This window comes from Eulemur rufifrons, chromosome 8, assembly GCF_041146395.1.
Source record: "Eulemur rufifrons isolate Redbay chromosome 8, OSU_ERuf_1, whole genome shotgun sequence".
NCBI lineage: Eukaryota > Metazoa > Chordata > Mammalia > Primates > Lemuridae > Eulemur > Eulemur rufifrons.
The window spans coordinates 63797657-64086014 of NC_090990.1; the positions used below are offsets into that span (position 1 = coordinate 63797657).

Here is a 288358-nt window from a genome sequence, read left to right on the forward strand (position 1 = left end):
TATTGTCATTGTTTAAATTGTTTGGCAGGTTCAGTACTAATACTTATCTATTCTACTTAATCTAGAGGTGAGATTTCCAGAAGCATCTTAAAAACAAGAAGGACTGGACAGGGATTAGAGAATTTAAGGAAAAAGAAAAAAAAGGGGGGGGGGCACTGCCCTTGCAAAAGAGTAATGTAATAGGTAAGAAAGTTAAGGGACAAAACTGAACAAATGGGTTTGGGGGGAAAGCTAGCCTTTTGTGGAATAAAAGGAAACAGAAAGATTGAAGTACTTTCGTCCAGCCTAATGAAGGGTTTTGAAATTGAGGGTCCTTAGTGAAAACCTGGACTTAGAACAAGTTAAAGAAGTAAAGAATGTAGGGAATCAAAGGAGAGGGCTTGTTTGTCTAGAATTGGTGCCTTAATAGAAAAAAGGCAGGCCAGCAGCAATGGCTGCAGCTGATAAATTGGCATGTGTAAGAATGGAGGCAGGAAAGCACAGTGCTAATGACGGGGATTTTTTTTTTTTAAAGGAGCAAATGAACTAATCCAAAGAAGTTACTTAAAATTACAGTTTGCCTTTTTCGCCTCTCTCTTTCTTACAATTGTTTAAAGAGAATTGGGGGAGGAAAGGAAAGGGATAATTTATAGGATGTACCTCAGGAACTATTATTAGAAGAATAAAAAAGAGTACTACTGGAAAATGTAAGTGCATTAGAAATGCAGTAATTAAAAAAGGTTCTATAAGAAAAGAAGCAAATCAGAGCTAACAGTCTTCTGTTAGCCTACTGTGACTTGTAACTCACATTTCACTTTTTCCCCCAATACAAAGTCCCCTTATTACCATGTATCAGGTCCACATGCAATTTTCTTTCCTTTTTTTTTTTTTTTTTCCTTTTCTTTTCTTTTTTTCCTGAGACAGAGTCTCTCTCTGTTGCCTGGGGTAGAGTGCAGTGGCATCACTGTAGCTCACTGCAACCTCCAACTTCTGGGTTAAGGGATTCTCCTGCCTCAGCCTCCCAAGTAGCTGGGACTACAGGCACGCACCACCAAGTCCTGCTAATTTTCTTATTTTTGGTAGAGATGGGGTCTCCCTGTTGCTTGAGCTAGTCTTGAACTCCTGAGCTCAAGTGATCCTCCTGCCTCAGCCTCCCGGAGTGCTAGGATTACAAGTGTGAGCCACCATGCCCAGCCACATGCAATTTTCTGTTGCAACCCCATATATGTAGTAGTGAGAGGATCTTAATTTGTTTTTGCATATGCCTCTAGTAAGTGTTAACTTTAAGGCGGAACTTCTCTGTGCTTTGAAAAGCACCCAGCATTGTTACTCTGTGTTAACATTTGATATCTATTTTGGTAATACAGCATTTATCAATTAGTGATAAGGAAAAACAATGAAATACATTATAACATTGAATAAAAGGAAAGGACAAGAATAGATGTAGCTGGTGATGAAGTGTATTTATCGTGGGGAAACTAAGATGGGATGTAAATGGTAGGAAGTGGGAAGTTAAAGATATACCCAGGAAATAAAGTAGGAGTAAGATATGTGCAAGGAGTGTGATGAATCAGTTTTTAAGGAATTTAACCAAAATTCCTGATAGATGTTTAATCATTCTATGAACACACAAAAACACTTGTTTTTCTAAATATTAAATTAAGACATGCTCGTAATTTCATGAGAAATGTATATGCATTAAAACACTAAGCATATTTGGCAATGTTCTAAACACTATTTACATTATCCCATTTAAAATACTTCTAAATTGTATGCAGTAGGAACTAATATAATCTCATTTTTATAGGTGAGAAACTGATGAATAGAGACGTGAAGCAAGTTGCTCAAAGTCACAGAGGTAGCTGAGTGGCAGAAGTTTCAAATACAGGTTGTGTCTGATTTTGAACACAGTTCTATTCCTGAGCCAGACACTGGTAACCACTATGCCTTCTGTGTCCTGGAGAACCATAAAGATAAAATGTTACTGTTGTAAGTGAAATTTTTACAAAGAATCCAGCAACAGTTTTTAAGTACTTCACTGGAAAGGCAGCACACGCTGAAGAGCTAAGAAAGATCTTAGTGTCTTCTGCTCCACAAATAAAGACTGTCTCTTCTGGACTTAACTGCAGTGCACCAAATGCTGCCCAAAGTTAGTGTGTCATTTATTACAAGGGAGAGACTGAGATACTGGTGAAAATGGTGCAGAAGAGCAAAATAGAAGACCAGATATACCTATTTAGGTTCTTCTTTCTTCTGCTATGTATATTTTTTAAACTGTCTCTGGTTCTAGCTCAAATAAAATCATATGAAATTATGTTTGAAGAATATTTTTTGTGCATTACTTGAGAGATGAAAATGTTTCTTGGATTTATAAATGTTATCCCAATAGCCTTGCACTTCATTTGTTCCAAGGACAGCAAGAAATAATCTGCGAACAAACCAAAGTACTCCACTGCCTCCATTGTTTAGGATTGAGTTGACAACAGAAAAAGCCAGGGATGGGTGACTGCAAGTCACCCTGTCAGTTCAGAGGGGAATCTTCTTAGAAGATGATAAATATGAAAGCCTCTGTCTTAATAACCAGAGGCATCATTTCCTGATAATTCTTGGTTATTAAGGAATAAAAGCCCCAATCTGGGGCAAGAAGAGAAGACCTCATAATGATAACAAAAACAGTTAAACATTTTTAGCACAATGAAATTTATTAAGTACATCTGCAGATATTTCTCTTCATCTATTTCTGAGGAGCACATAGCTGTGTATCCTTGGAAAAGTTACTTATTCTTTCTTGAGCAACAGCTTCCTTAATTGTAAAATGTAAAAAACAATGACTCTCAGGCAAGTTACTTAGTTTCCTCAGCTGCCTCATTTGTAAGATGGAAGAAATACAAGTGTTAGGTTGAAATATAGTTTTGCTGATAGTCAACTGTTTTTCACCTACAGAAATGGCAATTTCATATGGTTCAATCTAATACCTATTTTATAGAGTTGTGAGGATTAAGTGGATCAATATATTAATATAAAAAACAGAGATCCCAGCTCTTAGTACACTCTTAGTGTTAGTCATGTAAATATGATCTCATTTCATCCTCACAATAACCCTGTGATACATAATGGGGTTCCACCTTTGAATATAAATTTATGTGGAGAAAACGTAAGTAGTATTTATGGATTTATAAGGGGGAAAATGTAGCTTTCTAACAAATACCCCTGCTATGTTCTGTGGTTTCTAGGCTGCTTAGTGTTTGACTATTGTAGCAGCCAGCTTGCAGGGTCTTTGGGCTGCTTCTCCCTTCCAACCTAATTTGCCATCCTGGGGGTGTTTGGCTAGTTTTGCAGTTGAGGTCTCAATAGATCCTCTTATGACTTTGTTTATCTTATAAAATGGCTTGAGGCCAAAAGAATGAGTATTCCTAGGCTCATCAATTCAGAGAGGGGTTTAAAAGCATGTCAATATGTCAGAAGAAATTTTTTAATGGATTCAGATACTGCTTGGTTCAGGAGAAATAAAGTAAAATGTAACTTATAATGCACAGGGATAAACAAGATGAACCTTCAGAGATATCTGTATATTCTGATTATTTTGTGGAAAGTTTTTCATTTTGATTTTTATTTCTAATACCATTTTGAAGTTCCTTGCCAGTGTGCATTGTATCTTTGCAAATATGTGTGCATCATATACTAAATTGGTATACATTAAAGGAATAATTTATTAAAATGTAAGGTATAGGATGCTAAATATTATGGATGCAATATTAGTAAAAGAAACAAATATTTTAAATTCTTTAATCTCTATTTTATAAAAATTCTTTGAGAATGAACTAGAAAAATGATATGTATATGGTGTACAGTATTTTCTCCTGTGAATAAATGTGTTATATAAACTCCAGGTGTTATTATGATTAATAAAACAATATTATTGGTCGGGCACGGTGGCTCATGTCTGCAATCCTAGCATTTTGAGAGGCTGAAGTGGGAGGACTGCTTGAGACCAGGAGTTAGAGTCCAGCTTTGAGCAAGAGTGAGACCCCCATCTCTGTGAAAAATAGAAAAATTAGCCAGGCATGGTGACGTGCACCTATAGTCCCAACTACTTTGGAGGCTGAGTTAGGAGTACAGCTTGAGCCCAGGAGTTTGAGGTTGCTGTGTGCTATGTTGATACCGCTATTCTCTAGCCCAATGATAGAGCATGAACCTGTCTCAAAAAAATAAAAAAATATTGTATGCTTTCTTCCATTAATTTAAATAATATAACAGTTATTTTAGCTACCCTTCTCTCTGAGAGTTATTATACTAATTCAAAATTATAAATTAAATATTACTTGAAAAATAATATAGAGTGCACTAGAATTATTTCCATAAAAATGCTATTTTTGAACATATGTAAAATCTAAATTTTTAAGATGTAGTTGCCTTTTGTGGACACTACCTAAGAAATAAAGATCAAAGGAGAAACATACTGTAACTATTTTTCACACTGTTCTTTTTTCTCAAATGTAATCATTTTAAGAGATTATTATAAGTTTTGAAAGGATTGAAAGGAACAGAACAGTAATTTTAGTGAAAAATTTTAATAATTGAATATTCAATATAGTCTCTTATTTGTCTGAAAAATAATTTTTCCTTTGATGCTATGTGTGCATGTGTGAGAGAGAGACATGGAGAGAGAGAGAGAGAGAGAGAAGGAGGGAGAGAGGAGCGAGAAAGAGATGAAGAGTGTGTGTGTGGAAACCCCTGAGACTAATAAATTTCTTTTCATTGGGGTTTTTTCATTTGTTTTAATTCTAGGAATCCTGTTTCTAAATGGTGACTTTAGACACAGGCTGATATTATCCTCCTTTTTTTAGGGATACATTACATAACAAGAACTAGGGAGAGTTCAAGCCAGGTCTCAGAATTCCTTATCCAATGCTCTTTTTTTATTTGTTTGTTTGATTTTTATATGATGCTACTGATTTCTGTTTACTAATCTATCCTAGAATTTAACTGCTTTCACATTTTTACTTTTTGTTCCTTTTAATTGATAATACCAATTTTTTATATTATAATGGTATCATTGGAATAGATAGACATGTATTAAACTAAGAACTAAAATGTCCAAGTTTTGCTTGAGAATAATAGAAGACTTGTGGACCATATCTACAATTTAAATTATTAAAATAGAGTCAGTATTTGAGAGAGTTAGTGAAACATATTTATCTGGAAAGTGGCTAATGAATGATAGATTTTTTTTGTCTATCTCAATCTCTTCATTTTCCATTCGTTCTTGCTCTAGGACACGTGAGTTCTATCAGCATACTGTTTGAAGTACAGCTACAATGAAAAAAATTTTAAAATAAAAGTAGCTTGTAAAATTATGAAGATAATGTAACTCAAGGAGAAAATCCAATCAATATAAGAAAATTTCTTTTTTTAACTTAAAAATCTATTCAAAGTGCTTCCCCAACTAATCCTTTCTTTTCCTTCTACCTTCCCCAGTTTACATTTTGATTGATAGCTTTCCAGTCTTTACAAAGTGATTTGGACACTAGGAATTCACTACAAATTTGACTCAAACACATTAAAGAAAAACAGCAAACAAGTTCAAGAATAATATATTTCTCTTCCTGAGAAAGAGACTCTCATAGGATAAATACAAACTGATAACAAGAAATAACCAAACTAACCACCTAAGACAGCTCACCTACCATCACACTTACTTCTGCATATATACTGTTTTCTCTTTTTTCTCTACTTTCCTTCTTAGCATTTTTAATAACCTAGCATACCACATATTGCCTGTTTACTGTCTTTTTTCCCTGTTACTAGAGGGTAAACTCTACCAGAATAGGAACTTTGTCTGGTAGACTTTTGTTTTCTTGAATAGTGCCTGGAATATATAAATGTTTTATAAATATTGGTGAAATGAATAAATAAACTAGAAATTGGATGTGTGGGGAATATAATTTTATGGTTAATTGAATAAAACTATATTTGTTGAAAAGATTTCTAAAATGTCTATAGTTAACGTGGCAATGTTTCGATTGTGATTGAGTTTCATGTTCTTTTTTAGGTTCATAACTCTGAATATCATTTCTCATTATATAGGGTAATATATAAGTCATGAGAATTAGAGTAAAATTCATACTGACTTCATGACTGACCCTGTTTTGAATAAATCTTCAATCTGAATGTGGTTTCTGATAATTGGCCAATTTCCCTGAAAGGCAAGTAAGTAAAATATATTGATTAATTGAGAACTATAGTTAATTGAGTTTTTACTAAAATTTATTATACTGGGACAGAGTAGGCACTCAATAAATATTTGTCAAATATGTGAAGTCTAGTTAGAGTTATTTTGGCTTTAGTTTCTCAAATAAAAAAAAATTCAATTAAATATGTGATGTGCAATATCATTAGAATCCACACAGCAGACAAGTAAACTATTTCAAAAATATCTCAAGTTCTTCTGATTCTCTCTTTCTTTTTTATCTTCCTTTCCCCTTTCTATTACTTTTAATTCCTTTTCTTTCCTGTAAAATTCAGTCCTAAGCCCATGAGGCAGGTACAAGTAAGATAGGTATCTACAGGTGGTGTGGGAGGGGAGGGCCTTGGCAGTCTAAAGAGCAGTCTTGGAGCTCAGGTAGGGTGAGTTGGGCATCTGATTGGGGAGGGTGAGGTGTTTAGCAGCAACAGGATAGTAGTTACACACAGGATGACTGATTAAATAAGAAAATATATTAAAAATATTGGGAGACTGATTCTCCATAGTTATAAACATGGAAAGAGAGAAACTATATGGGATCCTGTGGTATGGTTTTGGAAATGGAAGTATCAGTGTTTCTCATATATATATATAGATAGACAGATAGATGTTAATATGTAGGTAGATAGATAAATGGATGGATTTTTACATATATTTCCTTGGTTTTGAATCTTGAGAACAATAATTCCCTCAAAACAACAGGCATAGTTTCCTCCCAGACCTTAGTTTTTAAATACCATTCCTTACTGAAAGAAACTAGAACTCCTTAGAGATAACAATTGATCCCAGGGCTGGGGATAAAAAAAAACAAAATGAGCCTGGAATATATTATTGTGCAAAAGTATAGAAATACTCAAACTATGCCAGGGACATGTCAAAGAAAGAAATCAGATTAAAGAGGATCACACTGGTCGTATCTGAGACAATAGTAATAATAACAGCAGATTATAATCAATTGGATAAAATGAATATCCACGAGTCCAAACTGACATTAATAAATAAATAAAAAGTTAATGTACTTCTCTGCAATATACCTATAAAAAGAAAAACAGAGTAATTTTACAGTGATCACATTGCTCAGGAGATCAATATTAACATCACAAGTAATGTGCCAGCTAATAGAATGCTATGAGATGAAAAATGCATTACTTTTGTAATATTTATGCCAAAGGTAGATAAATCTAATAATGAGAAAGCAGAAGACAAACCTAAAACAATGAGCATCTCACAAAACAACTAACTTGTAATCTTCAAAAGTGTCAAATTCATGAAAAGCATGGAAAAGCTAAGGAAATCTTTCAGATTGAAAGACTGAAGAGGCATAATAACTAACTGCAATGCGAAATTCTGGACTGGATACTTTTGCTATAAAGGGCATTGAGACAAGTGAAAGTTTGAATAGGATCTGAGAATTATATGGTAGTGATGTATCAATGCTAATTTTCTGATTTTAATGGTTGTATTTCAGTTATAAAGGAAAATGTCCTTGTTTGTAGGGAAAATATTAATATGTTAACGTATTCGGGAGTAATGGGCATCATGTTGGCAAATTACTCTCAAATAATTCAGGAAAAATATTATTTGTCATTGCAACATTTTTGTGATTTGAGGTTGCTTCAAAATGAGAAAATTTTTAAAAATTTCAGATTCAATGCTTTCCATGAAATGTTATCATAATTCTGAAATAGTGTTCAGGTTAGTTTACAGAAAAGTCTTTTATGTTTCACAAGTTTTTATAATATAGTTTGCTATGATCTGAATGTTTATGTCCTTCTAAAATTCATATGCTGAGACCCTTACCCCAGACATGATGGTACTCAAAGGTGAGGCCTTTGGGAGGTGATTGGGTCATGAGGTTGTAGCCCTCATGAGAGGGCCTGGTGGCCTTGTAAAGAGAGATCCCTCATTCTTTCCATCATGTGAAGCTAGAGTGAGAAGAGGGCTGTCTCTATGAGGAAGTGGGCCCTCAACAGATACTGAAGGCACTTAATCTTGGACTTCCCAGCCTCCAAAACTGTAAGAAATAAATTTCTGTTGTTTCCTAAGCCACACATTTGAGGGTATTTTGTTATAGTAGCCCAAACAGATTAAGACACTGTTTGAGGTATATAATGCAGAGGGATTTCCCCACTCTTTAAAATTAAAATGTTATAATAATGAAGAAAAGCAGTATACTTTGTGGGAGATCCAATGAAAACAATTATGACCTTTCTGATATTTAGTACTGATGGTTATAGTAATCGTTTTCTGTTTTCTTTTGTCTTATACTAAAGCCTTTTCATATAGTTTGTTTAGTAGGAAGGAGCCAAATATTTACAATAGGTATTAAAATAGAATGAAGATTACCTAAACAGAAAATTATGATTCTTCCCTAGGGGCAGAAAACTTAGTAGAAATAATATGTGGACAAGTAACATTTTTATATTTACTTACATTGCTATAATACAACTATTTTCAAATAACATGGCAAAAAAGAGATCACATTGTTCTCTGGCTGTGTAAACTTGGGAATTCTCGCATGAACAGGTCATGCAGGCCACGCATGAGGAGATTCCTAGGATGGTACTAAAGATATCACTATATTTATTCAATGTTATCAGGGTCTGGGTATGCAAAAAACATAACCAGAATTAAAACAGCAAGTAAATTTATGGAATGGGGATTGAATATACTACCAGAGATATATTTGCTCAAAAGTATATTGGCATACTTGGGAAAACTGAATAATTTTCTTTAAGATAAAATATGAAAGTACATAATTTCAGAAATTATGACATTGGAATATCCAGTTTGTCAATTTGGAATTTAAAAATTAAAAATTTAGATTAGAACATAAGCTCATACAGTAGAATAAACTGAAATATTCTGTTTGTCTTTGATTGCTTTATTAGTTGGTCAACCGAGTAACAATTTCTATCACATAAACAATTAAAATATCTGGAAGGTTGTCATTACTACTCCTATTACTATGAGGGATCACAGAGGTTGACTCTCTTTCCCTAAAGACAAAAATGTTTAAAGGAAACAATCTTTTTAATATGCCATTGCTTGTTTTGGGGGAAGATTCTTTATTCTGTTGTGAAATTAAGAGAATTGGAGTACAACTGGAGACAAGGTAATGAAGCCCAGGTTTATCTGGCTGGCCCTTCACAGAAAAGACTTTAACCCATGACTAAATGTCTGCCAGCTGGCAGGAACTTCCTCCCCATCAGGCATGGTTGTGTGTGGATGGAAACCAGGAAATAACAATACGGCTTCTTGGACTTTACGTTCCCTTTATTAATGTGTGAGAAAATTAACTTTTCACAAATATTATCATCTGAAGAAATTTATGCTGTTCATCTAAGCAAATTCTTATTTAAGAAAACACTGAGAACTCCATGTTACTAAGGACAAGTTAGGCTAATCAGAATGCATTGTAGTGGTTTCAAAATCCAACTTTCCTGCTTTACAGCTATGGAAACTTAGACAAATTATTTAATCTCTTTTTGTGCCTCATTTTTTTCATGTATAAAATGAGAGTAATGAATAACACTCAAATTATTATGAGCATTGAATGAGACAACACATAAAAATTGCTTAAAGTAGTACCTGGGACATAGGAAATACCAATTACTAGCCATTGTTATAATTATCGGAGATAAAGAATGCAGATGAAAATATCAAGCAAAAATAGAAACTACATTGAGAAATCAGTGATTTCTTAGAACACATTTTGATATTTCTCTGAATAAATATATTTACTTAACTGTACCTGACACAATATTAGGGCACACAAACATTCTTTTGTTTTTAATTCATCTGTGTATTTGGGGGCGATAATTGTAGTATTCCTCACAGCATTGTTAGAAGGATTTAATTATAAAAATTCTTAGCAATTTCCCTGGCATTACTAACAAGTACTCAAACCTAGTTGTGCTACTGTTGCTAATTATTATTATCATCATCACTATGATATAATAAGTTTAGAGTTTGAGAAATACATACCAGGGCATGATTACAATTTTATAGTATGATAAGAACAGAAGAACTAACATTTCAAGTCTTTTTAAGAGTGAATATAGTTTTTCCAGACAGAGAGGAGGGAAGAACATTCATGGATTCCCCATGTGTTTTACTTAAACTTGACTTGCTTTCAAGAAGTCAGTGGGCTCACAATTATTTCACTTAGAAACTGCTTTTGAATTGACAATGTCCATACAAACTAATCAATCAACAGGTAATTGAGCACCAAATCTGTTAACTATGCAGATAAACTGTAGACAACCTCCCAGCTGGTTTTCCTAAATCCACATTCTCTCTTGTTTAGCATACTTTCATGAAGTTGGCATAGTAATCGCCCAGAAGTACCGTTTTCATCATGCCATAACTATTAATACTAGAGAACAGAGTATTTCTCAAATACCTGCTATATCAAGCCCAAATAACTCCATCTAGATTTAAGGATCCTCTATAGTCTTGCAATTCAGAGGATGGGGGCACAAGCACAAACATTAGCTGGGACCTTGTTAGAAATAGGTAAGTTTACACCTCAGTACAAACCTTCTAAATTAGGGTCTTCATTTTAACAAGATCCCAAGGTATGCAAATTAAAGTTTGAGAAACACTTCTTTACAATATCCTTTAATCTAATGCAAACAAAATCACTAACCGATAACACAACCCATGGTCCCATCACGAAGAACTAAATTTTTTCACTAACTGCATCCAAAGCCATCCCTTTGTTCATGCTCTTAACTCCATTGGAAATACCTAATTTCTTTCATACCTACTATCTAAATCTCACCTATACTTGAAGACCAGTGAAACTATCTTCCATATGAAGATAAAACATGAAACATATCTTCCATGAAACTATCTCAAACTATACTAATTTTGCTGCATACTTCTTGAAATTGAATCAACACCATTTCATCCTTCTTTTGTTTATTATTCATTGAATAAGCATTTCCTGAATGTTTATCATTTGCCAGACACTGTTGCATTGGCCACAATGCAAACAAGGATACTGACTTTCCTACTCTCAGCCAGCTCTCACTCAGAGCTATAATGGTTCAGTAGAGATGCCTTTAGTTCCACGGGCAAGAAGTGAAAGTTGGGTAGATGTGAGGCTGCAGGACTGTATTGAATAAAACCACATAATTTGTGCTTTTTTTGTTAAAATTATTTAAACAAAGTAATATTGTTTTTCTTCCTGTATACACAATGTAAGTTTTTTTTTAATAAGCAAGCAATATGTCTTTCTTCATTCATTCAACAAATTCTAGAATTTTAAAATAGCTCCTATTATCTTTTTCTGACTTCTTAAGTTTTAGACATGGTAGGCACTAAATAAATACTTACTGATTGAAGACAGTCTTTGATCTCAAGTTGGGGACTAGGTTTACAGACATGGAACAACCATTGCACAAATGCAGCCCTTCCTTTGACTGCTATTCATGACATAAGGAAACGTTCATGAATTTGCAATGACACTTTGCTTTACTAGTGGTGTCTTTTGGATCAAAAGTTCCTCTAGGGTGCCATGGAAGTTTCTGTTTCTCTATAGCTAATGTTTGCAATCACCAGAGACTGTGTTGGAGTCCAGCCAACCAAATGGAATTGGCTAGTAAAAGCTCTTGTGGGTGAGCATTTTGGAAACAAGTTTCATGACCATTTGCTAGCAAAGCCTCAGCAGGAGGAATTTTAACCAACATAAGTTAATGTAAAGGTTTGATTTGAGGGAGTCTGGAGGGGCAGGGGAAATAAAATAATGAAGTATGTAACAGCCCATATTCTTTAATAGTAAAAATAAAAGTTAGCTGTTTTTGTTGTTGCAAAACTACTCATCAGTTCTTTAGGTAGAAACAGATGCTTCTGGTAGACAGCCAATTTTCAAAAGATCTCATGCTCCAAGTAGCAGCACTGGAGTACACTGAGGTTAAATATTATGCAAGACCTTTTGTGAGCCCCTTGGTTCCTTCAATGTGATTCAAGAGTGGGGTCATACAAGGAAACATAAAAATCAAACTAGGCAAAAATACTATTTCCAAGTAGTTCCACACACTACAACTTTACAAGATCTTGTATTACATGAAAAGAGCACATTACTTTGACTTAAGAATCAGCAATTACTTTATATTTATAATCTTCAAATTGGTCACAACTTTCCTTTATCTTATTCAGCGATCTTGCTGAAGACAGGCTTTCCCACATGATGTGCAATTTTCTCTTCAACTTTTAATTTCTTTGGATACAGAAGAAAAGCTCTGGGCCTTTAATTGAGCAATTATTATTTCTTAAGTGAATATAGAGTTGAGGATAGTGCCAAAATCTTCCTTTCATCTAGAGAACAAGTCTAACATAGGCAGCAGCAGGCACACTGTCTGGCAGCACCCCGCCTTTAGGCAGAAGAGCCAAGTCAAGACTCCCAAGGGGTACTCCTTCTTCACCCCTGGTCACTCCCTGGCATCTCCTGAGGTTCTTGAATGAATGCCAGTTAGGACCGATTTACATGTCTCCTTGGAGGTTTTTAGATAACTCTTCAGTAAGAACTGTTTGTTTTTCTCATTTAGACTATTTCTCCAGAGTAGGATTTGCAAAGTTGCTGCTGAATATGCTGTTTGCCGATCATTGCTAGGTTTCCATACTGACATACAGCACTGGTATTTGAAAAATTCATTAAGAAGTGACTCATCTTAACTCCCAGATCTAAATTTGTGGAGTGGTTCCACCACATTTTCTACAATGTTGTCCCAGAATTTAAGCAACAGAAAATAAAAAGTTCAGATGCTAACAGTTCATGGATTATGCCTACACAAGGAACTTACTGCTTCATAGCTTATGCCATTGTTTAAGCAATTCTAATTGTTTTAAGTTTTTTTGCGTTTTTTTTTTTTGAAACATACAGAGCTAGAATCCACTGCTTTGGAACTTCTACCGTTTGTCTTAGGCTTCTAAGACATTTATTGTCTCCTTTACATAAGAAGTCCTTTAAATATTTCAAGATAGGTTCCATGCTTCCTTTATATGTATAGATTTCTCTTTTAAATGAAACCTCTCTTAATCCTTCAGCTACTCCTAAGGTTATAAAACTTCATCATGAATGAGAAGTTAGCTTTTCAATAACCACATTTTGAACATTGTCTGCTAATGACCTCAATTGAAGTTAAAATATATAAGACCTGTATTTTAAATAATCTTTTTTATGTTTGGCTAAGTTTCGATTGCTATAATTAGTCATCTGTAATACATAAGATACAATCTAGAAATTGCTTTTTAAACATCAGACTGATAAACCAGCTCCAGAAAGCATCATTTTGGTTGCCTCCTTTAATGAATGTACTACTGTACTGGACACTACTAAGAGGTGATTGAAAAAACATATTGAAATATTAATGCCAGCTACTGGTATAAAATCTCTCACCAGAGAACTGTCACAACTTTGGGATAAAATCTTTGCTATCTAAATACACATTTTGGTAGCCATTAAAATTGTCAGGAAGATCTTAGATCACTTTGCTTCTTAATTACATTTAAAAAAATTTTTATTACACAGTATCAAATTAAAATATAATCACTATTTGTAAAATTCAAAACATTCATGAGAATATAATTAGCTAACACTTTAAATCAGAATTCAAGACAGTTTGACTATTCTTTATATGCCCACAAAAGTTTTTTCCTAGTCTTTACAAAATGCTAAAGTGATTTGTCCAACAATGTAGATGTTTAATATTCACCCAAGTGACATCAACAATTTAACGCCATCATGCTTTTACTTCTCATTAAAATTGCTGTGTTAGTGAAGCTTGACCAAATTTTCTTCATGCTTGGCCCCCATTTAAGTCTGATATTCTACAGTTTTCCTTCTATATCAGATTTTGCTTTGTTTTTAGTTATTTTCCTTCCTTTTCTTACCTGTATTCAAGGAATAGAAAAGGGATCTTTGATGTGCCAGTCCAAAGTATGTCCAGATAAAAGGTAAATAATCCAATAGGCTGTTGAGGTGGGTTGACATTTGAGCATTGGAGGTTGTTTCCTTTACTCACTGTCCTATTCAGGTTAGGTGACCCAAGGTAGTGACTGACTGGACTGAGTTTCAAATTGGTGAAAAACTTCCAAAAAAGGAACAGTGGCAAAAACAGCAACAACAACAAAAGAATCATGAAGTAGAAAAGTCCAAATGTATATTCTTATCAAGTCTTATACTCGTCCAATAGTTATGAACCTCTCTGAAAACATTTATATGTGTGGGTGGAGGCAAGTTGCCCATTAAATTGTAAGAGGTGTTATCGGATTCATCAGGATTTGGTTGTAAATTTGACTACACAGTTTGGCTCATAGAAAAATAAGGAGGAAATATCTGATTAAAGTGTGGATTGCTGCTGAGGCAACTGAATGTTGCCATAGCAATTGAGATGAAATGTGCAAGAAGTGAGATAATTAAATCTAACCCCTTTAGTAGTTTTGACAGTCAATGTACTGCCAATAGAAAAAGTTATCTACAGTATTAAGATAAAACACATTCCTCATAGAAAGTCTCCTTACTAGTATTTTGTTGTTCCTTTTTTAAATATAGTGCTTTAGATGTCTAATTTGAATGTTCTCTTTCAATAAGCAAATACAGTTTTGACCTTGGTCTGAAGCTACCTAGAATTTCTACTGATTTATTGTGTCATGAAAGCAGACTTCTATAAAAAACATCCAATTTTTTCTCTCTAGTTCTTAAAAAAAAAAAAAAAAAGTATACTAAAGCCAAAGCTGTCACATTTGAGGTTAGAATTTATAATATCTAGAACGTGCTGCCCTCTTCAGGAGCTGGTGCTTAAAAATACTTTTTTTTTTAAAAAAAGCAGATTAGAAACTGTAAATATGAGTTGTATTAATAATATCAAAAGTTGTACTAATAATTCTTTAGGAATAAACACCACATATAGTAAAATATTTCTTAGTTTAAATTTTTTTCCATTAAAACTTATATTAAAAAATCAGTATATATGAAATTTGGGAGGAAATTATTAATATTTATAATTAAATACAAATAATAATTTTCTGAAAGGAAACTACTATCATGATAGAGATAATTCCTGAATCATTACAGAATTTCAGATTTCCATATTTATTATCCAAATGCTTTTTAAAGAGTAAAAATGTCTAAAGAAAGATATTTTCTATGTGAAACTCTAAGTAGAATACCGTTCAAATTCTAATTTTATTCTCCAGCAAAAAAAAATTTTTAATTTGGGAACATTAGCATTTATAGTTTGAAATTTTAGCTAGTTTTCATTTACAGAAACATTATCTTTTGGGGAATAATTATTTCAAACATATATTAATACATTGTAATTTTTATTCAAAATTACTTCACTAGTAAAAAATATTTAAGGGTCTGAAATATCATTATCTGGAAGTAAATCCCTTTCATATCTGTGTTATCTATTAAAATTTCCTTAGCCATTATATGATTTGACAGAATAATAGGAACTCAGTGTATTTTTCTCTAAATTAGGTTTATGATACTTTTCAAAAAAATCAAGGAACAGCAAATGACCAATACTTAATAATATTATCAGAATGTGAGAAAAGTATATTTTTTCATATCCTGATTTGTTCTTTATATTAGAACTATTAACACATAGAAAGATTACTATGTACTAATTATTAAAAATATAAGTAAATATGAATTAGAAATTTTAAAGAACACAATAAGTTCAAGAACAAATACCTTTTCAAAATACAATTTTGTTCTAATTCTCACCATGTGATGTAATTAAGACCTTGTAGTTAATCAACAGAAAACAACAAGAAAATGAATTTTGAAAAAATGAGAGCTTAGACCCCTAATTTTGTTTCTTAACTCCTACATCTGACTTTCAGTTCCAGATTCCAGAGAGGAAATTTATTTACATTTAAATGTATGTAATGATCATTAAGATTGACTTCAGGAAAGTAGAATGTCCCCCAGTTTTCCCTGAAAGAATTTTAGGTATAGCTGTCCAATTTGTATCAATCAAAAATTCAACTGAGCTAAAGGGCAAAATGAAAAAAAATATTGACAAATTTCTCTTAGTTCTAATAATATTTTTGTGGAAAATAAAATATTTTATTCCTGCATTTAAAAATACTTATCAAAACAATTGCTTAATCCTAAGGTAGCTCTGTCTGAAGTCATGTAATACATGTTCAAGAATTCTTAGAACACTGATTTGTGTTTTCTGCAATAGATTTACTTCAGTTTTGTTTTGCTGCTGATGCATTACATTTGGCAGTTAGGATCCCTGTGGATGGAAGTATAATAAATAATAATTTTTTTTCTTTGCAGGGTACTTATGGAACAATGATAAATTTCATCTTTCCCAGAATGGTAAGTAAAGAGCTCTTTCTATATTTGATGGAATTGAACACAAACAAGAAAAGGTGAATTGTTATAATAAAAGCAGAATATCATTTACTAAATGTATTGTGTGATCTGATAATTATAAGGTAGCTTCCACTTTTGCAAATAAATGGATGCTGTATTCAAATTCTGTAAGCATTCCAAAATTCTCACTAAATATGCTACAGGCTCTTCAGAGGGAATATAAATTTTTGCTTTCTCTGTTGGATTGCAGTTGAACATAGTATATTCAACATTTTGTTTTCTGGGGTAATTTATTTTAAAATATACACAGATATAGAAATAAATGTGGTTTACATTCTATAAGCAGAAAGAAAAAACATATTTGTGATACATACTGAGGGTGGGTAAGAGCCCTTTGGAATTTGTACTGTTACATAAAAATGGATTGTAATTTATGTTTGACCAGGGCTTTGCAGCATCTGTGAATTTAAAAATGTTTATTTTCTAAAAGCATATATCACCTTCTCCTAGGCAGGCTAGCTACTGTATGATTTGGGTTAAACACATAGTTTTGCTGTCTTTATGTTTTTATGATTTTAAAAGGTAATATTAGGTTTTAGTCTTGATCATAACATCTTTAAAATCCAAATAAAAAGAAAAATTAATCTTATTGAATGGGAAAGGTCAGTGTAAAATTATATTTCTCAGCAAGTTATTACTGTCTGCTAGGAAGCTTTTTTTCTCTCTCTCTCTCTCTCCAATGGTTCTTGGGTATTCCCTATAAAAAGAATAATTTCTCATTAGAAAAAAAAAATCACTTTGAAATAGACCAGTCATCAGAAAGTCTTAGGTTAAGTGACAGGGCACAAAACTACATACATTATATGTGGTAAGCATGTGTGTTTGTGTATAGAGGGGAGAGTAAATTGATGTTATACTGTGGGCTTAGAAAAAAGACACAAAAGGTACACAAAAGAATGGGCATATAAGTAGTTTAATAGTCTTCATTCTTCGTTTTCTGAATTTCCTATAGTAAATATATATTATTTTTATAATCAGAACAAAAGCACTATTTTTGAATAATAAGCTATTCAAGAGTATATTTATTATTAAATATGCATACATAAAATTGAGAAAATCCTTTGTGTCAACTACATAACCAATATGATTTTATACAATTAAAAAAATACTTTCCACCTAATCTCAGTAGGAACTAAAAATATAAATGAAGACTAATTGGGCAAAAAAATAAGTAAATAAAGGGTTTAAAGTGAGAATAAAGCTATTACTTTTATTAATTTTACTCTGATACAAAAGTGCTTCTAGAATTCAGTCATATGTGTGGAAAAATAAGTATTTTAAAACTAAAATAAAAAGATCTGCAGTTTCATATTGATTTTTAGTATATAAGAATTTGGTATCCTATTCACTTTATTTATAAGAAGAGAAGGTCTAGCCAGGAAAAGGTGAAAATATGAAGGTGAAACTTTTAAAATAAATTCATACTTTAAGTCAATAGATCAAACTACTTAGTAATAACAGAAAATTTCTGTCTAAAGTCTGTGTAATTTACTCATCTACAACTAATTACAAACTTTAATGTAAAGAATAATTTTAAGATCCAAGATTAAAAGAAAATAAATCATACTATACAACTAAGCAAATATAAGGAAATTATAGCAAAAGAATAGCTTTTAACCTAAAAATAATGTTAATAAATCATTTATTAACATTAATTATAATAAATAGTAACTGTTAAAATATTTTTGAGATTAAGAATCCTGCTCAAGAGTAATTTATTATAGGGGAAAACTTAGTGTAAAAGTATAAATTGTAGTTATATCTTACCTTCCTGACACTTTAGCTATCTGGATTTCAGTCAATAATTTTAGAAGAAATTTAGAAAAAAAAAAAAAGTACTCGCACTCATCTAATACTGTTCATATTAATGCTTCCCAAGTCCTCACTTCCATTCTATTTGCTCTCAGTTTATATAAAATTATAACAGAATTTGGTTCTCTGATTATCTAGCCACAGACAAGAAGTGATACTATAAAAGCTGAGAGGGACAAGGAGGAATGCATTCAGAAGTTATTCTCAGTTATTCACCAGCAGTAAGAATTGAGGGACCAAAAACTAGCTGTATGATTTTGAGTAAGAAACATCATATACTTGGGTTTAAAATTCCTGAACTGTTAAATCAGAGAGTTATATTGGAATATTTTTGATAAAATCTAAATTCCTTTCTAGCCCAAGAATTTTACAATAAAATGATATATCCTTGAACTTATTATACACAGCGTAAAATAACATTGCAAGACTCGGAGTCATTAGAATGAAAATATTGTAATGATTAAAGGGTTAAGTTTCATTCACTTAAATGAAAGTCTTGCCCAAATTTGGTTGAACGTCTCATCCAAATTATGTTGTGTAAATAAGAAATTATATATTGTGTATTTTTGTAATAAGCATTTTATACTGCTATTTTTGAAATGTAACTAAAAATTTAATCTGAGTTTTCTCACTTTACTCTGAGTAAGATAACATTGTAAATGGTCTGCGAGAGAAAATGTAGCATCAGTTTTTTCTGACGAGTGAGAAACCAAATTCACGCTGATTTGTATACAGAAATGTATACTTCTAAAATAAGTTTATGTTGCCAAACAGCTAATTTGACATATTGGGGAACCAAATATTTAAATTCATCATTTCCTTTTTTGCAACCACTTTGTAAAATCTTTAGTGCAACAACATTCATGACATTTTAGAAAGAAAATAAAATTTACCTCCTGTCTATAAGCAAGATAAGGAGCAATGTAACAAATTATTGGATGAATAAAACATATGCTCATTCAAACTATTGATTTCTGATTTGTAAGTGTGCTAATTTAAGCAAACAGCCAAAGTTCTGAAAAGCTATGTGAACTTAACTGAAATATAAGTATGTATTTTATTGACATGTATCTATTAAAACAACTTTAAAACAGAATAAATCTTCAGCATTCCATTTTTTCTAAGAGATTAATGATAAATGCCAACTATTTAAATAAAGTATATCTTTTAATGCAATTAATCTGCACTTCAACAAAATAGATCTCCCCTCTCATTTTCTATTATGGCTCTACTTAACAATAGTTGAATGTATATTTCTGTGAATAGTCACAGCATCTACTCTTCAGGAACAATAAAATATACTTTATTTCCGAGAACGTTAATAAAAATTTATTATCTTATTTCATTAAGAACGAAAGTTCTATACTGTAGTCAATTATAGCCAATAGTCATTTTATTATTTATCTTTTAAGATTTCATAACTGTTTCTAATTTATCAAGTGTCAATTTTTAGGACAGATGATAGTGCTATAATAGCATTGTTAGTTGGCCAGCAGATTGATTACTTTTAAGATTTTGAAAAAAAGCAAAAGTAAAAACAGTCCTTTCCTTTTCCTTCAATTACAATTGAATGAAATTATTCTTGTAGATTATAGAACTCTTTTGGGATTTCTGTTTTCACACAAATTTTTGGTTCATTTTACAGAAATAGTATTCATTTTAATTAGCAAAAAAAAAATTGATGTTTTTTTGGTTTTTTTTTGCCAGAGGGAGTTCACTCCAAGCACTGATTACTGCCACTAGATTATCCTTAGTTTTAAAAATTTTATTTTATTTTATTTTTTTAAAGGCCATGCTGTAAAAGCAGTTAGTTGAATATGTTATCCATTAGTAGCTATTGCCTTTGAAAAAAGAAATAAAATTTCTAGTACATATATAAGAAGTATGAATCATGAATTCCTGTGTACCACCAACCAGTTTAAGAAACAAACATTATTATAATGGCCTTTCAAGCCTTCTGTGTGCCCTTCTATAATTCCTTAGCCCTTCTTCAGAGCAAAACATTACCCTGAACTTTCTCTATCCCTTGCTTTTCTTTATTTTACCTAATGTATTTGCATCCCGAAATATGTAATTACTTGTTTTACATGTTTTGCAACAATAAGTAAATGGAAACTTGTCCATGTCTATGACTTTTCCACTCAACATTAATTTTTTTAGTTTCAACCCTTTGAAGCACATAGCTATAAATTCATTAGTTTATACTGTTGTATAGTATTCCATTATATAATATATTTGTCTTCCATACAGTGATGGATATATGGGTTGCTTCCCGTTTTTTGTTTTTGCTTTTTATTATTACACACAGCTTCTATGACCATTCTAGCACATACACTAGTAGATATATGCAAAAATTTCTCTAGGGCAGTGGTTCTTCACCTGGGGTAATTTTGCCCACCAGAGAATATTTAGCAATATCTGCAAACATTTTTGCTTGTCATAACTGGAGAATGCTACTAAATTTCCCCAGTTAATGCTAAATAAACATCCTATAAGACACAGGAAAGCTGGCTCAACAAAGAATTATCTGGTCTAAAATATCAATAGTGTGAGGTTAAGAAACCCTGCTCTAAATATCCACTTAAAATGGAATTGCTGGGTTACAAAATGAAAAATTTCAAATTTATTAGATAATTCTAATAAAATCAATGTTGCATTCCTACCAGGAGTATAAAGATAAATATTCCAATTGTTCTACATCTTTGCTAGCATTTAATATGGTAAGATAATTTAAAGTTTTTATTAATTTGGTAAATGTGAAATTAAAAGTCCTTAGAGTTTTATTTATTTATTTTTTTTGGAGACAGAGTCTCACTCTGTTGCCCGGGCTAGAGTGCTGTGGCGTCAGCCTGGCTCACAGCAACCTCAAACTCCTGGGCTCAAGTGATCCTTCTGCCTCAGCCTCCCGAGTAACTGGGACTACAGGCATGCACCACCATCCCCAGATAATTTTTTTTATATATATATTTTTAGCTGTCCAGATCATTTCTATTTTTAGTAGAGATGGGGGTCTCTCTCTTGCTCAGGCTGGTCCCGAACTCCTGAGCTCAAACAATCTGCCCGCCTCGGCCTCCCAGAGTGCTAGGATTACAGGCGTGAGCCACCGCGCCTGGCCAGTTTTATTTTTAATTCCTTAATTACTAATGAAATTAAGCATCTTTTCTCATTTTATTGACAATTAGGGTTTCCTGTTCTATGGGATAATTATTATTTTTAACCCATTTTTAAAAATTGAGTTGTCTTCTACTAATTGATTTGTAGGCAATATCTGCACTAAACTATTGTTTTTTTTTTGTGAGACAAATATTTTTTCTATCTTGTGGACTTTTTTTAGTTATTTAAGGTATCCTTTTCTGAACAGAGTTCTTAATGCAGTTAAGCTTCATAAACTTTCCCTTTTTGCTTCTATCTTGCATTTCCTACCTAAGAGAGCTTTCCCTTTGTCTTCTAAGTGTTTTAGCTTTCTGTTTTTTATAATACATTTAAGTATTTAATCCATTTGAAGTTGTTTTTCATGTATGGTATGAGGTAGAAATACATTTTAAAAACTAGAAAACTGTAGTCTTAGAACTACATGTTGAATAGTTTATACTTTCTCTACTGATCTTCAAATCTAGACTTTTCATAAATCAAGTTTCCATATGTATATAATCTAATCTGAGGCTTCCTGTTTTAATCTATTGGTTGTCTTTCCTTTCACTAATATTACATAGCTCATATTATTATAATTTTTTATATTTGTATTTAACTATTTATTTAATTATTATGGGTACATAACAACTGTATATATTTGCAGGGTACATGTGATGTTTTGATACAGAGATACAATGTGTATTAATTAAATCAAGATAACTGAGGTATTCATCACCTCAAGCATTTATCATTTCTTTATGTTAAAACATTCCAATTCCATTCTTATTTTAAAGTATACCATAACGTACTGTTGATGATAGTCCCTTTGTTGTGATTATATAATAATTTTAAATAGCTGATAAATTCCTCTATCTTGTTCTTCTTCAGGAGCATCAGGTGCAGTGGCCTTTTTCTCTTATACACACAGTTTTGGAAGAAGCTTGTCACTGCTTCTTTCTACACACAAAAAACTTCATTGAAATTTGTTCAAATCTACAGATCAATCTGAAAAAAATTACATCTTTATTAATGATTTTAGTGTTCCAATCCAAGAATATGGTCAACTTTTCCATTTATTTAGATTTTCTATAATGTTTTCAAAAAGGTTTATTTCCTGCATAAATTTCTTAGATTTATCCCTAAACCCTTTTTCACAAAATATTTTTAAATTAACTTTTTGGTGATTTATTTTTTAAGAAAACAGTTTCTAATGTTTGTTTTAGTATATATAAATACAATTAATTTTTACATTTTTATTTTTATCTAGCAAACCTTCTAAACTTTCTTATTAATCTTCATAATTTATCTGTATTTTCTCTTAGATTTCCTGTATAAACAATCTTATCTTTTGTGAGTAATGTCAGTTTTATTTCTTCCTTTCCAGTCTCTACACTTTCCTATTTTTTTTCTTACATTACCAACTAGACCTCTAGTCCACTTAGTGTATATAAATGGTAATTATGGATAACTTTGTCTCTTCCTGATTTTTAAAAGGAAGTCTTTGAACATTTCACTATTAAGTTGTGGGGCTTTTGATAGCTATCCTTTATCAAGTGAAGAAATTTTCCTTTAATTTTTAGTTTGCTTTGAGCTTTTATGTTTAATGAATGTTGAATTTTATCAAATGCTTTTTCTACATTTATTTAGAGGATAATATGATTTTTCACACAAAAAGTTGCTGAGCACCATCTTTCACCTTAAGGACATTTACTGGCCAGGGGGCAGTGGCTCACGCCTGTAATCCTAGCACTCTGGGAGGCTGAGGCAGGAGGATCACTCAAGGTCGGAGTTTAAGACCAGCCCGAGCAAGAGTGAGACCCTGTCTCTACTAAAAATAGAAAGAAATTAGCCAAACAACTAAAAATATATAGAAAAAATTAGCCAGGCATGGTGGCGGGCGCATGCCTGTAGTCCCAGCTACTCGGGAGGCTGAGGCAGAAGGATGGCTTGAGCCCAGGAGTTTGAGGTTGCTGTGAGCTAGGCTGATGCCACGGCACTCTAGCCTGGGCAACAACAAAAAAAAAAGGACATTTACTAAATGAAGTGAACCTGAATTTCAGTTTTCATGTCTCTGCTAGTATAGAGGAAAAGTCACAAAGCCCAGAGCTTAGTGCCGGGATCCAAAATGGTTATACCCTTATCATTAACCTGACCTACAGATAAATGCATCCCATAGAGGAGTGCAAGGAAAATTGCAAGTCTTAAATGCAACACTAAAAAGGAAAAAAATTTCCCCCTCTGAAATTCATGATCATCAACCAGCCTTACTGTGTTTCCAGCAAGAATTCACACAATCTCAGTGGTCTAAAAGATTCCAAGATAAGAATTTACTTTATACTGGTTCCTAGTTGTGTCTTTTGAATGAAAAGAAAATCCCCTTTGGGAAGTCCAGCTTTATTCCATCCTTCTAAGAATTCTTATAGATGAAATTCCATGAATGTAAGCCCACAGTCAGAAATCACAAACACACTGGAGAAAAGGGGCAGATGAGCAATAGTTAGCTGAGAAAAGGTAAAAGACAGAATCAGACTTACAGACTTCAAATTTTGGAATTCTTTCATTATTTTATGTCTTTTTTTTTTTCCTCAATCCTTATTGCATATTAAACTATATTGAAAATATTTTATGTTTTAGCATTTAATTTCATTATTAATAACATATAAGCACTTCTTTGTGATAAAGTTAGAAATTAATAATATGGGCAAATTTATCTTGTAAACTAAACCTAGTTACACTGACATAGATTCTGATTATAGTATTTATCTATTAATATTAAGATGTAAGAGTTTTGGTGGGGGGGAAAAAGAGTAGAAATAAGAATAGGTAATTTTCTATTTAGCTTAAGCAAACAAGTAATATAAATGCTGTATTTTTTGTATTTCAAACATTAAGCGGGTACAAGAGTTTTTGTTACATGAATGAATTGTATAATGCTGAAGGCAGGGCTTTTTGTGTGTCAGAATAATGTACATTGAATATTGTATTAAATTAAAAATACTAAACATATATTGATAGTTATTCCATAGAATCTTTTTGCAAACTTTAACATTTTTGTAAACAGAAACCATTTAGCTAAATACTCAAAATGATAAATAGATTACAAGTTATTAGAATCTGTTGATTTGTGCAGCATATTTTTGCTCCAAATCTCCAGGACTTTCAAATATCTTTACATTTGTGTTTTGAAAATTTTTAGAAAAGGAGTTGTATTTCTTCCTTGACTCTAAACCCCGATGGCGCTTATAGTGGGCACTTGACCAAAGCTGAGCTAACCATAGTCTGTCTGTCTCTGTAATTTTTTAAATGAGAACTATGGAACAGACTCTTAGGCAAAGAGAGAATGTATCTGCTGATGGATCCCAAGGAAGGCTGATTCTGAGCCTTACTTAATTCCAGTTATTATACTTCCTAGGGATCCATGAACCAGTAAATTGCCTTTGCTGAAGCTTGAGTTGAGTTTCTGTGACTTGCGACAAAAATGGTCCTGAGGACTACACTTAGATAAAGAAAATTAAATTCTGAGATGGTTTCCCTGCATGCTGATGGTCATGGAGAGTCAATAAATGAATAATACCTTTAATACCTTTTCCACCATAAGAGAAGGGAATTGGGAAGAGTTTCTGGGTGAGTCCTTTTAAAGCCCTGGCTTGACCAGATTGTACTGCTTTCCTCTCCTTTGTTCTAGAGAAGGTCAAAGTAAGAAGGATTGCCCAAAATTATTTCTTTTGGCGAGGTTTAGGACCACCAGTATTTTGACAAGTAAACTTCTGGTATCTAGAAGGATTCCATCAAGAAGCCCTTTCTGGATGTAATATTATTTTCCACTTAGTTTCTACTTGAGTTTTCACATGTTCTCAGCAGAAATAGAAGGACTAAAATTTAGAGAAAGAATATAACAATTATTGAGCATTTGACTCTGTTAGGTACCTGGCTGGTCAATTGTATTTTCTAGTTAATGGTATGGGCTGAATCGACTCCCCTAAAATTCATGTGTTGATGTCCTAACACCCAATATTTTAAAATGTGACTGTATTTGGAGACAGGGACTTTAGAGTGTACTAAGATTAAATGAGGTCATTGGGCTGGGCCCTAATCCAATATGACTGGGGACACGATTCCTGCTTTTTGTGGAGCTTTCAGTTTAGGTAATAGAAGTCTTGGTAAAAAAAAAAAAAAAAAAAAAAAAAATGGAATGCTTACAGGAACCTGGAGTGGAGACAGAGAGGTAGAGTATGTGAGAAGTCATGCCCAAATGACACTTCCTGGAGGGAACACTTACTCTGTGCTCAGATGTCAACAGGCAGGAGTACCTTGGGACTTGAGTAAACACATGAGCATGACATCTTTCAGTCCAGTCTTCGCCATTTGTGCATACTTTGTAAAATGGCTGGTACAGAACCTGAATATTAACCATGGGCTACTTTTCCTGTTCTAAATATATATGTTCATATATTCATTAAACAGATATTTTATTAAAGGTATTTATAAATTACAGCCCTTTAAGCCAACTAAAAGGCCTCAGTATGAAGTGATATGATATATTAACCAACTACTCTGTCCTTGGCTTATTTTTTCCTGGCTCATATTTTGAACATTCTGGATCTTTTGGATTATAATCTTGACCACAACCAATGATTAAATATCAGTGTCTCCAAACCTGGGTTAGCATGTCTAGGAACAGGAAGCTCACTAATTCTTCTATCAAGATATTGCCTCTTTGAAAAATTCTGACTCTAAGTGGTTTTATTTTTAAACTGAATTATGCCTCATAGCACCATATAAAGCATTTTAATTCAATCTCTTTGGGCCATTTGAAATAAAGCTAATCCCTCCTCCATATAATAAATTTTTTTAATTCATAAAATGTAGGTAGAATTTTTATAAAATTAGAATAGGATTAGTAAAGAAGATTTGGAAAATTAAAAGAACTAGATAAAAGAAGAAAATAGCCATATTCCCAGTAGCTAAGTACAATTACTCTTAACATTTCAATATATCTATTTCCAGTCTTTTTATTACATATCTTTTTGATTTTCTGTTAATTTACAAAATTTTATCATCACATATGTAAATATATGTACACACATACACAATATAATTTAGTTTCCATCTAGTGGGAGAAATCTACTGTAGAGGATAAGTGAACAGGCAGCGGAAAAGACTGACCTGGGTTCAAATTCAAGCATTATTACTTGCTAGGTTTTATTGCCTTGAACATATTACTTAAGCTCCCCACCCTCAATTTTCTAATCTATAACATTCAGATTAGCTGGAACCCACTTTTTGGGATTGTCGCTAGCATTAATTAATGTAAAATTGTTAGCATAGTATCTAGCAAATAATATAATCAATGTCGAAAAATGATTACAATTATTATTATATTTATACTATTCTAATATAACCATCAAATATAACAACTTACAGGCTAAAAATTCTCAATTCTTTCAGCCTTTTCTCATATGAGATAGTTTTAAGTTCCCTTACCATGCAGGCTGCTAAATCCTAGAAGTTTTGTAATCTTTCCATCCATATCGTCCTTAAAGTATTACTCTCAGAACTGAGCATGGTAATCTAAACAACTCAAAACAGAGTTAGATTATGCCCTCCATTATTCTACACACATCCTACATTTATTCATACAGCTTAAACAACTACTTCTGTTTTTGTAACCATATTATACCACTGATTCACTGCCAAATAAAGCTCCTTTCCCCCGCCATGAGTACTATTGCTCAGTCACATATACCTCAAACCAGATCTGGGCAGTTGGTGTTTTGTTCCCAAAGTGGGATCTCACAATTATTACAACAAAATTATATATTGTTAGAATCTGTTCATCTTTTAGTTGTTAGTAACTTTTAGAGTACATTTGTAGTCTAATGTATTTACTTACCTCCTCTATCCCATGTAACCTATTTTTAACAGGCATGCCTTCTCAGGCTTTATCTCAGTCATTAATAAATATGTTCATATCAGACAAGGCCAAAAACAAAGGTCTGTGGTGTACCCCTTGAAAAAACTTCCTCCAGGCTGACATAGATTCATTAACATTGCCATTGGGTGCAATCATTCAGCTGGTTATGAAAACATATAATAATATTATCCCTAAACCTATATTCCTCCAACTGGTTCACAGGGATATAAAGACAGACCATATTAAATGCCTTGTTAGAATCCAGATATCTATATTTATTATCTTGATAGACTGTTTTATTAACTCTTAGAGAAAATAACATATAAGATTGGGCCAAATGGCTTATTCTTTTTGACTTTGTATTTTTTCCTAATAGCCACTTTTTAAAAATGCTCACAAATAGTCTTTTATAAATATAATCTAGGCTACCCCCCTCACCAAGCAACATCAGTTTCATGGATCTAAGGTTTGCAGACTCTGCCATTTTTTGAACATATGACATTCCTCTCCTATGCCTTCCCCCCACTTCCCATTTCTCAAAGGTAATCAGCTAAACATGTCATAATCTCATTTAGAAGATCTCCTTTAATCACAGAGGTCATGAGACATGTTGGTGGCTCTACCAGTCAGATTCTACCAGTATACCACATAGGTGAAGTGCTCAGACTGTGTACCTAACTTCTTGGGCAAATCCTAGCTCTATACTTCCATAATTTTATGTTCTTGGACAAATTATTCAACCAGATAATAACACATACTTTATAGGGTTGCTGTGATGATTAAACGAACGAGTGCATATAGATGCTTAGTGTATCCTCAATATCCTTATTTATCCTCCATAAATGTTATCTGCATTATAACCCCTTTATCTATTTTGTCTTTCGATTTTTAGCTAATGTCCAATGGTCTTGACTTCATTCATTTGACACATATTTATGAAAAGTACTTGGTACATACAAAGCCCTAGAGATACAACAGTGAACACATCAAAGTCCCTGCACTCGTGGAGCTTTCATTGCAATACAGGAGAAAGAAAACACTTAAGTGTGTAAAACAATGACTGTCAGTGATTGGACAAATGAAAAGGTTTCGAGAACATCTGAGGGAACTATTTTAGAAAGGGTGGTTAGGGGCCTCTCTGAAGAGGTGACATGTGAGCAGAGATATAAATGAACCAAAAGGGAAGCCACACAAAAGAGTAAGGAAGCTTTGCTTTCTCTTTTTCATGAATGAATTTTATGTCTTCAACTTCAAAAAAATGAGCCTATTCCTTTATTGATCTTCCCCCTCATTTCATGCTAAGGAAAAGCATTTTTGGTTCCCTTTAGCATCTTTTACAAGCCCTAGCTCATTCCGTGCTTTAGTCTTGCTGAATTTTTATAGGTCTACGCCGCCTTCATATATTTATGCTTGATTACGTGTCCCCTTTTACCATCTTTTGCCCATGCTGTTTTACATTCAGAGCCTGTCAGTAAGTCCCTCTGCAGCACACTGGTTTCTCTAGTTTCCTCCCCATTTTCTTGCTCATTAGAATCATTTGTGTTTGCATAGGCAGAACACTGCTTAAATCAAACTGTAAGAGTGCATGGTTGCTTTTCCCTAAGGTTCCAATCATTTCCATTTTACCTACTGGTTTCTGTCAGAATTGGGTCCTGAGCAGGAGTTCCCCTTAATGCTTATTCTGCCTTCTGGGAAATGAAATTATCAGCAAGGCTGGTCAAGAAATTGTCAGTGTTTTCCTTTCTGGGGAATGGAAGTTTCTGCAGATACTTGGATATGTTGCTACTCTGCCAATTTTGTGGTCTGCTCTAGAAAAGCATCCTATCTCTCCTTCTGGCCAGAAAGTCTGTAGTGCAGTCACACAATGCTATCACTTCTCTGTGAATTTTTTCTCCGGTCTTCCTCCACCCACAGGTTCTTGGATTTACATGTAGGTTCATAGCTTCTAACCAGCAAGGACTTTTCACCTATTTCCAATCAGCTTGGTTGAATTATAATTAAAATAGATTGGATTAAAAATTAAATTGTTTAAATGATCAAACTTTATGCCCAGGAAACCAGAAAGTTTCCCTCCAGTTTAATAGTAACAAGTAGCATGAACTAATAGAAAGCTTTGGAATGGAAGGTGGATTCTATTCCTGACCAAGCTATGTGCTAGCCAGGAGACTTTTGACAAGCTGCAGATTCATCGCATGTCAGAACCAAACGGCCCTTAAGGATGAAAGATCTGGACCCTCTACTTTTACTGATGAGCAAATTGTGGCCTAAAAAGGTTAACTGACGTGGCCTAAAAAAGTTAATTGACATGATTGGAAGACAGAATGTTTTCTTCTTAGGTCAGTAAATTTCATCCCTATCATGTTATCTCTCATTAATAGCCCAGAGATTTACTTCTATGAAATGGAATAATAATTTCTGCCCTTCCTACCTCATTGAGTTGCTGTGAGATAATGGATGTGTAATAACAGTGATTGCGTAAGGTAGTATTATCATGATAATGTTTTAATGATTTAATCTGTTTGGACTTCCTTCTCATTTATGTGATTTCCATTTTAAATTTTAATCTGTGTTGAAATGTGCTTACTTAGTTGTAGATTTACAACAAATTGCAGGCTGTATCCCCCACCTCCACAGAAGAAAAAGCTTGGGTTTTGGCATTCCTGAGACCAGGGTGGTAATCTTTGTTTTGTTACTCAAGGGATGCATGACAAGACAGCCTCTTACCCTTTCTGACTTTAGTTTTCTCATCTGTTAAAGGGATAAACATTCATATCTCTTACAACTGTGAGAATTGATAGAGAAAGGCTCAATATCAGTGGCTGTTTTTGTTTTTATTTACTTATTTATTTTCTGTTTTCCTCCTCCCTGAGTCTATGAGCTTCTTGATGCCAGACATTAGTTATTTATCTTTGTATTCCTAGAGTCTGGCACTCAATAGCTACACAGTATGTTTGTGGATTGAATTATTTACCAAGGTGAATAACACAAAGTGGGTCTGAGAGTGGCAGCATTTTGTAGGTCAATGTTTTTCCATTTCTACTCCTAAGAGTATACAACATTGAGCTTTGTGGAGATGAAGCAGGACCTGCAGTAGTGATGAGGGCTTAGCTGAAGGTGAACTGTGCCCTCTCTCTTGCTTTAATCAGAGCAGACATACTTGTTTCTCATTAAGACATGGGGCTGCTATGTAAGATTGTTTTTAGAGAAAAAGAATTTTCAGCTTAAAAAAAAAGTCAAACCCAGATATGTAGTGGGACAGAAAGTAGGCTTTAAAAGGAGTCTCAAAGATGCAGATTCTAATACTTCTTTTACCATTAGGCACCGTAGGCAAGCTAACCTCTCTATGCCATAATTTTCTCATTTATTATAGAACTGATAGTATTTGAGGTTGGTTATGGATGGGCAGGAAGATATCGCATGCACACCTGCCATTTTCCAATGTAGTTAGCCAAGCATACAGAACTGGATCCAGGTGACTGCGTGTATCAGGAGCAGGTGCATGCAGACGCAGCATACCTTGGCTTGACATTTCTCTTCCTCTGGTTCCCTATGGGCCACATAATTGCCAGGGACACTGCTGCCAGGGTGGACAAACACAATTTTTTAAACTCAAACGTGCTACTTTAGAAGAATTTATACTCCTGGCCTAGGCACTGCCATGTAAGGAAATGCTTACAAACATAGGGCTCTCCCAGTTGTAGAAACAAACTGGCACAAGCAAGAAAACCTCCCGGAGGCAGGATGGGGAGAAGGAGGCAAAGTCAGAGCATGGGTTCCTGAATAGTGTCTCTGCTTCCAGCTCCCAGCTTCTAGTTCCTGTCTCCCTGATGTTTATTTTGAAGATTAAAGCAGGGGTAACACTAAAATATTTAATAATGTGTAAATGGTTGGGCTTGGGCACCAATAGATCAGAACAGATGCTGGTCATAAACTACCAGCAAGCCTTGCCAGTGCATGCCAGCTGAATGCCAGCCCTAAAATAAAGTAACATTAAAATGTCCTCACAATATCTGACACATAGATGGTGCTTGATTAATGTTCATCCCCTTTTCTGCTCCCCTCTTCCTCTTGAATTAAATCCAGTAAAACCAAAAAATGGCAAATCCAAGAAGACATATCCCCCCAAGTAACCCAAGAAGTCAAGCTTATTATTTTATTAATACAGCATGTTAACAGAGTGATAATTTGTAATGCCCAAATTCATTTTGTGGTCTGCAGTAAAATAAATATACTTTAAAAATTTAATTGAAAACTATTGTCTGAATTAGAACTCAACTGTTAACTAGTAGTAGAGCGTAATTCTACCCAGTGGGTCTACTGACACTCTCTTCTGAGTTTATCATTTTCTCTGCAAGGAAGGTTTAATTGTATCAGTTGCTTTAAAGTGATGTTTCTCTGGAGTTGACAGCAGAAACGGGGAACATTCTACCACAACCACCTGGGTCCTTCTTCCCACTCCCCCAAGACCACCCAGACATTTTGACACTTTCCTTCCTATTAAGAATCTTTGCCAGAATGAGCCATTGGAAGTAGGTGTAGGGTTCCTTAGGTGACTTAGCTTAAAAAAAAAAAAAAAAGGTGAACTAGGCTTTGGGGATTTTTATTGGTTGGGACAACAGAGTCAAAAAAGAAAGCCATCTTGGTAGCAGAGGTAAAACCAGACTGTATCTAGCTGAGTGGAGAAGAAGACAGGGTAGAGGGCAGGAGCAGAAGTAGGGGAGGGATGGAAGAACAAGTAATTGACAGGCTTCACCATTTAGTGAGTTCTCTCTGGTCTCATTATCAGGTTGTGCTTTTGCTGGGCAGCACTGGGAATCTGGTAGCAGCTCTTCTCTTTGTGTGGCTCTTAGAAAGCTAAAAGGCAAATTGGGGGCTTAGATGTAGCATGCGTAGAAGCATACATTGCTTGTGTTAATTTTTCTTGTTTTCTAATTTTCAATCTGTATTTTCTCTTTGAGTCAGCATTCTTACTTATTCTTATTACTTTTATTTCTTCTTGTTCGTAAATTTCCTTAAATCCTTTTTGGAATATGAAGGTAATTAATTAGTTAATTAACTGACATAAAAATTAAGGCTCCTAATAGACAAATAACTGTCTTCAATCGTATGTAGCTCTTTCGGAGTAAGTTTAGTTAGTAAGTTTAACCAGTTATTCTTCTAATGTCCCTTTAGGGTTTGGGCGATAAGGATTTAAGGAAAAACTAAGTACTTTTGATTAAAGAAGAATAAAAATCATAAACTGTGAATATAACTAAGAGTGAGTGGGCCCTTTAAAATAACTCAAAATAAAAGTACCAGCAACAACATACTTACTAACATATGTATGATGATAGAATTTTTATGTACTCAATAATAAAGCTATATATTTCAAAATTCTTTGCTGTAATATATTAATAACCTAATAAGTAAGATAGAATGTTCAAAATTGTTCCAAATTAGCTTGTACAATTTTAGGTATTTATGTAGGAGCATTTTGAAAAATTGTCAGCTATTTTATGCTATCAAATTACCAAAATAATAGCAAATATTTGAAGAGTTATTATGTGTCAGGTACTACCTGTATTAATTGATATCACTCTCAATAACACTATGTGTATAATTATTATTCCTAATTTATGCATGAGGAAAGAAACAGTTAATTTAAAGATGAGCTTCTATAACTTGCTCAATACACAGCTTGAAAATGATGAAGCTGAGATTTGAACCTAGATGGTCTCATCCAAATTCTAAACTTTTATTTTTTTTAAGCCAGGGTCTCCCTCTTGTCACCTGGGCTAGAGTGCAGTGGCATCATCGTAGCTCACTGCAACCTCACTCCTGGGCTCCAGCAGTCCTCCTGCCTCAGCCTCGGGAGTAGCTAGGACTACAGGCATGTGCCACCACATCCTGTTAATTTTTCTGTTTTTTTGTAGAGACAGGTCCCCTGCTCAGGTTGGTCTTGAACTCCTGGCCTCAGCCTCCCAGAGTGCTAGGATTACTGGCATGAGCCACCGTAGGTGGCCCAAATTCTAAGCTTTTAAGTTATGTTGTTTTTCTAAAAATTAAAAATAAAGAAAGCATCTTAAGATTAATATTAACTAGTTAAGTGAATCTACACTTTGTTTATGAGGCCCTTTTCAGATCTTTTTCAAACAGATCTTTTTCAAGGTAAGGGAGAAGAAAAGATGAATCTTCAATGTAATTTTTATTTTTAAAAAGCAATGTCTGTGACCTCTTTGAAAGGATGTGTCAAGTGCTTCAGTGATGGTGTTTAAAAAACTTTTGCAGAGCAAAGTGATTTCAAATGGTATTTACCAAATTCTTGACTGTACAAAATTGTAGAATTTTAAGTGAGAAGTGAATATAAAGGATTGCACCCAGGTATAGCCTCATGGGATGCTTATTAAGCATCAAGAAAAGAAATTCTACTCTTCAACGTATGTGTTCTGTTAACACAGAAAATAATAGTAAAAATGTTTTATTTATTTTTTAGTATGGACACAGACTAAGTTAATTGGTCTTACTTATCCAATTTTATGAACTGACTACATCTTTTATCTTCAAATTTGGCAGGAAAAGTAAAAAGGGAGAAAAACCAAAATTTTTGAAAACTAAATACTGTGATTACTAGAAGGTTTGGCTTTTTTTCACCCAGCAAAGCACTTTCACCTTGCTGGGTGAAACAAAGGAAAAAAAACCCTTCTATTATGAAGAGGATTGAATCATGTACACTGATGTCAGTTTCCAGATTGCATAAGAAAGTATTTATGGTGATTTTATGTTAAAATGAGTCTATCCCAACAATTGTCAGATATATTTGTTCTAATAAAGTTTTAATAGTGAAGCTGCTTGGATAATTATTAATATTTAATAAAGTAGTAGGCAAGTGTTTGTGTGCCCTGAAATAAAATTAATACCAGTTAATTGAAAGTTTTATAAAACTGTTAAATAGAGGACAGCAGTATTTCAATGAAACTACTACAATAAGCACAGAGGGTCTTTTCAGAAATTATATATTATGCAGGATTTTAAAGTGCTAAAAGAGATATCATGCAAATAATATAATTTATAGGAATTTTTAAAACTAGCATGTGTAATATAGATGATTCTCACTTTGTGGAATAATTCATTATGATTATATTTTCTAGTTGGCACACATATAAGATAGTTATATTCCATGGGAAAAATGTTCTGACTAAAAATTTGTATATGAAAATAGAAAATACAAAAATAAAAATTGGAATAACAATACTGATAATACAAATAAGAAATATAGCATAGATTTGAGATATTAAAAATATTCTAAAGTTAGCTTCAGTAGATAATCTCAATTCTAAGCAAATATTCCCCTTTGGAAAATATAATCTTAAGGAAGAATATTTTTTAACATATCTGGGACCATCAATTACATCTAGCAATTTTCGGCACAGGCCTAGCTTGTCTGCCTTAAAACATTTTGTGTTTAGCCGTTTCTGCCATCTTGTGTCTTGATTATTTGCTTAACCACATCTATTAAACTATGTATATTAATTCTTAAAAGGTTGTTTGCTTGTTCGGTTGAAAAAAATCTGATTTCTTTCATGTGTCCTCCCTTGGGATATGAGGTAAAACAATCAAAATTATCATTTGTTTCTGTCAAGTTACCTTTCCAAAATGCAGGGAAACTGAACAAGTCACAGAAAGAAAAGAAAGTGCAAGAGCAAAACTCAATGGAAGGAAGAGTGGTGGGAAGTGGTGGCAAGTGGGGAGAAAAAGAGAAAACTGGTGAATGAAAATAAGTAGAGAACGGACTAAGCCAGTCAGTAAGAATAAAGGGGCAACATAACTTCCATATGAACCACGAAATGATACACAATTGAGGTAGCATATGTACAATTCCTCTGCACAGAGTAAGGCACTATTACTACTATTTAATACATTTTTTCTTATTAATACTACTACAGTCTTATAATGTATGTTGACAGTATAATTCCACATACATTCAACATATAAATTACTGGTCACCAGAGCTCACAAATTAAATTGTTTACAGGGGGCCAGGAAGAAAAAGTTAATGGGTGAAGGATAGTTGTATGAAGCATATAGTTCTCCTGATCTATGTTCCTCTTTCCTACTTTATGGAGATATGGGTGAAGATACATTCCACTTTCCTTTAATGCCACTATTAGAATAGAACATAAAGCATTATCACAAATTGGGTGATTCATAGCACAAGATACTTTGCCTTGGTTTTGAGGAGGTGATGAGAAATGGTGGAGAATATAGTGAGTCAGAGAGTGCATGTTTTGTTTAGAAAGGAAAGCAGCTACTGCTGAAAATTGCTATGAAGTAATATGCCAAATGTTGTCAAATCTTTCCACATTTATTCAGAAGCTGGAAATCCCTTTTTTTATGGAAATCTCTTAATTTTTAAGAGTTGACAGATAATAGTCTAAAAAGCAAAAAACAAAAGACTGTGTGACCCAACATCCACAGGGCAAACAAATCACATTTGGAGGCTATATTTTATACAGGCCATCTGTTTGAGACCTCTATTGCATGCTGTGCTAATATCTAGGCATATTAAGTTTAGTGAGAAACTTAGGAGCTTACAGTCTAGTTAGTGGGGGAGGAGGAGAAGTAAACCAATAAATACTGCGACATATAATAAGTTCTACGGCAATCAGTGTTCATTTTGATGATACTCCAACACTGAAAAATTCAACGTCATCAAAGAAATATTCAATATAATCTTCTTAGATAGCAAAATACTCTACTAATATATTTTGGAAAGATTTTTCAAAAAGCAGGAATGTAAAACCCGAATGTAAATAAAAAGAACCAGCATTAAAGTGTCAGCAGAAAATCAGAACATCTCCTTCCTTAGAAATTTCTATTAATTATTCTTTAAGATAATAGTAATAACAATTTTCTGGTGATTTGGAAGGTTAAAAATGCTTTTGGCTCTTGGAGGTACAGTTCTAGGCTTTGACCATTTATTGCGTCATATGTGAGCTAAGATGAAAGTATGATACTTTTTAGCATAATGTATAATTCGTCATGGATGTTTTGCCTTTGAATAAAACCAAAGTGTCAAGATGCAAAACACAGCCCGTGACCACTGATTCTAATTTCCGAGGTTCCCTGGACTTGTCTTTATTTTATATAAATTGTTGGGACAGGAAGGGTAGAAGAGAGAAGGGTTGTTCTAGGAAAAATGGGATAGATAGCCAACATTTCAATTTTTCTGAATTCAAGAATTCAAATGCCTTAATTTCCTGCCTTCCTGGAGATAGTTTCTACCTTCCTTGTACCGAGCGCGCGCACACACACACACATACACACGCACACACGCGTGCCACACACACACATGCCACACACACCACATACACACATTCAGTAAAACAATTAGTAGTACTAGAATCTCCTTGAACAATTTGTCTATATTTGTGTTTTTCTTCACTTAAAAGAACTCACATACACACACAAACATTGTTACTGAATTATTTTTTGGAAAATACTCAAATTTCCATCGTAATCACTAATTTGTGCAGCTATTAAAATATTTACATATGGATTACAAAAATATTTCAATGCATTGATTAAACAAATTAATCAGTAAATTTATGTGTGTGTTTATATGTACACTCATGATAAGTACATTTGTATAGGAGGTCTAGGTTTTTAGACTTGCAATATCCATATCAGCAAAAGCAGTGCTATATATTTGGACAACATAATAAATAACCTTAATGTTGAACTAGATGTTATAATGGTATTCGTGATTATAGGATTCCAAATCTCATTTATTCCATAAATACTTTCCATCAGCCAACCACAGTTAGGTACTGGAAAGGTCACTGTTCTTCAAAAGGCTTCTGAAAGTGGGTGAAGTGTTTCAAAATTACCTCAGTGTGGGCCGGGCGTGGTGGCTCACGCCTGTAATCCTAGCACTCTGGGAGGCCGAGGTGGGCGGATCGTTTGAGCTCAGGAGTTCGAGACCAGCCTGAGCAAGAGCGAGACCCCATCTCTACTAAAAATAGAAAGAAATTATATGGACAGCTAAAAATATATATAGAAAAAATTAGCCGGGCATGGTGGTGCATGCCTGTAGTCCCAGCTACTCGGGAGGCTGAGACAGGAGGATCCCTTGAGCTCAGGAGTTTGAGGTTGCTGTGAGCTAGGCTGACGCCACAGCACTCACTCTAGCCTGGGCAACAGAGTGAGACTCTGTCTCAAAAAAAAAAAAAAAAAAAAAAAAAAATTACCTCAGTGTGATGAGTGCATACCATTCTGAATAGTATACTACTACTTCCCGTGTCATACAAAGTTGGGAGCCATTTCTGGATATGAGAATGTAGGCAGGGAGGGTGGTGTTTCCTGAGAGAAAGTTCTAGAAAGGAATTTTAGGTGTCTTTTTTTAAAATTAAAATTTAAAATTTAGGCATCTTCTCAAACAATGAACTTTTTAAGGGCTATTGTCTCCACAAGAGGTCATGGTGGTATTTTGGTAGCTGAGGGACTTTTTATTTATAGTTGTATTAGATTGCTGAGGGCTTCTCATACTTCCCCCTCAAGGTTTGAGTGTGATGGATAATAGGTATAAAATGGTACAGTGTTATAGCTAGGTTTGTGGATGGTTGGACAAAAGTGAGAGAAGGACTATCTCGAGACTTCATAATTTACTAAATGCCACAAAAATACATTGAGATCTTATGTGTAAAATTAGGTCCTCTCTAGTAAATTAAAGCAAAAAGGAATCTGTTAAAAGGGTGGGTAACAAAATTGAAATAAAACCTGAATGAGCCCACAAAAATGTAGTATGATGGGGGAGGGGAACAGTAGCACACAGGGAAGAAAACTGCATGGAGTTTCCACCAAAAAAAAAACAGATGAGCAGGGAAAAACAACAGACAAATACTATCTATGATTATTATGTTCTATGTAGGATATATTTCAGTGAAAGCTAATTTCCTTGCACGTTTAAAAATAAAATGATAAGAACCTGTTATAAATGTATCTATAACTTCACTAAAACTGGGAAATTATTCAGTTGTTTTCATTATTTTTCTTAGTAAAAATGCATCTTCAGGGGAAAGGGAACAAGAATAAGATCTGTTTGAGAGAAAATTTTGTGAAGTAATAGTCTGTGAAGAAATAGTATACAGTTAAAATTTCTAAATGCCATGCATATTAAGCATATTTTATAAATCCTTATGTCCTAATTAGTTTTGTGTATTTGCTTATAAATTTGTGTGTATTTTCTTCTTTCTTTTCCATGCGTATTTGCCCTTTGTTTCTACAGATGATTTATTTCTCTGGGGAGGGAGTATGTTTACCACTTTCCAGTAGCACCTAGAGCACTGAATTGAGGAAAGCAGGCTTTCTATGAGTGCTGAATAATTGCCTTTATTATCCTTACGTTTTGAAAAATATGTCAGCCTACAATTTCAGTAAAAATGCAAAATTAAAAATGAATATAGAAAATGTGCAAGTTTCTCTGACATTAAATCACCCTGTTGTGCCAAATGTAGCACAAATGGCCCTCTTACAGGGGTCCTACGCAAACAGTGGGTGATCAAAGAACACATCGGCAGCAACATCAAGTCACACTGGTGATGTCAAGGACAATGTATTCTGAATTCTATTTTGTATTTTTATGTGAGATTGTGCCAGAACACAAATATATAGACACAGATATATACATATACATGTGCATATATATTTTTTACAGAATTTAAATAATTCATTCAAATAAATTATTTAAATGATTTAAAAATTCCTTTGTCAAACAGATTAATGGAACCTTGTTATTCCAAAGATAAATCATTTTATATGAAGTGGCAAAGACTTCAAGGGCTAATAAAGGTTTTATGAGAGATAAACTTTTAATGAATTAATACTTTTGCATGTACTTATTTTCTGTATACATAAATATATACATATATGCTTACAATGATATTTATATCAACATTTTCTGACTGATTTTTAAGGAAATGGTAGTCACAGTATTTAAAATAAAGTATTCTTATAGATTCTTATAGATTTGATTTTTAGGGGCTGATGTATTATAATTCACCAAGAAAAGTAAAAGGTTTAAATAACAGTGCTGTAAATGTTATTGTGTAATGAGATAAATTAATTTTTTTCTATTTGTAATTTATATGAATCCAGTAATCATTAGTCTTGAACAACTTTATTCATGTCATTTTCTAGGTTTGAAATTTATTCAATGCTAAAGTCTTTTTGCTACACAGGTCTTAATCAGAAAGATGTTTTGCTCTAGAAAATTATGGTGAACTAGTATTTGGATAACAAGACCTTAAGACCCTGGGAAAAATTTTCAGGATTTTTATAAGGCTCAGTACACATTCTTCAGTTAAATTTTGGCATAGTTTCAATTTTAGACTCCACTGAAATTCAATTGGTTTATTTTATAATTAAAAACAAGGAAATCATAGTAACAAAAATATATAATGTATAGCACTCTTTTTTTTTTTTTTTTTTTTTTTTTTTGTTGAGACAGAGTCTCACTTTGTTGCCCAGGCTAGAGTGAGTGCCGTGGCGTCAGCTTAGCTCACAGCAACCTCAAACTCCTGGGCTCAAGCGATCCTACTGCCTCAGCCTCCCGAGTAGCTGGGACTACAGGCATGCGCCACTATGCCCGGCTAATTTTTTCTATATGGATTTTTTTAGGTGTCCATATAATGTCTTTCTATTTTTTTTAGTAGAGACGGGGTCTCGCTCAGGCTGGTCTCGAACTCCTGACCTTGAGCAATCCACCCGCCTCGGCCTCCCAGAGTGCTAGGATTACAGGCGTGAGCCACCGCGCCCGGCCCAGCACTCTTGTTTATAATAGAAACATCCATAAAGAAAGAAACATGTTCTAACTTTTCTCATTACCCCAAAGGGAATTGCATCTTTAATCACACAAAGCACAACTGCTTTCTAATTTTGTTTAAAGTGTTTCAGTACTTACAAAAACCAGATCAGGTTATTGTAAATCTAGAGCAAATTAGAATCATTGGCCTCTGCTCAGCTCTATGTAAGGGTTCTATGTAAATCATAAATTTAATGGCATATTAAGACACACATCTGTTTCAGTTTTGTAGAAGTTAATAATCTAACTACAGAGTATTTAAACACTTCTTTCATTAACTGGAAAATTCAGGCAAACATAGACTTCCCTCAGTTATAAGGTGTAATATTTTATTTCTAAATTTTGATAAGCTGTAAATATACCTAAGTAGTTAAAGATAGTTTTCTAAATATTCAATAGAGTATCTATTTTTCACATTACACCATTTCCTCCTGTATAGAAATATTCAATATAGGCAAACAAGCCAGCATTATCATCTCAAATCTACACCTGCATAAAATATTTTGATTTATATATATGTAATATGTATATCAAATTTAAAATCACTTTGCAATAGGGCATTGGAGAGAAAGTAAATATTGAGTAATTATATGAAACTGTCAAAATTCATTCTTTTAAATATTTTTCATATTCCTTATTTGATTACCCATGAATTTATTTTTAAATGATAAATGATAGTCTTCTTGGGATTCATATTATTTAAAAATAATTCACATTCTTGGGTTCTTTGAACATTTACATTTTATAGCTAGCATTTGCACTCAACTTTCCTCTAATTTTAGTTTAACTATAAATATTTTTTCATGTTATATCCATCACCTCTTTCTTTGAAACATGCTACTTCACATATAACGGTAACCCAGTATTATAATGAATTATTGTGTTTCAATTATCATCAGATAATAAACAGGAAATTAGTGTTTTTTTGCAGTGTATTCTACATTGTCTGAACAATTAAAAATATGTAATTTGAATTTGGGCCTTTAATTCAGATAGTTAAGGACATAGTACTAATTAAGCTGGTGTCACAAATTACATCCCCATAATGAAGGGGGGCTTTCTTTTGATGCACTAATAATCCTCTTTAGTTATACTGTAGATATTGATTTTGGTAACTAGGACAATTGGCTGAGAGTGTAGACAGTTCAGTGAAAAACAGTTCCATCACTAAAACAAAAGCATTCAAAGAATATATTATCCAAGTGATGGTTCACCAACATCTTTTTAATATACAATAGCTGGCTAGGTTATCTATGAGTTTTTATGTTTGACCTAAAACAAAAATTTCTTCCAAATTTCTCATTAAATACTATTCAATAAAACATTATTACTAAGTCATTTCAGTACTCCTTTGTGATATAAATGACATTTTAATATGATTCTAAATTTGGATGCTAATTTTAAAGAAAACTGATTCTTTTCTAATGCACTTTTACTTATCACAAAAGCATATGCCTATTACATCATTGTTTGGTCTGGGACCTAAGTGATCGATTTCATAGTGACCTTAAGAATGCATTTTAAAGAGATGCAATAAGTTGAAAACTGAACTATAAAGATTTAAACTATTGTTGAAAATAGAGATAGAAACATTCTATTATCTTATTAAGACTATGTGATGAAAGTTAGGTTTAAAAGATAGCATTTTACTAATCATTTGAATAGTAAAATTGCTGTTCTACTTTCCACATGCCTGGAAAAATTTATTTTTACTAAAACATAAACAAATAAAGGCCTTTTAAAAATAAAGCAGCAAAGTGGAGTAAAAAATCAGTTATATTAATTAGAAAACAAAATAAATAATGTCAGTAACCACTAATTTATATTAATCAGAAGGATAAACCAAACTCAAGGTCACACATCTCACGTTATACAATTTTAAATTATAAAATATTTTCAAACATTAAACAAGTTTTATGTTTAAAAAATACTAAGATCATATATTATAATTATTATTTTATGCTGTATAATTATGAAAATTTTAAGGCACTCTAATACGAAAACATCAGAAGTGTTATATAATTGTATCTTTGACTCACATTCTAAAATGCAAAGAGGGCATTTAGAGTTTGTTTCCCAACTCTTAAAAGCCTTTAGCAAGGTTTACATGCTACAATGAACTATGACATGAATAATCAAAGTCTTATTTCCAGAGCACTAAAAATTCAATTTGGATTATTCTGTGAAAGTGCTAATTGGTTATCTTTAAGGGTTTACATTAAATAGAGTGGCCTCCACTATTAACCATCTCTTTGCTTTTGTTCTGCACCTAAGCAATGCATGATGCTTTACCAAGAACTGACCATTCAAACAAAGACTTGTAATTTTAGGTTACTCTTAGTTTAACCTCAATAATTTTAAAGAAAGTTTAAAGACATTTCATTTTCATCGTTGACAGTGGTGGAAGTTTGCATACATTAAAAGGTGATCGGGGGGCCTATTTTTAAACAACATACTTTCAATAAGAAAATATTTGATTATGAGTATTTATGATGAACAAAATAATTATTATAAGAAGTTACAGACAACTTTGTATAAAATGAATGTTTTTATGGTTACATTTCTTAGTTTGACAGAAGCATCTATAGAAGATCTGTAAGACCCAATTATAGAAAATTATCCAGGTACAAGATTGATGAACATTATAGGAACAATCTATGGGAAAGAAAAACTAACTTTGAGTTCTTTACGACTCAGTGGAACAATGACTATGGCTGATTTTTTTTTTAAAAAATTGCTTACTTTTGAGTATCATAATAGCATTGGTATACAAATTTTATAATCCCTTATATAGTTATGCATATATAAACACTTAAAGTGCACAGAGTCATGCTACCAGTTGTACTGGTAGATTTTTTTTTAAGTATTAATTACCAAATGATAGGTATTAATAATATATGTGATTATATACTTCTAAATACTATCATTAAACACCATATACCATAATCATTATTTATATTATACTTCAGACTGTCATTACTTTTGGAGACTGCATCTTTACATTTTGGATAGGGTCTGGCCTTGGACAAAATTTACTAAGCCTAGAGAGCAGGGAGAATAGTTAAAAACTTATTGCCTTTGCCAAATGCTTTCATATGTTTCTGCTCTCATGGAAAATGAGTTTTGATTTCTTTTCAGCCTACATGCTTGGCAAAGCAAAAATGAAAAACAAAGCTAGCAACTTTCAACCAGTTCTAGTTAAGTTTGGTATTCACATATTGCTTTGATCTGCTCTAGAGCTTTAAAACAGTTTATTTTCTGGAGTAGGGAAAACTAGTTTCAGCACCAAGCATCATCAAAAGGTAACAACGAAGAAAATGGAACTGAGTTTGGTTCAGGACATAATATAGCTTATTTTATTTCTATTTCTAAATTAAAATAGAAACTAGAGTAATTTTACATGTTTTTTGTTTCTTTCTTTTTTTTTTTTAAGAACTTTCATAAGCTCTAATCACAGGCAAAAATATGCTATCTGTCATTGATATAACCTTCCCTCCTTGATAATTCTCAATAGTAGTGTAGCACAAACTTCATGGCAGATTTTGGCCAACTGCCAAGTCTCTGTATCTCCCCGCAACCCATGTGCCCCCTTTTAGAATTGTCTTATCTATATCTAAATTTTCCAGATTGGGGCAGTGAAGAAACTACTACCATTGCTCTATTGGCTTTACACTCATATTTGCAACTATGTTCATTTTTATACTTCTTCAGATTCTTCAATTTGTTACTTAAACTATTGTTATTCATTCCTAAACTTTAAGTGTTACTCACTTCCCTCTAAACAAAGATACTTGGATGGTAGTTTTAAAAATTACCATAATTTCTGTATCAGAAATACATGAACCCATTGAATAAAATAATCTTTAGTTTCTTAAAGTTGCTTAAATTAAAAACATGAGTTTCTACAGTTGGAAAAAACATGTATGGTTAAAATGTTTGAAGCCCATCAATCTCTCTAACCACATAAGCTAATGAGTTCCTTCTGTTTTCTTTGAATGAAATCACCATGAGTGGTTAGATGTTGATTTAACATAAAGCAAATGGAAATGGGTGTTTCCTTTGTCCTTTGTAGTATTTATTTTAAAAAAACAATTAGCAAGTATTATGAATAAGTCAATGATTTTGCCATTACTTAAATAATAATATAGATTGAGTAGTTAAATTGAGTGGATTGTATGGAATGCATAACATACCCCAACTCCCCTTAACTTGCTCACATCTGCAGACATTATTAAGCTTCTCATTTCATTTTTTTCCCTACCATAACACCTGCATTGTTATAAATTATGTTTTGAATTGTCATGGAGTGTCAAGTAAATTATGTTTTCTGGATGTGGATATACTCTATGATCTGTGTCATTTAAGCATTCCTTTGTAATGGCAGGTTTGTGGCTAACAGCTTAATCTTGAATATATCAATGCAATTGAACGTTCTGTTTCAGTTCTTCCTTGTGGATATACAAAGAAGGTTGAAGTATTATGTCTAAAGAGCAAAGAAAGAATTAAATAAAGTTTTAATATTTAAAACATTATCTTGGAGAAAGATTACTTTTAGATTTAATTTAAAAAACATAGGAAGCTTATTATATTTTCAGGAAAAAAGTGTTGACCCCTTGAACTCTGTGTAATACACATCCTATTGAATTAAGATTGAAAACATGTATTGGACATTTTCCACTCCCTATAATTTTAACTCACCTTTGATAAGTTCTTCCCCCTTCCAAGCATCCTCCACTTTTTGTGATGTAGTCTCTTTAAGAACATAGTGGAGAGAGATTTGCTTACGTCCTGAGCATCAAAGAATGTCAGATCTACGAAATGTATTTAGACGGTGGATTTTTCCAGAGATTCTTTCTAAGAGAGTTAAAAAATAAGTAAATCAGCCAACATATGGCCAGCTTAATTCAGGCAAAAATGTCTATTGATTACTTAGTCAGCTCACTAAATAAAACTTCAGCCTAAGTTTTGCTTCCCAAAAGAAGATAGGATTAGAGTGATACACAATTGGGGCTTCTTGTGAATCATGCCCAGATGAGTGAAAAGTTTCAAAGATGAACAAAAGAAAGGGCTAAAATTTTTTGGTAAATTTTCGGCAAATTATTATTAGTTTGACATAATTGTGTTTTACAATACTGAATGAAATAATTTTAAATTTCAAAGGGGACCATGACATAAATAACCTCTGAGGTCTTAGAATTATCTAATTTTGTCTTCTTTTCAACTCCCCTAAATAGCCTGATTTAATTTTCCAAGGTAGATCTGTTCTATGTATAAATTTTGACAGATGTAAAAACTTAGGTACATTATAAGGTTTCATACCAGCTCTGCATAAGTGTATTTTTTTCCGGACTAGTTTATATCCTGCACGGATAATATTTGAATTATGTTATCTAAGAAATGTCAAGTGGAAATGTGTATGTAGTTTAAAGCACAAATGCTCTAAGTTGCTCCTTTTGTCTTTTGAAACGGTGAGAATATTAAAACATCAATATATCAAGTAGAAGAAATTGGATCATCAAGGATATCAAGGATTCTTGTTTTAATCTGAGAATTATAATGAATCGACCAAAAGAGCATGTTATTTGGACATATGTACACTTATGATTTCCTACAAGTCAAGAACAAACTTGACCAATAGTTGGATTTACTTTAGTACAACAAATACCTGGCTTTGTCACAAAATACTGATAGGTATTTAGATTCTTCATGTCTTTTGGACAATCTGCTGTTGACATTTTAATAATATCGTTTGGAATGATTTCTGGAGTATGATGACTGCAACATACCCGCAGGAACAAATAGTACATATTGTTTCTGAAAGCAAACAAGCTCAAGTTTCATCCTATTTTCTAAAGGTTTTAAATCTTGGGGAATAGTTTTTTTTGAAAACCAAGGCAAATATGCTTCTTTAATTGATGGCTGCATTTATCAGCAAAATCAATGGTTTACAAATACATTTGAAAACTTAGTTATTTCAAGTCAGAAATTTTGTAATTAAAAAAAAAAATCCATGTTTGATTCTTCTCGTTTGCAGAGGACACAACTGGCTTTTAAACGTTTTTCCTGCGTGATTTGCCCTGTCGTGGTCTGTTCCCTTCAGTTGAGGTCCATCCTTGGCTCTGCCTAGCTGTTTGCTGACACTGCCAACAGAGAGGGACAAGGAAGTGTGTTCAGAGGACAAGAGCAAAAGCAGTTTCAATGTAAGGAAATGAAGGAAACAGACCTAACAGCACTATGAATGTACTTGCGAGTAAAGAGCCTTGTAGTCTCCTTTCCTTCCTTTGCTTATCCTGGTGAGTTTAATCAAAAACAAACAAAACGCTCTTGTGAAATATAGTCAATAAAGTCAAAGTTTAGCTAGTTCTACGTAACTACAAAGAAAAAGTCATCGCAATTTAAAAAAATGTAACTTTCATTAACAAGCGCGCCGGAAATCTCAGGTATCAAAGACGCATTAACCCTGGAGCGTCCCCCGCGCGCCGCAGCCGGACGGAGGCAGCCGCGGCGAACAGACGTTCTTTCTCCTCTAAGCAGTTACACAAAAGGAGGGCTGCGGAAACTAAAAGTTTCGGGGCCTCTGGCTCGGTGCGTGGAGAAAAGAGAAAACCTGGAGACGGGGTGGGTAAAAGACGCATCCTGTGCGCCTCTCCGAAGTCCAGGCCAGGAGAAAGCTCCTGGGCCTAGAGGGGAGGGGGGCCCCGAGCCCCCCGGCCAGCCCCCTGCGCCCAGCCTCCGAGGCTGGAGCGCCGCGCTCCGCCGCGCTCTCCCAAATACCCTTCACCCCGTTCCAGAAATAAAATAAATGTTTTTAAAGTGCGTGTGTGTGGACAGGATGGAGAGCGCGCGCCGGCGAAGCGCGCGGAGGACCGAGCGCGCAGTGAGTGGAGTTTGGGGGTGGGGTGGAGGTAGGGGTTGCATGGGTGTTGGGGGTGCTGGATGCGGAGCCCCAGGACCTGGGGGTGGGGGTGGGGGTAGGGGCGGGAGCAGACTGGCGGGGGAGGGGAGAGGAGGGGCGCGAGCTAGCGCAGGCCGCCTCCGGGGCGCGTTCCACGGCTGTGCGCGCGCGTCCCTCGCCGTCGCCGCGCCCGGACAGCCCTGTGGCCGCCCCGCCGGCGGAGCCGGGGCTGGCCTGTCCTCCGGCGGCTTCTCGGCAACCGCCACAGCCACCCCAGCGGCTCGAGCCCGTAAGTGTCCCCTTTCGTTCCTCCTCCCCGCCGTTCGAGTGCACCGCCGCCGCAGCTGCTCAAATGGAGTGGAAAATGGCCATTGGGCGGCAATGAGTTATATATTATTATCTGCTCCACGTTTTGTACTTAGCTGCCTGTAATCTTCTTTTGAGTTTCCTGAACCCCTTGCTGGAAAAATCAGGAGGGAGAGATTTGTCCTTCCCTGTACACGCTAATATGTTTATATGATTAGCCCAACTTGGGGGGGAAGGTGGGGATTTGGGGGGAGGAGGAGGAGGAGGAGGCTGGAGAAGGCTGGAGGTGACTCCAGTTCAGACCTCGCCGAGAGTCTGTGTCAGGACTTCGCACTCCCCCGTCTCTTTCCCTCTCTCTCTCCCTCTCTCCCTCTTACTCTCTCACTCTCTCTCCGCTCACACACACGCCGAGGTGCTGGAGCGAAATCGGGAGCTTACCGGAGAATTCCTTGGGATTGTTGGGGGGCATCTCCCCTCCGTTGCTGTGCGTGGCGTGGTTCTTGCCTGCTCCTCCCCGCTTCCCTGAGCCCGAGTCCTTGCCTGCAACCTTTCGTGGGGCAGCGGCCACCGCTCAGCCTCGGCCGGGAGATCCGAAATGTGAGGAGGGGCCGCCGCCGCCTCCCGCCCCTGGCCGCCGGGTCGGCGCGAGCGATGCCAGTCCGGCCGGCGCGGACTGCGGGCTGAGGGGCTTCTCCCGACAAACTGCGCTGGCCTCGCACCGCCGGCGCCTGCACGCCCGCCCCTCCCGCGGCCGCCGCTTGGAGGGGACTCCCAAGTCTGCGCACCTCTGTCGAGCTTTTGCCTCCACCACCCCTTTCGCTCTGATTCCCGAATTTTTTTTCTAAGGGAGCGTGCGGTCTTGGCGTGCGTGCGTGTGTGTAAAAGAGCTCTCTCGCGGAGCGGCGTGTGGGAAACTGCGGGAAAATGTTGACTTAACCCCAGGAGCCGCCCGGCGCTGGCTGCTTGGCTGCAGGCGGCGGCGGCCGAGCAGGAGGACGCGCCGAGCCGCGGCGCCTTGTCCGGCCGGCGAGCCGCGGCGCTGCCTCCCGCGCGGACTCGGCGGCCGACGACCCGCTCGCGGCCGATCTCGGTCCTCCCTGGCTCGGGTCACCGCCGCTCTCGGTGCCTCCCCGCGCGGTCCCCGCGCCAGACGGCCCTCCCCCAGGGCGCGCTCGGAGACGGAGGTAAGAGCCGCAGGAGCGAACAATGTGCCTCTGTGCCCCGCCTCGGAGACCTGTTTGCTTTGCGCCTCCTGCCCGGGGGTATATGCTGGAGGTGGAGGGAGCCTCGGGTTAGTTGGGGCTCGGCTGTTTGTTTATGTTCGGCCGGGCAAGGGGGGAGACCCGCGCTCGCCCCCTCCCATCCCCCCCGCTGCCTCTGCTCCGAAATCGATACGCAGAACTCTCGGTCCGGTCCAGCCTGCGTCTCCTTCTCTCGTGGAGCTACTGTAGCGCTCTCGAGGCATTAGTAGAGTTGCTGGGGACGCTGGGAAGGGGGGTAGGATGGCGCTACCGTAACCATGCATTTTTTGGTTTCTTAAAAGCTTGGGGTCGGAAGGTGCCTCACGTCCTTTCACTGCCAGGCTGGGGGGGAGGAGTATGAGGCGCGCCCTCGGCGGGGCTGCTCTGCCCCGGGTGTGGGGGCCCGAGGCCCTGAGGGGAGCGGTGTCCCCCCAACCCCAGTACCCCGCCCGCCTGCCTACCGGTCCCGGGTTGTAAGTGGAGCGGGGAGGCTGAGCGCTGGGAGCGAGTTCAGGGGAAGTGGCCGGGGGCGGGGGGAGGGCTTGGCTGAGTTCTTGCGGGTTGTTGTTTCTTCTTGTCGGTGGTTAGATGGTGTGGAGAGGCGCGGATGACAGCAAAGCGCAGCCAGATGTGGTCGGGCCGGCGCTGGGGCTGGCAACGATTAGGGGCGGCTGGATGCCGCTGCCGGGACGGCCCTGCGGGGCGGGAGGGTGGCGCGGCCGGGGACCGGGCGGGCCATGGGGGTGTGGGGCGCAGAGAGCCTCCCGGGCCCGCAGTGAGAGGGCAGCAGCGGGCCGCGTTAGGCCTGCGGGAGAAGTTACGGGGTGTGAGTGCCTGGGGTGGCTGTGGGGCAGGGAGACTCTGGGAGACTGGTTTGTAGGAAGGGGGTGCCTGGTGGGGAGCAGCGGCAAGAAAAAGGCGTGGGAAGAGCTCGAGGAAAGGGGAAACCCCCCCTAAACCGAGCCTGGGCTCCTTGATTGGCTGGGGCGACCGGCAGGCAGAGGGGCGAGGGCGAGACAAACGACGAAAAGCACCCCAGCGGTGTGGAGCCACGCTTGCAAGACTCCTTCGCGTGAGACCAGTAAAGTTTGCTGCTTTCGCCAAACTACGGGATTTGGGTTAGGGGAAATCGCTGGAAGCTTTACTTAGTGCCAAAGTGTCGCTGAGCGGAGACTTTTTTTTTTTTTTTTTTTAATCAGTGTTCTGTCCTCTAAAAGCATAGTTGGAGAGACAAGTCCTACGGTATCTGTTTTATACTTTCTTGATCTTCTAGGGACTCCTCCCCCCTCATCCTTTTCCCCCTACCCTGGCCCCCCTTATTCCGTTCTTCCTGATGCAAACTCTGTTGTCTCAGATTCAGACCGAGGAAATGTTTTCCTCCTGTTTCTTGAAAGGTGTCAGGCTGCTTAGCAGCTTCTCCCAGCAGTCTGGGAGCGTCTGAGCTGCAGCCACCAACCATATGGTTCGCGTTACAAAGGCCAGGTTCTAAGGCACTCTCCTCGCCACCCTGCCCCCCAATTATTTGATTTTCTTCTGCATTCTTTACAATACGTGCGCTTCTACTCTCTTTCCCTTTCCAGAAGCGTAGATTTAACGGACGTAGTTGATTCATTCATTTCCCTGTTTATGTCTGGAACGGGCCCCACCGAGTTTGCTCTTTGCTCACCTCGAGTTGCACAATGGAGAAAGTCACATCTGTTTGGTAAATAATTACCTGTTGGGATATCTCTTAATAAATCAGGTTTGATCTTAGACAAACCTTAAAAGATAGCCATTAAAGAGACAATATTCGTCCATAGCAGATTTTTTTAAAAATAGAGTAGCTTTTTGTGGTGTCTATGGCAATATTCCAATTTGTGATGGGACTGTTTTGACCTAGGTAAAGGTAACTTTGTAACTTTAAGTTTAGTGTCTTTATAATTCTTGAGAAACCCTTTGTAAGAAAATTTACTAATGTCCAGGTGTGTTACGGAACTTTTTGTTGTCCCTCCCTCCATCCTTCAATAAATTTATGCATGATAGAATACTACAGAACAAATGTTCTGTTGTTTAGTTTCTTCAGACATTCTGATTCTATCCTTTTGTTGCTTGCCTCTAAAAGAGGTGCCATTTCACATCATTCTGCACAAATTGTTTGAATTAATGCAAGTGTGAATTCTTACCGTTTGAAGGGGACCATTAGCATATCAAAGGTTTCTTAGCTTCAGCTCAATTGAGAAAACTTCAGCCTGTCTTCCATTTGCTTCCAAGCGGAGGCCCAAAGGGCAATGAGAATTGTAAAGGGTAAAAATGGGGAGGTGGATTCAGGCTGTGTTTCTGAACTTTTACTGTTTTGTAATTATGTGAGCTAAAAACATTGTCTATTGCTGTGGAGCCCTTGTAAATGGCAAGACAATTATTTTCTATTGATAAATGGTTTGTTCTTAGAAAAAGGTGACCTTTTATTTTATGATAGTCACTGTTGCCTGTCTTTTGGGGTCCCTTCAGTGGAAAAGAGAGTGAGAAAGCCTTTCCTTCTAATTTAATGCTTTTTCTATGGCCTACACTTTGTTATATTAGTAAAATGAGAAAGGCTTTTAATTAGTTTTTAATTAGTCTATAAAACAATAGAAATTTTGTGATAAAAGGACTCATTTCTACACATAGGAAACTTTATTTTTTTTATATACTTACTAAATTAATGGGGAAAAAGTCAGTGGAGGATGTTAAAAAATTAAAAACTCAAATGAACTTTATTAACACAACTTCTGTTGCAAGTGTAAGCTTGGAAAAGGTTTCTAAGTGATAAAGATCCAAGTTTTTGTGTATTCTATTCAAATAGAGATAATTCTGTTTAAATATTGTTTTGTTTCAAAATTTTATATCTTGCCAAACACAGGAAACTCTAGTATTCAGCTTAAATTGGTTTATTTTTCTTAATATTTATAACTTATTTGCTCTTGCTTTTTTGCATTTGCAGAGAGAAATGTTCTTTGAATTTCTTTTAAGAACTCAATATCCATGAATGAAGGAGCAAGTAAGAACATGTACTTGGGTCATTTGGGTTAGTTTATGGAGAGCAGCTGGGCAAAGGGAGAACTTCTGTGGGGGAAGAATTAGTTTCATTTATTTAACTTAAGAATTTACGAAACCTAGTTTTAAGATGAAAATGAATTTTAGGGAAGGTTTTAGAGATTAATAAACTCATATTTTTTATAGTTTTACCTTTGATAGCTGGTTGCTTTTGAACATGCATTGATATCCTTTCATTGAAGGAGGGATTATTTACTAACATTCAGACTCTTTGCTTCTATTTTAATAGTGAAAATGAATTCTAATATAACAATTCCAGAGGAGAAAAGCTATCATTAATTGCCTAACATTTTAGTCTTTAATAGGGTGATAATTTTTTTCAGATTAAGATGAGGTTTTTTAGTGCCATTGACATTGTATATCATTACCCTGAAATCATTTTATGATAGTTTATTTATCTGATCCCTTCACATGTCTAAGAAGTACTTTAGTGGTAAAAAAGCCCACATTGATGTAATTGCTATTATTGCACTTAAGTTGCTGTTAACTAGTCTGCTTAGAATGCAGAGTGTTATAAAGAAAACACATTATCCCTTAGAGCTATTAGTGATAATCTAAAAATTGTCTTGAAAACATTGCTCTTCATTTTATATTGTCGTGATCCTGAATTCAGCAAATCTCTAAAGGTGTAAAATGCAGTGAAAAGAAGATTTTTCAATATTTAGATGACAAAATTGGACTACTTAGAGAAAAATTAATGTGTTGTAGAAGCACTTCAGCTGCCATTTTCAATCACTGTAGGTTACTATGTGTTGGCAACAGAAAACGAATTTAGAAATGGAGATAGCTCTGGGAGCAGGTAGTTGGGGAAATCAGAATATTGAATCATGTGGGGTAGAACAAACCAATTACTTCAAGTTTTGACTTGAGAATTTCCAATAAATATAATTTTTTCCAGGCTTTTGACTCTCTGCTTTATTAATGGACTAACATCAAAGCAGGCAACAAAACTTCCAAATGTTATAAAAACTAATATAAATATACAGATCTCACATGCAGTACTACAAGTCTTAATTTAAGACAAGCACTTGGAGTTTTTATTGCTGCAATTTTCACAATCAGCAGAAATGTTAACACCAGGCTTCTGGGTGTTTCCTTTTTTGAAATGAGCAAGAAGAGAACTTTAAAACTAAGGTTTACTTAGGGTTAGCTCTTTATTTGATCATTATCAAAGCTTTCTGTGTTTTATTAAAAAATTTAAAATAATATTTTAGTGTTTTAATTAATATAGGAATATGTGAACTGAGATTGAAATGTCCCGGAAGTCAAGAGGTAATAGAAATCTGCAAACTGTAGTAATAAAATGTTACTGCTTTATTTTCTATCAAAATATTTATTTGACTTAACTTTTGTTAATAAATATTCAAATAACAGTTTATTGACAGGTGTATTGTGGAATAAAGAGAGTATTACAAATTATTCTAAAGTATGGGCTAAACACACTTGTACCTACCTAAGAAATCTGTTTTCATTTTAACAAGAATCTATACCACTTGCCCAATTGCTGATACTTAAGAACACATATTAGGTGTACTTAGATAAAGAATGAAATATAGCTTTGAAAATGGAGGAGTTTAGTGTCATAGAAAGTGCTATTTTTATAAAAAAGTTTCTTCAAAGACTGTAGCACTTTTGCCTCTTAATGTTTCACCGTATCTGATTTTGAGTCTTGAAGGGAGAGGTTCACATTTGACATCTGTCTGCTTTTCTGCAGAAAAGATTCATATAAAAAAAAGTGCAATTATTTTCAAGGTAATATGTTTTAGAAATAAAACGCATAATTAGAAAAAAAAGTTCATCAGATTATTTGCAAAAATGCCTAGCTAAAAGCTTCACAAAGTGATGATTTTAATAAAGCATTAAAAATAGCAACTTTAGCTACTAGCCCTGAAAAGTACTTGAAATCCTGTTAATGTTTTGGTCATATTAGTTTCTATAGTTTAAATGTTAGTTCATGTTACCTAAACAGATAGCTGTTTTGTAGCTATTTTCAAGAAAGATACATTTCTATTTCCTATTCCTGGATTAAAATCATAGCTTAGTTAACTTCTTTCTCATATAACGCTGATTATTCTATAACCCCACCCAAATATTCATCTCTTCATATAATTCGTGATTGAAAGTTGAATGTTTGAAAAGTATTTAATTACTCACATTATTGTAATTAGACCTGATGCTATCAGAAAAATCGAGATTATTCTCTAAAATCTTTTTTGCTACTTAAGATGCTCTTGATTGGTCAAGTTGTGATTATTTTTTTAACGCTTTAAGGAAAAGCTTAAGAAAATGGTTTAACACAAATGAATAGTTAATTGTTGGAATTAAGAAATTAGAATCCTAAAATAGTGACATCTTTCTTGACCTAGTGTGATAAGTTTTAAAGAAATAACCAGGGTGTATCATTCCTATATTTTATTCAGGACTTCAATTTGGTATTTTAAATTTAGTATATAGGTTTTGTTAATAATATTATGTATAAAAATCCCTTATAGTTATTTTGATGTAAGTAGTCATTTTTTGAGGTGAGTTATGGTGTTATGAGAAAAGGAAGGTCCTAATCAACCAAAAATACTTAAAAAAACTTTTCTAAGGTCATTTCTCCGATGGACTAAATGGGGACAATAATTTATAGATACTTTTAAATATATTCTTATCCAGGAATTTTTAGAAATCTTATTTTTTAAGAAAAACTTCCCATATTTGACAAATAAATATTATCTAAAGAAAAAATATAGATCGAATGAAGGAACTAAGCGCTTAACATCTGCAAGTAAAGTGCAGCTTACAGGAAAATACTATTGATTGCTTTGGAAGCAGAAAGCAAGTTTAAATACAATTTGTTTAATTACAACAAAAATGCAGTTTTATGAAGTAATATAGTTTGTCTTCATAGAGGATTTTATGCATTGTGTGGTGGTAAGTAAAATCCCATCACAGTTGTATAAATTTGTTCAATTACCAGAACAGCTAAAAGAAAAAAATCAATTTAGGTTGAAAAGCAGCAGAAATTAGATTACCTTGGTTTGTAGGAACTTGCCAGCAGTGTCTGAATTGCTTAATAATATCAAAAGTTACCATGTTTCACAGTCTAAGGATATTGGCGCCTGTTTTAATATGCATACATTTGTTTACTTATTGACTTTTGTTATATGAATATTTTTCTTTCTGCTTTCCATTTTTGGTTTTATGGAAGCTATTGCATGATATATAAGAAACTATTTCTATTTGCATATTCTCATTGGTTTTAAAGGTTTGTTTTTAGTAGTTGCTTTTCCAGATTTCTAGCATTTGGGATCAGGTGATATTTCAGATTAGTGAAATATCAGATGTAATTTTACGAGTCAAAAGAAACCTGGTCCATCATAAGGGATAACTAGGTTGTTATCAGCAACTGAAACATATTTTGGAAATTTTTATTACTGGCTCTAGAATTATATTGAATTCTAAATCTTAAGTTCTTATAGCGGTAACGTAGCATGGAATTCATCATAGCAGATAGCTGGGCACCTGTTTTATTACCACCTTGATTAATTCTGGCACCCAGATTTACCGAAGTGCAAGAACAGGCACAACCACTACTCACAGCCACTCGGCTGTTTTTAGGTCATGAAGTCAACTTCCTGGAATTTGTGGGGAAACCAGTTGAAAAGGGAGGACAAATGTCACTTTAAATAGAGATGTTTAAATCAGATTTCTGCCTGAGGGTAAAATTTAGGTCTGTTTTAGCCCGGATGTAATGTCTCCCTCTACAGAGCACAGCATTAATCACGACCTGACAAGAAAACCTATGCTGAGCAAAACGGGCCCCTGTTGGTTTTGTCATTGATTTTTTCCAATCTGTGAGAAGTACATTATAAACATTAAAATTCAGACATGAGGATTACACTTTAATCTTTGAATTTCAGTGGCAAAATTAGTTGTCTTAAAAGAAGCCCATGTGAAGCTGAAAAATCTTTGGAAGAATTTTTTTTTTAGGATAGATTTAATACTTTAATAAAAAACAGAAATATAAGGTTAAAAAGCAGGCAGGTTAAGCAGAAGTTAACTTTCTGAAAAATATGACCAAATTTTAATTCTGTTTTAAGATGCATTAAATAGCTTTCAAATTTTTTTTATCTGATAGTAGAAAAAAATAAATGGAGATAAAAGCTATTAGTTCTTGGCTATGAAAGATGGGACAAGTTGAAAAGGTGGTTAACTTTAGACTTAGCATCAATTCAAACACGCATTAATTTGTTAGAACAAAAAACAGGTGAAGGCCTGTATCTTTCAGGATGAATAATAAAATCTTCAGCCATCATAGTAGTGAAAAAAGAATGCGCCATGAGGTTCCTAATAAAAAAGGGTTTAGTTTTACTCTTTCAGTTATTAGATAATGCTCTTTAACCCCTTTCTTGGGAAAATACATACACACTGATTTTAAAAATGATATGACTTATTTAATATCTGTTTTGCTCTCAAAGGTGTTTCTTGCCTTTGCCAGGAGAAATGCTTTACTATCCACACTTTGCATCCTTTTTGTAGGTATTTTTACGTCGGTCCACACCTCAAGCTGATCATTGCTCTGTATTTAGATGACAGAGTAATCTAACCCCAATTACTGTCAAAAATGACACTTGGTTGCTGGGAGTGGGCCAGGTGACCTTGCTTTTGACTAATGTTTTCTCTTATAGGGGATAGTAAATAGTGTCTATTTATAGAGAGAGCAAAAGAATTCTCTGTTTTCTTTATAAAGTAAGTTCTAATTTTAATCATTTATTCTTAAAATTTTAAGTACTATGACAGCAATTCTCCATATAAAGGGTAAACCATTACAAGATTTTAGATAAAGTCTTTAGTTGATACAAAACTTCTATTTTATGTAACTACATTTTCTTAATCAGTTCTCAACTTCAATTTACATAAAAAAGAATCGTGTTGAAAAAGATTTTTCCCGGTGTCTTTACTTTGAAGCAAAGTATTTCTATATGGAAATATTATTTCTTTATTAAACTGGTACCTGCTACACAGAAACTTTATTCTTCTTCATTAAAAGCCTACAATTTTTTAGTGTTTGCTACTGTGGATATTGATTAAAAATTATAGAACACATTACTTATATAACGTTTTCTCCACTCCTCATCTTTTTGTTCTTAATCTCAGGATGCTTATGGTGTATTTAAGTTCTTGCAATTACTGGCTTTCCTATGGTTACACACTCACATTTGTCTTCTTAATATCAGGATGCTTATGGTGTATTTTAGTTCTTAGAATTCTTGGCTTTCCTATGGTTAAAGTGCAAGACAGTTTGGGAAACATTAATATTGATAATATTGTAGCATTTATATCCTAGTAATTGTACATATTTTCATGGAATTTGTTGGAGGCTTAATCTATTAACTGACAGAAGATACACTGAAAATTTGTGTACCGAAGATATTACATATCTTGTTTTCCATTTTAAAAAGATGTGCATATTCTAAATCACTTCATTTTGCTTTATATGCATCAACAAAAATTATACTACAATTATGATGTCCTAGACATTTTCACTTTTACCAGGGACATTTAACTATTTTTGCCCTTTTCAGAGTTCTGTCTGTCACGAGGAAGACAGTATTAGGTGCTTCCTCTTGATAGCTTTATAGGTAACTAATAGGAATGTTCCCCCCTTTGTATTTTCTGCTGCAAGCATGGTGATGCCCATAGCCTGCATGGAAGCCACTTTTCATATTGTTACTGGTTTTAAACCAGGTCTGCAGCCTGAAAAATCAAAAAAAACATGTGACAAAGAATTTGATCCCTTTCCCTTAAGCAAAAAATCCAGTAAAAATGTTGCTTATTTGCTGCTTCCTTTCCTCTTTACCTTGTTTCATTGGAAAAAAGAAATGTAACTGGTATCTCTTTGATATTTCTATATGTTTTAGCATGAAAGTTACCATTATCTTTTATGATTTTCATTTGTTCAATAAGAATCTTAGTTTTTTAAAAATCACTTTTTGTAAGGCTGCCAGTTCATTTATAGGTAAGTCAAACTGGATTTGCCTCAAATTTTCAATCAATTTACATGATATAAAGGTGGTGTGGGTTATGATGAAAGGGAGAAATCTTAAAGGACAGGGCATCAAACATTCTCCGGCAACAATTTTTTGGTAATACATTGCCCCGAGACTTTTAAACCGTTCTTAACGTTCACTTTTTGGTTCCCTTGGCAGCGATGCATCGTATCTCTGTATACCTGGGGAAAGGAATATGACAAGAGAGGACCTTGTGTAAACAGAAATCTAAAACAAATTCTGAAAAAAATGTTACAGAATGGTAAAAAGCATTTTGCAACCTAGATCAGTTTTCCTTTTTGTTTTTTTGTATTGAATCAATGACAATAGATTTTTCATGAAAAAAAGTACTCTCCAGGTTTAAATTCTAGAATTAATTAAAATAAGAAGAACATATATTTGTTACTGTATTCATTTAAAATTTATCTTTTATCTTTCACTGTAAATCAATCCTAAAATGCCACCTTTGATTATTTACTTTGTGTTCTGAAGATGAATTAGATAAATGGGATGGCAGCTTTGTTTTGGGTGGCCTATCATTTCAGGCTGGTGCTGTGTAAGCAAGTGAATGTTTTCTTTTCCTTGAAACATACTTTGAGTGGCTCTTGGGTGACTTTGTGAAAAGTTTGTGTATTATGCCTGCTCAAGCTGCCTTCTTAAGCAGAATGTAGGACAAGAATAATCATGTTGAACCACAAATTTTCAAGAGCAGTTATTTTAATCAGATAATTGGTGAGGAGGAGGGAAAAATGCTAGATAGTAGAGTAGTATTTCTATAAAATGGTGACCTGCATTAGATGTTTCAAATATTTTTGCTAACCCTTCTTATTACCTGCAGAGGGAGCTTTTATATGAGATAAAATAATCAAGGCACTATATAAATTGACAATTTCCCCTTTGAAAGTTATATTTTATTTAAAATATTTTTATTTTTGGTTTGAGAAAATGTTCTAAGTAAGGCATTTTGAGATTAGCCAAATTATAGTGAAATTTAATATACTAAATGCCCCATGTTGTTTATTTCCTGTATTTACAAATTACAGTTTTTCCTTTTTACCTATTCTTAATGAGTAAAAATAACTTGAAAGATAATAAAAATATCAGATTCATCTTGAGATGTTAATTTCTTAAAAATGATTGACTAAAGCTCTGGGAATATGACCCCAGAACTGTCTCCTGTTTAAATATCTAATAGTTGTTAAAAGAGATCCCAGCTCTTTACGTAATTTGTAAAATATTATTAAATGATCACTAAACATAATGTAGTAAATTACACTCCCCTACGTTTAATTAATAGATCAAATTAGATCAGTTGCATATGCTCTTCTCTAAAAATAAAAATGATCGCTTTGGATTAATGACTTTTACTTGTAATAATGGACAAATTAGTGCAGTGATACTCAAGGAAACTACCAGTAAGACCTAATTTTAAATGATTTAGAAAGCTCCTGACTGACTGGGAAAAAAAATGAATGCATGCAAAATGGGCAGTACTTGGCTGAAACCTGCATTCTGTTTGTGAACTCTGTGCCAGCTGTATTTCTAAGGAATTACAAGCTGAATACTCAGATATAGTTCAGAGTTTTTTGTTCAGGTGTTTTGGTAATCAGAGCGATGAGCCTTTAGGAGCATTCACATCTTTTGTAGTGAGCCAAATTTTTCACATTACCTGCATACACTTACTGTGCCAGGAAATTTAATGATAGGATATATTAAATTCTATTAAAAATCAATTCCAGTCTTTTTGTTTTTACATTTTGGTATAGTAAATGTTATTTCAGAATTTGTTGGGTGTTTTTAAAAAAAGTTACTCACTTACGCGTCTTTGAAAGGAAATGTAATAATTCATTTCCTTTATTTTACCAAGTAATGATATGACAAAAATATTTATTTTGTATTTTAAAAGGCTTAGTATCTTAATGAAATTGTTTTGGATTTATTATTTTATTAGCTAATCTTTACTAATGTGAAAAGTGAGAGTGCTACTGTTACACAGAATAACCCTCTAAGGAAACTTGTTTAATAAAGAGATTTGTGGTACTGGCATAGGCTTTTGTATAAGTATTGCTCTCCCAGCATGGTCCTGTATTATCTTAGCGATTCTGCGCTGCATTTATGCAGAGCATTTTTATAACAGGATAAGAATATTAGCCACAGCAATTATACTTCAATAGGATTATGGTGGTATATTTTACAAAAGTATACCAGTGCTTCTTTTCTGTGGAATTACTGATAGGTATCCTTTACTGCTAAGTTTATGTCATTGTCTTAAATAATATGATAAAAAGACATTTCTTAACATATTTGGTATTTAATATGATAGTCACTGGAAAATGGGATCTGATATTACAGTTTCTTACCCTTCTCCCTTTAATAACACAACTCCCTTCACAGTGAGGTAAGGGTTACTGGAGAATTCATTCCAGGAAAATAATGTGAGGCACAGTAACTGTCACGGAGTGCATAACTTCTGTGAGGTTATTGGAAAGGCACAGCTAGGGTAAGTTCTACTTGTTTTGTCTTAAATTTGAAGGTAGACTAACTAGGGATTTTTAAAATAGAAAAATGTGAATCCATTGCAAAGAAAATGTCATTAAATTGATTAAATTACTGTTCTCATAAAAATGTTATTGATATTCTGTTATACTGGGGATGTTTATGACAATGAAGTTAATTGGTAACCGCTTTTCTGTTTAAAATAACCCTGACAGTCTTTGTAAGTTATAAGGAATTTTTGTCAAATATTCTTGAATTAATGATAAAAAAGAATATGAATTTATGGTATAACATTCTCTGCTCATTCATATATGTGTTATTTAAGAGTAAATGTGTAAGTATTATTTCTGCATCTATTTAAGCAGACTGGTTTTTGAAAAAAATAAGCTACATTGTGAATAGAATATATTATGAAGAATATTTCTCCGAGAAACAGTAATAGGTGTTATGACTATAGATTTAAAATAATCTTTTTAATATACATTTTATAGAAATGGAAGTTTCCTATAAAGAAGACTTTATAGATTTTTAGAATCTTCTTTGAACCAAAGTCAAATATTTTAACGTTAATAAGCATTTTAAATGGAAGTTAACAAAACATAAGATAAACCCTAAATATTCAAAAATGTATGTATAAGTATTTGAAGTTCTAGAATGCAAAATTATGTATCTATGTTTTCATAACTGTATTGGAAAAAATAAATATCTTAAATTGCTTTGTTATTCCCAGGATTTAAAAACTAATGTCTTTATTTTAATTATAAAAATAGATAAACAATATTAGTTTCTTTTTGCCTTTTGTATGTTTCAAAGGCATTCTTTTTGTTTGTTTGATAGATGTTCTCAAATTGAAATCTAACAAAGGTGTAAAAAAATACTTTTTATTAGGTATACTTTAGGTAGATTTTTTGGCATTCACATGATATTGCTAATTCAAAGCTGTGATAAAAAAAGGAAAATGTTAAAATCTTAGAATATCAAACTTCTATTGTTTTAAAATGAGAATAATTTTAAAAATTTCCCAATTTGCTGCAATAACTTAACCATAATAGTATTACCTTCATATAAAAATAAATACAATATCTAAGGAAATATGTAAAATTCAAAATAAAAATGCTGATGCTTTCCATTCATGGATAACTTTATCTCTGATATTTGTGTAGCTTACATATTTTAATATATGATTGGTAAAACTACTACCTTTTTTGAGATTCATGTTTAAGAAGGAAAAATAAAACTCATTCAGTACAATTGTTTAATGACTGAATGTGTTTATGTTATGGTTTTAAAATTAATTTATATTTAATGCTCTTTAAATCAGATTACTGATTCAAAAGGCATTGTTGTTTTGATCAAATATAAGGCAAAGCAGAAAGATGGTTGTTAGTAATCTTGTCAGGGGCCCTAAATAAAAAGTTAGCTTATGTTCAAGAAAAAGACTTATCCCAGCATTTTACTACTTGTCAGAGCATCATAAATTCTTTGTTATCTCTTAGTATTAGTTACTGGCCCACATTAGCTTCTGCTAATGCAAAATAAATACCTGGGCCTTTGAAATTATTTGAATCACACTTAAAGAACATCTTTATTTTAGCTCTTAGCTATGGGGGATTCAGGTAATAGCTGCAACACAGTAAAGTATTGAAGCATACACTCTAAAAGCACTTTTCTATCATTGTAATCTCTGTAGGAATTTGTAGTTGCAAATATTTTATAGAATTATGGTGATAGAATTTATAGAAATAGAGTGACAAGAATTATAATGAACTTGATGGTCAAATATAACCTTTGTACTTTGCTGGTTTTAATAATGTAGTCACACCTCCATCTCTCCCATGTGTTTTATTTTTTACTAATTTTCTTGTTCTTTGTTACTGATGAGAGGTATGTAAGTCCTCAATGACATTTCTACCTGGAAACCTATAATTGGTTTCATTAAGTGAGAATAGATTTAAAACAATTTTTATTCAGTTAATATTACATGATTAAAAAATCCAAGAACAAAGCTTAAGCATCTTAGAATTCACATTTTCCTAGGGTTGCATTTTTCAAAAACATTTGGGATTGATTTTTAATAGTTTTACAAGTATTCTAAAAAAATTAGAGAATAAAAATTAGAGCTCTTTAGAACAATACTAAATTGAATAGTTTGTAACACAATCATTGCTTAAGTATTTTAAGAATATTGAGAATCTTGTAGATTAGATACGCTAATGGCCTTGTTCTCTTTATTGCTTGTTAATTCTGTGAAAATCAAGAGGAGCATATCAAGAAGGTTGAAGTTAAATCACACTGTTAACTTTTAATTGAAAATAAAGTACAGCTTTGATATGTTAGCTTACTTTATTAAAATAGATTTTGCCTCTTTATAAAGAAAAAATACCACAAACTCTTAAATGCTTATAAAATTGGTATTTATCAAATGTTTAGGCAATTGATGATATTACTTGACATTTTTTGCACTGTTTTTAAGAACACCTTTTCAGTGCTTTGTTTATTGCCTTAATACTTTTAATATTTCCCCCATAGAATATTTTCTTGAGATATTGTTTTAATAATCTGATATTGTTCATGTCTGAATTGATGGTTGAGGGCTTTATTTTTCTTTTTGTTAAAAACATTTTCCATTTGACTTCTCAAGTAAGCTGCTATTTGACCCCCTAAAATGAATCAAGATATAAATTTAGTGATTATTACCAATGGATAGGTTTTTATTTAATGTGTAATTATAGGTGGTCTGTAGATTATTTTCATGTGACTTAATATATATTTTAAGCCTTCCATAATTAAAGCCATGCCTTCATGTTTGGCATTATTCAATTCTTGTAAAAGATTTTTTTCTTGTTCAGTGTGATGATCATTCATTATAACATGTGAGTGATCATTTTATACTTGCCTACTTTTATTTAACCTACAAAATAAAACTTTATTACATGTACTTTTTTCTCATAGGAAATACAGAAGTTTTTAATTGACATATCTTAATGATAGTTTAAGTATATATACTGCCATCTTTAAATTTGTGTTATGAGTAGAAACATTTTAAAGGAATAAAAAAGCTAATTTGTATATAGAAAAGATTTGTATGGGTTACTATGTAGCAGAGTTATTGCCTTTGAGTGGTCTGCCATCCTACTTTTATTTAGATTTGTTTCTACTAAAATTCATAAGGCAAAATATGTATTAGTTCTGGGCCAGGGTTTAGCATTGTCTTGGTTTCAGTTTTTGGCTGAAAATTATTAGGCTCTGTCTGTTATCTAAACTTTTAAATTACTGCATTTGTGTAACACTTAGGTATCTATTGATAGTGTCTCCTTATCTCCTTCTCTATTAAAATCTAAAACTTAAACTTTTGTGGTAATTTTACGGTTTTAATTTGTTATCATTAATTTATATACATTGTGTAAAAGATTAAAAAATATGTATAATCCTATAAAAGGATAGGCTTTTAGGGAGGGATCTATAACATGTATCAATAATTAAAGTGACTGGAAAGTCAAACAAAATGTTAGGAAGAATTCCATGAATCAGTATATAATTTGACCTAATGGTTAAAATTATCATTAACTTTCCTTACAAAAGTTAACTTTTAGGCAATATCATAACTATGACACTGAATTTTTAAAGTTCTTTGAATATTAATTTCTTCCTTATCAAATTGACTTTTTAATGCTGAGTTCTTATTAAAGGTTCACTACTTTTCATCATTTTAACATATAATCAAAAATTGGGGGAATTTAAGTGTTAAATTCCAGGTTAAAATTTTTCGAAATCACCTATTGGTATAGAAACAGCTTTAAAGGTAGGCCTTCTGTCCTTTTTTTTTTTTTTTTTTTTTTTTGCAAGATTTATGAATAGATTGAAAAATACTTAAAAAATCCAGTGGAAATCAGAAGCTCCGTATCTCTTGTATTGAGCTTCCTTTATATGAACTTTGAATTTTATTGATTCTTCACCAGCACAACAGATGAGGAATTGGGTATTAAATCTAGAAAGGTGCAGCTTTTGTTTAATATATGTAAATTGACAAATTTTTAAAATTGAAAAATTGTTTTTAATTCTAAGTATAATAAATTCATTTTGATTTTTCAGAATATTATCCAAATATCTAATGATGTATTTGGTTGTTTAGATGAAAGGCAGATACTTCAATCTTTGGAGTTAACTTATGTTCAAGACTATTAATATGACTAAAACTTCTTAAACCAACTTTATTTATAGGGACAATTATAGGGTCTAATGAAGATCATAAAGGTAAATTTGAATGAGGAAATTTTGATTTTTAGGCAGCCTTTTCACCTTTCTGTGTTGTACAATTTATAGTTTTCCCGCGGCCACGAGATAGTACCAAGCCAGAATGATTCAGTTTTTGACATCATCCTGCTTCTCACTCCCAGTTTTGATAAATAAGATTAAGGTGTGCAGTAGTAGGAAATTCTTGCTATGTAAAAGAATTCTTTTGAGAGTCCTATTAAAATAAACGTCACACTCTAATTGTCTTTTTAAAAATCTGATATTTCATATGTGGGTACAATCTCTTAAAGTACACTTTGCTTTTGTAGTTCAGAGCAACTACTTTCTTACCATGAAGGTAAGGGCTTGGATTTACTTTAATAATTCACAGTATTTATAATGCCTTAGGTTTTACTTTCAAGATGTTATTTTTGGTTTCCTACAATGCCACAGAGGTTATTGTGGCAGCCCATGTAGTTTTAAAAATTCTACGGAACTTACTTCTGAGCTTTAATGCTATTAATTTTAGGTCAACAACCATTTATTAAGGCCCTACCTGGAGAAATGTACTGTTATATAGGGACTGTCCTCATTGTATTCATGAGAGAAACAGATATTTGCATAAATAATTGTAATATAAGGCACATTATAATGACATGCCAAAATAAAGTGTAGAGGAAAGGCTGTGGAAATTTAGGTAGGTGGAGTGAATTTAAAATGAGTAGTATGGAAAAAGAGACTCCATTTAACACACCTGAAGGCAGAGGAGGATTGCAGGAGGTAGTGTCTTTTGATGAGGAAAGTTCAAAGGTAAAGGCATAGGGAAACAAAGAAGGGTGTGTGGAGGATATGAGTGCACAAGAAGTGGAAGGAGATAAAACTAGGGTGTTAGTTTGGGACATGTTTATAAAGAGCTTGCTCTGCTAAGAGACTTTCATGTAGGCCATAAAAAGTTGTTGATATTTTCAGCTGAGAAAGTATTACATTTAATTGCCAGCATTCAAAGTGGTATAAACAATGAACTAGAATGGGGAACTACTAGAAGAAATAGAAACCTAATAGAAAGAAGGTCTGGATGATAATCCTTGGTGAAGGGCAATGGCAAGAGAGAGATATCTGTGAGAAATTTGTAATGGTGGGATGTGTAATTTGGCATTTGATTGAATGTGAGCTAGAGAAGAGGGAGCTAGGAATCAAAACCTGGAACCAAGGTTCTAGCCAAGTCATTATTCATTCATGCCATTATCCTGCTTCAGAGCAAGGGAGAAGAAATGAGCCTGTTTTTCTGAGGATACTTTTGAGGTGCATGCCTTAAGTGTAAAGAATACCAGTTCCCCAAATTGCTTCAAGTTGGTATGTATAGTTTTTAATGTGATATTTTTGAGAAAATATAATTTAGCTTCCTTTATAGATGTTTTAAACATGTTTTGGGGTATGTACCTGCATATGTTTAAATGATATTCATGTTTTTTTCAAATGCTTATATGAAGTTAAAAATTTTATTATGTGGGTTTCAGGCTGTATGGTCTAGGTTTTTGATATTTAGATTTTATATGAGTTTTTTAAATATATAGAGTAGTCAAGACGGTATAGAAGTCAGCTGTTATAATCTGGTTAAAGGGAAATCTTTATTTTGTTAAAGAATACTTTTGTCATGCTTAGACCTTTGGAGATATTCTTCATTGTTCAGGGCCATTTTAGTAATGTTCTGTTACTTCTTAAACAATTAATTTGATATTTGGTTTCCTTAAATACCAGCTTGCCCCTTTCCAGAAAGTTTAGGAGTATCTATGCCCTCAAATTTTTTAAAATTCAATGCAATTTATCTTTACTTTGGCCTTCTCTTTTGTTATCATAAACTTCTAATATATGTTTATCTTACTGGTACATAGGAAATTTCCCTGCTTCATCTTGTTCCTTAAAAGAATAACAAAATCATTTCCTCAGTAGTTTTTTGGCTCTTCATCTATAGGAATAGTTTTTAGGTTTTATGCTGATCCTTTGTATCATGTTAATTATGGGCAGCAAGCCTGAACAACATCTGAAAACACCTATCAGCGTCTATCCATCAGTGATTAACTCAGTTTACTCTCAATACATTTTTGAACGAATGGCTATCATTGATGATAAAATGAAGATCACAATAAATTGCGCTAGAACCTAACCAGTTACAGATTACTGTTATGGATAAGGGAATGTTAAAAGTTACAATAAAAGCACTATAATACTGATTTTTCTGTTTTAATCCAAAAGTATTCTTGCTTCCATATAATAGAGAAAATTTGTGTGCTGTAGTTATAGTGCTTAATAAAGCTTCATACATGGAAAGCTCTCAGTAGGTGCTGATTATTATCTTCTTTATTGATGTAGATTAAATCTGGTGGACATTAGTTCACTTATTTAAACAGCTCATGTCTTTTGGCATTTATTTTCACTCTTCAGATTTTTTCTTTTCTTTTTTTTTAGGAGATTCTTTTTTCTTTTCTCAAATCTGCTCAGGGTTTTCTATTATTTTTTATTATAGAATTTTATATTGTTGGTACCTTGCTTAGATGATAAATCAGTGACTAAGCTGACTGGCTTTTATCAAAATTGATGTTCTGATAATGAAATCAGGAAATGTTGATGTCTGCTTCTCCACCTGAAAATATCAGTACTTTTTGCTTCTGCTTTTGAAGGTTAATAATTTTTCCCCATTTTACTTTTATAATCTGATGCCTGATCAAGTAACTGTACAGAAAACATGCACATAGGATTCTTTTTACAGTCACAGCTCCAAAATCCCAAAATCCCTGCCCCCAAATCATCCCAAACATTAGGATCCTCCCATATATTAACAGCTCTAATAGGAAGTCAGTAGAAGGTTCTTGTCAGAACTGTGTCCTGGTGGGATGGCGCGCTTCTCCTTTTTTCTGAACGGGTCAGCCATGCTGAAGACATGGATATGCATAAGGTAATCAGCATGAAATACAGGGAGGTTAACTAAATATGGTTGTTGATACTGTAGTGTGAATTTTATTTTGTTTATTTGGTTAAAGAAACTAAAATATAACAAATCCTTAAAAAGACATTTTTAATGTTTGTAAGATAAAATATGTAAAGAAAAGTTTTGACGTTTTTAACAAATCCACGGTCAAACTATTATCAAACTGTGTAACTGTCTAGTCACTTATCAACCTGTGAAATAGTATTATTTAATATTTTTATATAAATTTCTAGCAAAGGTGGCCCAAATTTTTAGTATCTTGAGACATTTTCTGCTGTTGCTCCTTGCAGGAGCCATTCTTCCAGAATTCCTGTCTTCAATGTGTAATTACATATCACAGGTGGATTATCTCTGTCTTTTATTAGTGAAATGGTAGTGTTTTTAGGGGACCATTGTAGTGACTAATATTAAAATCTGATTAAAATATCATTGTATTCTTGCATTCACAGCAGAAGACCTATAAATTGCATTATATGAAACTGAATAGTAACTATGGTTTGATTTAAAGTGTTAATAAAATCTAAATATGTACATCAAGCTGTAGGGTTTCAAGGGTTTAATTTAATGAAATGCTACAACAATTTATTGTGTTTAGTTTGATGACTGTTATGTGAAAAGTGCATCTTACCAAATTAGAACAGACATATACCTTATAACATTTACAGAGTCTAATTATTAAAACCTGTTAAATATCATATTTAATATTCAGATATCTTTCTGCAAATGAGTTCCTTAGAGTTATTGTTAACGTTTGATTCGTATATTAAAATCAATTGAGTTGCAAACGCTGGTGTAAGGAACAATGGAAAGTTAGGGTTTCGAAGTAGCCATGTTTTTTCAGCAGCCTTGATAAATCATAAGTACTAAAAAGAAATAGTCTCCAATGCTGTGTGCATTATGTAAGCAGCATAGTTTTTTGGATTTTTTTTTTGCTTTGTTTTGTTTTTTTGCAAAGTAAGGATGAAGTTTAATTCCCAGTGTGAAGTTTACTGGCATTTCACACAGAAGTGAGATATAGCCCACAGTTGGCTGTCCAACTGCAGTGCCAATATTCCTCCTGTAATTTTGGAGTAGAAAACAGATTTGGATTTTAATTATTTCATTCTTTGTTCTGAGTGGGGATAAAAGTGTTTTATATATGTATGTTGCCCTTAATCTAAACAATTTCACTGTTGAGAGGAATTTTAATGATGGAGACTATTTTTTTCAGATTCAAAATATTACCAGGGAAATGTGTAAATATGTAAGCCTACCTTGTCAAAAAGTTTTGCAGGAAAAAATTATCTAGTAATTTCAGTGTACTTTGAAAATGTCTAATTGGTATTTTATACAATCCCCAGCTTTTATTTAAAAGCAAAATTATTGACTATTTAATATATTCATATAATTTCATATTTTATAATGCTTTAAATAAGTTTTAAATTATTTTAAATATTTTAAATTATAATTGTATTTGTCGATACTATTAAAATCTAAGTATCTTAATGAAAAACGTTATCAAAGAATTATTCTACTGGGGTTTGGGCCTGAATTGCCGGATTTGTTTCCCCTGTAATTGTGAAGGATCTTTCTACTTCCTCAGTCTTAAAATGAGGAGACTCAGTGGTTTTTAAAACTCTTCTTTGAGGAGTTATTTGAATTCTATAAATGATGAAAATAATAAGGTATCTTATGCCAAACAGTGATAAGTTAAACTTGCTGAAAAAGTAGTCATTTTTGTTTTCTGTCATAAATTGATACTCTACAATATTCAATTAAGCATTTAGTTAAAAAATAGTCCTTCTTAGAAAAAAAAATATTTGAAAAATCCCTATTTTAGTATTTCTCTGAATTAGTTTCCAGTTTTAAAAAATTATGTTTCTGTTTCACACTTGAGTTTCTGTATTCCATCCACTTTTCTTTATCCTTCACTATTCATATACATCACTTCCCACTGTTCAGTTTATTCATTATTGCCTCCCTCCCTTCCTCTCTCCTTCCTGTTTACCTAACTTCCTTCCTTCCTGTTTGTTTTGTGCTAGCTCTTTGTCAGGCATTATACAAGCCTTATACTCACTGGTAAAGTAGCACTCACTGAAGTGACAGATGTGAAAGCCATAAGATCTTTTTTCAGTTATCTCACAATCTTTTGAAAATGATACTTCAGATACTTTGTGATAGTGCACATTGTACTATGGACAGAAATGGCATTGTATCCCTGGAGAGTGATGGACTTTTAGAGAAGGAGCCAGTTAGCTAGATAGTCAAGTGATGGACCTGGACTGAGTCTTGCAGAAGGAATAGTAGTTGGCCAAGGGCCAAGTGGCAGACAGGATTGCACCCAGAAGGAACTGCATAAATATGCCAAGAAGGGTATAGAGGTGAGGTTAGGCTTCCTGTGTTCCAAGAACATAAAATTGAATTATCATAATATTTAAAAAGAAAACCAGGAAGTAAATGAAGGATAGTCAGTCTTTAGACATGTTAGCTAAACAAGAAATCCATTAAAAAAATTAGTATTTTCCAGAAAGTTGGTTAGTTTATTTTATATTCTGTGTACTAATCTCCAGGATATTACAGTGCTCGTCAAAATCAAGATCAAAGCAATGAGCAAAAGCCATGGTACGTAGGAGCACGTATTGTCTTAATTACATTAAAGTAATTTGTTTTTTGTGCAGTTGTCTGCATCATTGTATTGCTTGCAGTACCAGCCTCAGCACCTTGAACAAATTATGCATCCAGGAAAATTTTGGGGCTTGGTTTGAAGAGACTTGTGTTAAAGCAAGATAAATACTGAAAAGTTTAACAAAAGACATTTTAAAAATAGTTCAAAAGCTTAAATGATGGAAATCTTAAGGTAACCCAATAACAACTCCCATACAAATGACACAGGTCATACAAAAGATAATGGCCATAGGAATCTGTGGAGGGGGAGGTTTTTTTCCAGTTTGAGGCAGTCAGGTTGGCTTTTTGGCCACAGGTAGTTTTTAAACTGTATCAAGTCTATATTGAATTTTCTTAGGTAGAAAGGAGAGAAATGCTTCTATCTGGACAAAAAATCTTGAGTAAAAGTCAGTTTGAGAGCAAGCTGATTATTCAGAACTACTGAGCAAATAAGTCTGATAGAAGCAGAGGGTTGAATTAAGTATTTTTGAAGTTAGATCTGTTTGGACTCTATCTCTAGCTTTGGTTTTTTAAATGCCTTTTTTTTGAGACAGTCTCTCTTTGTTGCCTGGGCTTGAGTGCCATGGCGTCAGCCTAGCTCACAGCAACCTCAAACTCCTGGCTCAAGGGATCCTACTGCCTCAGCCTCCTGAGTAGCTGGGACTACAGGCAGGTGCCACCATGCCCGGCTAATTTTATTTTTTAATATATATATTTTTAGTTGGCCAGATAATTTCTTTCTATCTTTAGTAGAGACGGGGGTCTCGCTCTTGCTCAGGCTGGTCTCGAACTCCTGAGCTCCAGCGATCCACCCGCCTCGGCCTCCCAGAGTGCTAGGATTACAGGCGTGAGCCACTGCGCCCGGCCCCCCCCCCTTTTTTTTTTAACTTTTTCAATTTACCATCCCCCTTCTTTTCTAGCCCCCAATTGCAATTTTCTTGTTAAAATAGAGATAATAGATTTGTTGTGATAAATTAGAGTGAGATAATAGTATATGTACTTACGAGGAAAAAGCAGCAGTTCTGAGATCTGCTTTTGTCAAGTCATAACCCCAGATGTCTTCTTGCACATAAAGTTATTTTTAGGATTGGTTTAGTCTTATGCATTTTTATGGTTTAGAGTTAAATTAGGAATAATAATCTAATGGAGGTTAGTTTTTTGAGGAAGTTTAGAGAAAAAGATCAGGGCAGCGAGAATGAAAAGAATGGGAACCCTTTGGTATGACAGGGGGGCACCTTTGTCATTTGCAGCGAATGTATCTTGCCTTTTCTGTGAACCTATATCTTGCTCTTGCTCTGTAATCCTATGTTGTCCTTCCTCAATAAACTTCATTTCACGCCGAGGGCGGAAAAAAAAGAATGGGAAGGAGAGTGAGATATTTCAGTATATGAATCAATACAACAGTGAATATATACCATTTTAAAATGAAGTACTTTTGTATTGACAGAGCCATTTTACCCAAACTTAAGACAAATAATGTTTCAGACAATTTTTGGTTTTAAAAACTATTTGAGGCTGGGTTAAATTTAATTTGTGTGTGTGTGTGTATATATGTACATGCACACACATATACATTTAGTAAGCTTGGTTCAAAGAAAATCTGTTATTAGATGTGATTTTTTTCTTTTACCATTTCACACTAATGTATTTCTTTTTTATTGTAAGTTAGCAATTGAAGGATATATGTATGATTCATGCTAAATTGGTATATTGGTCTAGAAGGTTTTTTAGGAGACTAATAATGGAGTAGAGGCTTCTTTAATACATATGACTATAAAAACATTATTAATGTTAACAGATGTTGCACTTTAATCCCCTAGAATGATTGTTTGGTAGCAGCAGGAGATTTATTAAGCCTGAATTGTGTGAAATTGTGTGTGCATAAGCTGCTACTTAGATTGTAAAAATGCTATTGAAAACTGTTAAAAAGTTTTAGCTATAATTGGCAGAGAAGTATTAACTGTGCTAAAAGAAGTATGTGTATATGGTTGGCCCATGCGCCTTAACCTTTTTATCATTTATCTTCTTGTATTAATGTCACTGAATTATTAATTCATGAGCCAGGGTGGGAAGGGTGAAGGCACCATTTAAATGTGTGGCAAATTTATCCTTATCGCTAGAGACATGAAAAAAAGTCATTTTGTGTTATCTGTAAAATGGAAAGGACATTTTAAAATTTCATTTACAGTAATCCACTTCACTTCCAGTAAAACACCTAGATTATTACTACCATAATATAATGCTCTTATTAAAAATTTGTAACCTTCTCCACTCTTTTGTCTTACATATATAATATTGATAGAAAAGCTTAGCCTTCATTTATTTTAATGTGATACCTATTAATTGTAGCTTAAAATGTTATTCTTAGGAATATGTTATAGTTTGACTATTAAATTTTAAGAAATGTTAGATTTATAGTAAATGAAAATATTTAATGTAATAGTAGCAATCAAAGCATTTTGATTGAGAGGAGTCTGCATGTAGAGAATTGGAAAGCTCTAAAATACTTCTAAAAGAAATGTGTGTGTTTATTGCGAATTCATAATTATTTGGAATAATATTGGTGATTTTGGCCTTGTAAAATTTTTAGCTTTAGAGAAGAAAGTCAGCAAATTAGAATTTAGCAGTTTCCTATTGAATATAATGTGGAACTGGGATGTATCCAGTATTTCATGCGGGTGAGTAGCAGTGGTGACAGAAATTTCAGGACTTAGAAGCCACTTTTACTAACAGCTATTTGAAACCATCATACTAATGGGAGAATACCTCAGGGGTCTTGTCCAAACCTCATTACTTTTCAGTCTCCCATTATTCACTGTTTTGGTTGGTTTTATATTCTCTCATGCCAAACAAAGTAGTAAGATAAGTTATTATGGTAATGTCCTTTGTTTTCTTTTCTGGAATATCTCCCCAAACGCTATAAGCTGTACATATGGCTCTGTTACACACACACTGAAACACTAATTTGTTTCGGCCAGTAAATAATGTTGCTTTATTTTTCTCATTCTAGCATGGTTAATTTAATTTACCTTTACATTAACATTTAAATTAATTTCATAAAATAATAGACTAAAGTTGGTTTGATACTTTGGGCAGTATTGATGATTATTAGTTCATTACCTGAGTAAACTCCATCCAGTTATCTTGGTCTTGTGCTTGTTCATCTATGGTAGAGATTGGCAAACTATGGCTAGCTGTCTGTTTTGTAAGTTAAGTTGTTGGCACATAGCCATAGTCATCTGTGTATGCATTGTCTATGGTACCTTTCACACTGTGACAGCAGAGTTGTGTAGTTGTGCCAGAGGCTGTTTGGCTCTTAAAACCTAAAATTTTTACTGACTATCCTTTATAGAAAAAGTTACATGACCTTTGATCTAATATCTCTTGTATCAGTCTACATAAGAGGTTGGTTCTAGTCTTTCCAAATATGATGCAATATAATTGATAATCTTAAGCTTGAGATTTGAGGAGTCACTAGTTATTATCATTAGTAGTTATTCTTTTTAAGCAGTAGCAACAGTAAATGATTTTTTCTTCAAAATTTTCTCAATTGAAACATTTTTAAAATTGTTAAAATATTATCAAAAAACATTAGTTTTTTACCAAATGAGGGAGTCTTAGAAAGTACAAGCTTCTAGTAAGTTTTTCCTCTGCTTTTTGTAATCTGTTTCTTTTTATTTAACATCACTGCTTTATTACTACTTTAATGTTCTTTGAAATTTTAATAGAGGTTATAAAATTATAAAGTTGAAAAAACCCTTTTCTAAAAACCACATACTTCCCCCATTCTGAGTAGTTAAGAAGCACTGAAACATAAAACTTGACAAATTTTAATTTTTAATGAACTGAAGTTTTGGTTTTGTTCTTTTGTATTTAACAATCATACAAAATGACTAAGTCTGTTACTGTTTCTTAATCGTTGTGTTCGTGACTACTTCTCTTACCTTCCTGTCTAAATCTCCTAATACTCTGTAGAGAAATCAGCCATACCAAAGACACAGCATCTCAACCTGACACTAGAAGCCAAAGAACCTGTTCTGTTCATTCACTTAGACTATAACTTTATCTTTAATGCTGTTAATTAAGTTAATTATTCAGACATAATTGAGATATTCCTTTAATCTACAGCTCAAGAAAATCCTGTTATTTTGAGTTTTACTTGTCGACACAGAGATAGCATAGAACATACAGTTTAATGGGAACTAACCCCAGCAGGGGCACAAGAACTTGTTCTTTCACGAAGAAGTCCCTGATGTCATTTTGAATTTTGATCATCTGTTGTTTTTTCAGGAAGACAGTGTGAAATCTGTGAGTTGCATGTCTCAGGTTACTATATTATGGCTGCCAATATAATAATCTGTAAATAGCTTTCCAAAAAATGATTTTCTGAAATAGCTACATTTTTAGATGTAATTCTTAAAATGTGAATTAGAATAACTGCTGAGACATATTTTGATAGAAGAGGCTTTAGTTAAACATATTACAGAAACCCCTAAATATCTTCCTTAAGATTACTTAAAAGTGGAATCAGGACCATAATAAGTTTATAATTGGGAAAATAACGGAATTGCAGATTTATCGTCTATTCCTACCCTTCTAAATAGTTGCTGAACTTGAGACCTGATGCTTGTGAATTATCCCAACCCTCATACTGGTAGGTTAAGCCAGGATTCTAGAGTGTGCTATTGATTCTGTGTTGGCCTCTTTTCATTAAGATGACATTGGTTGATCTGGGTATATGTCTTGAGGAAATACAAATCCAGAAACTACTCTTATTCCTCTTCTCATTATTTTGGTATAAAATACATTTATTGCTATTAAGTTTGGGGGAGTTTAGTTGTTATGATTTAATGAATATTTTGGATCTTAATCATTTTCTTGTGTATTTAATTCTCCTTGGAAGATTATTAACTACTTGAAGGCGGCACTATATCTTAATCTGTTTTATTAATACCTTTATAGGACCTAACACAGGACCAATTAATATATAAGCTAAAAAGAAATGAATAAATAACACTCAATTCAGCAACCAGTATGAAAAATATGTAGTACACTAGATACTCATTTACTTGAATTGACATACATGCAATTATAGTACTAATATGATCCACTTTATTTTAAAAATAAGATGTAAGTGTAGATAACACTATATATAGGTATAGTTTTCAAATGAATTGTATCATTTATTGGTTACAAAAGGCAATGTGCTATATGCTTCAGACAGTTTTCTTCAGCTTCTTAACTGTGTATTCTTTATAATTTTTCATATTTGTGTTTAAGATCATTTGACATATTTTATTCCGATTACCTCATCACATCTAAGAAACTTCTGATGGTGATATAGATAATCTAATATGTGACAGATCCTGGGTCATTATTATTTCATTTAGCGGTTGTATATATAGACCAAGAGGGAATTTGAATATTGATTCAGGGAATGGCTAGTAACAAAGATTTATGAACAAAGAATCCAGTGCAGTGAGCCAAATATAAGATTGTATGTTATGACCCACATTGAATTTTTTCTCTCATATTTGCCTGAACAGTGATTAGTCCATAATCTCATAGATGTTCATATTAAAACATTCCTTCCATGACTATTAAGATGCATTGCTAGTTGTTTTGGAGGAAGTATTTATATGTTTATTTTCCAACTTATAAGCAACTTCTCAGGTAGTTTGGTTGGTAAGATTTATCAGTCTAGAATAATTTGTTAATTTATAACATAATTTAGGCATTTTAAATAGCATTTTAAATGAGTAAAATTAAGATAGCTCAACTGGAAATACTAAAAATTAAGTTAATATTTAGCTGTTATTACCTAAGGGATGTTAGTTTTGCTTATGTAAACATTTTAGAAATCAACTCATTATTCTTTTGGTATTTCATCACTTTCATAATCCCAGTGTGATTTTATTCTATTTCCATGTTTTATTCTAAAGGAAAATATAGTACAACATATAAACTTAAGTTTGTCTGATCCACTTAATTAGTGGTAACGGTGATTTTAGAACATGGGCTTATTTCCTAGCCCTGCTATTTATTTATTGTCCTTGAGCAGGTTTTTTCATTTTAATATAAAATGGAGATAATATATATTTCTCAAGGTTGTTGTGAAAATTACATGAAATAGAAATTATCTATCTAGTTTAGCTGTAATTTGGGGGGAACCTACCTATGTGCCAGGTAATTTATGGCTGGGTTATTTTGAGCTAGAATGTAATCTCCCTGAGGGTGAGTAATTTTGTCATCTTATTTCTCAGTACTACAGCACATAATGGGTGCTCAGTAAATGTTTGTGAATGAATAATTTGTTGGTAATGGAGAGAATGGCTTTCTGGTTAGCCTTGATTGGGGTCCAAGGTCTACCACTTACTAGTTGAGTAATTTCAGTTGATTTTACCTCTCTGAGTCTCAGATTTCTGACTTTTATAAGTTAAGTTTGGCATTTTTATAAGGATTAGTAACATGTATCTAATACAGTATTCCACACATAGTAGGCACTCAGGAAATATTTCTAGTCTTAGTGCCCATAATTTGTGTTCAGCTCTGAAAATTGCATGGGAATTCTAGACTGTTACAAAGTTAATAGGAAATACAATGTCTTTTAAAATTGGACAGGACTGCCATTTAAAAATAACTTCCTTTACCCCAAATGGAGAAAAAGCTAATTTCTGTCTTGTAGACATGCTATAATTTTTTCTAATAATAAGTACAAGTTATTTTAAACAAATGGATTTATACGATTTTTTTTTTTTTGGTCAGAAAGTTGGTGAAAGTTTCAACTTTTCATGATATATAAGGTAATAATTTGGACTGGGCATGTAACTTCATTTTTTTCTTTTGAAACTTCATTTGCAAGTTTATGTTCAATCATAAAATGTCTCTACATTGGTTTGAAAATGGCAGCTATTTGTTTTTATTATTTCAACTGGATGGATTTTAATGAAGAGAATGGCAGACTGCCCTGAACTATTCCTCTAGTGTCCACAGCTATGAACCTCTTCTGCATGCTCAGCATGACTCCCAGATATTATAGCAGATAGCAGATGCAATTTACTAGGAGCATTCCTGAATTCTTATTTCTGCTCCTTCGTAAGCCCTCTCTGGAGAATTTATTCCTTCTCAACAAAGAAGTTTCAGTAAAGGGTAAGACCAGTGACGAATATTAAGGGGACATTAGTATGAACAGCTTAAGTACTCTAGACTTGATACCAGTGTCCACAGAAATGTGCTGCAGAAAGAGGGTGGTGACTAATGGTTGACCATGTAGTTTTAAAATCTCGATCAGCATTGCCAGCCCCAATCCTATCCTTGCAAAGGAAAGAAAATAAACTCAAATCCAAAAGAATGCTGAATGTATATAGTTAAGAAAGCCTTTTTGATTATTGATAGCCAGGGTTTACTTAGCTGACTTACTGAAGAAAACCTCCCAGGGGTGTCAGTGTTTTCTCTGATGTTAACAAGAAGGGGAAGTTTAGCCAGTAAAGATCACACATAAAATACTTCTGAAAAGTGAATACCCTGATGGAGGTTCAGCAAAAGTGAAATCAAACTGTAATTTATTTTTCATTTTCTAAATCTCTACATGGGACGAAATGGGGTTAATATCCTTTTTTTGTGTGTTTATTTGTTTTGATAAAATGTAGAAAAGCAGCTTTCTTTTATTAGTAAATTCTGTCCCATAATGATTGTAATTTTATAGCGCAGATAAGATTAGAAAGACTGATTTTGTAAAGCTGTCTTTAGTTTTCATTTAGAGTTCACATATATTCAGTGCATAGAATTTTAGGCTTACCCAAAGCGTTAATGTTTCATTTTACACAGCATTAGTGCATAATAACAAGGATGGGTGACTTTGGCAGGTATCATGCTTAGATGGCTCTTTTCTTTCCCTGTTCTTGTGCTTGTAGTTGTTTGGGGTTTGATATCCAGTGTTCACAGTTCCGTGTCCATGAATAGAACTAAGTGATAAAGCTTTAGATAAGAATCTTTATGGTGGCTTTGCTCTTAATAAAATATCAACCTTAGTTAATAGTTTTAGAAATTTTCAGCTTTATTATCTTTTATTAATTTGAAACACGCTATATTCTACTTCTTTCACTGATGCTTATTAACAAATGGGTTTTATTTTTTCTATATTTGCTAAATAAGCATCATCACATAGTAAAACTAAATGTGATTTCCTGGTAAGGTAACATAACTATGTGACTTAAAACTGGTTATTGGTGTTTTCCTCTTAAATTATTTTGCTGACAGTTTAAGGCATGGGATATTTAATGCAGCTAATAAATATAAGCAAGTTACTGTCTGAAAGACTACAGCTGACTATACATTGTAAGTAGTGTATAAAACATTGAGGGCTGTTGGGATTATAAACAGTGCTGAAGCATATTCCTGGAAGTCACTGTTCAGCTTTGGAAGGTTTGGTAGTAATGGTGCATTAATTGACTTTTTACATGACAGAGTAACAGGATACTTAGATCTAAAAAAAAAATCATGAAAGAGGTTTGGTAGACAATGGCTTGTGGTTTATAGAAACAAGATTAGGATGAAAATGTTTAATCTTGCTAGTTGAAGGATAAAAAAAGCAGAGGTAGAGTAGGTTGTACATTAGAAGTAGTTTGGATTTTTTTAAATCATAATCATTTATAGTTTAAGTAGAAATGTGTTTTTTCTATTTTTACTAAGAATTGAACTGTTACATAGCATTTTCAAGCATTATCTAGTACCTCTAGACTCCCAGTTCCTCCCTTACTCTGAAGTTCTTGGAAAAAGGTTTTCTAAAAATCTAAAGAAAACCAGGTTACTAATGAATGGAATCACTTAAAATAATCTTTTCTGTTTTTGGAAGGAAAATTAATAGTCCTTTTCTGGTTTTGTTCCTTGTTTTTGTTTTGCTTTGTGAAATGCTGTTTGTTATTGAGCTTCCCTCTCCAGGTAGTTACAGCGTTTGAGGGACGAATGCATTAGCTACATCTATGCCAATGAGTGTCCTTTGGCTCCAGTTTGATTTAGGAGCAATGCTTTCTTGGGATTGGTTTCATCATATTTGATTATTTATTCATTCTATTCTTAGCTGATTGGGGCTTGCTAAGTATTTCAATTTTCATTAACATTTGTTTAATGGAGAGTTGTTTTAAATTTGGATCACAGCAGTAAAATCTTCTTAGTTTTCAAAATTGCACTTAAAGTTTGAGCTTTTTGAAATAATTTTAGTTGATGTGAGAGTGATTAGGTACAGGTTGTACAATAAGAAAAATGAATTTGATACTGTTTTTACTTATTGCATGGGCAGTTTGACTTAAGCTTTATTTGCATGATTTTATACATTCCAGAGCCTATTTCTATTAGTCAGAAACAGTCATTTACACTAAGTCTCATAATTGACTGGAGTATACTTTTTAAAACAAGTTTCATATTCTCAAACCTTAAGAATACATTGAATTTTTAGTGTATAAAAATCTGTTCATGAAGTATTCTGTCCTGGCCAAAGACCACAATAGAGGTCTTGGTTGTGTGGTTTCCTCCTCCTCTTCCCCTCACTACGAGAGGTTTTCCTGTCTTGGCAGCTGTTTCCTACAAGGCAGTCATCAGTCCCTGATTTCTTCCTTCCCTTTCTTCCCACAAACAAGGACTCTCTGAAATAGCTGATGACCGAAGACAGACTGATCTTGGACCACTTTAAGAAAGTGGAAATGTGTTCAAGAGTTGTGCATGTGGGCAAGCTGCCTGTAGGCATTAGCTCATTGAAATGAAAGTACCAATTACAACTAAAACTTGGACAGACGAAATTCCTTGCTTCAATGTGGAGCAATCCAAAGGCTGACAATTTTATTTGTAGCAATAAGGCACCTCATCCACACATTTAAATTATTCTAATTACTTGATCAGATCATTAAACTGTAGGATATATGAGCTTGTTCATTGATTAGCCTTTTGGATATGACAGGCCATGCAATTATCTGGCTTTTCTTTATGCTTTATAGGATAAATTTCAGTTTTAAGGCAGGTACTTTGCGACACCAGTTTAAACTGCAGGTTTACTTTTGCTTTTGTGTTGTTTTTTTTTGTTTGTTTGTTTTTGGTTTTTGTTAATTTTGAAGAGTCTGTGGGAGCTCAGTGAAAAAACGAACAGAGCCAGCCATCTAGTTCTGCAGGGATGTGTACCATGCGTCTCCATCAGATAAATTTTTGATGTGTCATTCTTCTTTTTGTATTTTTGGCATTCAGAAGAGGAAGCTTGTTCTTTCTTTTGTTTCTTTGAACAGAGAAGCATCTGAGGTGTTTTCTATACTGCGTAATACCAATGGTGACACCCCTCTCCATCATAATATCTAAATGTTCTCAGTGTTTTCAGAGAAAGCTAAAACTTGGGGCGGATTATGGATCATGGAGGGATATATAAGGAAGCAGTTGTATCTCTGAAACTATGGGTGTAATAAAACAAACTTCTTGTTACAGAAATATCTTGCTGGTTTCATCTGTGATTTTTATGGAGCTTTATATTTAAACACTAGATAATTTCAGATTAACTTTTTCATTCTTTTTGGTGTGTTTGTTGATAAAGCAAGATAGTACCTTTTTAGTGCAAGTGTTACAAACCATTTATTATTTGACTACTTTCCCATTGAAGTTATATTGCAGAGAACTGATAATAGCATATAGTGAGTTCATAGGATCCCATATGATACATGAAGCAGGTAGTAAATGTAAAGTAGATCAGATAATGTGAGAGAACTCAAAAGTTATCAGGAAAATTATTTTCTAAATTTTCTTTATGCTTTGGTGACAGCATCTAAGTTATAATACGTTTGTTTCATCTGAGTTATATACTATATCATCAGAATTGGGGGAGAGGAGTCCCTTCACTGCTCCAGTTTATAAAATTCTTTAGTTGCAGCAGGTTAAGGATGGCTTCAGAAAACTTGGTAAGATTATTACTTAGAAGAAAATAATAGGAAACTGTTATGTAAGATGTCCCTTTAAAGGAAAAATTTGTAAATTCTTTACCCTCAGAGGCTAGACGAAGAGGCTAGATATATTAGAGAACGGCCTTCATTTTATGTGTATTATAAGGCTAATATTTATTCTGTGACTCCTCAGGTAACCCTAGAAAGAAGTTAAACACTTGGACAGGACCCAGCAAGTGACCTGGTCTCGGAATCTGAGGAACCGAGAAATGCTTAGATTAAGTCACAATCCTAAAGTTTTTGTACACTTTTTAGTTTGGAGAACTGGATCTGTAAGGGCTAGTCAAAATTAGACTTGACTCTGGTTTTGTATTTTTTGCCATCCTCTCTAGTTTAAAAAAAAATGGTGGTACAACTTTGGAGATACAGTTAACATGGTCTTTGGGTGTTTATTTGGGTCCAGTGGACTCAAGGATGTAGATTTGATCTAAGAAATTATACCTTGCTGTAAGCAAAACCAATATATGAAGTCTAAAATTTTAAAATGAAATAGTTATGAGATAATCACTTTATTAAACTGTTCCCTCTGTGAGTAACTAGCAGTCAGAGAAATAACAATTTGATTTGTGTTATTTAGGAATGTGATGTTTTCAGAATGCCTTTGTTGTATAAATGAAAATACACTCATGTTAATAATTGTACAACTTTGTATAGAAAAATAAACTCCTTACATCTCTAATCTATCTGGCAAGGTAGCTGGATAAATTAATAGATGATATTGCTGTTACCATCAGTAGAAGCAAAACTAGAAAAAGTATATGTATTTATAAAATTTTGTGTAGAGATATTAATACTAAAGCTAGTACTTTGCTAAGAAGAGTAGTATGTGTCATAAACAGATGTATTGTTCTAGAATGACTTTCTAAGTTTTTCAGGCTTATCTAAAAAAATCATTAGGTATTTATGTGACTCTATGAATGTATATGTCATGATTATCTATAAATGCTTTTTGGACTTTGACTATTTTCAGAATGTAAGGCTCAGATATCCAGTGTATAGGAGCAGCTTCCATATTGGCTATAGAATCAAAATATATTTTATACTCAGGAGGGGGGAGTGGGGAGAGAGAGTTCTTGTTGTTATTATTTTTTTTTTTCCAGTGTGGAAGGACTATGGAGTGAATGATGGATTTGTTTGTTTTTCAGATATGAAGATCAATGATGCAGACTGCTGGTTTCGATGAGGCTGGGCATTTATAACTAGATTCATTAAGGAATACAAAGAAAATATTTAAAGGAATCAATAATGGTGTCTTCTGGTTGCAGAATGCGAAGTCTGTGGTTTATCATTATAATCAGCTTTTTACCGAATACAGAAGGTAAGATGCAGTTTAAATTTTGTTTTTAAATCCAGGAGAACTTGAACTATGCAATCTTCTTTATGTGGAAGTGGCTAGAATATTATTTTATTATTTTAAAAATAGGTGTTTTAAAGATTTCATGAATGTCAAACTCTTTTTTGGTGGTTGAATTATTTTTATTACATAGCAGCTATATAGTATGGAAAGTGCTAGATGTGTGGATTTGTATTTTACATACATTTATAAAATATAGCCATTCTAAACAGCCCTAAGGGAACTAAATGAAAGCTTTGTTTTGGTATATATTTTACATTTGTGGACTACATTTATTCCAGTACAGTTGAAATATTTTGTGGCAGCTCTTTGATTATACTTCATCTTTAATTTTGTCTGCTTCTTAAGTATGGTCATAGTTCTAAAACTACTAAACTGAAAATTTTAATATATATATATTTTTTATTTATTTTTATTTATTTGTGAATATTATGGGGGTACAAAAATTTTGGTTACATATAATGCCTTTGTCTCACCCAAGCCAGGGCTACAAGCTTGCCCTTCCCCCACACAGTGCGTGCTATATCCATTAGTTGTGTTTTTTAGAAAAACTTTATTTTATTTTATTTTATTTATTTATTTTTTTTGAGACAAGGTCTTCCTCTGTTGCCAAGGCTGGGGTACAGTGGCCTCAGGATAGCTCACTATAGCCTTGAATTCCTGGGCTCAAGCCTCCTACCTCAGCCTCCCGAGCAGCTGAGACTACAGGCATATGCTACCATGCTCAGCTAATTTTTCTATTTTTTATAGACTCGGGGTCTCCCACTTGCTCAGGCTGAGAAAAAGTTTTTTTACAGTGCTTCTTTTTTTATGTTGTCTGTTATCTCTAACTATATATCTATATATATTCCGTATAATGTGAAAATTTGCAGAAATATAGTAACTATTTTCCTGTACTTAACGAGGTATAGAATTTGTTAAACCACTGTTGCTTTAACAGCTTTTTAAATCTAAAAATAGTACTGAGTATATTTTTCAAGACAGACCTGGTTTTTAAAGAAATAAACATACTTTTGAGACTTAATGAAATAATTGGAACCATCATTTCTTAACTACTGTGTAGATTTTCTGGTATCCATTATTTCCTTAGTCGTAAATATTATTTCCATATGAAAGTAACAACTGAGGTGCTTTTTAGAGATAGGAGTTAATATGGGACTAAGATGTGTAAATTTTATAGGTAATTGATAATGATGGTTATGGTATTTAGCATGAAAATATATTAATCTTGTAAAATTTGTGAAGAATACAAAATCTCTGAGAAATGCATGTAAAATATGTATTTTTAAAAATTCCAATTAAATATTCATGAAAAATATTTTAGAATTTAAAAATTGGTTTTATATATACATTTAAGTGATCCAATTTAAAGCTTTAATAAAATGATAAGTGAAAAAAAAAGAGGCAGCCTGTTAACTAAAAGATAGAAGCTTATTATTCCATTGCCTTTGTAATAAGCTTCAAATGTTAATATTTTAATTTTGCCAAAAGAATTTTACTCGAATTGCTCTTTCTAAATTTACGTTTCATCAATTTCTCCTTGTCCTTCCAGTCCCCTGCATTCAATATATTTATGTAACTGAAAAATATAATTTAAATAAATAATAAATTTGGAGATATTTACAATAATAATTTCTTTTTTCAGAAAGTAAATAATGTTTACTTGGACTTAAGTCACCCTTGAAAGTTACAGATGGATTAATATTTTCAGATGACATTGCTCTTTGCTTTAGAACTAAAGATACAGCAGATCTAACATTAAAATGTAATATATCTGAACAAATAATACTGAAGTGATAAACAGTAAGCAGAAACTATGTTTAATAATATAAATCTCTGGCTTAGATTTTTATGAAAATCTTGTGTATAGTCTATTATTTTGCATTTGGTTTTTGGGGAAAAACTAACTGGATTCCTGCTGTTATATTGGAATGTTTTTATACATTTAAAAAAGATTCCAGGTGTGGACCAATGGCTCATTAGTCCACATAATGAAAAAATTTCCAATCAAGATAGAGACCACTTTGCTGGCACAGTAGCTTAACTCAGCAGGGGGCCAGCAAACAGAGACTTTTTCACGAGATACTGCAGCTTTATTTCTCGTGTCAGCTATCAGGTCAGGATTCATATCCGCTCTTAAGAGAAATTTCATTTTTGGCGCATCAGGCCAGGGGGTGTTGATTTTGAAGCAGTTCCCTCCTATGGGTAAAGAGAACCTGGGACGAATCCACACTGCTAGCTTTAAGAGTATACACAGTTAATGCACACTGTTAGAACATTGATCCAGCATCACATGGGTTTGTCTTAAAAAAGTTTTACATGACATGATAGTCCTTTATTGCCAGAAAGCTGATAATGCTCTGAACACCTATGGAGAAAACCAATCAAAGTTAGGTATAAAGGCATAGGAAGGAAGATACAAATTAACCATTCAACCATTAAGTTTCTTTGCGGCCCTTAGGCCCTTATGTGATTGTTACCTTTTAAAATCTTATAGAGAGATGAGTTGTTTTTTTAAACCAATTCCTAGGTTCTTACAAATAAACTCAGATAAGTTTTCCTAGGTGGTTGTCTCCCTCTTTTCTCATTTATTGACTAAATTGAGCCCGGTGCTTAGGATTCAAGATTGCACAAGGTGCAATTCTTAATCTTGAGAAGCCTCATGGTCTTGTGCAGGCATTGAAACCTCAAATACCTATTGATACCAAGCAAGTAAAAGTAAGTTGGGGGCAGCAGAACAGTCTCGAGGTCTGCAACAGTCAAGAAAGTGCTTTCCAGGAGAACCCATGATTACCATTCTAGTATTTAGTCTGATTTTCCCAGTCGTCTGACTTTTCGGTAGAAACCAGATGTTAAGACTTTTAAGTAATGGCAACTAATTGAGATTAAAAAAAAAAAAAAAAACAAAAAACTCGCCCATGTATTGTAGAATAGCCATGGGTCATACCTTCCTTTTTAGAGCTTTCTTTTCTGCTGTTTGCAGTTGTGTTTTACGTTGGCATGTGATTTTAATGCTTAACATAATTTTGGATTTGCTTTACATCTGTTCATAGGAGAGGTAAACTTCCAAATTTGTAAGAAGGACTCACTCTGTGTTCAGGCAACATTATAAATATGCCATATTTTGTGTGCATATTAAAGAGCAAATCACTAAGCATTTTTTAACATGATCAAAGCTAATTATATTAGGACTTAATTGTTAAAATTACTTTCTATCTCTATCTCAATGAATCAGTTTTTAAGAATCAAATCTTAGCCATTAAAATATACTTGTTTTTGCAAAATAGGAAGTGTTTTATATGTTCTTTACATCTCTCCTCCCCTGTGTATTTTTTAAAATTATGTTTAGTATTCCCTGATAAAATGATTTTATAAAGACCAAAGTTTCAAAATATTTGGTAATTTTTTCTTACAATTGATTTTGTTTTTAGAAAACTAACCTCAAACTCTCCAAAAGTCAGTTTTATTGAGAAACTGATGTGCTTTGATTCCTTTGGCCAATTTTTGTAAGCATAGTAACCCACTGTGGAATCATGTATCAGTAAGTAGGAAAGCAAATTGAATTTTTGTGTCCTAGAGAATTAAATTATACTATATAATGGAGCCTTGGCAAGCATAAGTCAGACATACGAAGGCTTGCTCAAGTGACAAGTTACAAATAATCGCAGTTCTTCAGCAAAATTGGTAATATGGATTTCAGGTTGAATTCTGTATGCAGTGAGTAAGTATGTAATTAGTTTTCATTAGTCAAAATTTTAGTTAATTAACTCAAATTACATTGTTGGTTATTCTTATTTCAAAGGAAAATGTTATATCACATATAAATGCCAGGTATATCAGATATGCCCTTACATATTTACTTTCCATAAATGAAGAAAACTTAAGAATATAGCTGTAGAAATATCTTGCCAGTTTTTATTTTACTTTTAAATTCTCTCAGCACGTTTTATAATGATTTTTGAGTAAATGTTATCTCACTGAAAAATGATGTGTGTCTGTAGTTTCTTTTTATTATCTGGGTAGAAGGAAAAAAGGCAGATCTAGGGGTTAAATATGAATTAGAAAAAACTCTTTTTGGCATATGAATATTTCCTTCAGAATGGCCTGAATTCGGTGGAAGTAACTTTATTCTCCAAGATTAAAATTCAGAAGGATTAAAATAATGCAGACTGCTATATTTGTTCCTTCTTTTTTCTTTCATTTTATCATTTACATACGCATATAAAATATGTGTACATATACATATCCACACACATGCACATACATACAATATGTCATCCTCACAAGGGCAGGGATTTTTCGTTGTTGTTCATTGATGTATTCAGAGTGCCTAGAACAATGCCTTGTTTATAGTAAGCACTCAATCTATATCCATCACATTAATGGAATAAATCTTTAAGGAGGTTCATAGTCTTAATAGTGAGGGAGGGGGCAATCACCAGTTGTAATAACAGGGTGACAAGTGCCATGATGATGATATTCACAGAGTCCTTGGCATGTGAAGTAGTTGAGTAGGTGGATGTATATCAGAAAAATCTTCCAGCTGGAAGTGATGATGATGCTTGGACTTTGTCTCTATATAAACTGAATAAGCTAGGTAAAGCTGTGGTGAAATGGTAGAGGGAAAAAAACCAATCTATGGAGAGAGAACAGCAAGGATGTGGAAGAGAGTATTGTAGTGGTTCTCAAACTTTAGGTGCTGCCGAATCAACTGGCAGTTCTGGGGTGGAGCATAGTCTTTAGGATTTCTGACCAATTCTGGGGTGATGATAAGCATCACACTTTTAGAGCCTCTGTGGTATGCTATTTGTGTGTGGGGATGGTCGAGATGAGGGTAGGGGTGCATGGGTGTGGATAGACTATATATAACTTTTTAAAAAGTATTTTTGAAAAAAAATGACATGTGATTCAGAATTTAGTAACCCATTGTTTCCTGGGAGTTAGTGTCTGTCCCTTTGCAGATTGCTCTCTTCTGATTAGGCTCTTTGGGCATAATTTTTAGGCTTCGAAAAAGGATTTTTTTTTCTTTTAGTCTTTTTCAACAATGTACTGAGAAAAAAATTATGAAAAATTCTCATCAGATTGGGAAAACAACATATTTTCTGTTAGGGACAAATGCTATATTTAGTAGAGCTCTTAAAACTCTGGCTTCAATTTGTCTCTTTTCATTGTTTTACCGTTGTTCTTTTTGTTGTTGGGAATAGCTACATGGCCATTGCTACGATAACACTGAATTGACTTACTGTAGGGACTTTAGATTTTCCAGTCTAGCAAAATTGACTACTTTTGTTCATTGCAGTATTTTTGATTAGTTGAAGTCTGGGAGGTAAATTTGCAGCAAGGTACATGAGGATTTGGCTGTATGACTCCTATTAAACTTAATGGGGGTCACAACTACCATTAAATTAATAGGAATTGTTTATCTGTGCTTGCTGCATAGCAAATGTAACCTTATTTTTTAAATTCACAAATTGTGTAAATTAACATCCATTCAAAACAATGCATCAGTTTCTTTTTTATAAATGATTTTATTTATATTTTTAGGGTAGACCAGTGTGATTTTACCCCTTAAGAAAGTCCATAATTATTGTTCTTTGGACACTTTAAATATTCTTTATTGTGTTATGTGAGTGTAATATGATTTGATTGTAGCAGCTTTCTTCTCCATAGGTAGTGATGTAATTCATTTTAAAATATACAAATATCAATGTCACTTACAAATTGTATCACGTTGCTTCTTCGTCTTGCAAAAACCAAATGCCTTACAGTATTGCTACGGGGATTCAAGATCAAAGTATATTTGGTCTGAATGTGACTCAAAGTTGGAAAAAATAAAGCTGTGCTAAATAGGATACACTGGCATCTTTTAAAAAGTTAATTTGAATTATAGTTTGGCTATTTTGGATACCAGTATTTAGTGTCAAAACATGCCATGTTTTATAAATGAGGATAAAGTTAAGTGCTTGGCTGAAGTTTTGGTTTTTTCCCTTCCAAATTTTCTTCCACTTTCTTCTCTGTTCCATCCTCCTTTGCTCCTTTCCCAGTAAGGGGGAAAGGTTCAGTCATCCACAATCTCTGTTGATTGACTACTAGGTCTGTTGCTGGTGGACTCACATCAGTCACCCGGCAGACCTCAATGATGTTCTGTTGCTTGCTATTTAATTTTTGCAAACCTCCATTTCCTGACAGAAAAGACCATATCAAATATTTATAAATAAATTTGTTATTGTGAAGTACTTTTCCAAAAGAGGTTATTAGCTTTTCTATACTAGAGTAAATTTTAGAAATACCGATTTTACGTACATATTAGGCATTTATCACAGTTATTGTTATATTTTGAAAGACTCAATAGCATGTTAAAGGTAGCTTAATTAAAAGCATCAGAGGCATTTAAAACACCTTAATTTTGTGGAACTGTAATTCTGTTCATTACTCATTACTCATTAATTTCTGTTTTGATCAAGATCTTCATTTTTTGCATTAATATTCTTTTTCACTCTTTTTATATATTACATATTTAGGTTGGGGTTAGAGAATAAGATAATAGAAGTGATGGAACACATCTGAGTATTAATATAGAACCTAGTGTGTCTCGAAAAACTTATCTACCATATTACTAAGGGAGTGTCTTACTGAAACATATGCTTGGTACCCTATGGTACTCTTTATTTTCTTTTCACCTCCTCTGCATGACAAAGAATGACATATGACAGCCAGGCAGGCTACATGTATTAGACATCAATGTGGATTAGTGAATATCTCATGGCATCTTTCAACCCTGTTCCTGAACTCCTTTTGTCAACTTGACAGAAGTGATTCCAGGAGAATACCTAGTCTCAGCCTTGGGATCTTTTGGCTAAAATGTAAAGCTGAGAAGGGAATTCCGTATCAGCACTTCAGGAAGCAAAAACAACATTTATAATCTCTTCTTATCAGCATGGGACTCTCCTGAGTTTGACTTTTATGTCTGCCGTAATTCTTGCTTTGAGTGCTTATTTTTCTTAAAAGTGTTTTTTTCTTCTGATTTTAAATGTAACACATCTTTATGAGAAAAGACAGAAAATTAAAAAATCAAGGTACAATTTTTAAATTGTTCATAATTCTGACTGTGATGTAACCACAGCGTGTTTCATTTTTGTTTTTTCCCCCTAATACACATACTTAATATTATGGTTCTTTATACATATACTCTTATAATCATATTTTTTACTTTCTGTTATCATAAGCTATATTATTGTGCTATTATATATTTAGATAACACTGGATTGAAACAGATGCATTGTAATTTATAATGTATATATCAAAAAATTACTTATCTTCTTCCTTTACCTATCAGCCATCTGTACTTGATTTCTGTCATGTATAAGTAAGAGAAATACCTATATAATTTTTTTCTTCATATCTGGTTATTTCCTGAGGCCAGAATGCTAGAATTCTGACTATTGTATCAGAATGTAGATATCTTTCAAACTGGCTTCTCTGAAGGGTCATATCAATGTTCAACCTGATTACCAGTGTGTGAAAGTATCAATCTCGGCCGGGCGCGGTGGCTCACGCCTGTAATCCTAGCACTCTGGGAGGCCGAGGCGGGTGGATCGCTTGAGGTCAGGAGTTCGAGACCAGCCTGAGCAAGAGCGAGACCCCGTCTCTACTAAAAATAGAAAGAAATTATATGGACAACTAAAAATATATATATAGAAAAATTAGCCGGGCATAGTGGCGCATGCCTGTAGTCCCAGCTACTCGGGAGGCTGAGGCAGTAGGATCGCTTAAGCCGAGGAGTCTGAGGTTGCTGTGAGCTAAGCTGATGCCACGGCACTCACTCTAGCCTGGGCAACAAAGTGAGACTCTGTCTCAACAAAAAAAAAAAAAAAAAAAAAAAAAAAAGAAAGTATCAATCTCTATGTATTTTACCAGCACATATTTTTTTTTTTTTTTGTTGAGACAGAGTCTCACTTTGTTGCCCAGGCTAGAGTGAGTGCCCTGGCGTCAGCTTAGCTCACAGCAACCTCAGACTCCTCGGCTTAAGCGATCCTACTGCCTCAGCCTCCCGAGTAGCTGGAACTACAGGCATGCGCCACCATGCCCGGCTAATTTTTTCTATATATATTTTTAGTTGTCCATATAATGTCTTTCTATTTTTAGTAGAGACGGGGTCTCGCTCAGGCTGGTATCGAACTCCTGACCTTGAGCAATCCACCCGCCTCGGCCTCCCAGAGTGCTAGGATTACAGGCGTGAGCCACCGCGCCCGGCCGAGCACATATTTTTAAATTAAAAAAAATTTGACACTTTGATATATAAAAGAGAGTATCTGATTAGAAATTAACATATTAACTGCCATGTGAGTTGTATTTAACTCAGGCTAGTTTCTAGCCCTGGGCCTCCTGAAGTATATGTAACTCACATGTCTCTTCACCTTGGGAGCCATTAGAACTATTTTTCAAGTCGCATATAACTCACCCACAGAAAACAATAAAAAACCCCCAAATTTTTCATTAAATTAGAAAGGATCATTTTGTTTTTGAAGTTTTTTTAATTCTATTTTTGTAATAAAACACCGTGGGCCCAAGGAAAAAAATTTTTTCTAATGTGGCAGTCAATTTGTAATTTGAGGGCTACTTGTAAGGATAAAAACATTTCTTGTGGATTTGCTTGCTGGTCAGTTGTAATTTTGATGTGAATGTTTTTGTTTACTACTTTTGCCCGTTTTTCTGTTACTACTTTTTTTAAATTTTTTACTGTTCATTGATTTTAATACCCTTTCATCATTTTTATTATGAAAAATGTATTCCAATTTACCTTTTAGCTTAATTTGTGTTGCTGACATTTTTTATGAAAATTTCAAACAGAAGAGAGAAATTTATAATACAGTGCTAATCATAGATTTAACTATTATCAAGGTTTTATTACATTTGCCCTATTCATCCTTTTTTCTTGTTTCCTTTTTGATATATAGCTATTTTCTTTTGTGAGATCTTACATTGTTTTTATGCTTAAAAATTCATATCTTGTTATCAGTTAAATATTTATTTACTTGCATTTCCCTGTATCTCTTAAATGTTTCTATTTAAATTTTTAATTCATCAGGAATTACCTTTGTTGTAAGATAAGAGCTAAGGACTTCAGTCAGTTAATTTAAAATGAAGTAAACTAATATTAAACCAGTTGGTATGAATCAAATTTTAACTAACAAAGTAGTTTAAATTGGGACATACCCAAATTAAAAATGTATGATGGACAACAGTTAAAAAAATATAAGTAAGAGGCCTGGCAAGGTGGCTCCTGCCTATAATCCTAGCACCCTGGGAGGCTGAGACGGAAGGATTGATTAGAACGCTTGAGCTCAGGAGTTGGAGACCAGCTTGAGTAAGAGCAAGATCTCATTTCTACTAAAAATAGAAAAATTATCTGGGCTTTGTGGTATGTGCTTGTAGTCCCAGCTACTCAGGAGGCTGAGGCAGGAGAATTGCTTGAGCCCAGGAGTTTGAGGTTGCAGTGAGCTATGATGACACCACTGCACTCTACCCAGAGTGACAGAGTGAAACTCTGTCTCAAAAAAGAAAAAAAGAACAGAAATGTACATGATTTATGTCTACACAGATTGAACTATGGATGAAAATGTTACTGTTCTTCTGATTCCAATAATATATCAGTGCTCTTCTCTACTTAAATGATTTCTTTTTTGCATCTAAGCTATTTAATAGCGTTTATTTTTAAGGAATTTTTTTGGGGGAGGGGGAGGGTTTACAGCCAGAGGCAGAGGTTGGGGGGAGGGAGAGAGGAGCAAAAGCATGATTAAAATAGCCCATAATGAATATAAAGTTCTGCATTTTAGGAATTCTGGAGTGTCAAGAAACATAGGAATTTTCTGAAAAAAAAATAGATTCAGATGAAGAAGAGTTTTGTTTTGTACAGGCGTTTAATCTAAAAAAGAGATCTAAGTAAAACTCTCATTTATTTTGTTGCTTATTTATAGGGCCTGTCTTCTGTACCCACCACCTCTTTGTATCTAATTGATGTGTTTGTATGTGTGCATTAATCATTAGTTCTCTCTTCCCTTCCTGATTTTTCTTTCTCTTAGTGTATTATATTAAAATCTAAACCAGGTGGTAGATATGCCTGTATTAAATAAACGTTTTGGAATAAGAGTTAAGGAATTCTTTACCTTTGTTAAACACAATAGAAAACCTGTTGGATTTTAAGAGACAACTTTTATATGGTACAGTGCTGAGGCGAGGTAAAGTGATGATGGCAGGTTTTTAAAAGTGAAGGAGACAGCTGGTGTAGGTTAAGTGTATTCCACTGTTTAAGGAAAGGTTTTGTTTTTTTTTTGGTTTTTTTTTTTGTTTGTTTTTTTTGTAATTTTCTTTTTTGGTTGCGTTTAGTAGACATATCAAATACCTGCATTTGTCTACAGGCAGAAGGAAGGGAAATGGGACCCAGTGCAAGGGCAGGAAGGCTCATCTAGGAAAAGAGAGAATGTGTATTAGGATCCAGAGACAGAAAGATTCAGGAAGGGATGTGTACAGCAGAAGAGGAAACCTAATGGAGGTCATGCTGGATTTAAAAATCTTGTTTTTCTCTAGAAAATTGCTCCTCAAAATGTAATGCACTGAGAGTCTGCATTTCTAATAAGCTCCCAGGTGATGCTGAGGTTACTGTTCTGTGAGAGGACATCTGTATCCAGGAGTTTTGATTATTAAAGAGTTTAGTCTAGAAAATCAAATTTTGCGTGACAGTGACTTCTATAAATCTAGGTTTGTTTTTAACCTGAACAACATAGTTAACACGTAGATATAACATCACTTTTTGTTGTATAACTCATTTTATTAAAAAAGGCACTAAGCTACCTTGAAACCTTAGTGAACATTTTTATATTTTGTTACACTTATTAATCCTATTTTATATGCTTTCTGTTGACCTTTTATCTGATGATTTGCTTTGAAAAATCCCTGAGCAACAATGCAGGCTAACCCTTTCTCCCTAGTATTTCCCTCTTTTCCCCATTGGTCTGTCCTACTTTCATTCTATCACACATGGAAACATTATTTTTGATAGCGTTTTAAAACACAAATATATTTTATTATTTAACTCCATAAAATCATGTAATGCAAAGTATATATTGTTTGTCTTAACTTGTTTAAAAAAGTTTTATTTTATACTAATTTTTCACAGTCAACATAAACAACTAACAGTTGTTGTCATTTTCACTTCAGTATTAATACCATGACTTGTTAGCACCATAAGAGTGTAGGATGGGAATACTTGAATGTAAACTGATTATGGCAGACAGCTAAAGATATTTTACCTGCCTGAGGTCATCTAGTGATTTTTCCATTTGGTAGTATTATATTTAATCCAAGATTTTCTTTTTTCTTCTTATTAGTGAACAGAATCTCCTTTTGCTTTTCCTGTCAGAGACAAAAATAGGTTACTGATGACTTATTTTAATTTTATGATAATACAAATTGCAAATTGAATTTATTTCTTCATGAGTTTATTAGACTCCAGCCTTTTAAAGGCAAACAAAAAAAGTAAGCAAATAGCAAATTTTAAACAAAGAAGAGTTCTATGTAGGCACCTGAGAGGTCAGAATATTTTTATTTTGATTTTTTTGGCAGCATTAAAGAATATTAGACTGGGAATCACAACTTGGGAGATTAGCAGTGTGGAATTTTTCATTTTCAGATAAAGAAACTAAGGCCTGCAGAGATTGTTCCTTTGCCAACCTCTGCTTACTGCCACTCTGTTTTTCTTTCTGTAGAATTTTATATTTAGCTTCAGATCGTTGGTGTATTTTCCTGTCTTGAGGCTGTCACTCAAGAATATTTAAAATACACTTTAAAATATTTTGCCTAACATTGTGTAATTTATGGTGATTACCAAAAGGCATAATTTATTTCAAAGCTTTCTTAATATTACCATTTTAGATTTAAAACTATGTTAAGATTGACTTTGTTCTGTAATGAATATTATATATATTAGGAAAAGCCCAATCTTGCTGACTCTGCAACTTTCAATCTTCAGAAGTTTACAGCCACACACATTTTTTAAAAAGCACAGTTTCTCTTTGAAGGTACCAACTATTGTTGAGAACCATCAGCTACCAGAATACTGAAAACCTGTAATAATTTTAACTTTTACAATATTTAGATATCAGCTCAAACTCATTATCAGTCATTATTAAAATAGTTAAAAGGCATGCCTCCTGAGCCCCCCTCCTTCAGGTATGGGTTTTGGACATTATCTTTTCCCTTTAGTTTGCTTACAACAGGAAGCTTGTTTAATCCTTTGCTTTGTTTTAGAGTTTAAGCAAATAAGAAACCATCCCTGTTAGCTTTCAAAAGCTCTTACTTTTGTTGCATTAATGGTACTCACTGTAGATTCTGTGATCTTGCTTTATTTACCGGAAAGCTTGCCTTTGAGAGCTGTCACTCCATTCTTTCAACAATGTCGTTAATTGACTGACAGCAAAGATTGAGTAGAAAACCTTCTGTGACAAAAGACTGTGTATAGGTGTGACTCCAGTTTAAAGGCTGGTGAATCTTTGCTTCTGGATCTCTTTTCTGTTTGTACTAAAATACTAAATACAGACTGGAAGAACAAAGTATACTTAAAAGCATTCAGAAATGTTAAGCAACAATAAAACCCCATAACCATTTAAATGACAGCAGCTGACTATTTGAATTAACTTTGTGTTTGGCTTAATTTGGGGCCCTAATTATTCCTAACTTACGTGAGTAGATTTCAATTATATTATCCTGCGGGGATTTGTAGCTAAGGCAACTAAAAGAATCATTTTACCTAAAGTACTTTTGTTCAACTGATTAGGCAAGTTAAAACATAATGATGTAAAATTGAAACCCTTCAATTTGTCCAAACAAATGTTTCTAGTACTTTTGTTTTTTTTAAAAAAGGATTAAACTAAGTTTAATTTTAAATAATATTTTGGTCTTTTGTGAAGATTTTCTTCATTGTAATGCTGATAGATATATAAATATGTCTTAAGATTGAATGTTTTAATACAGTAGTAAGTCAAAGATAAAGACAAATTTGTCACAGTGGACACCTTCCTAAGTAATATTTATTTGCTTTATAATCTTTGATATACAATTTGACAACTTTAAATATATAGGTTTAGAAGAGAAATACAAATAAATAACTTGAATGACTCGTACCTCTGTATCTTGGAATGCATTTCACTTGACCACAGAGGAGAGACTCATTTAAAGATTTGAAATGCTATGTACTAAGAAGCACAAAGACATACAATATGGTTGACATTGTGCTACAGTCAGTGGACAGTATTAATATTTAACTCCTTCCTAAATACTCCATCTCCCCACTACAAGAGCCCACATTAATTATGAACACCTTTACCAGAATGAAAGCTACTTTATGACTTAATTACCGATTACTGATCTATGTATTCTAGAGCATAGTATTTTAAAAACATTTGCTAGCATCAGTAGATCAATTTAAGCCTTAACCATAACATTTCATTAGGGTCTTAGAACTGATATTGGTCTACTCTAGTGAACAAAGATAAGAGCCAGCACCTAGCTCTGTTTTCTTTCATGTCTTCTCAGCGCCCCTTCAAGTCCTCTTCATCCTTTTTCTCTCTCTCTTCCCCCTTCTTACTCCTTTCAGTTTTTGAACATCTACTGTATGCTAGCCATTGTCTTTTCATTACTTATATTTTCATTATTTCCTTTAATCTTGTCAATTCTTTGACAAGGTTTTACTAAAAGATGTAGCATAAAATGCAGACCTCAGCTTTGACTTCAAAGTGTGAGTTTCCTCCCATACCCCATACCTCTAGCTAGGCTATAATACTAACTGTTCCTTAAAAACAATGCCAGTGAATTCACCCTTTGCCTATTCAGTTCCTTTTTGTTCTTTAGTATAATTTTTGAAAAGCTAGTAGTCTTTAAGAGGCTTTTTTTTTTTTTACATAAACAGGAATCCTCTGAGTTCATATAAGCAACACAGTCCAATACAGTAAGCCACAAATGGTTATTGAACACTTAAGATATGTCTAATGTGACCGAGAAAGTACATTTTTATTGGACAGAGCAATTTATAGGTACTTGTTTTCCTGAAAATCTTTTTTTGTGATGTGTCACCTCTTATACCTCCTTCATGTGTTTTGATGAATTCCTTGAGGTCAGGGACAATGTTTTATTTATTTCTATATTATTTGTAGTGCTTAGGCTTTCAAAAATATTTTAATTAATTGAGAAGTATATTCAAGGTGACCTAGTAACAAAGTAACATTTTAAAATATATACTTAGTTTATGGGACAGCAGTTTCACTAATGATCACCTAAAACAGTATAGTGAGTTTGTGAATATTGAAAACAAACAAGTGTCCATACATGTATAGTGTTTACCTTGCAGGAATAGTCTTCAGGATTAACAGCTGTGTATGCTTCAAGTATACTTTAAGACTTAATTGTAGCAAACCCTACTTACTGACTGCGGCCTTAATTCTTATTGTCTGATTTTGATAGTTCTTTAAATTATCTGGATAATAATAACCTATACCTAAATTAACTAATGTTGGCTTCTCTTCCTTAAACATAGAGCTTTTTTCCTGAAATCCAGTGGTGAACCCAGCTGATATTGCCATTTGCTTTCTTTGGTTTGAGAAGATGCTTTAGAAGATGATTATGAAGGCATTCCATTTAAAAATGATAACTAATGAGTATCTCTAGTTATTTAGAAAATTCTTACGATCTTGTGCATTTCCTTTTTTAGTAATTAGAAAAATTTTCTCTTATATTTTAGCTTAAATATAAGGAGAAAGTTTTATACTCATAATGGGTAATGGTGTTTTATTATAGTGATATTTTATGTAGACTTATGTCACACCTGAAAATATATTATTTTTTTGGTTGATATGTCGTTAATGATTTTATTGCTAACATTAAAATTTTTATTTATACCATATAATATTAAAATTGATGGCTTTGTTGGGAGACTCTTCATAAAATGTCATTTAAATTTCTATATATGTGTGTATATATTAGTGTGTGTATATATATTCTTGCAGTCAAAATTTATCATTCTCTATTTGGCATTTGCAAATGGATTTCTGATTTACCATTCTGTCTCTGTGTCTAATTTAGAAAAAAAATTAGCAAATTATTTAGTATGAATTGAGTTAAATACAGAGTACAACTATAGGATGTATTTTTAAATATTCATTGATTTTGGAGAGGAAAGTATTTGACCTAGAATGGTGAGTTAAGGCTGGGCACAGTGGCTCATGTCTGTAATCCTAACACTCTGGCAGGCTGAGGCCAGAGGATTGGGTGAACTCAGGAGTTTGAGACTAGCCTGAGCAAGAGTGAGACCCCTTGTCTACAAAACAATTGAAGTGTTAGCCAGGTGTGGGCACATGCCTGTAGTTCCAGCTACTTGGGAGGGTGAGGCAGGAGGACAGCTTGAGCCTAAGGAGTTTGAGGTTGTAGTGGAGCTATGATGACGCCACGAGAGTGAGACTTCCCCACTCCCAAAAAAGAATGGGAAGTTAAAAATGACTATATTCTGTTCTACTACTAAATATTCTAGCCTTAAAACTTTGTAACTAAAAGGTTTACTCAGAAAACTTAAGTTGTTTTCATTGACATATTCAGCATTGATTTGAGGTTTCTGAAGTGCTAGTTACTGATCCTTGCATCTGTTGTTTTCTGACAGTATTGGTATATCTTGGATCACAGCATTGTTTTATCAGACTTCATTCCTGAATGGTTTATATTCATTTTAGAAAGTCATTCCATTCTTAAAATGAAAGTTTGGCATTACTGAAAGTAAGTGAAAAGAATATATTGGCATTTCATAAGACAAATATAAGGGGAGGGTTGCTGCATTATTAGAACAAATCAATAATTTTCCAAGTAACTACCTGAAAGGAGAAGGGGATAGTTTCTTATTTATGAATCTAATTGGGCATATATATGAGAAAAAGTAACGAAAACAGGCTGGGCATGGTGGCTCATACCTGTAATACTAGCACTTTGGAAGGCCAAGATGCGAGGAACCGTTGAGGCTAGGAGTTTGAGACTAGCCTGGGCAGCATAGTGAGACTCCGCCTATAATTTTTTTTTTTTTAAATTAATCAGGCATGGTGGCATGCATCTGTAGTCCTAGCTTCTTGGGAGGCTGATGTGGGAGGATCATTTGAGCCCGGGAGTTGGAAGCTGCAGTAAGCTATGATCACACCATTGTACTCAAGCCTGGGCAACAGGATGAGACCTCCATCTCTTAAAAAAGAAAAAAAAAAAGCAGTAATATTCTATAAGCATAGTTCATATATTTGCCACTTAAGTAGGAAGGAAATAAAATATTCCCCTGAACACAACATTGACCTAATTGCCTTTTTATAGTACTTCTTCAAAATATGATCATATGAAAATATCTGGAGGAAAATAAACCTCTGTGGATTTGAGTGAAAATTTTATTTTTGTCTTCTTATTTAGCATTTGCAAATGTATATCTGATTTACCATGCTGTCTCTATCTGTGTGTCTGTCTGTCTCTTTCTTGCTTGCTTATTTCTGTTCTCATTTTCTCTATCAACTTAGAAAAAAAAATTAGTAAATTCTGTATTCAGAAATACACACTTTCATGATTTTGGCAGCTGAGAAGTACTGTAGTATATATTACAAATAAAGATACACTAACTGAATTTCTTTACAACTTCTTTAAATTGTTGTTTTAGCTGTGCTTAAGAAAATTTCATTGGTGTTTATTCTATATGAAGATCTGATATTTTAAATTTATCCTATAAAAATCAAAAATTTTTTTGGTATAATAGACAAAAGAACTGAACTGTCAGTCCAGTCCAAGAGTGAAGAAAGCAGATGCAGCTAGTCCAGAGGAGAGGGTCTAGTTGGTGCATAAAAAATTCATGTCAGCATTTTGACACTGCATTCTTTTGGGGTATCTGTTATCACTGAATAGGAAACTGTTTCAAATTGACAGGCAGACAGAATGTTGTGCTGAATGTGTAAATTGGAATTATCACATCTAGCAGTTCCCTTTACCAGGTGCAGGCTTGGAGCTTGGTTCTGCACTAACGTCAGGAGAGTGCCAGGAATAGTTTTATTTGCTAATTATCCGTCATCTCTTCCAATGTCTAGTTTTTTTAGTGAACAGCTTGCCCAGGTGTTTTCAGGAATGCCGTGCAGGACAATGTAAGACTGCAGGTGCTTATGTGGCAAGAAGATGCTATACTGAACACTGAAAACACCTCTATCCATCTGCGTGAAGAAGATCATTGCTTTCAAGGGTTTTACTCCCTAATGCACTGAGAACAATACTTGTTAGTGGTTTTTTTTTTTTTTTTTGGCTCAGAGACGCCAGCGAAGGCAAAAAAGTGGGTATTGGTGTTTTTAAGAAAACTAGGACATTTAATTAGCCTTCATGTTTGAATCTCTTTGAAAACTTTATGATTTGCAAACCTATGTGAATAAGCAGTGAAATTTTCAAAGACTGTAAAAAAATGAAAGCAAAGCAAATGGTTAAAGAAATATTAAAGATTTTTTTTTTTTTTTTTGGTTTCTTCATGCATTTTCTTACTGGAAACTTTCTTCTTCCATCTTACGGGAAAGCTTTACCACTACATGATATGATTGTTACAGGTTTTTTTTTATATTTTTAGTCATTGTTTTCCAAGTTCTTTTGTAATATATTACTGTGATGTTTTAAAACAAAATTTAGAATTTTATGCTTAACAAATTGATCTCGCAAGCTGTTGCTAAGTACTGCTCAAATTAATTTGTGCTGGAAGCATTTATAGCAGTGTTACTTTTGTTGAAATTTAGTAAGTTAGATCACAAAATTATCCTTTAATTAGTTCTGTTAATTGTGGTTTTGTTGACTATCATAAATATTTTTCTTAGAGTTTTATGGTCTATCTTTTGCCTATCCTTTGGGCAGTGTATTTTCTTAATACATTTTCCATTATAGATTGCATTTTCGTTTTCATTTTTCTAATCATCTTTGCTTTATGGTAAGATAATGAAGTGCTAAGTGCTCAAAATGAAGATTTTATGAAAGTTTTTTTATGGTTTTCCTTGAACTCTGAATGTGGTCATGGAATTTCTACAGCCAGTTACATTTCAGTGATACTGCTGAACATTTCACAGGATTTGTCCTGTCAGCTTTGATTTAGGATTAGGCATTATGGTCGTTTGTATTGACTTGGTCTCTGTTTCCTTTCACTGACATATCCTGTAGTGAAATTACATTTATACGAGTTTCTCATGGGAACGACAAAAGGTATATACTCAAAGGCAGCGAGTTTTGGTGTAAAGTCTAATGGTTCAAATTCTGACTCTCTGACCACCTATGTGAACTTATGCAAGTTATTTAACTTGAGTCTGTGCTTTCTTATTTAGTATAAAATTGGGACCATGCCTAACTTTTAGAACTGATGATGCTTGGAAATGAAATGTTTAAACATTTATTCATCAGTAATTTTTGAACATCTGCCAGAACATAAGCCATGTGCCCAGACTGTGCTATGTGCTAGGCATGTTTATTGCCTTTAAGGAACTTAACAATAATAATGGTACCTTATGACACCTTACAAGAAAACTAGGGAGAGCTGCGTAGGTGGCACACCAGCTGAAACTGAAACAGCAGAGATACCTGAATGAGCAAGAATTGGCCGGCTGAAGAAGAATGAGAAGGCATTCTAGGAGAGGGAGTAGAGTGTGCAAAAATAACTCAACTAAAAAATGGGGTGAATTGCGAGCAGTTCAATGTGTACGCAAGGTCGGGTGACTAGAGATAGCTCCGAATAAAGCTGAGGCTAGACCATTCACGTGGAAGAGTTAGAATTTTATCATGTAGGAGACAGATAATCATCGAATACTTTCAAAGGTGATCATAAATTTTTGTTCTACAAGTATGTATTTGGGTTAATGGGGTTGACTGTTGAAAACAATAAAGATGTTTGACAGGTTCCTGTGGGGCCAGGCAATTAACATAAACAAGTGAAGTAGGCAGGAAATAAAGAAATGAAACAAAACTGGAAAGTGCATGCTTGTCTAAAGTAGGCAGGTGGCCCTCAGCTTCAGGTGTTTATTTTGTCAATATTTTGATACTTTTTCAATGTGAGTATATTGTCATTTGAGCTGATTTTTTTTTCCCCAAGACAAGTCAGAATTTGGATTTGAATGTTATATCTCCATATTTTGAAATATTGGCAACTAATTTAGAACACAAATTCAGACACTGATGGGGCAAGTGAAATATACCTGTGAGCTGAATTCATCCTGTAGCCTATTTGTGCTTTTTTTAAAAAATGTAAGACTGTTGCAGTAATCCAGGTGAGGAAGAGTGAGAGACTAGGACAAAATTGCAGTGAGATTAGATAAAAAGGAATGAATTGATGAGATTTCAGAAGTAGAATTCCGAAGTAGAATTGATGGGATTTGGTAAATCACTGATTAGAGAAGGGATGATTTATTCAAGTTTGTGGGTAGTAAGGAACAGAGACTAATGGATGTTTTGGAATAAAGTAAACTAGACTCTTTGTCAGGGATCCAGGGGGAGTCATACTGCCTGTGGAGTTTGGAAGATGGTGTGGAAACTGGTCATATCTAACACAGATTCACAATCTGGAGCAGCAGGCATTTCTGGGACTCTGTTTACTCGCTTAGTTATTTGGCCCATGGGTTCCCTTTGTATCTGCCTACTTCTCTCTTTCCCCCTACTCCATCTTTTCTTATTTTTTCCACCTTGCAGTTGTGTTTTAGGATTTCTACTGCGCTCCACCCAGCCTTATATACCACCTTCAGCTCTTGCTGTAACTCTGGAATTGTCTCATGTCTCCCACTTCAAATTCTTGAGAACAGGAGAAACTCATGGGCTTCACTCCTTTTCTTGTATGAAGGCACATCATACGTTGCTCTTAGGATCAAGGACTAACTGCCCTTGAGTCAAAGAACCATGTCTTTTTCAATGAACTGTGTCTGATTGCTGGTAGGATCTCAGTCAAGTTGGCTTTGCCCCTCAGCAGTGCCTATAAGCAGATCATTTGAGTTAGAATGAACTCAGTGCTGGCAGAAATGTCACTTTATATCTAGATCTGGTGAGTGCTGAATGTCAGGAATCAAGGCAGATTGTGAATTCACCAAGATAAGAAATACAAGAAGAGAAATGGAAATGAGGGATAATTTGTGAGGTCAGTTTAATGAAGTTACTACCATTAAAAATATAATAGTAGGCCGGGCGCGGTGGCTCACGCCTGTAATCCTAGCACTCTGGGAGGCCGAGATGGGCGGATCGTTTGAGCTCAGGAGTTCGAGACCAGCCTGAGCAAGAGCGAGACCCCACCTCTACTAAAAATAGAAAGAAATTATATGGACAGCTAAAAATATATATAGAAAAAATTAGCCGGGCATGGTGGCGCATGCCTGTAGTCCCAGCTACTCGGGAGGCTGAGACAGGAGGATCGCTTGAGCTCAGGAGTTTGAGGTTGCTGTGAGCTAGGCTGACGCCACGGCACTCACTCTAGCCTGGGCAACAGAGTGAGACTCTGTCTCAAAAAAAAAAAAAAAAAAAAAAAAAAATATAATAGTGGTAATATACTGAGACTTAGCCAAATTTGTTAGTGGGACATTCTTAATTACAGAATTAAAAAATATTCTTAGGGCCTTAATATTTAATAATTTCTAACAAGCACTTAATGTGAGACTTGCTTTAATCATTAAATAGTAAACATGAGTAAAATTTGAGAAGGTTTTACTATAGGTATATAGAAAGAACTAGATTTTAATCTCTCTTTCTCCCTAATTTGGACTTTTCATTTAAATCTAAAAACAATGGTCACCCTTTGCTGAACCCTTATTAGATATCAGGCACTGTACTAGGGGCTTTTTACTCATTGCCCAGGTAATGCTCACAACAGCTCTATGCAGTTTATGCTGTTTTCTCAATTTTGTAGTTGAGGAAACTTATGCACTTTTAAGGTGACTTAGGGGTAAATCAAGAATGTGATGAGATTCATTCATTTCCAGGAATATCTGACACAAAATTCACGATACTCTTTAATTTGTATAATAATGAAAATCCATTTTTATTTTTAGTTTTGAAATGTTTCTAGATGCCTATATACTGTAGTGTCTGTGATTTAACCATGGATAATGTAAGCAATGCATATATTTGAAAAGGAAATGGCTTTAAAGGTTCATGAATGGATAAGCCACTGTTGAGTCAGGCTAAGTCTCCTTGGGCTGGGTCTTACTGCAGACAGCCAACTGAGAAAGTGAAAAATGGAGCATCCAGCATATGCTTTTGTCTCTGGTGCCAGACATCTTTCTTAACTCTGTGTTTTAATTGTGTTGCCTAGATATTTTGGCATTGCATAGACACCTCAGTAGACAAGCCTTTATCAGCCCACAGATGGTTCTTTTTGGTGGCAACTTTCACATAATACCAGCTTCTTCTTTCAAATTCACCATCCATTGACAGCTTGTATGTGGAAAGGGCGTGTTCCTAGTCAATAAATATATAATTAAAAGATTATACTGTGATTTGAATATATCACTATTTTTTATTTTAAATTTCTGAGTTCTTTGTATATGACAACATTGAAGCGAATTATTGGATAAATGAAGAAATCTTTAAATTCCCATTTTGTGAGAGAGTTTTAGAGAGAGTATCATTGGCTACACATACTATTGATCAAACCTTCTATGGACCTCTTAGAAGAATTTCTCTCATGTTTATACAGCAATTAATCTTCTTTACCCTCATCGCTGTCAACTAAATCTTCATTGTTATATTGGTATTTTTAGAATGGCCCTTGAAAATGTATAGAGATGCATTTTATCTCAAACGAGAAACTAGAATTATGGTTAGTTGGGATTAGAGAAATAAGAAAATGTAAAGATGAGTACATTTGGACCAATGGAGAAGAAACTGGAAATCAGGTCGAATATCAGTTAAATATTATAGAATACCCTAACTCTTGGAGGTATAAGCAGTTAGTTCTAGCTACTTAAATTTATTATTATTCTTCTAAGATAATAGCAATGTTGGTTTACATTCAGGCCACATATAGACAATTTGAAATGCTACATATGACATGTCAAAATGGGGAAAGCCAGACCTAGTAACACTTAGAACATACACTTTATCACTTAGCCCATAGTACCACTCCTGGATTGGATTGATACATAAAGCCATTTGTTATTTCATTCAGCAGATACTATATTTATAAAGTTTTTATTACTATGTGCAGTTTTTGGTGGTTGCTGGTGTGAAGAACTGAAACTAAGAGTGAACATCATTTTAGCTATTCCCATAAATTCCTCTTAGGGCAAGAACAAATGTGGTATAAAAATATTTAGAACCAAGGCTTGAGATAGAGTATTCCTTAATCTTATCTTTGCTGTCTTCCCAAACACAACACATCACATCTCTTAGAGATTCAGCTTAAACAGATGGAACAGGATCAGTATTTGACTTGGTGTTCTTAAGTTATCAGAATTGGGGATAATTACTTATACATCAGGGATGGTGAAGATTTAGCAACCTTTAAAGATGATAGCAAGTGTAAAAGTACTGAAAAAAATAATTATTTACAAAACTTACATTTTAAAAAACACATGAAATAAACTGTGGATACATTTATCATTATTTTCCCAGATATAATATAGTATGCCGTTTGTAATTTAGAGTGTTTGTTTTCTATTGGCTATGGTTTATTTTCAGCCTGCTATGGAGTTTTTATTTTAAAATGCCATGGAGTTTATAGTTATATAATGTGTATTATCATTTATTTTTCTATATTTTAGAAAATGTTAAATATAATTTTGATATGTACCTATGACATTAATTGTCCAATGTTTAAATGATTATGTTTGAACATTCAGATTATTTTGATAGTTAGTAAGAAGGATTAAGAAGATGCTACTAATAAAAGTTGAAAATAGGCCGGGCGCGGTGGCTCACGCCTGTAATCCTAGCACTCTGGGAGGCCAAGGCGGGTGGATCCCTCGAGGTCAGGAGTTCGAGACCAGCCTGAGCAAGAGTGAGACCTCGTCTCTACTAAAAATAGAAAGAAATTATATGGACAACTAAAATATATATATACAAAAAATTAGCCGGGCATGGGTAGCTGTAGTCCCAGCTACTCGGGAGGCTGAGGCAGTAGGATCGCTTAAGTCCAGGAGTTTGAGGTTGCTGTGAGCTAGGCTGACGCCACAGCACTCACTCTAGCCCGGGCAACAAAGCAAGACTCTGTCTCAAAAAAAAAAAAAAGAAAAGAAAATAACTGACACAGTTTAAAATAGTAAAGAAAAATTGTCACTGAGTTTTAAAATATTTTAATAATTTGAGCATCAAATTATTTTACATTTGCCACTTTAATTCTGACATGCCTGCGTATAAATGTTTTTATGAAAAGAAATTGTGTAATTTAAGTCATTGTGTTAATTTCATGCTATTATTTTTATCTCTATTGCATAGTAGTTTTTGAAATAAATGTTTCTTTTTCCCAATTCCACATGATTAGAAATTCTCACATAAGTAAAAATGACCACTAAACAAAACTTTCAATGTTACTTGATTAATACTCATTTTCTTTTTGTCATTTGGACTTTAATATTGTGTGAGAGTTTTTGTTTTAAACATAAAATAAAAGTATTTTTAATGACTTGTGTTCTGAGCAAGTTCAGACATCATAGAAAATTGGGAAAACAATAAAAAAGGATTTGAAATTTTGATTTCTAGAAACTAACATTTTCTTAGGACAGTTCAGTGTTTTTTTTTTCATAAAAAATTTGGTTGATTTTCCATATTTTAAAGACTAAATAACATGCAATTACTTTGAGGTCTTTTTTAAAGTGTATATTAAAACCTCAAATGTGCAATATTTCTAGCAATTTTTTTTTATTTTTAATTGACAAATAACAATTGTACATATTCATAGGATACATAGTGATGTTTTGATATATATGATGCATAGTGTTCAGATCAGGGCAATTGTCTAGCAAATTTTATAATCACATATTGTATGAGTTCAGTCACTTAGATCTCTAAATTGCTGGAAAACTACACGGTGGTAACATGACACAGGAGGTGCTTTGGGAAAACATAATTTCTGAGAATCGAAGATTTGGGTTTTTGGTCTAATTCTGAGTCTAATTAATTTCTCTGGTTCAGTTCTTATAAATTAAGAAATTAGATTAGAAGGAGACCAGTATCTATGCTGACTCTAAACTGTGAAATAAAGTTAGTCTACTACTGAAGAATATTTGCTTCTAACTTAAAAAATACTTGCCTTTAGTTTTCTTTTTATTCATTAGTGTTTTTCATTTTATCTTATAAAAACACTTTAACCATGTAATAGGTGATTGTTCTTAAGTACACTGTTGTCTTCCAATTGCTTAACTTTGGCTTATTTTGATAATTTTCATTACATGTCATTAGTTTTAGGATATGTGAATATTTTGCTGACATTTCAGTAGGATAATAAGTAGTAGCCAAGTGTTTTAGCATAGCTAGTTTTGCAAAGGTTTTAGGTTTTCAGTAACGTCAAATCACTTAAAGAAACTCATCTACCATTTGCTAAGAGATGTCACATGTCATGACAGGTGCCATATGTCTGATTAAAGGTATTGCTGCGCAGTGTTATACCCAGAGAAATTTATATTTTACTAATTCTGTCAGTATCACTTCTAAAATATCTTTTAACATTTAATACTGTTCTTCATCAACAAATGCATGAATATACTTGGTTTAACCCTTGAACATTTTCATCATACGTTATTTTGTTATAAAATAATTTATTTAAACTTAGTGTTTTTTTCCTTAATTACATCAGTCTATTTTGTTATCAGAAAATATGGCAAAAGATAATTTGTAAAAAAAGAAATACTGCATTTACCCTGGAATTTTGTTTCACTTGACAAAAGTTGAGAATAGATTAAGCATATTGTTTTACATTATCCTTATTGGTAAATTCCTCAGAAAAAATCCAGGCAATCCATAATAACCCTGCCCCTTTTGGCAACTTTTGCTTCCCTTTTAATTTGTTGCTAGTAAATTTTGAACTTCTCTTACCACCCAGTAGTACCTATCAACTCTGCCATTACTAGGTAAGTACTTTTTTCATTTAGCAAATAGCTCTGTATTGATATCTAATATTAAGATAAATAGATCTTGATTCACAACTAGTCTTATGTAGCTTTATTGTAGCTTCATGAGAGCAAGGACAGTGTCTTTTGCTAGTATATATTCCCAGACCTCAGGAAAGTGCCAGGCACAACAGATATTTTTAAATGAATAAATATTTGCTGAATTAATGAATAAATTAATGAATAAATGAATTTCTCAGCAGATAACTATATTAATGGAACATGAGTAAGCCTTATTTTGGTGCTAGATTTGCATTTTATAAACTCTAGGGAAAGAAGAGGAATATTTAATTTTTCATGGCACTTTTAGTCTTTGACCAGGAAAGTTCACCTGAACATTTTCGCATCTACCAGTGTCTCCCTTGCAACAACAGTGTCTGCTATAGAGGAGATATTAAATAAAATAATTGTTGGAGGAATGAGTAAATGAATGAACCCCATCCCAGTCACATTATTATAAAAAAGAAAAACCACCAAAATTTGTTTTGAAAAAAAAAAGTTGCCCATAAAACCAAATACATAAAAGTGATGATGGTGTCTGACTACTAAATCACAAAGAAAAATGAACAAACACTGAAAGTCTGAGGATGTGATTTCTGGCATCGTGTTTATACTTTCTCATAGACATTATTCTATATAAATTTTAAAGAGGCAAGAGGTGTCTTCATTTTATGGGGGTCTAACAGTGCAGTGAAGTTGGATGATTTGTTTGTGGTCAATAGCTGGAGCTAACTGGTGTCAGACACAAGTTAGAAATCATATTGTTTGGTTCCCAGGCTATTGATCTTTGGCCTTGGTAAGATTAATTGCCTTCTCTCTTTAGGCCTTGTCATATATGAATTGAGGATGGGCAACAGACAGCTCAGGTTGGTCTTCATTATTGTCTTACAAGCTTTTGAGGGACCCAAACCATAGTAACCGTTGGATGGGACTCAGTTGCTTGGTTGTAGCCTTTCCCTGTTGCCTCCTAAGTATTGCAAAGTATTGCCCAAGGAACCTGAGGTTTTAAATGATAATACCAGAAAGAGTCCTTTTATAGAAACTGAAAAAATTCTCTAAAATATGTTTGACAGTCCTTTTCTTCACTACTCCACTCCCAAAATTGAGGAATGTGACACTTTGCCCTAAACAACAATGGCTCCCTCCAGTGATGATTCTTAAGTTCTGGAGAGTGGTTTGTGGTGAGCTGATTAAAAGATGGCAGATGATGGGAAACCTCAATCTGTTACTGTTATTTACATTTGATTTAATGTAAAATTAGATTTAAGTGTTTTAGGGCCAATTGAAGGGGTTAGAACCCAAGAAACCAGGTATGATATAGGGAGAGCCAGCTACAAAATAAAAGAGCATGTTTTCTCAGACATAAGATTGGTAGTTGAGTCATATATATTTAGTTGTAGGAAAAAAAATAATGAAGTTGTCTGAAAAGATTAGAAATCAATACATTTGACCCAAACTTATTGAATTATGTGTCACAAGTATTAAATCACCCCTAGACTCTTGTAGTTCCTTAGTAGCAAGAATGAAATTAATCTGAAGAGCAGCAGATACTTTATTTTTCAACAAAGTGTTTATAGGAATGACATTAAAAAAATAATTACAGTTTCCTGATATAAGTAGCAATCTATTTTGGAGGAAGAGCTAAAATTGCTAGAACTCAATTTTTCTTTATGACAAGTCACTGAAACTGTGAAAATAATGTTAAATTATCAGCATTCCTTTTAATTTTATGCTTTACTATGTACTTATTTAGCATAGATATGGGCCATCGATGACATGGCAACAGTCATAAGCATTCCTAAATAGTATGTTGTCAGATATATATTTCATGGCTTAGTTCTGTATATCCTTCCATAAAAAAGGCACTCATTGTGAGCCTCAGATTAGGCAATCCTGATGATTTTCATGTATGGGGAATTAAGTGCCAAGTGATGTGTCTAAAGGCAGCATATCTAGTGAGAACCTATTTCAGATTCAGAAGAAATTGAATGTATTTGCTATAGCATTGAGGCAATGCCTAGAACAACCCTTTTTCTTGCAGGGCGGGGAGAAGGTTTGCCCAGATACCTATCATTGATATGTGCAGAGTAATGCACCAGAGAATGAACTGACCAGTGGTGTATCATGGGCAAAACGTTTAAAAAACTATGCAATTATTGCATATTATTAAATATAAAGTTTCTATTTAATTTGACAGCCTCATTTACATCTTTGTTAATATGAAAGTTTCATTCACTATATATTTACAATGAAGTAGGAAAATGAGATTTCCCCATCTCCTTGGATTTGATCTGTCCATTTTACTTTGTATTCAAACTTTTGGCTCTCAGTATGCTGCTTTATAGGTAGCAGATTCTACCCTTTTTCTCTATTCTCTGTTCACTCTAAACAAACAGGCTTCATTCTTTAAAAGAGATAGTAAGTTAGCTAAAGTGCTCCATTGTTTTTGATCTTTCTTTCTATTTCTAAAACTATAACCTTAAATTATTTTGTTTTTCTAAAATGTAATGTAATTTTAACGGTTGACAAAGCTAGTGTGACACAGGGCAACATTTTCTGTATTGAGAATTGATGAGTGAGAACTGTCTGAAATCCCCTAGTCGGACTTTTACTGATACAGAGATAAATGGGAAGTATTAGAACTGGAAGTATTTTGGCAGCTTTCACTACATTGCAGCTATTTTTTCTAACTTTTATTTGGGAGATATGAAATGCTCATATAATTTCTACTTTAAAGATTATAATTTATTTAACCTTTTTTAATATGAAGAGATCACTTTCCCCTAATCAGTGTAGATTAGGAGCTGCTACCTGTTCTAGGAAGGAAAGTAGTCACTAATTCTTTTATTTTATTTTCTCAAAGGTGGGATTTGTAGTTTTTGCTGCTGGTTTTGAGACAATAGTACACTTCTCCTGAGAGATACCCGGGAGTGAAGTGGCCTTTGTTAGTAACCTGTGCTGTATACCCCACAGACAAGGAGAATAGAATGCACAGGGAAACAATTCATCACCCTGAAGGGAATGCAGGGAGAGGACTTGCATCATAACTTTCCATGAAAACTTGATTATTTTAAGCAGCACTGAAAATAATTGTTTGAAGTAATTTTATTTAAGACATCTTGCATAGATTGTGCACTTTAAGGAGAAAATGGTTTGTATTTTTTTTTCTTTTTTAAGTTTAGAAAGGTAGAAGTGACACCAGTTTTGGAAGAAGGAAGGAATTGAGCATTTTTTGTGAGATGAAGATTGTTTTTTAATGTTAGTAGCCATAAAATATGGATCTTATTTTCTCCATTATTATTAGTTAAGAAAACGGGACTAAAAACGTTTTGGTCACTTACTCAAGATCACATAACTTTTAAGTTAGTAGAGCTGAGATTCAAATCTAAACTTACTTCCTCAAGTCCATGGTTTACTGTTAAGCCATGCTGCTGTTGGCAGAATAGGAAAGAAATGTTAACATTTCATGCTCTTTTCCTTCTTTCTTTTTCTGGAACATGCCAGACTTTTTCTTGTGTCTGGAACTCATTCCTTGGCTTGTCACATCCTTGATTTTTCTCATCCTTTAGGTCTTGGCTCTAATTAATGTCAACCCCCGGAGAGACCATCATATGGAAAGCACCTCCCAAATTACATCATCCTGTTTATTTTCTTCATAACAGTCTTAGTATCCATAAATACTTTATATGTATGTCTCTCCTACTATAATATGCTCTACACGGATAGCAACCTACCATTTTCCTTTTTGTTTCAAGTTTTGTTTCACAAAATAGTACTTGGCACATACTAGCATAGTCAGTAGATAAATGAATGAATAGAACTTTTTATATATCCTGGCTTCCTTTTAAGTGTATAAAGATAAGTACTGTTTCCTCAAAAAATATGTTTAAAAGAAGTAATTAAAACCATACTTCAGGCTGGGCGCGGTGGCTCACGCCTGTAATCCTAGCACTCTGGGAGGCCGAGGCAGGAGGATTGCTTGAGCTCAGGAGTTCAAGACCAGTCTGAGCAAGAGTGAGACCCTGTCTCTACTGAAAATAGAAAGAAATTATATGGACAGCTAAAAATATATATAGAAAAATTAGCCAGGCATGCTGGCGCATGCCTGTAGTCCCAGCTACTCGGGAGGCTAAGGCAGGAGGATTGCCTGAGCCCAGGAGTTTGAGGTTGCTGTGAGCTAGGCTGACGCCACGGCACTCTAACCTAGGCAACAGAGTGAGACTCTGTCTCAAAAAAAACAAAACAAAACAAAAACAAACAAAAAAAAACCATACTTGAGTTTTAAATTTGAGTCATTACTGTGGCAGGCAAAAGTTATTTTAAAGAAATGTTGTACATTAATTTCCCTGAAAATTATTAGTGATTCTTACTGAACCTATGCTTTACTGACATTACAATTTGGAACCTTGTATTTTATACCTTACAACATAGAAGATAATCTTTTATTAGCCACACAAGATCCACTGCTATAAGCATATCTTAATGACCGAGTTATTAACTTGAGTGTATGTCTTACACAAAAGATAGTAATCTCTGGTATTTGGGAAGTATGGGTTGGGGTGTGTGTGTGTGTGTGTGTGTGTGTGTGTGAATAAAACAGGTTTTCTCAGGATCTTATAACATGCATAGGAGTCTTATGTGAGTCTCAACAAATATTAAGCAATGGCGAGCTCAAAGCGTAGAAGTGGCAAGTAAATGCTTCCTTGCTAGAATATAAATTGTTATCTATGATTACAAATAAACTGTACAAATTTATGTAAGAACTGCATTGTGTTTCTGGACAGGAGAATTTGAGATGCTTGTTATTTAAAATAGTGGTTACTTTTAAAACTTTGGGTAGTAGAAAAATCCCCACTGATGTTTTTATGCATCTTGCATGATTTTGGGCAATAAATTACTATTATGATTAGTGTTTGGTGATTAGTAAAATATCAGTGTTTTGAAATGTCTACTTTCCAAAACTAATTAAAATAATAGCCTGTATACAATGTGTTTTGCTATGCTAGTGGACAAGCTAACATTGTTATTGAACCCCATGGGAAGAGGGGAGTGCTGTTGTGAGTGTCTATAAAAACAAACCAAACTTCTTCCCTGGAGTGTTGTGACTTCCTTTGCTATGTGTTCATGGGGTAGCTCTTTTTAGATCTGTATCAGAAAGTCAGAAAGTAGGAGTCAGCTGTACTGATATATGACAGAAAAAACAAACAATATTGAGGCTGTCGAGTGAGTTTTATATTGAATTCTGTACTTAAAAGTAACTAGTTAAGTAAGTGTACAATAATACCTGATCGTCTATAGAATAATTCTTATCCATAAATATTGGATTTGAAAAAAGTATGATTGCAAACTGTTTTGCCTACTTGGAATTGCTAATACTTAAGTACCAAAATGAAATACAGTTATAAAGGAAAACCAAATACTCAATTGAAAAGTCAAGAATAAGTAACATTAAAAAAAAGTCCATACAATATATGTTCTTCATGTGAGTGAATAATCAGGAGTTAACTTTATCTATAAAGAACTTAGATTTTATTTTATTTCCTATTCTGTTTTATTTTATCTCTTAAGCTCCGTGATAACTGTACCTTAAAGCTTTAGTAGTTCTTAAAATTATGGAGCTTATAGAGCCCTTGGAGAATTGGATAAAAACTGGGGAACCCTCCTCAGACAAATATATAGGCTAATATAGACACCAAATATTATACTCTTGAAATCTACTTGATAATAAAAAAGCTCCACTTTGGATAAGGGTGTGTGTGTGTGTGTGTGTGTGTGGTTTGTGTGCATGTGAGAAAGAGAGAGAAATTACTGACTTTTTCTCTTACACTGAAGGAGTTTCATTGATAATATTCATCTATGCCCCTGCTTTATGCTAGGCATTGTGTGTTGTAGGCACTGCTAATGCAGTTGATGAAACCACACAAGGTTCTTGCCCTCATGGAACTTAGTTAAGATGTGGGAGAGATACACATTAACTAAATGACGAATTTAGGTATATTCTGTAAACACTGTTGTTTGGTGTAGTGGCCACTTTGTTCTGTGCCCCCCTCTTTCTCCATTCTCCACAGCTTAGCAAAACTAACTTTGTAAAATATAAATTGGATCACTTTCTTTTCTCATTAGAAGCCCTCAGTTGAAAAGTCAAGAATAAGTAACTCAGTTAGTACAAAGCCCTAAACAATCTATCTCCTGATTCTCCCTCTAACCTGTGATGAGCCACTCTTCCACAAGCTCCCTTGGCTCGTTGCATACTGGTCTTATTCCCCTAAATGTCTGAGGGCCTTTATATACCTGTAGTTTCTTTGCCCAGAATCATTTTCCCCTCCCCTTATAGTTAGTTTCTTTTTTAGATTGCTATTTAATTGTTCCTACTCAGAGAACAATTGGATTTTAATTGGGCTACCTGCCCAATTAAAACATCCCTCTCCCCTGCAGCATCTATACATACAACACATTGTTAACTTTGTTTGCTTTCTTAGTACCTATTACAAAATGAACCTGTTTATCTGTTTTATATCTTTCTTTTGGGTGTGTGTGTTGGGGGTGGTCCCTGTTATTTGCACTAAAATGGTGGCTTTATTGTGGTCAGGAATACTGTTTTCATTTTAACTAGCTCCTTGCAAGATAGTATACTGTCAATATTTACTAACTGAAAAGGTAAGTTAGAGTGTATAACGTGGATATTTGACCAAATCGGGGGGTCAGGTAATCCTTTTTTGGAGAACTGAAGGGTATTGACAAATTGAAATAAGATGTGGACTGAGAGAACTTGGATCAAACCAAATGGGACCCTGTGGCCCATGTTCAGGATTTTCCCCTTTATCCTAAGAGCTGGTAGTAACCAGGAGGTTGTTCTGATCAGGGTGGTGTTTGAAAAGGTCATTATGGTTGCTGTGAGGAGAAAGGATTGTGAAGGGGGAGAGTGGAACTAAAGTACGTGCAGAGGATTTGAAAGGATGTTATGAGAGCAGTGGAATCAAGGATCAATAAGTAGATTATCTTGCTAAACCAGAGGTAGTGAAAAAGGAAATGGATTAGGGAGGTACTTAAAACATTAAAATCAGCCAGACTTGGAGGTGGGAGAGGTCGTGTCGAGGATTACTCGGGGGTTTCTGGCTTGTGCAACTTGGATGAATGTGGGTCCTGTTGACTAAGATGTAAGAGGACCAAATTGTTGTTAAGATACAGTTGTGAATCACTTTCTTTGTATTTTTCGAGTTCTCTATTTTTTTTTTTTCTTTCATTTCACCTGTAAAGTCAGTTTGTTTTCAGCTATTTTCAAAGACCATCAGGAATAGAAAAATTCACACTTAGTGCCTGATCAGTGTTCTCTGATTTGGGGGTAATTTAGCACACTGATCAGAAGCACAGAGTTCTTTGATTTAAAATAAAATAAAACATAATAGTACTTTAAAAAAAATATATGGATTGGAAGACCCTTGCTGCATTACTTTAAGCAACATACAGTATAAGGATTTACAGATCAGTTTATTTTCTTAATGGAGGCTGTAATATTGTTGTTTCTTCAAGAAATCTACTTAATTTTCACCACCCCTGTTATAATATAAATATTAGATCACCATGTATAGTGACTCCCAGGTATGATGAACATAGCTGAGTGAACATATAAAAACATCATGATAGGAAAGTATTAATATATAGGTATAGTTAGAATACTTTGAACTAGTCTCTTCGGAATTTATAAGGAACGTCAGTTTCTCATTGTTGTGAAGATGAAGGGTGAATGTCAAATTGATCATCAGAACTATTGATTTATTAAATGTTTGTAAAATATAATTTGTGACTTAACATTCAGTAATATACACTATATGTTCAGTTGCATACTTTCTGTTTATTTAGAAGGCTAACATGTTAGCTTTTTTTTAAATTAAAAAGGGAGATTTAAATTGAGTCCTCAATGAGGTCAAGTGTAATTTTGAAAAATACTATGCTTAATAGCTGTATATCTTAAACAGTAGCATCCTGTATCATGTCAAAATTTAAGAAATCAGAAGTGCACATTTTCCTTATGAAACAACAAAAATAACATTCATGAGATTTGTATGAAATTAAAGACTTACTCTGCCCCAACCAATTGTTGAGAGTTAATTTCATACATATTGGTATATTTATCTGTACATAAAACTTTTTATATATATTCATGAGAGTTTTTACAAAAGGAGGATAAAATGTGGTTAATTTATTACAAATTTTTTTTGGTAACCTAACATTTGTTGAAACCAAAAATTTGTACAAAAACTTTCATTTACTCCTAATTATCTAAATTGAAATACTTAGCATATTCATTCAGACACCAGGGATAAGCAGTGATCTTCTTTCATTTGTACATTTAAATTGATCTAAAATCAAAACTAAATACTCCTGTTTATCCTTTCTTGAAGCATTTTGATATATATTAACACAGTATAAGACTTTATAAGGTAACATTTCAAATTGCAATGATCAGTTTTAAAGTAAAACAAAAGTAGAAATGGAGACTTTTATCTTTGTTAGTTTCAAATAATAGCTTCATATTTTGGATATTACTCATAATGATAATCTAATTTTGGCATAGTTGAAAATATTAATATGAAATTATTTTCAAAATATAGGAATGTAAACTACATTTTAAGTTGTCACAACAACTAGTTGTAATTGAAGTTTGTTTGCAAAGAATATTATGAAATGATTAAGCTTTTTGGTTTTTATTGGTGTTATGAGTTTTACCTGTAACTTATTCATTTATATTTTATCATAATGAAAATAACCAAAAACATTTATTTGTCTTAGTTTTCCATTTTTCTGCTTGTGAAAATTTTAATGTTTATATTGGTTGGCATTATTTGTATAAAACTACCTTTTAAAACTTTGTACTCTTTTACCTATTTAAAACATTGATAAATGCTAATCTTCTTTCCCTTTTGTAAGATAATATTTTTATTGCCTAGTCATGTTAAACATAAATGGCTACATTATTGGTAGAAGGTGAAAAATAAAAGTGTACTTTTCAATTCAATTGTTTCAATAGTTCTTACCTCATTTCTCATTGATTTTAGGTATTAATTGGCACTAGACAGTGATAACTAGAGAGATTAATTGTTTAGAAATTAAATTTAGTATCCTTTGTTTAGGATATACTTGTAGATTGGTTTGTTCCCTACCAGTTTTATAAGAGCATGAATGAGACCACAATTGTAATGGAAAGTTTAAGTTAGGCCACAATCTGCTAAATTCTAAGTTTTCATGGGTATGAAGACAGCGATCCCTAGAAATCCTGACTTTGGTTTGAAAAACTGCAAGTAGTAGAATCACCCTACCCCCAACAACAGCAAAAAGATTTTTTTTCTTTTTTAATGAGACAAAGTCTCACTCTGTTGTCTGCACTAAAGTGCAGTGGTGCCATCATAGCTCACTGCAACCTCCAACTCCTGGGCTCAAGCGATCCTCCTGCCTCAGCCTCCCAAGTACTGGGCCTACAAGTCTGCGCTACTATGCCTGGCTATTTTTAAAAAAATTTTGGTAGAGATGAGGTCTTGCTATGTTGCCCAGGTTGGTCTTGTACTTTGGCCTGAAAGAACCCTTGTGCCTCAGCCTCCCAAAGTGCTGGGCTGAGAGATGTGAGCAACTGTGTCCAGCCTCCATTTTTAAAAATATGTGATTTTAATCTTCAGTATTACTGTTTTGGAAGCACTTGTAATGCTGATGATGTTTCAGTGTTGTCTGCAACCTTTTTGTATTGACCGTCCTCTCACAAAGACTGTTTGTTCACACTTAATCAAGTATTGGTGCTGATTGACTTCTGTTTTTTCGGTTTGGCTCTTATATTATCAGATGTCAGACTAAGTAGAAGGAGGCTTATGCCCTTGGAAATTGTCTTAATTATTTTGTACTATTATTTCTGAAAAGTCATTGTCAAAGAGGATACTTAGATATTTTTTATACATATCTACATAGATGGATATTTAAGGACTGGCCCATAACCAATATAATCATGATTTTCCTATTGTGATGTTGTTAATATGTTTTAGTGTTCATCATTATAAAGGAATGCTTAGAAGTTTTTTGTATGCAAAAATATGTAAATAAAGCTAAATAAGAATATCAGAAACACTTCTTACTAGATCATTTTACCAGCTATGTCAGCTTAAGTAATGCTTAACTCTTTGGAGAACTTGATGGAATAAAATGAGCAGATTTGTAGTATGAAATCAGTATATAGAATGTAGATTAAAATGAGAACAAACTATTATATTTATTCTGTATTATTGAATCTTGTAGAGAAAATTATGATGTTAAAGCTCAAGTTTATTTTTAATTCAGGCTCTTGACTGACATGTAAAGGCATTTTAAGCCACCTACCTATTTCAAAGATGATATAGATAGACCACCTGCTGTTAACATGTTGTAAGGAAAATGGAGTGATGTAAATGAGTTTTGGTGATGTCCCTGCTTCTGAATATAAATGAAGCTGAAAATCTTCTGTCCTATACTTTTCATAGTGAACTATTAGAGTGTTCAAATCTTTGTGTGAAAGTAAAGGATATCATAAAAGATTACCATTAGCCTCTTTTTATTTTATTATGTGAATACTTGTTAGCACTGAATAATTTGAATAATAATTCAGTTATAATACTATTTCTTAATATGTCTCTAAATATGGTAGTTTGTAAATGTTCTTTAACAGTAAGGCAGTAATTCTGATTGAAATGTAGAAAACTCATTTTACTCGAACATCATAAATGATAGATCAGAGTGTGTGGCTAAGAATTAGAGAAAATAGAGTAGCCTTTATAAGGTATATAACACTAACCTAGGTAATAGTTAGCTAATAGTAAAATAGTTTTAGAGTTGGAATTCCTTCCACATGAGGCAAGAACTGGTAAAATTTGCTGAGAATATTAGATGGTTGGGAAGCTGGAAATTTTCTGAAAACTTGGATAATATATTCTATGAATATTATCATAATCTTTGAGTAGAAAATCAAGTCAATTTAGATAACACTTGATTGTTAATTCCCCCTCCCCATAAGGAAATATCTAATTCTTACCAGTGAACACATTCAAAGTGTTAAAGTTGCTGAAAAGAATTTTAGTTTTATTTTAATTAAGCATTAATAAAGTATTGAAATTTACTGTTGACTTACGTATAAAGAGTTTCCTAGATCTTTTCCTACTCACAAACTTTCAAAACCACAAAATCATGATTCATTTTGGAAGAGCAGCTTCTCCAGCATGCCCTCTTCACATTAATCCATGGCTTTGAAAACTTGCCATCTCATTCTGTCTGCGTGCCTCTCTTTGGAAACAACATAATTGTATGAAATTATTATAATATGGCTTTAAGCCCTTCTGAAGATCATAGGTTGAGCTGAAAATTAAAGGTGAGCTTAGCTTTATAGTGTCAATTATAAACCTTTTCGAGAATTTGTGGAATATTGATTAAACATTTTAATAAGAAGTTTCAAACTAGCTTAATTTATATATTGTGTAAAGTTCATTAAAGGTAACAATCAACATTGGATAGAATTATGAATTTTTTTATCGTAGAGGTCCCTGTCTCTTTTCCTCTTAATGACATTAGTCATAAATTAAATTCTCGTTGAAAACAAGATAAAGCTATAAGAATATATTTTCAAGTTTTCTGAAAATGTTTTTCCATTTGCTTTCTTCCTGATCGGAATTCTCTCATTGTAAGACAGAGGAGAAGGAACACCCTAATGTTTATTAATATTTGCTTGTTAATATTGTTTTGTGATTAAATGTTTTATACAGCTGTTATATAAATTTAAAGGAAAGAGTACTTATGGAAGATGATTTGTTTTTGTGATGCAGTTTTAGGTGTTTGAAATTAGTCTTAAAAACATTTGATTTGCTCAATGAACAAATAACTTTTTTATTTTTTTTAAAGTTTTGATTCGCTCATGCTACCAAAAGAAAAATAGCTGGGTTGCTTGTGTCTTAAACTCTTAATTCTATAGGCTGCACAATCTTTCTCCCCCAAATCCCTGCAGCAAGTGACCTTGTCAAACAAAAGTGTGGAATAATGGGAGGCAGCCCAGGGATGGTGGCTCATTTATAAGCAGCTGTTTGCTTCTGTCAGAACAAAGGCAAATCAGAGTTGCATTAAAGGAGTATGACAGACAGAGTGAACAACTGCTGGCCTAGTTCCCTAATAATACTTATCTTCTAGCATTTGGTTGAAAAACTGACTGAATGGAGTAGTTACTCATAAGGATATGGGGTGGAAATATGTAATAAAATCCATTTCTTCCACTTAACAAATATACAGAATTAGAAGTAAAATTTGATTAAAGGACCTTTATAATGCTTTTGAGTGACAGAAGCATTATGAGTATGTTATGTTCCATTAGACTTTTAATTGCATTATTCACTGTTATGTAGAATTTTAACTATGATCTATTTGAATCTGTTTAATATTGCACTGTGTTGTGACTAGATTCTTGATGTACTTTTATAAATTTGGAACAACAGTTAAATCTTATTCTGTTAAATAGTAATTGAGTGTAACACCCTTCTTACATGTCCACTATGGAAAAACATTTGCCTTTTATCTGTAGCTTGGTACAGAGTCTGCCCTTTTGTTATTGTTTTTGGAAGGAGTCTTAAGGTTTATTGTGGGACTTATGTGCTGCTGTAAAATGGAGAGTAACACCTGTATCTGGCGTTTACATTTTTGTAATATTACTTTTAAAGTGTTCCAGAGAGGTACATTTTCTTCTACCCTGCCTCTCTAAGCACAGTTAATAACATGTCCTTCACTTGAACTTTTCCCCCCATAAATCAATTATACATTTGCTATAGTAGTTCAACTTTTTGAAGTGCATAAGGAGAATACTGAATAAGAAGTGCTTGTAAAACAAATCTTTATTTATTTGAGTAAGAGTCGAGACCTTGAGAGTTATCACATTTTGTGTCTTGCAATGAATGGTTAAGGTAGTTTAAAAAGTTGAGATTTTTAAAAAGTCACCATATTTGAGCTAATTTTTGAAATATTTTTTAAAAAGCTAAATTATGAATGCTTTCCACATATGACTTTATATAATATAAATACATTAAAAAATGTAAAGAGTTTTTGATGCCTGCTCATAAATGGAATTAAGGTTAGTTTTATTACATGCTTTGAATGTATTTCTGAAATATTTTTTGAAGCAGATACTTGTATGCAATATGTTTTATTTCTATAACAGTTTTGTATATATTCTGTCATAAAATTATATTTAAGAATCCCAGCATTTGTTTTTAGGCTATATCTTTGTTACATTGTAACCTGTAGGTATTTTATCTCCTGAAAACTCTTAATAATACTAAAGTGGATAATATGTGATCTTTTACACATTCAAATGTGCTACAAAAATTACTTTTTCCTTGTATTCTGTTAGACCATTTCAGACTGCCAGAAAATCCCCGATTTGCACCTAACTGAGCTTTTAACAAGCAGACCTGGCTATCCGCAAGTAATTGTTTAACTTGAATGATTAACATAAAGACTGTAGAAGGGACTTTGAAGAGAATACTCCAACCGTCTCATTTTTGACCTGAGGAATCAGTAGTTCATGTCTTGATGTTTGTCCAGGATAACAGTAAATTGGCAATAGAATCAGGGGTAACTCAGATCCTCAAACTGGAGACTATTTATTGAAACTTCTTGACTTTAATGGTTATTCTCTGTCTTTGGTTTTCATACAGCTAAATCTACTTTAGAAAGCTCAGCTTCAAAACCCTTCAGCCATAGTTTCCAAGCTATGGACTGCAGTGGGAGGTGAAACAACCACCTCAGTCTTCTTATGTGATGACATTGACAGTAGAGAAATTCCTTTTCGGAGTCAGGATTCTCTGAGTGCTCTTAACCACTCCTGCCCAACCCTTCATCCTACAGTATTGAGTCTTAAGTCCTATTCCTGTCTACCTAGCCATCCTTTTTACTGGTTTTGTTTTTGTTTTTGAGAGTGCTTACGATGTAACATTTCATTTTAATAGATATTCTCATTTTAAGGTAACATAAAGTGGGATATTTCTCAGTATTGACTTTTCAACTTAAAAATATTTGCCTTTATCTCTGTGCATAAAAATTTATTGCTGCAGTTGACGTGAGTAAGGTGGCATACATAGTACTATGAGCATCGTCCAGAGCAGGACTGGCAGAGTGTGAATCATAGCTCTCCTCTGCAAGACCTTGGGCCGCTTAACATCTCTGTACTTTGTTTCTTCAAAATGAAGATTAAAATATGACTATTGGAGGATCAGAGAAATTGTTTATGAAGTGCTGGGAACTGTGCCTGATATATAGTAAGATATGCTATATAAGTGTTAAATAATGGAAGGATCCAATACATTATTTCAGTATTTTAATGTGTGAGTAGTTGGGTTTTTTGCATACTCCAAGAATGACATAAATTCCTAGTCTGATCTAGATGAAGCAGGGATATTTAATTATCTAACATGCATCACAATTATTTTTAGAGCCACATTTTACTGAAACTGTAAACCTAAAAAGTACAGGACAACACATGGCTTTTTTTGTTGTTTGCTTTAAGACCTTATTTTGTTAAAAATAAAAAACAAAATACTTGGTATTTTTGGGAAGAGGGTTAGAGATAGATCTTGAAAGAAATTTTGCTACTGGCATTTATAAGTAGTTATACAGATACCTTCCCCTTAGAAGTCATTGAGTGTGGCTTATCTGCTTAATAACAATTAAAACCATTTAAAATGTTTACCATGTATTAATCATAAGTCAGGCTTGACATAGACAGTTTAATCTTACTTGAAAGTAAGAAAAATCTCTGTAAATCATGTTTCCAGGTTAAAAAAAACTGATTGGGAATGTTTATTATAAAAATCTGTGATATTCTATTTGTTTACTGCATTCACATATGATGCAGTTTTAATGAATAAGAGATTACAGTTCCTAGTCCTAAAAATTATACTACAATTTGGTGGGAGGTTTACTTTTATCTGGTAAGTTTCCCAAGAGATTCAGGGAAGCCATAGCTTTTCAGGTAAGTAAATCTCTTATGTTCAAAGCCCATCCCATAGGCACAAGAAGCTATTCTGGTGGCCTGCCTTGCTTTTTTCCTTTAACATGTCCTAACATGATGGAGTTTCTCATTAGGTACATAGCTTACGTACTTACTGTAAGATCCACATTACACATATAGAAATTAACCATAATAAAGATCAGATACCTATTTATTAATTGACCTGACATCCTTATAATAATTTGTAAATAAGTATTTACTCAACTCATTGAATACTGATGGCATATATTTTTGGAAAATGTTTCACAACACATGAAAAAAATTATAGCAACCTGTGCTATAGTTTAAGTTTAAGTTATTGTGTTTATGTTTTTCAGATTATATGTTTGGAAGATATTTATGATAGGGGCATATCCTGTCTATGTATGAATAGATGTTGAAGAAATTATATGAGAGGAATTGATAGGAAGTTGAATAGTTTACTTTGTAACATATTTCTTGCCTTAGTGTAAAAATTAGATTTCAGAAGATTTATTTATACTATCAATTAAATTATGCATTTTAAAACTATTCTATTGTTGTCTGAAGTTATAAATAATTAATGAAAAAGGCTTTTTATCATGACACAGAATCAATATGCTAGTTTCTTATTTTTTCCAAGAATTTCTTTCATTTAATGGTCCCCTTCTTACCAAAAAGGAGAACGTATATTCATTACTCTGCCCAAATAATACTAACACACTAGCAGATGGTCACTTTCCAACTGGTTTGCCTTCAGAAAAGAAATTAAAATATTATAGTTCCAGAGAGAGATGTTGTAATGTGTCTTTTTTAAATTAACAGGTCATTCTTTTCAACTATTTTATAACTGTAAAATAGCTCAATGTCACATAAAAGGCTAAAAGCTAGAGTAAATGGTATCATGGGAAATCCAAAATAAATACAGTCTTATATGGTTTATAGTCCTATTCTCGAACATACTAGGAATATTTTTTTCTTAAAAAGATACATACTATATGTTATGGTAGCATTTTGCTTCTACTGGATTTTAGTTGAATCAGTTTATATCAAAAGTTAGCAGTTGTTTTAAAACATACGCATACATTCTGAAAGATGTTTCCCTTAAAACATTTAAAATACCTTGAATATATTCTTAAGAAAATCTATTAGCCTAACAATGAAATGAAAACCAAATATGACAATTTATCTTCTTCCTTTTACCCATACCTCAATCCCCTCTATGAATGATTTGTAACTATGATAGCAAGATTGACTTCGAGACTTGAATTTTTCCCATTCTAGGACCAGACTGAAAGTAGCATTGTATGATTACAAATGCAACATGTAAATGAGTAGATTTGGAGTCAGTGTTCTTGGGAAATATCTGAAGAAATTGAACTATCCTTAAAACAGAGTAGTGAATGAACTCAGGAAAAATTTAAGAATACTTAGGAGTAATGTTAGAAGAAACTAAAATCACCCGTTTAAAGTAAATTATTTGTTTTGACTTTTCTCTGCCACTGAATTGCTATGTATCTCTGGGTAGTCACTTAGATCATTACCCCAACTAGAACATGTGCCATTTGGGTTAGACAGTCTTTTTTTTTTTTTTTAAGCTTTATAGCTATTTAGTGATTAATTACTAAATCCAGCATAAAACAAAAACAAATCATTTAAATATGCTGCGATTTGGTTCCTCATCTGTACAACGGAAATAATAATTCTTCTTGTTACCTCACTGTTGCCCTTTCCAAAGAGTGATCATTTGAGTATCATTGTCAGAGCCCTTGTTGGAATGCTTTCCAGCACATTACTTGCCTCAGATCCTTCCTCTGTCTGGGGAAGTTACTTCTCAAATAGTTGGACTTTTCCTGTCTTCCTAAGAGTAAAAGATACAAACAACCTTTTCTGATTCATACAGGCATGGAAAATTAAGTCAGCCTTAAGTTCTTAACTGAGAGGGTTTTGTGTTGTTTTGTTTTTTGTTTTGGTTTTGTTTGGTTTTTTGGGGTTTTTTTTGGTAGAAAGCAATATTAAGATATCTTTTTGTCCTATCCACTTGAATCCCTACTTTAGTGCAGTGGCATCTTTTAGTCCTTAACACTGTGGTGGTATTCCTCACTCCATTTCTTCCTGTATTTGTTTGAAATACCAGTATACTCATATTGTATAGTATGGAATAAACAGGTTTGTATGCTAAAGTATGAAATTATATATTGTTATGATACATGAATATCTGGGGCTCAAAATAATAGTTGATAAAACTTTATATAGAGAGATAGATAGGTAGGTAGGACATTAATTCCTGAATACTTTAAATATTAATCCCATGTTAATGTTCGAAATTTTTTTTCTAATCGCTTTTAAGTTGTTATAAATAGTACTTAAAAAAAAAAAAAAAGAAACCTTCCTTTCAGATTGTTCTTTCTCCTGGTTGTCCCCTCCTGGTTCTATCTGCTCATCATTCCAGGTTAAGCTGAGATTTCCCTCCTTCCAACATCTTTTACTGTTTCAGTTCACACTACTCTACCTTTACTCCCAGTTCCTGTGCCATTTACAGTCTGTGCCACATAATTGAATATTGATTTATATGTACTTCCTTGTATGGATTGGTGATGGTTCATCTGTTTCTTTGCTCCCCTGTAGACCTCAAACTATTCAAGGTGGAAACAATGTTTTGTCTTACTCTTTCCCCAAATCTGCCTAAGAATGTGCTAGAGCTCCAGGAGCTTGGTGAATATTTGATTGACTTATTAGTTTGTTCCTTTTCTCTACTGTTCATTTTCTGTTATTGTGGGTGAAAATTGCTAGAGATTACACACACCCCTCTTCCTTTTTGAGTCTCCCTTTTTATTGGGCCTCCCTGCTTTTCTTGTATGCCAAGATAAATGTATTGTAAAAACCTTTAGGTTATGTACAATTTGTTTCCTGATTTTAGGTTATCTAAGGAGAAATGTGAAGATAGAGAAATGATGGAGCATGACATGTTATTCTAAGTAGGAATGAGAAACTTGGTTAAACATCAAAAATCAGCTTTGTGCCAAATACAGATATGGTTTTTCCCCTCTCCCTAAGACTTAAGGTTTGCAGAGTTTACTGTTCTCTACTATAATTAAGAGATAGTGCTTTCTGGCAGACCTGTCGAAGGATTTTGTTTATGCCATATATACTAATAATAATTAAAATGTCCTGCATAGTTCAGACTCTTTTGGTATTCATCAGAGTGAAAGGTAATTTTATCTAAAAAAATTACAGAAAAAAACTTTTTTTGAACAGTGAAAAATTACGCTCTCTGCAAACTGTCCAAATAACCAGAGCTGTTTACATAGATAGTGACAGTAAATGTGAAAGCAGTTTGAAAAACTAGAGGCCGGGCGCGGTGGCTCACACCTGTAATCCTAGCACTCTGGGAGGCCGAGGCGGGTGGATCGCTCAAGGTCAGGAGTTCGAGACCAGCCTGAGCGAGACCCCTTCTCTACTAAAAATAGAAAGACATTATATGGTCAACTAAAAATCTATATAGAAAAAATTAGCCGGGCATGGTGGCGCATGCCTGTAGTCCCAGCTACTTGGGAGGCTGAGGCAGTAGGATCGCTTAAGCCGAGGAGTCTGAGGTTGCTGTGAGCTAAGCTGACGCCAGGGCACTCACTCTAGCCTGGGCAACAAAGTGAGACTCTGTCTCAACAACAACAACAACAAAAAAAAAAAAAAAAAAAAAAAAAAAAACTAGAAACACTGCAAACATAAACGTTAACATTATGGTTAGAAGATAACTCTGAGGGAGGGGCTGAATGCCTGTTGTGTCCATGACATGTTTCAAACTGAAAAATAGGAAATCTGTTTTCATAGTTCATAAGGCGCTCTGTAAACCCTTCTCAACTAGTTCCAGTAGGTAATTAAGACTTAACACATTCATTGTATGTATTGAGTGAACTCTCCAGTGCATCTAGAATTAGCAGAATTGGGAAAATAAGCCCTCAAATCATTTTATGGAGGGGTTTATTCTCTTTTGGAACCTTAGTTGAGAAAGGCTAAATGCAATGTTTTAAACTTTATTTGAAAAAAATCTTATTTTGCCACATATATATTTGAAGACTTTTCCCCTTCTAAATTATTCTTACTTGACCCAATTAGTTAGTGGTTGAGAATGTATTGACTATACAATATAGTCCAAATCCGGTTGGCCCTATTTGTTTTCTAAAGTTTTAAATGTAGCCATGTTTTATTGACAGCATTTTTCCTACTTAATTATGTCTTTTGTTGACAGCTCAAACTGTCTCTATTTACTCTTATTTAAATGCAGCTGGCAACAGCAGTTGGTTTGTGAAACCAAAGCACTTAATTAACTTACCCAGTTAAGGTATGGTTTGTTTCATTGGGAGAGAAAATATTTTATGGGATATGTTGCTTTAGTCTGAGAAGTAATACAGTTTATTTTCAATATGATGTATTTTATGTGAGAGGACTTAAGAGAATTTATTAAGAGAATAAAAAATAACATTCCAACACTACTTGAGTAATAAAGTGCTACAAAAATACTTTAATTGTGTTTTAAGTTATTGTTTGAACTGTAAAATCAGATACCAGTATTTAGTGTAAAAGTTAAATTAACACAGGCCACTGGAACATATTTGATCATTCTCTTCTCACATCTACTTGCATGGATAATCAAGCTTTGACTGTATTGCTTTGATGTAGATTTTTGAAGAAAAATCCTCCTCCCTTTTCTTCCTAATACTCTTCCTATTTTCAAGACACTTTGTAGTTGCTAATTCTAAAAGAGAATAAGTGAATCAATTTATTTAATATAAAATAAAAATGGGGGGAAAGTATTTAAGCAATAAATTTAATGCCATATGATTCCTTAGGTCCTGGTTGCTTAAAAGTAATATAGGAAGTGGATTCCCTGAGTGCTTTTCTGATATTGCGCCAAACTTTCATTTTGGATCCTCTTCTTCCTGGTATTTAGTCAGTTCAACTTTATGATTTTTTTCCTTTTTAACACTCTGAATTCCCATAATTATTACTGTCTTTTTTTTTTTTTTTTCCTTTTTGTGACAGTGTCTTTCCCGGGTAGAGTGCAGTGACGTGGTGATAGCTTACTGTAACCTCAAACTCCTGAGCTCAAGCGATCCTCATGGCTTAGCCCTCAGACTCCCGAGTAGCTGTGACTACAGGCGACCACCACCACCATGTCTGGCTAATTTTTCTGTTTTTTTGTAGAGACTCGGTCTCCCTCTTGATCAAGCTGGTCTAGAATTTCTGACCTCAAGGGATCCTCTTGCCTCAGCCTCCCGGCCTGCTAGGATTACAGGTGTGAACAACCACACCCAGCCCCTATGTCTTCCTCTATCAGTAATTAACTACTTACTTTTCTTGTTTACCTGCTTAGGCAAGACACAGATTTTCTTTGTTTTTTAAAAGCTAAGTTGCACAGTATTTTTAAGATCGGAATTGCAGCCATAGTATTGACATGCTATAAGTAGTAAGAGAAAGGTCTTTAGTTGCCAGTGTTTTTTTTTTTTTTTTTTTTACACTTATAAGTGTTTTGGATGGTTAAGAAATTTTTCTCTGTTATCATATGAAACTGCTTTCTTTATTGTCTAACCCATTAGAACAACCCTGTGCTCGTGAATGATTTTTAAAGACTTGCCACTTTTTCTGCCCTGGAATTGTATGTTGACAGAATATGGTTTCCTAAAAGATACTGTTGAATCTTTTTACTAAAGTTTTACAAAGCTTTCTGATCTGCTGTCCAAAATTGTACAATTTACTACCTGGTATCCTATTTTTAAATTAAAAATGGGGAAATTGCTAATGATTCTGGAAGCAAAAATTTATTGAATGCTTTATGACTAAAGATGTATTGAACAGAGCTAAGTACTATGTATATATTCTTTCATTGAGAAATTCTATGACCTACTCAGTGTCGTTACATTTATAAATGGGGAAACAGGCTTATAAATATGCTAGGTAAGTGACCAGTTCTAGAGAAAACTGTTATCAGTGTGACCCTACACTGAGTTTAAGTAAATAAAACAGAAAGAATGAATATATTGAATCTTGGCCATTCTACTAATGAAGAAGATAAGATAATTTTGATTTTCAGTATAGATTGACAGAATTAAAAAAATATATTGGTAATATTTAATAGTGAAGTGAGTAGAAAGAATTTCAAAATTAAATTATCTAAAAAAGAGTGTTCCAAAATAGCACAGCAAGATAACTGAAAGGAGTACTTTTGAAAATGAATCAAATTGTATTAGAAAACAAATATCTTTAATGGAGAATCTAATTGAGGAAATTAAAGCAATTAATAGAAAACAATGAGACCATTGTATGGAATGAGAGAGATAAAATTACCAATTTATTTCAGGATTTTATTTTATAGTAGTCATATTCTAAAAATGACCAATATAAATAAATAGAAGTAATGAAGGGAAAATGAAAGAAAACTATTTTGAGCTGGCAAAATCTATTTGGCACTGTTTTTACTGTTTTACTCATAATATTTGATTTATAAATATTAACTAATGTTTTCATGTAATTAGTTGTGTTTGTTTTATATATGACACTTTCAAAGCTAATGTTTCATCACTGTTTTCGGAAGAATTTAAAAAGAAATTATGTTTAACTTTTTAAGACATTAGTGATTTAGTGGTTTACAAACAAGTCTTCTGATAATAAATTAGTAAATTAGTAAAAACTTCCCACAAATGCAGCTGCTAAGACCTGCCAAGGTTCCTTGTTTCTATTTCTTACCCAAGGGTTGATAGGAATATCCTACTGCTTACTAGTAATTACTGCTTCCAGATAGAAAAGGGAAAGGCCTTGAATTCAGCATTTGTGTGGTCGCATGGCCCTGTTCAGTCAAGCTCAATGCATGTGACATGATTGCCTGAGAGGAATAGAAAAGCTACTTTCTCAGTCTCTGACCAGAATGCATGATAAGGCTTGGTGTCAAAAAGGGCAAGATGGGGATCACAGCAATTATGGCAGAGGCAAAGCCGTTACCTTGACAACCAGATTGAGGATTCATTGTGATTTATTATTTACTACTTCAAAACCTCATTCTGCAATTTAATTAATACAATTAGTATTTCCATAAATTCTGTCTTTTCCAAATTTGAGTATGCTGTTACTGTTAAGATGTACGCTGAAACAATCCCAAGCTGACGTTACTCCAAAACAGGGACAAGTTAGGCTTTGTGTGTAGTTTTGTGAACATTTAGACAGGTCACTTAGATAATAGTTAACTGAAATAAAATGGATCTCATATTGGGTGATGTTGATCAATACTTACTACTAACTTGATAATAACGACCCCCTGGGGATCTTCAAAGCACCATGGCTGCAACAAGTGAGTTTTACCTTTTTTGCTGAAAGCAGTTTTAGTTTATACCTGGTTTGTATTTCAGGGTATCATTTTAGTTATAAAATATACGTGTTATTTCTTTGCAATTACCCACATAATTATATACCTTTTATGTTGCCCAAATTATAATCTTTAAAATTTGATTATAATCAGATAATTTTTTGCCAGAAAGCACAAGTTCAACTTTTTAGAATGAGTTAACCATTAGATAATTTTGTATTTCCTATGTTTTCTCTCCCCAAATACTCCTCGGATGTGTTTTACCTCTGTAGATGAAGCTCTAAGTGGACTACTTATTCAGCATTAATAAGCTTGTCAAATGTGAGAAGCTTTTTAACATGTGTTTTTTATTTAAACAACAAAACCTTCCAAAGAAAAATAATTTTAAACCCTTATTGAATTTCTATTTAAAATGATGTATTTACATGCATTCTTTTATTTAGCTCGTTTACGTTCTTTCTGTTAGAATTTCTGCCTGAGGAGTTTATATATAATTAATGTAAGAAAAACAAGAGGGTAATCCCTTGGTAGAAAACTGGTAATGGATTAAAAGACCATAGCTCTGAAATTCCAGGAATGTGACATACTTTCCCAGAAAGATGCACTTAGGCCTGAAGTCTAGAGATACTAAAAAGTGCCCTCTAGTGTAATTAGCTAACGGTAGATATTCTGAATATATTTTGTTTTATGTTTAATGTGGATTATTGTAAATAAATTTATAACTAATATCAAACATGATTTGAGGAGGATTATTACTTTATTTGCCCAGAATAGAGCTTTGAATTTCACTGGAAGCTTCACATTTCTTGCTGAACCAATTGATAGCATACAAAATATGTGTATTGAGAATGTGCAGAAGAGCTGCCTACATAGTATGACCAGTGTCTTACAACATAGTGCCTAACACTAATTAGTTGAGGAACCTTGGAAAATTCACATAACTATCCTTGCTTTCAATTTCTTTATTTAAGGGTTTGGACTAAATTAGTGCTTTTCAAATTATGAGTTACAACCCATCATCAGTTCATGAAGACAATATTTAGTGGGTTACAATCATCACTTAAATAAAAGAGAATAGCAAATATCAGTACATTGTATATAATGAGTATTTTTTCATGAAATTTTTATTACTTGTATTGTACACATAACTATACATTAGTTTGATATAAAATGTCATACTTATGCTATATGTATATATATAGAGAGAGAGACAAGAAATACTGGGTGGTGTGATCCTAAAAGTCTCTCCCAGTTCCATTGCTCCCAAGTGAAATTTTAAATGTTTAGCTCTTTCTTAGGTAGCGTTATTTTTTTTAAATATTAATAGAATTTGTCACATACAGACACTTTTTGAGATCAAAAGAAAGATACAAGACTTGATATTGACAGGCTAGTACCTATATAAATTGTAATTGTTCCTGTTTGCTAAGTATGATGATTTAGGCCTGTATAAATCCATGAGAGCATAGAAAACAAGTGATTAGTCAGGCTCAGAAAATGTCTCATGACATTATAATGCGTATATCCTTGAAAGATGAATTTTTTTTATTCATTTTAGGTAGGGAATTCAGAGAAAAGAATCTGGACACTTTGAATGTGGCTAGAAAGTCAAGAGGTCTTGCATGCCAGTACTTAGGCACTTTGAGTTTATCTTGAAGACCAGGAAGAACTATCAAACCCATTAAGACTGCTAGGATTAGATCTCCTTTTAGAAGGATAAAGGTAGTAATGTGGTTGTTAAACTGTAGTAGAGAAAAACTCAAGATGTGGAGAAAAGTTACAAGAGAATTTCAGAAGGGCCACTAATGATGACAGTGGCAGCTGTAAACATAGTGAGTGAGAAACTCCTCTTGATAAATAGTAAAATAAATTAGTTTGAAATGCTCATGTAACACACTAATTGAGTTTCATTGAGTTTCACAGCACATTAAGTTTCATTTTAGTATTTTGGAAGTACTGGAGGAGCTTTCAATATCTTTGCAAAATACCCAACTAAATGTACGTGAAATGTTGAATGATTGAAGTGAGCCAGTGTACAAGCACACTTCATTTTATTGTCCTCCACTTTATTGCACTTTGCAGATACTGCATTTTCTACAAATTGAAGGTTTGTAGCAACCCTGTGTCCAGGAAGTTTATTGGCCTCATTTTCCCAACAGCATGTGCCCACTTCATGTCTCTGTCTTACGTTTTGGTGATTCTCACAATATTTCAAAGTTTTTACTATATCTGTTCTGATGATCAGTGATCTTTGATGTTGTTTATTAAAATTGTTTTGGGGCTGCACTAACTGAGCTCATATCAGACATCAAACTTAATAAATGCTGTGTGTATTCTGACTGCTCCACCAACCGACCATTCTCTCATTTCTCCCTCTCCTCAGGCCTCTGTATTCTCTGAAACTCAACAATATTGAAATTTGGTCAATTAATAATCCCACAATGGCCTCTAAGTGTTCAAGCGAAAGGAAGAGCCACATGTCTCTTCACTTTAAATGAAAAGCTAGAAATTATTAAGCTTAGTGAGGAAGGGTTGTCAAAGGCTGAGATAGGCTGAAAGCCAGGGCTCTTGCACAGAACAGTTAGCCAAGTTGTAAATGCAAAGGAAAAGTTCTTGAAGGAAATTAAAAGTGCTACTTCAGTGAACATACAAATAGCAAGAAAGTGAAACAGCTTTATTGCTGATATCGAGAAAATTTTAATGGTCTGGTTGAAAAATTAAACCAACCACAACATTCCCTTAAACCAAAGCCAAATTCAGAGCAAGACCTCTTCAATTCTATGAAGGATGATACAGAAGTGAGGAAGCTGCAGAAAAAGTTTGAAGCTAGCATAGTTTGGTTCATGAAGTGTATGGAAAGAAACCATCTCCATAACATCAAAGTGCAAGGTGAAGCAGCAAGTGTAGAAGATGCAGCAAGTTATGCAGAAGATCTAGCTAATTGATGAAGGTGGCTACACCAAACAATAGATTTGCAATGTAGGCAAAACAGCCATATGTTGGAAGAAGATGCCATCTAGGACTTCACTGGCTAGAGAGGACAGGTCAATGCCTGGCCTCAAAGCTTCAAAAGATGGACTGACGCTATTGTAAAGGGCTAATGCAGCTGGTGACTTTAAGTTGAAGCCAGTGCTCATTTACCATTCCAGTAATCCTGGGGTTAGGAATTATGCTAAATCTACTCTTCCTGTGCTCTATAAATGGAACAATAAAGCTTGGATGACAGCACATCTGTTTACAGCATGGTTCACTGAATATTTTAAGCCTGCTGTTGAGACCACTACTCACAAAAAAAGATTCCTTTCAAAATATGACTGCTCATTGACAATGCATCTGGTCACCCAAAAGGTCTGATACATATGTACAAGGAGATGAATGTTGTTTTTCATGACTGCTAACGTAACATCCATTCTGTAGCCCATGGATCAAGGCATAATTTTGACTTTCAAATCTTATTTAAGAAATACATTTAAAGGCTGTAGCTGCTGTAGATAGTGATTTTTCTGGTGGATTTGAGTAAAACACATTGAAAACCTTCTGGAAAGGATTCACCATTCTAAATGCCATTAAAGACATTCATGATTCATGGGAGCAGGTCAAAATGTCAACATTAACAAGAGTTTGGAAGAAGTTGATGTCAGTCCTCATGGATGACTTTGAGGGGTTCAAAACTTCAGTGAGGAAATAACTTCAAATGTAGAAATAGCAAAATAATTAGAATTGAAAGTGGAGTCTGAAAATGTGACTGACTGCACAATTTTACGATAAAATTTGAAGGGAAGAGGAGTCGTTTCTTGTGGATAAGCAAAGAAAGGGGTGTCTTGAGATGGATTCTACTCCTGGTGAAGATGCTATGACTATTGTTGAAATGATTACGGAGGATCTAGTTGATGCACTTAGTTGATAAAGCAGTGTCAGGGCTTGAGAGGATTGACTCCAACTTTGAAAGAAGTTGTACCATGGGTAAAATGTTATCAAACATCATCACATGCTGCACAGGACTCTTTCGTGAAGAGTCAGTCGATGTGGTAAACTGTATTGTTGTCTTACTTGAAGTAATTGCCACAGCCACCTCAATCTTCAGCAGACCACCACCCTGATCAGCTATCAGCATCAAGACAGGACCTCCCACCAGCAAAAAGATTACAACTGGCTAATGGCTCAGATGAGTTAGCATTTTTTAGTAATTAAGTATTTATAATTATATCATGTAATTACAAAGTATACATCATTTTTTGGATTGTTTTCAGAGACAAGATCTTGCTCTGTTGCCTAGGCTGGAGTGCAGTGGCATGATCATAGCTCAGTGCAGCCTCCAAATCCTGGGCTCAAGGGATTCCCCCTTGCTCAGCCTGTGGAGTAGCTGGGACTACAGGCACACATCACTGTGCCTGGCTAATTTTTTTTTATTTTGCACAGATGGGGTCTTAGGATGTTGCCCAGGCTGGTCTCTGACTCCTGGGTTCAAGTGATCCTCCCACTTCAGCCTCCCAAAGTGCTGGGATTATAGGTGTGAGCCGACATGCCCAGCCTTGTGCATTGTCTTTGCAAACTATGCTATTGCATACTTACTAAATTATAGTGTAAACATAACTTTTATGTGCACCATGGAACAAAAAATTCGTGTGACCTGCTTTATTGTACAATTTGCTTTATTGTCATGGTCTGGAACCAAACCTGTAATATCTCGGAGGTATCCCTGTTTATTGGAATTTCCCTTGTTGATTAAACAAAACTACAGTGAGAAAAAATGTTTTGACTGGATACTTTCAACTATGCATTCCACATGTGGTAGTATTTTTTTTTAAATGAAAGTTTTTAGAGTTAAATAATATTGATAGGTTAGGAAATGATCTTAATGTGATCTTTCCATATTTAAGTTTTCGTCAGAATCTTGCTTGTTTCAGTTTATGTAGTCTTGATATTGGGAACTTTAAAATGTTGCTTTTCCAGAGTCAAGATAGTTTTCTATTTTTGATGATCTATGTTTCCCTCACTGTATGATGTACTCCCACCTCATAACTGAGCTATTTAAAAATAGAAACTGCAAAATTCTTTTCAGTAGTCTGTGCCTTGCTTAGAACAGGATGACCTCTTAATAAATGTTTCAACGATGAATAAATGAGCTAAAAGTCTCGAATATGCAACAAAAGTATCACAGTGATAGGAAATTGAGTTTAAAAGATTAAAAATGGAACTGTCTCAAGAAATTAAGATTTAAAATGGGATCTGATAGTGTTTGGGCATATGATAGGTTACTGTTGGTATGTTAACATATATGTTAGTTATCTCCCCACTTTATTAGATGATTATAATTGTAAATATAGTAGAAACTATCTGTACCCTCATGCAGATTTTCTTTTCCATCTTTAGCTAGAAGCACATGAATTTTAATTATAACATGATGGACACTGGGAAGATAACACAAATAAATTTCTAATTATACCTGAGAAAATAGTGGAGTTTCTCATTAAAGATAGTTACATAATCTCTTTTACTGAAGTTGTTGATACCGGATTTTTGACAGTGCAATACCTCCGATTTTTGCACACTCTATAGCATTTAACACCTACATCAAGTTTGAAAAAGTGAATAGTAAGAACATTTAGAAATAGTGGATGTATCCATCTGATTATTTTAGTTCAGGCAAAATTGTTAATGCAGTAGAGGGTTGAGATAATAGGGACCTAGGCAAGATGACAACCACTGCATAAAAATTCAAGTAGCTCTTTCCCAGCACCAGAAGGCACTCTCCACCATGTTCCTCTAAAGCTCTGTATGGATAAGGACAAACAGATCTATGGCTCCCTGGATAGAAAGATCTCTTTCTTTGCAAATTCCATGGAGGTCATACCCAGACAGACTTCTAATATATGCTTATTACAAAGTGGTGTGTAGGTAAGCATAATTTCTCAAAACTAATGAAATGGAATTTTAGTAAGATGATTAATTTATTCAACAAACAGATTTTATGGTTAGTACTGTGAAAATAAAGGTGACCAAGGCAGTAGACCAAGACTTAGAACATTTTGGTCTATTTCTTTTGAATTCTGCAGAGGTTTCACAGACTTTGACTGGTTGGTATGGGTAATAAAAAATGCTGGCAAGTGAATGCTCCAAAAATTGTAATAATGTTACATGTAGTGATGTTTCCATCATTAAAGTGTTCGTTATGAGCTTTTGGATCACTTTGAAATTTTATCTATCAGATTTCCCAATTAAGTCTTCACTTTTAAAAGTGTTACTCTGTGAGGGACAGGAAGAGGAGTATGAAAGCCAGGCTTCAGATTCTCTTTTTAATAATAGGACCTTGCTTTATACTCCCGAGTCCTCATTTCCTGATCTGTAAAATTAGTATCACATATGTATTGAGTGCTTGCTAGAACTAGTCATTCTGCTAGATGTTTGGGATAAAAACCACGAATAACTATCCATTTCTGCCTTCAAGGACTTTTTTGTATTGAAAGGAGAAACACATAAATAGATAATTTTGAAGCTGTGTGGTAAGTGCTGGGAATGTCCACGGATGTGGTGTTGGAATTCTGACACAGTTTTGCGATAGCTTGGGTATGTGGTCACAGAAAACTTCTCGGAGGAAGTTTTTCCTGTTTCTAGCCTTGGAAAGGAATAAATAAGAATTCAGAAATCAGGATATTCTGTGGATTAATCCAGGCTCATTGTGAGAATTCAGTGAGATAAAATATATGGTGTCTAGAATGTTCTGAGTCCTTGCAAGTGATAATCCATTTTTCTGACATCCGGTATTGCATGCACACCCATCCTCCCCCGTCCACAAATTGATTTATGAACTTTATTTCTTTAAAGAAAGTATAGGAAATGGAAATGAGGACTAGCTTATTTCTAATTGCCCATAATTATGATTTCATAATCTGCAAATTATCTACATATAATGAGTTATTCAATTATATCTGGTGTATAATTTACCAATTAGGCTGTTTCCTTGGTTGGCTGGAGAGTGAATCCAGAACTTTTATTAACTGCACTAAAGAAGCTGGAATGACCAGGTGTCAAATGCACCACTTTTTAAGAAAAGTATGCTGGCAAAATTGATCATTTACAGTTGTCAAGCAATGTTCTGTGTACTTTACATGTGTCAACTTATTTCATCTTCACAAAACCTGATGGGACATAGTAGCTATTATTATTCCATTTTTACAGATAGGGAACTGAAGTACAGCTTGGCCTCTGAGCATGATCATTCAGCTAGTAAACAGGAGGCTGGTTCAAATCCAGACGGTCTATGCTGGATACTGTACATCTGCAAAGTAGCATATAATTAACAAGTTTCTAGAAATAAGTCTTCTTGTCACAGAAAACTAAGACTTTCAAGACTTGTATATACACAGCCAGTAACTAGGTTTTAAAGCACATATGGAAGAAGCAAATTAGCCAGCGTATGGAATATAAGCAGATACTTTTCTACAAGTTAATTTAGTTGACAAGATCGCAGAATACTGTTTCAGGGCAGAAGTCAGAAGTCCACATCACCAGGGAGATGGAGAGAGCATCTCGTTAAAAGGCAGGAGTGGTTCGTTCTTTCCGCGTCCTTGGGGGATCCTGAGGAATATAGGTGCTGGTTCTTTTCTTTGCCTTTTCAGTAAGACTCCCTGCACAAGGGTTGTGTTTGTGAGCCACCTTAATCTCCTCTTCACTAATGGTTCTGACCTCTGGCAATAAATTACTTTTCTATGAAAAACCTAACATTTGTTTGTGTTAATTTTGGTGGTCTTATGCTACATGCAGAACTTACCATCCTCTCTCTGAAGTGAATCTTTTGATAGTTTCATGATAGTTTTTATACTGTCTTCTGCTAAGGAAGGCTTTGAGAGGGGGAAGCTCTTGAGCCCTAAAGGATCTGTGATCCTCCTGGGCCAAATGCTTTTTTGTTCATCTGCTCACTTTAACTCCCCTGTAACCCAAGTTCTGTTTCTTGATACCTTGGGTTGGTGGCCAGTTTTCATTAGCTTCCTAATTACTGACCCCAGTTGCTGATGAACTGGTCGCTGTTATGCCAAAAAGGGTTTCCACTTTTGGATTTTTTTCCCCTATGCATATATACAGAAGTAGATTTATAATTATTTTGCATACCTTTCTGGGAACCCATTCCCAAACCACAAAATATTATTATAGTATTATTTTTAATATTTATTTGTACTTGTATTTACTATATTATTTAATATTATAATTTTTAAGGTTGCATCATATTCCATTTTATTGATGTACTTTTAACCACTTCTCTATTTTGGGCCTTTAGTTTGTCTCAAAGTTTTCCCTAATACCTTTTATCCCAATCTTTGTCAAATTTTTGGACTCTTTTTAGAATATATTCTTACAAAGGGGATTTGGTAAGGCTCTTTTCAGAAAGATTGTACCAGTTCATAATCTCAGAAATATATGATGCTGTCTGATTTACAATACCATACTAGCAAATCTTTGCTAATTTGATAGGAGAAAATGTCACTAAATTTTAATTTTTTGTCATCTTTCTGTTCTTACCAATTAAATTCATCATTTTATATTTATTTGCTACCTATATTTATTTTCCTCTTTTTCTTTGCCTGCTTTGAAATTGATACTCTTGGTTTGTAAGCAATTTTTTATGTATTTAACTGTGTTATTTGTTTAGACAGTTTATTTGGTTCACTATTTAGTGTTTCATTTTTTATGGTGCTTTTCAATGTAGAATGCTTCAGTTTGAGATAGATCAATTTATCTGTTTTTTGATGGCTTTCATTTCATGAAGAGGATTCCATTGCTATTTTGAGGTCAGATTTATCCATTTTTTTTTTTGTTAATATTGTTATGTTATTCTACCACTGAAGTGATTAACCCTTTTATGTTTGGAGGTCTTTTGTGACTAGAGCTTAGTACTTTGTGAAACATAATGAGTGTGCTTAATAAATGTGTGTATGTGTGTTTTATTTCAGAGTTGCTTTATCTTAATTTCTGATAAATGTCAGTTTGTATTTGAGTAGTGCTTTTAGGTCAAAATACATTTTTATATCTATCAGTCTTTGTACTGGTACTGTGAATTAATTGAATATCATGCCTACTTTTCAAATGAAGAGACTGGAACACTGACATTCAAGGTGATTTATCCAGTGTCGCAGAGCTCTTTAAGGGATAGAGCAAGGATTCAAAGCGAAGTTAGTTTACTCCTTGTCCAGAATTTTTTTTTTTTTTTGCTATCAAATAGTTACCCATTTTAGAATTAAACACTTCAGATTTAATTTGTCTTATATCAATAACATCTGTACAGATTATTAAATTAATATGTTGGGGGAAGTTATATTTAAAGGGAGCAAGCATTTTTAAAATGCAATTCTTCACCTAGTCACATCCACACCTACCCCACGCTACCACGTTTTTAGCGCTTTGGTAAGCAGAGAACATATTCTAAAGATCTTGTCCTTATTTAATTAACACGGTGATAAACTTAAACCTCAAGAATCATGTTATACTATCTTTAATCTGTTTCTACTCAATACCAAAATATCCACTGACAAAACTGACAAGAGGAAGGTATAGTCTATTCATTGATTTTGTGTAAACCATTTGGAATAGTGGTTGGCAAATGTTTTCTGTAAATGGCTAGATAGATAGTAAATATTTTAGACTTTGTAGACCAAAAGGCAAAACTGAGAGTGTTGTATAGATTTTTATATAACAAGAAAAATGAATACCTCCCCCCAAATTTATTGACAATAGTCAAATTTTATTGCTGGACACTGAAATTTGAATTTCTTATATTTATCATGTGTCTTGAAATATTATTATGCTTTCAGTTTTTCTTTCAAATATTTGAAAATGTAGAAGCCATTCTTAGCCACGGACTATGGAAAAAAATAGTTGTCAAACCCTTATTTAGAATGTATCATGTGGATATCTGATAGACCAGATTTGAATTTCATTTGTAGAACATTTGAGTACTTACTATATATTAGTATTAAATATAATATTAATATCACAATTTTACAAGGAAGCTGAAGTTCATTTGTAAAGAAACTTCTTTAAATTTTGCCAGGTCAGTAAATGACAAAACTAGAACTCGAAACCTTATCTATTCTTTAGTGCCAGGTTCTTTCATGTGCTTGTTGTTAATCTCTTATGTGCCAGGCATGGAGCTAGGCACAGTGCATACTACCATGAATACGATGAGTTCCTGCTCCCACACAGCTCTTAGTCACGATGCTGCACAGATTTGGGAAATGTAATTTTCTAAAACATGCCTGTTGTCATTATAAATCTGATTCACCTAAACTTACTCTCATTTTCTGATAAGAAGCATTTGCTTGTTTTTGTGACTCTTACCAAGCCTTTCTTCTGTTTTTCTTTTTTCTTTGAATAGTAAGGGAACTCTTTTATCTGGTAACATTCAGCTTCATGAGGATGAAATTAAAAGCATTTGAGGTTGTAAAGGGAAATAAACATTTAAAGTACTAGGAAAGGGACATTAGAGTAGTACACGAGGGCATAGCAACACTGGCTCAAACAGGGTTCCTGTGAGCCTTTTTTCCTGCAGCTCCTTGTAATTTGTTAGAATCTCTGTATCCAGAAGTTGGAACTGCTCTGTTTCCTCTGCACTGTTGGTACCTGTAGGGAGCAAGTATGAAAGACTACAATGGGCCATAGTGTGTAGGGGCAGGGCCTAGACCATTGGATCTGCTTCCGTGCTGTTTCTTAGTTCCCTTGATGTTCAGCCTGGCAGTTAAATATAAGAAAGGATGTAATTTTAACTCTGCAGAAAAGGAGGATTATTTCTTTTTTAAGGTAACATTTTATAACGTTACAATGTCAGATTAAACTTATCTCTCTCTCCTTCACTGAATGTTGTGGTGACACAGATTCGAAAATAGTTTGAGTGTGTGTTCTTTAAAACCTCATCATTTTATTAAACATTGACAAACCTCAACAGAAAATCACGAAAATGATAACGCTGAAACCAACCATGAAATAAAAGTCATTATATTGTCATTTAAGGAATGATTTTATAACCGCTATACCATTTTTTGGAATTGGTTTCTGTTTTATCTCATAGTATCACTGTTAGTAGAGTACTTCTGTAAATCATCTCTTTGCTTTAGGGAGAACTTTTGCTACTGGGTGGGCTTTCTGTAGTTCCTGGGAAGTGTTGTAGTTGCCTCCAACTTGAGTATTGTTTCTTTAGCTTATTCCAGAATTGTCAAATGGAGAGATTAGCATGTGCTAAGGACACAAACAGATAATAAATAAATGAATGAATGAGCAATAAATAAATGCTTTTTTCCATTTGGTGGTGATTTGGATATTTTGAATTGTTATCTATTGCATTTGAGGTGAAGTTCATAAAATGGGCTCACTTCTGCATTTAAGTTCATTTATTGTGGCATTTTGCAGTTTTTAGTTGATCCAGGAACATTCATTGGGAAAAGTAATAGCACAGTAGTTAACAGCGTTCACTAAAGTAATTTTTTTTCATGTATATTACCCACTTGCTTATTTGTTCCCAGGAGCTCCATTTATCTTTTAGAAATTTATCTTTACATCTGTTTGTGAGATAAAAATAATCTTCATTTATAAAGAAATAGTCATACTCATGTTAGTAATGACAGTCTTTTTATTTTTAAAATTTCATGTAGGTAGCATAATTTAGAATCAACTCTTAAACATTGTTTAAAGGGGAAAAAGATGAAAGTTAAAAAAATCAACTTTGGCTTATAAAAGTTATTTTTTTGAGGAGGGAAATTACTTCAGTAGACCTTGTTTTTTCTAGAAACCTGTTGGAAAATACCTTCTTACCTGTTAGGAGAAAAGCCTTTCTATTATCATCAATAGTATCAGTGTGTTAAGTTAAAAAAAAAAAAAAAAAGTCCCAATTTACAGTCCTGAGGTTTGAGGGAAATAGTGTCTTAATTAAAACCATGTAGAAAGAAAGACATGAAATTGTTCCCTTTTTCAGTCGAAAAGATTAAATGGCTGACACTTTTTAAATGATCCAATTGTTAGTATGGGTAACAATTTATGAAAAGTCAAGAGTTAAGGTTAGTTTCAGGTTGTCTTAATCTTTCCTATCTAAAATGAGAAATAAATACCTCATAGGAATGTATATGGAGGTATAATGCCTTTTCCTTCTACAACACTTATGTGAGTCAGTAGTGGTTGGATGTGATTACCTTTGGATTCCTGTTTGGGATTGAGAGAAATGAGTGGGTAGTTTCAGTGCAGTTTCAATGTTGTTAACTCAAAGAAGTTCTAGAGTTAGTATTAATTGGCCCCTCATAGATACCTTCAATGAGAAAGCTGTTGTTTACACGGGTAACTTCTTTACACCTTTAGAATTTATTATTGCCTAATAAAAGTTCACTGGTATGGAAATATTACATTCATATACAGTATTGTCCCTCTTGTGATTCAGTTTAAATGTGCTGAAATTTTGCTTAGTAGTTTTTTGTATTTTTTTCCTGCTTTAAAAAAGTTTTTTTTTATGTTTAAATAGGACAAAGTATTAACAAAAAGACTTAAAATTCATATTTTGACTCGCTTTGATTTGGGAGACCTGCTTGGGAAATACTTTGATTTGGGAGACCTGCTTGGGAAATACTTTAAATGAAGTCTCCACCCTACTTAGTTTTATTCATCAGACTCTAACACAGTGACAGGAAAGAAATGGAATTCTCTAACCAGCATGGCTTGGAATGAGTCATTGGATGGGGCAACAAATCTTCCATTTCTATATTTTTACTTCTTATTTTATTGCTTTTATGAACAAATACATGCTCTGAGGCTGGATAGGGTTGACTTAATGGAATTTTGATAAGAAAAGAGTAGTAAATAAATCATAAAATAGAAGATTATATTAAATAATCAATGTAGAGGTAGAGATAAATTGTTATGTGTAAAAAGATAATGAAATTGTTGTTTTACTTATTCTGTAATTATTCTCTAGTTTCTTTAATAGTGGATAAATTATAAAGAATTACTTAAGAACTTTAATTTGCTAGCATGAGCATGACTTGAGAAATTGCATTTCTGATATCAACTTCTTAATACTAAACCAGTTTTAACTAGTTATAAAAATAATAATTATATAGAGTATTTCCTATTTCCTCCCAAAAAAGAGAGGGATATAGTTATTAGTCTTGTTTTTGTAATGCTTTTTTACATGACTACTGACCACAACTCTGGGATGATTTTGAAATCTAGCAGGTAGTCAGTCATTTAAGGGCATATTTTTATAGTTGAATCCCACTTTTATAAAACATTTTCTGATAATGTGCGTAGCTGAAATTTATAAACTCAAAACTTTAAAACTAATATATAAAAAAAGATAAAACTTTGTTTTTTTCCCCCTCTCCAAACAACTTTTATGTTCTTGAGTATATTTGACATCTTTTGGTACACAGGAATTAGAGTATAAAATAAAGCATAAAATAAATTGAATGCTTACTGTGTTCTAGGCACTGTTGGAAATCAAGGATACAAAAATAAATAATATTCACTTTCTATTGAAAAGCTTAGAGGCCAGTGGGGGTGGAATATAAGTACAGAGACCTTTAGAGCATGTTACCTTCTCTGATAGAGGAGCTCCTGATTGTTCATTTATTCAATTGATTCCTATATCCTTTTATTTAAAATATCTGTGTCCTCTATAAAGAGCAGTATAAACCGATGTCTTACTAGGTTTTGGCATTATAGTGGTGAATCAGACAGATGAGACCTTTACTCAAGGAGGTTCCATTCCCTTAAGTTAGGAACAGGGATCATTGTCATTTTTGTTTACTGGTATATCCCAAGTCTTTAGAAGAGTGCGAGGCAGGCACATAGTAGGTGATCCATATATATGTACTGGAAGAAATAAAACAGATAACCCACACATAAGCTCAGGTTCTTTCCTCATTGTCAGTGAAGCTTTGAACTGGGTTGTGAAGGGTAATGTTGCCTAAGAGAAAAATGAGTAGCACATCCTGCGAGGAGGGATTAGTTTAAACACAGGCATTGAGTAGTTGGGTAATATTCAGGCTTAATACAAAATTCACTGATTCTTTAAAAAAGCAGATCAGCATAAAATTATCCTGCATTTGTGAACTTTGAAGAAGTTATACCTATATGCTGAGACTATAAAGTGCATTTCTTTCTGTGGCATATATTATGTTTAATAGATATTCTTATCAGGAATTTTTTAAAGTTCACTATTAAATTGATAGTATTTTATAACATAAATTGCTGTGTTTTAATGGCACTTGTGAATTTTTAATCAGTGGCGATAATTTAAAAGTTTTTAAGTGGGAGAGATCAATTTCTTTCTAATAAGGAATTTAATCCTAAAATGTTTTGAAAGACTCATAATGTATCCTTTCTCCTTAAAATATTGAGAGGTTTTTCAAAAGTAGTAATATTTGAACCTAACAGCTAGTGATGTTCTAAAAGTACATTTTTACCTTAGAGCATCCAACATGTACAGAATTTTGTGACTCTTGGCAAATCTTGAAGTTTTTACCTTTGTGGTTTATGTAATTGGGTTTAATTATGTATTAATTTTTCATTATATATGTATTTACTAGGATTTCTTTTCTTTCTTTTTTTTTTTTTAGGGGGGTGGTTTCTGTTCCCCGGGTGGGAGTGCAATTGTGCAATCATAGCTCACTGCATCCTCGAACTCCTGTGCTTACACAATCAATCCTTCTGCCTCAGCCTCCTGAGTAGCTGGGACTACAGCCGTGGGCCACGGTGCCAGTCATGTTAGGAAATTTTGATGTGTTCCTCAATGTAACTCACAGCATTTTGTATTTAATTTGATTTTTCTTATTAATAAGTTAGTAAAATTTCAAATTATCTGTAAACATTCTTCTTAGAAAAAGTGTTAGCAGTGCCTCAGAATCTAAAACGTATCTAAAATAAACAACAGCTTCGATACCAAAATGACACAAGAAGCTAAGGCATCAAGTCGTTGATGTTGAGTTGATAATTTTGTAGGTACATGACCTTACATTTTTGGAACACTTTCTTTTGCAAGAATTTCATGTTTCTGTAAGCATTTGTTTGATGTTTCATGCTAACCAAGTTTGCTTAGACACAAATTGCTACATTTTCTAGGCCAGTGTGCTTATGCTGGAAAATGACATTATATTTTTAAATTTTGTTTATTCTCAGCATGAAAACAAGTTCAAAGGTGAAAGTAGTTTTTTTTTTTACTCTGCACATGTCATAGTTTAGGCTCCTCACATAATACAGGTGAAAAGAATTATATGTTAATGTTGATAAAAAAGATATTTTAGGGTTTGATAGATAAAGTAATTTCTTAAGTGGATCAAGTCAAATAACTAAAATATCAGAATGACCTTTTACAATTTACATGAAATAGATTTTTGACATACTGCCTTGCAGTATAAAAGTTTTATTATGCATCCTTGAATTTTAAAATTGTGATCAGTTGACTTCATGAATATGTAGAGATAAGTGAAAAAGTTGAACTGTTAGTGAATTAATTTATCTTTTAGATTTACTTTTAACACTCTCTTTTCATCTAAATTAAGATGAAATGGAAATATGTTTTCTGGGAGCTCCTAAATTTCAGTTCAACTTTGTTTTGAAATCATGTCCCCTCCTCGTTAAGTATTTTTCTATTTCCTTTTTAGGAAGAAAGCTTATCAACACATATAAATAGGAATAATTCAGAGATTTCATATGCCAGCACTGTAATAGACTGTAGCCTGGGTTAATGTTTCAATACAGCTTAAAGTCACAGCCTCAGTTTCTTAAAGGTTCCTGGTAATCAAAAGGCATGGTGCTTCCTGGGACCCTGAGACAGCTTGAGCAGTAGCATCCATGACAGGGTTTAGTTCAAAGTAATTAAGAAAAACAGTACCAGAAAAGTTGAAGTTTTTATATTACAATTTAATAAGAACACTTTTATAGGAAGGTATGGTTTTATAGAAATCTGGAGAGAACAGATTGAATGGAGACAATGTTAGAAAAGCAAAATGTTTCTAATCAAGTGCTCGAAGTTCATCACAACAGACTGTATTATTTGTTGTCACAGCAGCATATTTTCTTGCAGAAATGCTTATAAATGATGCAAACTCCAATGATAGAATTTCAATTCTGGTCTTACAAATTCCCATCCGGTAGCAGTGCATCTGTTTATTAGGAGTTATCCCCTGAATGTGAATGATTTCAGTCCTAAGTCACTGCACCTGTTGCCGGGAGGTGTTTATTCCAATCACTAGCCGAAAGCACGGAGAGTTATTGCTTGACATTTTATAGCTTGGGGGGAAAAACTGTCTTTTCAAAATCATTTGTTCAGAGAGGAGAAAATGGAGCAAAACAGTTCATTTTACTCTAAGCACCACTATTTGGCAGTATTCACATTTGCACAGCACAAAGCTGCGATATTGATTTTTTTTTGCTCACAGGGCCTCCCACCAGTTCTTTCTTCAACTGTCAGGGTTGAAAGATGGATTGGATTACATTTTGCTTGTTGGGATGCTTATTTTTTTTTTATTGAAATAGAAATAGATTGAAAGTACAGCTTAGAATAAATGTCATAGTAATAGTGTGGTTAAAAGGCTTTAATTTGGGATTTCTTTATGTTTATTATGTTGACTGAGCCATTTCACTGAATACTTGACCATAAGACACAGTTTCCCTTCCTGATTCCTTCCTCCCCAAGACCAGGAGCAACCGGTACATCATAACTGTGCCCTCTACAACTGGGGTCCCCAGACCTGTGGTGACTGCCATCCTCATTCAGAGAAGGATTAAAGTAACATTTAAGAACATGAACCCAGGAGCTGAATTGCTGGGGTTCCAACCTAAATTTCATGCTTACTGGATATGTGACAATGGAAAACTTAATCTTGTCTCTGCCTCAGTTTCCTCCTCTGTGAAATGGTGATAATAATAGTACCTATCTCATATGGTTGTTTTGAGGATTTATAGTCAGTAAATATTTGTAAAGTCCTTATGGGGCTTCTGACAATGGTGGGATGAAGAGGGTGGCAAATCCTCTGCCCTCAAAACAAGTATAAAATTGAACAAAATTATCAGCAACAACCATTTTGGGCTCTGGAAATCAACCAAAGCCAAACAACAAATGAGGAAGCATTGATTTATGAAAATATACTAGAACTTCTGGTCTGAACAGTGGTAGTTTAAAGCCATTTAGCATAGCATTGCTCCCTCTGCCCACCACCTCTCGCTCCTTAACTGTGTCATTGTGGTACTTTCATCAGGGTGAGGATGGCCTTAAAAACCAATGGTTTTGCTACCATGGAGAGTTGACTTGATTTGGAGTGGAGATTAGAAACCTGTGCCCAGCAGTGTTGTCAGTGGGAAAGAAATGGGGAAAACCTGTAGCTCTGCTAACCTTTGTTTGGGTTCCAGTTGGGAGGACTAGAGAGCCAATCTGAAACATAACAGGGAAATCTTGGAAATGAAAGAGCCATAAATTCTCTCTGCCTTCTTGACTAACCAGAAAGCAAAGCACATTTTCAAAAGACGCATGAGAGGCCTTGGAAGGAAGTAAATAACTGAGGCTGACTTGAAAACATCCTGAACTTTTAACACTCTCCCTAACACACACACAGATCATCAGAGGGTGGAAACCTTATTATGGACTCATGGTTTTTGTGCAAAGTCTCCTTCCAATCATTGGCTGACCACTAAGCTGTACAGATAGAGGTGACCTCTGGGAACCCAGGCTGCAGAATAAAAGTAGAATTAAAACAAAACATGAGCAAAGACATAATAAGCAGTCACGCTCTCTGGGGGACACAGAATCTGCAGATTAAATCCAGTAAAGATAATAAAAAAGAACATATGACAAGAGCGGCAATTCTCCGGAGAAAGAAATCTGAATCCAGAGTTGCTAATAATATATTATCAACGACACAAAAAATTTACAAGATATGCAGAGAAACAGGAAAATTGACCCATACTCAAGAGAAAAAGCATTCAGTAGAAACTGCCTCTGATGTGGGCCCGGATGTTAGATTTAGCAGATAAACATTTCAAAGAAGCTATTATGAATGTTCAAAGATTCAAGTAAAACTATATTAAAAAATTAAGAGGAAATATGATGACAGTGACTTAACAAATAGGTAATCTCAATAGAGAAATAAAAACTATTTTTTAAAAGGCCTTAGAGAAATTCTTGGCACAGCTTGGTTATTATATAAGTGTGTTGTAAATAAATTAAGTATCCTCCCGCAAATACAGATATCCTAGCTTCATGTGGACCCAGAGATTCTGATTCAGTCGGTATGGAATAGAGCTTGAGTATCTGACTGTCATGCAGTCATTTTTGGAAATCAATCATGTAGACTTGGCAAATGAATTTGAAAAACTGTGTACTCTGAAACAGCCAATTTAAAACAGTTAAGAATTACTTCCTACAAAGGAACAAAGTTTGATTAAGAAATGATAGCCACATGTGATTTCTTCCTGTGACTCAGTAGCATCGTAGGTTATTAATGTGATATAAATAAAGGGGTAAATGTTTTTAGGAATAAGTTTTTTTTGTCTTTCATAAGATTTACCTAGTGAAAGTATTGGATTTTAAAAATTAATATTAATTGCAGTAGTTTTATAAAAGTCTTTCCAAACTTCCTTTGAAGTACCATTGTTGGTGGAAGAGGTTAAACTGTACCTCTTGAAGTTTTCAGGAAAATAGTGCGAAGTGGCCATAGAAGGCACAACAATTTACTTAAAAATTTATGTAAACTTTTCATTTCCCTAGTTTACCCATATTTATTTTCTCCTTTCCCCTAAATCTTTGATTAAAATAGAAGGTGTTATCCTGTGATTTGTTTGACCCCTATCTGTTTCATCACATGGACTTTTGAGAATTATTTTGACTGTACCTTACAATCTATATTGTTGTGCCACAACACATCCATGTGAGCAATGTCATTATGTTTATGTTTTAAAGAAATAGAGCAAGTAATTTATTAATTATTGATCACTTGAAAATGTTAAATAGCATGTGTACTTGATTAAAAGGAGCTTGTCTGTTTAGACTCATAGATTGGAGAAATTTTATAGGACTTTGAAATGACTTTAATTCTTCAGAAAAGGAAAGTAAAACTCAGAAAAGTAAAGTGACTTTGCCAAGTTCACAAGATTGACCCAAAGACTCACTTCAGTGTTCAGGGCTCTTTCCATCTACATATATATTTAAACAGTATAGAGTTTTCTCTCTTTATATTTATGGTACATATCTCTACATTTCCACAGATATAAGTTTCTTTACTATCTATATGTTTTGTGAACCTTTACAATAATTATTTCTTGTCAGATTTACTAGTATTTGGTGATTTTTTAGATTGTATGAAAACTTATAAAATAAATCTTGTTATATTATCAACAAAGTGACTTGAGTAGTCACAGAGTACTTTTCTGATTATGGACATTGATCAGAGAGCATGGGCTCTGGAGTCTGAGCACCCTGCATGGGTTAGAATAGAATCTAACTTGTATTAATAGTAATCCCTGAGACCCTAAATTTACCACTATTTGGTGTCTTAGTTTCATACTCTGTGAAGTTGGTATCACAACAGTAACTACTCCAGTGTTTATTTTTTTTGATGATGTTAAGTATAAAACAAAGACATTCATATAAAGCATTTAACCCAGTGCCAGCACATAGTAATAGCTCTGTAAATGTTAGCTATTATAATATTTTATTTCTCTTGTCATATTTTTAATGGAAATATATATTTCTGGTTGAGAACACAAGAGTTTAGATAAAGGAAAACTTATTAATATGTAACCCATCTGTCTTTTAAGAGGCACTAATGAACTCTAGTGATACCTAGAAAATAGTAACTTGACAGAATTTAAGTATTTTTTACTTTTGGGGGGATCGCACATACTTTTTCTTGGTTATAAGTAGTTTGTTTCTTAATGTTCACCATTTTTATTTTCACTACCAAAGGAAATGGATATTACAGAGAAAAGCACATTGCATTGCAATTTATATTGTGTTAAACAGATACTATTTGTTTAATTCGATGATTTGGTTCCACAGTGTTATTGGAATTATGTATCATGTGCTGTTGTAGGCATTAGGTTTATAACTAAGAATCACAGTCTAGCAGGGTAGATACATCTCAAAAATGAATATACACAGTACTGTGTGTTAGTAATAAGCACGTTAGTAAAGCACATTAGTGAAGATGTGTATAAAGTTTAACGGAAACAGGGAAGAGAACAAGAATTTAGCAAAGAGAACATTTTTTATTTAAAACAATAGACATAGCATTAAGTGAAGCAAAATTCACTATTAAGAACTGTCTTAGTCCATTTCCTTTTGCTATAACAAAATACTTCACACTGAGTAATTTAAAAAGGAAAAAGATTTGTTTAGCTTACAGTTCTGGAGGCTAGGAAGTCCAAGATGAGTGGTCGCAACTGAGGTCCAAGGCGAGGGCCTCATGCTGCTTCCTAGCATGGTGTAAAAGTGGAATGGCAAGTGAGTGCGTGTGAAAATAGAGCAAAACTAATGAATTCGTGCAAGAACTAACCATGTTTAAGCCAGTGAGAAAGACTGTGTCTTAGCTACTCAGTTGGCTAAGGCAGGGGGGGCCACTTGAGACCAGGCGTTTGAGGCCTGGGCCACATAGCAAGATCCCATCTCTTAAAAAAAAAAAAAGACTTTATATTAAAGGCCACCTCCCAAAACTGCCACACTGGGGACCAAGCCTCAACATGAGTTTTGGTGGGGACAAACCATATTCTAACCATAGCAAGAACTGATAAGTTCTTTGCAATGAAAGCGTAAGTACCATGATCTCTTTTCTCCGGGAGATTCTATTTTGGAAATCTACTAAATTATTACAGTGTGCTGATCTTTCTTTTCCTTTTCTTTACTTTTTTGGATGACTATGACTAAAACTTTAAAAATCCTCTCTGTAAATTATCAAAACAAGAAGACACTCCACTATGTAACTTTCAAAAGCAGAGGAAAATTCACTTAGAATCATAACCATATAATTCTGCAAACTAACAACAAAGAAAATTAAAGGGCTCAGTTTAAAAACCACAGTGCCTCATAACCAATTCTATGTTTTTGGCAAAATATTAAGAGCTGTGTATTATAGCTCCAAATCAGTTTTTAATAGTGTCTTTTAATATTTCTAACATTTTCTAATAATATAATTTATTCTGTTTTATTATGGAATAATAAATGCAAATCACCTGTCTATAAAATAGGTTACATCTCAAAATTTTATTTGATGTCACTGTTTTGCCACAAAAATTTGTCAGCTTCTGAAACCATAAAAAATATTTTCAATTGAACAAATATACTACTAGTTTAAACTAAATTATTTGTATTGGCAGTGTTGTACAGGATTAAGAAACGGAAAAGAACAAATACATATTTAAGTTTATTTATGAACTTATTAGGGAAGAAATATCTTTTGGAAATTTGGCCTGCTTACCATTTGTCCTGACCTTGACTGAGTTCTATTTCTGTATTCCTTCTTCATCAATAAATAGTGCATCTCTCCATATACTTTCAGTACTCTTATAATACCATAAACCTTCTTAGGGAAAACCAACAAAGGCTGGAGTTTGCCACAATCCCCTGAAGATTTCCTTGTTCCAAATTATGTATTCTTTTCTTCCTTCTTCAATCCAGTTACACCTTTAGTTTTCTCAGGAGAACTGAGAGTTCAGCCAAGTTTGAGAATTGCTGATTTTCTAAATCATACCAATGCGTTACCCAGTAACCCTTTTGGAGAATTATTTACATCTAAGAAAGAAGGTGCATATTTATCCAGGTGACTTTGTTTTTCACTAAATTAGTGAGAAACATTGTGCAATAAAGATAAAGAAAACGGGTTTTGGTGTTGGATTGACCTGGACACAGCCCAGCTCTTTAACTTGGAAGCTTATAACTTGGAACAGTGTATTTTACTTCTGACTGTAAGGTTTTTTTCTATAAAAGGGATATGTGAGATAATTCATATGGTACAAAATAATTAAAAGAATAGAGATAAGAAAAAATACTGAAAATATTGCTAGTCTTTTATAATAGGAATGCTGTAGATGTGACAGGTTAGAGAACTGAAATTAAAAATTGTGACAATGTAGGAGAAGGTTTTGGTATGGTAGCTAGCCAAAAGTAGCACGCCAGGACTGCAAGGATGTCCTTCTCACACATACTTTTTGGCTATTCTTGGCGTTCCCTGCTTTTACTCTTTGTCCTTTGCTCTGTTATTATGTTAGGGGACCCCTGTTTGAAAAGAGTGCTTACAACTTAAAATTCTAATCTTCCATTCCGTTCAGGAATCTTTTATATAGCACTCGTGAACAGTGGTTGTCTAAACTCTACCTCATGTACCATACATAAATTCATATAACACTTTAAGCATTTTTATGTACCTTATTTCAATTTTAGAATCATACAGGTAGAAAAAGTAATGTCACAGATGTTAAGTCTACATTTTGTAGATGACAAAACTGATCTTAAGAGAAATTTTGCCCTTGTCGGGTATTTAAGGAGCGGTGGCTCCTTTGAATGTCCATCTGCTGACTTTTTTCAGTGACGTCAGTTTTAAATAAAGTGTCTGTAAGTTGAAATACATTAGTGTGCCATAAGTGTCTTACTGTCATAAGTATCTTAAGTTATTTTGGGGAAAACTGTTAAGACAAAGATATTGTATTTTTAAGTTAATGATACTGACAGTAATTAATATGTGTACATTAAATGAGAAAATAAGGCCAGTGCATAGCAGGGCTTTTATTCCATTACACAAATGAAAATTGTTTCTTGATTAGTTGTTATATTCTGTATTTATAAAACTTATCACTATAAAGTCAATGATTAAGTTTGTAAATATTCATTTATTTATGCATTTATTTTTAGAGATGGGGTCTTACTCTGTGGCCCAAGCTAGAGTTCAATGGCATGATCAAAACTCACTGCAACCTCTAATGGCTGGGCTCAAGCAATCCTTCTGCCTCAGCCTGCTGAGTAGCTGGGACTACAGGCACGTGTCACCACATCCAGCTAATTTCTAAAAAAAAAATTTTTTTGTAGAAACATGGGGTGTCACTTTGTTGCCCAGGCTGGTCTTGAACTCCTAGACCTCAAGTGATCCTCCCACCTTGGCCTCTCATAGTGCTGGGATTACAGGTGTGAGCCATCATAGCTGGCTAGATTTTTTATTTTTCTTTAGATTTACTCAGAAAGAACTATTTTGTTAGAATAATTTTAAAGTGCCTTCTAAAGATGAAGAGTCCAAATAAAGATACATAAAAGAAAAATATTTAATATAGTAAATTTCTGACACATAGTAAAGAATCACAAAATTATTTAATAGCTGCATAAATTTATGACCTCGCTTAACTCTAGACATGAATCATATTACTTGAAAATGCCTTATTAAAATAATTGATCTCATAAATGAGTTAAAGTTTAATTTTCTTTCTTTTCTTTATGTTAAGGTTTCAGCAGAGCAGCTTTACCATTTGGGTTAGTTAGGCGAGAATTATCCTGTGAAGGTTATTCTATAGATCTGCGATGTCCGGGCAGTGATGTCATCATGATTGAGAGTGCTAACTACGGTCGGACAGATGACAAGATTTGTGATGCTGACCCATTTCAGATGGAGAATACAGACTGCTACCTCCCAGATGCCTTCAAAATTATGACTCAAAGGTAAATATTTATATGTTAATATCCCATTTTAGGGAAATATTCATGTGTTAATACCCCATTTTAGCTATTGTATCCAAATTAGTAAAATTATAATAGTTCCAAAGAGGATAGATAACAGCCATATCCCTGCCTGTTTATTAAACTCAGTTGGGTTTTTACCCATTAATGTTGATTTCTTCTTTATATTATGCTTTCAATAACATTCAAATCTGTACATTATTTTAATACAGATTGACATATCAGAAGATATAGACATACCTTTTTTTATATTGCATGAAGAGAATAGTATTTCAGATGTAATCTAAATTTTTTATAATATCAAGAGTGTTTAAATGTTTGGGTCTTTGGCAATAATTGATCCTTAACTTTTTTTTAATTCATAAACTTTATTTTTAGAGCAGTTTTAGGTTTATAGCAAAACTGAGCAGAAAGTACAGAGTTCCATATAACCCCTGCCTCCATACACACATAACCTCTCTCAATGTTGATATCTCACATTACAGTAGTACATTTGTTACTACATTGACACATCATTATCACTGGGAGTCTATAGTTTTACGCTTGGTGTTGTATATTCTGTAGGTTTTGACAAATATGTAATGACTCATATCCACCATTGTAGTATCACATAGAATACGGTCATGTGCTACATAAGGACATTTCAGTCAGCAATGAACCACACATACCACAGTGGTCCCATAAGATTATAGTGGAGCTGAAAAATTTCTACCTCCTAGTGATGTCTTAGCCATCATAAAGTCGTAGCATAACAACATTATCTTCTCTATGTTTAGATATGTTTATATATACAAATATTTAACATTGTGCTAAATTGCATGTGGTGTACTGCTTTGTATCCTAGGAGCAATAGTCTATACCATATAGCCTAGGTGTGTAGTTGTCTGTTCCATCTAGGTTTTGTAAGTGTACTCAGTGAAGTTCACACAACACCAAAATTGCTTAACAATGCATTTCTCAGAATGTATCCCTGTTTTTAAGCAATGCATGACTGTGGTTTCATTGCCCTAAAAGTCCTCTGTGCTTTGTTTATTTATCCCTCTTGTCCCCCTAATTCTTGGTAGCCACTGATCTTTTACGTATTGGCTTCTTTCACTTAGTAATATGCATTTAGATTTCCCCTTTGTCTTTTCTTGGCCTGATAGTTTGTTTTTTTTCAGTGTGGAATAATATTCCATTGATCCATTCCCCTCCTGAAGGATATCTTTGCTGCTTCCAAGTTTTGACAATTGTGAATAAAGCCACTATAGTCATCTGTGTGCAGGTTTTGTGTGGACATAAGTTTTCAGTTCATTTGGGTAAATACCAATGAGTATAATTACTGGATTGTATGGTAAAAGTATGTTTAGTTTTATAAGAAACTGCCAAACTGTCTTCCCAAGTGGCTGTACCATTTTGCATTTCCACCAGCAATGAATGGGAGTTTTTGTTGCTTCACACTCTCACCAGCATTTGGTGTTGTCAGTGTTTGGAACTGATGTGTAGTGGTATCTCATTGTTGTTTTAATTTGTAATTCCTTAATGTCATATAATATTGAACATCTTTTCATAGACTGTTATAATTGCCATCTGTATATTTTTTTGATGAAGTTTCTGTTCAGTCTTAGCTCATTTTTAAAAAATCAGGTTGTTTCTTATTGTTTACTTTTAAGAGTTCATTGTATAGTTTAGACAACAATCCTTCATCAGGCTTGTCTTTTGTAAATATTTTCTGCCAGTTTTTGGCTTGTCTTCTCCTTCTTGTGATCCTTAATGAATTCAAGTTAAGAAAGCATATAGCTAAGTACACAGTCCCTTGTATCCTTCAAGGGACTACAGATAAAATTCTTTTAACAGATTAAACAACTTCCGGTTGTCTTTCCTAGCAGATTCTAGCTTTACTCAGTCATGATTTCACCTTAATGTTAGAGCAGTAGGGCTATCAATGTAGCAAATGTGTTTAAGGCAGGCTGGAAAATAGTAAGTGGGAATTTCTACCATCTTCAAATAGTATACAGATAGTTAAGATAAATATATTCTAATAAAGTTCTATTCTTTATATGTAGCTCAAGATGGTTTTAAAGATAAGGCAATAAGCAAATTATCTTTTCTTTAAAACTTAGGTCTAAGTAAAATTTTTTCCCACAATTAAGAAAGTTACAAGTTTAGGAAAATATAAAATTTGACATCATTGTCTGAGTTCCCAAGGCACTGTAGTTTGTGCTGAGGTGTATAGATGATTATAAATTGGTCTTTAGCTACTTTAAAAAGATTATAATTGAGTAGGGTAGGAACCAGTATAAAGTAGGTGTATATTCAGTGCGATGAAATACCCGAATTCCTGGGTTGAAATGTAAGCTTTGATGATTTCTATTTTATTGAATTTGAGCAATTTTCTTTATTTCTCTACTGAGCCCCAATTTATTAACTACACAAAGTAGACAATATTTCATTGGTTAATTTTGTGTTTTAAAATGATGTGTTGGAGAGTGTGTTATAAACTTTAAAATAATATAAATAATACCTCTTAACTGGACCATTCATTGCCTTTCTACTTACAGATTTAATACAAGAAACTACTGAGGACAGATATTGTCTTTCTTATATTAGACACAGAGCATCTGACTCTTGGCATCTTTTTAAAAAAAAATTTTGGTATTCCTGGCATCTTAAGTGGAATTTTTCTATATATAAGATATTAAAGTGGTGGTTAGTTTTTATTGTGATTGAGCTGGGACAATAGTAACCCACTTCTCCAGAGTATCCTTACCTAGCAATTCTCATTATTTGTAGCAAAGAGATACTGTGATATGACACCTAAGTATCACAGAGTTTATTATATATTAATGCGTTTATGTTTTGTTTACTAGAAAAATCCTTCATCTTTCTATGCAAAGCCTTCCCCCTCCTCCTTAACTTTTTACCCGCTCTGGACACAATATTCCGATTAGCTTTCTAACTTACTTACCAGTCCACTTTAAAGTAGAATACCAAATTTCTTAGATGGGGCTGGGCAATCAGGCACAGCGAAACATCAAAAGGTGGTAACAGGCTATGAAGGAAAAGATGGAAAACTATTTTTAAAAAATGCATGCTGTAAGAACATGGGTCGCAGAGAATATGCATTAGCATATTTTTTGTCAACAGTACATTATAGTAACTAGTTTTTTAATGCTGGTGTTTTTAAGAAACCAGAGAAACATATACTATACTTCCAAAATATTTCCACCAAAATGTTTTTATTGAATTCTTAAGGGGTAGTTATTCAAAAAATTAAGGCAATCTCATCTGCATAAAAGGTACTTGACAAAGGTATTCTTATTTAAAATCTAAGTCCTTTATGGACTACATAAAATTGGAAGTGTGGCCTGTGAAACAAACCTCTATTTATAACTTACTTTTTTTGGGAAAATGGATTCTGTGCTCCAGGAAAATTGTAATAGAACATTTTGTATGTCGTATTTCAAAATTTTGGAACTGCCTATGTTTAGAGAAACAAAAAGGCAAACACTGGTAATCAACCATTTATCTATTCACATGTTAATGTACCTTTGCAATGGTACTGATGTGAGCTGGACATGCAGAAGTAGACCACAGGTAAATAGAAAGTGAAGAATTAGGTTTAATTACCTATTTTTACTGTACTGACAAGCAAAAAACAGTGGGAGTTGGTACAAAGGGAAGGTCTGGAGGAGGTGGCCTTGTAGGATTGGATATTGTAGGTCACCTGTCTCTGCTGGGTTATACATTTAAGTACACAGCAAATATCTAATCAATTATGTAACTCTTATCATACTTGTACATACAGATATTATAAGTTATAGGAAACATTCAAGATAAAGTATCAAGTTATTTTTATTGTTTCGTTATTTTATAAAAGCAGGGCTGCAGTTTTTCATAACACTTGTTAAGTATCCTTACCTGAAATGCTTGAGACCAGAAGTATTTCAGATTTTGGATTTTTTCAGATTTTGAAATATTTGCATTACACACGTTGAGCATCCTTAATCTGAAAATCTGAAATGTTCCAATGAGCAAAGGAAATGCATTTCCTTTGAACATGACCTTTTAGCTCATGTTGGCACTCAAAAAGTTTGAGATTTTGTAGCATTTCGGATTTTGGATTTTTGTATTAGGGATACTCAACCTGTGTTTTTAAAAGGACCTAGAGTTTGGGAGTATTTAAATTCTGTGAAAGCATACAATTTTTCTCTCTACCTTGTTATAAAAATCCCCAAACAATATTTGGTGTATTGGCACAAATAAGAAGGTAATTTTAAAACTCAGCGACAAAAACCCCATTTTTAAATTGTTTTATATCGATGACTTAGACTTGTTTAATCAGCACAATGACAGTTTAGACATGAACATTTTATTGAAAAGGAAGACAATATTAAGATGACTTCAAAATGAGTTCATAATGGTAGCTTTAAGTACCCCACTGTGTGTGTGTCAGGGTGTAAACCTTCAAGGAAGTCTGCCATATTTGCCTGGTACATAGTTTCAAATAGCTGTAAGATAAATAGGGATGCAATATTTTTGCAGGCGAATTACCATGTTACTATGAATAATTATTCAATATGTAGAATAACTTGTCCCTGTTTTTTAATTTAAAAATATCAAACCCCTAATAATTTAGCAAATTTTTCCATTTATATATAAATTCTTCAAAAAATATGATATTCAGTAATGTAGTAAAGAAAGACATGTTTATTTCTTTAATGTAGAAAATTTCTCTTTGGAAAGCTCAAATAAAAACACTAGAATTTTTCTATTAAATTTGAATGCCCTCTTTTTATATATAATGATAGAGAGATAGGCACAGAAATTTCAGTACCATTAAAATATATTAATATTTGCATTGTATTTCATCTGTCTCTTCCACAGTTACCACTTCAGCAGTTGAGAATTAAGTAAAGAAATATTATTGTAATTTATACTGTGGACATGATAAAAGTAGTGTTATTCATTCTCCATTTTATATTTCCTGCTTACTTAGAAGTGTGAAATTAAGCTTTGTTAGTAACTGATAATGTGTCTTTTAAGTATTCTAAGTGGCTCATCCTAAAAAGTGAGAAATAAAATTCTTTATTAAAATGATGTTTATTTTATGATCGATGTGGTGACGTCGCGCTCTCCCGGGCCTTGAGCCGCGCGTGCCAGGCGAGGGAGGGTCCATTCATGGTGAATGGGGGCCGCTCTTCTCGTTCTGCCCGCGGGCACCTCACCTCTCCTTCTTCTTTTTTTAAATTTACAAAAAATATAAAATGATGTTTATTTTAATAATTTATGGGATAGTCACCATTACAGATAATTTTTTTTAACACTCTTTAAAGATCATTGTTGTGGGACAAGTTAAAAAATATAAAAGTTATAATCCTTTGAATTCATTAAGAAAATAAACCCTACTATTACTTTGAAGCATTTTATTAATAAGTTCATTAGAAGTCTGCTAACAGTATTGGCTCTTTGCAGCACTTGGGTACAATCTAGTAGGTATTTTAAAACGATGTGCTAAATTGTACCTGAAGTCCTCTTTCTGAATTTTTATGACCGTCTCTTTGTTTATGTTCTTCACTCTTAAGGACATGCTTGTTGTCATCAAGGTAGTTTGCTGCTTGAGGTGATGCTTTGTAATGTCCTTAAGTTTTTAGCTCTTTGGCCTAGAGATCTGAAGGTATCTGAAAGTAATTAAGTATGTAAACATTTATTGATTTATTTTTCAATATTAAATGTAAGGTTAATGTGCATAGTTAGGTTCTGTTTTACAGAGCAATTCATACTATCATCTACGCATGAGTCTACCTTCGTAAATACAAACAGCTACTAAAAGCAATGTGTACTAATCTGAAGAAGATGGTGAGAGTACATGCTTCATTTATTCCCTGTGGTAGGGAGGTGTATTTTGTGTAATTAATTGAAAGATAGAATCCCCCTTTTTGGGGGTATTAAAATTGCCCCAGGAAAGTAATGTAACGTCCTAGACATAGGGAACTAACTAGCCTGGCTCCTTCAAAGCTTTTAGCCAGACATTTAATCCACTTCAAGATGAGGCTAGAACCTCATAGCTTAACTACATTAGGCTTCTTATTAAATAAAATTTAGTATTTTTTGGTTGTTATACTATCCACTTAAATTTATTTGGGAACTGAGTGGCATATAAATAAATAGTGCAACAAGCAGTTGTTTATACAGGTTTGGCACTCTCATAAGTAGTCAAAGAAGAATGTATAGAAGAAGCAAACATAAGCATAAAGTTGATAGTTACAGGTCTATAGATAGAAATATAACCCACAGAAATGATGTAGTTTGAGCATTCACAGTCCCTAGAGAGCACCTGCATTTAAGGGGAAGAAATAAAGTTGCCATCAAGGAAACTGGAATGGCATAGGAGGATAATGTCCAATAAGCCAGTAGTAAAGTACAAAAGAGATGCATTAATTTTCTTGATGATATTGAAGATTTTTATTCTGTTGTGACAGCTTAAATAAGAGAACAAATTAGGATTTCCAAGATAGAAGTGTTTCAAGATAGAAATCAAGAAAATAGCAATTAGCCTTGCATAGACCAACAGGAATTAGATATTACCCTGGTCACATGGAACCAGACAGTGAATAAATACATGATCTGAATTTATAAAGTAGGGATACAATTCAAGGATTTTTATCCTAAGGGAAAGGGGAAAAAAAATCTAACTTCTAGAACTTAGTTACAGTGTAATTAACTCAAGCTAAATAAGTGACAAAGCTGATTCTAGAAATTAATGTTTTCTGAAAGGTTGGGATGGTGATGGAAGAAACATATACTATATAGGCACTAGAATGATCTATTCCCTTCCTATACCCCATTCAATAACTTTTCTATCCTTGAATTTCCTTTTTCTAAACCTATCAATATCCTAACCTATTTCCTCTAAGTTCTTTATTTAACATTTTTAACACAAGATCATCTCAAGTGGTGACAATTTTTTGTGTGCCTGAGAATTTGAAGGAGTGTGCTATTGTATGTGTAATGTGCACTACTTGGTCTGTTCTTTGATTCTTTTGGTTCTTTACGTTATGTTAGATGCAGAGTGAGACTGGAAAATTGAGTGCATACCTCCTCCGCATTCAGCTAGAAGTAAAACTGCATAGAAAAGACTACCTGCCTTAATTTGGAAGAAGCAGAAAGATCTTTCCCTTTGCCATGCTAGCTCCCATTCTTGCTACCAGGCAAGCCATGTAACCAGGGACTCTCTATAGGGGGAGGGAGAGTGATAGGCCATGCCTTCTATTTTAAGAGAGCTATTGAATACCAGATTGTCAGAGCAGCAGAGGAACTTGGGGCTCATTATATTCTAACTCCCTTTCATTACAGTTGGAGAATCAACTGTCATTGTAGTCAGTACACTTTGTTCACATTGCTGTATGTATATTCTGCACTTATTTTTAAAATATCCCTGCGAAGCCGTGGCAATGTGATATCTCTCTTTTTACTTTGTGAGCCTTGAGAAAAAGGTTGCATTATTTGCCACAGGCCCTGAAACCTCAAATCATCTGAACCTAGAACCTCATTAATTAGCGGCATGAAAATTTATTCTTAAATAACTTTGAATTTCAGGTCTGTTATCTAGATTTTTATATACTTCTGTTATTTTCAAATATACTAATAGATATTAATTTCATATAAAATATTTAAACACAGAAGATACTTATATACACATACACACAAGAAACCTTACTGTGAGAAGTGGTAAATATTGGAAGCTTCTCAGAATTTAATCAAGAAAATTCATTAAAATGCAGTTCTGCCAGTGTTCTCTGGCAGTCTTCATGATTATAGATTTCAGTTTGTGTATACTTTCCTTGACACACAACCCTCTCAACTTTTATATTGATCATTCATTCATAAAGAAGCTTTGTATCCAAGTCAGAGTTATATGAAAAAGATTTTATTTAATGTTTATTTCTTGATTTCTCTTACAGATAACAATAAATTTGAAATTATTCTTTCTAAGATCTTCATATCTTTCTTTCATTAATGGCAGTTTTCAAAAGCAAAAAATTAGCCTACTCTACTTTGTCACTTAATTTAATGTTTCATAATATTTGAGGGGTTGGTATATTGTATCCTTGCATTGTTACAAATGCTTACTAGTCAGGGTTCTCTTGCTTGGTATATTCATTCATTACACTTACTCATTTTCGTAGGATCTAAGCCTGCCACGTCTGAAAAACTGCATTGTTACCCTAATGTTGTTTATCCCAAGTGCTTTTATCTACCTGTGGTGTCAGGTTCATCAACCATTTGTCCATTAGGATGAAATACATATGGGGAAGAATAAATAACTCAGATACTTCTAAGCCATCATCCCTATAAGGTGTACTTAGGTTGTTTTCTGTTAGTTGATGGATTCCCACTGATTCTCTCACTCTTGGCTGAGTTGTTTCAATACAGCTAACTGGTATTAAAAGCATATCTCTTTGGCTCAGGATTTGAGAACTTAGTAGTGTAGATTCTTGAACCTTGGTATAGTAATAAATAGCCATTAAAGCTCTAATTGGTATGTCTACTTATACACATACTTTGCATGTCACTGATGAGCATTTAAACCAAAGCACTCATAGGAAGGGGAAACTACTGGGCAGTAATAAACATGAACCATACTAAACATTCACACTTAATGTATAAGAAAGACTAATAAATTATAAAATGGTTTAGAAGACAAATGATCTAAATATCTTTTATGACCTTATCAAATGTAGAAAAAAATGTCATATCAAAGATTCTGCCTTATAGGGTCCTCTGTTACTCCTTTTTAAATGAAAAGTTAGTAAAGTAAGTCTCCTACTAGATATTAAAGACTGAGGAGAGTACAGGTGTGAATTGCTTGTTTTCACTGGTACTCTACATTAATATATGGAGTTTTACCTTTTGTATTATGTCCATTGGTCAAGGAAGCCAGGATCATTTTCCCTAGGCACACTACATTACTGGTATTCAGTATTCCCTAAGGATTATTCAGTGAAATTCAGAGGCTTGAATAATGCCTCAAAAGTTTGAATTTTCTTTTATTTTTGAACAGGTACAGGTTGGATGAGGGTAAGGGAAGTTACTTTTTAACAGCAAAGCCATATCTCATTTAAACTTTGGCGATTTTTGCTTCAATTTTCCTTTTTAGAAGTTGTCTTTATTTTTAAAACTAAAGTAAGAGAGGTGAAGAAATAGAATCAAAATCAGTAAAAGTAAACATGAACAGTTCACTTGACCTGTAAATCTCAATATGATCATAATGATTTTTTCATAGTGCTTTTCATAGTCTTGGGGATTATTTATTCCAGGTTTCTCATTGGGAAGATGAGTGTTATGGATGGGATGACAGTGGTATTTCTGTAGTACATATTTTTTCATATATATTGTAGTTTTTTGCTCACCTAGGACATACCTGCCATACACTAAAATATTGATTTCTATTTATAAAATATAAATTTAAATAAGTTATTTGACAGAAACCCTGTTTGTCTAATTCATATCGTCAAAATGGATTAGACAATCTAATGTTAAATTTCTTTACTTACTGTCTAAGGAAAATTATTGTGGGTATTTAGGTTCCTGATGCCATTTTACTAATACACATTTATCCAAATGAAAGACCACTAGATCTGCTTACATAAAACTATTTTCAGATACATATTTGAATACTTTGTTTTGGTTCCTAAGTGATTTATTTTTAGTATGGATCTGTTTGCTGATGTCATACTAATAGTACAAAAATTTAGCTTTCAAGCATCCTTTTAGAAAAGTTATACTTTAAACAGATAAGAATAGATGTTTAATCACAGTTGTAGAGAATAGAAATGAAATTTTATTTTAAAGTTTCAAATCAAGGCATAGTAGCTATTTTAGCTTTGAATTTGGCTTCTTCTTCTGTTTTTCACTCACCCAAATTCATAGACAAATGCTACTAAAATATAATGTAATGCATATTTTCTACCAATTAAAAAAAGAACAAACTGTGAAGTAGAACTTCACTTAAGAATTTGGAATTATAGCCAGGCTTGGTGGTGTGCTCCTGTAGTCCTAGCTACTTGGGAGGCTGAAGCAGGAGGATTGCTTGAGCCCAGGAGTTGGAGGCTGCAGTGAACTGTGATCATTCTACTCTACCACTCACTTCAGCCAGGGAAACAGAGCAAGACCCTGTCTCGTTAAGAAAAAAAAAGAAAAGAAAAAAATTGGGAATTATTTTTAGTATGTTGTAAAATTTCCTATTGGCATTTTTATTATCAGGAAAATAACACCTGTATTCACTGAAGCTGTGGAATATATTCACTGTCTGAAGTATGCTTTTTATTATTTAATACATTTTATTAATAAATAATCAAATATAATTTTGGGCAAAATTGAGGGTTTTTCACTCTCATTATCCTTGTACATTTTAATGAGATTCCTAAGTAAAGTAAATAAAATGCCTATCAATTATTTAATAGAGAAAACATCATTAGTTTACCTTAAATCCTTATTTTGTTTTCTTTTTTAGGAGCAGACTCACAATGGTGAGTCAGTATCATAAATATACTAATTTTATTAAATGAAGAGAGAAAAAGATTTGATATTAAATGATTTAAAAATAACTTAAACTATCATTTATTATGGTCTTATTAGCTTTTCTTATATACTGAAATTGCAAACCTAGACTGTAATAAAAATAGTAGCAACAACAAAAAACACCAATATAGATACTCTACTTTGTACATTGTCTAAGGAAAATTATTATAGGTAATTAGGTTTCTGATGGTATTTTACTAATACATATTTATATATTTTGCAGATTTTAAAGACACATTCTTTTTTCTTTGCCATGTATTTTCTTTAAACACATTATAGCAACTTAGGAGGTTTTTTTTAGTATTACTTCTTATCCTAAGATTAGCTTTCGAGTTAATATATCTCTTTCAGATGTTTCTAGGAATATCTGATTATGAAAAAAATACAAAAGTAAACAATTCTGCAGTCTTTTAATATTTGTTTATTTCATATAAGTCAATATAATCCATGTATTGTGTAACTAATACATGTCACAGTTCTCCCCAAATTTCTTCACGTCATATACAACCAAGAAAGACACAGTTTTAGAACTCACATGTACACACTACCCATGGCTTTAAGAAAGTGTCTGAAATGAGAGTTGCTGTATTTCAGTTGGCTTGAGATTATGCCAGTGGGCTTTCTGTTCATTTTTTTAGACCATAGATCTTTCACTGTTACTGAACTCACCTGTAATTTTTTAAAGTATTATTCTCTGTCTCTAAGGGTGGATTCGTGGTAAATCCATGAAGCTAATGAATTTTAAAACAGAAAGGCCCTTCACCTGCACAGGCCTCTTCCAAGGCATTGGAACGTGTTCACAGGGTCATATGTTTTTTGTAAAATTTGCAGAAGTACAGTATTGAAACACAATCTTTTAAGGTTTTGATTTCATTCTCTGACTTCTCTGTTAACACTTGTCCTCATTTATGGTGACTTAGGAGTAACCAAGAGCATTTTGGAATCGAGTTAAGTGAAAGTTCAGTTGGTGATAAATTCAGTCTGGGTTTAGTAGGGTATTTTTATGTGATTTGCAGACACTCTTGTACAGTTTAGTTATTGCCAGCTATTCTGATGAAGAAATGGTCTCTAAAACATTTCTATTACTTATTATACTTCCTTACTGATTGTGACATAAATGTGCAAAGCCAGATGTCACATTGCAATTTAAATGTGTCCTATGTAGCACCTGAGATAGTGGGTGGTAGAATAGAAACAGTGTTTTTAGTATATGGAGCCAGAAGGTAGTTTGGGGAAACTTCTTTCAGTCCTTAAATGTGTAGAACAGTAAGAGTGCATTTGGTTCTCATTGATACCTAGTCAAAACAGAAGTTTTCTCCTACATATTCTTGGTGAGTGAAGTACATAGAATACACAGAGCACATGTCAAGTGTAGTGTGTAAAATTACAAATGTACCATGCATTCTCCCTCTTTTGATGAATAAAATATAGAATTTATCAGAATATACCAGTGTCTTCGGTGCACAGGCTGGAGTAGTGTAACACGCGTGAGCACTCGTGGCAGTGCAGGTGCGTGTTGTATGCACGCCAACCGTTGATGGTAGGCAACATTATAGAAAGTGACGCTATGAAATTACTATGTGAAGAGACAATCGTAGAGCATGTAGCTAAAATGTTAAAGAAAGAATTAGAAGAGAATGCCAAGCAATTAGTTAATTGTTGTTTACTTTTCTAGATTGTTGGTTGTGGTCCTTGTCAGCTTTTAAAAATTTATTTGTTGTGTTTTCTTTTTGTTTTTCGTCTTCTAAATAACTATTACTTTGGTACCTGATTTTCTATTGGTAATTTTTCTATTTTGTTTCTTAAAGAAGGATTCCTAAATTTTACCATCTTTAGATCCCACAAAACCTGAATCCATACTCTCCTTGTTAATTTCTCAGGTGATAGTTTTGAGAAATTGGCTTAGTGCTCCACTGGACATCCATAGGTTGAAGTGTGCATTTCAGGACATTTCAATGTATCTTTTTGATATTGTATCTTCTTTGTATTTCAAAGATTTAGGATTTAGGAGAAGGGAGACTGAAAGATTAAAAATTTAACACATCAATTTATTAAGGGACATTAATTAAGTAGATAAGATAAAACATTCATTCAGTGAAAGACTTGAGCTAAAATAACCCATTTTCACAGTTTATGTTAAATAAATGCTTGGTTTAAAACCTTCTTATTATAATATGGACTAAACTAAATGAGTTTTAAACTAAATAAGGGATAAATAAATTTTAAAGAAATTATACCAATGGACTTTGTTTTTATAATCTCCTCCCACTGCCTTCTTCCCCATTTGTGGAAGTTTTCCTCAGCCTCATCCCCAGCTCTCATTGCACCCTTGTGTGGAGAACACTATTTATGTTATTTTTCTGTAGTAATGATTTCAATGGGTTTCTGTAAGTTCTGTAATAAAAAAATCTCTTGGAACTTGCCAAGACAATACAGCAAGAGTAGATACGTGTAGGTATACTGATTTTTCTAGGATATTTTATAATTTGGTATTTTTTTTCTACACACTAAATTATTTTATGACCTAATCCTAAGATGTTCTCATTGTTAATTAATGGGATTCTGTAAAGATAATTTAAAAGAATGTTTATAAGTAACTTTTGAAATCTAATTGTGGGAAGTTATGTGAATGGGACTGTACCTTTAAAAATGCATATAAACAGGCATGTTAGATAGCTGGAGAGAGAAATAGTGGTCATAACAAATATATTATCTGATAAGTTGATTTAGGACATTTATATGTGCATTGCCATCTATTTGAACCCTTGATGAGTAGACCTTTATTAAGCTGTGATGATTACTGAATATGAAATGTAACCAAGATTATTTTTTATTCAAATATAATTTAAATATTCATCAAAGAGAAGTTATGCTTGAGACTGACAGAGACTATTAACATCAAAAAATATAATTAACTGCATTGGGTATCATGAAGCAGAGTTAGCCAAATAGCCGAGAGGTCTAATTGCTCTGGAGTTTGAGAAGCAATGGTTTTATTTTATGCTGTAGCTGTGGAATTAATAGTAATGTGGTTTCCTATGTGGGCCAATTAAAAGCTGCCTGTTAAGGTTCATTGCTCTATAGGAAGCCCATTGAATACCACTTAGTAAACAGGATTGACATGTGAGTGTGTACAAGATGATAAAAGAAGAAAAAAAACCGTGAAAATGAGAAGTAGTGTTAAAAGCAGTCTTTGAAAACAGTTCACGAAACTCTTTACCACGGTCGTGTGGTTGTGGGTGCTGTGATTCCCCTTTCAGAGTCAGGCTGTCTTTCCCCAGCTGCCACGGAGATGCCTGCTGATGGGCTCGCAGCTGAGGCCTCCGCAGGAACTGCCACGGGCTGAAGGGATCTTAAACCCAGCTCCCCAGAGGCAGCCCCCGTTGAATGCGCGAGTATAAAGGCTAGGCCTCCTTATCCTTTTGCTTCATTTCCGGGACATCTCTGATGGGCTCTCCCAACTCCAGAGCTCCCTCCCTGCGGGGTGTTTTGAGCCTTTGTTGCAGCTGCGCTGGCACTGGCAGTTGTAAGAGCACTCCCAGTGAGCCCCAAATTCCACTTCCCATGTTACCCGGCCAAAGAAAGGTACCAGTGTGAAATGTGAAAACAAGTCCTGTCGGTGGTATTGGTTATATATGTCACAGGAATCTGGCAATTAAGTGTAGAAACTATTAAATAAAAGAGTTTTAAAGCAAACAACAAACAAAAAAAATTGCTCAATTCAGGTCTTAAACTGCCTTTTTGCATTCTAAAATTTATCTTTCTCATGCTATCCTTTTTTTAAAATAAAAGCAATATTCTGACCTTTGTGACTCTATTAAGCTTTTTAGCTGAATACAAAAAGAAAATGCTCCTGACTGAACCCAAAAGGTTCTGCTTTTGCTTAGGCTGTAGAGATTTAAAAGTGAGTAGACATTCTAATGGCATTTTGACATTAATGAGGTTACTGAAATGGAAAAGTTTGAGGGTCAAAGATAAGAGCAGTATCAAGATCTTCTAGTGTTTCTTTTTGTTAATAATGTCATATCAAATATGCTTAATAACTTGACCATGATTCCTAACAAAATATGTAATGTTATGTGTGAGTGTATTATAATACTTTTTTGCAAATAAAAATAATTGTAAAGCTTCACAGGTGTAAAATACACTACCTCCAATACAGTCATTAAATTAAGATAATATATTGTAACTTTTGTAAAACATGTAAAAATCTTAAAATTGCTTAATATATTTTAATGTGCACACTATGATAATGTGTATAATGTGTCTTTAATCTGCAAAAGTAAGGATGTTTTTCTAGCTATGTATTATTTAGTGTGCTTACCCTGTGTCTATATGTGGCATAAGAGTGCACCTTAGCTTTTAGAAGAGCACAGTGTTTGCCGCCTCACAGCACACTGCCCTGTACCTCCAAGCCGGCTCGTGGTGTTAGCAATATTTAAAACACTTGAGCCTAACATTTTTAGGTTTTGATGAACTGAGCCTTTCAGACAAGTTACTGGTATGAAGCTAATTCAGGCTAAGAGTATAATATGGGAATAGAGGCCTCTGCCTTCATTGTAATTTTTACAAACTTATACAGATTGCTTATGTAAACTGTAAATCAGATAAGTTTTAATTTGGTTTCTATCATATGGTTATGGAACCATGCTTAGCTTCTGAAAATTATATCTTCATCTTTCATTCATTGACTTATACTGCCAAATGATTACTGAGTTCTATGCAGTATAAGCTAATATGCCAGGCACTCTAAAGGTATTTATGAACAACTCTGGTGAGATTATATATTTGCAAGAGTAAAAATTGATGTTTATGGAGTATTTTAGAATAAGGTACAGCGTTATGCACTGCACATGGTTCAGAGATTCTTAAAACAGTGACTAACCCCTCAAAGATATTATAATCTGGTGAAGAAGAGGAGTTAATGTACAGAGATAACTTTGATACTAAATTTCCCTTGTAGTACAACAAACTTTCAAAAATTGGTGGAAAAGGGAAAGTGGTGAGCAATGGCCTGAGATGGGAAAATACACTATATGTTGAGGGAATACTGAGTAGGTCTTTTAAAGGAGTTATCCAACTTCTGTCCCCACTCTTTCACACTTTTTATGCTACACAGCTTCTTCGTCAGCTTTCTTCTTCATTTCGGGCTCTGTGAATTCTCTTCTTTCACTTAGGCCAAGGAGGAAAGGAAAGGATCTTTCAGAGATTACGTTGTTTATATATCTCAAAATTATGGAATAGTTCTACAAAATATCGTTACATTTTAAAAATTACTTTTATCTCTGTAATGTCAGCATGGAAAGTAGTACTAGGATTTGTGGAACTCTTTCTAATTAACTCTGAAACAATAGGAGTTCACTCTTTATAGCAGAGAACAGTAATACACAATTTCATATCCATTTGTTAATTTTCCACTGTATAGATATTATTTCAATGTGGTATATTTAGTGTATTACTATGCTTCCAAAATTATAGGTATTCCTACATGCAGGATATAGTGGCATATAATGCCTTCTACCACTTTTTCTTTTTTTTTTTTTTTTTTTTACCACTTTTTCTAATACCAGAATCACAGATGGATTTAAAATTATATTTTCCCTCCCTCTCTTTTCTCCTTCCTTCTTTTCTTCCTTCCTTCTTTCTTCCTATGTACTTATAACTGTCTATCTTTTTTTAAAGATAATTTCTTGCTTTGTGACTAAGATGCAGCTAAAGGACACTTCCCTTGATCTGTGCTTTTTAAAAATGAGCTCTTTGGGTAATAGGCTGTAGACTGAATGCTTATGAGTTGGTGTTCAGTTATCGAGAATGCCATCAGCAATGCCTTGTTGCTTTCTTATCAGCTACTTCCTGCTGTCAGCTTGGCACTTATTTCAATAGAAAGGGATTTGCATCAAATGTAATGCCTTATTATATACAGCTAACATGGGTTTTTAATTGTGCAAACACATGAGACTCCTGCAGTGGTAGTCAATTTGATAAAAGGATTAGATTATGAATATTTTGTCATGATTAAAGATTAGTTCTGATTTATCAGAAGTAAGCCAGTGAAATTTGTCATATATTTATCAGTCAGGTGAGACTCCATTAATCTGAGAGTGTATGAATCACAAAGTAGCCATCTCTGTATATGTCTCTGATGAATTTGGTTATTTATATTCAGATTATGAGAATTACAGATTGTTTTTGGCCTTCCACATCTCCTGTACTGCTCAGAGGATCTGAAGAGTCTGTGGTTTTAGTTTTTGGCCATTATTTTTCACCTCTTGTCTTAATATTAATTAGGTAAACATGTATCCAGAATTTCTGCAGTTTTTATTAAGGAAATGACAACTCATATGTATCTCAACATATTTTGAATTGTTCTTTGGTAAAGAACCTTCAGTAGCTGGCACAGTGGCTCACACTTGTAATCTCAGCATTTTGGGAAGCTGAGGTGGGAGGATCACTTGAGTCCAGGAATTTGAGGTTGGACTGAGCTATATATGATCGGATTACTGCACTCCAGCCGGGGTGACAGCCAGACCCTGTCTCTTTAAAAAAAAAAAAAAAAATCAATAAAATATAGAAGAATGAAAATTCCAATTTATTCTAATTCAGAAAGTATTTATTAAGTGAATATTTCTTGCCATAAACAAGACTAGGCATGGGGATGGGTTTAAAAGAAGGCTAACATCTAGCAATCCAGCAGAGAGGTGAACCTAAGGTCCTAGAAACAACTAAAGGTCACCGTATGAGACCTGATGCAGCAAACTCTTTGCAAACACTCTTTTGAGGTGTTTGGGAAATAATACAAGTAAGCACATAAGAAATTTGCCATTTAATTCTAGGCATGGAAAATACTTTGTGAATTTTGAAACAACCAAAATGCAAAATACAGCATACCACAAAGCAGAATGTGATTAATTGCCAAGTTAATTATAAAGAGTTACCACTATAGGGAAAGGAGAGAAAGACCACTTCAATTTTGGATAATCAAGGAAGAGTTTAATACTGTTTGGCCAGCATTGTTTGTATTGACTTTCTCTGCATACCTCTTTGGCTGATGCTTCCTGCATATGTGTGTGCCACCTTGAAGTACTTGACGAGGAGTTGCTCCTCATAGGTTTACATAGAGGGCATCATTGGGAGTTGAGAAACAATAGTAAGCTCTGCTAATTTTCTCCTTAACAGTTCTTCAAATGGATCTTCTTATTAAGGAAGAGATAGTTCAAGAAGTGTACATAGTAATTTCTGTGATAACTCAGTTCAGACTTATTCATTGAGTTTTAGCTCAGTAATGTGCTAGCTGTTTTAAATTATACAGATACCAAGATTCTCAAAATCTCCATAGAAAAAGTTGTCCTATTGGGATGTTTTCTGTAGAGACAAGTACTGAATTGTGCATGTGGAATAGATGGTATAGTAGAGACATGCTTAAGAGAGAGGGAGATCTCACTGAATCAGTGTTCCTCTAGCATGTGGTTTTGGTAATTCAAATTCCCTGGACCTTAGTTTCCTACCTGTTTTAATACAGGATTATGTTAGAACAGTGATTCTTAAACTGGATTCTTGGAGAAACTCTCAGGTTGAGGGGGTGAATGAGGATAGGGGAAGGGACAGTGAAGGGAGTATGGAGAGTCTTGGAGCAGAATTTCACTACTATATTTCCAGGCCTAGCTCCACTTCCATTTCTAATTCACTGCCATTAAGCAAATTTTTCATTTTTTAAATAAAATTTTTCTTGACAAAGACGTTTGGTTGCCAGAATCTAATTTCTTAATACTGTATTTGATGATAATATGTAATTCATGTTCATATTTGTTACCAGCACATACTTGCTACTACTACATACTTGGCTAGTAACATTTTTAAATTAGGGTAGAGGGATCCTCTATTAGGATAGAATATTTGTATGAAAATTCTTAGGAGTTGGGATATAATTTGAGTGTGAGGGTAGAATCTCAATAAGTAGCTGGTAAGGTGAATTCTTTTCTAGGTTGGAAAGAATGACATAAGGAAACACAGATCATGGTTTTTGTGGGGTACAGAGTTGAAATTATGTAGTTAATAGAAAAGGATTCATAACTTTCAGATTAATTGCATAGCTCTTTGTTTTCAGAATAACAGCTTTCACTTTGTTGAACTTTTGGAGAAACATTAACTCTATATATTTCCCTTGCCCTCTAATATTAATGTATTAATTCAATTCATATTATTCAAAGTTACTCATTCATATTTCTCAACCCCTTCTATACAAGATATTCCTATGAATTTGTTTATAAAGTATGTCATATTTTACTACTAAAATATTTAAGAAGTTGCATGAGGAAAATAAATTACTTTAAAATAAAAATAAGAAGAAAAGTTTATTTAGCTGGAAAATAAGTTTGATGCAGAAACATAGTACGTGAAAATTGAGGAAGATCTGGAATTCAATTTGGGTAACGTATAGTAGTGCTTTCTTGCCTCTTGATTAAATAAACACTTACAGAATATAGAATCATTTTAATTAAAAACAGGAAACTTTTCCTCAGTTGATTAAATACTTTGACAAAGAATTATACTTTAATTTTTTTTTTTTTATTTCAGCATATTATGGGGGTACAAATGTTTAGGTTATATTACCCTTGCCCCACCCAAATGAGAGCTTCAAGTGTGGCCGTCCTTCAGATGGTGTGCATCACACCCATTAGGTGTGAGTATCCGTCCCCTCCTCTTTCCTCCCACCTGCCCAACACCTGATGAATATTATTACTATATGTGCTCATAAGTGTTGATCAGTTAATACCAATTTGATGGTGAGTACATGCGGTGCTTGTTTTTCCATTCTTGTGATCCTTCACTTAGTAGAATGGGCTCCAATTGTATCCAGGGTAATACAAGAGGTGCTAGATCACCATTGTTTTTTGTGGCTCAGTAGAACTCTGTGGTATACATATACCACATTTTATTAATCCACTCATGTATTGATGGATACTTGGGTTGTTTCCACTTCTTTGCAATTGTGAATTGTGCTGCTCTAAACATTCTAATACAGAAGTCTTTTTTTATAGAATGTCTTTTTTTCCTTTGGGTAGATACCTAATAATGGGATTGCTGGATCAAATGGTAGTTCTACTTGTAGCTCTTTGAGGTATCTCCATATTACTTTCCACAGACGTTGTACTAGTTTGCAGTCCCACCAGCAGTGTATGAGTGTTTCTGTCTCTCTGCATCCATGCCAACATTTATTGTTTGGGGACTTTTTGATAAAGACTACTCTCACTGGAGTTAAGTGATATCTCATTGTGGTTTTGATTTGCATTTCCCTGATGATTAGAGATGTTGAGCATTTTTTCATATGTTTCTTGACCATTAGTCTGTCTTTTTTGGAAAGTTTGTGTTCATGTCCTTTGCCCACTTTTTAATGGGGTTGTTTGATTTTTCTTCTTGCTGATTTTCCTTAGTTCTTTATAGATTCTAGTTAATCAGCCCTGTATCAGATGTATTACATGAGAATATTTTCTCCCATCCTGTAGGTTGTCTGTTTGCTCTCATGATAGTTCCCTTGGCTATACAGAAGCTTTTTAATTTGATCAGGACCCATTTATTTATTTTTGTTGTTCCTGTGATTGCCTTTGGGGTCTTCATAAATTCTTTGCTTAGGCTAATGTCTAAGAGCTTTTCCAACATTTTCATCTAGAATTCTTATAGTTTCATGTCTTAGGTTTAAGTCTGTTATCCACTGTGAGTTGATTTTGGTGAGAGGTGTGGATCCTGTTTCAGTCTTCTACATGTGGCTGTCCAATTTTCCCAGCACCATTTATTGAATAAGGATTCTTTTCCCCAGTGTTTGTTTTTATCTGCTTTGTCAAAGTTTAGATGGCTATATGAGGATGGTTTTATATCTGGGTTCCCAGTTCTGTTCCATTGGTCTATGTCTATGTCTCTGTTCTTGTGCCAGTACCATGCTGTTTTAGTTACTAGAGCCTGGTAGTATAGCTTGAAGTCTGGTAAATTGATGCCTCTCAATTTGTTCTTTTTGCTTAAGATTGCTTTTTCTATACAGCGTCTTCTCTGGTTCCATACAAAGCATAGAATTATTTTTTCTGGATCTTTGAAAAATGGTGTTGGTATTTTAGTAGGGATTGCATTGAATCTGTAGATCACTATAGATAGTATAGACATTTTAACAATGTTGATTCTGTCGACCCATGAGCATGGTATGGTTTTCCACCTGTTTATGTCCTCTTCTATTTCCTTCCTCAGTGTTTCATACTTTTCCCTGTAGAGGTCTTTCACCTCCTTAGTTAAATATATTCCTAGGTATTTTCTTTTCTTTGTTGTTATTGTGAAGGGTATTGAGTCTTTGATTTGGTTCTCAGTTTGACTGTTGTTGGCGTGTAGGAGTGTAGGAATGTTACTGATTTCTGTTCATTGATTTTGTAACCTGAGACTTTGCTGAATTTGTTTATTAATTCCAGTAGTCTCATGGCAGAATCTTTGGGGTTTCTAGATATAAGATCATATCATCAGCAAAGAGTGATAGTTTGACCTCCTCTGCCCCAATTTGGATGCCCGTGATTTGCTTCTCTTGTCTGATTGCTCTGGCTAGGACTTCCAGCACTATGTTGCTGGCTAGAACTTCCAGCACTACGTTGAATAGAAGCGGGGATAGAGGGCAACGTTGTGTGGTTCCAGTTCTAAGTGGGAAGGCTTTCATTTTTTCCCTGTTCAGTATAGTTTTGAATAGATGCAAGTATTTTTTAAAAAGCTACACTTCCAAAAGTCTTCGGATTTTATTTCTGTACCTTAAGTTTAATTTGTATAGTAATTCTGTCAACATTTGTTGCCATACTGTCATCAAATTGAGGTCTGTAAAAGCAGAAATCATATTGCTATCAACTATACTAGAAATTTTTTGTTTATATTCAAGTTTTGTAATACTGATGAAAGACATAGCATCAAACATTTTGGGAGTCAGAAAAAAAATCTTTATTAGTTAATTTTCTTCTTTATCAAAAATCATATCCAAACCAAGGAAGTGAACTTTAAGATGAATTTAAAATAGCAACAGCACAAATCTAGTTTACTCAATTTTGCCCTCTAAAACTCCGTTTAGTTGCAGGTTCTTTTGCATTGTTTCAAACTCTAATCCTCTGAGCGGGTAATTAAGGGACCAGAAAAGCCATTTGTGGAAAAGAAGAGCCATAAGGGTGAAAATATTTCTTCACTGAATGATCCTTAAGAAGTAAATAATTACAAAAGGAAAAGATTGGGGATGACCAATCTAAATCTGAACATAATTAGAAGAAATAGAATATGAAAATCAAAATGCTCGGCATGTACAACAATCTCATATCATAACAAGACTAATTAAATATTTAGAAACCAAAATCCCCTCACAATTTGAAGAAAAATAACCCATGACAAAAAAGGGTCTGTAACTTTGGAGATAATTAGCAAGGGTTATAGGAAGGAAAAACATCACAGATTGGCTCCACTGCTCTGCAAGGTCATGTCTTATTACGCTGTGTCTTTTATATAGTCTGGTAACAAGTTTCTTGCTAATTTAATCTAACTAGGGCATCCCATAGCAATTTCCCATTTCCCCTGTTAAAAATGTGATAGTTTCTGCAAGTGCAAACTGCAGTAAGTTAACATTTTTATAAATAATTGCTCTTAATTGATACAGGTAATAATATATTTTTGAATTATTAAAAGTATAGGCCTTGAAAATTTGGACACAGAAGCAATATTTTTAAGTGTTTCAAAATGTTATGGTTTTTATCCCCACTTATATTATCTTATTCCTTTCATTAAATAGTTAGACCTGATGACCCTGTGAGTGAAACTTAGTCTCAGTGGCATGCTTTGTAAATAAATACTTCTTATTTTGCTAATAAAAGCAAGCACATTTATGTTGAATGTGCATTTCTGCAAACAAGAGATTTTGTACTGGATTAATAAGGCTCTGAGTGAGTCAAGCCTAATTTGCATTAAACTGACCCCAAGGTCCAGTAAAAACTGTGAGGAATTCCAAAGGTTTCTAAAACATAGAACGTTGTTTTTAGCAAATCAGCATTGCCATTTCAAAATGCTTATGTTAGTAATTAATGTGGAATTTTTGAGAAAATTTTTGGAGTTTCCAAGATGTAAATTAACTATAAATATGAAAGTGTACATACTTTGTAGTTATAATTCCTGGCACAATATTTTAGTCAGACACAAAATGATTATGAGGGGTATCACTTATATGTTATTACTGTTTTCAACATTTGAAAAATAAAATGATAGCCTTGTAGAATTGAGTTTACATGAGATTTTACTGTCAAGCCTTTGTGTTGACTTGCCATAGATTACCGGATAATTTACTTTTTTGGCTGGGGTCTTTCCATTTGTCTTATACACTATAATCTTTTTCAGAGAAATAGATTTATGTTCATATATTGATAGTATAGAAAGACAGTTTGTGGTTTTGCATATGGTTATCATTTTGGTGATAAATTGAATTTTTCTGTAATTTTTTGTAAGTGCAATTTAAAAGACTTAATCAGAGTTGTAATTTTTTTTTTTAAAAAAAACAGGATTATATTTTAAACTTTTAAAAACATCAATATATAAGAAATTGATTGAGGGCCGGGCGCGGTGGCTCACGCCTGTAATCCTAGCACTCTGGGAGGCCGAGGTGGGCGGATCGTTTGAGCTCAGGAGTTCGAGACCAGCCTGAGCAAGAGCGAGACCCCACCTCTACCAAAAATAGAAAGAAATTATATGGACAGCTAAAAATATATATAGAAAAAATTAGCCGGGCATGGTGGCGCATGCCTGTAGTCCCAGCTACTCGGGAGGCTGAGACAGGAGGATCGCTTGAGCTCAGGAGTTTGAGGTTGCTGTGAGCTAGGCTGACGCCACGGCACTCACTCTAGCCTGGGCAACAGAGTGAGACTCTGTCTCAAAAAAAAAAAAAAAAAAAAGAAATTGATTGGAATATAAATTATATATATTTTTCCAAATTATATATCTATACATATACCAGTATTCATGCATATTATGCTAGAGATTCTAGAAGTAACTTTATTTCGGTAATGATTTGAAAATACTTTAAATAACACAATATTCTGTAATGCAAAAAGTATAATATCCTAAAATGCCTAGAGAATTAAATTCTATGTGATGGTTAGAAATCTAGACTACACAAATTATTAAATAAATTATGAGAAATAGTTATGTGACAAATGGGAACATTGTTATAGAACACCTTTTTTGCCATATTAATTACACACCATTTAGCTTCCTAATGTTATGTTTACTTAGCAATTAGTTAAGCTCACAAATCATCATTAATAAATATTTAAAGAAGGCAGGACCCACTTAGCTCTACAGAATAAAACTTTAGATGATAAAAGCATTTTATTATAAAATTGAAAAAAATCAAAGGCTTGATTTAACATTCAACTCAGTTTCCCTCTTGCATCTCTGAGGATGATTGTAACCTTATATCTTGAAGCATAACTTCTTTGTGTCTCCTCTCGGTTCACTTGATTACTTTGCTTGAGCAAGTCTATTTGCATTGAAGCTCACCTATTCATGTTCTAAGGTCATCTGGTGTGTCTGTAAAAATTGTTCTAAACTGGGACTGAAAAAGACAAGTGTTCTAATGGCTGGAGTGCTCTGGGTCATTTGGAATTTGTTAGCGAATGCAGAAGTGAATGAAGCTAAAGAGTACTTTTTTTCCCTTCCTGTTAAATAAGTAATCTATCTCTTAAGTGTTTATTATTGGCATTTGTGAAACAAAACTATATTCAAATTGATGGAATTCTCTGAGAATCAGATGCAGCTGATTGAAGCAGAATTAGATGTCTTTGGATGTCTGTTGTTTATTTTCTATTAACCATATATATTCACAAGCAGAAATAGCCAGGCCAAACCATTCATCATTATTTCATTTATGAAACAGTGAATTCTTATCATGTGCCAGGCATATAATCACTTCTAGTAAGTATTTATAAGTTGGCAGCTTCTCTTTCTTTTCCCTTTAGTGTTTTCTCTAACTTTGTGGTAAAGTTTCTAAATTTCTTTAAATTTGTGTACTTCAACAGAACATAATTTACTTGTGAACATATAATTTATTTTTATTTAATAATTGAGACTCAAGAATGAATTTAATTCCTATAGCATTAATTAACGAATGGATTTATATTGTAATAATTCAACTGTAGCTGTTGTGTTCATTTAGAGTATATAATTCACCTGTGGATGCGGTTTATTTTCTTCCAGGATACTCTTGAATGTTCTGTTTATACCTGGCACTTTGAAAAGGAGTATTTTTACATGATACTCTGGTACTATGAAAGCATTTATTTCCTCTCCAGAAAGTGAGCATTTTTAACTGAGACAGAAAGTAACTCGGGGGGAAAAAAAAAAAAACAGACCTATCATTGCTAGTATTTTGTAATTGAAGTTTAAAATCTAACAGATCCCAGTAAAAGATAGAAATTATTGAAGCAATCCTTACTGAACATTGAACATACAGAACTAATAAAAAATTGGACTAATTCTTTAATTAATAATTGCATGATTTCAAATTTAAGCAAACTTGAATTTGTAGTTTCTGTATGATATACTGAGGTTTTCGATTGAACGCTAGAGTATTTGTTCAAGTTGGTAGATTTTGCATTTTTAATCTTCCTTAGAACTGTGGTGAATAATGGCCCCTGGCAGGAGATAATGAAATTTTCTTAATTTATATTTTCAAGTAGAAGCTTCAATTGAAAATGGCATCCTATGGCCTGGGGACATAGCTCTAGTTCAAGTTTCAGGGGAGCTGCAATAATAATGCGGTGCCATCGGTGACGGGGAACGATGGGACAGTGAAGAAGTAATTTAAGGAAGAAAAGAAAATGCACCAAAGCTTTATTGTAGCATATCTAATGATCTGCTGAAGATTCCCAATGGTTTTTGGAGCATGACTGGAGAAACTAATGTTATCTTGCCAAAACAGAAGCCCCTGCTTAATCAGCAGAACAAGACTATTGATTAAAACACCTCTCACAATAGATTACACATGGAATCTCATCTCCATACTTTGCACTTGGTAAAGTGTAATAATGAGCATAAGATAATCAAAAGACGAGCAAAAGCAATTTTTTGGGCCTTGTACTATTCAAGATTAGAGTTGGAATGGAAACAAATTTGCATGAATAGTTCAGCCTGTTTTTAAAGGTGTACACAGGAAAGAATATGCACGGTGTAGGATCTACTATGGAAGAGTATAAGATGTTCCGCTTCTTTAAAGGTTTGCAAATCTGTGTCCATCTTATACAAGGGACATTGTTGTTATTAATGTTTTTGGTAGTGGCGATGTTTTGGTTGAGTTTTGTTATCCAGGCATTGTGCAAAGAGTTGACTGCATTATCCCATTTAACCTAAACAAACTTCTAAAGAAAGTATTACGTTTTACAGATGAGAAAGCTAAGGTTGAAAGGTTTAATACATTGTTTATAGACTCAGAGTTAAGTAAGCTGCCGAACTGGACTTAAACCCCAATTCTTTTTGATTCTAAAGCCTCTGCTTTTAAACACTAATCTCTTCCCAATTAGCAAATGAGTTTGCTTCTGAACAGAGATAAACAAAATACTATATTGTTTTTGATACAGTTTATTCTCAGAGTGTAATAAGTAACCTGTGCTTTGTGCCTTGTTTCACTTACAGTTTTAAAAGATTAACGAAAAGGAACATATTAATAGTTTGTTTGCATTAATATTTCATTAGTAATGAGGCACTATGTCTCAAAAAGATAATGTTTCTTCAAAATACTGCTGTTAATCTGCGCATGACATTTCCTAAGTAATTTCCATATACTTGTATGTAAATTAATGACAATGTATTTTTATGAAATGCCTTTTCATCAGTTACACATTTTTCTTGAGAACATTTATCTTAATTTCAAAAAATACTGTGGATACCATAAAAGTTAATATTGAGACCTGAGAACATTGATTACCTCTGGAAGATAACATATACTGTTTGCAATAGTTTTGACGTCTTGCTATCTGCAAATTGTGATGGCTAAGAGATAACATTAGATATTTTTTAAAGTATTTTTTGAAATTTCTTCTCTTACTGAACCTGGGCAATATCACTGACTTTAAATATTTACTCTAATTTTTGCCCATCAGTGAATATATTGGTATTTTCTTGTGCATAGGAAATAAATTAATAAACTACTATCTCCAAATTTTTTTTTTTTCCCTTCGGCTTTTAGAGATAAACATTTGGCTTCATTCTTGAATTGAATTATTCCCCCATTTAGGGTAGAAGGACTACAGGAATGAGTTTTTAAATAATGTTTAAAATTCAGTATTTTGCCCCATTTAAACCAGTTTAGGGCCTATAAAGCAGAATTTAGGATTTTCTTTGTTGTGGTTGATGGATTTTATAAATAAGATATAAGTTTTATGAATATTAATGCCAGAAATCGTACTTTTATTCTGGTATTTGAACTTGATAATGTTAGAAAGCATTTATTATTAGATTGATTTTAGTTACTTGGAATTCTCAGGTTGAGTGTTGTACTCTTTGTATACTTTAGAATAGTAAGAAAAGTCTTTAATATGGTAGTTAGAAAGTTACAGCCAGAAATTACATATAGGTAACATTTTTGATAGTGTCTTTAACCCAGTGATGTGAAATAATGATTAAACTTTTGTCTTTACATGCCAAATTTGAAAAATTTCAAAATGTAGTTAGAAGAATATGAAAAATAATTAAATGTTTAGAATTTGGGACTGAGTGCTTATGCACTTTTTTATTTATTTTTTAGTTAGCATTAAATCATCAATTAATACCCCAGACATTGCTTAGACATTATTTGCAGGGCCTATTTATGCCCCTTTGTTCTCTCTTAAAGCATTTATTGCCTTCCTAGCGTTGAGCCACTCTATTAAAATTTATTTGAGTAAATAAATCAAAGGTTGAATATAGAAAAATTTGCAGTGATTACAATGAATCATATTTTTCTGTTATTTTAATAACATCCTGCTATGAAACATGGTATATTTTTACAGATTCCCAAAATTTTTATTTCCAGTTTATTGCTAGAAAGTTTTTAGAAAAACATTATACTTTCCCTCTTACCTATTAAAAAACGGGCTCATATTCGATGTATACATGTACTCAGATAGTATACTTCCAAGTCAGGAAGTGATATATAACTAGCAGCTTGTTCAAAATTAAAGCAACTAAACCCCTTGATTCCTATAGTTAAAATTAGCAAGAAGACATGTTAACATAAATCGTACTCATCACTTATTTTCTATTTCACTTGTATTGTATTAAGTTTCATACAGCAAAAGCATGTGTTGCCATACATATTTATTCTTTACTAAAGTAGCTCAACCTGTCTCGTTTTCACCTAGTGGTTCTCGAACAAGTTGCATGTGTCAGAATCACTTGCAGAGGTTGTTAAAACTAAAATGGCTGAGTATCCGAACCCAGAGTTTCTGAATCTGCTGGTTTTGAGTGGGGCCTGATAATCTGCATTTCTAACAAGTTTCCAGTTGATGTTGGTGGCATTGTTATGAGGACCACATTTTGGAAACCACTGCTTTAACTATCTTAACTCATCTGTGCATCCTTATAAATATTTAATAAGTTATTTGAAAGTTGAAGTGTTCAAAATGTTTCTGGTATTTATTGATGAACAGTAATCGTAATTCTTTCAAATTGTAATCAAATATCCACTTACTTAAAAAACCCTGTTTTTCTCTTCTGCCTTGTTCTCAGTCACACTCAATTTTTATGCTTAACATTTAAGAAAAGTGCAGGTTATTCACGTAATAAATCCACTTGGCATTATCAAAATGTACTGATAGTTTAATTGTTAATACAGTGAGACTTTTATTGATAAAGAAATCTTTTCATGTGTGGGAAGAAAAAGAAGTCATGCCAGGAGCTATGCTCTGTTACCAAGAATACAAACTACTGAACCAACACCTTTTTTTTCTTGTCTTAGTTATGCCTTTTCAGTTTCATCAGAATTAAAACTTGAAGCTAAGCCCTCAGTGTGAATTTACTTTGCTTCTGTGGCTAAGTAATTGCTTTCTCTTTTGTGATCTTTCTAAATGATAGCAATTTATAGTTTTACAATCTTACCAACAGCATATTGGTTCAGGATTTTCACCTTTTTCTTAGTATTAACAGCTCACATTGGGTATTCCTTCTCCCTTGTGTCCTTATACTGTATTTGGAAACTTAACTCCTTGCTTCCTTCATAAAGAATATATATAGTCTTTATTTTTATTTCCATGATTTGGTCCTCTAAAACCTTAGATTCATTTTTATATTTTTATGAATCAAGATACTGGTATGCAAAGCTTTGATTATCTTATACTTCTTACAATTAAGTTCCTCTTCTTGATGACCGTTTACTGTTTTAGTCCTTAATTTCCAATTTTTCTCAAGATTGATTTCTTGTACTTCTGAGATATGTATGTGTATTTATATATAAAATATATATATTATGTTTATATATTTATATATAAATTTTCCAAATGTAAAATGAGCATTTTTAATACTTTGGGAGGCCATGAATTTAGGAATTTATATAATTTTATTTACGGGAACTTCATTAAGTCTCCTTACCTTCAATTGTGCTTAAGATTATAGTTGGAGAATAAACACTTCTTGCTATCTTAAAGCAAATGTTTTGTACAGTGTGGTTATTTAAAGAGATAAAAATTATGTGGTTGATATAAACTATCATAATTGCTTTTGACAATAATTTGAACTTGTAATTGTGGTCAGATGACTAATGCAAAGTTGTTCAGAAAAAGAATAAATGTGGGCAATTATTTTTTGTTTTATGGTTTTGGTCCTCATTCAAACAAAATGTAATGGAGATGAGAATGCTTATCTCTTGTATACTACTTGCAAAACATACTTTGACATTGAGAAATATAAAAAAAATTTCCAATCCTATGTTAGTCATATTCATTCATCCAGTTACCTCTACTGGAAAAAAATTGGATAATCTTCAATGTATTCTTTATTTGGGGGAAATGATATAAATTCCCAAATCCTTAGAGCTACTTCCTCCTTCACCTTGGTCAGAAATCCTTCAAATTCTTGGTCCATTTCAGCCTTAAGGCCAGTCCCCTTTCTCTCCCATATGTTCCTGGTGTGGTGTTGTGAGAGGAGCCTTCAGTGAGACGAGAAGAGTGATGACGTATAGGAAACATTTACTCACAAGTGGAATTGTTATTTTATGGGATTTCTATAATGAAAATATTTAAACACCATTTGAAACATAACAAAGTTTGGTTGAGTAGTTACATTAATAAAATGTATAACAAGGGATTGTATAAAGGTTATGTAACACATAGGAGTTTACATTTCTTCTTTTCTGAGAAGTGTGAGAGTAAGATAAAGGGAAGGTCTCTGTAGGTCTGAATAAGTAACAAGAAGGAAATAAATGGACTTTAGTTTTTAACGGGGACCATGTTAGTGATTGAGGATTCCTGGGAGATCAAGAAATTTTTATAAAGCAGTGAAATCTCTTGCTGCTAAATTTAAGAAAGAAGAAAAAGAAAACATCAGAATTACATTTTTCTTTTTTTCTGTTCTGTTCTTTTCTTTTTTTTTTTAATGAGACAAGGTCTCACTCTGTTCCCCAGGCTGGAGTGCAGTGGCAATGTCATAGCTCACTGCAGCCTTGAACTCCAGGACTCAAGCCATGCTTTCTACCATCCTGAGTAGCTGGGACTACAGGCACATGCCACCACACCCAGCTAATTTTGCTTGGTTTTTTGTAGAGACAAGGTCTCTCTATGTTGCCCAGGCTGGTCTTGAACTCCTGAGGTCAAGTGGTGGTCTAGCCTCACTTGAGGCTCCCTTTGGGTCAGCCTCCTAAAGTGCAGGGATTACGGGCATGAGCCACTGCTCCTGACCATGTTTATACATTAGTTGAAACATTAGTTATTGACAATTAAGAAATCTTAAACCCACCTCCTGTTTTAAATTTTAGGATATAAAATTAGTTCTGTGATTTATGTTAAAATACTTCATGTACACTAAATGATGAACCACTGGCAGATTTCTTCCAATGAGTGAACCAATTTAAGAGAAATACAGAAAAATGAGAGGAAAACATGATATTGCAGAAGACTGTGACAATATACCATTTGTATATACCATGTCCTTGAAAATGACATTATATAATTATGTTTTTAAAAAAAAAAATGCCACACTGTATTATAGAGAAATCATAATAAAAGTTAACATTAGTTTAATATTTATACAAGCAATGTTGGTTATAATTTATTTAATATTTAAGACTCATTTGAAATTCATTGTGGTATACTTAAAATTATAAAAATTTGCCTATTTAATCTTAGAGAAGTTTTCAGTCTTTGCTGCTCTTCAGAGAAGGGTGAACCTAGTTTTGAGTTGAAACCACACCGAGGGGTAGGACTTAACGTGTACAGCCTTCATTAACATGATTCTTCTTCCACTGTCCCTTAGTTAGTTGTGCTAGGTAGGAACTGAGATGCTTTCTCAAAATTCTTTATAGTGGTATTTTATGGTTCAGCTGCTTTATGCACTATAGAATATCTAGTATTCCAACTGTTAAATAAATTTTTTATAATGTTCTTTTTCTGCTTGCTTTGCCTTCTTAATGTATATGCTATCAGAAAACATAAAAACCCTGAAAACATTCCATTTCATTGAGTTGTAATCAAATCATATTATAAAAGAAATAGTTCTTGCCTTTACAAAGCTTGTAAAAAGACCATTTGGACAAATTCATAGACCTTAAGTATAATCTTGCCTAGAATTCTAACTTTTCTAATACTCTTGAGATGAATTAATGACAACACAAAAATAAGAAAACGCTTCCATATAATAATAAATTGGACATTCTAGGCATCATGTTAGTCTGGCATTCTTTTTAATGTTATATTTCAGGGAGTATTAATTTAGAACTGAGGTACATAGTTATATCATATTAACATAATAGTATATAAGCACATTGATCTTTGAAAATAGGGAAAGTAGCAACAATGCTTAGACATTCAATATGTGCCAATCACTGTGCTAAATGCTTTAAATGCATTTTATTATTTATACAGGCCATAGCATATAAGGTGAGAGCTACTATCTTTGTATTAGGTATTCAGTAATGTAGAAAAGCACCTGTAATAAAGAACTTAACTGCAAACTGGATTTAGAGGATAAACTTAAAAAACTTGGCTCCCCATATGTTTTAATATGTTGTCAAAACTTATTGCTGGGCTATTTAGTTTATGATTCTATGTTTCTGTTCAATAATCATACCATTTTTTAAAAATTGTAATTGTAATTCTTACATATGGCATTAAGTATTCTGGTAATATTTTTTTTTTTTTTTTGGCCAATAATAAAGAACTGTCAGCTATTTTCTTTTTACTTCTAATGAAAATTTAGTGTGACCCGTGGTACAGAGACTACAACATAATTTAATAATGTAGAGCAACTTAGTATCACTTGAATTTTTTTATTTTATGCTTCTAGTTGCTTGAAGAAACTATGAATCAGTTCTATATCATATTTCTCAAGTAAAAATAAACAAATAAATTAGTTACACGAGTTTGATTTATTTTGTTTTCCAGGTGCAACAATCGAACCCAGTGTATAGTAGTTACAGGGTCAGATGTATTTCCTGACCCATGTCCTGGAACATACAAATACCTTGAAGTCCAATATGAATGTGTCCCTTACAGTAAGTATGAAGTTTATATTTTTCATTTTCTCCAGCATTACTCATTGATGCTGAAAGACTACACATGTGAAAGAAGCATATGTTTATGGCCTATAAAACCATTATGCATGCAGAGCACTAACAGACTTGGGCCTCCAATTAGCTTCATGAAGTGTGGAAGGAAGCCATAGTGTGATGCTGGCCAAGTGTCTATCTGTGCTCTTAAGTGTTTGGCTTTTAAGGCTAGTGTTTTTCCAGAAAACAAACTTGAATTAGCTATTCAATAGGGCCGATAGAAATCTGTACTTTTGCCCAATACCAGTTGCTGACAAATTGGTTTGGCTCACAGTTTTCTAAAGAAGGAATTGACTTAGTTTTAATCGTGAGCTACTTGAATGGCTACCTGCTGTTGTTGTAACTTTAGTGCTTGGTAAAAGCTACCATTGCAGTAACTGAGGCAACTGCTGCCCTTTTTGTTTCATTGTCCTTAGGGAGCATTTCGTTACACGATTCAAGGTTGAAATCTTAACGCTAAATAAAACAGATAGATACAACAAAGTCTTACACATATTTCTATTTTTAATTTTGTAACATCATTTTTAAGATCCTACAGAGGGATATTTAAAATTCAATTGAAAATTTTATAGGTAGGATATAGCTAATCTAATTTTATGTAGTTTTCTTCTAATCTCAGAATTCATACTTCAAAATTATATTCCATACTTTCAATAGAAAAAAATTTAACATTTTAGACAACTTGAAAGTTGGAATGTATTACCTAATTTTCATATAGTAGTTTGATAGTGCTGTTGTCTCTTTTACTTTTTAAATTGGAAAAAAATAGAAATGTAATTTAGTCATGTTAACAGACATTTGAATTACAAATTTTTTATCAGCAATTTTACTGATTTGAAACAGTTTTTGTATTCTTCTCTGCAAAAAAATACTGGATTCACCACATAATGAAATTGATGTTTCCAGAATCTTGAAAACTAGATCACTAGTTCTGACAGGTCCATATGTCCAAACTATCATGATTTCTAAAACCAAAGGCCAAATTCTGATAGATATGCTATGTCCAATATGGTAGTCATATATTCTTACACATACTGATAAGGCACTCTCTCTTTTCTCTGCCACAGTTTTGACAAATTGGCTTTTTGTGTTATCAGTTAAAGGCCAAACACATATTATCTTTTCTTTTCATCCCTGCTCTGTGTTCCTGTGTTACTGTGAAATGGATGCTTTTTATGTTTTCAGTATTTTTTTATACCATTTGTAGGATTGGAAGCCTACTGAGTAAACTGATCTTTATATTATTTCTCCTGTGTATAGTGTTGGTGGCTTACATAGTCATTCTCCTGTGCCACTAGAGGAACATTGCATTCTTTTGACCTAACCAAAATTTTGTTCCATAAAGTCACTTTCACTTGAATTTAGCATGGTCTCTGTCCTCAAATTAGAGAAGGACTACAGCATCCATTCCCAAACAGTGGAATCAATCAGAGCTGCCAAGAATTGTGTCTTTCTGGAGCCAGTTCCTGTAACCTAGTCTATAGACCAAGAACAGTGTTAAGCAAATATTATTTTCAGTCTCTTAAGTTATTTCTTGCGCTTTCCTTAAGAAAGGAAAATGTGGATATCTTCTGGAACATCTAACTTTCAAAATTTTACTTTTTCAGTTCTCCAGAAGTATTGTATATTGTGCACTAAACTTGCAAATAGCTATACTCAGAGAAGTATTTGTTCTTTTTAGATTTTGTCTTTTAAAATAAAAAACCTCGGTAATTAATTTGCTGTTACCTTTCTAGATGTTTGCACGAGGCAGAAATAAGTCTATGGCATTTTTTTTTTTTTTAACCGCTCCTTGGTAGAGAATAGAAGTAATTATACTTCCTATATACTGTATAGTAGTGACACACTATAAATTGCACAATTTCAGTTAATATTAAATTTTAATGCAAAAAGGTCCTTTTAGTTATTCTGATCTTACGTAGAGTAGTGTATTTCCTTATCTCTCTTTTCCATTTTCCTCTCCTTTTCTTTCTTTATGCTTCTGTCCATTATATCCATTCCTTACACTTGCTTTTGTTTTAATCCTCCAGCTTTCACTTTCTCCTTGTTTTAATAGTTCTTGTACTTTGTAACATTTGCATACCTCTTTTACACTTTACTTAGTTAATAAAAATTGTCACCATCAGATGATGTTTATTATGTATTTTTTTACCGCTTGGCTTTAGGCCAGTTTCTATCCACAGCAAATCCTCCAGGAGCTTGTGTATCCCAAACTGTTTCATCCTATTGTAGAACAATTTTAGAAGTTTTCCATGACTTCTGAAAATTTTATAACAAATTTGCTAAACAGAGAACATTAGAAATGCTGTTATTTGGTTTACTTTAGTATGTTTATAAAGAGGCACATGCATTGTATATGACATCTGAACTTACCTAGATAATGTCTGTGTCAAAATGTATATAGAGAGAGCCTCCGTTATCATGGACAGAGTGTTAGGAATGGCATGTATTTGAAAGAAGTCATGAGTATCATGGAGGATAAAGGAAAGTAATCAGATTGGAATTTTGCGTCCTACAGGCAGAATTTGGTTTTCACTTTTGTACACCCATTTCAAATTATCATTGTATTATAAAAATTATACTGTAATGTTAGGTACAAGTTGTATTTGATGAGAAAAAATAGCCATTACTATTGATGAAATCATTATTAATAAACATGCAAGATTATTCAAAATAAAATAGTGTGTCACTTCAGATACAGAGTATGTAGGCTGTAGTTAGTGTGGGTCAATTTCTTGTCTTGCATATCCATGTAGTCCTCCACTGATGTTGGTGGGTCGTGTGCTTGTGTGTTTGGTCTATAGAAAAGTAAATGTATTATTATGAATTAATTAATACAATCTCTTAAGACAAGTGGCAGTATATATTTGGCATGTGATATGGACTGTTGATTTTATTAGTTTTATTATATTTTTATATTCTTATGGGTTGATAGATTTTTGGCTGATTAGACAGGTATCTATCCTTTGGACTTTTCATGAAAATCATAGGGACATTTTATTTTAAAGATCCATGTCTTTCTCATAGGATACATCAATCATCCAAGATTTTTTAATTTTTTAAAAATTTTTATGTTTGATGTTACTTACTTTTCATCAGAATTATAAATTATATATAATTCATAATTTTAAAAAATATGTGATATCAGCCAAATCATAAATAAATAAATACTTTCCCTATTTGATATTTTGTTCAGTAACTACATTATCATTTTAGTGTATCAAATAATAAAATCCAGCCATTTTCAATGAATGGAAAGCATAAAATATTTTCTACGTCTCTTGTTGAACTCGTTTTAAGTTCTGTCTTAAATAAGTAAACATATTTTAAAATATATTTTTCCCATCCATTACATTTAATTGCTTTATTTCAGTAAAATCATCCTTTCCTTAGTTAAAAAAAGGTACACCTGTATATAAAATGTAGTCTGAGTAGTCACAACACTAATGATCTCTCTTATCCTCATTTTCTCACCATGCCCTTCTGTTCTTGATTCTAAGCAAGGTATAATGTTACTCTTCAATGAGGAGTAATTTTAGGACTAGTGGTTTATAAAAAAGTATTGTTTCCAAGTCAGTAACACTAAATTTCTTCTATTTACTGGATATAGTCAGAATTGCACATTATAGAGCAAGTATGTTTCCTGAAAGTGTGTGAATAGACCAAGTTGGTTGTGGGAGGTTGTGGCTCAATGTGGAAGGTTATATGCTATTCCTCTGGCAAAAATGCTTGTGTGATATGTTTCTCCTGTAGGTATTTCAAAAGGTCAATACTTAATCTTGATGAATTATTGTAATTTTTAAAATTAATCAAGCTAAGATTTTAACGAAATGTTCACTACACTGTCTTTGAGTACAGTTTGGAGTTGTAGTGTTAGCACATCCTAATGCATTTTAATAAGGGATGAGGGAGAAACACAGGTATCGGTCTGGTCATTTTATGAAATTCAGGCAACATACTTCAAACCTACATACAATGTAAAATAGTATGTTATGGTTTATAATTATTAGAATACTGTTTAACAAGAAAGATCTTATTAACTGCATAATCTATTTCTTTAAACTTGTAGGAGATTTTTTTTTTCTCATTTAACTCTACTAATCAGGTTTGTTTTATTAAAGCATTTACTTTTATAAGGTCTGTGGAGTCAAGGTATTTGCTTTGAATGCTCGGTATGATTGTTGTTGCATGCTAGCTTGCTTTCTGTGTAAATTGGTGATGGTAGAATTGTCGAAATAAGCTAACCATAATTCTTTCTTCCTTTTTCTCCTTGCCTACTGTGCTTGCTTTTCCCTTGTATGTATTTTGCTTACTTTTTTTTATAGACTTAGTATTACAAGTTTGAAATATATAATATAGAAAATTTAATAAGAATTTTATAAAGTATATATAAACCTAAATAAGTAAATTTACTAGTTCTTAGTGGGGAAGAAAGGTACTACCTTACCCCACTCTTCAAAATCTCTATTGGGGTTGGGGGGAGATTTATATAGTCCTGAAAAGGAGGCATTTTTTTATGGTTAAGATGGTTTTATCTAGAAATAGAAAATAATAGAAAAACAAGTGAAAAATATATTGAGATGCATAATTATACATTTCTTCTTACTTAAATATCTTTTAACCATGTCAATATTTATTAAATTTGACCTAAATTCCAATATTGACTTGTCATTTTTATAAATGTATTTTCCTGTCGTTATGCTTATGTAAGTTTAGTCAGTTTAATAATTAAGTTCACATAAGATAAGTGGGAATGAAGCACCTATGCATGCATTTATGTCTGTGGCATACATATAGAAAGTAAAACTTGATAAGAATGCTGAGTGACTTTGGAAAGGCAAGAGTGTATATACCATGCATTAGTGAAGAGTTTCATTATTTATTCAGGTACACTAAGTGAAGCAACATGCCATCATATTTATATTGCCTCCTTAATCTACTAAAATGATTGATCCGTGTTCTTTTATGTAACTTTAGAATCTTTCTCCTGCTAGGTTTTCCTGTTGTGTGTTTCTCTTTATCCAAAGTAGTACAGCTCTTATTCTTCCTATATTTAGCATCTGTTACGAATTCAGTCTTAGACTAATAGTCAATTTATTTTAATCTTTTTTCTTTTTTCCTTGCACCTTTTTTATTTTTCTTCTGATGCTTAAAATAGAAGTGGAGCAAAAAGGTAAATAATGTATACAGTCTGAACCCCAGCTCCTTGTTATGTGCCTTATGGATGTTAACCTCCTCCCTCCCCTTCCCCTACAACACTCCTATGTTAAAATAATTAGCAGGATCTCATATGTGCACCTCATAAAGAAGTCAGCCGTTGACATTGAAATTATATGACTGCTAAATCTGGTGATGGGGTAAAAATTTCTGAAGTCGGCGAGGGGGAGCTGCCCTTTCTCTGTTTCTTTTTTACCCTTTATCTCTTTTCCTGACACCCTGGATATTTTCTTATGATTAAAGTGTCATCTTGCCTGGCTTCCAGAACCCTCTCCATAGCATGCCATGGTTACAGGGTCTCCTGGTTGTTTTATCACTGCTTTTCTTGTATTTTTCTGTGCTCCTAATTGCATTTTTCAAATATTTCTGTTCCTTAAATTGAAGCACCTTTGTTTTCAGTCTAACTTCTGTAAAAGTTCTCAATAAGTCTTTACATTGGGTTTTCTGTTTTATTTGACTTATTTTGTGGTTTTGCTTTTGAGGGCTTATAGTTGGGCTAGGGGTTGGAGGGTATAAAGTTTGGAATAAAATAGAATACTTTATACATTAACTTCAACATTTTAAAACATATATTACCAAATTATAAGATAAAAGCACACAGCAAAAATTTAAATTGTTCAGCCCAGTTATGAATGGTCTTAAATGTAGGCTTGTATTTGTGAAAATAAACCCCAAATAAATTTTGTACACTAATACATTGATTATGGTAACTTCAGAAATGAAGGATAGTACTTATATTAAGTATACATTTTGGTAAAATTGAATGCTAATTAAATGAATTTTCCTCTTTTGATTAGTGGTCATTAAAACATGTGTTTGTGTAATTTTTTAACTTAGCTTAATTTTTGTCTTTTCTCTATGACTGTTAGTTTTTGTGTGCCCTGGGACCTTGAAAGCAATTGTGGACTCACCATGTATATATGAAGCTGAACAAAAGGCAGGTGCTTGGTGCAAGGACCCTCTTCAGGCTGCAGATAAAATTTATTTCATGCCCTGGACTCCTTATCGTACAGATACTTTAATAGAGTATGCTTCTTTAGAAGATTTCCAAAATAGTCGTCAAACAACAACATACAAACTTCCAAATCGAGTAGATGGTACTGGATTTGTGGTATATGATGGTGCTGTCTTCTTTAACAAAGAACGAACGAGGAATATTGTGAAATTTGACTTGAGGACTAGAATTAAGAGTGGCGAGGCCATAATTAACTATGCCAACTACCATGATACCTCACCATATAGATGGGGAGGAAAGACTGATATCGACCTAGCAGTTGATGAAAATGGCTTATGGGTCATTTATGCCACTGAACAAAACAATGGAATGATAGTTATTAGCCAACTGAATCCATACACTCTGCGATTTGAAGCAACGTGGGAGACTGTCTATGACAAACGTGCTGCATCAAATGCCTTTATGATTTGTGGAGTCCTCTATGTGGTCAGGTCAGTTTATCAAGACAATGAAAGTGAAACAGGCAAGAATGCAATTGATTACATTTATAATACCCGACTGAACCGGGGAGAGTACGTAGATGTTCCCTTCCCCAACCAGTACCAGTATATTGCTGCAGTGGATTACAATCCAAGAGATAACCAACTCTATGTGTGGAACAATAATTTCATTTTACGATATTCTCTGGAGTTTGGTCCACCTGATCCTGCCCAAGGTAAGAATGTTTGCTTTCTAATGCTTACGTCGTTTTGTGAACAGCTTACGTTTAAAAAACTTCTTCATTTTTTTCTCTGTCTGTTTTCTTTATTCATCCTTAAAACACAAAGGGCAATGTCATGGTACATTTTAACCTTATTGTCGTTCCTTTTATTTTTTTGAATTTCTTCATTTAAATGTTGGCTTCAAGAAGTTGTAGCATCATTGGTCAATTTAGTTTTTCATTGCTAAGAATACATTACCCACTACAAACCTGTTAGTGTTTTTCTCCCCTACCTGACTTCTGAATTGATTACAATCTATGTGCAGACCTTTTAACTTCTTGGCGCCAGTGGTTAAAGGAAATGTGTGTTAGGAAGTCCCAGGAGAATGGCTAGGCTTGATGTACAATGCCAGGCATAAGTGTTCTGAAGTTTTGGTGTCTATTCTCTGGATGGGAGAAGGAGAGTCATCCAATATCTTCCTAGATCATCATGTAAAATTGCACATTTTTATTTCCTGATAAATTAATGACAGTTTTAAGTCAGTATTTCTGTGACTTTAACTATCACACATGGACTAAGCATTAAATGATTACCAGTGATGATTTATGATGACAGATCTGCTAGCACTTTTTTATTTGTATCCTCTTTAGGTATCTTTATAGAGGATCATTACTTTAGAAAGCAATGCTAAATTTTTGGAAATATATTCCAATTTAATAAATGAGTTCAATTCTGTGGAAAATAAATTTTTGAGGGTAAATTAAATGAATATTTCATTAAAACAAGATTATCTCATACTCACAAAAGAATGTTACTATCTTACAGAGCTTGCACTATTTATAAGTATTTTTTTATTTGAACAATGATGTTTGTGTGTTTCAAATCTGTAATATTTCGATTTACTAAGTTAATGGGAATTTTCAACTATTGAGTGACTTCAAATTTTAGGACTCAAGTTTTTTAGAGTGATTAAATCAATCTCTTCAGCAGGGTGGGGTGGAGATTAATGTGTTTTTTTCTTCTGTTAAAGCAATACACATACACATATTCAAATATACTTAATAAACATATGCCCATATATATTTTAAGATATGTTATAAATAAGTTCTAAATATTGTCATATACTCAAGACCTCAAAAGTAGAAGTCACAGCTTTTTGTAATTGAATTTCTAATTTGCATTGTTATAGAATACCAAAATACATGTGTTTTATTCATATAAGAGGAATATCGATGTATTGACTTAGTACATGGCCCTTTTTTCTCTAAATCATGTATATCTAAAGTTTTTTGGCTTCAAACTGTAGTGGTAATGTCCATTGTTAAATTTCCAATAATTCTTCTTTTAAGTCATACAGTCTTCATTGTTAGTATCTTAGAATTATTTACTTTAAAATTTATACATACCTGTTTGCTCAGGAGGCCAGCAATTTGGTATGTTTCATGTATTTCAGTTGTTTCTCCAAAAGCTACTATAATGTTTCTCCTTTATCCTATAGGTTTGTCAAAAAGCAAACTTCAGGCATTGACAAACTTTGGGCATTAGCTAAAATTGTATTGGTCCTTGTGTTAACCTTTTTGTAACCTGTATTACCCTGACAACTGTTACATTTGCCTTGGGTGGCAATAAATCTTTTTTTCTCATTAGGAAAAAAAAAAGGAAAGAAAGAAAGAAAGAAAATGTTTTAAAAATTATAAATTCATAATGGGCAACACCTGAAGGATGGTGACTAGTTGAGTACAAATTCAATTTAACAAGAAATCATTACCCATCTACTTGTCACAAAATACTTCAGTGAATACAGAAATGAGTAATATCATTCTCCACATGTGACATATATTCTAGTAAATAATTTGATCCATTTCAAATGAAAAAGTCTTTGATAATTTAGCTGCTTTTTCAAAAGAGCAGTTACCAGCTTTGAAAATGAGAAGTTTAGGCAGATATAGCACCCGTGTGTTCCTACAATTGTGTTTTGTCATCCAAAATAGCCGTTGTTAAACATTCCCAGAGTGTGAAAATTTGTATTGACCCTTTATGAAACCCTTAGTGATAAAAAGTTTTATCTGACCTAAATTTCTCTTGCTATTTGACCCATATTCTTATTCTCTCCCTCCTTATAATTTATGTTCATATGCTTTTAGAGACTCCTGTCTGTCTTATCCAAGATGTGTGCTATCTATATGCATGTAGGTGGGGCTTTGCAGAACCATTCTGGCCCATAAATTTAGGTCAAACCAATAACCCACTGTCAGCTTTCAGAAGCAAGATCCAAGAAACTGATAGGACAGAGCAATCGGAGAAATGAGTTCTTTGCCTGTCCTGAAGCAATGATTGATTTGTTTGGCTAAAATTCATAGTTAAAGTCTTATGTACTGGATTTGCTATCATGTGTGTGGCCAAGGCATAAATTGTGCTGTAAAATTATCAGTTCCTTTCATTTTTCATTGTGGACTGTTTCACAATTTATTAGCGTCAATACTTTCTCCCATTTATAAATCCAAGACTTTTTCATTCTTAACAGCACAAGCATGTTATCTCTCTGCCCTGATCTTTTTCTTTGAATTTTTAGCTTTATGTGATCCCTGCATAGTGCATTTGTTCCATTTCCCTAAATCAGGTCTAGTTTTCCTCTTTCACCTTCTCCCTCTCTAGAGTGGGCTTAGGAAAAACTCTTTTTAGTTTTGTTTTAACTCTTTTCGATTTCTTATTCTAGATTGCTTTAGATTTACTTAATCTGTCTGCAGATTTGATATCCCAAATATTATCAAGGAAATGGTGTGCCTTTACTTGGGTTTTGGCAGTTCTGAATATTTGTCTTGGACTAATTATGAAGTAAGATACTTCTGTAATATGAGGGAAGATTTTTAGCAAGAGCCAGTTTTGTTTTTACAGTATTTAAGATGTGTTTAGCATGAAGTACATACTTCCTGAAGCATCTTTTCACTGATGAAGAATGCTGTATAAGAGGTGATCAGTAATTTTAGACATTGAATACAGGTAAATTTAATGGATGCTCATTTTTGCCTTACCAGGCTACAGACTCACTCTAGCTGGAGTTCATTCAGTGAACAGTGGGTGAGTTCTTGGATCTCGGTGAGGGGAATATTACCTTTAGCATAAATGAGTATTGTCCTAAAACCCTTTCATGCAGGAAAAACCTATTAATAAATAGCAAGTTCTTAGTATACAGCCATAGTCAACTGAACCATTGTATATGTATTTGTCAAAATCTTCATGGGTACCTATTAAGTATGTTTATTAATACCATTTCTTAGGTGTCTGTATTCAAATGATAAATGACAGGCAGAATGCTAAGTCAGTTAATCAGGATGCTGGATATGGCATCCTGATAAATAGAGCTCTGTAAAAGGGAGTATGGATTTGAGTTATTCTGTTGTGAGTTGTCATATTTTCTGTTGCCATTCATAGGATATTCTTGAGTTTTGAACATTTTACCATGTTTCATTATGAAACTTTTTATGATTTATTTTTCCGGTCTTACATTATCTTTACACATCTTTTCTTCTTTTAAAGATTTACAGAGAACACAATGTCAGTTAAAGTTTCCAAAATAAGGACAAGGTGCTTTGTTGGATGCCATACTTTTTTCTAGAGTCTATGAAAATCTTTTATCTAGAAAAGTAAGATCATAGCATTTCAGAGTATGGACAAGTGACCTCAAACAAATTATTTAATTTCTCTAGGGCTCAATTTCCTTATCTGTAAAAGGAAGATAATTATAGTGCCTACTTCATGGGGTTGCTGTGGTAAGGATTAAATAAGATGATCTGATAATTCACGAACAGTGACTGGCATAGCTTCTGGCACATAAAAGCTGAATAAGTATAAATTTTCATCATTACTGGGTGCTCTCCTGGGACCATCTCCACCTGTGGAAAGAATTAATAATTTTTAGAAATCTCTGCATTTCTGGCTTTCACATTAAGAAAAAAAAAAATTGTTTTCCTTGAAGTAAACTTCAATCTTGCAAAATCCCAGAAATTCTAGTTGTCCCCCTGCTGGGTTTAGTTTTGTCACTTAAAGTTTGCTTTCATGTTATTTTCATGATGTCCCAATATTTCACTGATCTACCTTTGAAGAATATGTTAATTCCCTTTAAAGTTCTTTAGATGACTAAAAGGTAAAAAGGTATGAAAATATGTTATCAAAAAAACAACGTGGAAACACGGCTATAGAACGTTGCATGAAATTCTGTGCATTTAATTGAGGTCATTATCTACCTTGACTCAATTATTATGACTTTACTGATGCTTAGCTAACAAAGCACTAATTGTAGTATTAATACATATTTCTGTGATTAAATATGTACTAATTAGTACAGTGTCAAGTGATACATCAGGTGGTGTAGCACTAAACCATTTTGCTCTGCCCTTTTCCCTTTTTGCTCTACTTCCCCACTCCTCTTTAAGACTTGATTCAGTGGCAGTCATTTGACACTTCTGCAAATGATTGTGATGCTTTTGACAAATGTTAATTGAGAAAGCACTGAAAGCCTGACTGCATTGTAATCAAAAGAAAATTACAGAGGTTTAACAAGATGTCAGGCAAGTGCTTTACAGAAAAAGATAGACAGGTTTGAATAGGTTTCTGCAGCAGCTGACTAGGCATGATGTTTGAGTAGTGTACATAGGCATCTCTCGTATGGTCAATAAATTATGCCCTGGAAATAAAACACATGTTTTAGAAGTTTCTCTTGAGGTGGAGGGGAAAAAGGAGTAAAACATGTATAGTATACTTATTGCTAACAGGAAGTTTGTCACTACTAAGAACTAGAAACATATGTACACTACTTTTTCTGATAAACTTAGTATACTCTCAATAGTGTCAGAATTATATAGACAAAGATTTATGGACCAGAGCTTAAAATAGTAAACATGTCAGTGATAACATCAGCTTATTTTCTAATAAGTTTTAATGTTCTAGCTTGTTTCTCATGTATAGATAAAGCATAAATAAGTTAATGTTTTTATAAGATGATTTGCAAAAATAGCTGTTTTCAATTTGTTGTACTCTAACAAGTTAAATTTAAGGCATTGTATATGTAAGGTTTTAAGAGCCAGTAATCTGTAAATGTTGATAAACCTTTAGTTTATTCTCTAGCAGTTTTTAAATGGTAGTATTAAATTTTTACTGACAGATTTTCTTTTCTTGTTTAAGTTAGTTGAATGATGATTAATAGGGAAAACTTTGGGAAAACTTTGAGATCCTAGTGGATTTAACAGTCGGAAAGTAATATTGGAAGGCAAAAATAGCCATTAAAAAATAAAAAAGAAAACATATGCTTTTAAATGTATAGCCATAGCTTCTTTTATATTCTCTGTTAAGGGTCAGTGAGATATGAAGGGTTGATTTTGAATTAGGCATGATTTGATCTAACCCTTTATCTTGATAAGAGATTGCACCTCTGTCTGGAACTAGCTGCTTCTTCGTACCTACCTTTTCAAAAGTAAAGATGCGGAAGCCTGGGATGTTTCCTTACTAGAACAGCACAAGCATGCCAAGCTCATCTTCTGTTTGGATCTAATCAGGCTTGCTCAAAAATCTCTGAAGCAAGAGTGGCTGCTGGGTGGAAAGATGTCACAGTATTTTTCTTGCAAGATGTAGAGTGGGTGACTTTAAATTTTTTTATTATCCCAATTATATATAATTCTCATACTTTTGTTGATACCTTGAATTTGATTGTTTATAGAATTTGAATTTATATAACAAAATATTTCTAAATTAAGTGACCTTCATTTCCTATTAAATAGTATATGATGAAATTACCCTTAAACTGTACTGTCATATATTTCTTTGAGAAATAAACTTAAAACGGAGTCATACAGCAAAAGCTGAACTACCATCTTTTAGCCAACAATATGAATAAATTAGAATAAATGAAGAAATTTATGTTTGCTCCCACCCTACTGATGTCAGTAATTCTCATTTTGTTTGTTTTGGGCAGATGAATGGGTAGGGTTCTGTGCGTGTGTGCATGGACACACTCACATGTGCATCCCTTTACATATGCCTGTATGCGAGTGCAAGTGTGTGTCTGAGGTTAATATACTCATCTTTTTTCCATAGTGCCTACCACAGCTGTGACAATAACTTCTTCAGCTGAGCTGTTCAAAACCACAGTATCAACCACAAGCACTACTTCACAGAAAGGCCCCATGAGCACAACTGTAGCTGGATCACAGGAAGGAAGCAAAGGGACAAAACCACCTCCAGCAGTTTCTACAACCAAAATTCCACCTGTAACAAATATTTTTCCCCTGCCAGAGAGATTCTGCGAAGCCTTAGACTCGAGGGGGATAAGGTGGCCTCAGACACAAAGGGGAATGATGGTTGAACGACCATGTCCCAAGGGAACAAGAGGTATTTTCTATAAATTACCATACATACATTTTAAAATTTAGTAAGTCGGTTCTGTATTACACTGAAGTGATTTTATTTGAAGAGGGAGATATTTACAATAGCTAACTTTATTTTTGTTACTTTGGTAATATAGAACCTGTGGAAAATTTAAAGCTTTGTAATCTGTAAAAGTAATTTAGGATCAGGCACGAAATTACCTCTCCTTCTTAAAGACCTAGGTCAAGCCTGAGATTTTTTTGCCCAGGGACTCTAGTGAGGCTCCCTTACAGCTGCCTTTCTCATTATAAGCGTCACTGGATGAGTCCCAAGAAAATCAAGGGCTTTTTGTTTGTTTGCTGTAAATGTGTGGTATTTCTGTGCTGACTTTATATTTACTGTTTATAATCTGCATTAAACCCTACTTTTTGTCAGTTATTGTCAGCTACTTCCATTAGTGTTTATTCAAAATTTAACACGCAGAGTAGGATCATCATAGCTGATTTCCCGAATGCATGCAGAAAAATGGTTTCAATTTCACTGTTGTTTTCTACATCTGTTGTAGGAACTGCCTCATATCTCTGCATGGTTTCCACTGGAACATGGAACCCTAAGGGCCCCGATCTTAGCAACTGTACCTCACACTGGGTAAATCAGCTGGCTCAGAAGGTTGGTTGGAACCTTTTAATGTGATACACATTGGTGATTTAGGGCTTTAACTTCTAACATAAATAATTTAGCTTTGTACGTTAAAACCAGCTTTATTGCTCTTTGTTCAGTATAAAAGTAAAAAATTATGCATAGTCTTGTCTGTAAACTATTTATTGAAAGTTACATGTGTTTTGGGGTATGGTGTTTTGTATGTTAAGCTTTTTAATGAGTACATACTTGTTTAATTTCATTCATATTTAGTTTGTTCTGTTTCTTTTGATGTTCATAAGACAAATAGTGCATTGGCCTAATAAATCAAATATCATTAAGTTTGCAACTAAATCCACAGAATGCAAGCAGATGTTTATAACATACATGATTATGATAGAATGACTAAAAATATCTTTAAAACGTATTAACCACTTTAATATTACAATGTAATGCAGTGCCATTTTATTTTCTCCTCTTCTATCTACCTTTCAGAAATACAAACACTAGATAATAATCCTTAGTGTCACACTGATTACATTCTGTTTTAAATTCTAGATCATTGGAATGAATAGGATTTTAAAATAAAAATTTAAATTGGTTGCAGTAAAATGAGAGCTAGCTGAAAATTTTTAGAAAGGATTTGTTTTCCTTTTTTTTCTTTTGTTTCTCTTAAATATCTGGCTAAGAATTTCTTTTGTGTGTTGAGGATCTAAGAGCCTTTAATCTTCTGAGATGAAGAGAAAGTTATTGGTCTCAATTAGTTGCAGATTTTGACATGTTTGCAAATATTTTTTTCACCACAACAAAGGTACTCAAGGAGAACTAGAAGCCATAAAGAGAACAGGAAATTATACTGAGATAATGCAAATTGTCATTTCAGATTAGAAGTGGAGAAAATGCTGCTAGTCTTGCCAATGAACTGGCTAAACATACCAAAGGGCCGGTGTTTGCTGGGGATGTGAGTTCTTCAGTCAGGTTGATGGAGCAGTTGGTGGACATCCTCGATGCACAGCTGCAGGAACTGAAACCTAGTGAAAAGGATTCAGCTGGACGGAGTTATAACAAGGTAGGAAGAACTCTTCTGTTGTTTTAAATTAAACATTTTGTATGGCAGCTCTTGATTCTTCTAGCAGTTGCCAGCCAAATGTCTGGCCCCTTGGACATATACTTAGAAACAGAATTTCTAATTTGGTTCATTATTTCAAGTGAGAATTACAGTTGAGAAAGGAGCAACATGGCCCAAAAAATCAGTGTAAATGATGTTAATTACCTTAGAGAATTCTTAGTTGGTGACAAACTTCATCCATCTGATTGTAGTCAATCCTGTCACTTCAGAATGCATTAACCAGTTTATATACTTTGTGTGCTAACACATGAAACTCATGATTGCAGCAAAATTGTGACACATACAAGAGTATTAGTCACTGAAATACCCCTTTCAATGGCAGCTTTTGGGAGAAGGATGAGTTTCCCTCTCCAGGAATTTATTGTATCCATGCTATTAATTTTTCCTACTGTGACAAAAATTTAATGGTTACTTTTCACCACACTATAAGTGTTTCTGTTAGGTTCATAGGAACCCCAAATCTGTGCCTAATATGGTTCTGTGTAGTTAAAAAATGGACTTTTTTTTTTGAGCACAGTATATATTTTGTCTTTTTGTCAGTATACTTTGCATTAGTATACTTTATAAAATACAAGCAAAAACAGTAAACAAGCAGTTTTGGTAGTCAGCGTAGACTCAAACATCCAGAGGACTACTATGTATCATAAACTTTGAGCTCCAAAATACCAGCTTAATTTTTGAGGATTTCTTCTTTCCTCATTTTCAACAGATAAAAATCTAACCTCTGATTTTCTTTTCTTTTACTTAAAAGCTCCAAAAACGAGAGAAGACATGCAGGGCTTACCTTAAGGTATCTCTCCTGTGCTGTCACCCTGCTTTCTCCCTTCTTCAGCTACCTGCCACGCTTTATCATCTTGCTGCATGATCCAATGTATTTCAGTCTTTGATAATTATATAATGTGCCCCATATCAGCTGTACAAATGTTGGCTTTTCACAGGTATATTACTCTCAGAATAAGCAAATAATTCATTTTAATAATCGTTGCTGTTTTTCTATTCATCCAAAAGTATAAGAACTTTAATGAAATATCCTCTTAATTGGAAAGTAATTATGTAGTCTCTTTGTTTCCTGTTGTCATCTCTGTGGATTAAAAAACAACTTGAGTAAAACAGCTATGATATATTCTTGGCAGTTTATCATATCAAAGACTGTATAGTCATAATGTATGTGCATGAAAAAGTCACTGCTTTCTTATCTATGTGGTGTACGCTTAAATAATATAGGCGTTGCCTGAAATTTTTAGGAGTCATTTCTAGAATCAGGTTGATATGGGGATGGGTTACTAGAAATGAAATATAAATAATGTGACAGTGATATCAGTATCTGTTACATATTGGTTTTTTTTAGGCTAATAGGAACAGAAAGCCACGCTTTGGCTTAGAATCCTTGTCCACTCCAGCCGGTTTTTCTCCCTGGTATATCCAAGTAATAGGAAACATGCTGAGGTTAACAGTGGAATTTTACCATGATAGTTCTGTGTGATAGATCAAAATAATACCAAATTGCATTTTTTTTTGTTCTGTGAATTTTAGAAGTTCCTTCGGGGGGATAATTATCTTCTAACCTTACTCTTCTGGGGACCATAACCATGTAATCAAACCTTGAATAACTAATCGATATACTATGAGAACAAAACAAAAGAACTTTTGTAGTCTCATAGAATAGAGGTTATTCAAAAGCCAAGACTTTAATAATTTTGGTTGGCAAGGTTAGGAAAAAAATGGTATCTCATTAGTTAGTATTAGACATTGTGGAACCTAAAAACTTTACATGAAAAGGCGGTGGGGAAGTCTGTTTTAGGCAGTAATGTCTTGAAAGTCCCTTTTTAGCCTGTTTAATGGGGGCAAAGAATAACTGCTGAAGTCTATAGAATTTTTCAAATTCAAATGTTCAGTTCACCTTTAAGGTATCAGTCAGTGTATGAAATGTAATAATTGGTATGTTGCCCAGGACAAACAACCATATATCTCAGTGAGAAAAGAATAGCTTTTTCTTCTTCCTTTTTTTTTTTTTTTTTTTTTGATAGGGAGAGACTACATCAAGAATATGAGTAGACTAATGATCATTTTGATCTCACCAGAAAAGTACAAATAGTAATAAATAAGGAGTGTTTTACATTAATAAAAGCATGCCATGAGCGAGTTATGTGTATAATAGTAAATTTCAGCATGACCTTAATTTCTGACCAGTGTCATTTTCAGTATGTCTCAGATGAGCTTCTCTGTTCAGATAAGACTAATAAAACTCCTTAAATTACAAATCAGAAGCTGACTTACACTATGCAAATGAAGCGAGTTCCCACGTTGTGACAGAGGATTCATTTGTAACTTAGATTAGAGGCTCCAGTCTGTATTTCTTGGTGACTAATGAATCTGGCCTCAGCAGACCAATTTCTGTTCCACTCTAGTTAATGGCTGCGGCAGTATCAATGTGAGCATTTTGACTATTGTATCTCCCATTAGAGAGAGAAAAAAGCCTTTAACGCCACTTGGAAGTATCTTCCACCTGCCAGGAAGGTCGTGGTGGCTCACAAGGCAGACAGAACAGAGGATATTAAGATGGATTAAGCTAATTACTCTTACTCTGACAGTAGCCTCAAACAACTTTTTCCCCCTGTGCATTTCAATATAGTACCTCAAACTAGGAATTTTTATTGTTGTTCTTTGTACAATGTATGTTCTTTTTCCTCAGTGATCACTAATCAAAACAATTTATTTATGGGCTTAATGATACATTATGACTAGGTAAATGAAATAGAGTAAATAAACTTAGTATTTCAGCTATCCCCGGCATAGTCAGTACATAGCTACAGCAAGTATCAGTAGAAGACCTTGCCTTCGATTGATTTACTGACTGGGTTATATTTTATTTAATGGTATTTTGTACACTTATAAATTAAACTTATGTATATGAATACTTACAACTTGGGTGTTTATGAAGACTTTATTCTGCTTTTCTGTTTTCATTAAGTTAATAACTACAGGCTGTAAATATTTTGATTGCTTTCTTGATTCCTGTAAAAGCAGACCATTGTTTATAAATTAAGGTATACTCTTAAATGTTTTTTAGCTAGACAGGGAATTGAAAGAGTGCACATGTTCACAGATAATTGATAAACTTTAAAACCACCTTTTTTTTTAAACAAATGATAATAAGTAAACAATGTCTATAAGGCACGATTTTGATGAGTCACTATTTTAGTTCAGATTCCAGAAAAGCAATATGGTTTAATTTTCAAGTAAAAGTATTAGTCTACTCCAGAGACATTAGTATTTTCTATTTAGAACATTCAAATCTTGATATTATAAATAGAATGACTTTAGTAGTTTTGACCACACATGTAAGAGTAATGCCTCAGGTTAAGAGCTGGCACTGATTGTTGTATTTTTCTTCAACAATTCAGATGTGATTAGATAAACAGAAACAATCCAGCTTTCTACATTTACTCTTTACAATCAAATAACAGTCTGCTAATCTTCACTTAGTCCTATTTTGAAATGGTCCAGGTATATTGCAAGTTGACCACATATATGTTGTCCAGATCTTCTTTCATCTTGAAATAAAAGTAAATCATCATGACAGATAAATATTACAATTGTCACTAGTCAGTGATTGAAAATCACGTTGATTCTAGAAGCAGTCAAAACTAATGATAGTTTTCTAATGGATGCAGGCAATTGTTGACACAGTGGACAACCTTCTGAGACCTGAAGCTTTGGAATCATGGAAACATATGAATGCTTCTGAACAAGCACATACTGCAACAATGTTACTCGATACATTGGAAGAAGGAGCTTTTGTCCTAGCTGACAATCTCTTAGAACCAACAAGGGTTTCAATGCCCACAGAAAATATTGGTAAGTGAATCTGTTGTCAGGTTTAATTTTGATTTAAAAAAGATAGATGTTAAAGAGAATGATGTTTCCATTCTGTATCTGTTATGTCCCAGTGCCAAACTTCTTTTTTGTCAAATTATTTTTGTCTGTTAGCAAGAAATATTATTGATCACACTTATTAAAATTAATGCAAAAGCCAGAATCTACCCTATATCTTTTAAAAGTTAGTTTTATATGTATGTATTTTTTTCTCAAATTGAAAAATCATTAAAGAAAAAAAAGTCTGAGTGCTTAAATACCAGAATATGGATTGCTTAAGTAATCAAAGTGCTTGCAAGCAAACTGTGGCAAATGCTTTCCTATTTTATATACTATGTTCCTAATGAATTTAAATTACTTTATGGAATGTATTCTTTCAGTCAAATATTTTAGCATACAGAACTGGAGCCAAATGTTTATATTAAACATAACTGCCTTCAAGTAAAAATATGGTCAGTGAACTACATCTCCCATAAATGCAGAATATCCACGCCTCATAGATTGCAAAATAGCTACAGATAGTTTTGAGGTATAATTTAGAATTTAAATGCTACCACTGAGAGGTAGGAATTCATTTTTGAAAATATTTGGTAGAAGTATAGTTAGTACAGTATAATTTTATTAATTTAGGCTTGACCAGTTTAGAATTGTTAATTATTCCATGAGGTTGAATTCAAATGAGGTTAATGGTATCCCTTAGTGAAGTAAAAAGGTTTCCCAAGCATAAATGTATTAAAAAACCAAACTCTTCCACCAAAAACAGTGCTAACTTCATTAGGGCAGCAGATATTGAATGAAGACTTGCTTTCTGGGATGCCACATCTCAACACCTAATTGTATTTGCCTATGTCATGGAACTTTATATAAAAAATGCAGAAAAAATGGTATGTTGAAGAAATGGACATAAATCAAATTATTACCTGGATTTAAATTGAAAACCTCAAGTTTATTTTACATAAGTGAATTTTTAAAAAGAAATGAACCTTACTTATGTAGAACACACTGTTATTATGTGCCCAAGATATTTTTATCCCTGTTTGAGACACATTCTGAAAAATTAAATGTCCAGGAATATATTTTTTAATACCTATATTTTTCTTTTTTTTTTTTTTTTTTTTTTTGAGACAGAGTCTCACTCTGTTGCCCAGGCTAGAGTGAGTGCCGTGGCGTCAGCCTAGCTCACAGCAACCTCAAACTCCTGAGCTCAAGCGATCCTCCTGTCTCAGCCTCCCGAGTAGCTGGGACTACAGGCATGCGCCACCATGCCCGGCTAATTTTTTCTATATATATTTTTTTAGCTGTCCATATAATTTCTTTCTATTTTTAGTAGAGATGGGGTCTCGCTCTTGCTCAGGCTGGTCTCGAACTCCTGAGCTCAAACGATCCGCCCACCTCGGCCTCCCAGAGTGCTAGGATTACAGGCGTGAGCCACCGCACCCGGCCAATACCTATATTTTTCAAAGTTCTAAAGGATTATTTTCCTGTTGATTTTTTTCATTTTTAATTAAACATTATGGATGGAGATACTTTTAGAATGTAGTATACATTTTACAGGCATCTCTAAAATGATGCCTGGAATTTACTATGTCTGTAGTCTGAGTACCCAAGAATTATCGATGTGAAAGTCATTTTACATAGTCTAATATATAGTTGTGTCTTCTTTTATTTCTAAGATATAAACAAGTCTGTGAAAAAAATTATGGATGATTTAGTATGAGGAAAACATTCACCTTTTTCCTAGTAATTGTATTGCTCTCTTTTCAAATAGGAGGACTAAAATAACCTATTATTCCTTCAAGTCCTCACTCTCTTGAGGGCATGGCTATAATATCTTAGATTATTAAAACAATTTGGTTTTCCTCCTTAGTGATTTCTTCTTGAATTCTTAGTTTAACTTTATAGCATGATTTACCCTTATAATACATGCCCCCATAAAAAGGATATAATTATATCTGTTGTGTTTTAAAATCAGCTTTGAGGTATAATTTATTTATATGCAACAAAAGCACCTGTTTTAAGCATACAGTTTGATGGGTTTTGACAAATGGATACCCTTGTAATCATCATCATTATCAACATTTCTGTACCTGGGCAGGGTCCTTCACCTTGCTGTAAGTCTCCTCCTGCCATTAGCCCCAGGCAACCACCAATCTGCTTTCTGTCACTATAGATTAGTTTTGCTTTTTCTAGGCCTTCAGTTGAATGGAATCATGCAGTACCTAGTACTCTTTTTGATCGTGCTTCTTTTATACAGAGTAATGTTTTTGAGATTTATTCATATAAATGGGAGTGTCCATAGTTTGCTCCTGTTTAAGGCTGAGTATTATTCCATTGGAAGGAAATACCACAATTTGTATTCCTATGCACTTGTTAGACATTTGGGTTATTTCCACTTTTTGGCTACTGTTTTCCCAATGGCCGTACCATGTTAAACTCTGAACTGCTATGTATGAGATTCCAGTTGTTCCATTTCCCTCACCAGTATTTAGGATTGACAATCATTTTATTCTTTGCCATTTTAGTGGTTTGCAGTGGCATCTCCTTGTGGGTTTATTTTGTATTTCTGTGATTGTTAAGTAACTTTTTTCTGATAACTTTTCTTGTGTCTATTGGCCATTCATATATCTTTCTGTGAATTGTCTGTTCTTACCTTTTGCCTATTTTTAATTGGGTTTTCTTTTCAATGAGTTACAAGGATTCTTTACTTATTTTTGATATATCTTTTGTCAGATAGATATATTCTGAATATTTTCCCTCAGAATGGGAATTTTCTTTTTATTTTTTTCATATCTTGGGAAGAGCAGAAGTTTTTAATTTTGATAAAAAATTCCCATTACCTAGCATCGACATTTGGCTAATCGTGTTTGACTTATTCCACTCACCACTATAGTATTTTAAAGCAAATCGTAACATCCTATCATTATTACCATAACAAACTTCATATATATCCCATACTCTTTAAAAAACTCAAAATACCATTATCACACATAAAAAGTTTATGAAATTAAGTTTGATAAATAACAAAAATGTGTTTGCATTTACTTAATTTTTGTAAATTTATTAATACTTGGTTTGTTTGAACCAGGATACAAACAAGTCCCTGTAATACATCTGACTGATATGTCAGTTGAATATCTTTTAATTAAAAGTCATTTCTCCCTGCATCTTCTTTTTAAAACATTTTTTATCATTTTTGTTCCCAAAATCGTGTGAGTGATTTATCCTGTAGAATTTCCCACATTCTGGATTTGGCTTGTTTTATCCCCAGTGTATCAGTGGACTCTGACTGGTATACTGATCATTAGATCTAGAGGCTTGATCAAGCCAGGTTTAATTTTTTTTTTTTTTTTTTGCAAGAACTTTCTGTTGCATCATATCACAAGGTACATAATCTTTGTCTTTCCTTATGAGCTTAAGATTAATTAGATGAGTTTGGTGTTGTCAGCCTGATCCATCCATTATAAAATTCCCTTTTATTTGTTTTCTTAATGGGTCTAGTAGCCAGCTTGATTGTGTCCATCACTCTAGACTTATTATATTGTGGTAACAAAAACCCCAACGTCACCAAAGGCTTATTCCTCCTACCTGCTGCTTAGCCATTTGCCTGGGCTTTGGCTCTGCTTCCTGTCTCCTTCAATTCTGCTCCATGTTGTTTTGTGTCCTGGGACCCAGGCTGATGGAGCAGCCCCTACCTGCAGTGTTGCAGGTCTCCTGGCAGAGGCCAGAGTTTCTCCTATAGCCTCTTCAGTACTGTTCTTCTTCCCCTCTCCTCTCATTACAGCCACTACTTGCTGCTGAATTTGAAAAACAGTAGGACAGAGAATTACATGAAAACTCTTTTCTATAGTATTGGCTGTGAATAAGGCTCTGAATGGCTCTTCTATGAACCAAGTATATTCACTATTAGAAAATCTGTTGAATAAGGCATATATTACTTCAAGCATACAGAAAGTATAGGGAATGGCATAAACATCTGTGCACCAATCACCCAGCTGAGCCTTTTCTTGGTATTTTACAATATTCACTTCAAATTTTTCTTAATGTGGAAGTGCCCTGGGTTTCCTCCTTCTTGATGAAATTAAGGAGATAAATATCATCCTTAATTTGTTTTTGAGCATTAATAAGCTTTTAAAAAAATTTGGCTCTACAGGAGTGTACATTTCATACTTTTCATGTTTTCAACATTAATTATTTCACACTATAAATGAGATTGTATAATTTTTTTCTTACTATTACCTTTTTCATATTTTTACATGTTGACATTTACCTCTCTAGTTCATGCATTTGATCTGTCTTTGTAAGAATGCACCACAATTATTTAACTATTCTACTGATAAACATTTTAGTGGCTTTGACTTTTTTGTTGACATAAGAAAACTGTTTTCTTATATCTTCTTGTTCATGCGTGCCTTTCTAGACATACACGTACACACACACACACCTAGAAATAGAATTTTTGGGAGATAGAACATACCCAACTTCACCTTTACTAAATACTGCCAAATTGCTCTCTAACTTTGTTTTACTAATTTACATTCTAGCCAGTAATACTATCACTGTCTTTGCTAACACTTTATTATTGACATAAATTGTGTCAATCTAATTAGTTTGAATTGATCACATTATTGTTTTAATTTGTGTTCCCCTGATTACTTAATGCTGTTGATCCTTTCTTAATTCATTTATTACTCATTAGTTTTCTCTCCTGTGAATTTGTTGTCCACAATGTTTCCTATTTGTCTGTATCTTTGTACTTCTCTATGTATTCTGGACACTAATTCTTTGAGGATTATATAGTTTACAAATATTTATTCTTTCTGTGCTTTCTCTTTCTAACTCTTTTTAAGGTACCTATTATTTTACCTAATAAGTCAAATTTATCAGTCTGTTCTCTAGGGTTGGTGATTTTAGTATCTTAAGAAATATTTTCCTTTTGGCTTCCTGCTTAAGAAAATTTTCTCTACACTAAGTTTATAAGGATCTTATACTTTCCTTATAAACAATAAAGCTTCGCCTTTTTTACATTTATGTCTTTAATCCACCTGAAATTTATTTTTGATCATGATATTATCATATGAGCAAGGCAGCTAATTTGATTTGCTTCCCATATGAATAACCAGTTCTTTGTATACTTTTAGTGCATAATCTGTTCCTTTCCTTAATGATTTGTAATTCTATACATTAGAAGTGTCTATTATTTGCTGCTTTTGTTCCCCCAGTAATAGTAGTATCTGTTAAGTCTTTCAACCTTGCTTTGGCTGCTTTTTGGTACATCTTCCATGTGAATTTTAAAGGCAATTTGTCAAGTTCTAGACAAAAAAAATTTGCTGGAATTTTTATTAGAATCAGACTGAGTTTGCAGATTGATTTTTAAAAGAAGTGCCAGACCGATCAGTTTACTTTTCTAATTATATAATTCTCCATTTAGTCTTAAATCTTCTTATAAAATTATGTATTTTTCCCTTTCAGTGTATTACACTTTTTTAAAAAATAGGTTTATTGCTAGGTAATTTACAACTTTTGCTTTTATTATACATAGTATCACCTTTTTAAATTATGTGTTTTAATTGTTTGTTGCTTGGTATGTAGGAACACAATTGATTTTGCTGATAGCAGCCTTGCTAAATTCTTAGTACTTCTGGTAGTTTATCTGTAGAGTCCCTCATGATTACTGTGTACACATGTTTATGGTGAGTAATAACAGTTTGCTTTTTCCTGCAGTCTTTATACCTTTTATTTGTTTTTCTTAAATTACTGCATTAGCTAGGTCATCTAGCACAATGCTAAATAAAACCGGTAATAGGGATCTTGACTTTAAAAGTAGTGTTTTGGAGTTTTTACTGTAATTTGCTATGTAGGTTTGGATAGATGACGTTATCTTATAACAAAACCTTTATCTGGTCAAGGAATTTTCCTTTTACTCCTATTATTTTGTAAAGACTTTTTTACATTAAATGAGTGTTGAAATTTATTGAATTCTTTCTGTAAATTTTTTCTTTAATTTCTTAATTTGGTGAATTACATTAATACATTTTTCTAAAGTATTGATTTCTTTATACCCTTTTGAGTTAAACTTAATTTGTTCAGGAAATTGTATTTAAAGTGTGTATATATTTTATTTAAGTGTTTTTTACATCATTTTAATGAGTAAAAATATTCTATAATTTCTTGTGCTGTCTTATGCATCATTATACAAATCTTGTAAAATTAGTTAGGACACATTTTTTTTTTCCATTTTTCTAAAACAGAAAATAGAAATCTTATTTAAAATCCAGTATATGGTTAACTGTCAGTTGATTTTGTTTAATGGTCATAAACTATTAGGGTTTTTTATTTCTTTTAGTCAGTTTTATATTTCTTGGAAAATTTCTATTTTGTCTGTTTTTTACACTTATCTATTGATCAATATAAATTTATTTGTTGGTATAAAGTTGATTGTTGCATTCTCTTATGGCTTAAAAATATCTACTAAGGTGTGTACTAATGGTCATGTTACTTTTAAAAAATTGAAGATTATTTTTTCTCTACTGTGAACTTTACATTTTAAACTCTAATGTAAATATCTGTTGAATCAAATTAAAGTTTGATAAGTAAATGTCTGTTTAAAGAAATTAACTCTGCCCATGTATATTTGGGATATTTCATGAAAACTCAGAATGGTTTCTTCTTTCGCTCTCTTTTCTGTCTTTCCTTAAGAGAAATTAATAATCAATAGCCTCTTTCAATGTGAGAATCAATTACTTCTGTCACTTTTCTGTTAAAAGGGGAGACCCTTTAACCCTGCCCCCATACCTGCAATCTGATAATGAGGCAAGCAGATCATCCACTTACCCACCTTCTTAATCTTTCCAAACATTTATCAGTAAAATAAGTATCTCAACCTGTGATAGAATCCCAGGAGTTACATGACTCTAATTACAAATTTGTATTTCAAGGGTTTGACATAAGGCTTAATTGCATTTAAAATTTTCCAAATTTTATTTGTGTTTTTACGTTTACAGCTACATCTATCTGCATTTTACAAAAGTTGTGGAAGATTAAAAAAATTAGTATTCAGTTACTATACAGATACTGTACAGTGGGATGAGCCCATTTGTGGGGAAAAAAGAAATATAAGTGAATCCATCATATCTGTATGTGAGAATGTGTATATAAACATATATACTTATAGGTTAGTCTAAGCATAGACATAGCTGTGCAGTGATACAGACATTAGAGAGGATGAAATTCAGAGAAAAACATATGGGCTATATTTTTAAATTGTTTTTTAAGAATATGTGTTACTTTTTAAATTCAAATATCTGAAATTAGTACATTTTTCATATAATTCCTCAGATTTCATCAATAAAATGTAGTGTTATAATTACTAACATAAGATAGCTAACTTCTGTAGAAACAATAATACTTTTCCTTTCTTTTTAAAATCTAAATCTATATCGATGTAAAATATTGCAGTCTTTATTAGAATTGCCAATAGACAGTAAACGTTTATATTGGCAGTGGTTACTATTAATTATATTTTATAAACAAAGTTAAACAGCATTGGCCTTATTGATCAGGTAAGTGTTCTCAATGCTGTGTATTGACTTGTTTTCCTTACATGTTTCTCAGTTTGGCTACTTGGTTTGAATTTTTGAAGTTTGGATTAGACTGCAGTGGTTGTCAAACTTTTTCTGTAAAGGTCGAGTAGTATATATTTTAGGCTTTGCAGGCCATGTGGTCTTTTTTGCAAATACTTAACTGGCATTATAGCACTAAAGCAGCTACAGACAATATGCAAATGATAAGCATGGCTGTGTACCAATAAAGCTTTATTAACAAAAACAGATGACAGGCCAGATTTGGGAACAGGTTCTATTTTGCCCAACTTGAATATGTAAAGATTGTTGGTAACTAATGAGAATTAATGGGAAGTTTTAACATGATGACAGACATTTTCTCATAAATATGTTGTGCTGATCTTACTGCTTTTAGAAGCAGAAAAAAATCTGTTATTACATAGTTAACCTATATAATTTTATATATTAAAATGGATCATCCATAGAAATAGATTACAGGCATTCAAATTTATACTTCATCTTTAGTTTTACCAGCGCCAAGTAATGGTCACTGAAAAGTTACTTAAGGAGCCAAAAAAAAATATTATTTTGAAATATTTTTGTTTACCTTCAAGTTTTAAATAAAACCTTGAAAGTTATGTACTATGAATTCATACACTGTGCATACTCATAGGCTAAAAGTTTGTAATTAGTTTATGACAAACAAATATAAATATGAAGAAAATGTTAAAATGATTATACAAAATTTTTTAGAGAAGCCAAGGTTTAAGACCTCTTGGAGTAATTTAGAGTGGTGTTTATGATTTTTTTGAAATCTAGGAGTATGATTTTATAAGTAGACAAAAGGAAAACAGTCATTTCCATACAATTATAATTTTCCTCTTTGTAGTTAAATTGAAAGAATGCTCCCTTTTTTCCTCTCCTTTGTTCTTTACCTCATCCAGTTCTGGAAGTTGCAGTACTCAGTACAGAAGGACAGGTCCAAGACTTTAAGTTTCCTTTGGGCATCAAAGGAGCAGGAAGCTCAATCCAACTCTCTGCAAATACTGTCAAACAGAACAGCAGGAACGGTAAGATGGAAGTCTTTTAAAAATTGACGGTTTTTTGTTCTTGTTCTGTTAAACCTATTAATTCCAAAATGCTGAGTATTTAACTCCTAATGTAACAAAAATGACTTAACATTTAAAAGCAGACTTAAAATAATGCCTTACTCTTTCCCAGTAAACTTAATCTAAAGATTCTATAACGACTTTTTCACTTTATTCTAATTTTATTGTGTCTTAGTGTATTCATACGCATATTTCTTGTAAGTGATATGACTATGTTTACCTTTCTAGGGCTGGCAAAGTTGGTGTTCATCATTTACCGGAGTCTGGGACAGTTCCTTAGTACAGAAAATGCAACCATAAAACTGGGTGCTGACTTTATTGGTCGTAATAGCACCATTGCAGTGAATTCTCACGTCATTTCAGTTTCAATCAATAAAGAGTCCAGCCGAGTATACCTGACTGATCCTGTGCTTTTTACCCTGCCACACATTGATGTAAGTTAATGTATGCTAATGAAGTAGTGGAGGGTTATAAAACCAAAGAGGAAGGAAAGCGAAACTGACATGCTCAGGATGGGGTGGGAGGAAAGAAAAGACCTTTCCATTTGAATTTCAAATGTTGGACTAGGTCAGAGACACAAGTTTATTTAAGTCTGTGAACATAAAATTAAATGAGCTTGGTTCAGTGATTATTAGAACTTAAGTGTATTCTTAATGAAAGCTAATTCAGTAATCAACAGGAAAATGTAAATGACTCTAATTTGTTTTCAAATGAAAATTAACTCTTACCTTAGCAGCAGGATAGCTAAGAGTATTAACTCTTAGGGCTCTGCCTTTTTAGTGTGGCAGATTATTTTTTTTAATTAGTTTTACTGATCATATTTGACATAACTGGTATTGAGTTTTGTGTTTAAAAAATATAGTATTGAGGAGATGTGATTCCTCTGCTGTGCCTTAGAATGCAACTTCATACTTAAGTAACTACATTGTGCTGGAAGATTATCTGCAGAATTTTTGGCTGTTATAAGTAAAGTGAATAAGTGCCCACAGATAACAAAGTAGATCTCCAGAACTGGCAAAGAAAAATTATTTGTACGGTTACGGTCCTCGTATCTGCTTCAGTTGATTCACACTGAAGAGCTTTGAGGTTCAAATTGTCACTGTGTCACTTAGAACTAACCAAAAATGGGCCCAAAACTGAAAATGGATTTTGAAGACACTGGATCAGTATAGAATTTTCTCAGAACAAATTCATGGCTCTAATTTTATCAGAAAGGAAAAAAAATGATTCTGAGGTACCATCAATATGTAAAATCATAAGATGGAAATTGTAATTGTGTAAAATGGGTCTCTGGTAGTTTAGAGTACACTTTAGTGTGTTTTGGACTATAAAGCCCCCTTTAAGCTAGATATCTGCTTTGTATAACATAGTCCACAATTTTGCTGATGAAAAACTTTATAGTCCGAAACATGCAAAGTTTAATCTAAATTCCCTTTTACACATACTAAACAATTGCTATTGCCGTCTTAGAGTATAAAATCCTAATTTTATCTTGTCATTTTATTTCCCAGCCTGACAATTATTTCAATGCAAACTGCTCCTTCTGGAACTACTCAGAGAGAACTATGATGGGATATTGGTCTACCCAGGGCTGCAAGCTGGTTGACACTAATAAAACTCGTACAACGTGTGCATGCAGCCACCTAACCAATTTTGCAATTCTCATGGCCCACAGGGAAATTGCAGTAAGTATTTGCACTTCTAATTAGTAACAGGGAAAAACCTTGGAGATTCAAAACAACTTGTGTAATAGTCTCATCTTTGGGTGCTTATCGTAACTAAAAAGCAAACAAAGTAATATGGATTTCTAATTGTTTCTACACTGTCCATGTATTTTAAGAAGTCTTGATACTATATACTTGTTACTACTCAAAATCATGTGCCTTAATATCACTTTACAGTCTTGTCCTAAGTTTCTCCTTTGGGCAGGAGTTTGGCAGAAGCAATTGGGAGTTTAAAAAATGAACAGCAATAGGTCATGTAAAAGAGACAGAAGGCTCTACATTTTAACATGCCCTTCCCATCTTGAATGTTCGAATCTATTTTTGCAACTTTCACTTTAAGTTTCCTAACACTGTGCAAAGCTGTAGATTTTGAAAAGTCAGAGTGGTTCTGGAATATGTCTTAGTGTTTCTTCTTGTGATTAAGAAAATAATTGCCAGAAGATAAAAAATATTTTTAAAATACAGCATGAAAACTCTCAGGTCTATTGTGTACTCAACTCTCAGTATGTAAACATACAGAAACCCAAGGAGAAAATGGAAACTTCAAATTTGACTTATGTGTTAGCCTAGAAAATCATTAGAAGGTCAATTATTTTTAATCATAACCAAGTATCCTTTATTCTGTCATGTAAATATTTTTTCATATGTTTATCTTGTTAATTAAATCATTATTTCAAAATCACTGGGCTCTTACATTATTTTCTAGGTAAAATCCTTCTCTTTCATAGATTGTTCTTTAAATATGAAAATCAATACAATAATCTTGAACTTTATTATATGATCAAAATTTCTTTTTAGTATTAAGCCCTGTTTGAACACACATGAAAATTATTCTTCAGGGAGTTGAGTATTAAAAAAATGAACTGTACATGTGAAAGCTATCTTTCCTCTAGTTGTTGTAATGCAGGAATACCAACGTTCCTCATATCTTTTTATTTTCAGTATAAAGATGGAGTTCATGAATTACTTCTCACAGTCATCACCTGGGTGGGAATAGTCATTTCCCTTGTTTGCCTGGCTATCTGCATCTTCACCTTCTGCTTTTTCCGTGGTCTACAGAGTGACCGTAATACTATTCACAAGAACCTTTGTATCAACCTTTTCATTGCTGAATTTATTTTCTTAATAGGGATTGATAAGACAAAATACACGGTAAGCACCTTGAATTTTATTGACACTGAAAATTATTTTAATAGGTGTGAATCCATGTATCATGCTGATATCAGTATTTGACCTTATAACTTGATATAATTGACATGACAATATTGAAAGATAATTTAAATTATTAAGTTACTGTTATGAATTATTTTTGTGTATTAAGATACAGTTGCATTTTTCTGAGTTTTTAGTGTAAGATGTAATTTGAATAGAAGAATGCTGGAGATACTGTAATGTAAGGATCCTATTTTAGAAATTTTATTTTTGCCTACATAGTCATTCTGACCAGTGATTCCTTCTTCATATTCAAAGCAGTTTATATTCATCATGTGGTCTCAATGTCAGAAACAGAACTTAATTAGTTAATGCTTTACCCCGTATTCATCTGCACTGGTATGAATTTATGAATGTACCAGATAGTACAGAAAAATAATCCTAAGTAATTAAAGCCAGGGTTTTTGCCATTAAAGCAAAGTTTTAAAATTCCATTATAGAAAAAAGTAGAAATAATGTATTTGCAAGCAACTATTCTAAAGACTTGTGAAGCAAATCATCTATAAGTAGAATATTTAGATTTCACAATGGATAATTTAAGAAGAGAAATTATGATATATTTTCTTATTTGATGTTTAATTTCACTAAAAATAGTAGTGTCCTTACAGTGATGAAATTTAGCACACTTGGCATTATATTCTTTAACCATTATAGTCTTCAAATTTGGAAGTGTTTTTAATTTGTTTCCATTTATGAAAAAGATATGTTGAGGAAGCAGCAGCTTACTGTAAATAACATTTGAAAAACAATAGTGATTTCTGTCAGTGAATATTTCAGAGGTTTAGAGTGGGTTGATCGTATTTACAAGTTTTCTTTTGTGTTTTTTGTTCTTTTCCCATATAGATTGCATGCCCAATATTTGCAGGACTTCTACACTTTTTCTTTTTGGCGGCTTTTGCTTGGATGTGCCTAGAAGGTGTGCAGCTCTACCTAATGTTAGTTGAAGTTTTTGAAAGTGAATATTCAAGGAAGAAATATTACTATGTTGCTGGTTACTTGTTTCCCGCCACAGTGGTTGGAGTTTCAGCTGCTATTGACTATAAGAGCTATGGAACAGAAAAAGCGTAAGTAATTGCAAGTGACCTGAGTGTTTTTCAAGTGAATAATTTTTTAAAGCCTGTTAGCTGTCAGTGAGGGTCCCTGACAGATTAAAATAGCATCTGAAAGCTTTATTGGTAAGAGAATGGGCATGCCGTGCACAAATTACAATCAAGTCTTTTGTAATTTTCTAGGTTCAGAGGATTTGTTCTCTGGTGAGGCAGATTCTAAATTATGGACTTTCTTTTTAACACAAAAGATTGACCTGAAACAAATTGAAAAAGTAAATAACTTCTTGGCCTTAGCGAGATATTAAGTAAAAATTCTTCTGAACCTAAAGCATCTGACAGGTTTAACGACTCAGTTTTAAGCTAATGCTTCATTAGCTCTCTTTGTGCAGCCGACCCTCTAGCTAAGTCTGATTCTGAATTGTGACAGTAGCACATTCCATCCCATATGTTTTACTTTGATAATATTTTATCAGGCAGTTTGAAAGGATTAAAATGAGTCACTGTCTTTCATTTACAAAAATACAGATATTTACAGAAAGTGACAGAAGGTAGACGCAGCCGTGTTTCTAAGGATTTTATTTGCTAGAGGCATGAATTTGCCTTCCAATTCTGTTTATTTTTTTCTTTGATAAAATTAGTTATATAAAGATTCTTTGGACTAAAGAAAGCTTTTTAACTGTACAGATGATGAAAGACAAATAAAAGGAATTCAGTGGGGATTCAGTGTTATATGAAAAATGAACCACTAAGTAAAATCTGTCTTAATAAGTTTATACATCATTTACTCTAATACTGTATGAGTTCTGTGCTTTGATTTTTTTTTTTTCCTGGTATGCATCCATTCCTAGTGGAGGTATTATATTTATGCTACACTGTTTTGCAACAAACATAACCTCTGAACAGTTTTTTTTTTTTTTTTTTGAAGCATTTTAGCTCAGAGAGATCTGAAAGGCAAATTTTAATGATTACATGTAGAACTTTAAAATGATGAGAAAATTTGGAATATTGAGTTTCAGGTCTTTCTTAGTAAAGTCAGAGGTCTTAGGGATGGAGTGGTATTTATTGTTTTCCCCAAGCAAGCACAATTTTGTATGCTTTTATCAAATATAAAACAAGCAGGCTGAAATAAATAAATTGCTATCCTTCGTTAAGTCAAAGCCAACTCAGAATTATTAGAATTGTTCTCACCCATGATAAATCAGTTTTTAGAGGCAAATGCAGATAGAGATAGTTTTATTTGTTAGATGTTTAAAATTCTTTTTCCATGTGATGCTGAGGATCCATTGAAGCTACATAATGCATATTTTTTTCTTTTCATAATAGTTGCTGGCTTCATGTTGATAACTACTTTATATGGAGTTTCATTGGACCTGTTACCTTCATTATTCTGGTAAGCAGACTATTCCCCTTCCTTTTTAGCTTGCTTTTTTGGCAATGCTATTCAAACAAGGATGATTTGTTTTAGTTAATTTATCTATGCATTCAAAGATTTATAAACAGTCTATCTCACAGGATATTTATATGGTATATTTAAAATAATATACCATTATTGAGTTTATACATTTGCTAATTAATGCTATTTCTAAAAAACATCTTTCCTCTAAAAAGTACTTTTCCCATCTCTAATTCAGCATGCTAAAATATCATGTCATAATCTAAAAAATGTACTCACATATAGGCCATACTATGAATTAAAGGAACATTTCAGAAAAGTGAAAGAACATTACCTTAATTTTTACTGTCTTAAGTTCCACTTAGTAATTTAGTACTTTTAAATGAATGTCTACACCCTAAATTCTTTTTAGGGCATAAAAAGTTGCATAAACTTAGATTAATAAATGAAGATTAAATTGACTTTAAACTGATTAGAAATAAAATTACTTTTATGAGACTTAAGATACCAAATAAAAATACTGGTTTTTAAGAAATATTTTACGTGAATTTGATACAAGTTAAGAATAGTGACATTAAGGTATTTTTAAGCTTCTTGTATTACCCTTAGTGACGTTTGAAATATTTTTGAAATAAAAGAATATAGGTAAAGTATCTAGATTTCAGTTTTTAAAAGTTTCACTCAGTTGCAGCACCATACTGATGGAATTGAGTGTTATTAACCATTATAAGATTGAAAAAGAAACAAGTTTAAATATTACCTATATCTTTTTACTGCTATTTTAGATATTTTTTTCATACTTTTTTCAAAAAAGTGACACAAATAAGCTCCTTAGAATATTTTTTATGGTTAACTAATGTTTCATAAAAAATGAGAGAAATTTTTAGTGGTTGAAGGAAACTTAAAGCCACTTCAAGTGTATGTATGTTTATCATTTAAATTAATTGTTTTACACAATTACTTTTACAAAGCAAAATGAAAATTTGAGATGAATGCCTGTAAGAATCAAACCAGTAAAACATCCTCAAGTATTCCTAGGAAAACTGATTTCTCATCAGAATTATTCAATCCAGGTGACTGTCCCAGTTTTTGTTCTTGGTGTTCCTCTGTTAACACAGCCTAAGCCTATCTAGAGTTAAATGACAAACAGCTGACATGAAGAGGTATGATCCTTAAAGATACAGCCTGCTTTTTTCTCGTAAGCCCTTGGTCAAACACATTTATACTTTGAAAAGTTTAAAGACTGTTTTAGGGATGTTTGGTCTATGAAAATATTGTGTGTTTACTTCTGTTACACTGCAGATTTCTTTATCTTATGTCCCTGAAGATAAGTACAGACTTTAGAATATTAAAAAAATTTTCACTTAGCAAAAGGAGTTAATATTCACACATACTCAGCTTTGAGTAAGAAAAGAGGTAAAGGACATTTTATTATATTGCCCATTTACAATAAGAGGTCCACTGTTAGTTATTAGTCTTGTCATTTTTGTCTTGTACCAAATCCTTTAGGTTGAGATGTGACAGGCTTTTTGGAACAGTATTCCCAATTTAAAAACAAACAAAAAACCCCAGCAGGTAGTAATCTCAGTGAAGATCTCCTTGGAATTCTTCTCCTGTCATTGCTTTGCCCTCTAATCATCCCAACACACAGAGGGAGACTAAGAGTGGTGTAAGAGTGCAAAACATTATCTTGCAAAACAGTATCTACCCTAAATTGAGTTATGATTATACAGCATATGTTTGTTGAAAATACATTTACCTACATATATCCCTCTGGTCATATAAGATATTTAAAACTCAATTTAGACACAAATCTTAATAATATAAATTATATTTTATACCATCCTTTTAAGAAATATTCTTACAGCAAAAGTTACCTGTTTATATTCCTAGGAAGTATAGCTTTGCATTTCTAACTTTTCTGAATTGAAACTGTTTAACTTAGTTGTATTAAATAGGTGTACATTTTAAATAATAATCTATAAAGAAAAATAATATGCTAAGGAAGATAAAACTTCCTACTTCTGCATTTCTATAGAATGTCTTGCTTACAAGCACTAGAGTTATTATATCTATGAGAAAAGTGCTGGTAAGTAATGAGCAGTGGGAAACCATTAGTATGCCTGAAATGGTTTAATGAAAGCTTGGATCATGACACGTCAGGAGCTGTTCTTATCATTTGGACAGCTCCATCTGCATCGTTAATAATTAATTCAGTTCAGTAAGAGTTCAGCTCACACACTCATTTAGAAGTCTTCTTCAGAGAACACCTCTCTGGCTGCTAGTCCCAGGGAGAAATAGGTTTCTGCTTGGCTAACAGCAAAGATCTGGAGATACAAGTACAGTTTTAGAGTTGCATTTGCCAGGTAGCAAAAGCTCCAGGGAGAACAAAAAGGGTCAGAACATGTGCAGTTCAGCTAGGTTACTTCAGAGTGATGTTTCTGTTCTTCTGTCTTATCATATCCATGTCAGCATTGCAAGCTGTGGAATGAATTTTAAGCTGCTAAGCTTAGACGGATGTGATTCAATTGAGCAGGTTGATGACCATAAAACAAACTGCACTCCTGTGATCTGTGGTACCTTTTTCTTTTTTTAAACTTCTTTGTATTTTCATGTTCATCAGTATGGGTGAAGTTTAGCTGTGCCATATTATTAAGCAGTGTTGACGTTCATCAGCAGATTATACTGGCTGATTATTATAAATAATAATTTATGAAATCATTATTTGGGGATAGGTAAAGGAGTGATATTTGTCAGGGGGAGAGAAAGAATGATCCCGTTTGCTGATTTACAATTTTTAGCTGAATATAGGAAATTTTTTTCTTCTGAATTTGCTCTTACCCCTTCACAAAGAGTTCTATTGAGAGATAGCCACCTACTAATCTCTACCTGTACACACACATAGGCTCACACACACATGCCTGGAGCAGTGTTAAAAATCTGCTTAATTCCTAAATGAGTTGCTTCATCTCCAAAATTAATCATCAGTACAGGCATTTAGGCTGGTGGTTGACACAATGTGTAACACAATCCTAATAACCTATACTTACTAGTGGCTTCTGTGTGAATAATTGACTGACTACAGGTACCTACCAGATTTAGACAAATCTTTGTGTATATAGCTCTAAGTCTGGCTTTGTCCTTTCTCACTGATGCATAGAGCTTTTCAACCTATTCCAAAATATTGTATTTGAACTTAACATTTATGTTGGAAAGAAAAAAAAATAAGAGGGGCAAAAATGGCTGCATTGGAAGTGAAGGGAGAAGAGTAGCATTTGAATGGTGGGGGTATTCTTTTCTCCCTCTTTGCCTGTCTTCCCGTGAGAAGTAGGGGAAATACCATGTTTAAGGGTTGTGTTGTCTTTTTTTTTTTTTTTTAATGCATACCAAATACAGAAAAATAAATTGGGAATAAGTAAAAGTAAAAAGGACAAAGAAATCACTTATTCTAACCAGAAAAGGAAAGATAGAAGCACAGAAATATATGGCTGGAAAGAGACATTTATGTCATTTTTCTCATGACAAGAAAAATGCAAAGAAGAAAGAAACTCAAGAGTTGCAGCCAGTAGTTCATTTGAAGCCAAACTTTTTTGTCTTAAAGTGACTATCGATTTTATCAAAGATGTTTTTATCTGCCCCTCTGTTTCTTGTTCTGATTCCCACAGTTGTATTTTAAAAAAACAAGAAAGAGTAGGAAGGGGGGAGGAATCTCCTGAAATATTTTACCCTACAAAATCATAATTATAAGAATGTATTACCTCCAAAAAAGATTGTAGCAACAGTAGTTATTCTGTAAAACCAAAATTTAGCTTTACATTTCTTAAACATTGGAGAAAAAAAAGAGAACTGTAAAACTACATTTTTAAAATGTGTTTATGCTTCGGTATATGTTCTATTTAATTCCAGAAAATATTTCTCTGTCATATGTGTTGGTGGTAGCATAAATTGTTCAATATTTAAATGACATAAATATGTTTTCATTTCTCTAGTAAGGTTTGTAAATAATATGTATTAGTGAAAAATTTTTTAATGAATTAGGGAAAAGAGAAATCTTACATTTAGCATTTTTTGCCATCTTATATTGTGATTCATAGCCTGTCTTGCACACTTCTTTTCAAAATTACTTTGTCTTGAAATGATGGTATTTTTTAAGTATACCATTGCCTCATTATTTGTGTGCCATCGAGTCACATTTCAGAGTCTAGTATTGGATTTAGCTATAAATTTCTTGGCAATCTAAATAGTGCATTGGCTATAAGTTTTATTTTCAGTTTCTTTAAGTTGGAGAATGTATACTTATAAAATAATCTGAGTGCAAAAATTCTGTGGTTTTATGAATATTTTTCTAATACTTTCAGTTGTCTTTAAAGAGACTCACTTTTAAGTCTGTTGAACACATTCACTTGTTGGTATATTAGAAAGAAAAGCTTTTTAAATTTTTATTTCATGTGTGCACTTGGGTCTTATGAGTTTGTGTAATATGTAACTATGTGAGAGCATAACTGGCATAAACAAGTTTGGAGAAAACACAACTAACTGTTAAGCATACAACTTGTCTAGTGGGAGTAGAAGTGTGGGTGTTTTTGTTCTGGTTGTGGGATGGTACCATTTTACAAAGGAAATGGAGAATTAGTTAATTCTGACAAGTCCATCAGGCAGAAGTCATTTGAAGAGTATGCCTATTATTATAATGCCTGTGTTTGAGGTAGTATTTTATATATTAATTAATTTTCTAATTTATATTCAATTCATTCATCATCTCTGAGTGACTTTTAAGTTGGATTATTTTTTATAGGAATGGAACCTTTTAAATACAGAACTAGTAAATCTTTGTTTTATTAGAAGACTCCTAATTTTCTTACCCAAAATAAATTGGTTAATTTAATTTGGAAAGACTGTGTGCTATGAAGCTAGACCACAGTATATTGAATCTCAGCACTGACATTATAATAGCTAAGTAATCTTTGGCAAGGTATTACTATATCTTAGTAATTTGTAAAATAGGTATACAAGTGCTGCCTGCTACCTCTGGAGGGAGATTTTATAGTTACTGTTTCCCCATGTAATTTTCCATATTTTCTGAACTTGTGTTATGAATATGTTATATTTGTAACTAGAAAGATACCCTAAACACATACATATAATGTTAAAAAACCTCAGTAGAGTGAGGGGAGCAAAAGGGGAGAAATGCATTGAACGGCCTATTCTTAAAGGATTAAATGAGATAATATTTTCTGTGGCACATTCAACTAGGTTAATCTTAACTAGAAAAAGTGACTTTATCATATTTAAGCTTTCATTGTATTTTTATATAGGGAGATTTCATTTTATTTCAGTTTTACTGGAAAATTTTAACTGATTTTCTTCATTGAAAAATTGTTGTTCTAAATTTGCCCCCAAGAATTTAACATTTTCTACTCATTTTCTTTTCATAGTATAACAGTTTATATGCCCAATTTTCCCACATTCACATTCTTTACTTTCCTTATAATTTTACACATAGTAGTAGAAATTTTCCCTTCTTGAATGTACCAGTACTTCTAATATTTTGTTCTGGTGAGGGTGAGAGGATAATTAATATGCTTAGAAAACAATGAACACCAAATTGTGCCCCTGTATGCTTCAGGAAATAGTTCAAGAAAAGGAGGGAAAAAACAAGATTCTGTTCAGAAGTGTGGAATGAAAAAAATAAATGTTCTTATCAGGACCTTCAGAAAGAAGGGGGAAAACTTTAAAGGATTTTAACTCTGAATTTGTAAAGCAGCCATCTTACCTAACAGTTGTAGTTAATTGGTTTGTTTTTAGGATATTTATAGAGTTCTTGTTTTTAACCACCCTTGAATTTTACTAGTTAAGGCTACTGTTGCCATAAAATTTAAAAGTAGTAACACTGTTGACTTTGCCTTTTTTTTTTTTTTTTAACAATTAGAGGTACAATTTACTATGATTCTTTAAAAACTCAAACAAATATTTACTGTACTATTAGAAGAATATCTCTAATTACTCAAAGGCAGGAATTGTTTCTTATCCACAATACAATAAGCAGGGCATCCTTGTTTGGAGCAGGAAAGTCAATAAATATTTGCTGAATGAAATGTGTTATAACAATGTGTAACATCCCTGAAAATTCAGGCATTTATTTATATTGTGACCAACTAGAATAATCTTCAGAAAATAAAGCCAGGTAATGTTTCTACCATTTTGTTTACTTTTTCTCTAGATAAGTATTTTAAGAAATTGATTTTTTAAATACTTTTTTTAAACAAAAAGCGCTTTGTCCCCAAGTAATTAACATTGAAAGATAGAATACTATCTGCTAACACTTGCAAATTATGGCCATTAACCTCATTTTACCCCACAAGAGAGAATTGTACATCTAAGAGAAATCTTAAGGCACAGTAGACAAAATCATTTTTTCTGATTATAAAATCAGAAGCAGTGATGAATGAGTAAAATAATGTTATCATTTGATCGTGTCATATTGTGACTCAGTAGAAATGATCATGTTACTGTAACAAGGTTATGCTGATTATCTGCCACTAAAAAACTGAATTCATCCCACATACAGTAAGTGAAATGAGTCCTTTTGTGTATATACTATTTGGTTGATACTCTCTACGTCATGTATAGCTCACAAAATAACTTTTTTTTTTTTTTTGTCTTTTTAAAAGTAATCCAAAAATAAAATGTCGGCCGGGCGCGGTGGCTCACGCCTGTAATCCTAGCACTCTGGGAGGCCGAGGCGGGTGGATCGCTCAAGGTCAGGAGTTCGAGACCAGCCTGAGCAATGAGCGAGACCTCGTCTCTACTAAAAATAGAAAGAAATTATCTGGCCAACTAAAATATATATAGAAAAAAAAAAATAGCCGGGCATGGTGGCGCATGCCTGTAGTCCCAGCTACTCGGGAGGCTGAGGCAGTAGGATTGCTTGAGCCCAGGCGTTTGAGGTTGCTGTGAGCTAGGCTGACGCCACGGCACTCACTCTAGCCTGGGCAACAAAGCGACACTCTGTCTCAAAAAAAAAAAAATAAAAAAAAAAAATAAAATGTCAAAAAAAAAAAAAATCCAAGAGCAGTCTAGCTTAGTTCTATTTTTAGAACATAAAAATGAAACTGTTTCCCCTCCCTCCAACATTCTGCCAGGTGCCTGTAGAAATAAATGCAAATTACAAACTTTTGTCTTTTCTCAGTCAAAATACAACTCCTTTCTTCTGAGATCACTCATGTTGACCTTCTGGAGTCCTCTAACCTTCCTCCTGTGTCAGATTCCACCTTCCTCAGCTTGCTTTTGTTTATACCTACATTCTTTGCACAGCTCAATGTTTAGAAGGACTCAAAACAGCCTTTTGCCAGAATTTACCTACTTTCTTACAATATGGAGACATAGGAAAAAGCACTGATGGCTTTTAACAGTTAAATAGCAAAAATATTTATATCAAAACTTTATAACTAACATTTTTATATGTCATTTCATTTGATCTTCACAATTACCTTATAAATACATGGTGCAAATGTTACTATCCTCATTTAATCCATCAAAATCAAGAGCTAGACCAAACCCAGTGATTTTTCCGTTATAGATTACTTGATGTAAATGCCCCTTCTGAGGAATTCACTTCAGTATTTCCATCAAATGGCTTTTAGGCCCGGGAGTGTATCTAGCTAAAGAAACTAATTTAGGTTTTCTAATTTATTTAATCATTACCACATGATACCGACTTAATGAGGTTGCAATTTCATGTCAAATGATCTATGAAAGAATTGATCATACATAGCCAAGTATTTTCTATATAGACGACTCGATCGTTGCATACATAGACTAAAACTGAATCGCTGCCTCCCTTATACACATGCCGTTGATATATGTGCAAAACCTTATTTATTTTTTCAACTCTTTGTTCATAGTAGTCTAATTCTTTATTTGTTCTAACAGCTAAATATTATCTTCCTGGTGATCACGTTGTGCAAAATGGTGAAGCATTCAAACACTTTGAAACCAGATTCTAGCAGGTTGGAAAACATTAAGTAAGTATTTTGTATTTTAATTTTAATACTGGACAAACTAAGTAAAAGATACTCTCCACAGGGAACACAGGGATTTCCACCTTCTATCAACTGTAGAAATTATTCAGCATGAAGTTTTACTGATCAAGGTTGAGTCTTACTTTTACTATGTCACAAACATTGGTCAAAAATTAGATAATTTCTATTTTGATATAGAGCCAAGAAATTGTTTCAGTGGCTCCGTGGAAATTTTGTATCACTGTAGCAATTTCATTTGAATTTAAAATGCAGTTTAAAATAATGTTTCTATTTGCATGGCTGATATGATTATATTAAGTTTGTTTTGTTAAATGACTTTTTGCTTTAAGGATTCTGAGCAGTTTCTACTCCTAATCCTGTTTTCCTAAGAGAATTTACTCTATTACTGTTGTTAACTTGAAGATTATCTGTTGTTTCATGCTAATTAAACAAATGTTTACTTTATCTTAATGTTGAATGAAAGCTGCAATATTCTATCAATGGAAAAATGCTACCTAATTAACAAAAAATTGATAGCTGTTGATTCATTAAACTATCCTACGGAATCATTTTCAGAGTTATTTTTAAAATATAAGCCTTTTAATTTAGAATTTAAGGAGGTATTATTCAAGTTGGTTATAATGGGGTTGTGAAAAATACTATTTTTAATGTAAAAAATGGCAGATCTATAGTAAGGGTAAATTTTTTAAAAAATTAGATGCTTTAGATAGGTTAGTGCCAGCTTCATTGCATGTTGCATGGTAAGAGAGAGAGCTAATGTTTAGCATCTCTCTCTTTTCTTCCTTTTCTTCTTTCTGTCTTCTCATCTACACCAGTAATTACCGTGTTTGTGATGGCTACTATAATACGGACTTACCTGGGTAAGGTAGAACCCTACATTAACAAATTTATGGCATGATTTATATTTTTTACAAATCCGTCAATATCATGAATTGCCCTTAATTTTTATAATTATTTTGGAATATCTAATTTGCTGTGGTATTTTTAAACTATAATATGCCTTTATTTTTTAATTGCTTGCCTCTGCATTTTGACTTTCTTAATTTTGACTAATTTATAAAATATATAAATGCTTTCTTATTACTTTCTATTTTAATTCTGTCTAATAATTTTGTTTCTCTTTTCTGCTTATAATGCTTTCTAGCTATGAAGATAATAAGCCATTTATCAAGTAAGATCATTAGTTAGACATGGAATGCACTGACTTTAAATCCTCATTCCGTCCTATTTTCTACAGTTCTTTTCTCCTTAAGCTATTCATGATGAAATCTCTCCAAAATTATTTTATTTTGAAGTTGTTCTCATATTTTTGTCCCATTTCAGCGAGGCTTCTTCATGCTTTAGTTATAAAACCGTAGGTTCACCTAAGACTAGTTCATTAGACTCTGAAGTTTAGGTGTTAAGTGATTATCTGCCATTTAACTTTTCTGTATGTATCACATTATTCAGTGTCATATGAGTACAGCGCAGGAATAAAAATATAGGAGTAAACTCTAGGACTCCTTAATTTCTTTTGCCAAATGCATATAGAAGACAAAATCATGGGCTATTTTACATCTTGTATTTTAATATAGTTTTGATACCTTGTTTATTCTGGACTAAGAAAAGGTCATACCTGCTGTTGCTGTTTTCACTGGAGGCTGCAGTACTAAATGCTATTGTTCTTTCTTAATCAATGAAAGGTTAAAGCCAAAATGCTGTTGAATTTTAATGTGAACATAGAGAAAGTCAACTGCTACTGATATGTTAATATTTAAGCATAATTTGTGTTTTCCCCCGCATTGAACCTGTTAAAAAAATTCCCTTTATTTTTTCAGGTCTTGGGTGCTTGGTGCTTTCGCTCTTCTGTGTCTTCTTGGCCTAACCTGGTCATTTGGGTTACTTTTTATTAATGAGGAGACTATTGTGATGGCGTATCTCTTCACCATCTTTAATGCTTTCCAGGGAGTGTTTATTTTCATCTTTCACTGTGCTCTCCAAAAGAAAGTAAGTAGTTGAAAACACCTGGGGGCTCAGTTTGCTTGTTCTTTGATTTGAAAGTAATAGATATAATAAAGATTTTAAGTTACAACAGGCATATTATTAAATAGGATCATATTTTTTATTATAAACTAATTTTAATGCCTGTCTGAAAATTTAGGCTTCACAAATAAAATATTGACATACTTTATACCATACATCTCTTGGATCTCAATGTGAGAATGTTATAAATGATACTTATGTTCAGATTTCTTCTTTGCTAGTAAGTTCTGTAAAAGGCTTTGTACAAAGGGTATAAAAGGTAAAAGAAAATAATAAACTCATTCTTTGCTCACTAAAGGGAATGCAGTGGTCCAAAATGAAATTGATTATAAGGATAAATGATGCTAATTTTTAAAGCACCAGACATATAAAAAATGAATATTAATGTTGCCTTTTGAGTAGTTTTGAAAAATCTAAAAACCAATAATTAGTACCTCACATCTTATTATTTTGTCCTAATTTTATGGTTAGTAGAGTCAGCAAAAACGATTCCAAACTTAAAGTTACAAATGAAAAACTTTAATCTGTAGCAAGAAGATGTAAACCCAGGTGAATTGTTTGGCTGCCATTTAGGTTTAAAATTTCCATGCCTTTCACTAGATATCATCCTTTCCCTGTCTACATATCTAATGTAGTCTTTTTATTCTGTTATTACTAGTTGGTCACTAAATTGAACAGAGAAATAGAATTGTGAAAGTGAAAACTATTATGTTTTCAGTCCTGACAAGATGATAGTGTTGTTACTTCCATCAGTTTTGAATAAGCTATAATTTTGAGATAATGGCAGTGGAATGTGCAATACTGACAGATAATGTACATTCACAGCAATATAGGCATTAGGCAAAACCAACACCGGAGGGTATTATTTGGATAAAATACCATTTTGATTGCCATTGTCTTGGTTATACAGCATTTCATAGCAGTTAACAGCCATTAGATGTGTAGAAATTTTTTGTGAGGTGTGATGTGTTATTTAATAACAATGAACTTTAACTTTCTAAACATTGTACAAGGATAACCTTAGCATTATAATTATTTTGAATTTTATGTATTTTCTACATAAATGAGCACTTTGTATATAGGCATATTACCATATATTCATAATTTCTGTGCTTGTGTGCCAAACATCTTTGACATAAAGCACAGACGTAGAAAAAGGGTGGAGTAGTGAATATTTCCTCATATGTTAATTGAACAAGGAGATTTTACTATGCTTTTAAAATTAACAATTATATTTTAAAAGCATTGTGTTGCACTTCTTTTGAACATATCCTACTTAGTCTTGGTCACATCCAGTTGAATGCTGCCAGGATGGATTGTTAAGAATATGATATAAGATGGTTAAGTTAAAATCATGGTCTTACTGCTTGAATGAACATATTTAGGCCAAAAACAATGCTTTGAAAGCTCAATTGCATTGTTATTTGTTCTAATAAGTGTAATTAAATAAAGCTAAGAAGATGAAAATGCAAGTGCACTTAGATCTAAAAGATCATCTAGTGACTTGAATTTTCTAATTTTGCAAAGAGTCTAAGTGTCAAAGTCATGGTCTTTGCAGGCAGTTACTGAGCATAGACTTGTGGGGACGGGCAGAAAGCCTTTGAGTGTTTTTTACAACCCACTAGAAAAAAATATTTTCTTATGCAACTTCTCTTTCTTGTCTGACTTGTAATTTCCGAGTCTGGCTCTAATCCACAATAAAACATGTCTATATCCCATATAGTTGTACATAGTTCAGCCCCCTCTCCACGTACCCTCCCAATTATATACCACTGCTCTGCGTGGGGCCCTATTATTTAGCAGTTGCTTGGACTTCACTTTTTGAAGTTTAGTCAAAACTTCTTTTTAGGCCTAACAACTTTTCCATCTATTCATATATCCAAGCTTCAGGGGAAAAGGGAAATTACATGGGTAACTCATTAATGTGAATGGAAATTGCATAAATAGTTCCCTCGTGTGCTAATGAAGTGAATAGACATCTTAGACTCTCTACACTAAATGTTAAAGCTAGACACATCAGAAAATGAAGAAAACATTCCATCCTAATTAATGGCAAATGTATCAAAGTACTTTTTTCTTTATTCTTGTGCCAAAGTAGTCTTGTCATTATAAAGAGGTTACCCACAAAACCGTGCAATCCAGTAAAAGAGGTTTATGTATTAACCTACCTAAGAGGACACGAAGCATATAAAACTTAAATGATTGAATTACAGGGCGCTTAAATGTAATTAAGCAAGGAAAATACTAAAATTTTTGTCCTATTTTCTTAGCACAACATACAAAATTGGAGTTACTAAGTATGTAAACAGGATAAAGCTTTGGGTATATCACTATGGTATTAATTAATAACTAACATCTGCATAGTAATAATGGGGTGTAAAGCCTCTCTACATGCCATATCACATTTTAAAGACCCCATTAGACATTCTAGTGGACTGAAATATTTTTCTGATTACTATTTCAGTAATTTTCATTGAACTTAATTTTGAAAATTTCTCCACGGATAAGTCTTAGTGGAACTTTAATTCTTCTCGGTTGTCTTCACTGTTCATTTAATTAGAGAGAAGTGGAGAGAGAGAGAGAAGCCGGTATGTTCCTATTAATCCCTTGGTCTCGTGATCATTTGATGCAGGTACGAAAAGAATACGGCAAGTGCTTCAGACACTCGTACTGCTGTGGCGGCCTCCCAACGGAGAGCCCTCACAGCTCCGTGAAGGCATCGACCACCAGAACCAGTGCCCGGTATTCCTCTGGCACACAGGTAACAAGAGTCCAACAGCATCTTTAAGTAGCCTTATTTATGGGAGGCCTACTGGGACGTGTTCTGTTCAGATGCACTAATTGTCTCCTCATTATGATGATCCAGATAGCAAACACTTGCTTTTTTAGTATTTTGGTTTTAATTTCTTCTTAAATATTTCTTCAAGGTGTTTCTTTAGACGTGAACATGCTCTTTTGTGGAGAGTTCTGTAAGAAGTATATCATGATCATTTCGTATCCTAAGGCCGTACAGCACAGTGCTCGTTGTGGGCACTCAATAAACATTTGTTGAGTAATCAGGCATCTCCACTTTTTAAAAAAAGTCAATAAAATAACACCTTTTTAAGAGTGAAGGATGAAATACCACTCAGATGCGTATGAGAGAAACAACAGGGCAGTATAGTCCTCCTTAGTTTTAGACCAGAAACAACACACATTCTTTAAAAGGCCAATCCTACACAGATCGTTTAGGGTAAATCATTGTGTATCTTTAATAAGGTAAGCTTGGGGAAACTAACAAAACGTATTTGTCTTGCTATTTTATATTAATAGAGTCGTATAAGAAGGATGTGGAATGACACTGTGAGAAAACAATCTGAATCTTCTTTTATCTCAGGTGACATCAATAGCACTTCAACACTTAATCAAGGTCAGTTATTAGGAAAATCTAACTTTATTATCATTTATGAAAGTACATATAAATTCCTTTTATTCAGTAATGTACAGCAGAAAATATAATTTTAAACTCTACATAATAGGGTAAGGCTGAAAAAGGTAACTATCGAAAATATGCTTTGCCATAGATTAAAATGTTTTCCTAGTGAGTATAGATTCATCCTTTCTCACTAACACATTTCTGAAAGTTTATTCATAAAACATTAATATAATTAGAATAATTACCATTCACATAAAACAGTGCCAGTTTTGCAGTGAAAATTCTTATTTGTAATGTTTTTATTTTACATTTTTTCAAAAGTGAAAAATAAGTGCTAAAAACAGTAAATCTTCATAAAATTAAAATACATGAAAGTTTATAAAGTAATTTTTCCTATGTCATTTAATGTGCCTATCATGGCAACTTTATCATATAAATCAATATAATTCTTACTTATAATATGCTGGAAAATGAAAGAATTTAACAAGAGATGGATAGGAGTACATGCATACACACATATTCCTGAATAAAAGTTTAGTAAATTTCAATTTAGTATGAGAAAATATGTTGTATATATCCTTGGAAAGGTAATTTATCTAGGTATTTTCAGTTTTGATGTTTTGATTTATAATATAAGCTAGACTTTATCACAATGAAATATTAAAGACATTTTTAATTGTTGACATTGTTCTCATGAGATTCTGGTTGAAAATGAAAAAAGGAGTTGTGCGGCATTAAAACCAACAGAAATTTTAAAATATTTTTAGTCAAATTATATTAGCTATGCAGAACATATGATTGATAAGTACTGAAAGGTTTGTATTTTGTCAATAAGAATGAGTGAAATGTGTGTTTATTCTGTTGCTTTGATATTTTACCTAATTATTTTAAGATGACTATCCAAAAGCAACTGAATTGTTCCATGATTCATTTTTGAAACCTGGCAAATAAGATTACAGAATGAAAATTCTTGTTATGTAGATTTTGTGAATGGTCTAATAATTCATATACACGGTCTTTTTTTGTTTTGTTTTGTTTCTCAGCATGTGTGCTTTTGCATTTACTAAGAGAAGCTTTTTGCAATGTGTCATACCTTTTACCTGTTTGTGAAAGTAGTTTTTCCTCCTGCTTGTATCAGATTTGGTATTAACACAGATGTTTTCATGAGGGATAATCCCACACCTGTAAATTCTGAAAGTTTGAGATTCCCTCTTCTGAGCCTGAGTGGTTAAGTCTTTAATATTAAGCAGTAACATCTTGAAACATAATGTTGATCTCTATGCATTTAATTGCCATTTTTGTTTAACAGTGCTTTTGTATAAATTAGTAAATGTCATCCTCAGCAGGTGTTTACTTGGGGGACTTAGAAAGCACCTGTGAATTACTGAAATTTAACTTCCCTCTCCCCTTTCTCCTTCAAATTAGTAGTTCAAATACATTCAGAACATTTCAGCAGATATTCCTGTTGCCAACCTGTCCACTACCCTTGATGAATACAAAAAAAATACTTTAGTACAACTGTAACACTAAAATAAGAGAACTGATGTATTTTTTTTTTCTGTTTTTTTTTGCTTTAGGAATGACTGGCAATTACCTACTAACAAACCCTCTTCTTCGACCCCACGGCACTAACAACCCCTATAACACATTGCTCGCTGAAACAGTTGTATGTAATGCCCCTTCAGCTCCTGTATTTAACTCACCAGGTGTGCTTTACTTACGAATAAAACTACCTTTCTTTCCTGCTAAACAGAGCTCTGATCTTTGCCCTGTTTCTAAAATGCTCAAGTTGCCATATATTGATTATTACATCCTTAATTTCTCAATTAAAAAAATTATGGTATTGCCTATGCCAGGCTTCTAAAACTGCACTATATTATAGTAAAAGCTCAGTCATGCTAGTATTTACAATAATTATCCATGTTTTTAACACAGGTGGCATAAATCTTAATATATTATTACAGGACTGACATCACATGGTCTGAGAGCCCATCTTCAAGATTTATATCATTTAGAGGTATCCTATCTATATAATATACTGTTCAGTTAATTCTAAAGCTTGCTGACAAAATTTGCTTCTGGAATGAATTAGCTAATAAAGATAATTTGGATGCCTAGGTATAGAAAACCACATCCAGCATTATCAATACAACCAAACTATAGTATAGTGCAGCTTTATGGTAGTTTTTCTTAAGAAAACTTGGAGAGTAAAGCAAATATTAGTCAGTTTATACCTATAGTTTTTAATTGGGGGAGGGAGAGAGATTGTCACTAACCCATCCTGTATTACTATGTTTTCTAATATTAATAGCTTACTTTTTAAAAAAAAAAAGCATATATATATTTAATATTAACAGAATTCTCAAGATTTTGGTAAAAGTTATCACATGATTACTGCTAGCATATAATCTTTATTTGTGATTAATGTTTGCCACTAAATTAAACACAGAACTTCGTTTCCAATTTTTTCTTAAAGTTCGTTTTTAACGTAACTGCAGCTTCTCTTTTCATTCTCTTGTTTTCTTACTTTCCTTATGCTTTCCTCTAGCAACCTACAGAGAGACAAGTATGGGAGTAAAACTTAACTTTGCCTATCAAATGTAAATTTTTTCAGCATGATTTTTAATGGGCACAATTAAAACATAACTAGCAGTCATGAAGTAGACTCAGCGGGCAAGTGGTTCACAATTTGCAACTAAAATCTTACCAAATTCAAATAGTACGTCTGTCTGTACTATGTTTTGTCAATAATAGAGGTCTGTAGCAAATGCTGTCCATACTTAAGTATATGCAATGCTGAAATAATTTGCTCTATAAAGCCTGAAGTACTGTCAACCAAAATGCTTAATAATTGACTTATCATTTCTGCATTCCCACAGTAATCTTGCTACAGGCTGTGGAAAGTCTTCAAGTGAATTACCTGAACTTGGGCAGAAAAAGATGCCTCTTCAAAACCAGTCAAAGATGTCTTAAGTCTGTAGTATATCATAGAAAACAACTTTTGGATTATATCCAGTACATATTTTTGTATTTATTAAGCAATGATAAAAACAAAAGAAAATGTTTGAAAAGAATGGACCTCTACAGAGGAAACAAATGCTAGCATGTGATCCATGTGTCACCTAAAACTTAAAGTGCCAAATGCCTTCTGTTGATACATCTTAAAGAAATAAAGATTATGGCACATACGTGAATTTATAAAGCTACAGAATTGTCTAGGCTAAAGGAAGCCTTACAAATAACTATTATAACTTTGTTTTGTTACACATGGAGCATGATACAAATTGAATTGTCAATTTTTCATATGTAGAAGTTGGAACAAAGTTTGCAAAACCATGTGAATCTCACTAACAGATATAATCTCCCATTTTCTCATTTTTTGCTAATGATAATTTATCCAACAATTATCAGATATTTATTTGTCATGAAGTCTGTGTTAGACAATACAAGGATTTTTTTTTTCTGAAAGAAATTGAGTTTTCTAGGATATCTGCAGCTTTAAGAGTGGAGTGAGCACTAAAAAGGGAAATTTCCTAATTTTTTTTCCAAGAATTAAATTTTTTCCTAAACTCCTCCAAGCCTTGCATACAATGCAGCAGCCTCACAGTGGTCAGTTTCATTTCAATAACATCATTTCATTCTTTTTTTTTACAGACCTATCTGTAGACACGTGATTTTTTTTTCTCTAGGATTTTGAGAATGAATAACCTAACTTTCCATGATGCAGACCATTTAATTTTCGCTAAGACTTTTTTTTCATTTGCTTGAGAAGCACTGTGATGTCTTAGTTTACATGTTTATGTGTCTGTAGAAAATACAACTCTGATTCAAATAGAGCATGTTACCATGTTTTTTTTTTTTTTTTACCTCCTAAACCTCTTTTCATGTCAACAGACTTATCCAATCTTTCATTCCTTTAGAAATAAAAATATATTAGCCAAGGCTGACACCCTTCTCCCATTCCACAGTTAATATTTATTCTTGGTTTAATTTCTGTGACCCATACTTAAGAAATCTCTAACATTTCTGCGTTCGACCTCCATGGCCATGGTGTGTATGGGCCAATCTTGTACAGTAGACTCTGCTGGTTCATTCCGTGCTGTCACTGTGACTGATGCAGACTGCAGGGCGGCAGGCAAACTTTGACCATTAGAAGCCTGGGGCCATTGCTATTAGACAGATGATTAGTACCAAAAAAATCAAAAGAATAAGAAATATTCAATGAAAAAATAAAAGGCTGCTATTGCTGGTAATCTAATTTGTTGAACCCTTGCTCTGACTAAGTTGCTGAGAAGCTTAGAAATTCTTCATCATGTTACAATAAATCATTTTACTTTCTTTTATATATCAGCTACTCTTAGGCCAGATAGCCTGAGCAGACAGACATGATGTGAGTTGTCCAAAGTGAGTCATTCCACCTGCTGTCTGTCGTGTTGTTGGATGGTGCTTGTGGGCCGCTGGTCCAGTCAGTATGAGAGATGGCTGTCTTTGTTTAACACGAATTCTTTGTATCTGTCCATTTTTTCATTCTTTTTTTTACTTCATCTCCAGAAAAAGGAAATGTTAGAATGTTGTTTAAAAAAGTTGCTTGCCAGTTATGTGGGTTTATGTTGTACATTTGCCTTTCGGTTTTGTATTGTGACTTATTCCTTTTTAATTTAGTGTTGTTTAGGACAAATTCTGTTAATTTTATTTTTATAAACCATAGTCTTGTACTTTAAAATGTAAATGTCACTAATGAATTGCTTTGCATTAACTATGCAAGGGCATGGAGTGAAGTCTTCTTTGTAAGTGTCAGAGATTTGACCAAAATCAATTAATAACTACTGTCTCCCCAAAATTGATAAAGTAATACTCTATATGCCATTTTCCCTGCCTGGAAAACAGTATTATTTTTTAACACTTTTTCCTGCTATCTAAGGGGTTGCAACTGTTTACAGTTGGGAATGCGGGAAAGCCTGGCACTCTTCTAGTGTTAGCTTTCAAATACAACTTTGTCCTGAACGACATTAAAAAGTTTTGTACAAAAGAAATAGAGTTTCTTTAGAAAGGAACAGAGACAGTAACGGTAAATCACCCTTTTCTGTTGCAGGACATTCACTGAACAATGCCAGGGATACAAGTGCCATGGATACTCTACCGCTAAATGGTAATTTTAACAACAGCTACTCACTGCGCAAGGGGGACTATAATGACGGCGTGCAAGTCGTGGACTGTGGACTAAGTCTGAATGATACTGCTTTTGAGAAAATGATCATTTCAGAATTAGTGCACAACAACCTACGGGGCAGCAGCAAGACTCATAACCTTGAGCTCACACTACCAGTCAAGCCTGTGATTGGAGGTAGCAGCAGTGAAGATGATGCTATCGTGGCGGATGCTTCATCTTTCATGCACAGTGACAACACAGGGCTGGAGCTCCATCACAAAGAACTCGAGGCACCGCTTATTCCTCAACGGACTCATTCCCTTCTCTACCAACCGCAGAAGAAAGGGAAGCCCGAGGGAACGGACAGCTACGTCTCCCAGCTGACTGCAGAGGCTGAGGATCACCTACAGTCCCCCAACAGAGACTCTCTTTACACAAGCATGCCCAATCTTAGAGACTCTCCCTATCAGGAGAGCGGCCCTGACATGGAAGAAGACCTCTCTCCCTCCAGGAGGAGTGAGAACGAGGACATTTACTATAAAAGCATGCCAAATCTCGGAGCTGGTCGTCAGCTTCAGATGTGCTACCAGATCAGCAGGGGCAACAGTGATGGGTACATAATCCCCATTAACAAAGAAGGGTGTATTCCAGAAGGAGATGTTAGGGAAGGACAGATGCAGCTGGTGACGAGTCTTTAACAGTACAGCTAAGGAATTCCAAGGGCCACGTGCAAGGATTGATACCCGAGTAAAGACTGCACTGGCCCGACGCAGCTCCCTCCCACTCGCCCGGAAGAGACAGCTCTGTTGACCTGTGGTTCTCCAGTGTAAAAAGGCTGACTGCACCTTGCAGTTCTGTGAATTTTTATAGAACGTACAAAAACTTTGTATATACACAGAGTATACTAAAATGAATTATTTGTTACAAAGAAAAGAGATGCCAACCAGGTATTTTAAGATTCTGCTGCTGTTTAGAGAAATTGTGAAACAAGCAAAACAAAACTCTCCAGCCGTTTTGCTGCAGCAGTCTGTGAACTACATTTGTAAATATGGCTGCACCATTTTTGTAGGCCTGCATTGTATTATATACAAGACGTAGGCTTTAAAATCCTGTGGGACAAATTTACTGTACCTTACTGTTCCTGACAAGACTTGGAAAAGCAGGAGAGATATTCTGCATCCGTTTGCAGCTCACTGCAAACCTTTTACATTAAGGCAAAGATTGAAAACATGTTTAACCACTAGCAATCAAGCCACAGGCCTTATTTCATATGTTTCCTCAACTGTACAATGAACTATTCTCATGAAAAATGGCTAAAGAAATTATATTTTGTTCTATTGCTAGGGTAAAATAAATACGTTTGTGTCCAACTGAAATATAATTGTCATTAAAATAATTTTAAAGAGTTTGAAGAAAATATTGTGAAAAGCTCTTGGTTGCACATATGTTACGAAATGTTTTTTCTTACACTCTGTCATGGTAAGTTCTACCCATTTTCACTTATTTTCCACTGTATACAGTGTTCTGCTTTGACGAGTTAGTCCTTTATTCTTACATTTAAATTTCTTATTGCCAAAAGAACGTGTTTTATGGGGAGAAAACTCTTAGAAGCCAGTTATGCCATGCCTTGCACAAATGTGGTGAAATCTAGAAAAGATTGTGTGTCACCCTCTGTTTATTATTGAACAGAGGGCCAAGAGGGCACTGGGCACTTCTCACAAACTTTCTAGTGAACAAAAGGTGCCTATTCTTTTTTAAAAAATAAAATAAAACATAAATATTACTCTTCCATATTCCTTCTGCCTATATTTAGTAATTAATTTATTTTATGATAAAGTTCTAATGAAATGTAAATTGTTTCAGCAAATTCTGCTTTTCTTTTCATCCCTTTGTGTAAACCTGTTAATAATGAGCCCATCACTAATATCCAGTGTAAAGTTTAACACGGTTTGACAGTAAATAAATGTGAATTTTTTCAAGTAGTTAACATGTGCACTTTTATGTATGATACATAATTAGCTTTAACACATTAGTCCTTTCCCACCCTTTCCCCTCCTTGCTGTAAGTAACTTCATACTAAAACCCATGAATATGTGAAAGAATATAATTAAGTTGCCTGTATGTTCTTTATGCTGAAAAGAATATATTTATCCTCTAATTACCCATTACATATGCACAAAATCTGGCAGATAAGTTTTAATAGGGAAATATTCTGAAAGTATTTTTGTTTGTTGCATTGCACCAGCACTAAAAAATAAAAAGTGAAAAAAGAAGGGTTGGAAATTCTATCATCAAATTTGGGCATATTATTAAAAAAAATCGATTTTTTAAAATTGATTTTTCAGCGTTATTAAGAAATTTCTAAAACATACTTTCACTGTTTAAGGATTATAAGTATCCCTGTAGGCAGCTGTGAATGACAATATTTGTTATCATAGAAAAGTTTTAGTCCAAGTTCAAAAATCATACAATTAAATCTCAACAAATAGATTTTTCCTGTTTACATCATAAGCATTTATACCAAATTCTTCTAGAGCTTAGTGGTTCTCTCATGCTTCCACCACGTTAGAAATAACTTTCTTTTATGTGGACACTTAGTCATGCTTACTGAATTTAAAAAGTAATGAGGAAAAATATTTTTAAGTATGTATTTATATCCATATCTAAATATGGATATAGTAAAACAGTAAATAATGAAATATTTTAAACATTTTATGATAAAGTAAAAATGGAGGGGTATATTGACACAGTTAATACCTAACAAGTTGCAAATTGACTGTATAAGAAATTAATGTTCGAACAGATTTAATAATTCTTTGAGAAGGGTACTCATATTTCTTTTGCTAAAATTCTTTAGGCATTTACAGAACTTTTTTCTAGATGAGAGCATTATATAGTCAAACATTTTAATTTTCTATCTTGTTTTACTTTTTCCTTTCAATGCCTAAAACTGTACAGTATCATGTGATACATACTTTCCAGTATGCAAGCTACCCAAGTCGGCTGGTTCAGTAATGATTTTTTTTTTTTTAAAGGTAGCACTGATTATTCAGTTAGTCCTATTTCTTTATCCTGAGGCAATTCTCTAAACTGGTATGACGTGAACAAGTGCATAGCATCTAAATGGTTAGTGTTCCCTTAAGTGTTTATCCCACAGCATACAATTTAAAAGCTATCATTCAATCATTCATCTTTGTCACCAAAAGAGTCATTTTTAAAACATTTCTTTTTCAAAATATATAAATGTTACCTTAAATTCCATCTAGATCCACACCCCCCCCCCCAGTTCAAGGTAGTGTTTTAGGTCTATAATTATTAATACACTGACTGTCTTTTAATGCTGAAGCATTATTCCATTATTAGCCCAGCTTCTTTGGGTATCCCAGACTTCGCCTGGATATACAATTTCTACATCCTTGATTGTTTCTCTTTGTGGTAGTCACAATTGTGAACTTACAAAGTCTCGTTCTTACAGTTCTTCCCAAGGATAGTTATTCTAATAAAGATGTTTGTGTTCATTAATTTTAGATGTGATTTGATACAGGTTAATCCAGATTAACCTTCTCTTTTATTTTTGAAAAAAAGACTCATGTTTGTTTTATTTGAAAAAAATTATAGCTTATATGTCTATATATGTTCGTCTCGTTGGCCTTTTAAATCATTTATGTGAAAGAATCCTTCCATATCTTTAAATCACTTAATGATGTTCTCAACTCCAACTCATCCACATTTATTTGAAGGTAGTTACATATAGTATTTTAACCAGTGAAAAAACAACAGCATTATTTGACAGAAAATCATCACTGTGCTCTCCCCAAATAGAAGCATCATGCACAAATTCATTCCCAAATTTCCAAAAAAAAAAAAATCATGCACACTTGTTTTATGGATATATTCAGGATGCTATATACACATATATTTATTTATCTTTGAGGCAGAGTCTCCCTCTGTTGCCCAGGCTACAGTGCAGTGGTGTCAATCACGATCACTGTAGCCTTCAACTCCTGGGCTCAAGCGATCCTCCTGCTTCAGCTTCCCGAGTAGCTGGAACTATAGGCATGTGCCACCAAGCCTGGCTGATTTTTATATTTTTTGTAGAGACACTGTCTCACTATATTTCTCAGGCTGGCCTCAAACTCCCAACCTCAAGTGATCCTCCAGCCTTGGCCTCCCAAAGTGCTAGGATTATGGGCATGAGCCACCATGCCTGGACAACTATATGTATTAATATTTATTTAAATGAGAAAGGAGAAAATGTATTTTTCCATCAGTTCAACTTTGAACCTCAGGCTTAAAACTGACCTTTTAACATGCTCTTGGGGGATATGGGATTTGTAAAAAATTTTACCTGAGTAACATTTTTATTGCAGTTACAACTTTCTAGGTAGAAAAACTTGAAAGAAGGCATAACTAGTTGAATTTCTGAAGTGAAAACGGCTCTTCATAGTTTCTTGATACTGAAATCTTCCTTAAAGGCAGTGCTTCCTGCAGTATTTTAGAGGTAAAACTTAGTACCAGGAGTTCACACAATCCTGTGTTCCAGATATTTATCTTTCCATGAAATTATTGTATTAAATCTCAAATATCAGTATGAAAAGTTACTAGCATGTTGAAAATAGATGAGAATTGTTTGACAGCCTAATAAAATAGTGAAAATTTCATACCGTATGCTTCTTGCTAGTGAGCATCAAGTTGATTTTGAGTAGCCCTTAAAGAGCACGTGTAGGCAGACTGTAAGCATTAATGCTAAAGAATGAGTGGACAGTAGTGAGTTTGGAGATTAATTCATGACAGTCTTAATTATCATTTGAATGGTTTGGAATGAGAATTTTCTGTTATGTCAGTTTTATTCTTTCTCCAAATGATCATAAAAACACATTATGTTAGCTAAATGCACCAAGCAGAAAAATTTGAATGTTTAAGAAGGCTATCACATTTTTAACCAACATGTACTTTGTACATATTGCTAGAGCCTCATTACAAAACATATGGGACTAATGGGAACTCCTGGAAGTTATCCAAGTTCATTTCAAGGCACCATGGCCACCGAGCTTTCAAGGCCAGCATAAACTATCTCTGTCAGAGGGCATTAATAATAAGCTGTAAGTGCACCATGTAATTAGGCTAATTAAATGTACTATAAGTGTTTTTCAAATATTGGCAATAGACCACTCCTCATCTCTTAATAAGGCTCCTCTGGAGTCTTCATCCTTTTCCTGATGGCACTGCTGTTTACTGAGTGTGCAGTTTTTCAGAGAGAAGTCTTCAGAGGCCAGTTTGATTTCTAAAGCCTATTGTTTTAACTGTTGAAATTTTCCTGAATTAATGCATTGTGAAATGTTGTTAAGTATACTGGCATTTAACATTAGAGATGACTTATGAAATAAGAAACAGCAGAACAAGGTAACCTAATACAATTGAGCTCAGCAAAATCTTTACCTGCTGTGGAAAAAAAAAAATGCTGCCCTATGAATCTTTCACACATCTCTCTATTACATGCTTATTGAAGCTGTAAGGCCAAAATCTCTTAGAAATGTTTAAAAGGCACAGTTAATCTTAAGCAAACCGATGTTGTGTAAGCATAAGAGACCAGTGATGAATGATCAATTTAAGAATAGTTTTCTGAATGTACTTTTCACAAACATTTTTAAATCATATGTCAGAACTAAGCTTTTTAAAAAGCATGGTGGCAGGCACAGCAACATGGCTTTCTTGTTTGATTTTATTATGCAAAAATGACTGATCGTTTGATATTCTAGAAAGGCTGACAACTACTATGTGGAATCACTCAGGAACAATAATGATAGATATCAGAGATATTGATTAGATGAAAGATTCATTTATGTTTTTCTGCTGAAATATCAAACTTAATAAATAGATGGCTTTTAAGCCAAAACATGATGCTAGCATACAGTAAATTCTTTTGATGCTAATCAAGGAACTACAAAGCAAGAATCGCTGTGTGATTTTTTTAAAGGTCTCAGACTAAATGATTTTGTCCCATTCACTAATTTTACAAAAGGAATAAAACTGCTAGCACCTAACTTTTAATAGTGTTTAAATATATACCAGACTGTACTAAATGTTATGCAGTTTATTGCACTTAATCCTCTCAATCAGTTAAGAAGGATACTCATTATGCATTTTTTTGCAAAAGAAGAAAAGTAACGTGTGCAAGGTCTCCCAGCTGGTGAGTGGCACAGCCTGCACCAGAATGATGTCTCTTTGACTCCAGAGTTTGAAGGGAGCATTCAACCAATATGTGTCAGCTCTGGTTTTGCTTGGAATTCCAAGAACATTCCTTACACATCATGGACTCTTTCTCTGCTGGCAGTCATAGAGTGTTTTTGTTGTTTTCCAGTCTGTAGAGAGGATATAAAAGAAATGAAGTAAGGAAGTCAGATTAAATAATTGAAAGTGTTTCAAAAGAAGAAACGCCTGGTAAAAGATAATCTACTTACCTCTGAAAGATAGCAGAAGTGGGCCTTGTAGGTGGGTGGTAGTCAAATGTAAAGTTGATTGTTTATTGGTTACTGATTTTTCCCCTTTGGAGATAACTTAAACTAAAGGTCATGAGGAGGTAGTTGTAGTGGGAAAAAAAGTCAAAAGGATTTTGATTCAGGGCATTCAATTTTGAGTCCTAACCTGACCAGTAAAATAATACTAGTTTATCCAGCCAGCAATGGGACCAAAACCTGCAAAACAATGAGAATCAATTTATTCAAGTATTTGATTTTTATTTCCCTGAACAACTGAGCCATAACAAAACCATATGAAAAATCAAAATGTTATAGAGTTGCCTTACATTCTTCTAAAAGTTAATATTTTTATAAATGATGTGTGTGTACGCATGTGTACATGCATGTGTTTAGGGCTTCTAAAGTTCATAACCGCAGGGCCCTGGAGTTACAGGAGGAAGCTCAGAAGGACAAGCTGGCTAGGCGGCTCCCTGTGAGTTAGGGTGTTGGAAATGCAATCCTCTAAGGTCAGGCATTGTGCAGAGCCTTATGATTTACTGCATTAATTCTCACAATTGTCAGAGGTAGGTATTACTACAAGTAAGGAAACTAAGTACCTAAGTACTTCAACTTAGCCAACTACAAAGTGATGGGGTAGCAATTCAAATTTAGCTTCATGCTTGAGCCCAAACACTTAAGCACTGTTCGATTCAGGCTCTGGACACAGTGTGGCCCACCTGGGGACTCCAGAAGCTCCACAGCAGTTATTTAGCACCAAAAAGCCACATGCACTGACTGTTTAGGGACTGCTAAGGAAAGGAAGAATCCATAAGAAATATGAGTCTTTGTACTTTACGTTTTTCATCTTAATTTTCTACAGATTTTTTTTTTAATATTTAAAACCATTTTAGTTCTTAATCATTTTTACTTTTATATATCATCTTTTCACTTTATGGATTTAGCCTTTTTTCTTATTAGTGTATTATATTTTTAGTCTGTGAGTTTCCTCTTTCATCTCATTGTCTTCTGGCTTCATGTGCTTTTTTGAAAAAATCTCATATATTTTCTGGGGTGTTTTAGTATTAACCTTTAATCTTTCTTGGAATATAAGCTTGTTTATATTTAATTCTACTTTTTAATTTCTAATTTTTATTAATTCTACTTTTTAGTTTCCTTCTAATTTTCCTTTTTGCCCTTCACATTCTTTAAAAAAATAAAAAGTTTCCTTTGTTTCTTTTTAATTTTTTTCCCCTTCGTGTTCGTTTTCAGTAGTCGCTCAGAGGTATGGTCACAAAGATGGCAGCTCTGAAAAAGAGTCTCCAGCATTTCAATCCTTGCAATTCAAGTGCCATGCAAGGAGGAGGCCACCTTAAGTTTTAGAAGCTCTGTAGACTTTTAGAAAGAATCCAGAGACAAACGTGGGATTGCAGAATAGGACACACACAGGGAGGTGATTTCATGTCTCTAGTCCTGTGTCATGCAGAATGACATTTTTATGATTTTTCTCTCATCTTTTTCCATTACCTTGCCCACAGCTAACTCAACAGTAATTTTTTTAGCATTTTATCCCTAGTTATTCTTTTCAAAAGAGTTGCCTTAACAATGCTTTTATTTTCCCATAGCTATTTAATCAGCTTATCTAATACTTTATGAAACTGTAATTACAATAGAAGGCACAACTTACTAAAGTTGGTCCCACATCATGGTGAGCTGTATCCTTGACGTTATGCTAGAACAATATGGATGCCTGGAAAGGAGGATGACTTTCTGTGCTTTTTCATCTTAACTACTGTGGCCATTGAAGGAACCCTGGCTTCCAGTTCAGCAGCTCCTCCTGAGTGCTCTGTGACATCTGACACATATCAACTTCTTTGAGCTTCAGTTGCACTAAATCTAAAACAAAGGCGATTGCAAACCTTGGGCATGGCTCTTAACTGAAGAACAATATTAGTGCCATAAAAGCCCTCCAAACTGACCCACACTTAACCAACCTTCTAGAATAACCTTCGTTCACCAATCTCTCTTTTAAATGCACTGACAGCCCTCGGTAGGCTGAACCCAGCCACTAGGTTGCTCCAGAGTTTGCTCTCTTACTTTTATTACCAGCTGAGTTATATATTTATCAGGGGGCAGCGCTATTATTTTTTCACCAAACATGGTTACAGTTGTACTGGCTATTGTAATTAAATAATTTAATCAAATATTATATACTGATTAAATGATTGCAGAAAAAAAGAATAAGCATGAAACACTAGGAATTTACTGCCAAGTCAGTTGTGGACAGAACAACTGAAAAAGTTTATACAAAATAATGAGACTCTAAAAGGAATCTGCACTCAGATCACCCCACAAATATCTGCAGATTTTGACCCCAATTAAAGAAAGAGAAACTAGACATTGTAGGTGTTGTATTTCAGGCAGAGCGTATTCAAGAAAAACAGTCTGGGACTCCAACCAACACACCCATCCTACTCAAAGATAAACATTTGGCCCTGCATAAAGTAACTTATTTGATAAACCAGCCAATGTCTTGTTCACACTGAGTAAGAGGTATTTAACTGAATGAGGAATTAATTTTATAAAATAAAAACACCCTCAAAGTTAATTATCCAATACAATAATTACAGTTATCTAATGTACTTATCATATATTTAACCTTGAATTTTTATATCCATCTCATATATTTATCCCAATTTTAGTGTTCATTTTATATGATAAGAGATTCATGTAAATAATTTAATGAAGTAGAGGTATTACGGTTGTGGAAACTTTGGATTCACATAGACATAGGTTTAAGCCTTTGCTCTCTCGCGGGCAAATCACTTAACCTCTCTCAAATTGTTTCTTCCTCCGTAAAATTGGAATCAGCCTACCTTGCCAAGGGTTGCTGTGCGGATTAGAAGTAATATATGTAAAGTGCCTTAGCGCAGCGTCTGGCATGTGATAGGCACTCAATAGTAGCTTTTCTTCTTTAAGATGATATTGTGAGTAGCATAAACATCTCATGACTTTAAGTTTTAGAAAAATGATCAGTCATCAGGACTTCAGCTGGATTTTCATTATCTTCCCCTGGCCACGCGGCCAGGATAGGTCAGTGGCACTTCTATGAGCAAGGAACCTGCAGCCACAGGCCCGGCCTGGAAGGGATGGGTTTCCCACTGCGCCTCTAGGGAACGCTCGGCTTTCTGCAGCGATCGGGGTTAATGACAGCGAAGGGGAGCAGGCTTCGGAGTCTCCTTCTGGAATATTAAGTTAGCTAATTGAAAAAAAATATTTATCTTACACAGAGAAGTGTGTCACTCAGTTTTTCCATGCCTTTCTCTATTTTCCCTTTTCTTTCCCACGAAGCTATAGACAAGTTTCTTGTTGCACTTGTTTATTGGTTTCATCTTTCTGTCTTACAATAAATATTGACTGAGTGCTCTGTGTTTCGTGTATAACAGTAGATGGTAGAACACAACAATGAAGGATATCCCTGCCCTGGAATTAATCACGTTAGTGTCTAACATATATTGATCACTTATTGTTTGCTAAGCTCTGTATTTAAACTCTTCATGAACATTATCTTATTTTGAAAAATTCTAATTATGACAATCCAATGACACAAATACTATTATTATCTGCTCTTTCTAGGTGAGGAAACTGAGGCTTAGCCAGGTAAAGTAACTTGCTGAAGATTAAAAATCTAGTCAGTGAGGAACCTGAGGGCCTAAATTCCGAACGACATTGTTATGATACAACTGATATGGCTTGAAACAGAAATAGACATTTTAAAAGATAATTACAACCTAATAAGATAAAGGCTTACATATTATGAGAGCACAAAGGAGAGAATGACTGACTATGAAAGGAATACAGAGAAAGGCTTTATTGAGGAGATAGTATTAAAGGTGGGTTTGGAAGGATAAGTAAGAGTTTGCTAGGTGAATGAAGTAAGGAAGGAATATTCTAGGTAGACAAAAAATTATGTGAAAAGCAAACAGATATGATAAGATAATAGATGATCTGAGAAAGAAGATCAGTGTGTTGGAAAAATATAATGTGTCTGATGGAGTGTGGTGGACCAGAAGTCTGGAGATAGATTGGGGCCAAATCAAGAGAAACCTTAAACACCCCTTGAGTTCTGGCACTTATGTCTGGTGAAGGGAAAGGAATTTGTGTTAGTGTTTGGTGAGTTCTCTTACACACTGCATACTATACTTAATGATTATTATTATCACAAAATGAACATACAGTGTAACTAGCACCCAGATTAGAAAACAGAGTATGGAATGCCAAAAGCGGCCTTATATCCTAGTCATTACAGCCCCAAGAGTAACACTACCTGACTTCCAGCACTGTAGTTTAACCTTGCCTATTTTTGAACTACGTGAGTGGATATTGTGATATGTAACATTTTGCGTATGGTTTCTTTTCTTCAACATAAGGCTTGTGAAATTCATTCATGCAGAGATATGCAGCTGTTGGCCACTCCTTTTCATTGTTGTATAATGTTCCATTGATGACTATATCATACATTATTTGTCCAGCCTTGAAGTAATTATTATTTCCCTTTCAAAACTGATAAAACCAAAACTTGAATAGGTTAAAAAACTAGTGTTTTTTTTTTTTTTTTTTTTGAGACAGAGTCTTGCTCTGTTGCCCAGGCTAGAGTGCCATGGTGTCAGCCTAGCTCACAGCAACCTCAAACTCCTGGGCTTGAGCAATCCTCCTGCCTCAGCCTCCCGAGTAGCTGGGACTACAGGCATCTGCCACCATGCCCAGCTAATTTTTTCTATATATATTTTTTTAGCTGTCCATATAATTTCTTTCTATTTTTACTAGAGACGGAGTCTCGCTCTTGCTCAGGCTGGTCTCGAACTCCTGAGCTCAAACAATCCGCCGGCCTCGGCCTCCCAGAGTGCTAGGATTACAGGCATGAGCCACCACGCCCGGCCTAAAAAATAGTTTTAAAGCTACTGAGTCCAGAGCTAAGACTGTGATCCAGTATCATCTTATTCTAAAGGCTGAGGGCGATCTAATATGTGATTTGAATGACTCAATTTCTAGCCAATGATAATTTACTGAGTACTTGCTCAATATATTACATAAATATTTATTGGGTTCCAGGTACTTTTCTAGCCTCTGAGGGCATAGTAAGGAACAAAGCAGATTCTCTGATTTCCCAATACACATATAGACATACAAGAAGATAACTTTAGCTACTAACAAGTGCTATGGAAAAGATACTAACAGGCATGCATAGAGTACTGACTTTGTAGTGGGCCCTGTTCTGTTCTAAGTACTCTACCTGGATTACTTTATGGATCTCAAAACAAACCTGTGAGGTAGGAACGATAGCTGTTCTTGTGATACTTATTTTACAGATGAAGATGCTGAAGCCTGGAGAGTTGAAGTACCAGCCTTATGTCCGACAGATAGTAAATAGAGGAACAGGGTGCAAATCCAGACAGTTTGGCTCCAGATCCTGTGCGCACAGCCACACCTTTACAAAGGGTAAATGATAGAGGATTCTGGAGTGTGGAGACCGGCCTGCCTGGGCTGTCAGGAAAGGCACCTATGAGGGCCAGAAGTTTGAGGTGGAGTTTCTAACAGTAAAGAGGAGGTATCTGAAGATCTGGAGAGAGAACATCCCAAGCATAAGAAACTACAAGTAGAAAGGTAAAAAGAGCCTGAGTCAGGAATGAGCTTGGCATATTTGCGGATCAGAAATGAGTGAAATGAGGCCTCAGCCAAGTTCAGGTTCAGAGCAATAGAGACGTGGGTTGGAATATCACCTTCAACCTATACCAAATGCTCTTTTTCTCCCTACATTGTTATATCCTAATCGGCTGCATTAGTCTCTTGCACGGGATGAGTGTATGAACTAAAATAAAATCTTAAACCCCACCCACAGCCGACTGAATGGACCGCCTCTTAGCCAAGGGGACCCCAAAAATACCCTAAAGCTGAGTTTCTGGCCATGAAAAGGGAGGTCAGACATTTCTCGTCATGCCCTCTTCCCTTCTTGGAGATGTCCCCCGTAACCCATTTCCAGGCCTAAGGCTAAGGAAGACAAAGCTCAAACCACACGTTGAACCACAGGTCCTCAATTTACCCAGCAGATCTCATGCGTGAGTTTCAGTCTATGTCTGGTGACTTGTCTCTGAGTAACAGACTTCTTTATCTTAACTTAAAACATTCCAAGCCTTTAGACAAAGCTTAATTTCTTTAACCAATTACAAATCAAAGAATCTTTAAAGCTACCTATAACCTATAATCCCCTGCTTTGAGATGCCCTGCCTTTTGGGGGCAAGCCAATATATGCCGTCCCTGTATTGATTTATGTCGTGTCCCCCTGAAATGTACAAAACCAAACTGTAACCCAACCACTGTGACATCACTTGCTCAAGGCTTCTTGGGCCTGGCTCCAGGCCACGATCCTCATACTTGGCTCAGAATAAACCTCTTTAAATTATTTTACAGAGTTTGGGTTCTTTTCCATTGATAAGTGTGATGATCCATATAAAGGCTCAGAGCACTGACAAGGCAGGTAGTATGTGTTCAAAACTTCGTTTCCTTCTGCTCTTGCCCTTCTCCAAAGCCACTCCTACCCGGATGGTGCTGGTGAAATCAGGAACACAGTAGGAGGAGGTCGGCAGCTTGTGGAAGAATGTGATCATCTCATATTTTCTCACAGTTTCCTCTCTGCCATTTTTCATTATGATTACAAATTGCCAGATGGGGCATGGAGCAGCCATGAGGGTCATCTCAGGTCAGAATCCTTTCCATGTTCAGGTGTCCGATGTGGCAAGGGTCAGAGTAAAAGGAGCAGAATACAGGAAGAACAGGAGGCTCAATGAAACTTGACCAGGACACCTCTGAAGTCTGGAACTGCATTTCCAAGAAAGCTAGGCATCTGTCTGAGTGCATTTCAGCTGAAAAAAACTGCCTCTGTTTAGGAATAGTTATTACTTGTGAGACAGGATGCTCCGCACTGTTTCAAGGTGAGACAATGTTATGTGCCGCTAATCGTTATGAGCCTGTTCTAATTATATGCCTCCTTGATTATTGTTCTGCAGATTGATTAGAACCATATTCAAGACATTTGTAGATCATGGTTCCTGGACAATTCTATATGTTAGCAAATCAAGTATGATTTATCCCTGGAATTATTGGTTAGGGACGGCTTCTTTTTTTCAATGCATGTTCTCTCTAGCTTATAATTTTAATTAGCACTTGCTCCCAGTTCACACTGAGAATAGAGATGATTGTCACTTCAGCACTGATGCACAGTCTTCGCTTGTAATGCAACTTTGACTTTTGCATTCAAATTCCTTATCAATGCTGGATGTAGGATAAGGGAAAGTGCTGAATTAAAGTTGCAGTGCAATAGGAAATTGAATAGGCCTTCAATTTAGGAGGTGAATTTGAATTAGATTGCTGGTAGGCAAAGCTGGATTTGACAATCCAGGTATCCTTATCCACCATGCCCAATTCTGGGTAAAGATCATCCTTCTCTCACACCCCAGCCCAATTGCAAGGGACTAGACCCATACGCTGGAGAAGGCCCAGTACACCTGGGGAGACTCCAATGTCAGTCTTCTCTGTTGCTTGCAGTTTCTTGAGAAAATGCATTGCAGCTATCATTGCTGTGCTATTGTAGCAGCTCTTGCTGATTAGACTGCTTCATCATCTTTCTTCCTGCCACATAAAGAAATCAAATTTTCTCCCTTTTTCTTTTACATTGAGAGAGATAAACAGTGGCTTCCTTGGACGTTCTCTATCTTTTGGCTGTGGCAAATGTCTATGTCTAAGGAAAATACAATTACTTCCTGAAAATGTAAGATATTTAATAGTTGTAAGAAAAATCTGCTTTGAATTTCTGATTACTCTCTTTTTACCCAAGATAATATTTTATTGTTTCATGAACAATCTAGTATCTTGAACAAGATAATTATATGCCTCCTAATACTCAAGTAAAAATTTCCCTCTGCGAAATACAAGAGAGGTACCTATTTCTGAAAGATTTAAGTTAAAATTTAATCATTTTGTCTCTGAACTTCAAGTGAAATTTAATTATCATCATCTTGACTTACATCGACCAATATACAAACAGAGCCAATGAGAGTGGAAAAGTGAGAATATGTGCTAAAGAAAATAAAGAGCTGAGAACACTTTGACAGAAGTCTGGAAGTTTCAAGAATGCAATTGATTCCAGCAAGTTCAAGCTCTTTTCTTCCTAAAAATGCAATTGGTATTAAAATGTAATATTGCTTGGCAGTGCAAATATGAATATTTAACAGTAACAAGTTAATGCAGTTTAAATGTTCCTAGGCCCAGGTTTAACAGAATATTGTAAGGCAGATTTACTTTCATAAAATGAAAGTAAGTATTTGAAATGAAGTAGAATATCCTTGAGGATTTTTATCACCCACTAAAGCTTAGAGAAGGCGGTTTTATCCTAGACTTGAGTTTGATCATCAGAAACCAGTATAAACTTTGCCCTAAATCAACAGTTCAGGTAAGGAAATGATTTTCCTGAGTAAAATTAATGCCTTGATGTTTGTTGTATTAGTCAGGGTTCTCCAGAGGAATAGAACCAATAGGATGTGTGTGTTTATATAGGGGTGTGTGTGTGTGTGTGTATAAAGAGATTTATTCTGAGGAATTGGCTCACAAGATTAGGGAGGCTGGCAAGTCCAAAATCTGCAGGGTAGGTGTCAGGCTGGAGACCCAGGGAGGAGCAGATGCTGCAGTTTAACTCCAAAGGCCTTGAGGCTGAAGAATTTTTCCTTTCTGGAGAGAAGTTGGTCTTTTGTTCTATTCAGGCTTTCAACTGACTGGATAAGGTACACCCACAACATGGAGGGCAATCTGGTTTTTTTTTTTTGTTTTTTTTTTTGGTTTTTTTATTTCCAAAGTCCACAGATTTAAATGTTAATTTTGCCCAAAAAACACTCTCACAGAAACATCCAGAATAATGTTTAACCACATATCTGGGCACTGTGGCCCAGCCAAGGTGACATGTAAAATTAATCATCACAGTTGTTGATGACAGGTTTTATGGTTTCTATTTCTACACTGAATCTGAGGCATTTTCAAAGTATTATTCCATTCTCCCTTTTAGGTTTTGCTTTATTTTTATAATATTTAAATCTTGGGACTCTTTATACCAGAATCAATGATCATAGCTGTGTAATGCAATTATTTAGGAGGAAGAAAGATGTTAAAAAGCAGATAATTGTGGGGATAGACGTAGGAGAGAGCTACACATAATAAAAATAACTCAGTAGAAGTCGCACTGTTCTCGCCATTCGTTTTCATTCCTGTCCCCACTGCCTTCCATGGGTTCCATCACATCAAACCTTCCAATAAAACGTCCTGCTCCACTCTTCAACACTGATATGAGATTAATACCAGATATATTTTTTCCAAGAGTCTGCTCCCCTTTTTCCACTCCCCCCACTCCTTTGTTTCCCAATGACAATCAAATAAAACCTTCATTCTTGACATTCAAAGTTATCCACAATCTGATCCATCCCACCTGACCAAACTGTCCACACACACTTTCCACCATTGCCTACTAAATTTCCAGTCTGGTGGGCTGCTCCGTGTCTCATTCCAAACCTTGCTCTTCCAGTACCTCCATCTATCAAAATCCTACCCACCATCCTCTCTCTGAAGAGTCTCTGACTTCCAGGCATCATCATCTAAGTTTAATGGACCTTTTAAGCAACTGTTATCTGTTCCAGGCATTTTGTCTCAGTGTACATGAAAATGAAATACTTTCATATCTGTATTTCTTATTTGTAGTTGTAAATTCCAATAGAATCTAATTTCCATTAGGGCAAGTAATTTGTCTGCCTTTTCTCTATTGTATCCCCAGGTTCTTTCAGCATTTTTCACCCGTACCAAGCACACAGTACATATCTACATATATTGAATATATGAGTGAATGGACTTCTGTTTCTGGCAGTGGAGGGTTAAATATCCTACCTGAAACTTCCACTGAATACACTGAAAAATGCTAAATAAAATATTTTACAATGCATTGATGAAAGCTGGCAAGAAAGTAAAGTAAACAACTAAGAGAAAGTTGGAGCCTATGGAGATAAACTAAGTGAAACACTGAAACCAAATTTTGCCTGTTCCCTCAAAGGCATTTACTGAATCTGGAAGATTTGATCTTTGATTTTCATGGTGTACTGAGGCACAACAATTAGAAGACAATTTCCAGGGACCTCTTCTGAGAATTTATAACCTCAAGTTGGTTCTCATGTGGCTTTTCACTCAGATTCACGCTTGGAAAATCTCAAGTTACAAGTGTTTTAAAGAGGGCCTGTTTATGTGAAAGAACAGTAAAAAGTTGCTATTTTCTAAATATGCATCCCTAAACCACTCAGAATACTGAAGGGCTTACCATCTAATACCTAAGTCTTATTTTTTTAATGTATCTAAACCCACCCTCATTTTTATTTGTCTTTCTAAATCCATTCAATAAAGAAAATAACAAAGAGGAAGTTGGAATGACAAGAGCACATTGCAATCTGGGAGATATCATGTCTATAAGTCATGGACTTTGTGTGGCCACAGGGTCAGAAAGAGCCATGGCATCAGTGTATCCTGGAGACTGCTGGTTTTCATGAATCCCATCAAACTGAAACAACAGAGGTCCTAGTATTGCCTAGTCTTGTCTCAGTTCAGGAGAGCTGTTTCCTAAAAGTACATGCTAGTTCTTGAGATTTGGGCTAGGAACAGTTTATAACAACCTGCCTACCCACTGAGGAACTCAAGAGATTACCTCTAGGAAAGCAAACGACTGGAGCCAGTGACAATCATATACTCTGTTGAGAAAATATGAAAAGCAACATGGCACCATGATAAAATGTTATAACATAAGGGAAAGAAAATAGCCTTCTCTCTTATTAAAAATTTAAATGTTTCAGTTTTGGAAGATGAAAAAAGTTCTGGAGATAAATGATGGTGAAAGTTGTACAACAATGTGATTCTATGTAATGCCATTGAACCGTGTACACTTAAGAATGGTTATAGGCCGGGCATGGTGTCTCACGCCTGTAATCCTAGCACTCTTGGGAGGCTGAGGCAGGTGGATCGTTTGAGCTTAGGAGTTCGAGACCAGCCTGAGCAAGAGCGAGACCCCGTCTCTACTAAAAATAGAAAGAAATTATATGGACAACTAAAAATATATATAGAAAAAATTAGACGGGTATGGTGGTGCATGCCTGTAGTCCCAGCTACTCCGGAGGCTGAGGCAGGAGGATTGCTTGAGCCCAGGAGTTTGAGGTTTCTGTGAGCTAGGCTGATGCCTTGGCACTCTAGCCTGGGCAAAAGAGTGAGACTGTCTCAAAAAAAAAAAAAAAAAAAAAAATGGTTACAATGCTAAATTTTATGTCATGTATATTTGACCACAATTTTTAAAAAGTTATCTAGACTATTCCCCATGTTTAATCCCCTGTTTATTATAAAATATCACTTATTTAATTAAACATTTATTTAACCTATTTACAACTGGTATAAAGTAGACCCAGAGACTAATTGAAAGTACTTTTTCCTAAGGCAGATCCTTGGTCTCTAAGAGATCAATGTATAAAACGTAATATCATAAAACTGTAGGAAATATTTTGATTTTGGGGGAAAAAAATGGATAGAGCCTCACCTAAAGTGACATGCCAAAAACAAGGAAGCAAGCAAACAAAGCAGAATTATGATCATTAAAGATTTAAATATAAAATTTAGAATTTTGAAAGTTAAAAAATGCAGATAAAGAGGTTTGAATATAGAAAAGTCTATACTCATGGGAGCAATGAAGGAAAGTATGGTATAAATATGATTAGATCACATGAAAACATAAAGCTATACATAGAAACCATGAAAAAGTAAGAAGCAAGCAATATTCAATAAAAATATTAAAATAGGCTGAGTGTGGCAGCTCATGCCTATAATCCCAGCACTTTTGGAGGCCAAGGAGGGAAGAGCTCTCAAGGTCAGGAGTTGCAGTCCCGCCTGGGCAACGTAGCAAGATCCTGTCTCCATAAAAAACATTCTTAAAAAAATAAGAAAAAGAAAACATGAAAATATATTCCAGTTTATTAGTATCAAAGAGATTTAAATTACTACCAGGGAGTACTGGTAGGGGCGTACCACCAGGGAGAACTGGTCAGTTAATAAAATAGGCAATTCCACATCATATTAAAATGTCTAGATGAAGTACCTGAGTTACTATTTTTACTAAATTATCGATAGTGAAATCAGCACTGTTTTGGCATTCACAAATTTATGTGGTAAATTCATGGACAAGTTCATGAAGAGGCACAGAGATATTTAGATTATTAAGACCTACACAGCAAACCCAAAGATGCTGGTATTTATTAATCTAAGAAAACGATGTGCTTAGAACTGTTAAAGTAGAATTATTATTATATCAAAGGATATTAATTGGTTCCATTTCTACAGAAGAAAGAAAAACAGGAAGTAGATCCTACAGGATAATTTACATTACAGTGAAAGTATTTTGGATATTCTAAAATACCAGTTTTGTAGTAGATTGAAAATCTTTTTGGATGATTTAAAAACAAAACAGAAGAGATGGTTCTGTTTTAGGTTAGAAGCTCTGCTAACAAACTTTCTGAAGGACCCCATTAGATTTGTGATTCCAAATTCAGACTTTATGCAATGCAGCTTTTAAAAAGCATGTTTTAAATAGATCTTACTGCTCAATAAAACCAGCTTCCATGCTCTTAACTGAAATAGCCCTCTGACGTGATAGGGTCCACGTACACATGTTACTTGATTTGTTATGAGATCAGTGAAAGGAGCAAGTTATTGGCTCCACCAGAAGACCTCTCTTTGGGGTCTGTGAAAAGTAGGTATTCCTCAGGGTTTATGTAAAGTGGATTAAATGAGATAACAGAGTGAAAATGCATAACCCAGAACCTCAGCAAATAAAGCTTGGCACACTAGCAGAAAATATAACTGAGAATTAGGAAAAAATATATGTATTCAATATATATGAATATATATATTCAAAGCTGAGCTTACATTAGTGCTATAAGTAATAATATTAATACAGATAATTCTCACTGTATGCCAGACACTTCTTAATTCTTATAACTCTGTGAAGGAGGTGCCATAATTATCCTCTTCTAAGATGAAAAACTAAGGCACAGAGTAGTTAAGAGAAGTGTGGAGATTTGAAAGAACAGGAGACAATCTGATTGAAAAACAGCCTGAGGACAGATTATGGGAAATTTAGGACAGTATGATAAAAGTTTGTATTTTATTCTCGATATCGTTTGTGAGTTTCTGATATGAGGGCTCATGAATTACAGGTGTGCTGATGGCAATGCACCTAGTTTTTAGGCCAGTGGTGAACAGGTGCAGGAGATGAGAGTTGTAGTCTTGAGATATTGAAATGATTCAGATATTAGGTAAGAGAGAGGAGTGTGCGTGGCAAAGAGGGCTTAGTCTGACAGATTATGGAGGAAGGATTTATAGGACTTGATTGTTAAATATATGTTCAGGAGCGGGAAAAGGAAGTTGAGAGTATTTTCTCTTCATAAATTTAATTTTAAACAGTAGGATTGCATTTCATGTACAGTGTCCACGCACAGTTGAGCATAATTTTTGAAATGCATTGATTATCCTGGTCATTAAATTTCATAAGTTTTTAATTTTTGTTTTAAGATTTTAAATATCCTACCAAAAACCCAGGTCTTTTAAGACAGGAAAAGCAAAGCCAAGCATATTTTTTAATTTGTGACTAAATGCCAAAGAGATTCAAATCAACTTGGGCAGATAATTTCAATGCTCATAACTTCCAAGAAAGTAGAGGAAAAGAAGAAATTTGAGAATCAGTACTTCCAAATCTACACACAAGCAAATAGCATCATGCAGATTGGTAGTATGAGCAAAGTAAGAAGAGCCTACTCTCTTGAGATCACCTTCTTCCAGCCATTCTAGTTATTCTTGGCATCCTGATCTTTTGACCCATTCGTCTCTCTCCTCCCACACGAATCTTTTTAACACTCAATTCAATTTTACACCCTTCATTCAGTTCCTGCTCTTCTTCATTCTGGAGACACCTTAATTTTCTTCTAATTACATACCTTTATACCTTCCCCTCCCTATGTCTAGAGTGTTTCCCCTGCCTGGATTTGCCAAATACCTTCCCAGGCAGCATTTAAAAATCTCTTTCATTTTCTCTTCCTCCCCATAGCCCATCATGACTAAGTGTGTGATATTGAATCTCTCCTTTATTCTAATGGGTGACTTGCTCACTCCACAAAAACCACAACTGCTGAACTCAAAACATAATGTAATACTTATTTAGAATAGGCTTGCTTTTGCTCTATTATCACTCAGGTTGGATAAATCTATTTTGACCACATTAATATGATGTGGTCTGAAATGTAAGCATGTAGAAGATAAGAATTGATTCTATTTAACTCCCTTACAAAAGCATAAGCATAGCACAATGAGACTAAATGCACTATTAATAAGTACCGCAGTGGGTACCATTTTGTAACACCGATACTAGGATCAGACCAAGGCTTTGTGCAGAATGGCCACATTCTGGCTGTGTATATTTGCATTTCATGGTTCATAGTTTGAACCATGGGCATAAAGGGAGTCTTTTGAGGTCAGAGATTGGGGGCAAGAAAAAGGAAAAAGAAGATGAAAATAACACGTGTCTTATGAAACTCCACCTAGTAAATCTGCTCTCTCATCCCACTGGGAATGTGACCGTTCTCCCTACGACCTGGTTTAGGCTGCTATCTGCTGTCATTATTTCTTCTCATATACAATCCCCTCTGCTTCATTAGCTAATCATAGAGCAGGAGCCGTTCCACCAGCATGCACTGTTTCTTCTAACTCTGCAAGTAAAGCTAACACTCACTGCTTAATCACTTTTCTCTCAACAGGTAAGGATAGTAAAACAGTGGGAAAAATGACAAAATTTAGTGCACCATTTTCTGTGTTAGGAGTCATGCACTAACTTTTTCCTTGATGTTCAATCACTTACTCTAGCACAGCAAGAAACACAAGCAGGTGCGACCTCAGCATCCTCAGTCCTGACGTAGGAAGAAGCAATATCTTCTGGTTCAAATCTTGGGTTTATGGTCCCTGCAGTACTGGCTGTGAGATGGCAGCAGAGGACAGAACAAAAAACCTTGGGCCATCTCCTTTATAGGACCTCCATATTTCCCAGTGCAATTGAGGCAAAAATTATGAAATGGATCTGGAAGGCACACTCATTGATGCCGTCTACTCCAATGTCCTATTTATAGATTAAGAAACCAAGGCTCATAGGATTGAAACAACTTTCCCAAAGCCACACAGTTGCTTTGGGAATTGAGTTATTCTGACTCCTTAGTGTCCAATTGTTAAATTAAATAGCATCAGTGAACTCCAATAAACATTTCAGGTTTTGATTTTATTATATGCCTGGTAACCATATTTTTTTTAACATAAAACATTGGCAAGCAGTAGCCACCTCATATGTGTAAATTATAAATAGATTATGGTAGGCATCACCAATGTTTTTCAATATAAAGTTCTCTTTTCTTTTCTTTTTCTTTTCTTTTGAGACAGAGTCTTGCTTTGTTGCCTGGGCATCATGATAGCTCACAGCAACCTCAAATTCTTGGGCTCAAGTGGCCCTCTCACCTCAGCCTCTCTATTAGCTGGGACTATAGGTACATACCACCATACCTGGCTAATTTTTGTATTTTTTGTAGACAAGTTCTGTGTTGCTCAGGCTGGTCTCAAACTCCTGGCCTCAAGCTATCCTCCCGCCTTGGCCTCCGTAAGTGCTAGGATTACAGGTGTGAGCCACTATGCTCTGCCTCTCGTCTCTTTCTAGTACCACTGAAGACTAACTACCCTTACCATCCTTCTTGCAGTTGGGTGAAAGCATATAACTAAAAATCATTTGTGTTCCTTCAGAGGTGAGGCAGTGAACAATGATGTTTGCATGTTTTTTTCCCAGCTCTCTCTCTCTCTCTCTCTCTCTCCCCTTTCATTGGCTAGGTGTTGCCAAACACAGGTTCGGCTGCCCACCACCTGAGAGCCAGAGACAAGAGGCAAATGTTGGTGAAGGAAAGGTGGTTGATTCAAGTGCTGTTGGCCTGAGGAGATGGTAGCCTATTGTCTCCAAGACCATCTCATCTCCTCTGCTTACTGAGCAACTTAAAAAGAGAAGGGGTAAAAGGGGCTGGTGACAGAAAGCAGGCTTTGTGCAAGTCAACATGACTTACTGGATGGTTATCAGCAAACAATATGGCGTCTTGTCATCAGCAGTCTATGCTTGGCCTATTCTGGACTCTTGACTTGTTTTTCCTCAAGGTCATTTTATAATCTTGTGCCCCACAGCTGTGTAAGCAAGCAGCAAGTTAATTCTAAACTTTTAAGACAGAACAAACTGGAAAGCATACTGGAAACAAAATGGCTTCCCTTCAGCTAGCCTGGCCCTACAGTCCGAGTGGCCCTTGGGTGGGAATGGGTTGAGATGGCTGAGCCACAGGATTAAAGCAGCTTGGATCATTTAGTCACCACACGGATGGTTGGCTGCTCTGGAGAATTGCCTGAGGAGAAAACAAATAACAACTTTTATATTTTAAGTAACTGAGATTTTTAGGATAGTGTGTTACTGTAGCATAAGCATAGCCCACTCTAAGAGACAGATAACCGGTATTTTTCTGAGTTTTGCCGTTCATTGGGTATAGACACGATGTGCTATTTATGTCAATGTTCTGGCAGAAATTTCCCTTGACATGTGATTTCTGATCTTTTGTGGTGCCCTGCTGAGCAGATCCTTTGCTTGTGATTCTGCTGGCAGCCTGCTTACTTACCTGTTTATCTGGCTTTCTCTTTAGCATGGGTTTTCTAGAAAACACATTAAAAGCAAAAGCTTAAGTGCTAACACTTTATGGGAGTTTTGTGATCAGCTGACTGCCTGGTTTCTCAGGATATCTTCAGAGAAGCTTCATGAAGCCGCTGTGACTCCAAACAGTATGAAGTGTGAACTGAAAGAGAGAAAAATACATAAAATATATCCTCTGAGCCCTATCTCACATTCATCTATGGCTGTCCTACGGAACTTGAACTCCCTGACATTTCTGATGTGCATATGCATGGGTGTGGCAGCATTTCAGGCCTCCCTGACAACAGGGAACCCCTAGGGCATGAGTTGAGAGGTTACCTTGCTGTGCCAATAAGCAACTGGGCTGGAAGCGCCTGTCACAGCAGACAGCAGAGACCCAGCTCCACGATGGTAGCAGTAGCACTAAGCCATTGCTTTAGTGACTCCAGCTAGATAGTATGGCCAATGAGCACAGCTTGGCAGGTTCATAAACCGAATTGGTTAGAGTCTTCTAACTCTAAAAAGACAATAATACTATAGCATATTTAAGGATTAAAAGATACAATGTTTCTAAAGCACTTAGTACAGGGCCTGGTGCAAACTAATAATTGGAGGCCAAAAATTAATCTGCTAATAATATAACTTAAATGCACATAGGACTTTTGCATATTTATTATCCATTGTCCTTTTATTAAGCTCCTTGAACAGTAGGAAGGACAACTCTAATTCCTATTTTACTGGTGGGGAAACACAGGCAATCAAGGCATTAAATTACCTTTCCACAACACTCAGATTTTGGTAGCAGGGCTGGAACATCCAGGAAGAGAGGCCCAATTTCCCATTATCAATATGTTCAGTTACTTTTCTATTATATTACTTTAATTCTTAAGTCACTATAAGATTTTCCAGTTATTTAATTGAAAAACAAAAGAACTAGACAAGAAAAAAAAAAAAACCCAAAAACAAAAAATAGAAAACCTAACAACAACAAACAAAACCCAACATGACTGTTTATGTTAACATTTCATCCTTTACTCAACAACTGGACTTTTGGTAGCCATAAGGAGCTACGTACTGAACCTTCCTAAAAAGAAGGAATTCAGTCATCTTCTCTTCTTATAGCTTGAAGAATAGTTGAACCATCAATTCATACCTGATATATAACGTTGATATGTCTAGAGAGATTAATAAAACAAATATTGTGAAAAATTAAAATAAAATAAAAATAAAATTCAGATTTATTTTCCAATCACTTTTTCATAAAAAAGAAATTAAAGAAATCAGTAACTTTTTTTTTTTTGAGCAAGTAAGCACATGGAAATCTTGGGTATCTGACCAAAAATATATTGAGAATTCTGGCACTATGAACATTTCTATGTAGAACAATATTATATAAAATACAATTTTTTGCTTACAAGTTATAAGAGGTTATACAGGAAATAAGCAGAGATAGATAAGCAAAAAAAATTGATATACAATCTCAATAGCCAGAATTAACTTAAACTCTTCTAAATTAATTTTTTTCTCTCCTCTATTTTTCCTTCCCCTTCCCTCCCTCCTTTCTTCTTTCCCTTTTTTTTCTTCCTCAAACAAACAATTCCATTTTTAACTGGCTGTTTATATTCAATATTATATATAATATGATATTTTGAATTCAGATGAAAATTTCATTTTTTCAAATTTCTACTTCTTTAGCAATTTTAGCTAGTAATTCTCAGAGCATTTCTAATTATAAGATTACACTTGTGTAACAGAGGGAATGGCCTGAAAAGGGATAGAATGTTTTATGAGTTGTCTCTCTTTTTTTTTTTTTTGAGGCAGTATCTCAATCTGTTTCCCAGACTGGAGTGCTGTGGAGTCAGTCTAGCTCACTGCAACCTCAAACTCCTAGGCTCAAGCAATCCCCCTGCTTCAGCCTCCCAAGTAGTTGGGGCTAAAGGAGTGTCACGACACCCAGCTAATTTTTCTATTTTTACTGAGTTGGTGTCTCACTCTTTCTCAGGCTGGTCTTAAACTCCTAACCTCAAGCAATCCTCCTGCCTCAGCCTCCCAGAGTGCTAGGATTATAGGCATGAGTCACTGTGGCTGGCCTACGAGTTGTCTCTTTAAAAACCGCCCGCCCTCTCCCCACTCTTTTTGGGAATTAAAACCTGCATCCCTGCGTGAGGCCAGTAATCAGAAGGGCAGGGGAGTGTTCCTTTTTTTTTTTTTTTTTTGTACCACAGGAAGGAGATGGCTCAATGGAACTGTCCAGGCAGAGGTCATGAGATTGTCTTCACTGGAGCTGAGGTAGATCAGGACCATCGACTACAGTTAAACAGCAATAGTCCCAAGACGAAAACTCCCTTTAAAAGCTCTGTATTCTGCTTATAGGAAGGACGATGGTACTTTAAGACAAGAGTCTTCCATCCTCCTCATTTGCTGTAGATTAATGACTTCACTTTCCAAACCATTTGTCCTTGTGGTTCTGATGCAGCTGCGGGTACAAGTGCTGAACTTTCGGTAACATTTGCCAGTTGTGCAGTCTACACTCAGAGTTTGTCCTGCCTGAGGTCATGTAGTCTGATATCCTAAGAACTTGGTTGAATTGACTCACACAGTGAGAATCATTGACCCCACCTCATCTGTATTGCTCAGGGATTAACAAAAGCACAGGCCCTAGTCACATACCATTAGGACCCACCCGGGGATTTGTATTCCTTGAAGATTAAATGTTGTTTGTCCAATAACAGTATTACAAAGTTGTAGGTATATTATTTTCAGGATTTCAGAGATTTTGAGACTACTACTAAAATTGATTAAATATGCTAATAAAAATATCATGTCCCTACAAGATTTGGTTAGTAAAAACCATCAGCCCTTTAGAATAGAAATCAGTTAGGACAAATCTCTAAACTTAAAAAATGATCCCTAGATAAGTTTGGAGTACCGCATTGTCTACTTTGTTTCTGTAACCTGCGCCATTCTGTTCGTGATCTGTGCAGACAAGTAGCATCAGGAAAAAACAACTCTTTCATTGAAAAAGTGCACAGGTGTAATTTACGACACCTTTGCAAACGCACTGGGAACCGAGACATCATTTCACTTTCATCTACTAGTGTGTAGGAAAAGCAAAGGAGAAGTATTAATGTGATACATCATTGCCTTTGGAAATTGGGAAAATAATTAAATTCCTCACTGACTCCCATTAACACAGTTTGCCATTTGCTATAACAATCCAGCCCCTACATACACCTTGGAGTGATCACTTTATGAAAAAAGCAATCAGGAACCCCAAAAGTTGAAGCAAAAATTTTATAAACTGTAACCTGGGTTTGCTATTAGTAGTTAAACAACAGTTTTGGTGGTCCCCACCATATACTGAGATTTTTTAATATGAATTGCATTTGAATTTTGTATGATCAATTCAGTATATCAATCAACAGTGTTAAAAAAAAAGAAATTTAGTTGAACAATTTGTCAATTCAGTTAAAATAATCAAACTAATTGTAAATATAACCATGATCATAAGCATATTTCTTAAGGTTCTTGTGCAGTGTGTGTTACTTGGAGCAAGGGAAGGTGAACTCAGAGGCATTTATCAAGTGTCTACTATGTGTCAGTCACATAGTAGTAGAAGTACACATGTGACACATTACCTGCCCTTGAGGAACTTTCAATTAACATTTAGCAGAAGTGAAAATGTTATGAAGAATACAGTTCAAAGTAAGTCCCGGACAAGTAGGAATGTTGGAGGAATTTAGAAGCAGGTGAGAACAGGTATTGTGGAGTGGTCAGAAAAACCTCACCAAAGGAGCAACCCCTGGGTAACAATTGGACTGGTCCTAAAATTATGACTATAGTTGAGAGAGAAGGAGAAATCCCAGTGGAGAACAGAGGCAGAGCAAAAGGTCAGATGAGAAAACAAGAGAGGGCAAGGCATTTATTAGTTCACTCAATTCACTTACCAACTACTTATGGAGTAATGCATATGTGCCCCCTATTCTGCCAGGTGCTGGAGTAATGGAGCCAACGGGTCCGATATCCTTTCTTTTGTCATGGAGATTTCAGGTGACTGTGTAGAAATCATTCTGGCTACAGAGTAGAATGAGATGAAGCTGGATGAACAGAGTGAAGGTCAAAAAAACCTGTAGAACATATCTCACATTAATATATTTTATCTCTCTACCAACATCCAGGTAATGAACACTTGTGTGGTTTATAAAAGCAAGTCAGTGTTAACACTGGGGACAGACCTACCTTGCCAAGACACTGTGATGCATATATGTGGAATGTGTGGCTTAGGGTGGAACATACGGTCTTGTGATCCTGTGTGAATTGGTTCTCTAAAGAGCAGGTAGGCCCCACTTTAGGGACATAATGATGGTGAAGATGAAAGAAAGAGGGGATTTTTTTGACCTACTATGCACAAGCACTGTGTTGAAAGTTTCATCCTCACAGCAATCAAATTACTAATATTATTGCAAAAATACAATTATTGCTGTTAGACAGACAAAGAAACTGAACCTTAGAGAGATTCAGTGGCTTCTCCAAGAACATACAACTAGTTAAATGAGAAAGCCAAACTTGTAACTCAGCTATAATTAATTCTTCTCCTCAGTACTTACCCACTATTGCTATACTGCCATATTGCTATTGAGAAAAATGAGGGTGTTAGGATGCGAAGCAATTTTAAGAAGGAGTATAGTTAATTTAGCAATAGAATTTTGAATCTATACTCCATTCTCAGATATAAACTTGGAGTGTAAGAGACCTGGATTAATAATAATAGATATGAAAGAAGAAATATAAAGAAAAATTAAAGAAAGACAACCCTACTGGTAGTAATAATTAAATTTTAACAAGAAAGGCCTGTGTAGACAGAAACCAATTACTTTTAGCAAAATATGCTTGTGCCTTTTGAAAGGATTTCAAAAGTATGAATTTAACTTTGAACAAAAACCTAGTGGAGGCTACTGCTTTTGAGTCCACTGGCAAAAGCCACATATGGTAGGCAGAGTAATGGTCCCCCAAGGATGTCCATGTCCTAATCCCCCAAACCTGTGAATGTGTTAATTTTCATGGCAAAGGAAACTCTGCTGGTGGGACTAGGGTAAGGGTATGGAGATGGGGACGTTATTCTGGATTATTTGGTAGGTCCAAAGCAATCACAAGGGTCCTTACAAGAGCGTGGCAGAAGGGTCAATGTTAGCGGTGGCAGCGTGTCAACAGAAACACAGGGAGTGAAGGAGATATGACGGCATTATGTGGTTCCTGAGCCAAGCAATGTGTGTAGGTTCTAAAAGCTAAACAAACAAACAAACAAACAAAAATTCTCCCTTAGAGCCCTCAGAAGGAACACACCCTTAACAACCCATTTTAGACTTGTAAACTCCCAAACTGTAAGATAATACATCTGTACTGTTTTTGGTCATTGGGTTTGTGGTAATCTGTGACAGCAGCAACAGGAAGCTAAAACACTGTAAGAAATACCTGTGACAAGTAGTGAGTTTGGAGCTGCAATAACTTCTGAGAACAGCTACCTGGCGTTGGGCTAACTTCACAAGTTAAGGGCACATTCCTCCAGGAGACTGACCTCACTTCAGCCACAAATTTGGGGGTCCATGGGCCACCCTCACTTCTTACCACCTGGCTATAAATTCAGGGGTTACCACTAACCCCTTAGACTGAATAACTCACTAGAACAACTTAGAGAACTCAGGAAAGTGCTACACTTATGATTACAGTTTTGTTACAGCAAAAATATACAAATCAACACCAGCCAAAAGGATAGACATGCATCTGTGTAGGTGAGGTCTAGAAGGGTCCCAAACTTGAAGCTTCTGTTGTCCTCTGTTTATGGAGTCAGGAGGCATTACCCTCCCTTTGGACATACTGAAACTTGATTTATATCAGCAAGATTAATTCTAAATTGGGGATCTCACTGATCTACCAGCCTAGGCTAAGTTTGGCTAAGTGTTCAGGAGGACAGAGATGAAGAGTACAATTGTTGGTAGCTATGGTATGGTCAGATAGGAACTGCCTTTACTGCTTCTCCGTCTTACTCGTCAGTCCTTAAAGATGAATGTCTTCCTCAAGTGTCCTGAGATATAAAATAAAATGCAGTAGAATCTTCCAATGGTAAAGTACACAAGTGAAAACGGTTCAACGCTCCCTTTTATTTTGTCTGTTTTAGGCTCATGAAAAATCTTAAATTTGAACAAATACTGTAAGTTTTTCCAATGTGGGGTTTTTATTTGAAGAAGAAGTGATAGTCAACATGGGCAAATGACCCAGAACAGTCGAAGCTTCTTGATTTCTGACTGAAGCCCCAACTTATGGGGGAATAAAACCAAAAACCAAAAAACCCCCTTTCAACCAACCTAATAAAAGAAAGGAATTTTTCAAGGCAGATGGGAGAAACAAGGGAAGGAAGACATGACTTCAGTAGTAGTTGCTGAAGATCCCATAAGAGAGACATGTAGTTGGTAAAAGTACTAGGTAAAATTTATGCCAAAAGAAGAAACCAGCAGTAATTCTTGCCCCAGGACATCAGCTGTCTTCATCAAGATTGTGACAAACAGAAATGAAGGGTCACTTCTCCCAGAGCTTTTTCTTCCCGGTCACATGGCCACTGTGACTGGAACTTTTGCGATGGGGCAAGTAACTCAGAGTGTTCTAGCCTCTACCCCAGCAGTGACAGTACAGAATAACCATTTAATAGCAATTAGTGTGGGACTAGAAAGCTTTGGAAGGTGACTCTAATGGGTTGAATAATGGCCTCCCCAAAAGATAAGTCTATGTTCTAATTCCTGGAACCTGTAAATGCGATCTCATTTGGAAAGAGGGTCTGTGCAGATGTAATTAAGTTAAGGATCTTGAGATGAGATCATCCAGAATTATCCGAGTGGACCCTAAACCCAGTGACAAGTGTCCTTATAAGAGACACACAGAGGAGAGATGCCCAGAGAGAAGGCCATGTGAAGACAAGGCAAAGATTGGAGTTATGCAGCTACAAGCCAAGGATGCTTGGAACCACTAGAAGCTGGAAGAGGCAAGGAAGCTTTTTCCCTGACAGCCTTTGAGGAGTGCATGGCCCTGTTGATGTCTTGATATCAGATTTCTGCCCTCCAGAAATGTGAGAGAATAAATTCCTATTGTTTTATGCCACTAAGCTTGTGCTAGTTTTTATAGCAGCCCCAGGAACTAATATAGTGACCATACAAATGTACAAAGCCAAGGGATTTTCAGAATTTTTTCCTTACGTTATAAAATATATTATTAATAATTAATGTACTTTCACAGATTTCCTGTGGCAGTTAGAACAATGCACTATTCCGATTACAGTCATTATGGATAGCACAAAGAACAAAATGTGCTATCAGAAATGAAAAGTCATAACAATAAGACAAGAAGCATGAACCTATTGTTTAGTTAGTGCTACACAAGATGTTACTTTTATAGGAACTACAAGAAAATCTTTAGTTGATTTAAATTTGCTTCCTAAATAAACATATCTTTTAAATACAGAATAAAGGAACAGGGGATTATTGACATACTGGTAATGCAGTTACTTTTCAGCCTTGGAATCAAAAATAATATTTAAAGTTTGTTAAAAATAAAGCATTAAAATTCATAATTAATATGAAACACAAACATGTGAAGCAAAAACATGTCAAATTTGACAATTATTCAATAAACTCAAAGTAAAACATGAAACTCAGTAATTAATGCTGCCAGGAATATATAGGTTATTTTGGTAGTCCAAATAATTCAAATTCACTATTTACTTGATCTATGCTTCCTTTCTGACTTCTTCTAATTTTTTATATTGATTCATTATATTTTTTCCATTTTAACATAAGCAGTAATATCCTTCCATCTTCCAAATCTTTGTTAAATGTCACAGATGAGAGTTTATCAGCTACTCGACAAGGCAGCCTTAGAACAGTGCTATGCTCCGAGTTCTATTATCAGTTTCAGGGTGTTCCATGCTATGCGGAGGGCAAGAAGCAACAAACCCTATATGTACAATAGGATTAAGTTAGTGGATGGTCTTCATTTTCATGCAGTGTGAACATTTTTAAAAAGACAATTTAAAATCATTTTTTAAAATTTGCATTTAAAAAACCTTGATATCATTTTTTTGATAATGTATGTACCTCAGAATGAGGCTTATGGTGGTTAATTTTAGATGTCAACTTGACTGGACTGAGACTACCTAGTGAGCTGGTGAAACACTGTTTCTGGGCCAGGAGCGGTGGCTCACGCCTGTAATCCTAGCACTCTGGGAGGCCGAGGCGGGAGGATCTCTCGAGGTCAGGAGTTCGAGACCAGCCTGAGCAAGAGCGAGACCTCGTCTCTACCGAAAATAGAAAGAAATTATCTGGCCAACTAAAATATATATAGAAAAAATTTGCCGGGCATAGTGGCACATTCCTGTAGTCCCAGCTACTCAGGAGGCTGAGGCAGTAGGATCGCTTAAGCCCAGGAGTTTGAGGTTGCTGTGAGCTAGGCTGACGCCACGGCACTCACTCTAGCCGGGGCAACAAAGCGAGACTTTGTCTCAAAAAAAAAAAAAAAAATGAAAAGAAAAAAGAAACACCGTTTCTGGGGGTGTCTGTGGGGGTGTCTGGAGGAGACTGGCACGTGAGTCAGTGGAATGAGTAGAGAAGACCCGCTTTTGGGTTTGAGCAGGCACCGTCCAATCTTCTGGGGCCCTAATGGAAAAAAAGGCAAAGAAAAGGTAAATTCTCACTCTCCCTTGGAGCTGTGACACTCTTCTTCTCCTGCCCTTGGACATCAAAACTCCAGGTTCTTTGGCCTTTAGACTCTGAGACTCAACTCCAGCAGCCCCTGGGGTTCTTAGGCCTTTGGCATTCAGCTGAGAGTTACACCATTGGCTTTCCTGGTTGTGAGGCCTTTGAACTTGACCTGAGCCATGCTACCAGCATCACAGGTTCTGCAGCTTGCAGATGGCCAGTTGTGGGACTTCTCAGCCTCCATAACTGTGTGAGCCAATTCCCCTAATAAAGGCCCCCCTCACGTCTCTCTCTCTCTGTGTATATCCTCATGGTTCTCTCTCTCCAGAAAGCCCAGAACAATACAAGACTCAAAAGGTGAGTTTAGGAATAAGAACACTTGGGAAATCTTGCCATTGATAATCCAGGCTGCTTTGGGTAAATCAAACCTTTCTGTATTGTAAAATGACAGTAATATTAACTGTCTTCTTAATTCCCAGGTTTTTTTTTTTTTAGGCTCTAAGGGTAGGACAAATGGGATAGCACCATTGAATATTAGAGATTATTGATATTTGACAGCTAATCTCACTGTGTAACGCAAATGCTGTGTACTTCCCTTTAGAATACTCTCCGTTCAGCAGATTTATTTCATTCTCAAGTGTGTTGATCTTTCATATTTAATATGTCAATCATTGTTTATTTAAAAACGAATCACAAGTACCTAGCTGAATTTTCATTTAAGTTATTTTTGACAGCAGTGAGTGACCAAAACTCCAATATAGACCATGGATGAAAAGTTTTCCATGCGAAATTTATGGTATTCCTGGTTCAGCAGTACCTTTAATATTCACTCTCAAGTTAGAGTCAATGGACTTTTCAGAGAAAATTCTGGCTCCCAGGCAAGAGAGCCTAGGCTTCCTCAGTATCCCGGCCACTCTTGGACACATGAGCCAGAGACCAACCCAACTGTTACTGCAGATTCCTTTTATAATCACAGTTTTAGGAAGGGTGAATGGATGCCGGTGGATTTACTATGGATTTGTATGTCTCCTCCATGGGTATCATTTTTCTCTTCTTTGCCTCTTAATTGTTGTCAGTCTCCTAAGGCTCAACACCATTTCTTGACCAGGTTTTGCTTACAGAATTAGGCACTAATACTTCTAGCTGTTCACATCATTTCTTATGCTTCCCTGGTAGATCACTTATCAGCCTGGATTGTGATTATTCATTTGCATTCCTGCCTCTCCTTTTACTGTTTGAGGGCAGGACCTGGGTCCTTTGTTTATGTTTCCCTGATAGTGACCTCCAGGGATAGACAAACCCAGAAATGAAGGCTGAGTGAATGAATGGATGATTACTTTTGTTTTTATATAGCAATATATTGGGCTACATTTTTTACTTTGATTTGGCTCAAATTCATTTAGTGAGTAGCTAAATGAAAACAGGTTTGTGGTATTTTTTAATTAAACTATAACTATGGAGGTAATTTTTCTAAAAATCAATATAATACAATGCCCCAAAGTAATGACTTTGATTTTCTGATATTTTAGATTATAAGCTTCAAAAATAGCTAATGCAACTCCTTAATTTCTTCAGCCAGGCAGGAAGGTAATTTTTATTCCTGGTAACTTTAAAAACAACACAAACAATAATACCTTATGCTCCTCCACAAAGAAGATAAGCTTTCATCTTCTGTGTAGAAAAACTCTCTGTAGGCTAAAAGCTTTGACAGGCCTCAGGTCAGGTACAGAGTGGGGTAACCCTTTTAAATATGCTGGCCCCTTTTTTACGGACTTGAGAACTGGCTAGTCTCCTCTCTGCCTTCCTGCCCAACACCCCTGCCATTCCATCCCCCTGCGTTTGCCACCACTGTTCCAGGGATTTGGAAGATCTCCTTCCTCCCCTTCGTCATCTGTCAGGGCCCAGGGTTCCTGTTGCCATCCATCTATACCCCTCCTTTATTGGCTCCACAGTGCCCTATCTGGCCCCTGCATCCAGGTGCTGGTGCACTGGGGCAAAGCTTTCAGACCTTAGGACTACGCCTGACTGTAGGGACGCACATCACCCCTCTCAGACCTAAGGTGGGATCCAAAAGTGGCTCTGGATGAATCCATGTTTTGAACCAGATGGAGACAGGTTCTAGATAAGCTGCTTATTTTGATCTCTTAAATATGAAGCCCCAATCCACGGAAGACAGGAGTGTCCAAAGAACTTAAGAAATTTCTCAAACAGTGAGCACAGTTTTCTAAAATTCTGCTGAGCTTATTGGAAATGTGTATAAGCCTGCCTTAAACCATTTGGAACATGCCATTCCCATCTCCTAATAGGTTTTTAACTCAATTTTCACATTATAATGTATAATATTCTATAGGAAAAAGGCAGCCTTGCCAATACAATTTCAAGGTGACTGCGTCTTTTATGTAACATATGTCTAATGCCCTGGGTATAATAACTACCACTGTGTAACATCCCCTAAATTTCCATGGGTAATTAATTGATAACTGCTCTGTGGATGTTATATAAACCCTTTATTAAAACACATAATTCAATAAAGAGAGATTTAAATCCGAATCACAGTGAAGGACAGCATTTGGGCTTCTCTACCTGTGTGTGCAGCTAAATTGGGGCCAACAGATTGAGGCCATTGCCCTCTTCAAGGATGGGGTAGCCAGTCCTGGGGAAAAGAAAGACACTGGACAGTAGTCCTTTTATGTAACAACTTCAAATTAAACTGGAAAAAGCACAGCTAGCCGGGAGGCCTGTCCTCTGGCTGGGGTTAGCCTCTGCAGTTGGCACTTGGAACTTTCTGTAATGAAAGACAAATTAGCACACTGCACATACAAACAGGGGAATCAATGAAACCAAAAAAGAAGCTGTCACAGGAAAATAAAGATTAAATGGGAGATAAAGAATGATGTCCTCTAATATTGGAAATACTCCTCACCCTGGCGAAGGCTCTTTTGTATTGTTTTGCAGACCGTAATTTTGATGTTTCATAAAAATTTAAGTGGAGATTTTGTTTCTGTGGTAGACATAAATCTCCTGGAGGAAAGATTTTATATGTAATTCCAGTTTTGCGGTGCTAAGAAAACAAAGAACAGGTGAAGATTTTACTGCAGGTAATTTTGTAAATTATTAAAGACAAAACCTCCCATAGCCATGCTGTAAACACACTCTATCAAAAGCTAAAATAGCAAATCAACAGTGCCTGTTTTTGGTATTGTAAGATACAATACTCAAATCCTAAACTTAAAATAAAACTACCTATAAATATTTACTGGTGAGATGACTTTGTGATAATAAATAGCTCTTTCAGACCAATGCAGAAAATATCAAAATACTGAAATGTACCTGTGACTGAGTATGTAAAATAAGTGCAATCTATTATAATATATGCAGCACGTACCAATGTGTATGCTAAGGCTTTGTTGAAAACTGCATCTTTGGGATTTTAAATTATTTAAGGGGCATAAAATAGTTCATTACAAATCTGTTTTTGAGAAAGTACAGAATTAGATGTATAATGGGGTTCATTCATAAAGTTTAGGAGGAAAGTAAAAAACTTTTGTTTTAAATATGGCATGCGTGTGGCTCAAGGAAGTTCTTACGTGTGGGAAACAATATATATACTTGGCAGTTTGCTAACTTCCACCTTTCCAAAGAAAGCAAAAAAAAAAAAAAATTTTGGCATGAAGAAATACTGCTTGAAAGAAATGGTAAGGCTCTATGATTGGTTGATCAACATCTTTATCTTCTGACACAAAAATTCATTGTAGTAGATTGTTTATTTCTCTTGATTTTTAGAGAGCAGTAAAAGGAAATGATGTAGGAGGCTCATTTTGTTGCTGGAAATAGTTTAATTCTGAGAGTGTGTATCCTGCTATGGTCAAGAACCTCCTGATAACTTTCTATCAAAATGAAGCCATTATGCCCATGATAATGTTTATACATCTTACAGGATTGGTGCAGAATTCTGGAGAAATTGGGCATACACTGAGAGAGATTGAAGGAGAGACAAAAGAAGGCAGAGTAACAGAGAGAAGATAGGCAGAGAGGCAGAGGAGGAGAAAGGGAGAGCAGCAGACAGAGGCAACCGAGGCAAAGAGATGGGGCTAGAGGGAAACAGGAAATGCAAAAATCTCCCTGGTGAGCTCCGGAGGGACTATTGTTGTTTTCAAGGTTAATTTAACAATTCTTGCCAAGGTAGCATGAATTTAATGTGATTGGTGGGCTGATTCCCATTTTCAGTTATCATATGATTATGAATATATTTTATGGGCAATTTGTTAGGTCAGCCTGTTCCTCACCATTCTTCATCTTTGCCTTCATCTGCACAGCAGAAGATTTAAAAAGAAAATGAAAAATGAAAAAGAAGCTCATTCTGCATCCCCCTGCCACCCAGCCTCAGAATCAAGCACATTACTGCCCAGTTTACCTTAAAGCCCAGAGGCTGCCACTCATTACTGTGAAATCTATCTAATTCCTGGCTCATGTGGCCGGGCCCCTGGGAGTCTCATCAGAGCTGGCAGTCATGGCGTTTGAAGACAGCACGGCAGCTGCTTCTGGCAGGGATCCCATGGAGCCTGGCGCCAGCTTGAGTCAATGTGTTGGTGGTTTTGTCCAGTCCAGGGTTACATCCAGAGCAGCCTAGTCAGGATGCTTCCCTCCTCATTCTTTTTTCCCCATTATATGGCAACGCACAGGTTAAATTAAAAGGCCAAGAGGAAGTTCCACAGGCTGCCCCAGACAATCCATGTGGAGCTGGACCTAGAGCACATCACCAAGTAGCTAGTGTTGCACTGAAATGGAATTGCTCTTCACCCCACTTTAGAAGTGGGTTAGAGCCTAGAAATAGTAATGCTACACTATATACCACCTTTCTGGGTATTCCCTGACTCCATGAATGTGTTCATAAATTCCAGGTGGCTCTCCCAAAGCCAACTCAACTCTGACTAAAATCTCAGGGTACGTTAGCTCGAAGACCGGGGCACAGACTATGTACATAGGGTTAAGTAGACCAATTTCATTAAGAGAAGGTCAGTCTGTCTGCTCCATACTTCCCATAAAGACAATGCTGTTTAATTCTATCCTCAGGCAAGTCTTACTGGAGGATTGATTTTATTTGCTTTTTCTCATACAGATTTTACTGTTTTGTGAAGATTCTACTTCTTTACGTGGAAAAGACATTTGAGAACTTTCTCATGCTCCCATCTAAAAAAAAATGGCTTTTGGCCACCAACTTAATCCAACCTGTGACCTCTCTGTCAGCTCCCTACATTCCTCCCTGAAACCTGTATTCTAGAAATTTCTCTTAAACTTAAAATTTCAAGTTAATCTACCTGTGTTAGTGCCAGTCTATCTACAAAGCCTCTCCTCTTGACCTGCCTGGACATGCCTACTCATCTTTGAAGACCTAGATTCAATTTCACCTTCTCCTAACATCTGTTCTACCTAGTCCTGCCCCTTCTCCTCATTGTCTGGCAGCATAGACACTTCTACCTCCTGTAGACTTCCATCCTAGGATGGAGCTCTTGACTGTCCAAGGCACTGACTATATCTTAAAAGTATCTGCATTCCTAGGGACCAGGATAGGTGTTCAGTAAAATGAAGGAATGACTAAATGAGTGAATGAAAATAGTGGAAAGAGCTTAGACTTAGACTCAATAAGATCTGTGTGGGAAAATCTAATTTTATCATTTATTTGCCATGAGATTTTGAGCTGTTACTTAATCTTTCTTAGTTTTACTGTAGGCATTTGTGAAATGGGGCCAATAATATCTGCTTCCTAGGGTTCTTGTAAAGCTTAATAAAATAAATATATCACGCATCAGGCACATAAGAAGCACTAAATATAGTCCTCCTTCCCATGTGAATACATAAATGTGTGAATTTGTGTTTGTTTGACAAAAACTGAAATAACCAAGGTCAGTAGAAGTATCTATACACCTGGCAGTTTGACACTTTCTAGAAATCTTCCCTGTGTCTTCTCTTTCTACACACCGTGGGTTTTTTCCTCATGATTATGTACAACATTTGTCTAATTGAATGCATTCTCAAAGAGTTAGTGACTTATCTGTAATGCTTGAAGCAACTCTGATTGGTTTTCCCATTTGCTAAAACAGTCAGTTAAGAACTAATGTATGTAACTATCTATAGTTGTTTATTTCAAAGATACTTAATTAGTATGTTTTTAATTTTATAAATTAAAATTAAAATTTTCTTGTGACTTCCACAACTTATTCTATCATGTGTGGCTTCTGGTGATGTTCAGTATTTCACAGTATTTAGAATGTAATAATAATAAGAAGAAAAAATAATCAGTAATACATGAGATGAAGCTAGAGAGGAAGGGTTTTAAAACCAACAATAAAAAAAGAATCTGAATTTTTAAAACTGTTTCATCCAACAACTAAAACATCCAAACTATCCGAGAGATTTAATGGCTCATCTTATAGCTGCTGAGAAGAAAGAAATAATCTATTTATATGTGGCCCTGAATACAGAATAATGAAGACACAAAGCTTTGCAATATTTCAAGCATCTTCAGTTTGTGTTCTAGAAGACAGAAATGGGGCTTTACATTGTTCATCTAAAATGGGAAATATTGGAAAATGAGAGTCTGAATAATAATTAATACTAAATTCTTGCAATTACAAAGCATTTTTCATCCCAGCTTTTTTAGGAGTTTAGTATTTTTCCCAAAGGCACTGTTTAATGCTCCTCTCACGCAATTGACTTACGGCAAACTGACGTGGAGACTCAAAGGCAAAGTAGCACTTAACATTGAAAGATCGAGCCACTGCAACAAGACCAAACACAAAGCTCATCCTAGTAAACTTTGCTTTTTTTCTTTAAAAAATATTGGTTTTTAGAAGCTAATAAAGCCATCTGAAGCTGTTAGCCTCGTCCCACAGTCACTGCTCTGTAACTCAGACTAGACCTTTCTGTTGCCATGATAGATCAAATTCTTCATTTTTATGCACAATCATGGCCCTTCTCTTTGCCGGCCCACTGGGACATATATTAATCATTTTTTAATAGCCCATTAGATGTAGTCGTATCCTGTGGCAACCAGGTCTCTCTATTAATTTCAAAGTCTTTAGCTTTATGCAGCATATCCAATAATGCTTTTCTCCATCTGCTTATGTAAAGAGTGAGTTTGGAGATAAGGGTCACAACAGTGCTTTATAAGTTTTCATTAGATTACATGCTTTTTTAGGGGTGGAGGGCAGTACCCGAAATTATGTAAGTTAACAACACAGAATATAATAAGATCATTATTACAGGTAAATGCCAGTAGTTTATTCTAAGCATAGTTGCTAGTCCAACATCTATGTAACAGATACAAAGTACGAATGAAATGCATACATTACATTCTTGTTTAGACCGCAGTAAAAGCTGTTTCTAATAAATAACAGTCTTATTGCATCTAGACAGCTCCCTTTTTCAGAAACCTGATGCCTGGAATGAATAATGATTAATATTTACAAATGGGATATGGTATATATTAAATTGGGCCATAGTAGTAACAATCTGGTTCTAAAGAAAATTGGCATTTATTGAACATCACCATGTCTGGCACATTATCTTAGGTAATTGTCACAATGAGAGGTAGAGATTATTTTCAAATTTTGAAATGAGAAACTTGAACTTCAGAGAGGCAAATGATCTAAATGACTGAATTATATGCCCAAGGTTATTCAGTTAATAAATTAAGACAAGCTGAAATTTTACTTCGTGGTCAAGGAATTTCCTAAAAGTAATATAATCTAAAAGAAATAAAATTTAAACTGTAACTCACATATTAAAATACTTTAGATTAGAGCCTTGATATACAGCAAGTAGTCTGCAATCTCCAAAATGACAGAGATCATGTTCATTTTATTTATCATGCTATCCACCACACCTTCCCAGTGTTTGGCACAGAGCAGGTGAATAAATATACATAGAATAAATGAAGGAATGAAAGCCATCCTTTATGGACATGCCTGTCACCTTATAAATGACCACACATATAGACGTTTCTTGGGTTGAACTATGTCTTGATTTTATCCTCTAGGGAGAAATAAAGCTCATTTATTATGTTAGAAATATCAGAACAAATCAATCTTCAGAAATTACATGAAATATAGTTGCTCTCTTTGAGAATGCTCAACATGTTTCTGATGAATTGCACACTTTTACAATTTTGATTTCATGAATTCAGCAGATATTACTTTGTTGCTATGCTGAATGGTAGATACATAAAAATTAATAAGGTAGTGACTCCATTCTCAGTAACTGGCATGACATAATGGAAAACAATAACATCTGAAAAAAAGGAACATAGATACCTGTGACCTTGGGCATATTATTAATACTTAGCTTATTTGAACTCAGTTTTCCGATTTCTTTTATTGACTGCGTGCTTTATGTTTTAGGAGTGTCTCTTGTAAATAGCATATTGCTAGATTTTGCTTTAATCCAGTATAATAATATTTTTCTTTTATTTGAAGAGCTTGGGCAATTTATATTGATATATTTGAATTGCTTCTTATTTTGTGCCTTCTATTTGTCCCTCTTTTCTGTTACTTTTTTCCTACTCGTTTTTTGCCTTATTTTGTACTAGATGAATTTCCAACACCCCCTCCCCCAACCTTTCGCCTCTGCTGCAGTTTGAATGTGTCCCCCAAAGTTCATGTGTTAAAAACTTAATTCCCAATGCAACAGTACTGAGAAGGGAAACCTTTAAGAGATGATTAGGTAATGGAAGGCTCTACTTTCATGAACGGATTAATGTTGGTTATCTTGAGAGCAGGGTTTGTTATAAAAGCCAGTCTTGCTCTCCCCGCCCCCACCCCGCTTTCCTGGGCACATTGTGCTCTCTCTCCATGTGAGACCTTCCACTGTGAGATGACACAACAAGAAGACCCTGGCCAGATGCGGGCCCCTTGACCTTGAACTTGCCAGCCTCCAGAACTGTAACAAAAGAATCTTTATAAATCACCTCGTCTCAGGTATTCTGTTATAAGAGCACAAAATGGACTAAGATGCCCTCTCTACCTTCTTTGGAAATTATGTATTTTATACCTACTCCTTTAATGGTTTCATAATTATGTTAACATGAATAGTTAACTAAGTACAAAGTTATTCATGTTTTACTCATTACTTTTGCAATAAAAGGATGATTTATCTACTCCCTCTCAGCATAATGGTTAATTTTTGAGTGAGTGCCTAGATTAAACATTGGTCCTAGGTGCGTCTGTGCAGGTGGATGAGATTAGCATTTGAATCTGTGGACTCAGAAAGTGGATTGCCCATTCCCCTTCCCGCCCAACTTGGTTGGGCTACATCCAATCCATTGAGAGCCTGAATAGAACAAAAGGCGGAAGAAGGAGGAATTCACTCCTTTTTTCTTGTCTCACTGCTTGGGCTGGGTCATCTACTGTCTTATTCTCCTATCCTGGACTGTGATTTACATTATCGGTTCCTCTGGTTCTCAGGCCTTCAAACTCAGACCGAATTACAGCAAGTTTTTAAATAATGTCATTTTTTTCAACAGTGTTTCATTATCACGTTGATAACAAAAATAATCCATTCCTGCCAGGACCATTGTCTGTGTGGAGTTTGCACTTTCTCCCCACGTGTTTTTGGATTTTCTCTGAGTATTCCAGTTTCCCCAAATCCCAAAGATATGCATATTAGATTCGCTGGCTTTTCTAAATTGTCCCAGTAGGAGTGAGTGTGGATGTGTGTGTGAGTGTGCTCTGTGATGGAATGGCGGCCAGTCCAATGTTGGTTCTCAATTTGTGCCCTGGGCTCATGGGATAGGCTCTGGCCGCCTGCATCCGTGAACTGTAATAATGGGGTAAATAATTATCTTGCTTGTTTTTATTAATCTTTTTTGAATGCATGTATAGCTCACATTTATTTCAATGTTTAGTATTAGAAGTGCTTTGGTCTTTATTTAGAAGTCTGGTGATGTTTTTGTGACCAGAAATATGCCATAGTAACTTAGCTCCTATTTATATCAGTTAGCTTATCATAAAACCAGTTTCACATAATGTTGCGGTTTCCAAGAACCTATCAACAACATTAAGTGAGCACTTACTGTATGCTACCAGTTTTCTTTAGTTTCTAGCTTGCACATGGCAGATCATAGGACTTCTCCATAATTATGAGAGTCAATTCCTCATTACATGTAGATCTCTTGAGTAATACACCAACTTACATGCCTTTGTTTTGAGATATTTTAGACCTAGCTTATTCCTTATTACCCTTGTCTTCAGCAAATTAGTCATTATAATTGTTTTTTATATTATTGTATTAGCCTGGGCTCCCCTGGTAGCAAAGGCTGAGACAAAGTTTACAAACAGGTAATGTAGTTTGGGAATATGTTAACTGAGGAATGGTGCAGTGACATAGCGAAGGGGATAGAGCCAGTACAAAGATGGATTGTTGGATTGACTACCAGTAGAGGTGACTGGGTTTGCAATTTTTTAGGACCCCAGAATAAGCCTTAGCAAGTGAGTCTCACATTTTTTATTGTTGTAAGTTGGGGTGCTATTGACATGTAGTAGGTAGAAGCCCCAAAATGCTGCTAAACGCCTCACAATAAACAAGACAATCCTCCACAAGAAATAATTTTTTACCTCAAAAGTCAATAGTGCTGAGGTTGAGAAACTACAGTCTACACAAAATCTTTTTTTTTTTTTTTTTGAGACAGAGTCTCACTCTGTTGCCCAGGCTAGAGTGAGTGCCGTGGCGTCAGCCTAGCTCACAGCAACCTCAAACTCCTGAGCTCAAGCGATCCTCCTGTCTCAGCCTCCCGAGTAGCTGGGACTACAGGCATGCACCACCATGCCTGGCTAATTTTTTCTATATATATATTTTAGCTGTCCATATAATTTCTTTTTCTATTTTTAGTAGAGATGGGGTCTTGCTCTTGCTCAGGCTGATCTCGAACTCCTGAGCTCAAACGATCCGCCCACCTCAGCCTCCCAGAGTGCTAGGATTACAGGCGTGAGCCACCGCGCCCGGCCTACACAAAATCTTATAAATAAATGTTCTTGGTAGCCTTATTTATAGTCCCAAACTGAAAATCTCAAACATCCATCCACAGGTGACCAGGTAAACAAATTGTGCTGTAGTTGTACAATGGAATAATATCAGCAATAAGAAGCAGCCAGCTACCAAAATAGGCAAAAATGTAGACGGATTTAAAAAACATCTTACAGTGAAAAAAGCAAGGCATAAAAAAGCCTATCTGTTTAATTCTGTTTATTTGAATGTTCAGGAAAGACAAACAGAGATCAGTGGTTTCCTGGATCTGGAAGTAGAGAGTAGCAATTAGTTGCAAAGGGGCAGGAGGGGACTTTTTGGAGTGATAGAAATGCTTTATACCTTGATTGTGGTGGTAGATACACTGGGGTATACTGTGTCAAAAGGGTCAAAAATTCTGGTTATGCTTTGGGGCATTAATTGCTTTCTAGCCTTGAGTTGAGCAAGTGTGAAAATTGCCAGGGCAGGAAGTGAAAGGTGTAAGGCTGTCAGGCTGTAGCTCTGTGAAGTTGAGTGAAGGCTGCATACAGTTGTTTGGTGCAACTGTTCCTGGAATCAAAGGTATGGCAAAGAGAATTTGAAGAGGAACACAAGAAATGTACAATGCAATGGTCAATAGTCACTTATATGTTTATATATTTACAATACTTAATATTTACCAGTAAAAGTTTTAATATTTCTTCATGATTCTTGGATTATTTCCTCTTAAAATTTTCAGGATTTATATAGCAACACAATTGATCAGATGTAGGAAGTCCAAAAAAATCCCAAACAGGGAATTATGCCTAGATAAATCTTCCCTCATGCCTAGATAAATCCTTCATAGAAGAAGATCCTTTTCAATTTCTTTTTTTTTTTTTTTATTGTGACTAGTTATTTTTTTTTTCTTTTTTTTTTTTTCAATTTAATTTTACAGAATCAAAGAGTCTAACAGTATATCTTGTTAGATACAATATGTCCTCATAATATATACATTATTTCTTGTACAATGATATGAAATAATATGGGAAATATTCATGATAAATTATTAAGTGAACAGTGCAAGTTAAAAACAATAGTTTCATATTTTTTCCCCACCCCCCCTTTCCCGAGTCAGCACCTTCAAGCGTTACCACTCCCCAAACGGTGCGCAATGCACTCATTGTGTAGGCATACACCCATCCCCTCCCCCACCCCCCACCTCAGTCTGATGTCCAATTGGTGTCGTTCCCAGATTTGTATTTAGGTGATGATCAGGGAAACCAATTTTCTGGTGAGTACATGTGATGCTTCTTTTTCCATTCTTGGGATACTTCACTTAATATAATGGGTTCCAACTCTCTCCAGGAAAACCATAGAGATGTCGTATCTTCATCATTCCTTATAGCTGAGTAATATTCCATGGTATACATATACCACAGCTTACTAATCCAATCATGTATTGATGGGCATTTGGGTTGTTTCCACATCTTTGCTATTGTGAATTGTGCTGCTATAAATATTTGGGTACATGTGCCTTTGTTACAGAATGACCTTTTTTCCTTTGGGTATATGCCCAGTAATGGGATTGCTGGGTCAAATGGCAGGTCTACTTGAATCTGTTTAAGATACCTCCATAATGCTTTCCACAGGGGTTGCACTAGTTTGCAGTCCCACCAGCAGTGTATTAGTGTTCCTGTCTCTCCACACCCACGCCAACATGTGTTGTTTTGGGTTTTTTTGATAAAGGCCATTCTCACTGGGGTTAAGTGATATCTCATTGTGGTTTTGATTTGCATTTCCCTGATGATTAGAGATGTTGAACACTTTTTCATATGTTTTTTAGCCATTTTTATATCTTCTTTTGAAAAATTTCCATTCATGTCCTTTGCCCACTTTTTGATAGGGTTGCTTGATTTTTTCTTGCTGATTTTCCTGAGTTCTAAATAGATTCTTGTTATCAGTCCTTTATCTGATGTGTAGTATGCAAAAATTTTTTCCCATTCTGTAGGTGGTCTGTTTATTCTCTGGACTGTTTCTTTGGCTGTGCAGAAGCTTTTTAATTTAATCATGTCCCATTCATTTATTTTTGTTGCTGCTGTGATTGCCTTGGGGGTCTTCTTCATAAATTCTTTGCCTAGGCCAATGTCTGTAAGAGTCTTTCCTACATTTTCTTCTAGAATTCTGATTGTATGACGCCTAAGGTTTAAGTCTGTTATCCACCGTGATTTGATTTTTGTGAGAGGTGAAAGCTGTGGGTCCTGTTTCAGTCTTCTACAAGTGGCTAACCAATTCTCCCAGCACCATTTATTGAATAGGGATTCTTGTCCCCAGGGTATATTCTTTCCCGCTTTGTCAAAAATTAGGTGACTATATGAGGATGGTTCTATATTTGGATTTTCTGTTGTGTTCCACTGGTCTGTGTCCCTGCACTTGTGCCAATACCAGGCTGTTTTAAGAACCACGGCCTTGTAGTATTGTTTGAGGTCTGGCAAATTAATACCTCCCATTTTGTTTTTGTTGCTTAAAATTGCTTTTGCTATACGGGGTCTTCTTTGATTCCATACAAAGTGTATAATTATTTTCTCTATGTCTGTAAAGAATGATGTTGGTAATTTAATAGGGATTGCATTGAATCTGTAGATCACTTTGGGTAGTATAGACATTTTAACAATGTTGATTCTTCCGATCCACGAGCATGGTATATTTTTCCATCTATTTGCAAGTTCTGCTATTTCTTTTCTCAGTGTTTCATAGTTTTCCTTATAGAGGTCCTTTACCTCTTTAGTTAGATATATACCTAGATATTTTATTTTCTTTGTTGCTATTTTGAAGGGTATTGTGTCTTTAATTCGGTTTTCCGATTGACTGTTATTGGCATATATAAATGCCTCTGATTTGTGTATATTAATTTTGTAGCCTGAGACTTTGCTGTATTCGTTAATCAATGCCAGGAGTCTCTTGGTTGAATCCTGGGGGTTTTCCAGATATAACATCATATCATCAGCAAAAAGTGAGAGTTTGATCTCTTCCTTCCATATTTGGACTCCCTTGATTCTGCTCTCTTGCCTGATAGCTCTCGCAAGGACTTCCAATACTATGTTGAAAAGTAATGGAGACAATGGGCAGCCCTGTCTGGTTCCAGTTCTAAGTGGGAGTGCTTTCAGTTTTTCCCCATTCAGTATGATGTTGGCTGTGGGTTTGTCATATATGGCTTGTATCATTTTTAGGTAGGTTCCATCAATGCCTATTTTGTTAAGCGTTTTTATCATAAAAGGGTGTTGAATTTTGTCAAATGCTTTTTCTGCATCTAATGAGAGTATCATATGGTTTTTGTTTTTGCTTCTATTTATGTGGTGAATTACATTTATAGATTTACGTATGTTGAACCACCCCTGCATCTCGAGGATGAAGCCCACTTGGTCGTGGTGGATTACTTTTTTGATAAGTACTTGGATTCGATTTGCTAGTATTTTATTGAAAATTTTTGCATCTATATTCATGAGGGAAATTGGTCTGTAGTTCTCTATTTTTGTTGTGTCCTTTCCAGGTTTTGGTATTAATGTTATATTGGCTTGGTAGAAAGTGTTGGGGAGAACTCCATCCTTCTCAATATTGGAGAATAGTTTATGTAGGATGGGCACCAGTTCTTCTTTGTATGTATGGTAAAATTCAGGTGTGAACCCATCTGGACCAGGGCTTTTCTTTTTGGGAAGGTTTTTTATTGCTGTTTCGATTTCAGTTCTTGATATTGGTCTGTTCAGGTACTCTATTTCTTCCTGGTTGAGCCTGGGAAGACTATGTGTTTCTAAAAATTTGTCCATTTCCTCCACGTTCTCCAGTTTGTGTGCATAAAGATTTCTGTAGAATTCATAGATGATATCTTGTATCTCTGTAGCATCGGTTGTGATTTCTCCTTTCATGTTCCTAATGGAGGTTATTAGAGATTTTAGTTTTGTGCTCTTGGTTAGTCTAGCCAGAGGTGTGTCTATTTTGTTTATCTTTTCAAAGAACCAACTTTTTGTTTTATTAATTTCCCTTATAGTTTCTTTGTTGTCCTTTTCATTTAGTTCTGATTTGATCTTAGTAATTTCTCGCCTTCTGCTGGGTTTGGGATCATTCTGTTCTTCTTTCTCCAGTTCTTTGAGTCTATTCGTTAGGTTGTCTATTTGCATGTTTTCTGTCTTTTTGATATAGGCATTTATGGATATGAATTTTCCTCTCAGGACTGCTTTAGCTGCATCCCATAGATTTTGATAAGTTGTATCTCCATTGTCATTTAATTCAAAGAAATTTTTGATTTCCATCTTGATTTCTTCTTTTATAGAATAATTATTCAGGAGAAGGTTATTTAGCTTCCATGACTTTGAGTAAGAGTGAGGGTTTCTGTTTGTGATCATTGTTACTTTTATTCCGCTGTGATCTGAGAAGATGCATGGTATAATTTCTATTTTTTTGAATTTTTGAAGACATGATTTATGTCCTAGGACATGGTCAATCTTAGAGAATGTCTCGTGAGCTGATGAGAAGAATGTATATTCTGTGGACTTTGGGTAGAATGTCCTATAGATGTCAGCCATGCCCATTTGTTCTAGCATTCTATTTAGGTCCATTATGTCTTTGTTTATTTTCTGTTTAGAGGATCTGTCCTGTACTGTCAGTGGGGTGTTAAAGTCTCCAGCTATTACAGTATTGTTATCTATCATTTGGTTGAGATCTAGTAGGGTTTGCTTTATGAATCTAGGTGCACCTAGGTTGGGTGCATATATATTGAGTATAGTCATGGCTTCTTGATGAATTGTGCCTTTAACCAGTATGTAGTAGCCATCTTTGTCTTTTATTATTTTTGTTGGTTTGAAAGCTAAGTTATTGGAAATTAAGATTGCCACACCAGCTTTCTTTTGGTTACCATTTGCTTGAAATATCGATTTCCATCCTTTTATTTTCAGTCTAAATGCATCTTTGCAGGTTAGGTGAGTTTCTTGAAGACAGCAGATACTTGGATTGTATTTTTTTATCCATTGGGCCAGTCTATGTCTCTTGAGCGGAGAGTTCAAGCCATTCACATTTATTGAGAAAACTGATAAGTGAGACAGTTTTTTGTTCAGCTTGTTGGGTAGAACTTCATTGTGATGTTTTCTCTCCTGGGCCATTGTGGTATCTGGAATTTGATCTTTAGCTCTTGAGTAGTTTTACATTTGTGGATCTTTCTTGTGCTGATACGTGTGTAATTCTCTTTGGAGTACTTCTTGGAGGGCTGGTCTTGTCTTGGTGAATTCCCTCAATCTTTGTTTATCTGAGAATGTCTTGATTTCTCCTTCGTATAGAAAACTTAGCTTAGCTGAGTACAAGATTCTAGGCTGGGCATTATTCTGTTTCAGAAGCGTGAAAATGGGGCCCCAACCTCTTCTTGCTTGTAAGGTTTCAGCTGAGAAATCTGGTGTAATTCTGATGGGTTTTCCTTTGTAAGTTACTTGTTTCTTTCTCCTTACAGCTCGGAGAAGTGACTCTTTAGTGGATATTTTGGTCAGCCTGATGACTACGTGGCGTGGTGTTTTCCTACTTGCTATGAATCTCCCAGGGGTCCTTTGAGCTTCTTGAATCTGTATGTCTAGAGTATTGGCAAGGCCTGGAAAATTTTCCTTGGTTATGTCTTCAAATAGCTTGTCCAACCCTTGCTTATTATCTTCTTCACCCTCAGGAATGCCAATAACTCTCAAGTTAGGTTTCTTCACATAATCCCACATTTCTTGAAGACTCAGATCATTTCTCTTACTTTTTCGATCTATCTCTGTGACTGACTTATTTAGTTGGAAGGAGTTATCTTCCATTTCTGAGATTCTTTCCTCTGTTTGATCTACCCTGCTCTTGAGACTTTCCACAGTGTTTTGTAGCTCTCTGAGTGAATTCTTCACTTCTAGGAGTTCAGTTTGGTTTTTCTTCAATATTTCAATTTCTTTAGTGAATTTTTCCTCCAAATCCTGTATTTTTTTTGTGTTTTCCTTGTGTTGTTTATCCATTGATTCTTGTATATTATTCAGCTTGTTTATAATCCATAATTGGAATTCTTCCTGTGACATGTTGGTGTTTTGAGTCTGGTTTGTGTCAAATGGTTGGGAGCTGGTATTTCTCTTTGGGGATGAGCTTTCCATTTGATTCTTTGTGCTCTCCGTGTTTTTTCGCTGGGCCCTTCCCATCTAGATTTATCGTTGGATCCTTACTTATAGATTTAGTCTGGTTAACAGGACTCTTTGTGCTCTATTCTTAGACTGTGAAACAGTCTAGGTATGTTGCTTCTTTTGGCAAGAGGGGGAGACTGTTGTGTATTGTTTAGAGATTTTTCTGTTTCCGTTGGGGGACTGCTTCCGAGGATTGGAGTGATCCAAGACCGCTTTGGTGAGTTAGAACACTGTGTTGTGGTCTTTCAGAAGGCAGGCGGGGTCCACACTAATAGTAGACCGAAATTCTCTTTGTTTGTTTGTTTCCCTTTGGTTCTTCCTCTATAGGGGAGGTTTCTGACTCTATCTGCAGTCAAGATACTAGCTATGGGGAGAGGACGGTGACCTCGCTTGCTCAGCGCCCCAGTTGCTGTAGTTCCCACGGGCAAAAGTCTATCTTGGCCCAATGTCCCCAGGGATCAGCTTCCACACTCTCGCTTTTGGAGAAGTATTCAGTGTTTACACTTCGGCGGGGATCCTATATAAGGTCCGTGGACCAGGGGAGAGGGCCGTCCACGGAGCCTCTTGGTACCCTATTGCTCCGCAGTGACTTGGCTGTGGGCCCTAGAATGGCGATTGCGTGCCCGCAGATCTCCGGCCCTGGGGGTGACTGCTCAGGATCCGGTATGTAACAGAGCCAGGGACCTGGCCCGTTCCGAAGCTCACCGTGGGTCCCCAGTTAGAAGGCGAAAAGAGAGGAGAAAGAGAAGAAAAAAAAAAAAGAAAGAAAAGGAAAGAAAGAAAAGAAAGAGGAGAAAACGAAAGAGAAAAGAAAGAAAAAGCAGAAAAAGAAAGAAAGAAAAAGAGAAAAAAAAAAAGAAAAAAAAAGAGAAACGCAAAAAGCCAAACCAAAAAACACCAAAAACGCCAACAAAAATGAACAAAAACAAACTACATAGCACCTCACCACACCGCAAGGCAGAAAGATACACAAATCTGAAGTATATAATTCAGCGACTCAATGTTTTTTTGTTTGTTTGTTTGTTTTACGTCTTAGCGCAGCTCCGCCCCTTCACTTCCGCTCGGCTGGGTCCGGAGCGGCCATTAGATGTTTTTGTTATTACGCCTTAGCACAGCTCCGCCCCTTCACGCCCGCCCGGCTCGGTCCCGGGCGGTTTCGCAGTGGATTTCAAGATGGCGTCTGCGCGCCCGCACAGCTCCGAGGGTGGTGGGGATCCAACCTCCGCGCTCAAAAAGGCGCGGCAGCCAGAGGCCCAGAGGGCAAAGGTGCCCGCCGGGGCTGTCCGGCTCGTGAGCCGCCGGAAAAAAAAAGAAAAAGAAAAGAAAAGGGAAAAAAAAAAAAAAACAAAAACCAAAACCAAAAAAAACAAACACAAACACAAACACAAACAAACAAAACCCAGAAGAAATTTACCAAGAATAAAATATACAGTTCGGCGAGCCTATTCTTCTTGTTCGTGGTTTGTTTTTTTTTTT

The 288358-nt window shown here is 34.3% G+C and overlaps 1 protein-coding gene across 4 annotated transcripts; it reads left to right on the forward strand.

Annotated features, from left to right (window-relative positions):
• The first annotated feature begins 48626 nt into the window (after window positions 1-48626).
• ADGRL2 (adhesion G protein-coupled receptor L2) lies at window positions 48627-239425 on the forward strand. Of its 4 annotated transcripts, XM_069480160.1 has the most exons (24): window positions 48627-48706; window positions 82347-82519; window positions 153540-153753; window positions 185949-186058; window positions 191274-191285; window positions 192199-192999; window positions 199076-199369; window positions 199911-200014; window positions 200868-201053; window positions 201865-201903; window positions 204788-204971; window positions 213493-213618; window positions 213886-214091; window positions 215169-215342; window positions 216324-216533; window positions 217437-217657; window positions 218966-219032; window positions 226968-227059; window positions 228895-229063; window positions 231732-231860; window positions 232412-232508; window positions 234092-234220; window positions 235063-235080; window positions 237607-239425. In XM_069480160.1, exons 2-24 carry the CDS (start codon window positions 82447-82449, stop codon window positions 238359-238361), a joined length of 4410 nt encoding a protein of 1469 aa, XP_069336261.1. In that variant the 5' UTR covers window positions 48627-48706; window positions 82347-82446; the 3' UTR covers window positions 238362-239425. The 4 variants fall into 4 exon arrangements, with proteins under 4 accessions (XP_069336261.1, XP_069336262.1, XP_069336264.1 ...); XM_069480161.1 differs by lacking the exons at window positions 191274-191285; window positions 234092-234220; window positions 235063-235080; XM_069480163.1 differs by lacking the exons at window positions 191274-191285; window positions 201865-201903; window positions 234092-234220; window positions 235063-235080.
• The last annotated feature ends 48933 nt before the right edge of the window (window positions 239426-288358 follow it).

Excerpts from the sequence above, each read along its gene's own strand:
- ADGRL2 (XM_069480160.1), top strand. The coding sequence starts at position 82,447 with ATGGTGTCTTCTGGTTGCAGAATGCGAAGTCTGTGGTTTATCATTATA. Across the intron at positions 215,343-216,323 it reads TGGCCCACAGGGAAATTGCA|TATAAAGATGGAGTTCATGA; the intron begins GTAAGTATTTGC and ends TTTTATTTTCAG. Across the intron at positions 216,534-217,436 it reads TTGATAAGACAAAATACACG|ATTGCATGCCCAATATTTGC; the intron begins GTAAGCACCTTG and ends TTTCCCATATAG.